The 286195-nt window shown below is 39.5% G+C and overlaps 5 protein-coding genes, 1 long non-coding RNA gene and 3 other non-coding genes across 15 annotated transcripts; 4 read left to right on the forward strand and 5 right to left on the reverse strand.

The window, feature by feature from the left end:
* Positions 1-28616: 28616 nt before the first annotated feature.
* LOC130920329 (ribosomal protein S6 kinase beta-2-like) lies at positions 28617-70968 on the reverse strand. Its single transcript, XM_057843449.1, is given in 18 exon segments — positions 28617-32814; positions 32816-32957; positions 34244-34267; positions 34269-34351; positions 39314-39421; positions 39520-39597; positions 48330-48392; positions 48854-48961; positions 49539-49629; positions 49693-49783; positions 52332-52432; positions 52727-52784; positions 55664-55811; positions 55906-55974; positions 59593-59707; positions 61665-61702; positions 68925-68979; positions 70781-70968. Coding segments are annotated over 17 exon segments (1410 nt in total). The 5' UTR covers position 68979; positions 70781-70968; the 3' UTR covers positions 28617-32775.
* A 225-nt stretch (positions 70969-71193) lies between these two features.
* trnak-uuu (transfer RNA lysine (anticodon UUU)) lies at positions 71194-71266 on the reverse strand. The gene has a single exon. It is a non-coding gene; the product is annotated as a tRNA-Lys (tRNA).
* Positions 71267-80870: 9604 nt separating this feature from the next.
* On the reverse strand, positions 80871-80943 carry trnat-ugu (transfer RNA threonine (anticodon UGU)). The gene has a single exon. It is a non-coding gene; the product is annotated as a tRNA-Thr (tRNA).
* A 414-nt stretch (positions 80944-81357) lies between these two features.
* LOC130920370 (E3 ubiquitin-protein ligase DTX1-like) lies at positions 81358-140006 on the forward strand. 2 transcript variants are annotated; one of them, XM_057843543.1, is made up of 12 exons: positions 81358-81620; positions 84730-84956; positions 97555-97769; positions 102142-103022; positions 122487-122548; positions 123832-123993; positions 124112-124173; positions 124250-124416; positions 130541-130694; positions 130806-130895; positions 135185-135283; positions 135372-140006. In XM_057843543.1, exons 1-12 carry the CDS (start codon positions 81592-81594, stop codon positions 135501-135503), a joined length of 2280 nt encoding a protein of 759 aa, XP_057699526.1. In that variant the 5' UTR covers positions 81358-81591; the 3' UTR covers positions 135504-140006. The 2 variants fall into 2 exon arrangements, with proteins under 2 accessions (XP_057699526.1, XP_057699527.1); XM_057843544.1 differs by lacking the exon at positions 81358-81620 and adding an exon at positions 84150-84617.
* A 15314-nt stretch (positions 140007-155320) lies between these two features.
* Positions 155321-201498, forward strand: patl1 (PAT1 homolog 1, processing body mRNA decay factor). Its single transcript, XM_057843073.1, has 20 exons — positions 155321-155440; positions 159284-159389; positions 159550-159753; positions 166831-167076; positions 167212-167288; positions 172249-172329; positions 172806-173006; positions 174151-174252; positions 177075-177161; positions 177991-178211; positions 180039-180183; positions 180763-180880; positions 181128-181225; positions 189300-189359; positions 189427-189572; positions 196480-196639; positions 196775-196900; positions 197030-197121; positions 197232-197381; positions 201284-201498. The coding sequence occupies exons 1-20, from the start codon at positions 155426-155428 to the stop codon at positions 201303-201305; spliced, it is 2457 nt and encodes an 818-aa protein (XP_057699056.1). The 5' UTR covers positions 155321-155425; the 3' UTR covers positions 201306-201498.
* On the reverse strand, positions 197867-226052 carry LOC130920134 (scavenger receptor cysteine-rich type 1 protein M130-like). Of its 6 annotated transcripts, none has more exons than XM_057843070.1 (9): positions 225858-226052; positions 218260-218586; positions 218132-218178; positions 214919-215255; positions 214387-214689; positions 213998-214309; positions 212011-212313; positions 207467-207790; positions 197869-207378 (listed from the first exon to the last, which is right to left on the reverse strand). In XM_057843070.1, the coding sequence occupies exons 1-9, from the start codon at positions 225976-225978 to the stop codon at positions 207053-207055; spliced, it is 2400 nt and encodes a 799-aa protein (XP_057699053.1). In that variant the 5' UTR covers positions 225979-226052; the 3' UTR covers positions 197869-207052. The 6 variants fall into 6 exon arrangements, with proteins under 6 accessions (XP_057699054.1, XP_057699053.1, XP_057699052.1 ...); XM_057843069.1 differs by having other exon boundaries at positions 214919-215258; XM_057843068.1 differs by having other exon boundaries at positions 197872-207378; positions 218069-218178.
* A 5515-nt stretch (positions 226053-231567) lies between these two features.
* Positions 231568-233234, reverse strand: LOC130919884 (ribosyldihydronicotinamide dehydrogenase [quinone]-like). Its single transcript, XM_057842507.1, has 6 exons — positions 233068-233234; positions 232830-233003; positions 232615-232745; positions 232434-232547; positions 231972-232073; positions 231568-231911 (listed from the first exon to the last, which is right to left on the reverse strand). The coding sequence occupies exons 1-6, from the start codon at positions 233069-233071 to the stop codon at positions 231612-231614; spliced, it is 825 nt and encodes a 274-aa protein (XP_057698490.1). The 5' UTR covers positions 233072-233234; the 3' UTR covers positions 231568-231611.
* Positions 233235-256853: 23619 nt separating this feature from the next.
* On the forward strand, positions 256854-256940 carry trnar-ucu (transfer RNA arginine (anticodon UCU)). The gene is given in 2 exon segments: positions 256854-256890; positions 256905-256940. It is a non-coding gene; the product is annotated as a tRNA-Arg (tRNA).
* Positions 256941-261384: 4444 nt separating this feature from the next.
* LOC130920556 (uncharacterized) lies at positions 261385-266233 on the forward strand. Its single transcript, XR_009064175.1, has 3 exons — positions 261385-261839; positions 262035-262170; positions 262402-266233. It is a non-coding gene; the product is annotated as an uncharacterized LOC130920556 (long non-coding RNA).
* The last annotated feature ends 19962 nt before the right edge of the window (positions 266234-286195 follow it).

A 286195-nucleotide genomic window follows, 5' to 3' on the forward strand; every position in this document is an offset into this window, starting at 1 on the left:
TTGATAAAAAAAATCAGTCAGGAAGCTGCAGCTAGTACAGAATGCTGCAGCCAGAGTCCTCACAAATACAAGGAAGCTGGACCACATTACACCGGTTTTGAAATCGCTACACTGGCTTCCAGTGAGTCAAAGGATAGACTATAAAATACTACTGCTCGTCTACAAAACACTTAATGGCCTTGGACCAAAATGCATGCTTGATTTGTTAGATTCCTATGAGACATCTAGACCCCTAAGGTCGTCTGGAACCGGTCTTCTGCATGTTCCAAGAACAAGAACCAAGCAGGGTGAGGCAGCATTTAGTTATTATGCTCCTCACCTCTGGAACAAGTTACCTGAACGTCTGAATTATGCTCAAACTGTTAGCTCTTTTAAATCAGGGCTAAAAACGCTTCTGTTTAGCACTGCATATCCATAACTGTCTATATATTTCAATCTACTTGCTTTCTATTCCTCTTGTGCTTATCTCCATTGCTGATTTCAATTATTAGTAGTAGTAGTAGTTTTTGTTTTATTTTTATTTATTTATTTTTATTCTCTTTGTTATTAAATGCGATTTTCACGTATAATTTTATTTCCGATTTTGATTGTCTTAAATGTGACTTTTATGATCTTCATGTGATGTAAAGCACTTTGAATTGCCTTGTGTTGAATTGTGCTATATAAATAAATTTACCTTGCCTTGCCTAATAACACCACCTTACACTTTGCTTACTACCGGGTCACGTTGAATAGGGCGCTATTGGAACAGAAAAGTGAAAAGTTTTTTTTTTTTTTTTTTTTTTTAACAAAAACAGCAACTTTTAATTAAATGAAATTTGAGGTCCTAAATAAAGACGATTGTCCTTTGGTGTCTTCAGATAGAGTGGTGTGAAAAAGTATCTGAACCTTTTGGAATTTCTCACATTTCTGCATAAAATCACCATCAAATGTGATCTGATCTTCGTCAAAATCACACAGATGAAAATACAGTGTCTGCTTTAACTAAAACCACCCAAACATTTGCAAGTTTTTATATTTTAATGGGGATAGCATGCAAACATTGACAGAATTGGGAAAAACAAGTCAGTGAACCCTCTGCTTAAGGAGGCTTAAAGAGCAATTAAAACCAAATTTTACCAAACATTTTAAGTCAGGTGTGTGCCCAATCACTAATGCGTGGTTTAAAGCTGCCATGCCCACTATAAAGCACACTCCTGGTAACAAATGTCTTGATGAGAAGCATTTGTCTTGATGTGAAGCATTGTCTGATGTGCATCATGGCTCGATCAAAAGAACTGTCTGAAGACCTGCGATCAAGGATTGTTGATTTGTACAAAGCTGAGAAAGGATACAAAACCATCTCTAACAGTCTGGATGTTCATCAATCGTCAGTCAGAGAAGTGGTCTACAAATGAAGAGAGTTTGGCACTGTTGCTTCTCTCCCAAGGAGTGGCCGTCCACCAAAGATGACTCTAAAAGTTCAGCGCAGAATACTCAGAGGGGTAAAAAAGAAACCTAGAGTGTCTGCTGAAGACTTACAGAAACCCCTGACACAGTCCAATATCTCTGTGCACACATCACCTATACAGTATGTAAAACTACGGCCAAGAATGGTGATCATGGGATGATCCACGGAGGAAGCCACTGGTGTCTAAAAAAAACACTGTTGCTCGTTTATTGTTCGCGAAAAAGCACTTGGACACTCCACAGAAGTTTTGGCAAATATTTTCTGGACTGATGAAACCAAAGTTGAATGGTTTGGGAGTAACAGACAATGTCATGTGTGGAGGAAAAAAGGAACAGCTCACCAACATCAACACCTTATCCCCACCGTGAAGCATGGTGGAGGGAGCATCGTGATTTGGGGCTGTTTTGCTACCTCAGGGCCTGGACAACTTGTAATCATTAATTGAAGAATGAATTCAAAAGTTTTGCAGGAAAACCTGAGGCCGTCTGTCAGACAGTTAAAGCTAACAGAGGATGCATGATGCAACAAGACTATGATCCAAAACACACAATTAAATCGACTTCACAATAGTTTCAGAAGAACAAAATACACGTTCTGGAGTGGCCAAGTCAAAGTCCAGACTTGAACCCTTTTGAGATGCTGTGGCATGACCTAAAGACAGGGATTCATGCTAGACATCCCAGAAATCTTTCAGAACTACTACAGCAGTTTTGTAGAGAAGAATGGGCCAAGATTTAATGGTGATTTATTGCAGAAATGTGAAATTCCAAAAGGTTCAGATACTTTTTCATACTACTTAGGTAAGACGTGCTTGCATGGTCGCCATATTATTGTTTGTTGTTGCATATGAGCTGCCGCCGTGTAAAGTGTGGTTGGATATTCATGTGCAATTTATTTTAGTGTTGTGAAAGGGGGTGTTACACGAACACATTTGAAAACTAAGAGGTCAATAAGCCTCGGTTTGTCATTTTGCCATATAGCTGCGGGGATTTTAATGATAATACACGGGCGCTTTTATTTCCAGTACCAAAACTCTAACACACACTGTAGGTGAACTAGAGGGCTGTCTTTGTAGAAGCCTAGTAGTAGTGCATCAATTAATCAGCATGCCTGTGAACTGCCATTGTGCATGCCTTGTATAGGGAGGGGAATACACAGTTTTATCAAAATCAATTGTATTTACATACAGTAACAAAATAACATTTATACAATAAATATACATAAATAGCAGAAAGTACATTTTAAATGATTGAATATTAACAGTGGACTTTACATAGACTTGCTGTTGTAAAGCATGAACACATACATGTGTGTATATAACCAGTGTTCTTTTTCTACACGTGTTTGCCCTTTCTTGGCTCTTCTGCAGCTTTTTTTTATCCCCCAAACTCTTAGTGTTCATGGATGTAGTGTCCCTCAGTCCTCATGTGACTTCCGGGACTGCGGCACACTTCCTTCCTTGAAGATCTGCACGTGACATTCACTCTGCTTTTCTTTTTCTTTCGATGCACTCCATCTTCCGGTTCACATCTTTGTTTATCCTTGAAAAAGTGAGGGGGGAAAAGCTGGTTATAGGCCAGCGCACTAATACAAAACATCTGGAGAGTTGGTGTGAATTTGTTTTCCAAGCTCCTTATGAAAGCTGTGGAAGAGCAAGCTGTTGCAGAGGGGTTATCGTGGAGCTCAGATGGTATTTTTAAGTAGCTCAGATGATGTGATTTATGAAATGTGTATTAATTAAAAGTTAATGCTAAAGTTAGAAATGTTGCACGAATTGGCTTACCTCTCCCAGCACCGAAAAAAAGCCTTGGCCATTCTTCCCTCTGTGTTCACGCAGACCTTTTCAGTGGCATTGTCAGACCTGATCATTGTGACACTGACAAAATACAAGGGAAACTCAAAGTCAGCGCTTGCCAAAAACACAAGAAGTTAAACTTCATATATATTTACTCACATAAGTTCTGTTTTATCACATCCCGGTCTTTTTTCAAGGACTTGGAAATCAGACATATTACCTTTGATGAACTTGATTGTATTATGACACGAGCAACGACCAGGAAAATCATGAGCTGAAATTTGTATAGTATTAGGATTTAAAAAAAAAAAAAAAAAACTAGTTCTATTCTCACTTCCAGTTTATTTTGACTTACCTCGATAGAGCTGTATGCACAATCCAGCCACAACAACCAGCAGGAGAGCAAAGCCGTTCACAGCAAAGGCCATTCTTTTTCTTCCCCCCAAATCCTCTCAGGAGCTCCAATTGGAAGTATGAAGAAAAGAGTGGGAGGCTTCTCACAAACGCCTCCTGTTTTATACTGAGCAGCAAGTGAGTTTTTTTCCCAGAGTCCATGCTTTTTCCCGTCAGGCCGAACCTAAAGCATGCACTGGAATTTCCACACTCCCCACAGAGACTACTATATGGTCAGCAAGAAGCGAAAGTGAAGAGGCAAATGCTTCAAAGAATAGCTGAAGGTATCGTTATTAGCAATACAGCAAATGGGTTTTGTTAACACTTTTCTATGGAATGTCTGGGGCTAGGGCTGCTACTAACAATTATTTTTTTATAACCTTTTTCATAACCGGTTAATCGGACGATTAATCGGATGTCACTTTTTTCATTTTCCGTTACAATTTAACTTGAAGTTGTATAAGGCATGCTGTAAGAGACCCAAAGCTCGCTACAAACCTCCAACACCTCCCGAAGAAATTTCAAGAACTTTTACCCACAAATGGAGCACCGCCAAACACCTCCATGACCTCTGAAGGGATATTAAGTGGTACTTTTTCAATTTTTACCTGCTTTACCATAGCTGACTACAAACATTCAACATCTTTAGGAAGATTTTAACCGCAAATGAAGCACCGTATCCCCGCTACATGCTCGCAAGTGGACCGTCATGACATCCAGTTTCCAGGACTATTTTTTTACCTGCTTGTAAAGCACCCAAAGCCCGCCACAAACCTTCAACACTTCCCGGGGAAATTTCAACAACATTTACCAGCAATAGCGTACCGCACGCAGGCTATTTTTAGATCGTGATGTCGCATCGTAAAGCGGAAGTAGGACATTATACACACGCCCTCGCATGCAAACCATTATATTTCAGCCTTCTTTCTCCGGTAATCTTTCAAAAACTGACATGCCGATTATTTACTGCTACTATGGAACTTGTAGAAACGACTCTAGAAATTACGACATATAAAGGATGTTTTCTTCATACTCTCCCGGTACCAAAAAATGTGAAGTATGGAGCTACTATGCTACTATGGCGCGGACGTCTAAAAGACCAGTTTAACGCCAGCAAAGTGAAGCCATTCACATATCATATGCAGTAAGCATTTTGTTTGGGCCAAGAGGTAAGCCATTTTGATATTTTGAGTTATTTTTTTAGCGTGGCATTTTTCGTGCTGCTTCTGTCTGACAATTAATGACCTGACAAAAAAAATTAAAGTGGTATCTGACTGCCACCATTGTTATCTTTTCTGTTGTAAAGAAACAACTTTAGTAAGGGGGAAGGGTAAATAAATTAATAGAAATAAGATTTGTTATTAATGAAAAAGAAAGTGTTCGTTGGCTGTCAACGAGTAGCATTTGCGATCACTACACAATGGAGCAATGTCCCCCAAAAGAACGGTCAGAGACGTAAGACAACCAGGGGATATAATATATAAGAAATATGGGGCTTATGGTGTTAAGGGATAGATTGTTGAAACAGGAAAATGTCATTGTCAGTGGCGTAAGAAAAAGGTGTCCATAAAAAAAGCTAAGGGAAGCTTAGGTCGGCTCGTTTTTTTCTGTCTTTTTCAGCCGTCGACACACCAGCCATCTCTTCAACTGAAAATTTGTATGTTCTTCCACATCTTTACCAGTGAATTTGGCACCAAAGACATCATTTTCGGACTGAATTGGTAGGTTTAGCTCTGTAAACATCTCCATCGTACACTATTCCCATTCATTTCCTATTGGGGACAAACAAGAGCTTGTACCCCCTTAGCTAACAGCAGAGCCACAGAAGCTAATGTCATAAATATTAATGAGCGGAAGTGACGTGTAGTGTGCGGTACGCAATTGGAGCACCGCTAAGCACCACGACCTCCGAAGGGATATATAAGTGCGTATGACACCAAAAAGCATGTTTATTTCATATTTCACACAACGCTCCTGAATGATATGGACCGCTTGGATGTGTGTGGAAGCGATCGTTTTGTATTTTCAATTTTTGAATCCCGCGCCATAACAACGAGTGACGTCCGGCTCCAGTCTCGGGTTTAGGGCGAATGTGACGTCACCCGGGTCAGCATCTCACAATACAGCATTGCTTTATACGAAGCATGCAGTTGGACTGCGGAATTGGCTGATTTTGCGGATTAATTTGTTTATTTTTCGCATCACGCCAGCCAAACGGCTGCAGGGTATTGTGGCTGCACCAGGGAGAAGCGTGTGAGCCTTTTTGAGTTTCAGAAAGTTCCTGTTCACCCTGAGATCGGCCAAAACAAGTGTGCGGCAACTGTGGGACCATTGGACTGACGAGGAAGTGAGTAAACATCGTGTTTTGTATAATGTCAAATACTGGGATCACAGCACATGTTTTAATACGGAGGTGGCTTTCATTTTGTGGCTGACATGCTGCTTGTCCACTCAGCCGTCCCACTGGGAGAGCGCTATACTCGGCTTATTTCCCTCTTCATGTGCCCGGTGCTTTGTCAAATTTTCCACCCAATCAGAAATTGCAACTTTGTTTAAAAATGGCCGCAAATACCATGATTACAAAGCAAACACTTTCTTTAAATAAAGGACTATTTACTTACGTTTGCTCATGGACGACATGTAGAAAAGTTCTCCTCAGACACGTTAGCTTCACAACAATTGCAGCCGCTCTCTCATTGTTTACGTCTTCACCGTGTAGTTAAGCATTAATTCACGCCATATTCATGTTGACCATGTGGCAGCGACGCACTCCTCCGACGTCGACCAGTTTGTCCGGTTGTAATTCTCCAGCTGCTTCCCTGGCAAACACGCTCTCCTGTCCGCAGCAGGGGACAAGCAGTAACTTGCTCACCACAGGGCGGGTTGCCAATCGGCAAAGACAATCGACGACCCCGCCCTCTTGTGACATGATCCCGTGATTTTTCACTTCGAAAGCCTAGAATAGACATTGAAACATCACTCGGGTCGGGTTAGCATATCGGCTAGCTGTCACGCCTCCTGTTTGTTTACGCTCTCCGAGGCCGGGGCAGGGAAATGACAAAAGCCTGACTAATTCCGGTGGCATAAAATGTCATACGGGATGTGCGACAGTAATTGTAAAGTCGACAGTTTTGACCATTATGGAGTAATTTTGCCATGTCATACTGAATAAATGGATTTTTAATATTTCATATTCCATTTAGCACAACACTGTTATTTGTCATGACCATACCATTTATTTAGCAATTGCGGAAAAATACTGGAGTAGAGAGACTGAAACAATGGCATTTTGCAGCTCTCTTCGTCGCATTTTCCTCGTTCTGAATAATTCCCCCTCAATGGGCTGAATTGTAAATCAGATGAAACCATTCTCCTGCAGACGTCATCCTCCTGTTGGGTACGCTAGAGCCCTATAATGGTAGGTGTGGCTAACCGGCAGATTAAAAGACTAACGTCTCGTCATCTGCGCTTTGCCAAATTGTTGTACTGTACTGTCCTTCTAAAAAAAAATTGCATATTGTGATAAAGTTCATTATTTTCTGTAATTTACTGATAAACATTAGACTTTCATATATTTTAAATAAATTACACACAACTGAAATAGTTCAAGCCTTTTATTGTTTTAATATTGATGATTTTGACAACAACAACAACAACAAAAAATTTGCATATCATGAAAAGGTACTCTAAAGAAGCCACTAACCTAATCATCTGACTCAACGTATTAACTCAAAACCCCTGCGAACGATTCCTGAGGCTTTTAAAAACTCCAAGCCTGGTTCATTACTCAAAACCGCAATCATGGGCAAGACTGCCGACCTGACTGCTGTTCAGAAGGCCATCATTGACACCCTCAAGCAAGAGGATAAGACACAAAAATAAATTTCTGAGCGAATAGGCTGTTCCCAGAGTGCTGTATCAAGGCACCTCAGTGGGAAGTCTGTGGGAAGGGAAAAGTGTGGCAGGAAACGCTGCACAACCAGAAGAGGTGACCGCACCCTGAGAAAGACTGTGGAGAAGAGCCGATTCCAGGCCTTGGGGGACCTGCAGAAACAGTGGACTGAGTCTGGAGTAGAAACATCCAGAGCCACTGTGCACAGGCGTGTGCTTGAAATGAGCTACAGGTGCCGCGTTCCCTAGGTCAAGCCACTTTTGAACCTGAAACAGCGGCAGAAGCGCCTGACCTGGGCTACAGAGAAGCAGCACTGGAATGTTGCTCAGTTGTCCAAAGTACTTTTTTCAGATGAAAGCAAATTCTGCATGTCATTCGGAAATCAAGGTGCCAGAGTTTGTAGGAAGACTGGGGAGAAGGAAATGCCAAAATGCCTGAAGTCCAGTGTCAAGTACCCACAGTCAGTGATGGTCTGGAGTGCCATGTCAGCTGCTGGTGTTGGTCTACTGTGTTTTATCTAGGGCATGGCCAATGCAGCTAGCTATCAGGAGATTTTGGAGCACTTCATGCTTCCATCTGCTGAAAAGCTTTATGGAGATGAAGATTTCATTTTTCAGCACGACCTGGCACCTGTTCACAGTGCCAAACCCACTAGCCACGTTTACATGCTGACTTTTATTCATACCGATTCAAATCATTCCGAATGGAAATTTCAGATCAGCTGTTTACATGTCACTTCATCTATTCCGATCCAGCGTTTACATGTGTCTGCCTTTATTCCGAAAGGACGTTTGACAACTGCCGTCTGACATGCGCAGATTAATCAAAACAAAGCGTCACGTTGCAAAACATGGAGATCGATCGTCGGAGTGCTGCTGTTTTAACTTTAACCCACTTGTTGTGTTTGTGGGGTCGTATCCGCTTCTGCGGTTTTGCTCTTTTGCCTTGTAGTAGCCGGTTTTCCACCGGTTCCTAATCTGGTCAACGCTCCGGTCTATTCCGGCTTCGTGTAACCTCTCGTGAACTTTTTTAAATAGTTCACTGTTCCTCGTTTTACGCCCGTCTAAGCGAGCAATTATATTCAATTCTTTTAAAGTTTGAATTAAATACAATCTTTCCGCCGGACTCCAATTAGGTGCGCTGTGCTTGGAAGCCATGTTGCAAGTGACGTTACTTACGTCACAAAGTGACGCCACCACGTCAGTACGGAGCATGTGCAGAAAGAATGCAACCAGACACCATTCCACTTCCCTGTTTACATGATATAATTTTACTTCTAATCGGTTTGGGAAAAGGAATATTCCACCCCTGTGAATCGGAATGAAATTCCATTCGGTTTGGGCCTGTTCATTCCGAATGAGGTGTTTATATGGAATACATTTATTCGGTTTGAACAAATATTCCGATTGTCACTGCATAAGGACAGTAATTACTATAAATAAATTTAAATACCGTACTTCACAGTATATGTGATGTATACAATATGTAAATGCATGTCAATAAATACTGTTTGCTTCAATTTTTTTTTTTTTTTTTTTTTGAGGGGGTGGGGGCAAAACCTACTTTGTGGTTTTTCACTTTTCGTCCAGGTCCCCATTAACCGTGAAAAATGAGGGATTACTGTACAATGAATTATCAATTCAAAATCAAATTATATATATATATATATATATATATATATATAATTTGATTTTGATATATATATATATATATATATATATATATAATTTGATTTTGAATTGATAATTCATTGTACAGTAATCCCTCATTTTTCACGGTTATATATATATATATATATATATATATATATATATATATATATATATATATATATATATATATATATATTTGTATAGCAGGAACGAATAATATAGGTCATCATAAATAAAAGGCAGGAAAGTATTACACAATAAAATTGAATATATGATATTTATATGGCGGAAAACACTCAGGTGACTTGAAGTTCCGCTCTGAGACCCCCAATTTGGCCAAATTTCAAAATTGTGCGATATGCATGTGTGATACATCACACACTACATTACACTTAAAATCTCAATTTTCTGGGGGAAGAAAAATTTTAAACAGGGGGTGCATTTTTTTTTTAATCTGTAAACCCCTAAACCCTATCTCGAGGTAAGCACATGAGAGAGCATAATTAAAGACACCATGATTTTAACGAGATTTTAACGAGATTTTATCGCGTTTGTTTCAATCCAAAAACGTGTGGCATGTCTCACCGAGTCTCAAGACACAGCTGTGAATGGCCACAGCCGGACTTTTGGGGGGTTTTATGGGTGAAACACGGTAATATAACAAGGGTCGCAATGCAGAAATCACAGACATCAAGGAGTGGTCGAGATTTTCTTTTTCAAATATTTACCCTTTTAAACTTTTTGTTTGTTTGGATCAATTATTTATCATCTAAAATATCAGGAAAAATGCAACAGTAACAAAAAACAAATACAATTTAGCGATTGTTATTAGGTAGATATCCGTGACCTATTTACACTAGACACTATTTTTTTCATTGTGACGTAATTTGTTTAAAAGTTTAAAATATGCGAGTGAATAATTTTATAAAGTCTTTTTTTTTTTCTTTTTAAACTAAATATTAGACATCAATTAATTATTCTAAGCTAAAAATGGACATTTGAAATCATAAATATAATTACTTACCTTCTTTTTATGGCTGGGTTGAAACAAAAGCGGTTGTGCGGTGTCTGCAAATACCGGTCTTTAGGGTAAAACAGACAAATTGAAAATAGTTCGGGGGCTTAATGAAATTGCCCATGAAATTGCTATGGCAGCATATAGATATATTGTTCTATCAAACACAACAGTTCTTTTGGCTTAAAATACAGCAGTTTATTTTAAAGACGGGTGCAAGAGCAGAAACTGCTTTTTCAGCCTTGTCTGTGTTTTCTGCCATAAATATATATATTGCAGCAGATGATGTTGGTGAGTCCCGTTGCTCAGTGAGTTGCGTTCATGTCTCGTGTTCCCTCTGCCGGAAACGCGCGCAACAGAGTTCCCCTCCGGAACACAACATCCCCCACATTAGTTCTGTGGGTGAATTATGTACGGAGGATGTAGGGTCACTACACAGGCCCCCCCAGAATTCACTCACCCAGGACACCAGGCATAACCCGAATGAACTGAATGATCGGCCTGGGGCACCAGGTGAAAGATCACCGAATAGGACGATCAGGATGACATCCAGGATGCCAGGCGTTGGACAACCGAACGGGACAATCAGGACGTCCGTGATGCCAGGCGTTTGACAACCAAACGGGACGATCGGGAGGACGTCCGGGACGAGGAGCGCGTCATGAAGCCCTGCCCAGGTGAGGCCGGAGAAGTGAGCGACCAGAGAGGTGGCATTCGTTGCCCAGCTGTGGTTGGGGACGAGGTAGAGAGTCGCGACGTGCATTGCCACGCAGTCGAGTGCGGCAACGAGTGCTACCGGTGCGGTGGTCGGAGTTGGCTGCCGGGACGAACCAAGGCGACCGGTCGAAGAAGGAGTGAGGGAAGTGCCGAAACCAGAGTCGAAGCGACATCCTCATTGTCTAGAACATGGGTGTCCAAACCTGTCCTCAAGGGCCGCTGTGGGTCCTGGTTTTTGTTCGTACCAATCGAGCACAGACAGTTGAACCAATGAAGTTTGTGCTAAAACAAGAAACACCTGACTGCAATCAAATGATTAAACTTGTGAGACACCAGATTGGCGAAAGGTTGTCCTCATGATGGGTTTGAACAAAAACCCGCACCCACTGCGGCCCTATGTGGAATAGTTAGGACACCACTAGTCTAGAAGCAACAAAACAGGAGAGACGTCGGTGGTGGCGTTCACAGGCACTGGGAGAGGAGCGACCTCGGAGACTTCCGGAGGCGCAGGCGCTGGAGCGACGTCAGCGGTGGCTAGAGCAGTTCAGGCGTCGACAAGAAGGCCAGGAACGGACAGGGCGTCATCGTCAGAGAGCGCTAGAGCGGGAGCGAGGAACTGGGGTGGAAGCGCCGCCACCCTCAGCAGGAAGCTCGGATAGTAGGGCTCAAGTAACGGGCACCTCGGGCGCCTTTGAAGTCGTTGATGCGCACGACAGTTCAAAGAGCCTGAGAAGGTGCGCCTTGGCCCTGTATACTTGTCCTCCTTCGGCAAAATGAACACGAAGCCGTCGAGCACCCGAGCGCAGCTACAACATGGTAGAAGGTATTGTCTGAAATACCACGGAGGGCGAACTGCGCCTCCGAGCATGCGAACCACGCGGCCGCAGACTCATTATACATCGATAGCTCGAGAAAGCTAGTGTCCGCTATATCGCTTAATGTTCACAAAAAGGATTCAGAAACTTCAGCAAGGCAGGTCGGGGTCGCCACTGTAGTGGATGATGATGGTGAATCTCATCGCTCGGTGAGTTGAGTTCGTGTCTCGTGATTAACCGCAGACCATACGCCGCACCCTACATCATTTGTTGACATGTCTTCAGCAAATTGTTTGTGGGCTTTCTTGTGTACCGTCTTCAGAAGAGGCTTACTGCTAGGGTGACAGCCATGCACACCAATTTGATGTAGAGTGCGGCGTATGGTCTGAGCACTAACAGGCTGACCCCCCCACCTCTTCAATCTCTGCAGCAATACTGACAGCACTCCTTTAACGAGTCACATGACATTTTGGAGGGAAAATGACAAGCAGTACTCAATTGGGACATTTCGGGATGTACTTTTTTTCAAAGTGGTGTACTCACTTTTGTTGCCAGGGGTTTAGAAATTAATGGCTATATTTTGAGTTATTTTGAGGCGGGAAATAAATTAACTGTATTATATAAACTGCACACAGACTACTTTTCATTGTGTCAAAGTGTCATTTTGTCATTGTTGTCCCATGAAAAGATATACTTAATTATCTCCAGAAATGCGAGGGGTGTACTCACTTTAGTGATACACTGTAAAGTGCATTGCAGTCGTGCAGTCTTGAGGGTTTAGGCCTGATTTGCTTTTTTAATGTCATGATGACTAAGAAAAGGCTTCACTTTAGCCAAGAGCTGGGAAAAAACTAGCTCTTACAGCAGAACTTATCTGTTTTTCAAAGTTGAGCCTGTTATCGAATATCACTCTGAGATTTTTAACATCTGTCTTAAAAAAAGGGAGCCAGAGTGCCAAAATTGGGCTCATCATGCAAGGCGTGCTGACAGATATATATTCAGTTTTGCAATGTTCAGATGCAAAACGTTTGGTGCTAGCTGCTGCTTCACAACGGAAATGCAGTCCAATGTGAAGCCGTGGCTAGCACAAATTTTTTCTCATCCAATTATCCATGTATATGAATAAATATGTGAATGATGAAACATTTGGTTTCAGGATTTTCTAAGGTAGTTGTTAATTGAACATATAGACCCCACTCACCAACGTCACAGAATGACGTGTCACTGTATCCGGCCACCATATTGTCCGTCATTGTTTATCCATATTCTCAATGGTTTCAATTTGTCGTGCAATTTATAGTGCAATTCATGGAAGCCCGGGTGCTTTCAGACGCTGTAAACTCATTGGATGTGTTGCATATATAGGCGTTATGTGGAAAAGCTTCAGTCTATCCATTCGCCAGATCCATATTTAATGCCTAAATCGATATTTTTCGACCCGCTGTCTTCGCCGTCTCTGCCTGACATCTGCTACCCTGATATCTACAACTATCCTGTCCACAGAAACTCAGCCTATTCTCACGACACTTTGAAAAACTTTAAGAGCAGCACTCTAAGCAACATTACCTCGTGTGACCCTTTCCTTTCAATTTTCTAAAATGGCCACAATCAATAAAAAAAAAGTTGACTGCGATAGCCGACGTTTCAAGGATGGGTGGATATTGGACTATTTCTTTAATACAATACGCAACAACTGTGTCTGTGTTTTCAAAGAGTTCGATGTGACGCGATATTACCAAACAAGACACGCTAACGTACAACATTACAGGGAAGATACGCAGCGAGAAATTAAAGCAACTTGAAGCTAGTTTAATTTCACAGCAGCAGTATTTCGCAAGAGCCCAACACGAAAGAGAACGCCACAAAGGCGAGATTGTTGAAATTATGAATTTAAAAAAATTATAATAAAGCAAATGTGACACACAGAAGGGCTTGCTAAAAATTGTTTATATTCTACGTAAATCAGCCAAGGTAGCCCCCCCACATTTTTACCACACCAAATCTGGCCCCCTTTGCAAAAAGTTTGGACACCCCTGTTTAACTGATGATCCGTAGACCAGGCCAGCTTCTTTCACTTGGTACCAGCTAAATATTATTCAAACAATAATGAAGGCGGAAGAAATAAACATCTTGAATTTGAAACTGTGTGTTGTCGGCGATTAGCCTCGCAATGATCTTAATTGTGGTTGTCAGCCCAAAACCCTCTAAATATATATTAAATGTATCTTACCAGGTATAAAATGATTACTACATAGTCTGTGGTTATCGTTTGGTGCCCAGTTTTCTCGTCGAATTGCAGCAGTCCATCTCGCTCTCCTCTCCGGGTCTCTCGGAATACGGTAGAGCTTCAAGTCTCTCCGTCTATCTTCTCTGTTACTGCAACCAACCGCCACACACGCCTTCACCATTTTGATTATTAATGTTAACGAGCAGAAAAACACGCCATATTAGGAGGAATTTACGTAGCGGTAATGCGTAAACACGACGAGCTGACGGACAATATGGCGCGGAGTCGTGGTTGTGACGTCATGTGAGTGGGGTCTATTGGCCCATCAAGTTGTCATTCTCTTTTCCTTTGCCATTGACCTTAGGAGTCGAGGAGTTTTCACTTCTATTAATAATTATTGTAACTATTGAAATTAAAAATACTGGCAATAATTTTAAGAAATTTAATCATTTTGCCAGGAGATTTAATTTAGTTCAGTTTTGGACTAGTCAATTTTTAATGCTGGTTCTTTCCATCCTGCACAGTTCCAATTAAAATTGAGCAGTCAATGAATTATCTGGTTCTCTTTTAACCTTGGCTCATATCTATGATATGATGGTGTACATGTTATATCTTATATAGTTCATTTTTGTCATTGGTTAAAAATGCTTTCTTTTTACATTATGTTTTTAAACATTACATTTTAAAGCAAGTATTTTTGTAGTTTTACTTGAGTTTCTTTTTCTAAGATACTTACACTTTTTTTTTTTTTTTTTGCCACGGTATCTGTACTTTTACTTAAAAGAGTACTTCATCCACCACCGCACACACATTGTACAATGTGACAGCCAATACACACACTTTATTAAAAACATACTCCTCCACTCAGGTTGTCCGTGCAGACGACAGTCATTGTTTTTCAATACTTCTACCAGATAGCACCACCCGAGACGGTAGGATAATCAGTGACAAGTCTTCGAGAAAAAAATTGCTCGAAAATTGAACATTAGCTTGATTATGATTCCCTTCAAATAAATTAAGATATTTGTAGATTTCTTTCTCCTTCATTCTAGTTGCGCAATTTATTGTAAAAGGATACTAAAATGTGGAGCCCATGCTTACGATGACACAAAATGGTGCCAAAAACTATGTCTCGATGCCAAGTAATTAGAAAACAATGAAGCTTGTTTGTTATGTAAAACAGATGATGACAAGGATTTGCAAATCCTTTTCATTTTATTATGTTGAATAAGCTACAAAGACGAAACATTAATATGTTCAAAAACTGTAAACATTTTCTCATTTTAAAGTTGATGCCTGGCTGCAACACATTCCAAAAAAGCTGCCAAAGGGCGAATTGAATGGAATGCGCACAAACACCTACACACACTTATTTGGAACAACAAGTTAATTTGAAAAATGGCATTGTATTGTATTGGGTATAAAAAGAACAGCTGGCTCGATTGGATGGGGCAACGTTAGCCACTTTTTATTAAAAGCACAATTGCATAAAATGTTGGGGTATCCTCAACTAATTCCCATAATATCGAGAGGTGGGTAGAGTAGACAAAAAAAAATTACTCAAGTAAGAGTAGCATTACTTCAAAACAATATTACTCAAGTAGAAGTAAAAGTAGTCGACCAAAAATGTAAGTGCAAGTCAAAAAGTATTTGGTGAAAAGAATGCTCAAGAAATGAGTAACATTGTGAGTAACTGCTTACATTTTTGTTGGATTTTGTTTCTGGGTTTTATTTTTAGCGCAAAGTTATCTATATGGACTGTTTTTATAATGATCCTGTACAATAACCCATTACATAACAATAATACATAAAATAAAATCATTAAATTCCAACGAGAGACCCGGGGGTCGCTGGCTGGGTGCCGGGGGATTGGCTGGGTGTCGCCTGCTCCGGTGAGGGGTCCTGCCCTGCCCTGGGCTTGGTGGCCCGTTGGGGGTCCCGCGATTTGCCGTTTTGGTTGGGGGGCTGCGGCGGTGGCTCGTTGGCCGGGCGAGGGTGGGCGTGGGGGTTGGTGGCGTATCCCCTTATCCAATCCCTGAAGGTTGGTCGATGGGGGTGCGGGCCCGGGGGACCACCCTGGATCCCGGGGGGCTGACGATGGCTCCTTTGCTGAACTGCGGGAGGAAAGATGGGCTGCGCTGGCTCGCTGGGCAAGGCAGGCTGGGCGGGGGCGGGGCCCTGGAGCGTTGCCCGCGCAGCATCTCCGCTCATCTGGGTGGCTATCGCATGTTTGATGGGATTTGCGCATGGCTAGATGTGATTGGGCGCGCTCGGGTGGAGGGCCTCGGTGCCGGGATTGGCGATAGGATGGCGTAGAGTGGGTTGCCCACAGGCTCACACTCACAAGGGATTCACAGGATTACTGGGTTCTAGATCACGGGGCTGATTTGTGTACACTCCACCCCTCCCAATCATTTATATTCTAGACCCCCCCCCACCTCTTTTTCCCTGCTTATCGGGTCCCCCACATGGTGTCAACCGGAAGTACATCTACCTGACTATAGCACCAACATGTTCATAGTTACCCCAATAGCAAGCTACTGCATGCCGTATCCAGCCTCAGCTCGCCAGATCTGCATAGCAAGCACACCCGCTTAACGTCAGTGCGCCAGATGCAGCCCGGATCAGCACTATGACAGTCCAAATGATAGCCCAGATAGCAAAATATAACAGGAGCAGACATGAGCAAGATGTACTGCAAATTTCGGCCCAACTTCGTAAAACGGATCTGCCCCAGTTTTTTTTTTTTTTTTTTTTAACATTGGCATGAACTCAGTAAGGAGTAACTTGTCGGCTCAGAAACCAGTTTTGGGCCAGACTGGTCCAAAGTAGCAGACACGACATTAATGTAGGGCCCGGATATGGCACACGTTACCCAATCTGGGCCAGATTTTTATCAAAACCGTTGGTTTTGTAACTTATCATTTGGACTGTCACAGTGCTGATCCGGGCCGCATCTGGCGCATTGACATTAAGCGAGTGTGATTGCTATGCGTATCTGGCGATGTGAGGCCAGATCCGGCACACAGTGGCCTGCTATTGGCGAGGTTACGCACTGTTCTGGGGATGGCCATGCACAATGGACGTGCGCAAAATCCCGCTTAACGTCAGTGCGCCAGATGGGGCCCATATCAGAGTTTTGCCTTAGTTGTCACCTTGAGCCTGGGACCAGGAGCCGCTGATCATCGTCAACAGCTTACTTAAACCGGTGCTTGGCCTCACATCCACCTCTGGTGGAGAAAAAAAATCCTTGTTTGAGTAGTAAAGAGTTCCTTTATAATTCATTCATTTTCCATGCCGCTTTTCCTCACGAGGGTCGCGGAGGTGCTGGAGCCTATCCCATCTAACTACGGGCAGTAGGCAGGGGACACCCTGAACTGGTTGCCAGCCAATCGCAGGGCACAAGGAGACATACAACAATTCACGCACACACTCATACCTACGGACAATTTAGAATGTCCAATCAGCCTACCATGCATGTTTTTGGGATGTGGGAGGAAACCCACACAGGCACGGGGAGAACATGCAAACTCAACACAGGAAGGTCGAAGCCCGGGATTGAACCCTTGATCTCAGAACTGTGAGGCAGACATGCTAACCACTCAGCCAGCCGCCTCCTTTATAATAATTATTTTGAAATTAAAAGGATCATATCTCTAGTTTTCCGTGGCCAATCCGTGCCAAACAAAAACTGTGAGAGAAGTTAAAATCTGTGCTTTCGAGTCATGTTGAGGGCAGCACTCTGTATCAGATACTTCATTTTTTATGGTGCTTTAAAGACACAACATGATTAAACAGGCTGGTATAAAGATAGAACAGCAAGCTTGCATCTTACTGGTATAATGGAGTAATGTGATTATTGTTGCATTTGGTGAAATCAGTAGAGTTATTCTTGGCTTCGCTGGAAAACAAAAGAAATCTATATCTAAATCTATCATATTGTAGTATAAAGAGGAAAAACGTAAAATCTCTTATGTAGCCCAAAGTAGCCGAGGAAGAGAAGCATTTTTTCTTCACAAATCTACTCAAGTAAAAGTAAAAAGTATAGCTTTGTAAAACTACTCTTACAAGTACATTTTTCTCAAAAAGTTACTCAAGTCAATGTAACAGAGTACATGTCACACATTACTACCCACCTCTGATAATATCAGACAAAATTTCAGAGAACCTAGAGAAATAAACACCAAGACTGTACTCATAATATATTAACAACACATAGAAATGCTGCAGACTTCTCTCAAAACTTACTTCTAAAGTTCTGTTTTCTTTGGAGAATGCTGTGTTGCACAATGTCAAAGAGCCTTTGGTGAAATTTACTTCAGGAATTATACTCGATCTGCTTCCTTTCCCTCTTACAACATTGTTGGACGTGTCCTGCACATTTCAAGCCAACAACCCCCCACGACTGTCGTCACAGTGCTTCAGGGAAATAGAAAGAAAAAGTACACAGAAAATCACATGCACATGCCCCCCCCCCCCCCCCCCCCCCCCATTCATGTGTATGCCTTCTCCCACTTTATTTACTTATGACGAACAAAGTATTAGTGCAAGGACAAGAAATGTTAGAGAAGTATTCTTAAAATTTCAGGCAAGCTATTCTCATTAATTCTAATGTATTGCAATTACTGAGAACTGGGAATCCATCCGTTTTGAAAAGTAGCTGGCTTCACATGAGAATCATGCAATGTGAAACAAGTTCCAAAACAGAATGTTCATGAAGTAAATTGTGATATTCCTACCCAAAAAATCCTGCTCACTCACACCAGGCTTTCACACAATTGAGCAGTCAAACACGGCAATAAATTCTGGTTAAGGTGCAGGGATAGCTCACATTTTGCCTGCTCAGATAAGGTAAGTGAGTTATCAAATAGGTCTGTAGTATTTAAAGATGCCCTTGAAGAATTTGAACATGTTATTTGGGCAGCCGCTGCACCTCTGAAGCATTTGCGTACCACCAAGCGACGATGACCTCTTAGGGGCCCATGACGAGGGAAGGGGGCCGGTTGAGAAAGCTCTGTGATGGATCCCATATCGTCCCATAGTGTATGAGAAGTGACGTCCTCATCCTCTTCGTCACTCTCTTCCAACTCGTTTATTGTAGGAAGTCTTTCCACCGTAGAGAAGAGACACTTGGGCTGCATTCTTCACTCTGAGAAATCCTGGTTAGAAGAAATAGTTTGTTAATTATACCTCTTTTATTCAAAACCCACAGTAAGAGTGATAACTTCAACGTGTGAGGCTGTTATCAAATGGTCAGCAATAAAAAAATATATATATATATATATATATATATATATATATATATAAGGGCCAATGGTTGTAGCATAACAACGGCTCTGAAATGATACTTAAAATAATCCCCTTATGATTTTCTGGTACCACCCTCAAATAGCCATATGCTGTATTAAACTGTCATATACAAATGGCGCAGGCTATGATGGAGCATAAGAGTACTCTTTTGCATATTGTGTTCAAAGTCATTACTTGGCAAGTTAGAATATTCTCATGCCAGTCTGTTTGTACTCTTAAATACAGATACAACCAGACCCGTCGCTATTGGTGGCCATGCCAGGCCACAGAGTTCAGGGTCCTTAAACCCTTTTAAAAGTCTAATTTAATGCTTTTTAAGACATTTTTAAGAGTTTAAAAACTATCATTTAAGTCATGTTGCAAAAATTTCTGTCGAAGAAAAATATATTTAATAATTTATTTCACTGTAACTAGTGTTTTTCTCCTCTCATGAGTGACTCAACAGCTTTGAACCCCATTGTCCCAAACAAAAAAGTCTTTTTGCAGACTTTGCACTATCCCTCCCACTTCATTTTTTTAACCTGTTGTGTTCAGCTACTTGACACAGAGAATGGAAATTTGAGTGTCCGATTGGTCTTTTTAATCTATCACATGGGCGTATGGCATACCACTGTGATCATTCAACGTGCCTTGTTTATTAGGAGAAAGCAGCGAACAGGAAGAGGTTATGGGGGGACAGAAGAAGAGAAGGACAGAGGGACAGAGGCACAAAAAACAACAAGAAATACATTAAACGCCTAAACTAACGATGAATATGTTGGTGCTATCGTTAGCTAGTTGTATTTCCGGTTGACACCATGTGGGGGGCCTGATGACCAAGGAGAAAGGGGGTGGGGGTTCAGAAAGCTAAGTGATTGGGAGGGGTGGAGTGTACACAAATCAGCCATGTGAGGTGGAGAACCCAGTATTTGTGTGAATCCCTCGTGAGTGTGAGTATGTTGTCATCCTATTCGATGCTGTCTGATCGCTAATCCTGACAGCAAGTTTTTCTACTTGAGTGTGTCTAAATGCGCCTAGTCATGCATGAATCCCATCAGACAAGTGGAAAAACAGTGCGGAAGCCGCCCCACGGCCACAGCCATTCCCTAGCCGATCGGGGTGGTGGGCGGCCAACGCAGCCCATCCCTCCTCCCACAGCCCAGCAAGGGGGCCGCCGTCAACCCCCCTGGATCCAGGGTGGTCCCCCAAGCAACTGTGCCCCCATTAACTGGCCTTCAGGGATGTGATGAGGGGACGTGCCACCGCCCACCCGCCCATCCGGTCCATGAGCCACCGCCGCAGCCCCCCAACTGGCAAGTAACACCGCGGGACCCCCAACGGCCCACCAAGCCCAGGGCAGGGCAGGATCCCCACCCAGAGCAGGTGACACCCAGCCAACCCACTGGGACCCAGCCAGCGACCCACACCGAAGAGCAGGAAGGATACCCAAGCAGAAAAGAGAGGCGAAGGCGGAAGCAGGAGAATGCCGAGAAGCCGCCGTGGGGCAGCGCGAGATCGGATTCACGACCCCCCTGCCTCCACAGCCCAAGCAGAGAAGAGGCCACACACCGGGAGTCACGCCATAGAGAAAAAGTTTTGGACCCACCTACCACCCTATTACTGTGGCTGACAGGTCCCCGACTGGCAGCCATTACCCAGCACCGTGATGGGATTGTGTGGGGAGGGTAGTGCTGTGTATGCATTAAAATAGGAGAGCCCTGCTTCTACCCAGCCGCCTGTCCAACCGCCCCTTGCCAGTGCTCCCCGTGGAGTATGATGTATGTGGTGCGTTAAGAGGGAATGGCTGGGACTGCCAGGAGGAGGCAACCGTGATGTCAACCCGCCACCCTACCTATCTCTCCCACTTCAAACGGATTGGACGTCTATGGCCATCTGCGGCAGGCAATACCTGGGAACGAGTTAATTTTGGGCATTTGATGTCATTTCCTGTTGATTTTTTTAATAATTTCTGTTTCCTGTTGTTTACGGGTCACTTCCTGTTGATTTTGGGGCATTTCTGGGTCACTTCCTGTTGATTATGGGTTACTGAAAATGAAGTGTATATATACACACATATATATATATACATACATATACACACTCACCGGCCACTTTATTAGGTACACCTGTCCAACTGCTCGTTAACACTTAAATTCTAATCAGCCAATCACATGGCGGCAACTCAGTGCATTTAGGCATACAGACATGGTTTAAGACAATCTCCTGCAGTTCAAACCGAGCATCAGTATGGGTAAGAAAAGTGATTTAAATGACTTTGAACGTGAATGGTTGTTGGTGCCAGAAGGGTTGGTCTGAGTATTTCAGAAACTGCTGATCTACTGGGATTTTCACGCACAACCATCTCTAGGGTTTACAGAGAATGGTTTCACGCACAACCATCTCTAGGGTTTACAGAGAATGGTCCAAAAAAGACAAAATATCCAGTGAGCGGCAGTTCTGTGGGCGGAAATGCCTTGTTGATGCCAGAAGTCAGAGGAGAATGGCCAGACTGGTTCGAGCTGATAAAAAGGCAACCGTGACTCAAATAACCACCCGTTACAACCAAGGTAGGCAGAAGAGCATCTCTGAACGCACAGTACGTCGAACTTTGAGGCAAATGGGCAACAGCAGCAGAAGACCACGCCGGGTGCCACTCCTTTCAGCTAAGAACAGGAAATTGAGGCTACAATTTGCACAAGCTCATCGAAATTGGACAATAGAAGATTGGAAAAACGTTGCCTGGTCTGATGAGTCTCGATTTCTGCTGCGACATTCGGATGGTAGGGTCAGAATTTGGCGTCAACAACATGAAAGCATGGATTCATCCTGCCTTGTATCAACGGTTCAGGCTGGTGGTGGTGGTGGTGTAATGGTGTGGGGAATATTTTCTTGGCACTCTTTGGGCCCCTTGGTAGCAATTCAGCATCGTTGGAACGCCACAGCCTACCTGAGTATTGTTGCTGACCATGTCCATCCCTTTATGACCATAATGTGTCCAACTTCTGATGGCTACTTTCAGCAGGATAATGCGCCATGTCATAAAGCTGGAATCATCTCAGACTGGTTTCTTGAACATGACAATGAGTTCACTGTACTCAAATGGCCTCCACAGTCACCAGATCTCAATCCAATAGAGCATCTTTGAGATGTGGTGGAACGGAAGATTCGCATCATGGATGTGCAGCCGACAAATCTGCACCAACTGTGTGATGTCATCATGTCAATATGGACCAAACTCTCAGAGGAGTGCTTCCAGCACCTTGTTGAATCTATGCCACGAAGAATTGAGGCAGTTCTGAAGGCAAAAGGGGGTCCAACCCATTACCAGCATGGTGTACCTAATAAAGTGGCCGGTGAGAGTATATATATATATATATATATATATATATATATATATATATATGTCCCAAAATGATTCGGAAGTCACTCAAAAACAACAGGAAGTAACCTGCAAATGCCTCAAAATGAAAAGGAAGCGACCTGTAACTGCCCTCAAAAGACTGGCAGTTAATGCTCCGATTTCAGTGTCATTGACAGTGCTAGATGTCCATTCCAGTCAAAATGAATTGGATGTCAAGCACCTTCAATGGCAACTATTGAGGCAATTAATGTAGGCACTATTCTAACAAAAGATTTTAGTAGCAACTTTATTGTTTTTTCCCAAACAATGACACATTTTTTAAATAATATACCGTAATTTTCGGACTATGAGCCACTACTTTTTTTCCTCATTTTGAATCCTGCGGCTTATAGTCCAGTGCGGCTTATTTGTTGTTTAACTTGGGTTAATAGGTAACACTGTATTTGACAGCAGCTTCATAAGACTGCTATAAGACCGTCATAATTATGACATGACGCTATCATAGGCATTAATAAATGCTTATGACAGATGTCATTCAGTGTCATCTGGCAAATTATGTCACAAACTCTATATATGTCCATCTTAGTTCTTTTACATCCATTCAAAAGTGAGATCATTTGCTGGAAGACACAAAATGAGATCTGTCATAAGCATTCAGTAATGCACACAGCAGTGTCATTTCATAATTAGGATGGTCTCGCGACAGTCCTATGGCGCTACTAACAAAATAAAGTGTTACCAAATATCATAACACGCAATTAATGAAACAACCGGAACAGTAACTGAAGAAATAATTAGCAGAGAACATGAATTTTGACTGTTATTTACATCTGTAGCACTGAAATGCATGCTTGGAGGCACATTGGACGACAACAGTGTTGACAGCAGGTGGCAGCAGAGGTTGACCGTCTACCCCCAAGGGATCAGTGAGGGCCAAAAGAAGCTTCTTTAAGCAATGAATTCATGGTGGTTCATTTGGTCTTATGACAGTCTTATGATGCCGCAGTCAAATAAAGTGATACCAGTTAATATCTTTTGGTGTAAATATCCCATAATACAGTGAGGACAGTTGTGTCTTATAGTCAAGTGCGGCTTATCTGTGAACAAATGCCGTTTTCGTGTCAAATTTGGTGGGTGGCTGCTTACAGTCAGGTGCGTCTTATAGTCCGGGCTACGAGTCGCTGACGTACGCTGAGATTGCGGACAACGTACTGTATAACATACATTAATCCCGATCTCTCGTATTTAGTGCACGGCCATTAATAAAAGAAATACCCACCATTAAACGTTTTAAGGCACACTGCAGTGATTTCCCTGGCAATGAACACATAGTCTGGAAATTTAATACCTACTGCAAGTTTCCATTAAATTTAAGACAACTAAAGACCTTAATTATCCAGATTTTAAATGTAAGACTTTTTAAGGACTGGCCGGAATCCTGAAGTTATTTGAAATACTCCACAACCAAAACACTGCATGGAAAAGCAAGGGAATGAGAGAGAGAAAAAAACAAATTTCAACCAATGCCCACCTTTAATATTAGTTTCATGCACAAACACAATGAGCACTGCAATGTAAAAATGTTTATTATTAGCCTCAGATTATCTCACATTTACCTTTACTCCTATCATTATTTATTATTTTAAACCACAATACCATTTTATGAATTTAAGGTAAAGGTATTAGTTTGTCATGAATTTGGGGAGTTCCACTCCAACACATTTCTGTTTGCTGTTATACTGTCTAGGATAAGATAGAAAAATTAAGTTCAGGTTCAGAAGAATTGCCAAGAATTCCCATCAGGGTCAAAAATTGACATTAATTCTCATCAAAATAAGACTCACCAATGTTGTTCCAGTGATTTTACCAGTAAAATATTTTTCTCCTTTTGGCATTGGTCCGACAACCTACTTGCTTCTCAGGATTTTTTCCTCAATTTTATGGTTTAAGCTTGACAACAGTGTATGGATGTATACATCCTCCATGACTGCCAGCAAGCCCGTGTTATACAATGTGACGGACAGTAGAAGACTGCTGTAACTTTAAAAGGGTCAGAGGATAAGCCAGGTTACGTTACCATTGGAAAAGGATTAGCCTAATTTAGCAAACTGCGACAATTATAGCTTTCAGAATACTTGAAGAGTGAAAGATATCTGGTATGACAGGTAGGTTGAGAACATGGATAATGAAATACAAAAAGACAAAATTGAAAACAAAATTAAATTTCATTATTATTATTATTATTAGCAACAGTAGTTTTAGCACAATGATACAAAACAGACAGTTCCTTCATCATAGCACACCATAGATTTGACACTAAACAACACATGTCACGCACTAGCAAGGGAAATGCACTTAAATTGCATGGAATACATACTGCTACCTCCAATTCCACTCTCACATTTATAAACATCTTGATAAATCCCTAAAACTGTCAGGGAAATATTCTGTGGAATAACTACTTTGAACTTTTTGATAACAGTTCATAAAAAGTTTATTTAAAAAAAAAAAAAAAAGAAAGAAAGAAAAAAAAAAAAAAAGAGCATCCCACAGGTATACATATGTAGTTGAGGCTTGATATAATTAATAGAACAAGGAAGTCTGCTGTCTTCATCACATCCTGCAGGGGAAATTTTGTTTATTGGTTCATTCCTCTTAGGTTATGACCCAAAACATACTGCAAATAATACCTATGAAGGCTCAAAACAAAATGAAGGTTCAGGAGTTAAATCCAATTAAGATGCTAGGGAATAACCTTAAATGTTAAACACTCTCTAATATGACAGATTTAAAACAACACTGCAAAGAGGAGGAATTGAAAACCTTAAACCCGCTCAAATCATCTATACCTCATACAAAGGTTGCTGTACCAACACGACCATGTATGGTCTTTGTTGTACAACTCTGTTGTATTGTGGTGCTCACAATAGCGCAGGAATCAACATTAGGCATGGCATCATGACATGAAGCATCTTAAAAAGCATTGAAGCTTGTCAGCTAATGTCTAAAATGGTAGTTTCATTGAGTGCTGAAGTACAGTACAGTTCTGGTATACCAGGACTGCACAGTCGTAAGACACTAGAGCCATCTGCTGGTAAAAGAAAATATAAACATCAATAGTGACAGTTCCATTCCAGTTTACAGACAGAAGTGATCCGAAAAAGACGTTTAGATTCTGTATTGCACAGTTAGCAGGTCAGAGGATAAAAATACTTGTCTTAATCAACAATACAAAGGAAATAAGACATCATACTCAGTTGTGTCAATGGCATTATCCCAACAGATTTTTGTTCACAGAATATGAACATGACAATATCAGTTACACATTCATTACCTGACAAAGCCTAATATAGGAGGCATTTTATATAGAAACTGGAATGGCAAATGATTGACTGAGTGTGATTGGCCATCAAGGTGTTAAAATGGACTGTGACGTGATCATTGACACAGTCATATAGAACAGTTTCTACAGGCATAGACTTCATAATGATTATTAAATAATTAAGTTCATGCTACAGGTATCATCAAATCTCATTTAATGATTCTTAATGCCACTTTGAGCTATTTTAATGCCATGCCCAACAGCATGAAGAAGAGTTGTCCAATAATGACTTTTTGACCGACAGAGGTGGATGAAGTACTCACTTTTACTTAAGTAAAAGTACAGATGCATAAAATTATAGTACAACTATCTAAGAAAAAAAATGACTCAAGTACAGAAGCACTTGCTTCAAAATTTTACAACAGTATTTTCTCTCGATGCAATGTATATGTCGTATTCATATAGTGTGTGTGTGTGTGTGTGTGTGTGTATATATATTAGGGTTGTCAAACGATTAAAAATTTTAATCGAGTTAATTACAGCTTAAAAATTTATCGTAATTAATCGCATTTAATCGCAATTCAAACCATCCATAAAATATGCCATATTTTTCTGTAAATTATTGTTGGAATGGAAAGATAAGACACAAGATAGATATATACATTCAACTTACGGTACATAAGGACTGTATTTGTTTATTATAATAAATCAACAAATGGCATTAACATTATTAACATTGTTAAAGCGATCCATGGATAGAAAGACTTGTAGTTCTTAAAAGAAAAATGTTAGTACAAGTTATAGAAATTTTATATTAAAACCCCTCCTAATGTTTTCGTTTTAATAAAATTTGTAGAATTTTCAATCAAAAAATAAACTAGTAACCCGCCATTGTTGATGTCAATAATTACTTACACAATGCTAATGGGTGCTGAAGCTTATAAAATCAGTCGCACCCAAGTGCCAGCAGAGGGTGGCAAAACTCCATAAAACACAATTAACAAGTGACTGATTTTATAGGCTTCAGCACCAATGAGCATTGTGTAAGTAATTATTGACATCAACAATGGCGGGCTACTAGTTTATTTTTTGATTGAAAATTTTACAAATTTTATTAAAAGGAAAACATTAAGAGGGGTTTTAATATAAAATTTCTATAACTTTTACTAACATTTTTCTTTTAAGAACTACAAGTCTTTCTATCCATGGATCGCTTCAACAGAATGTTAATAATGTTAATGCCATCTTGTTGATTTATTGTTATAATAAACAAATACAGTGCTTATTTACCGTATGTTGAATGTATATATCCATCTTGTGTCTTATCTTTCCATTCCAACAATAATTCACAGAAAAATATGGCATATTTTAGATGGTTTGAATTGCGATTAATTGCGATTAATTACGATTACTTAATTTTTAAGCTGTAATTAACTCGATTAAAAATTTTAATCGTTTGACAGCCCTAATATATATATATATATACATATGGCGGAAAACACAGAAAAGACTGATAAAGCTGTTTCTGCCCTTGCACTCCTCTTTAAAAGAAACTGCTGTATTTTAACCCAAAACAACTGTTGTTTGATAGAACAATATGTTCTTATGCTGCCATAGCAGATTCATGGCGGATTAAGCCCCCGAATATTTTCAATATGCCCGTTTTACCCTGAAAACCCCCGTTTACAGACGTCGCGCAACGGCTTTTGTTTCAACCCAGCCATGAAACGAAGGTAACTAATTATATTTATTATTCATTTATTTAATTTATTATTATTCACCCGAGGGTTTTCCGCCATGTATATTAAGAGTGTGACAATATCTCGATACAGCGATATATCGTGATATTTTGCAACCCGATGGGTTATCGATATGCTCCCGCCAAGAATCGATACTTTTATTTAACATATTGGCCATACAATGGAGTATGGATGCTGTAAACTGCTCAATGTTTGTTGAGCAATTCCTTGGCGGTCCACTAGGGGCGCTCGGGAGTGGCGGTGAGGGTAAAGTGCGCACAAGTTGTCTAGAGAAGAAGAGAGGACGCTCCAAGTGGGTTGAAAAAATAAAAAAGCTCCGTGAGAACGGTGGAGGAAAAAATGAGAAAAATATTGCTACAAATCACACATGGGGACACACTTTAGATTTTACACCAACAAGAAAGGAAGTAAGGTGAACAAGGACTTTGCTGTATGCAAGAATTGTCTAAGAAAAATAAGTTTCACTGGGAGCTGGTGACATAGTGGACACTGGAGTTTGTGAGCTGCGCTTTCATCACTTGAGGTAAGAAAGTTTTGCAATGTAATTGACTTTTTAATTTAAATGTATTATTTTGATGACATTTGGTGTTGAATGATATAAAATAAACCAGGACCCTAAACTGGATGAAAATGAATATCGAACAAGCCCACATGAATTTACCGATTTATTTGAGAACCAATTTCCATCTAGTATACTACACAAACTGTTACTGTCATTTTGATACAATAAGCTATAAAAATGGTTTGAAAAGTTATAAAGTGATGTGTGATGTAATTAATGTCGCCTACATATTAAAAATAGGTAATTATTGATGTAGCCTACATATTAAAAATAGGTAATTATTGAATTTTTAATTTCTATACATTCAATTCATATTTTTTCATATTTTTTTAAATTCAATACTTCCAACACAAAAAAAAAAAATCAGGATTTTTTTCAGGAAACGCTATGAAGTAGCTAATATTTTTTGTTTTATTTTGTTGTTTTTAAGGTGAGGAAGACTGTGACTGAGCAAGTCTGACATCTTAAATGCTGAAGCAGATAGCGGAAGTGCTCAAACCAAGCAACAAAGTTCATATACAAAGAAAAGACCCACCAATTTTATCATTGCCCCACTCCAAGCTCAACTGCTGACACCTACGGCACTTTTTATTTATTTATTTTTTTAAAAATTTAAAACTTTAAAGAAATTAAGGGTGCCATTCATCATGATCTCTCCAAGCGATATCAGTGGTCGTGGTTCGTTTCCTCTATATGTGCAGGGGCACAATTTGCAGTAGATTTATATTTTACAGCAATGTTGCACAGAAAAGGTGTCACTGTTTAATAAATGACTTAAACAGTATTTTTTCTATTTTCAAATATTTTTTTCTCTCGTTTCAACAGTTGTATCGTAGAATGTCATGTATCCAATTTCTGACCAATATATCAATAATCGCTGTATCGTGATATAATCGTTATCGTGAGCCTTGTATCGCGAATCGTATCGTATCGTGAGGTGCCCTGAGGTTCCCACTCCTAATGTATATAGATATATATGGCGGAAAACACTATACATCACAATACATCATTCGAAAACTTAAAATCTAAATTTTCTGGGGGAAGAAAAATTTTGAATAGGGGGGCATTTTAGAAAAAAAAAAATTCTTTTTAAATAGCATGGAAGGATGGACGGACGGACGGACGGATTTGCCGCCTCCAATAAAATTAAAAACAAAATTTAAAACAGTATTAAAATCATCTTTTGTTTTACAATCGATTTTACAAATAAGGAAATATTTATTATTTTGCCTCATCTACATCAAATTATAATCAATAGAAGAATTTATCGTAATGCTTCGTCGTAGCTCCCAGCTATGTAAAGTGCGTAGCCGCTCACATGTACCTTACCCCAACGTAATATTTGCGACTTTTTCTCGCTTTCTCATTTTTATACATTCAAGCTTCATCTACACCCAGTGAACGTGTGTTCTCCACTGCAGGAGACACTATCTGTCCAGAACGCTCACGCTTACTGCTTGAGTAGGCAGATATGATAATCATTTTCCACAACAAAAACTTTGATTTTTTTACTGCACCCGCTGCTAATCTGTAAAGGTTTTACAAGTTGTTTTTTTTTGTTTAGTTTTTTTCTTGATATTGTGCACCAGGTTACCCATTAGCGGGAGCTCAATAACATTTAAAAATATATGTAGCATAAGCCACTCTAAAACATAGGCTAAGGAATATCTTTGTAAAAGTGCACTCCTGTATAAAGAAACTTCATCTTATTCAAGTTCAAAGACTTACCATATTGGCCCGAATATATAAGACGGCCCTGATTAAAAGACGACCCCCTCTTTTTCAAGGCTCAAGTTTGAAAAAAGATTTTTTGAACACCAAATTAATTTTTATACAGAAAAAATTACAGTACATCTGAAACATGATTATAACAATATATTTGAGGGAAAAAGCATGTTATTTTGCCTCATTCAAATCTTAATATCTGAAGAATCGGAATCGGCACCTTTCAAACTAAATTTCTCCAGCCTCCTGTAGAACCAATGCCAAGGCAAAGGGTAGCAATCGGAAAACGAATAATTTTATTTAAAAAATTACACTGCTGGCCAAAGGTATTGGCACCCCTGCAATTCTGTCAGATAAAGCTCCATTTCTCCCAGATAATGACTGCAATTACAAATGCTTTGGTAGCAATATCTTGCCTGCAATGAAAAACCACAAAAGGGAATGAAAAAAAAAACACTTCAAAAAGCACTACAAAATGGTTTGAGAGAAAGCACTGGAGACTTCTAAAGTGGCCAGCAATGAGTCCAGACCTGAATCCCATAGAACACCTGTGCAAAGATCTGAAAATGGCAGTTTGGAGAAGGCACCCTTCAAATCTCACAGACCTGGAACAGTTGGCCTAAGAAGAAAGGTCTAAAATTCCAGCAGAGCATTGTAAGAAACTTATTGATGAATACCGGAAGCAGTTGTTCGCAGTTATTTTGTCTAAAGATTGTGCTACCAAGTATTAGGCTGACGATGCCAATACATTAGTCCGGCCCATTTTTGGAGTTTTGTGTAAAAACGTTTTTGGGTTTTTTTTCCCATTTTTTGATTTTTCAGCCAAAAAAAATGCTTTCGGCACATCCCAAATATATACATATGCACACACCCACACACACTGTAATGGCTCTTGTAGAATCACATTTTAAAATTTTGGGTGTAGACATGTGCCGATCACCGGTTTCAAGGTATACTGTGGTATGGAAACGTCACAATTTCAAAATCGCAAACATTTTCCGTCATACCATCCCTACAGTATTACCTATTATTTATGTCCCCAAAATACAGGGAGAAACCCCTCGCTTGCAGCTGTAAGGCTCAACCCTCTGGTGCTCAGTTTCAGTGAGTCAGCTGTGCTACATGATGGCTGGAGGAAGTGAAACTCCTGAACTTTTTCCCCCATCGAAGAAAACGAAATTGCTGGTATGGGAATACTTCGACTACAAAAAAGTTACAGAGGGCCGCGGCTTAGCTAATTTGTTTTGAAAAATAAAAATCCTGTTCACAGGAAACCTTGATATTTTTGCTTAAGGTTATCATACAGTCAGAATCTCAAACCGACACATGCCTAGTAGGGTGTTTTGGCTCGCTCAGTCAAAAAGGTTCTCCACCACTGGGTTAGAGAGTTCCAAAGTCGGACAGAATGACTAAACGCCCTGGAACAGAAGGTAGTAAGACGGATACAAGTGACACAGAGGTGGAGGGTAGAACAGGAGAAAAGAGGTCCATTGGTGTGTGAATATGTGCGTGAAACGGTAAATGTGTGCTAATGTAAAGCGCTTTGGGCATGGTAACCATGTAGCTAAATGCGCTATATAAGTACTCTCCATTTATCATTTCTTTTGGTTTGATTTAACAGTTACATTTTTGTTTAAAAATGAAAATATGCAACATGCATACCATTATGATAAGCTTTTGAAAGAAAGAAAAAAAAATCTAAGCTGTCGTGGTCACCAAAGAAACTTTGAAAGAAACAAGCACGATCCAAATTGTAGCAATTGTTTTTTATTCACTAGTCAGTGATATGACAGTGGTATAACTCAAAAAAATTTAAATCAAATTGTCTCCACTCTGTTATATATATATATCCACTCAGTATATATAACTTAACACAATCAACACCAGCTATGCAGATATATAGCTTATGATAACACTGTAGCAAACAGGTAGACATGTCAAAATTAAAAAAAAAAAAATTATCATATCATAAATACAGTACCTTGAAGAGTAGAGCACAAATTATGACTGTGCATCGTGGGTACAGGTCTCTTTATTGCATAATTATTCTCTTATCAAATTCTTGCATTTTATCTTGACGGCATTTCAAAAAAGGCAACACTGTTAATCAGGGATAGGTGGTTAGAGGTTATGTGAAATGGAAGCCAACATCAATAAACAATTTGAAAGAAGTGTGTTGCTAACAAGCCTAATTTTTAATTTAAAATAATTGCATTTGAATTAAAAAAAAAAAAAAAAAAAATGTTAATACACTACCTCTACTTGTTGCAACGTGGGAAATGGTTACTACTTCGTCAAGTTTGTTTCCTATGCCTACACAAAACTCATCTACCATGCAAGCAGGTCTCCAAAACCACATGCCCGGAGAGAAGCATTGTTTTGTTATTTTCTTGTTATTTTTTCTTTTGTTTTTTTTTTGTTGTTTTTTTTTTTGTCCAATGGTCAATTAATCATATCTGCATTTGTTAAATGCTGATGTTGTATTAACAAATTACAACCATTTGTTCATACATCCATATTTTATAGTGTTCTATGTTATGTACTGTAATTACATTATACAGTCAAAAATAACTTAAGACTACATGTGATTGTCTCATTTTTGCATGTGCATACTGGAAACATTGCATTTTACATCCGTTTACAGATTACAGTCAACCTTTCGATGTGTGAATCCATAAAGTAAGCCACCCCCCACCCCGCCTAAAAAAACAATGCATAAAACAAAAATATCATTTTGTACCAACCCCCTTAAAGAAAACTGAAACAGTCAACCTGAACAGGCCTAGAAGTGCAGCCCTCTTCATCTGCGGTGCCCATCCTCCTTTTTGTTTCTGGCCATTTCTGGTTTTAATAGGCATACTGGCAGGTCCGTTCTCCAGTGGCACGGAGGGAGGAGTTACTGGGAAAGATGTGGGAGAAAAATGTCCTGGTTCTCTATCAATATTTGACTTGAAAGGGCCAGCAGGGGAAAATTTTAGAGGACTGAAAATAAAAATAACAAACAGTGGAAGGATTCACTATGATTTTACAATTATGGTGTATAAACGATTTTTTTTAATGTGGAAAAACATTTTTAACAGGATTAATACTAACATTTTATTGAACAAAGTACTGGTAAATTTAACCTTAATATCCAAAATTCAAAAAAGAAAGGAAAAAAACATTATATTGAATAATAAAAGTGCTTTTTTAAGAGAGGAGGGTTGCTCTTAGCCAAGAATGAAGTGAACATTTTTGCTCCAAAAATAAATAAAAGTTTCCAACTATTTCGAATGAACATTGATAGACGAGCACATATTGTAGCGTGTACTGGGACAACGCCAACTTGGTGATAATACACACTCAGCAGGAAAACAGTACATTATTTTCAATTAATTACACCCGCCTGGACGCCACAAACTAAGTTACAAAAAACAAACAAAAAAAAAAAAAAGAGTTAAGAGGATGCTCATCGTTATCATTAGGCTAATGTTAACGCCAACGTGAAAGCTATGCTAACGCTACGAGTTACATTTAGTGTGTGATGATCACTTAGCACAGACCTTTTAAGGCTCAAGCAACATTGCATATTCTCTCTGGCCAAGATAAAACAAATCTTACTATGTGTGCAAGCCTTGAGAGGAGAGGACACTGGCACACAAGTTGGGGGTACCATAATGAAATTTATTGGATTTATGAGATAAATTCTATATTTTTATTTTTTTTTATATGCCGTTTTATACGCATTAAGCACTTCAATACACATAATTTTTTCACTCTAAATTGCTTCTCAAGCAGTCTTATGCCGTTTTATTCGCATTAAGTACTTCAATACACATAATTCTTAAGCAATTAAGGCAGCATCTGAGCAATTAGAAACTGCCATCAGTGACATGTTCCGATACATTTGCTTACTGGAAAAGTGTGAATGGTAAAACAAAAAGTACTATATGTCCTGAGCTATTTAACAGATCTAAATGTAAATACCATGAAATCCAAGCTGAAGGGAAAAAAACTGCCAACCTTACTCAATAAAAAATTTCACAACAACAATATATTTGCTCTTTGCAGCATGATGCAAATACTGTATGTAATTGTGCATATCAGCTGAATTTCTAACTGAATGCTTCAATGTATGTGTTTCATATTTCAAAACGTGAACTGTAAACACTTCAAAATTGAGCTAATGTAAAAAAATCCATGAACATGATTTCGGTACTTGAAAGAAAATCCACCAAAACCAATTTCAAGAGTTTAAAGCTGGGCATAAAACTTGCATTGTGCATTACCTGTTGGTTGTGCCTGGGCTACTGTCGGCGAACAGGCCTCACTCGAGGTTCAAAGGAGAAACCTTCTTTTAAACTTTCCAGGACTGAAGGAGCCACGTAGGTGAAACCCTGAATGAAATCCCATCACAGGCTCATATTAGAATGTCACTCTTTACTACTTGAAGGGAACCTCGGACTTCAAGACTGGTAGGCTCTAATAAGCCACAATTGTTCTCTTTTACTAAATATGCTATGAGAAACACATAAAATATTGCCATTGATTTAAAAATGAATAATATTTTGTACATGTTTTGACCTACGGAGGGCGCCACGTTTTAAGCGCGCAATGGACGCTCGGGGTGAGGACGTAGATTGTCACTGTCACTCGAGGAATACTACCAGGTTACGGCAATTTCTTCTACGCGCCGAGACGTCCAACACATACGCTCATCTGCTAAAAGCGGCGAGTACTATTTGTGTTTTTATTGAGTCTTTTATTAGCTTTTCACTGCCTCGAAATACGTTTTGCATGTTTTTCCCTCTCATACTTTTAAGCATCGTTTTCTTGTGGTAGGTTTAAGCAAGATTGTTGATCTGTTGACCATATTAGTCACGTAGCATATTTAAACCACCCTTATTTGATATTAATACATTGAAGTATTTTCTTAAGGCATCTTTAGTATGTTCTGTCTGTATGCATCTAAACAATACAAGCTGAAATTGCATAGTAGTACCCAAATTCGCCTCTTGTAGGACATTTTGCCGGTCGGTGTAGCACATTTTGACAGAACAAACTCTAGTCTCGTCTTTCCTGTTCATTTTGCTTTTGCTGCTCGTTTTGTGAAATATCTACAGTGCTGTCATGCTCATTAATGTTCCTCTCTGGTTCAAATTGAAAGGGTTAAACAGATGAAATGTTTATGTCGCTGGAGTCATACTCTGGAAGTCCAGCAGCGTAACCATGTGACGTCATTGCCCTGCAACGTCTACAAATTTTATAAAAACCAAAACATCAGGAGGGGTTTCAATATCAAATTATTTTAACATTATTCTAATTACTTTTTTAGACCGCAAGGCTGCGTGACCTCACCATCGTAAACCGGAAGTGGGCCAATATAGAAGCGCCCTCGCATACAACCTATGTTAGTACTGCTTGTTTTCTGCTGGTAACCTTTCAAAAGATAACATGTCGGGTAAACACTGCTGCTATGGAACTTGTAGAAACCACTGTAGACATTACGACATATGAAAGATGTTTCTTCGTACGTTTCCCCAAGCCGAAAACTCAAGAGGAAAAAACTGTGAAGAATGGATCAATTTGTGCGGACGTCCATAAGACCAGTTTAACGCCAGCAAGGTGAAGACATTCACCTTCATAAGCAGTAAACATTTCGTTGGCAGCCATGGTCCTACAGATCCATTGCCTGCCACAGCCTGCGCCGAAGAGGTAAGCCATTTTGATATTTATGGTAATTTTTTGGCGTGGCGTTTTGCCGTGCTGCTTCTGACAATGAATGACCTGGAAAAAAAATTTAAATGGTATCTGACTTAAAGATGTCCTGATCCGATATTTGGATTGGATCGAACACCGATATGGGCAAAAAAATGCGCATAGGTGTCGGATCGGCCGACGCGGAAAAATTCCGATCCAGACTTCCGATCCAGTTTTTTTTTCCCGGGTTTTCCAGCACACCGATTTACATAATCCATTCCAGTTTTTGCTTCGGTTTCCCTAAAATCCGGCCCGCATTTTACGGCACACCTTCAACAAACTACATTACCGTCTCACAATTTACCGAGAGACTTTATCGATAAAAATGTCAGCTGTGTGGCATCATTTCACCTTAAAGGACAACAAAGACGAAGAGGCAGAGTGCAACATATGCCACAATAAAGTCAAGCGTGGTGGTAAAGCTGTAAGAAGTTTTAATACAACCAACCTAATCAAGCATTTAGCGAAACACCACCACAAACAATATAAGCAGTATGTTAAAAAAACCGAAGACAAAAAGAAAGGTCCTACGCAACTAACACTGGCAGAAACTATTCTATGCGTGACAAACTGGCACTCGACAGTCCCAAAGCCCAGGGAATAACAAGAGTCATTGCCAAAGAATTCATTCTGGATGACGAGCCATTGTCTCTCGTGGGTAAAGACGCACCATCCAACATTTAGAACCAAGGTACAACATACCCAGCCGTCATTACATCCTTGAGCAATTCGGCCGTGGAAGATTCGAGAGCGATTCACAAACATCCAAATTCCGATTATTGAAATATGTCAAGTAAAGCGGAACAAATACACAGCGCGGTCTTCGGGACGCAATGAGAAACTGACTGCATTGCGTCCCGAAAGTAAACATCATGCTTGTCATTGGCCCGGGTAATGCCAATGCTCAACTCACCGCTTTAGCTCAACTCATGCCGCTGGATAAAAAACACAATACCTGACTGCTGCTGACAGCCACTACAAACTACGTCAATGTCGTTTTACTGGAGATAATAGATATCATATGAATATAGAACTAGATGCAAAACGACAGACTCGACTGCGTTAGCAAAATTGCAAGTATTGAAAACTAAATGCGTTAGTAAACAGCCGCCATCTTAAAGCAGAAGACTTCCCTAGTAGGCTGTTGTGAACCTTTCAAGCGAACCTAATTAACTTTTTATCTAAAATACTCCTAAATCAGCAAAATCTTGACTTGAATGTATCTTCAGAACAGTTTTAAAACTTTCACATGTCGAAAGTAGACAGAAGGGAAATTATGGAATAACGGGAGCAATTTTAACATTTTTAACAGTTGATTCGCAAAATTACATGAATTGAATGTAGTTTAAAGCTGCTGATACAGAATGGGGACTTGAGTATTTTATTTACTGTTTTAAAATGTTAAAAGCATCTAATAGCTTGGGGGGTTTGTGGGATTTTCCACTGAGGTTGTTTGTGTGTTTTGTTTTTTTAAGACAGTTTACAATATTATTTGCACGTTTTACTGACTGACTATGCTATTTCTGTTTGTTATTTATAATTTTGTGTTTGTCACTGAATAAACAGGTCAGTTTCTTGTTACCAACCGTTGTGTGTTATTCAAACTCACCTAATTCAGCTGGCTAGTTGTTATCAAGAGTACTAAAACCCTTTTCAAAATGAGTCTGACAACTAAGTAAGAGGCTAAATAACTTTAAACTTTAATACATGCTCAGATAGGCCGGTATCGGTATCGGCCAGTATCGTATCGGATCAGAAGTGCAAAACAATATCGGTATCAGATCGGAAGTGCAAAAACCTGGATCGGGACATCCCTAATCTGACTGCCACTGTTGTTACCTTTTCTGTTGTAAAGAAACAACTTTAGTAAGGGGAAGTGTAAATTAATATAATTAAGATCTGTTATTAATGAAAAAATTAAAAGTGTTCGTTGGCTGTCACTGAGCAGCATTTGCGATCGCTACACAAAAATAGCAATATAAATTACCCCCAAGAATGGTCAGAGACGTAAGACAACCAGAGGATATAATATATAAGAAAGACAGGGCATATAGTGATGAAGGATAGATTGTTGAAACAGGAGAATGTCATTGTCAGTTGTGTAAGGCAATGCACACAAGAAAAAGGTGTCTATAAAAAAAAGCTACCTCAGGATTGTCTTTTTCGGGCCTCCACACTCAGGCCATCTCTAACTGAACATTTGGATGTTCTTTCACATTTTTACCAGCAAATTTGGCACCAGGGACATCGTTTTAGGACAGAATTGGTAGATTTAGCTCAGTAATCATCTCGTTCGTACACTATTTAGATGTATTTAGCATGAGTGACAAACACGAGCTTGACCCTCTATTAGTGCAAGCACTAAAGCATTAATTAATATCTACTTTTAGAACTGATATGATCTAGTTAATTAGACCAACAAAATTGTTTTCTGTACCATTTTGCAACATAACTCAATGAGCAACAGGTATTTAGCCAGTAATACCTATGATACGGTTAACTTCTCCCCCCCCCCCCCCCCCCCCCCCAAACCTGTCGTTAATAGCTGCCAAGACATGGAGAATAGGAATCCTGAGAGTCCTTCTGGTCTGAAAAGTTTTAATGTGGGAGTTTGACATACTTCCATTGTGGTTGTTCATTATGTTTTATTTATTAACTCACCCATGCCACAACTGACCTTACCCAGGTAAATGCAGGACATTTCCTATGGTTAAAGCAGGACCCTCACAAATAACATAGTACTCATCTCAATTTTGTCTTTTTCATTTTAAGTGGGCCAAATCAATTATATTTTAAGAACACTAATGAAAATTGCTTCTGTAATTACATTCTTTTAAAAAGCCATGTAACTTGCTATGATTCAAGGTTTTGAACAGGCGTGATACTGGTGTGTGGCCACAGGTACAAATCTGATGTTGCTCACAGAGGTCCTCAGTGTGCTCAGACACATGAACAATTAGACGGAACATGATTGGCACCCCTGGTGTAAGTAACCTTCATATGAAAGACGGCAAAGTTTTGACTGGGATATACCGTATTTTTCGGACTATAAATCGCACTTTTTTTCATAGTGTGGCTGCGGGTGCGACTCCAGATACTCTGGAGTGAATTATGTGTGAAATTATTAACACATTATGATATCATTTCACATGTTATTTTGGTGTTTTGGAGTGACACTGATGGTTTGGTAAACTTGTTAGCATGTTCTTTATGCTACAGTTATCTGATTAACTCCTAATAGCTATGTTACGTTAACATGCCGGCCACGTTCGCATTTCGTTGTTCATGTTGTTCATTTTGTTGTATCATGTAACATTATCATACTGTACACTTATTAAGCATGTTGTTCTCTATTGTATTTTTATTTTAAATTGCCTTTCAAGGTGACATATCTGTTCTATGTGTTGGATTTTATCAGTAAATTTCCCCCAAAATTACGACTTATTCTACAGTGCGACTTACATGTTTTTTTTCCTCTTTGTTGGGCATTTTATAGCTGGTGCGACTTATACTCAGGTGCGACTTATAGTCTGAAAAATACGGTAATTAAGACAAGTTTTTGATACGCTTTTTTGTCCCATCTCCATCTAACTACTCACAGCAAAAGTAAGCTCTTCACTCCGGCCAAGTGATGTATCGTCTGGACTGTCCACTGGTGTCTGTCTGGTAAACCTTGTATCAAACTGGCTCACATCCTCATCGGAACGCTACATGGACAGATAAAAAATTGAATGCAAAAGAATTCAAGAGATTAGGGATCTGAAGTTAATGAGACGTGACAACAGCCAAATGTCAAATGTTTTACCAGCTTTGGCTTGTATGGTGGCTCAACTCTCCTAGCTAGCAGGTCGGCCCACTTTATTTGTTTGAAGAATGGATGTACCTTTAGGTGAAAAACACAAAGAAACATGAATTACATTTCACACTTAAATTGTCTCATTCGATGTTTATTTTGGCTGCCATACATTATTCATCCCGGCAACCCTTTAATGTTCATTTAGACCAGTGCTTCTCAATTATTTTCTGTTACGCCCCCCCCCCAAGGAAGACGTAAATGTTTCGCGCCCCCCCAACTCTCTGCCGCCACTGTAAATAGTATCATTTGTCTATAATATTCCTATTATAAGTACGCCTCAGCCTAACTGTGTCCTTTTTTTCTATTAAAGAAAAAAAGTAACATAGATCAACTTATAATAAAGTATAACTTTATTAACATTGTTTTGCTTGTAACAGAAAAGACAACGCGTACCAATTTGCCTGAAGTAAAAATAAATTAATAAATAAAAAAGCCACATCCAAACTGTAAAAATACACTCAAGGTACATTTTTGACCATTTGATACTGAAAAATAAAATGTAATAAAATCAGTAAATAATAACAAATTCAAATTGATTAGAAACATTTACTCTTCAAGACAACATGCCAAAAAAATTTGACCGAAAAAAACAAAACTGAATAGAAGGGGGGGGGGGAGTGTCTTTGGACAGAAGGAAAGTTTTTATTTTCGCTGATTCACCACAGTGCTCACTGGTTTACTGATATAACACTGACAAAGCGGGACGATTGTGACAATTGGCAATATTCGGCACGTTTTCGCAGAAAAATAATCAAGCGGCTTATCAATGAGATTGAGATCTAATGTCTTACGTGGCGTCTTAACTGATTTGGCTTCAGACTCTCCGCTATAATCATTTTTAGACTCAGCAAACAGTGGTCTTTCCTCATTTCCCACTGTATTAAAAGTCAAAGCCAAAAGGCAAACAGCCCGAAAAAAGCGTATTCTCGGCGCCCGAGGGAGAACCGTAGGTGAGGGCGGTGGTCGTGACGATCCCAAGCCGAAAACGCCACTTCTCGGCCGGACACGTGAGAACCGGAGAAGACAGTGGGTCACTGCGTGAATCCAGCTCTACATGAGTCTCTTCCGTGTGCTCTTGCTTACCTTCAAAAATACTGCACGCACTTTGAAAATGAGAGCGCCACTGCCACCCACGGAGTGGATGTGCAAGTACACTTTATTCTAGTACGGCCAAAAAAAAAAAAAAAGCATGTTCCCCGAGGTCACTCGCGCCACACCCTGGCATCGCGCCCCACCATTTCAGAAGTACTGATTTAGACAAAACTATTGGAATTGCAGGGACAATTCAATTGTTTTTTATGTATACTGAAGACATTTGGGTGAAAGAACACATTTTAAAAATACGAAACTACTTCCAAAACCAATTAATTTCATAAGTTGAGGTACCACTGACTCAGTAACGTGCGGTGAGGTTCATGGTTGGTGAGGCACTGACTCCTATAGTGTCAGATTTCCAAATATATAAACCAAAAAGGGTAGCTTATTCAATTGGCTACTGGTTATTTCATATCTCATCAGCATTCTTCACAAAACACGCACACACGGTACATATTATCGATACGTAAAAGTAAGAAAATAACATGCATTTGCTCTACACCCTCAATGTGTTGGCCGTCGCAATTCTATAATTCATGCAACATAAATGAGAGTAAAGAGTGGTGTACAAAACCACACCTTTAGTGAAATATTCAGTTGTTTTTAAAACTTTTATTTCTGATACTTTAATCAATTTATTACAGATTGCTAAACAAAAAGTGTGAAAAGAAAAAGAATATTTTATTTAAGGCCAAAATTTAGTTTTTAAATATTCTATTGTATTTTTCTTAGTCTAAGCTCTTTTTTTTTTTTTTTTTTTTTTTTTTTTTTTTAAAGAAGATTAAATGAAAACTTTTTGTGGTCTTGCGCCTGTCCTTCACCACAAAAACCGCCGTTACTTTGGGAGGGCATAGGTTTGGTCTCAACATTCGTAGGGACGATATAACAGCATAACCTGCATGTAGGTACACTTTTTGCTGGGGACGGGACATTAATAAGACCAAACAGATTGGATGAAGGGGGCAAAGGGCCACATTTCTCATGTATATGAACCTAATTAATTAATGGGCAAAATGATCAATGCAAAATAAATCCTTATCTACTGATAATAACTTTTACGATTCAAACCTTTGTTTTCAAAAAATGCTGAAGAAACATTTTGAAAACTTCCTGAATAAATGTCTGGTTTTTATTAGCAAACATAAACATAATGAAAATAATTCACTTAATAATGGTAGGGTCAATTCTATCCTTACAACATATGGAACTATTGAAAGATCTAAATTCTCTATATAACTGAACATTATATCATGTAAAAAAGGAAAGGTTGCTTAAAAGTTGGTGGGGACAATTTTAGCATCCTGAAAAGTTGGTGGTGTTATGTCCCTACCGTCCCTATGCAAACCTACGCCCTTTTTGTAAAAGTCTTCCTTATTTTCCTTTACTTTAAAAAATCTCAATGCCTCAATGGAGAGGATTGCTTCAATTAGATCTTTCTGTGTTCTATTTGACAAGCCAGAAAACACAGTGGATGTGTCCAAATGTCTAGCTAACCTTTCATCTTTCTCTGCAAAACCATGTAATCGTTCAACATATATGCCACGTTTAGAAGAGCTTACACGCTCATCGTTACCATGAAATGTTAACTCCTGTTTAGCTAGGATGCAGGTTGCATTAATGAGGTATTTCAAACTCTTTCAGTTTTCCTTTACCTTAGGTATGTGGATGCTACCGTTGAGCTTCCGCTGTTCGTCAAAGCCAAATCGATCCTTGAGCTTCCAAAAGTTTTTAAAGCAATCAGGCTTTGAATGTGAGTGGTCGAGCTCTCATGTTTGCTGAGGCCTCGTGGTAGTTTTTTAATGTCACAATATCTTGTGTTAGTCCAGACATTGGCTCAAGTTTAGAAGAAAAGGCAGGGAAAGCAGCAAAGGCGATTTTTCGAAGGACAGCCACATAGCCAGTCTTTTCAGGTGTACCAGTCCGTTTGAAAAGCGCGAGTTATCTTCTGTCCTGTAGTGTGAAGCAAACCTTTTAGCTCCGGTGTTGTGTTAATCGCGCCCACTTTTGACGGAAAGTCTAGTTTCACGTACGCCCCCTTTCAGTGCGGCAGAGTACCATCTGCCGCAACCTGTGCCTTTTCACTGCGGTTTTATTTCCAGTCAGCAAAACTAAATGTGTTGCTAACAAACATTAAACTTTAAGGGTTAAAGACATTAGCCAGACTGTGGAAAATCAGGTCAAATAAACGTATCTGGAAACATTATAATGGCGACATGCAGATGTACGGCAACCAGCACGCTCCAATTCCATGTATCAACCCAGTTTTTTATGGATTGCGCATTCAGAGGTGAGGCTTTACTCGTTGCTGCCGCACCTCTCGTTTCATTTCTTTATTTGAACAGGAAATAGGCAAATTCAGCGATTTTGACTATAAAAATGTTTGAAATGAGTCATACATAAAGAGCAATGGACAAATATTAATATAAATTTGATGCTACAATTATTTTTTTGTCATGATGACAGGTGAGGGTCTGCCTCCCCTGCCTCCCCTGACCGCACGTCACTGCACTGACTGTATTCTAATCCCATTCTATGGTGCTGTCAACAAACCCATTCACTGTGTACAATGAAATAGAATTGCCTTCTAATTCAATTCCGATTCTATTCTTTGGTGCCGTCGACAAACCCATTCATTGTGTATGTGGCGAGGCGACATTACCCGCACAAAGGAGTGTCGCATTGTGTGTGGGAGATATGAAGTGCACTGAATACACCTCAAAACAACATGGGGAAAAAAGGTGGTAAGACAGAGACAACATGACAATTGAAAGTCTTCCGACAAGCTAGGCTGGGAAATATGACAACACATTTGTATCGCTAGGCTTCACTGTAATTAGAGTTGGAAACAGCGAAAATATTTGCAGTGTCAAAAAAAAAAATAATAATAATAATAATAATAATAATTAAATTAAGGTGCGCCTTACAAATGTTACAACCCTATAGCAATATGTAGCTTTAGTTTTTTTAATGTGCCGGATACAGCATTCTACTATTGTTAAGGATATAAATACTCGGGCTGAACCGATTACTCGAATAATTCGAGTAACTCGATTTTAAAAATTGGAGGAATTTTCTCCACCGCAATGAATCATTTAATTTTGCCAGCTGTAAGCATAACGTTTTACCCAGACTACTTTTAATGCGGCACAATGCACTGACGTAACATTCTTAAAGAAAGGAGGGAGATGCAGCGGATATATTTGATTTCAACCACGCATGAATATAGAGGTAATGACGAAAAAGCTAATAAAAGCGAAGAGAAAGGCACCAAGAAAAAGCAGAAAATGTTAAAAGTGTGGGAGCATTTGAAGCTGGAAACCAAGGTGAACACGGTTTCATGTATTCATTGTAAGACAGCGCTTGCATAACACTACCCCCGCCCGGCCCTGGCTACCCGTAGCCCCGCCAACGCTTCCACACCCCTGGTTGGACCCCGCGACCGATGACTGCCCCCGAAACCCGGGCGCCACCGCGCGACCCGCCCGCTTAGCCCCCGCTCCACTGAAGGCACCACATTTACTCCGAGAGCAGAGTAGCGATAACCAGGACAAGGTAAAATTAAGTTAACGTAGCGCTAATAAATAAGATGACGTTACTGTACCTTGCTAACGTAACGTAAGCCCTGCGGGGGGCTAGTTTTCTATTAATTATGACTACTGTCGATGTGTGGCCAACCTGTCTTTCATACAGGCTTCATTTAATCTGTAAAAACACAGCGCTGTAAGTGATGAGGGTGTAAAATAAAAACAATAAAGCTAAATGTCAATTTTAGCTCGGTAGTCATTGATGGGTAAAACAAGTGGTGCCGAATTTGCTCCAACAAAGCAAATACATTTATTTTGAACACTGCAAAAACTAAAAATCCTCAGGACTTACAATTCAGACATAAACTTAAAACTTAACTAGAACTGTTATGCAATGACATTTTTTGGTAAGTTTTTTTTTTTTTTTTTTTTTTTTTTTTTAAAGATCTTCGGTTCTTTTAAGTGAAAGCACTGCATTGGTTGTTTTTGTTTTCTAGTCACATTTGAGATGCAATTGTTGGCTGTTTTCAACAATATACACCTAAAATAAAGACATTGTCTAAAACAGGGTTCAATATTAGGTGAAATGTCTTTTCTCATTTAAAATTGTTCTTTACCTAAAACATAAGTTTTATCCGATTACTTGATTGATTGATTAATTGATTACTGAAACACAGTGAAGAAAATAAGTATTTCAACACCCTGCTATTTTGCGAGTTCTCCCACTTAGAAATCATGGAGGGGTCTGAAATTTTCTTCATAGGTGCATGTCCATTGTGAAAGAGATAATCTAAAAAGTAAAATCCAGAAATCATGATACATGTTTTTTTAACAATTGTGTGATACAGCTGCAAACAAGTATTTAAACACCTGTCTACCAGCTAGAATTCTGACCCTGAAAGACCTGTTAGTCCCCCTATTAAAAGTCCACCTCAACTTCATGTATTATCCTGAATTAGATGCACTGATGTCGATAGTAGCATAAAGACACCTGTCCAAGCCATACAAACATTAAGTCTCAAACATGTAACATGGTCAAGACCAAAAAGCTGTTCAAAGGCACCAGGGACAAAATTATTCACCTCCACAAGGCTGGAAAGGGCTAGTGAGCAATTGCCAGCAGATTGGTGAAAAAAGGTCCACTGTTGGAGCAATCGTTAGATAATGGAAGAAGCTAAACATGATGAGCAATCTCAATCAGAGTGGAGACCCATGTAAGATATCACCTCATGGGGTCTCGATGATCCTAAGAAAGGTGAGGAATCAGCACAGAACTACATGACAGGAGTTAGTCAATGACCTGAAAAGAGCTGGGACCACCATTTCCAAGGTTACTGTTGGCAATAAACTAAGACTTCATGGTTTGAAATCATGCATGGCACAGAGGGTTCCCCTGCTTAAATCAGCACATGTCAAGGCCCATCTTAAGTTTGCCTATGACCATTTGGATGATGCACAAGAGTCATGGGAGCAGGTTTTGTGGTCAGATGAAAGTAAAATAGAACTTTTTGGTGCTTTTCAGCAAGCGCATCTTTCGTGGCACGCCAGATCCACTTAGAGTGTTGTCAAGTTCAAAAATAGACCCTTAGGTAGACATTTGTAAAATTACCCAAAAATAAGGAGAGAAGACACTCAGTTTTCTTGGCCAAGGAGAGCAAAGAGGGACTAGACAGAGGAATGCTAGATTACGCTGTATAGTCACCAAAATTGATCTAAGGAAAAAAACCCTCCTTGCTCTTTTTATTTAGGGGTTTGTCCTAACACAGAAGGGTGCCACCCTGAAGGAAGGGGGAAAGCAAGCTGGAGACACCCATGTGATTTTGGTTGGCTACGTGTGAGCATGTAGGTGGTACTAACTACATACACGTGTGTAAGCAAGGGCACAGGTGAAGTGGTCAGAATGACCCAGACACTTCGGTTATGCAACGCTGCGGCCATGGAAGATGTCCTCGAATGGAAAATTGTCCTCGAATGGAAAATTGTCCTCGAAGGTCTAGACGAAAGTCTAGACGCCAGGTGCTGAAGATGTCCCGGAAGGTCTAGTTACGCAATGATGCGGCCATGAAGCAAGGCAGTTGTCATCCCGACCCTTTTTAACACTTTGTAACACTTAAACATTATACCTAGTATAGCAAGCAATAATCATTTACTGGTTATATCAAATAAGAAAAAAATATGGCAATATGTATTGTGTATGGTATATATGAGCACAAGCAAATATTCAATCAATCAAGCAAATATTCAATCAACCCTCGATAATTACCTCAACAAGTGTTTGTTGCCAAAAAGCTCAATCTTGGTCTCATCTGACCAAAGCACACGGTCCCAGTTGAAGCCCCAATACCACTTGGCAAACTCCAGACATTTGTGTTTATGATTGTGAGTGAGGAAAGGTTTTCTCCGTGCATGCCTCCCAAACAGCTTGTTGGCGTGTAGACAGCACCTCATACCCACCGTGAAGTATGGGGGTGGGTCAGTGATGCTGTGGGGCTGTTTCGCTTCCAAAGGCCCTGGGAACCTTGTTAGGGTGCATGGCATCATGAATGCTTTGAAATACCAGGACATTTTAAATCAAAATCTGTTGCCCTCTGCCCGAAAGCTGAAGATGGGTCGTCACTGGGTATTTCAGCAAGACAATGGCCCTCTGCCCGAAAGCTGAAGATGGGTCGTCACTGGGTATTTCAGCAAGACAGTGACCCTAAACAAATGACCAAATCTACACAGAAATGGTTCACCAGACACAAAATCAAGCTCCTCCCATGGCCATCTCAGTCCCAAGACCTCAACCACATTGAAAACCTGTAGGGTGAGCTGAAGAGGAGAGTACAGAGGAGAGGACCACGGTCTCTGGATGATTTAGAGAGATTCTGCAAAGAGGAATGGCTGAAGATCCCTCTTTCTGTCTTTTCCCATCTTGTGAAACATTATAGAAGATTAGGTTCTGTTTTGTTGGCAAAAGGGGGTTGTACAAAATATTAACACCAGGGGTGCTAATAATTGTGACACACATTATTTGATGTCAAATAATTATTTCTTTATGTGGGATTTTTTCCCCACTGAATAAATGCACTTGTATTGAAGGTTGAATTTTTCTCTTTTTTCCATTAATGTCCCATATTATTTAGAGAAAAAAAAATTATTAGAAGCTAAAAAACACTATTATAAATCCAATAATTATGGAGAGCACTCTAATTCCACTAACAGTGTTTGGAGGAAGAACAATGATGAGTACTATTTCAAGAACACCATCCCTATTGTGAAGCATACAGGTGGTAGCATCATGCTTTGGGTGTGTTTTTCTGCGCATGGAACAGGATGAGTGCACTGTATTAAAGAGAGGATGACTGGGGCATGTATTGTGAGATTTTGGGGACCAACATCCTTCCTACAGTCAGAGCATTGAAGATGGGTCGTGCCTGGGTCTTGCAACATGACAATGACCCGAAGCACACAGCCAGGAAAACAAAGGAGTGGCTCCATACGAAGCATAACGAGGTTCTACTAAGGCCTAGCCGGTCTCCAGACCTAAACCCAATAGAAACCCTTTGGAGGGAGCTCAAACTCCGTGTTTCTCAGCAACAGCTCAGAAACCTGACTGACTGGACGGCCAAGATCCCTCCTGCAGTGTGTGCAAACCTGGTGAAAAACTACGTTTGACCTCTGTAATTGCAAACAAAGGCTACTGTACCAAATATTAACATTAGTTTTCTCAGGTGTTCAAATATTTATTTGCAGCTGTCTCACACAAATACATCGTTACAAAATGTACATTGTGATTATTGGATTTTTCTTTTTTGATTATCTCTCTCATAGTGAACATGCACCTATGATGAAATTTTCAGACCCCTCCATGATTACTAAGTAGGAGAACTTAGTTCAAATGTGTGTTCAAATACTTATTTTCTTCACTGTATTTGATAGCTGCAGCCTTAATGAATAAAAAACGTACTAGTTACAATTTTATAAACAAATAATATTATTTATAGTTGTGGCATAGAGTTGCTGGTGTGTGAAAAATATTTTCTTATTCTCAGGGTTTGGGGTGTAAATTTACATGTCTGGCCTATTTTTTAGGATGTGTCCTTTGAACTGCAATGTGTTTGGTACCCCAGCTCTGACAGGAATGCAAATGGCAGTTACTTTAATTTCTGCGCAGTCTCCTTTACTGGAGCCAAGTCTTTGGGCTGGATTCTTCTTCAACAGCTGGCGAAAGAAAGAAAAAAAAAAGAGTCCCATTTTAAATGATAATCTTCTACTTACAAATGAAATGTCTGCATATTTTCAAACTGGAATTCACTTTCTATATGTTGGACAGCTTGTGTGAATAAGACTAGAAATTTCTTTTACATTGTTTGCGATGCAAAATTCCATGGTACGGCAACAGATATACAATTCCTCTATATGTTGTAATTGGTTAACATTTAGAATTGCCGTTTATATTCCAAGTTGTCAAGTTTAATTTTCAAGTGTTTTTGTTTTCAATGCAACATGGATTTGAAAAAGAGCTTTTCAAGTATTCCCTCAATAAATCATGAAGATGCTTAAAGTTGTAAATGACGCAGTTTTTCTGGAACTGGCTCAGTATAGTTCAGAAAATGTTATTTATTCTCTGGTTAAAAACAACTAGTTAAAATCAACTCGCTATTATTATTTGCATTACAGACCTTTTTGATGAGGTCCTTGGCATCGATGGTCAGATAGGGAGGCAGATTAAGTTTACATTTCAAGATCTTATCAATGGTCTTTTTACGGTTTTCCGCAGTGAATGGCGGCTAGGGAGAAGGATGATAAGAAAATGAAACAAATTACTGTGACAACATTACTATTACTGCAAAAACAAACAAACCCAATCAATTTAAAATAAGGTATGTGCTTTGCAAGCTTAAATAACAATCATGTCACTTAAAAAAAGCACATTAAAACTGATTCCACATTTATAGGCATTGTGTTTTCTTCTGTGTACGGTATAATAATTGGATGCTTTCTTATGAACACTTAAAAACAAATTCATTAAAGAAAAAATGATTTTTATTGTTTAATATATCACATACATATCTATAATTGCCGTCAACGCTCCAGAGAAAGTTCATGCATGCACAGTAGCAATCCGGTATTCCGTCACGATTGGGTAGAGACAAGCGGGAACAAGTGAGGCAATACGCCAATAAATGTCAGCCACTTAGCAATCAATTGTGAATGGGCTATATCCCCCAAAAAGAAATCCTCTTTAGCCCACACTACCACAACAGCTCAGAAATTCTAATGAGGTGATGCACTGATACGGAAACAAATAATTGCTTGTTTTCATGTTCTAGTTGTCATTTAACCTCTCCAACACTTTCATCTTACCGATCCAGTCATCATGTCATACATCAGGGCCCCAAGGCTCCACCAGTCTACTGCTTTGTTATGTCCTGACCTTGTCAGAATCTCAGGTGCCCTGCAACACAGAGTCAGCAAAAGAGTGAGCGAGTGAGCGAGCAAGCAAGCGATTGATACTTACATGTACTCTATGGTGCCACAAAATGTATGTGTGACGATTCCATCATGAATTGACTCCTTGCAGAGGCCAAAGTCTGTTAACTTGATATGTCCTTTAAATACAATTGTCAGAGAAAAGTGAACATTTGCAGTACTCTGTTTACTTAAGGCGGTCGCTACCTACATTTATTAACAAACTAGCATTGTACTTCGACATATTTACGTAAAATAAATGGTAACTGCATGTTATTTTTAATTTGTTGCTTTAAACCACGAATCGAGATGTTTTACATCCATATCTATAAAGAATTCAGGGATTTAAGCATTTATTCACAAGAATTTTCACCAGAAAAGCTCTGTTTACATAAGGCGGCCGCAAGCTACATTGATTAACAGACTAGCATTGTACTTCGACATATTTACGTAAAATAAATGCTAACTGCACGTTTGTTTTTTTTGCTTTTAACCAAGAATCGAGATGTTTTACGTCCATATCTATAAAGAATTCGGGGATTTAAGCATTTATTCACAATAATTTTCAACGAAAAAACCTCTTTGTGAATTCACTCAGTCAGCTTTGACAGCCTCGCCAACAATGCAGGCCCCCTATTTATCGGCCCTGTGCCCCGTCAATACATTATGAAGTCTATGATTTAACCTTTTATTCAACTTTATAAGAGATGTTTCTGAGTTTAGGAAATTCGGGCACTTCTGGAGCTATTATTTTCTATTTGTGTGATTATTTAACATGCTTTAGAGGCATTTCAATGACGTTCAGTGTTTGCATTATTCAAATTTTTAACAACAATTTTTACACTTTTACTGCAATTGACTCTCAGCTCCAAAAATCAGTTATCAGCCCCTCTAACTACTATTGGTATCATTCCTGAAAAACCCATATCAGTCGATCGCTAACAAAGATACTCTTAGAAGATAACCTATAAACAGTAAGCCTAAAGGCTACATTCCACGGCAGCCGGATCTACTCCGCAAGTATTATAATCAATCTGCATGCATCCACACAATGCGTTCACCATGTGGCACCAACACTCAGATTAGATACACAAGGTAGAGATGGCCGGTTTAGCGAAAATTTACCGTTACCAAGACGGTTCACAACGACCGACGTAATTTTGACTGTCAGTAAATTCGTTGTTTTAATGAAACGAAAAAAATTAAAGTCTCTTCAGCCCGCTTTGACTATGTGTTGTTTGGCTATGCCCATTCCCTTTTAAGAAAGTACAGTACAGTGCTCACATCTGAAGTCACATTGCTGTCAGAAAATCAAACAAACAGAAGCACGTCGCTATCAACCGTTACGCTATCGCTACAAGTGAACGCGATGTAGTCAGACCAGAGTGAAATGGCTACCAGTAGCCAGGCCACAGGCATTTCAAGTATAGCATTCTTCGACACTCATAGTGTGGTGTTGGTGCAAAGAAAGAACTCGACGTCGGTTGTCTGGACGACGAACCATGGAGCACTACAACAGTTTGACAGTCTATTTCATGACAACAAGGGGGAGCTGCGCACCTGGGTGCAGGATTACAGCCTATTTCCCGGACGACCACACAGGGGAAATGATTGTTCAGAACCTGAAACAAATGTTCTCTGAGTGGGACGGAGTCGCCATCACCACCGACAGCAGTTCTAACTTTGATGAAGCAGCTGAACTCAATGAGTGGATGCAAGAGCAGTTACGTATTTGGGGACGGACTGCATCCGGCAATCAGTATGTCGCTTTTTTTTTTTTCCTTTTTCTTTTTTAATCTCTGTGTGTTTGTGTGTGTGGGGGGGGGGGGGTCTTCTCTGCTAGCTTTTATAACAGGACAATTTACAATGAATCAGCTTAGCATTTAACATTAAGTGCAAACCAACAGTATAGCCTATAATATGACCGTTTAATGGCTACAGATATTTTTCTGTATGTGCTTGCTTTATTCTGTGTCATTACTGCTATCATAAAATCTTAAATGTTTCATTGGCATAAGATATAGAGCAGTATAGCTTAACGTGTATGTGTGCGTACGTGTATTTCAGAAAATCTTCAGGAAAAAAAACCTGAAAGCTTGAAGTAAACACTTACGTTGAGTCATCATGTCACAGCAGCCATGAACAATAAGGTATCAGATACTCGGTCCTCTGTTTGAAGCACCTCATGTTTTAAGTCATTTGTTTTACAATGACATTTTTACACAGTGGCCATAGCAATTATTTACAATGTTGTACATTGTTCAAGGTATTCAAGCAGTTTTAAAAGTTTATACTTCTTGAATGCATATTGTTTACAAGATATTTTTATGTACTTTATGTTTACATGTAATGTACAATTGTTAAGCACGTTAAATTGAAATACATCAACGAGAAACTTAATTTGTATTTCATACATTGATTCAGATTTTCAAATTATATAACAGTCCGCTTGGGCGAATTTATCGTCATTTATCATTATTGAGGTTAATCTGCTCAATTAATTGTGATAAGTCTTTTAGGCCATATCGCCCAGCTCTAGTTGGAATCCTGTTGTAATAATGCAGAATGTTTTTTAAAAAAGAAAAAAGAAAAAAAAAAATCCTTGCATAAGAAGACTGGTACAGATTTAAGTTTCAAACAAAACTTAAATGCATGCGTTGTAGTTCAAAATGCATCGTCTTATTTTACCTTGGTGATTAAGCATGACGTTCTCAGGCTTGAGGTCTCGATAAATAATTCCATTTGAGTGGAGGTGACCAAGAGCCAGTATGATCTCTGCTAGATAAAAACTGCCCACACACAAATTGCTTTAATCAATGATCAAAATTAAAGAATAGACATATTTGCTAAAAAAATGAATAAAAAAGTAGTTTCCTAAAGTTTTGATGCCATATACAGTCTTAAAAAAATTTTTTTTTTAAAAACAAGAGTGCAAAGGCAGCTACTGTAACTGAAAAACTACAATGCATTTCAGGATGAGAAAAAGGATTCTTCCTCATATCCTGATGTTTAACTTAACAGCAAATCAAAACTGTATAAAATATTACTTTTAAATTCTCTGCAACAGGAAAAGCAATCCATACCAAGCAGTGTCTTCCATGAAGATGCCTTCTTTCTCCAATTGTGTGAATAGCTCTCCTCCTGGTGACGATAAGACATCAATTCAAATTTTAGTCTAATTTTAAGGAGTACAGTTAAAGTGTAATTAACAACCATTTGTTCAATCGGTAAAACTTTTCCATAATGGAAAGTAATTGTAATGATACAGAAAATGTTTTAACATCTAACATTCTTAAATGTTAGATGAAAAACATGAACTGCAGCTTTTCCAAACAAAGGGTCAATTGTGCAGTCCCTCTAAACATATAGCAGATGAGGTGAGATTGTACTTTCTGCATTGCTAAAAATATATTTTTATTCTATACATCCTTTATATTGTTAACTTCTGAAAGAGATCTATACAGTTTTACTATACTGCATTAAGTTCAGTAGTTCAGCTCTTCGGGTACCCGAGCTGCTCTTTGACTACTGACATTTGACGAAAAACGCTTCCAACAATTACCCCGACATGGCCCGAGCACCCACCAGCTGCTCTTTTACTGCTGACATTTGACGAAAAACACGTCCAACAATCACCCCGACATGGCCTGAGCACCCATGTTTATGAATTAAAGTGAATGAAAATCATTTGAAATACTGTTTCCGTTTTTTTGCCACATTGCCAAGACAAAATATTGAGGGGGATAATATTGCTGAGGTGGTTAATTCAGTTAAGGTAAATCAACCTAAAAAGACGTTTTAGTGTAACTGTATTTCAATAACAATAGCTTGAAGGGTTTTTTTTTTTGTGAATCAGTGAAAATGTGTATTCTAAGAAGAATATATAAATCAGGCCATGATCTAGCAGTCTTTTTGTTATGTCAAAAGCCAATGACAAATTAAGAATTGGAAAGTGTTCATAGGCAAACTGCACAGACACTAGATTCTTTCCAATTGAATAGCTTAACCTTGTTGTTTTATAATAATTGAGCCTGATTCATAACGAGAAATTAGAAGCTAAAACCCAGCAGAGGACTGCGACATATTATGAAGGTGATGACGCCTGCAGTGCATCTATAGAGTTCATTTGGGTCATTATTGGCGTCTAGTGGTATGTATTTGTTTTGAGCACGACAAAAATTCTAATATTAAAAAAAAAAACATGATGAGAGCAATGTTCCTTCTAATTTTTCACGTGTCTGAGCAGACACACAAGCTCCCTGAGCACACTGCAGACCACTGTGAGCAACATCAGATGTGTACGCTGTGGCCACACACCGGTATCACATCTGTTCAAAACCTTGGATCACAGCAAGTTACATGACTTAAGAAAAGAAAGAAATTACAGCAGTAATTTTCATTAGTTTACTTTTAATACTAATTGATTTGGCCCACTTAAAATGAAAAAGACAAAAATCTGTGTACTGAAATGTGTACTATGTTACATGTGAGGGTCCTGCTTTAACCATAGAAAGAGTCCAGCTTTGGCCTGGGTAAGGTCCAGTTGTAACATGCGAGTTAATACATAAAACAATGAACAACCACAATGGGAATATAACAAATTCCCACACACTGTTCAGACAATTAGGACACTCAAGCTTCCTATTCTCTGTGTCAAAGCATCTATACAGACGGGTTTAAAATAAAACATTTTTAAAAATCTCACTCAAATTTCACTGCTTGTTCCTTTATTTGCACATACTCCGAAAGCAATTTCACCTTAAAAGAACCGCATTGCTTTTTTACTTTGGCTTGATGAGTGTAGTATCGCTGCCCTGTTCCTTTTCCCATGATAATGGATTTGCATTTGCATCTCTTAACTCTGCTGCACTATTGTTGGCTAGCTAACTTGCATGGCGCAAATGTGCAGAGCAAATATGCACAACACTGTCAATGCTATAATTGGCTGCGTAAGTAAAGTGAACTCAATCATATTATTGGCTAGACACCTGTTGCTCATTGAGTTACGTTGCAAAATGGTACAGAAAACAATATGTTGTCTAATAAACTAGATTATATCAGTTCTAATATTATATATTAACTTATGCTGTAACGCTGGCAAAAATCGGCAGCGGAATATTGCTTCACACAGGACTCTTAACTTTTTCATTCTTTATCTCCTCACCAACCCAGGTCATGCACCTCTACTATTACTATTACTATTTACAATCGTGGTGTAGTAACCCACCAATGGGAGAGTCGCGTTGCCGTATCGAAGGCACCAATAGGAGTGTCGCGCTGACACATCACTGCGGCGCCAACAGAAGTCCAAGTGACTCTACGTTTCTGTTGAATTTTATTTTGTGCGCTGCATAGATTTTGTTTGCATTTCAGTTCAGTTTATTCACACATCATTCAAGATATACAGTTCATGGACATATGCAAGCAGTTCGTATGATAAGATGCGCGAAAAAGACACTCCAAAGAAGCTAAAGTTTTTAGCACACACACACCTGTACCCATACATACAATTAACTATGGACAATTTCACAATTCTGGTTACATTGATTGAATTTGATATGAGACACCTTAGTAATGTTATTCAAAGAATCAGCTTATTATGCATACATTGCTAGGAGATGAGTTTTAAGTTTTTTCTTAAAGATGGAGTGTGACATTTTTGTGCGCTGTGTATGCTTAGAGGGAACATTGCAAGGGAGGATTCAACAACAACTGTATCTATCACCAATGCTTGTGAATCATAGGCCCTATTCTCTCACGTATTTCCACTCACCAGCACTCCGTTGGCAGATTTCCATCATTACGACGGAGAACTTTTAACCTATGCACGATTCTAACAAGTCACTAAATAGACCTATGTTCGTGTAGCGTAAGGTCACACTTAAGTGTCCAACTTCAAGAAGATCCGCATGATGATGTGCATTTTGTGTTATAATTAAATCAATGGCCACCAATACTGACTTTGGCTTTGATTTTAACTTTTGATTTACATTGCACAAGTAGGACACTCGGTATCTTACCACTTAAATACTCCAATATGAGGTAGAGTTTCCCACCAGTCTGGAAGGCATAAAGAAGATCCACTATGAAAGGATGTTTCACTGTCTCCAGGATCTCCCTCTCCGCTCGTGTATGAGCAGTGTCTTTAGCATTGCATACGATTTTGGCCTGAATTAGGAACACATGGAAGTGCAAAATGATTAGAGAAAATTTTGGAAAATTTACCTTTCTCGAGGTGGTAAAGGAATATACTTAAAGGTACCTTTCTGAGAACTTTCATGGCGAATACCTTTCCTGCCATGGCACCTTGGACCTTTCTGACCTGGAAAACCTAAAGAAATTGTATGATACTTTTAGGACACTAAGAAAGAGAATTAGTTATCCGATATTATCGAGTGCGATAACATCGGCTGATAAAAGCAATTTACAATGATACCGGATAACATCAACACTGGTTTTTCATTATCGGTTTTGGGCCAATATGCATATGGCAGTGCTGTCATGTACACTTATTGCCTGCCTGTGTGTTTGGTGTTTTTTCGCCCTCTGCTAGGACTTAGGTGTAATTAGTTTTAATAGGTTCCAGCACTTTCTGCTGATTTAGAAGCCGTTTACATGCTGACCATCCAAAAATACAACAAATTTCATGTTTGCATTTACATGGTTCCGACTTGGTTCTGTCTCCATTCGATCAATGTCGCAATTCCGTGTGAAAAGGTTCTAGAGGACAGTGCAGTTTTACAAGGCGACTGCCAATGATGCACTTCCTTGACAACAACCTCCTCAGCCCGGAAGACAACGCACCCACCCATTCGAAGAATTTAGTTGTTTTTTCTTGTTTTTTCCCCTCATACGTTTTATACTTTTAGTCACGTTTTTCTCCAGTATTTATTTTTTCCTCACGTTTTTCTTGTACGTTTGCTCTTCTTTACAAGTTTAAATGATTGTGACATTGCTTGTCAATAAAAAAAAAGCCATGGCGTCCATGTGTTTTTGCTTTAAAAGGCACAAAAACAAAAAAATATATTTAAATTAAAAAATTACAAAAATAGTAAATTAGTGCCGCCGTTCCGCTATGTTTGCCGTTTTGAATGTTTGCTAGCAGCGACTGCGCACGCCCAAAGTGACGTTTGTGAGTGCCGACGTCATCGGAGCGAGAGAGTTCTATGCATATGGTTGCAGCAACATCCCCGCAATCGAATCGTTCCGCTTTGGAGGCTGGAAGCATAAGTTTGCGTCTTCGCCTTCTGTTTTCACTGTCAGCATTTAAAGGCGAGGCCATTCCGCAACACAATTGTTGCGTCTTGGTGTCGCAGAGTCACCATGTAAACGGATATTTCGACGTGAGCTCATTGTAAAGAGGGCTAAATGGACGAGCTAACATCTGCAGACCGTGTACCTTAGTAGTACTTGCCATCTCACCGCGTTGTTTGTGCCTTATTTAAGCATCAATAATAAGTTATATTCTTCCTTTGATTTATACTCATGAGTGTTTTGTAGTTTATTGGAGATTCGTTTTGTTTGCATTTGTGGTCAAATGTGGTCACATTATTTCATTGCTTGCACGCTGTACTAACAGTTGCTATTCAAATTGACATGTGGGGTATACTTTATTTTGTGACTATTTCATATTATTGACATCTTTTGTTGTTTTCAGTTTTTTTTGTGACTACAGTGGTACCTCTACATACGAAGTTAATCCGTTCCAGGACCTTGTTTGTAAGTCGAAATGGTCGTATGTCGAGCAGGATTTTCCCATAGGAATACATTATAATTCCATTAATTTGTTCCACAGCCCAAAAACCTTCACTAAATCCTTAAAAAATACTGCTGGTACTATTACAAATGGCAATTACACATAGCAAAACAAATAAATTATAAATCAAAATCGTAATAATAATAATAATAATAATAATTCCTGTATTAATGTAACGAATCGGGTTCTAATGTGGCGGACGTTTTTTGCTGACCCTGAACACACCGCGGTGCTGACGTGCCAGAGGCAGACTGGTGAGCTTGAGTTTCACTTTCACTTTGAATGTTTTCTTAACACCGTCAATTGCGGCAGACAGAAGGTGTTTTTGTTTTGAATAAGTTGTGAAATAAATGATAAAAACGTGGCGAAGTTGGCGATTTCTCTGGAGATGTTACCACAATAAGAATTGTCAGCTTAACTTATAAAGACTGGCGAACGATGGTCGGAGGAGGATCGTGGAGATGTATTGTTGAGCCATTTCACGGATGCCCACCCTACGCTCATATTTTTCTGTCATTTGCATCTTCATTTAGAAGGTAAGCGTCAACTTTTTCCTTGTTTCACCACCTGTACCAACCTTTTCTGAAACCAGTGTTGATTTGTCGCACAAGAAAATCCGCCGTGCATTCGTCTGCGGTGCTGCCATTGTCGTCGTATTTCGAGCATGTCGTCGGATGTAGAAACAAATGGCGCGTCAAATTTTACGTCGGATGTCGAAAAGTTCGTATGTCGAAGCGATCGTATGTAGAGGTACCACTGTATATTTGATATTACTGATACAATGTTTTGTTGTTTTCAGTTTTACAAAAAAAAAAAAAAAAGCATCAGCGCTCTTCTCAAGATGACCACAGTGACGCCAACTCAACTTTACTCCAGCGTCTGACTTCTCTTTAGAGCCTGATTTGTTCGCCATCTGTCGATTTGTGTACCCACACACACATTGAGGACAGAATAAGTGTCTTATTGACACTTTTCACTTGCAATAAATCCGAAAAACTGATGTTTGAACTATTTTGTTTTCAACAATAAATATAGTAGTGCAATACAGGCACTTTTTTCATAACTTTAGTTGAAGATACGCTCTTTACTTTTCACAGAATTTGTTACATTTATCATTATGAAAGCTTCCAGTGGGGCATCACAATACAATTAATCACAATATGTTAAGTCCACAACTGCATAAATCGATATCGGTTTGATATCAGTATCGGATTTTTGGAGTTAAAACAATATCGGAATGTCGGTTAAAAAGTAATTATCGGAAAACTGAACAGAAAATGTCTTTGTTTGTTAAAAGGTATCCAACATAAGACATTACAAATTAAGATATGAAACTATTTTACCACAGAAAAAGCTTGTTACAATTAACTCACTGATGTACTTAGTGTGAAACGTGGGCCTGTTTAAATGAAATCAAAACTGATATACTTGCAGAATGCAGTATGAATGGCAAATGAAAGACAAAGATATTTTGTACCTTCTGCCATCTAATAGTGAAGGTATATTACTGTCTAGCCTTTCACCGTTGCTTCCATAGAGAAATGAAAAAATACATATTTGTAATGAATATTATGCTTATGACACATTAAGTAAATTTTGATAATTTTCAACTGCAAACCTCATGGTCTATCCTACCGTAGCTCAGAATGGTTGAGAATCATTGTAACACCACAATACAATATCAACAATGTGATCCACATTATAAAGGCTAATTCTTTAAAATAAGTTTACAGTACTTTTTCCTCTTATCATTTGATTTTTTTTCAAGTAGACATAATGTTGTGGCTTGTCTCATGTATACAAAAAAATACTTAAAGCATGTGCAGAATTGCATTGGTGTGTTTTCAATGGAGGGGTTTTCTAAGAGAACCATGCCATTTTGTTTGAAATATTAAATATTTTTAATTTCATCCTGCAATGTCATGAAAAATGTGAGGAATTTTGACACACCACAGGTATCAAGTGTATCACGAATGTATCGTTAACAATTCTGACACATTTGAATCGACAAAAATATTGCCAATTGCTTTTTGTTATTATTTATAATATTTATTGTTTATTGTTTCCTGAATATTTCAAGGTTTACTCCTTATTAATTGGTGAGAAAAATTACAGTGAAATATTTTGTGGTTATAGGGCAGCAAAAAAAATAATGACTATGACATGCACATACACCCAGAAACAAACATACACCTTGCCATAGGCTCCTTTTCCAAGTACTGTCAGAAGCTCAAAGAAATCAGGTCCAACTCTTTCACTGTCTTTATTGACGCATTCACTGGTCAGCTCCACTTCCTCTTTCGGTACACTGGATCAAAGAGCAAAAACCAAAAACATCAAGCTGTAATGGGTATGGGTATACGAATATGCATTAGGTATTATGTGCTAATTTACTATTTTCAAATAGCTGGTGCCAGTTGAGGACATTGTTTTCAGCTGTTAAAACCAATTCATATATGTACAATACCTTTCTAAAGTATTCGGGCCCCCTCTAACTTTTCAACCTTTCGCCTTCAGCCTTCAAACACAAAGATATAAAATTGTATTTTTTTGTCAAGAATCAACAACAATTGGGACACAAACTTGAAGTGGAACAAAATTCATTGGCTATTTTATACCTTTTTTAACAAATAAAAACCTGAAAAGTGGTGTGTGCAATATTATTCAGCCCCCTTGCATTAATATTTTGCTGCAATTACAGCTGCAAGTCAAATCTTTTTGTTTCCAAATCTGGCTTTAAACTGCTCCAAAACAGTATCTTGGATCTGCCTGGTGTGTACCTTGGTCTTCATGATTCTCTTTGCACTTTAAACAGAACCCTGAGACCATCACAGAGCAGGTACATTTATACTGAGACTTGATTACACAAAGATTGATTCTATTTATCATCATCAGTCATTTAGGACAACATTGCATCATTCAGACTTCTGAGATCCTCACCGAACTTCTGGAGTGAGCTTGCTGCACTGAAAGTAAAGTGGCCGAATAATATTGCACACCCCATTTTTCAGGTTTTTATTTGTTAAAAATGTATAAAATGTCCAATAAATTTCATTCCACTTCACCATTGTGTCCCAATTGTTGTTGATTCTTAACAAAAAAATAATAATTTTATATCTTTATGTTTGAAGCCTGAAATGTGGCAAAAGGTTGAAAAGTTCAAGAGGGGCCGTCTACTTTCACAAGGCACTGTATAATGCCTTGGATCTATATAGCAGGTTTTTTGGACACTCAAAGACGCTTTACATCGCATTATTCTTTCACACCGCACGCAATGGTGGTAAGCCACTACTGTAGCCACAGCTGCCCTGGGGCAGTCCGACAGAAGTGAGGCAGCCAATTCGCACCATCGACCCTTCAGGCCACCAGAGGTGGAAGAAGTCATAAAAATACTCAAAAGTACAAAAGTACTCTCTTTAAAATTTACCTTACAAGTAAAAAGTAAAAGTATTTTCTCCCAATGAAAAAATGTGACATACTGTACATATTTATATTTTAAATGTATTATATAACCGTACAGAATGGGAGAAAAATGAAATTGACTGCACTGTAAAACGAAGCTTAAAAAGATTTTTAAAAAACTCCTAAACTTATCTTAATGGCAGATTACAAACAACGATCAAGTGCATACCCCCACTTACTGTACAAGAGTGAGCAGCACCCATTTGAAGGTGTGCTGCTCTCAATGTAGTTTTTTTTAATTGGTCAATATCTTGGTCACCTGCCTAATCTCCCTTGTACTCCTGTTGCTCTCGGTATAGTTGCACAAGGCTTATTGATTGCGCTGGAGGGATGAAAACAAAACTAGCAATTTACAATGAGAGAAAAACAAACAAAAGCAACTAACGCAGGTGACAATTTGGAAAGTAGTGGAGTAACGTAAAATGTGCGTGCTGTAAAATGAAGTAAAACGCACTACTTAATATTGGTACTCAAGTACAGATACACAAAAATGTACTTGAGTACAGTAATGATGAAGTACTTTTACTTCGTTACATTCCACCAATGCCGACCACCATCCGACCATTCGTTCTCACAAGCTTTCACTTTACGAATTGACCAACAGCTGTTGATTTTGAGACAGATTCATAATGATATTGCAATATATTAATATTATAAAACAATTTTCCGATTCAAATTATTTTTCACACAACTAGAATTTGCACCAAAATGTTATTTTTTTTAAAATAGAGTAATTACTTTAAAAAGAGTCCAAATAATTCAGCATCTTTGTTTAAACATAAAAGATGCAAGATTTAACTCACTTGTCTGGCTCCGTTATGGTGCCATCACAGACATCGTCCTAAAGATGGGGGGGAGACAAGCACAAAAGTTATAGAAGCGCTACTACATTTTTATATACAGTACATTAATGTATAAATGTCGAGTCACAATTATACTGTTTTAGACAGGCTATAATGATTGTAGCATCACAACCTCCTCCAATGCTATCTACAAATGTTAAATCAAGTCATTTGGAGTCTTGTTAATTTTTTTTTAAGTCAAGTACACACATTAAATTTCATGTCTGTGTGAAACCTGTTGAGTTTTTGTGTATATACATTCTTAGATAATAAGCAGGCAGGCTTCATATTAAAGAGAAGAACAAACTGTGTAATGATTCTAAATTGTACTACCGGTATATTGACTCACAGGCATTGGCATCTACAGCATTTTGTTGACGATAGTTTTGTATTACTTTATTGGATTTTGGATCAGTCCCTCGATTTAGCACTCTGACTCCCATTCTAGCTCCTGGCTTACCTCAGCAGTCAAAGAACACTATCAGAAATCCAAGCAATCCGCCTGTCAATTGGATCTCCACACAAGCTGCCACAGGCATCCTTTTTTTCACATTTTACCTTATTGCAAAAATCACTTTACTAAAATCAAGTGCTTCAAATCCATCCCATTTTCCATTATTTAAGGCGTGCCCCAGGTACTGTTCTGGTGCCCCCTTCTCTTCATCATTTACATTCACTTTTACATATTTACGACACCATCAAACCCTCGCCCTCCTCTCTTATGCCCCTTTCCCACTGGAACTAGTGGGTCAACGCGCGTTTTTTTCCAAGCCGATGCAACCCACTAGCAATTGGCATTTGGCACCTTTCCCATTGACAAAAAAAAGCCATGTCTTGTTTTTTTTTCACCCGTCTAAAACCCCCACCCCTCCTCAGCCGTGCGTAAGGTCACCACGCTAAGATGCGCGTCGACAAGTGCGACCGAATTCATTCAGTTCAAGGAAGTAAACAATGCAGACCAACATGGAAGCCTCCTTTCTCCATGGATGGAAAGGAGCTGGCAGGTCTCATCATCTTTCGAATGCTGGGACATGTTGTTCAATGTGGTGCACTACTGGCTCCTTCTTCTTCTACTAGCTTTGTTGTGAACATCGACGTAACTACGGTTGTGGGGCGTGTTAAATAGGAGGCGACTGGCACATTGTGATGACGCATCACGTAAGAGCCTACGTCACCACGTAGATTAGGGTGTTGACTGTTGACCCGGGGTTTTGCTTTCACACTGCATGACGATCAGAGCCGAGGTGATTTTAACGCGGGTCGCTTGGCGGGTTGATTGACACGGGTCGAGGCGGGTCGCTGCACCTTTCCCACTGCCACCAAAAGCCGATTGTTAGTGGGTTGACATGGGTTTTTTGTCCAGTGGGAGAGGGATATTACTGACGCATCTCAGGGAAAAAAAACAAACAAACAAAACTGGTACATTCAAAACTCCCAAAGTCAAGAGAGTAACAAAGCTGTAATTATTTTCATCGGCATGATGTCTGGTCTATCAAGCTTTTCCAGTGATAGATGAAGTACTCACTTTTTTTTTGTACGTACAAAGTAGGTACAAAGTACAGATACAGGTGCAAAAATTACGTATGTAAAAGTACAAGTATCTAAGAAAAAAATTACTCAAGTACAAAAGTACTTGCTTTAAAATTTACAAGAAACAGTACAAGTATTTTCTCCCGATGCAAAACTGTAACACACATATATTCAAAGTAAGAACCAGAAAATTTATTAACTGCTCAGTTTTATTTAAAACTGTGAAGAATGGGGAAAAAAACAAAATTGACTGCACTGTAAACCGAAGCTAACAAGCTCAAAAACTACAAAACTTGTCTTAACGGCGGTTTGCAAGAAACTATCAAGTGCATACCCCCACCTACTGTACCAGAGTGTGGTGGTTTTATTGGTCATATCCTTTTCACCTGCGTCATCTTGCTTGTACTCGAGTTGCTGTCGCTAGTCATCAGTTACGGTATAGTTGCACGGGGCTTATCAATTGCGCCGGAGGCATGAAAACCAAACTATTAATTCACAATGAGGAAAAAAAGAATATAAAACTAATGTGTAACATAGGCAACAATTTAAAAAGTAGTGGGGTAAAAAATACAGGTACGTGCTGTAAAATGTGTGAAGTAAAAAGTACCCCTTCATATTTGTACTCAAGTAAAGTACAGATACTGTAGTTGTACATTTATGTTTAACAAAGTACTTTTACTTCATTACATTCCACCACTGAGCTTTTCCCCTCACCACTGAAACGGTTGCAATATCTTCCTTAACACGCAAGCCTTCCAACCACATCTCAATTCCATGGGCTGTCCACTTCTACCTACAGTGCTGGCCAAAAGTATTGGCACCCCTGCAATTCTGTTAGATAATGCTCACTTTCTCCCACAAATGTATTGCAATTACAAATGCTTTGGTCGTAATATCGTCAATTATTTAGCTTGCAATGAAAAAACACAAGAGAGAATGGTAAAAAACATTTTACACAAAAATCAAAAAATGGGCCAGACAAAAGTATTGGCACCCTTTGAAAAGTCATGTGATGAGTCTCTAATTTGTGTAATCAACAGCAGCTGTTACTTACCTACCTGTAGCACATAACAGGTGGTGGCAATAACTAAATCACACTTGCAGGTAGTTAACATGTATTTAAGTTGACTCAACATCTATCCCGTGTCCTTGTGTGTACTACATTGAGTATAGAGAAAGGAGAAAAGACCAAAAAACTGTCTGAGGACTTGGAAGCAAATCTGTGAGGAAGCATGGGTAATCTCAAGTAGGCCTGAACGATATATCGTTTAAACATCGCCATCGCGATGTGCGCATGTGCAATAGTCCCATCGCAAGGACGTGCGATAGTTTTTTAATTTCCTTTTTTTTAATCCACAAACGTTTGTTTTGAGGAAGGAGAGGGGGAAAAAAGCGCACAGCTTCTCTTTCTCTCCAGCAAGTCATCGGCTCCTCCCCCTCCCCCTGCAACAGCGGAGTGGAGGGAGGAGGGGCCGAACAGCAGAGCGGAGGGAGGAGGGCCCGTTCTCAAAGTGAAAGCAAGCAATCAACACGTTGGAGGAGCAAGGAAGACTGTATCCAAAAGGAGTTTTGGAAGTATTTTGGCAAGAACAAGACTATAAGGGACAAAAAACAGCCCTGTCGACAGTGCCTCGCCATGGTTGCCTCAACAAGAAGTAATCTGTCAAACATGTGGGACCATTTAAAACGCAGGTATCTATGCATTCCTGCTACGAGCTCCCCATCAGAGGCTTTTTAGCACAGGTGGGAACATAGTTAAGTGCCAACGTTCTTGTCTCAAGCCTGCTATAGTGGATAAACTAATAGTCTTGGCCAAAAACCTATGAGACCCAGTTGAGAATTGCTGAGCAAGGAAGGTGGACGATATGCAGACAAATACATAACACAGCTGAAGGAATGTCTTTTCTTCTTTTTAATTCATGCTATCAGGAAGGCAGGAAATTTGGGAGTTAAAATGGTTCTGTTATTCATCACAGTTATTTGCAGTTATTCAGTTCAATTATTTACAAGTTCAATTGAGTTTGTTTCTTTTATATTTAAATTTATTGTAAACCGTATTTTTCAAATAACTATATATAGTACAGCTGCACATAAAGTTTTGATACTTAATATTTTTGTTGAAATATTTTTACAACTTTGTTGCCGTTTTGCAGTTTTATATTGTTATATTTTGTGTAAACAACTCAGGGGACTAATGCACTTGCACTTTTATTAGTCAGATTTCATATTTAAGTTCAAATATGTTGACAACTTTGTTGTTTAACTGAGGTTTTTATGTATTGTTATAGTTTGTGAACTCTTTTGTCATATTTAATATTTTTGTTCAAATATGTTGACAACTTTGTTGTTTTACTGAGGTTTTTATTTATTGTTATAGTTCGTGAACAGCTTTTTTATTTGTCATATTTAATATTTTTGTTCAAATATGTTGACAACTTTGTTGTTATTTTACAGAAGTTTTTATTTATTGTTATATTTTGTCAAAAACTTAGGGGACTAATGCACCTGCTCTTTTATTTATCATTTAATTTATTTGCTGCTGTTGAAGTGTAAAATATTGTATTCAATAAATGATCTATTTTGTGCAGACATGACTTCCTGGATACCTTCATACAGAAATCTTCATCATTCACAAATTAAACGGTATTATATGAATACACTGTGGTCACGGTGTGTTATGTAAAGTATTTCCAAACAGCTATTCAAGTCATTTAGTGAAAATTTCTTTAAAAAAGATAGATCTTTTTTTTTTTTTAATATCGCAATATAATATCGCAATATATTGCAAACCTAAAAAAAATCGCAACAATAGTTTTTTCCAATATCGTTCAGGCCTAATCTCAAGGCTACAATTCCATCTCCAAGGATCTTAATGCTCCTGTTGTCTACCATGCGCAGTGTCATCAATACATGTAAAGCCCATGGCACTGTGGCTAACCTCCCTAGATGTGGACGGAAAAGAAAAATTGATGAGAGATTTCAACGAAAGCTTGTGCGGATGGTGGATAAAGAACCTCGACAAACATCCAAACAAGTTCAAGCTGTCCTGCAGTCCGAGGGTACAACAGTGTCAACCCGTACTATCCGTCGGCGTATGAATGAAAAGGGACTCCATGGTAGGATACCCAGGAAGACCCCACTTCTGACCTAGAGACATAAAAAAGCCAGGCTAGAGTTTGCCAAAACCTACCTGAGAGAGCCAAAAATGTTTTAGAAGAATGTTCTCTGGTCAGATGAGACAAAAGTAGAGCTTTTTGGGAAAAGGCATCAACATAGGAAAAAAATGAGGCCTTCAAAGAAAAGAACAGCCCAGCAGTCCTAACAGTCAAACATGGCAGAGGTTCCCTGATGTTTTGAGGTTGCTTTGCTGCCTTTGCCACTGGACTGCTTGATCGTGTGCATGGCATTATGAAGTCTGACGACTACCAACAAAATTTTGCAGCATAATTCAGGTCCCAGTGTGAGAAAGCTGGGTCTCCCTCAGAGGGCATGTGTCTACCAGCAAGACAATGACCCAAAACACAATTCAAAAAGCACCAGAAAATTGTTTGAGAGAAAGCACTGGATACTTCTAAAGTGGCCAGCAATGAGTCCAGACCTGAGCCCCATAGAGCACCTGTGGAGAGATCGGAAAAGGGCCGTTTGAAGAAGGCACCCTTCAAATCTCAGAGACCTGGAGCAGTTGGCCAAAGAAGATGGTCTAAAATTTCAGCAGATCATTGTAAGAAACTAATTGATGGATAACGGAAGTGGTTGTTCGCAGTTATTTTGTCTAAAGGTTGTGCTACCAAGTATTAGGCTGAGGGTGCCAATACTATTGTCCGGCCCATTTTTGGAGTTTTGTGTAAAATGATAATGATTTCATTTTGGGTTTTTTTTCATTCTCTTGTTTTTTTTTTCATTGCAAGCAAAATAAATTAAGATATTACTACCAAAGCATTTGTAATTGCTATCATTTTCTGGGAGAAATTGAGCATTATCTGACAGAATTGCAGGGGCACCAATAGACCCCAATCACGTGACGTCACAACTCCGCCCCCCGACTTGTGCCGCCATATTGTCCGTCAGCTCATCGTGTTTATATATTACCGCTACGTACATTCCTCATATTACTGCGTATTTTTCTGCTTGTCTAAGGAATCACCGCCTAGTAAACTAACCCAAAAACCTTCCTGACAATCGTTAACATTGATTAATGAAAATGGTGAAGGCATGTGTGGCAGTTGGTTGCAGTAACAAAGAAGATAAACGGTCATTTTAGTAGTTGCTGTGTGCCCATTGTTAAAAGGGCAAATCTCGAAAGCAGCACGGTTTGTTTATCGCGGTCCATGATGCGTTTGTGTCGACAGCCGTCAGACAGCGGCGAAAACATCAATAGTCGTGATGCCAACACGATCGCAGACATCATCAGACAGAGACTACGAAGCTCGTCGCCACGGTCACGCAGCAAGAAGGTGAGCGCAACAACAGGTGTTGTGCCGAAAAATAGCCGCCCCGCGTGAAATGTCCCCCCTGACAGGAGCGCCCACACGGAAAAGACTTTCTTGTACAGTGAATATGTATTATTTTACTCTGCTTGAACTAATAAATGTCATACCTGTGTGATTGTCATTGGGATATGGTCGTGAAAACCTGTAGGCTACCGGTAATACATTTCTGTATAAAGATGGTTATGTGGCCTAGTCCACGATTTGTTACTAAAATACAGTACTACTACTAATATTTTGTGTAATTATTTAAAACTGATCTTACAGTCGTAAATCCATTACTGTAATACTTCCATGAAAACATTTGATGTTTTCACTTCAATAGAGCGTTAAAAATAGGCGCTCCCGTCAGGGGGTACATTTCACGCGGGGCGGCTATTTTTCGGCACACACCGGCCCGTTGTCGAACCGACGATCAAGTTTCATTTTAGAATCGTGACAACGGTGACGCTCAGCTGACCAAACGTCAGTTTATATTCGGGCCGGTGCCGATTTTGGGTACCCGACTCCTCATCGTGACATAAACTGGAGTATGATTGCAAATTTTGTGGTCTCAGGACGAGCTCTGATGCACGGGACGGACCGGACGTAAGGAAACATCGATTTGGGCATCAAATATGGATCTGGCGACTGGATCGACTGAAGCTTTTCCAAATAACGGCTTTTATGCAACTCATCCAATGAGTTTACAGTGTCTGAAAGCACTGGGGCTTCCATAATTTGCAAGTGAATCCACCTTTAGAAACTACGATCATTGACAATACGGACACACAATGACGGACAATATGGCGGCACAATACAGCAATCACGTGATTGTGTGACGTTGGTGATTGGGGTCTATACATTTTGGCCAGCAGTGGAAATCACGTGATAAATACAACTTTTTTAAATTTCTCATTCAGTCAAGAAAATCTTTGAACCAATTGCTCTTTTTCCTTATTGTTATTAAGTTGTTTTTAATTATTGTTGCTTCAATCTGTGATTTGATATTTTTACTCGTGTTTTCAAGTGCCAAGAAAATTGCCTTCAGTTAAAATATTCAACTTTCTTCACTGCTTTTGAAAATAATGTTAAGTGCTGTGAATATCATCATCAATAACACAGAGTTAATGGTGCCTCAAGCCTTTTGCACACTACCATATTTTTTACAAAATAGACAGTCACATTAATAGCAGTCTTTAGGGAAAATGTTACCAAGACAGACCTCTGTATCACTGACATCCTCAGTCTCCAAGTCAATGTCAAACACACCAGCCATCCTGAAATCAACACAAGTCAGGCAATTTACTGCAAATACAACATACTACTATTTTCCGCACTATAAGGCGCACCTAAAAGCCTATAATTTTCTCAAAAGCCGAACGTGCCCCTTATATTCCGATGCGCTTTATATATGGATCAGTATTGGTCAATCAAGGCATGACATTCCGTTTAGCGCAGCTTCATCTAGTCGATGCATAATGCAACCCCAACTACCACTACTGCGCCTTATAATGCGGTGCGCCCTACATATGAAAACTGTTTTAAAATTATAGTCTGGAAAATATGGCGATCCTTACATCGCAGTCAAAATGGACTTATACAGTTCAGGCAATTGAAAAACAAAACAATAAAAACACTCGAGTCATCAACATTGAATAGTTAGGTCAATATTAAGTGTGCATCGAATTACAAAGAAGACAAACGTGTACAACATAAAAAAATTAAAAAAAAAAAAAATTAAATAGGATTTCAACTCATCAGGATATTATGGTTAGGTATGTGGTGCTTATTGGTGACCCCATTTTCACGTTTCAGGATTACCCAAAGTGAATTATCACATTATGTTCATACCATAGGTTTTATACTCGTTAACTTTTCTCTAACTTACTTGTCTGCATATGTGGGCATTGATCTGCACAACTCACAGTACACCTTATTTTTTTGTCTTGTTTTAACCGAGCCAATTCCAGTCGTCTCGCTACTGGGGCTGAAACTTTCCCTTGTCTTTACATATTGGATTTCGCTTTCACTCAACTCCTCCCGTGACTTTCTCTGTCTTGAGTGGTCTGGTTTCCCCAGTGCTTGGCCTGGTGCTGGGGGTTTCAGACACGTCTTCTAGTATAACGTTAGGTGGGTACTGAGGTACTGACAATCAATCAGCAGCAGTAATCAGGTTGCGCATGTTCATGCGGGAGCGAGAGAACGAACGAGGTGTGTTTACGCCCCACAGAGAGTAACAGCTGAGTGCATAGACTCTAAGGTCTTCTTTGATCAGGATTGCATAACGTCATCAAAACACGTAAGCACTGGGAATTAATGTGACATAAGATTTTTCTTTTTTAAATCTATGTATTATTTTTACTGGCCCCACAGGGCCAGTGGCTGGAGCTTTCTTGTGGCCCTGACGGTTTTAAAAGTATGTCCATGCCACAGGGCCATTTATATTGTCGACCCATGATTATGGTCTTACTTCTGATCATTAATAATTGACAACTACGACTACTTTTTTTAAATTGAAATCAAAAGCATAGAATAATCACTTAATTCCTCAAGGTTTTATTCATATTGTTCTGCAAATAAGAATGCAATAAAAATATATATATGCAGATTTTGTTGATCACTTTTTTGATTACCCATGGAGAACAAGGTACAAATTCTGTGCTATTTAGCAACGTTTAAATTTTCTTAGTTCCCATATTTCCCAATGGAATTACATGATCTTAGTATTATTTTCATGGATTTTATTTGGCTCTTTATTTAAAAAAAAAATGACATGGATTTTATTTGGCTCTTTATGAAAAAAAAAATTGACTTTTAATTTCATTACCTTTGAAATTTTTAATCCACATACCTAGTATGAATGGAAAGAAAAGTTACAAGCAATGCTAAACATGTGAATCACAGACAGCCTTCTCATCTGATTGTGACGTTCAATCTTAATGTAAAAACTTGTTGCGTTGCAATTTTTACCTATCAACGACGGAATCTGCGATCGTCACTTAGGGCGAGTTTGTGTTGACACTTGACAGGTAGCTTAGCACACTGTCAGAGCCGCTAACATAAAGTAAAGTAGCTAACCTGGTGGGACTTTCATCCGGGGGTTTCGTAGCTCACTCAGAACTGCAACAATTAGAACGTAGGTGCCTTGTACACGGAAGGGGTAAGAAAACAACGTGTGGGAAAGAATATGATCCGTCTGTAGTGGTATTGGCTACCCTATAGCGCTCTGACGGTGATCCGGGTTCACCTCGTGGAGACTTCCGGGTGTTGCTATTATGGCGTCATTTAACTACGTCATCATCTTTTACTTTGTGGTTATTGGCGGGGAGCGAACCATTACGTACTACGTCAGTGCCATAAGATTGTATTTTCAGTAGAGATTCAAAAAGTGTTGCGTCACTTTGAAGTCCGACAAACAGACAATTATTAAAAACTTGGGAAAAAATGAAGCTACTCTTGAGTATTTTCTAGAACGCAGAGCAAAAATGACTCGCCCGAACAGGGACTTGAACCCTGGACCCTCAGATTAAAAGTCTGATGCTCTACCGACTGAGCTATCCGGGCTCTACGTGACAACGAATTCTCTGTCAATATGAATGGAAGACCAGGATATTAACTATCTTGGTCGAACAGAAGACCAGGATATTAACTATTTTGGTCGGAATACTGCCTTCTATAAATTTATTTACTTTGTTTTGAAGACACTATAACTCATTTTAAAGGGAGAACTCTTACGTACGACGTCATTATTACAAAGGCGAGCGTGTACAGTATATTTCTTCAATAGTTTTGTTTTGCTTCTCGTGTATTCAATTTAAACACCTTTATCGTGATCACATTATAAAACAAACTTAGCTTGAGTAATTTGTTTATTGTGTCACAAAATATGACTGTTTGAAACAGTTTTTCAAACTTGTGGTGCAAAACTATCATCCAATATGAAAATGGATCAGGCCCCAGCGAGATTTGAACTCGCAACCCATCTTACCTTACCACTATGACGCCTCCTACGGCGCACCCGCTAGCAGTTGCACTGCGTTTTAGGCCCTAACAAATTCCAATAAGTCCGAACACATAACAGAAGGTCCGAACGGCGCACGTAACAAAAGGTACTAAGACTCCTAACACTTCCGAACGTAGGTCCTAACACATTCTAACAAGTCCGAACACATAACAAAAGGTCCTAACACTTCCGAACGTAGGTCCGAACACATTCTAACAAGTCCGAACACATAACAAAAGGTCCTAACACTTCCGAACGTAGGTCCGAACACATTCTAACAAGTCCGAACACATGACAAAAGGTCCGAACGGCGCACGTAACAAACGGTCCTAACACTTCCGAACGTAGGTCCGAACAGGTCCGAACATAAATCCGAACGTAAGTCCTAACGGAAGCCCGGATGGGGCAAAAGAAAAATCCCCGCATGGGGGCAGAGAAAGGAACGGGCCGTCACGGAAGGAGGAAGAGGCGTCGTCAGAAAGTTTCACATTTGCCGTGTTTTCCACCGCATAACGCAACAATACGAAAAAAATAGATACTTACACAGGCAAAATTTATATAACGATTGTTTAAAAAAATGTGACACAAAACTATGAATATTTTTTTCCACCCTGTCGTCTAAGGTTATAGCACAATCAGAAGACCAAGTACATAAATTCTCTAAGTATATTCATTCATTCATCTTAAATATCACAATTTTTAAAATAATGAAAAAACACATCAGTGCAAGCCCTTCCGTGTAAAAAAAAGACTTTCAATGAGGCTACAATGAACATCAACATTGATTGTGGTTGGTTTCACTACGTTTACAGACGTAAAAAAATACACTAAAAAACACCGAGTACTTTTTAAAACAATAGGCTAGTAGCTTAACACATAACTCAACATTCATTTGTTGGAACATCAAAAACATTGAATTGGGTTTATTTTACTACGTTTACCTTCTTACGTTTACCTTCCTACAAAAACGCTGATTTCCCCCCCACCCCCATCCCCACCCCCCCAAATAACAGGGTAATAGCCTTAACTTTGAAATGAACTCACCGTTTTCAATTATTTAGTTGTAGGCCGTCCGTCTGAAAATTGCAATCCATCTTTGTTAAGTTAATTCTGTTCTCTTCCGAAGCTGTCCGAAGTGGTAGGATGACTTACGACGCAACTCGTATTGCCATTGGCTGCCACTTTGAGTAACGCGCAACGCTATTGGCTGCTGTTTACAACATCAAACACTATTTGCGGTCATATCAAGAAATGAGAGAACGCTGTTGGCTGCCATTCCAAGAAATGGGGCTTCACAGGGCAGGCTGACATGCCGCTCTGGACATGCTGAGAAATGGTAGAACGCTATTGGCCGCCATGCCGAGAAATGGGAGAACGCTATTGGCCGCCATGCCGAGAAATAGACCCTACTCACCGACGTCACAAAATCACGTGATCGCTGTATTGTTCCGCTCCCTTGTCCGTTATTTTGTGTCTGTATTATCAATGGTCTCAATTGATCAAGCAATTTATAATGCATTTCATGGAAGACCCGGTGCTTTCGGATGCCGTAAACTCACTGGATGCGTTGCATAAAAGGCGTTATGTGGAAAAGCTTCAGTTTATCCATTCGCCAGATCCATATTTGATGCCTAAATCGATGTTTTTCGACCCGCTGTCTTCGCCGTATTTGCCTGACATCTGCTAGCTACCCTGATATTTACAACTATCTTGTCCACACAAAATCAGCCTATTCTCACGAAAGTTTGAAAAACTTTAAGAGCTTGGAGGCTTATAAATACTTCGTTGCTGGTTGGGTGAAACAGGTCCTCGTCCACGAAAATTCGGCAGGAATCTATCTTGTGCTTGGAAAGGTGAGTTACGAAATTTTCAATTCAAAATCTTTTGTTCTTGCTAACATCCACTGTCAAGTCTAATGTATTTCATGTCATTTGTCAATGGAGCTAGGGCTTTTAATGTTTATATGGTTTAGCGATAGCACTCTCACTACATACATACGTGTATGTTGTCGGCGATTAGCCTAGCAATGATCTTAATTGTGGTTGTCAGCCCAAAACCCTCTAAATATATATTAAATGCATCTTACCAGATATAAAATGACTACTACATAATCTGTGGTAATCGTTTGGAGCCCAGTTTTCTCGTCAAATTGCAGCAGCCCATCTCGCTCTCTCCTCTCCGGGTCTCTCGGAATCCGGTAGAACTTCAAGTCTCTCCGTCTATCTTCTCTGTTATTGCAACCGACCGCCACACACGCCTTCACCATTTTGATTATTAATGTTAACGTGCAGAAAAACACACCGTAAATAGGAGTAATGTACGTAGCCGTAACAGGTAAACACGATGTGTTGACGGACAATTGGGCGGCACCAGTCAGGAGGGCGGAGTTGTGACGTCACGTGGGTAGGGTCTATAGGGCCCTGGCCTGGACAAGAAATTGGAGAACGCTACTGGCTGTCATTCCAAGAAATGGGGCTGCCATTATTGGCTGGTTTTGCACTGTTCTTATCAGGTATATTTTTGCTCTTCACTTTAGCACTGACATGACTTTATGCTGCTGTTGTATGGAGGTAGATTTGTGGTTTTCTTATTCAATCAAATAAAAAGTTGCTTCAATCAAAATATATATTTTCAATCGAAGAAAAGGTTACTTCAATTAAAAAAAAAACGTGTTTGAATGCAAAAATAAATTTGAAACTCAAAAAAATATATTTGAAAACTATTTTTCTTTGAATTTTTTTTTTTTTTTTTTTTTTTTTTTTATTGAAACATTTTTGATTAAAGTCATGTAATTTTGCATTTGGACCACATTTTGGCTAGGACATTTGTGTCTTTATTATGCAATCAAAAAATAAGTTGCTTCAAATAAAAAAATATATATTTTCAAAAGAAAAATCACTTCAATCAAAAATTTTTTTAAATTCAGTCGTAGAAAAAAAGGTTTGAATGTGAATGTGAATGTGAATGAAACACATCGGAACTAGCGTTGAAGGCAAGGCAAGGCAAGGCAAGGCAAATTTATTTATATAGCACAATTCAACACAAGGCAATTCAAAGTGCTTTACATCACATGTACTGCCCTCGGTATATGAACGCTGGATACTACTTGGCAGTTAGATAACTCTTTAGTGACATCACGACTCTGAAGACAGCTGTCCATTGTCCACAGGTTTATTGACATCGTGTAAAGAGTTGTCTAACTGCCAAGTAGTATCCAGCGTTCATATACCGAGGGCAGTACAGTAAAACGACGATGCTATCAAAAGCATAAGATGGTTGCAGATTGGTTCAGAGGACCCAAATACTTGTGCGCAACAAAAAATAACATCGCAGAGATCCACTATGATCTTGTAGACCCGAGTTCTGACCCAGATGTACGTCCTCTGGTGTCCACTTTGAGTACCACAGCAACAGTCAAGCTGCTTGGTTCACAACGATTCTCAAGGTTCTCGTCTTGGAGGTCACTGATTCGAGCTATTACTCGACTTATACATATAGCTCGTCTTTTCAACACAACTTTCAGAGGCAACAAATTGTGTCAAGGTTGGCATTATTGCAAATCAGAGTGCACGGTGGAAGAATCTACACAAGCAGTACACGTGATTATGCAGACGGTGCAGCATGAAACCTACAGCCAAGAGATCCAGTGCATCCAAAAACGTGAGAAAATTCCTAAGAGCAGTCCTCTCAAAAACCTGGATCCATTCCTTGACAAGCACAACCTGTTGAGAGTTGGTGGCCGCCTCCACAATGCAAACCTCGATCAAGTTGAAAAGACTCCGTTGATTGTTCCCGGTAAGCTTCATGTTGCCGCCTTGCTTGTAAAACATTACCATGAACAAACTCAACACCAAGGCCGACTGTTTACGGAGGGAGCTGTCCGTACAGCAGGGTTTTGGATAGTTGGTGGCAAGAGAAAGGTGAGCAGCATCATTTACCAGTGTGTGACCTGTCGAAGACTCAGAGCTCCTCTCACTGTTCAAAAAATGGCCAATCTACCTGCGGATCGCCTCTCGACAGATCCTCCCTTCACAAATGTTGGATTGGATGTCTTCGGCCCTTGGAATGTCTGTTCCCGTCGAACAAGAGGAGGTCTTTCACACAGCAAACGGTGGGCTGTCCTTTTTACATGTATGAGTGTCAGGGCAGTTCATATTGAGATCATAGAATCTCTTGACACGTCCAGCTTTATCAATGCGTTAAGGCGCTTCCTTGCGGTTCGCGGTCCTGTGAAACACATTCGTTCAGACCGCGGCACCAATTTTGTCGGTGCTTGCAAAGACTTGAAGATACCATCAAACATTGATGGCACAACACTGAAAAACTACCTATCAAACCAGGGTTGTTCTTGGAGCTTCAACCCTCCACATGCATCTCATTTCGGCGGAGCATGGGAACGGATGATAGGACTTGCAAGAAGGATTTTGGACTCAGTGTTCCTGCGCTTGAAAGACAAACTTACCCACGAAGTGTTGGTTACATTCATGGCAGAAGTAGCAGCAATCATCAACAACAGACCTCTTGTTCCTGTGACAAGTGACTCTGATGATCCATTCATGCTTACACCAGCTACACTTCTGACACAAAAGGTGAACTCTCTTCCAGCACCTCCTGGTGAGTTTGGAGCTTCAGATCTCTACAAGTGCCAGTGGCGACAAGTCCAACACCTGTCAAACACATTCTGGGACAGGTGGCGGAAACAATTCCTCGCAACACTGCAACCACGCAAAAAATGGCAGACCGTTCATCAGGACATCAAGCCAGGGAGTGTTGTTCTTCTCAAAGACAGTCAAACAGCAAGAAATGAATGGCCGCTTGGACTAATAGCAAAGACTTTCCCGAGTCAGGATGGAAAAGTACGTCAAGCCGAGGTCAAGGTCATCAAACCACTCGGTATATGAACGCTGGATACTACTCGGCAGTTAGATAACTCTTTAGTGACATCACGACTCTGAAGACAGCTGTCCATTGTCCACAGGTTTATTGACATCGTGTAAAGAGTAAAACGACGATGCTATCAAAAGCATAAGATGGTTGCAGATTCAACTAGATTGACAGAGGAGACAATAACAAGTGCGTTCAAAACTTTTTCCACTTTAAAAAAAAAAAAGTTTTAAACTTTTTGCTTTTCAAAAAAAGTGACACTTGAAAAAATATATATATATATTTCAAATAAAAAAAATATTTTCCAAAAAATATTTTTGCAAATGATTTTTTTTCTTTGATTAAAAATAGTTTTTTAATTAAAGCAACTTTTATTGCGATTGAATGATTTAGACACAAATGTCCTACCCCTAATATGGCTCAAACACAAAAAGTATTGCTTCAATCAAAGAAAACAGTTTGAATGAAAAATAAAGTGTTCAAATGCGAATTTCTGAGTTTCAAATATTTTTTCACATTCAAACCTTTTTTTTCTACGATTGAATTTTTTCAAATTTTTGATTGAAGTGATTTTTCTTTTGAAAATATATATTTTTTTGTTTGAAGCAACTTATTTTTTGATTGCATAATAAAGACACAAATGTCCTTGCTAAAATGTGGTCGAAACGCAAAATTACATGACTTCAATCAAAAATGTTGTTTCAATCATAAAAAACTTGACTTAAATCCCAAAAAAAAAACAAATCAATCAAAGAAAAATAGTTTTCAAATATACAGTACATTTTTGAGTTTCAAATTTATTTTTGCATTCAAACACTTTTTTTTTTTTTTGATTGAAGTAACTTTTTCTTCGATTGAAAATATATATTTTGATTGAAGCAACTTTTTATTTGATTGAAGCAACTTTTTTTTTTGATTGAATAATAAAGACACAAATCTACTTCCATACCTGTTGAGTCTTTTTTGTACTTATGTCTAATACTGTGTCAATGTTTACACTTGGTACTTAAGGGTATTTATTATATGGGTTTCGCACTTTACCAACTTAGCTGTATGGATGCTACAAACAAAGTTTCATTGTGCTTTTTGTAACAATGACAATAAATATTTTGAATCTGAATCTGTCTGCCATTCCAAAGAATGAACCTCGACTATTACTCGCTTGTCATTGACATCTGCAATAATCAAATATAGAGCAGGACAGTTTGAAGTCATGTTTTGCATTGAAATGGTGAAAATCATGTTGAAAATATTATTTAAAAATATTACTACTGAATAAAATTGTTTTAAGAAATGTATTTTACCATGTATTCATTCAGACTTTATGTAGCATAATCCGTACACATCAAGCACTGATGTGTTAATGCATTATTTTTTAAATTGTGATATTTATGATGAGTGAATGAATATACTAGACCCCTAAGAGAACTTATATACTTATGTACTTGGTCTTCTGACTGTGCTATAACCTTAGACGACAGGGTGGAAGACAAAATATTCATAGCTTTATGTCATGTTATGTACTTCTTTAATCTAAGAACATGTAAGGCCGAGACTTGACTGGAACAACACTTCTTTATTCAGTGTGCTTCTCAGCATTTGTGCCATCGATACATCACAGAGATTCTTTTTATACTGTAACACCATACCCCCAGGAAGTGCACACTATGGCAACAGCAGTGTGACATAAATGTGTTAGATGTCAAAAAGGTTTTAACAATCGGTTTATAAATGTTGCCTGTGTGAGTATATTATATATATAATTTTTTTTTTCTTCCCTATTGTTGTATTATGCGGTGGAAAACACGGCACACGTGAAACTTTCTGACAAAGTCCCTTCCTCCTTCCATGACGGTGCGTTCCGGGCAGTGGCGCCTCCAGAAATTTTTCATGGGGTGGCCAGATGGGGCCACTTAAAATCTTGGGGTGGCCAAAACTAAAAGCCATAATTTCAGATTTTCATTATATTATTGCAGTAAAAAGGTCAGGGGAAAACTGTCAGAAAGACTTAAGGACAACGGCTACTGATATACTTTGGTGTATTGTGTAATATTTGATGTTACTAATGATTTAATGTGCATAGTTCGTAACTGTCCAGTCAACATTTTGAGTTCCACAACAATTGTTTTATTGTGTTATAGGCATAAGGTGTACATTTAACTAGGGCTGTCAAACGATTCAAATTTTTAATCGAGTTAAACACAGCTTACAAATTAATTAATCGTAATTAATCGCAATTTAAACCATCTCTAAAATGTGCCATATTTTTCTGTAAATTATTGTTGGAATGGAAAGATAAGACAAGACGGATATATACATCCAACATACTGTACATAAGTACTGTATTTGTTTATTATAACAATAAATCCACAAGATGGCATTAACATTATTAACATTTTTTCTCTGAAAGGGATCCACGGATAGAACGACTTGTAATTTTTATAGGATAAATGTGAGTTTGTATATTGTGACTAAATATTGCCAACTAGTGTATTTGTTGAGCTTTCCGTAAATGATACTGTCGCGACTTAACTGTTCTGCCCAAATGCATGATGGGAAGTGGTGCAACCATGACTGTGTGTGGTGGCTGCAAATGCTATATCTTCTCTGCGTTGGGTACACTACAGGGTGTTAAGAAAAAGATCAACTCCTGTCATTCTTCCCCACGTCACATCCCACAATATTTATAGTTGCTGTGGGAGAGATGACAAAGCTTTTGCCAATTAAAAGCACGGCCACAATGAGTGCTTTTATCTACTCCACTCACTTGACACTGCCTCTTATCTCTGTATTGAAGTAAAACGACGCCATTTTAGGCTGTTTGCGGCAATGCGTGAATGAGTCGTACTGCGAATGTGGTAATTGCGATAAATATTTTCACGTGATTAATTTAAAAAATAATAATAATTACCGCCTGTTAATGTGATAAATTTGACCTGACCCTACATTTAACAAAACAAAATAAATGCATTCATTTGGGATGAAATGCATAACTGATGCTACAACAATCTAACAATATACAGTACTGGCAAGCGGGGTGGCCAGTGGGGTGGCCAACAAATTTATAGGGGTGGCCTCGGCCACCCCTGGCCACCCCCTGGGGGCGCCACTGGTTCAGGGGATTTCCCTGTTTCCCCATCTGGGCTTAATTTTACGTTCGGACCTGTTCGGACCTACGTTCGGAAGTGTTAGGACTTCTTGTTACGTGCGCCGTTCGGACCTTTTGTTATGTGTTCGGACCAACGTACGGAAGTATTAGGACCTTTTGTTACGTGTGCCGTTCGGACCTTTGGTCATGTGTTCGGATTTATTAGAATGTGTCAGGACCTAAAAGCAGTCCAACTGGGAGCGGGTGCGGTACGGCCATCCGGGCTCTGTTCAGACTAACTGTTGAGAGAAATATTGGGAGAAATGTTTTGTATTCATAAATGTGTCCTCAGTTGATGTGGAAAAGATGTTCTTATTGCGGGTTGTTGTTGACATATTGTCTTTTCGCCACAAGATGGCAGGATGGGACTAGTTGTCTAGAGTGCTACTTTTGGTGCGTCATTTTTGTTGGGTTTAATTATTTTGATTTGTGGGATTGCCTGTGAAGACAGCATGAGAGAGGATGTATCCGCATGCCGGTGTTAATTAAACACGCCGAGTTTTGGCTGAAAGAAAACTTATTCTCCGTCAATTATTCCTACGAATGCAACGTTAAGCTGTAACCACCTCAAGACTAACTATGGCTGTCAATATCAATTGGAGATCCGGATGGTAACTATTTTTGTCACAATACCGTCTTCTTTGCTAAGTAGTGTTTTGACATTCTAAAGGACAAAGTCATTTGCTTTGTTTTGAAGACACTATAACTAAAATAACTAATAAAATTTTAAAGGGAGAACTATTATGAACGTACTACATCATTTTTACAAAGGCAAGCTTGTACTAAAGTGATCCCTCGTTTTTCTCGGTTAATGGGGACCGCCGCCTCTCCGCGATAATCGAAATCCGCGAAGTAGAGGTCTAGCTTATTTACATTTGAACTTTTGATAGGGCATCTCTATAAAATCCTGCATTTTTCTTTTGATTAAAAAAAAACTGCAATGTTTGAAGCACGAAGTAGCAAGGGATATTTCTTCAATGGTTTTGTTTAGCTTCCGTACTCAATTTAAACACCTTTACCGTGATCACACAAACTTAGCTTAAGTAATTTTGGCATATTGTTTATTGTTTCACAAAATATGACTTTTTTTAAATTTTGTAATGCTAAACGATAGTCCAAAACGAAAATGAAACAGGCCCCAGCGAGATTTGAACTCGCGACCCCTGGTTTACAAGACCAGTGCTCTAACCCCTGAGCTATGGAGCCTGGTTTGGCTCATTGGTACCATTTTGTAAATTTAACAAAGATAAACGCAGTGCTGACTGACCATATTTACGTTTTCATCTGTTCACATTTCTTTTTGCTTGAACATTGCGTGTCTTGATCCAATTATGAAAGTTCATTTGCCTTTGCATCCACTAGGTGATAACAACTGTCAACATTCTGGGGTTACTTCGAAACAAAATGCAGTTAGCTGTAACCAGTCAAACCTATGCTGTCACAAATAAAATGCTAAAATAAAGAGGTAACAGAAGCAACCAGACACTGCAACTAATAAAAGGACTCCGTCCTGATTTGCCTTCGAATGCTCGGTGCTGATTGGCAGCAGGCGGGGTAAGCCTCCAGTATCTTTCAGTTTTTCCTTCCTTACTCACTTGATCTGTCCATTTCAGAGTAAAGCTGGACACTGAACCAAACAAGATGGATTTTATTTCTTTTCATTATAATGACTGATTTCCGGTTGTTGTTTTTAATTGGACCTCTATTGGATGTTATTGCTACCTGGAATTTTGTTTTGACGAAAAAGGACGAGTCTGGCTTTGTTCAAACCTCCGTGAGGGGAGTCATGGTGGAGGCTGGCGGACACAAGAGCATAGTTGCTGTATGAAAAGCTGAACGATCCAAGGGTCTTGGATGGTGGACCCAGGAGATCACATCAGCGAGTGAGTGGAATTGAGCGTCTCCAAATATTAAAAGGCAGATATTGCGATTTAATTCACTTTGCCATCTCGAGTAATTACGTGTGAGAGCCTTTATAAGCTAAGTAACTTTTTGGGGGGTAATCTATTAAAAAAATAAAGATTAAAAAAAAAAACTCCATACAGACCTGGCGTTCATGTGTGTGAAGATGCATTTTAGGTCATGTAGGCCAAAATATTAACATTTGGTCTACAAATGTGGCCTACATGATGCAAAATGTTATATCCACAAAAATGGACGCAAGGTCTCAATTATAATGTATCATTATTTCTATCTTTTTTTTTGTTTTTTGTTTTTTGTTTTTTTTTTACGAATACATAAAATGATACATTAGTAAATCAATAAATTAAAAAGTTCAAAATGAACTACGACTGCTTGCTCCCTAATAAATGTCTCATCAGCCCGGAGACATTAAAAGTCAAACCACAAAGAGTGTGTATGCCCTCTATTGCCTAACTCGGAACCTACACGCAATAATAATTCTGCAATAAACTAATGTAATTAATCAGCCACGGAGGCATCAACATCAGTACAAGCAAGATTAGGCAGGTGAATAAGACAAACAACCACACTCTTGTACAGTAGGAGGCATTGAGCACCTGATAGTTGTTTGTAATCCGCCATTAAGCTATATTTTGGAGTTTTTTTGTTTTGTTTTTTTATTTTTATTTTTTTAAGCTTAAACTTCTGTTTACAGCGCAGTCAATTTGATAGCTTGTTTTTTTTCCCATATAGCAGTCAATTAATTTTCTGGTTCTTTCTTTGAATATTGATTTTTGGACACACCTCATTCAATGCAAACCAAATGAATGTCCCAGCCCCATTGATAAAGCCACAAATTCCACTAATTAACCCTGAAAAGGCATACCTGTGAAGTCAAAAACCATTTTAGGTGACTCCTTCTTGAAGCTCATCTAGAGAATGGCAAGAGTGTGTAAAAAAGTAATGAGAACAAAGGGTGGCTATTTTGAAGATATTAGAATGTATATTATAAGTTTTTTGTTTTTTCACCTTTTTTTTTTTTTTTTGCTAAATTCATAATTCCACACATGTTCATTCATAGTTTTATTACCTTCAGTGACAATTTACAATGTAAATAGTCAAGAAAATAAAGAAAACGCAAAATGAGAAAGTTTGTCCAAACTTTCGTGAGAAAATACTTTACTTGTAAATTTTCATCTAATGGAAACATTATTGCACTGCCCCCACAAATAACACACCGTACTTGGGGGGCAGAGCCTTCTCCGTTGCTGCCCCTTCACTTTGGAACTCACTCCCTTAACCAATCCGCACCTGTTCTGATCTTCTCACATTCAAAAATGTGTTTAAATTTCCTCTATTTAAACGGGCTTCTAATTTATAGTTATTTTTTTCTGTTGTTTTGTTCTGCGCCCGTTTTGTGAGCGTTTTTTTGTTTGTTTTTTTGTTTGTTTGTTTGTTTGTTTGTTTGTTTCAACTGCAAAGCGTCTTTGAGCTACGGTAAAAGCGCTTTATAATAAAATTTATTATTATTATTATTTGAAATTTTCAAGCAAGTACTTTTTTACTTTTACTTGAGTAATAATTTTCTTGGAAATTTGTACTTTTACTTAAGTATATTTTGCACCTGTACTTTTACTTAAACCTTTACTTACCTTCCCAATTTCATTCTGATCTGTCTTAAATAACAGAGGAGAAGTAATTTTAGTTATTGTCCTGCCCCAGTAGAAGAAAACGTGAACAAACCACTTTTTGAGACCTCCATCCATGCGCTGTTATTATAACGCTTTAACCCTTAAAGACCTGCAACATGAAGCAATTATCAGAGAATCCCAAAATTTGAAAAATAAGGTCTTAATGAAACCTTTTTTTTTTTTTTTTTCAAATTTGTAAAAAGAAATGTCAAAATGAATATGTGTAATAAGCGCTCTAATATCTATAACCATAGCTAAATCCTGTTTTTTTTTTTTCTCTCATGGAACCTGCAGATGCATGTGTTGACTTGCATCCATCATTTTTTTCTTTCTTTTCAAAAAGAAATGTCAAAATTTTGAATTACTCTCAAAATCATGAAATTTTAGGTGTATCAAATGCGACACATTTGGCAATAAAGGGCTATAGCTGATTTTAAAAAGTCATAGTATTCATTTTCTGCCATTAGCTACCATGGACATCCAATTAATTTCAACTGCAAAGGGCTGGCTGTGAATGCTCATCTTTTAATGGCATTGACGGCGATGGACAATCCATTTTTGAGTGTGAAAGATGATTGCCGCTCCCAGTCAAAATGGGTTGGACGTCCATCGCTGTCAATGGCAGCCAAAGAGTTAAATGGATTAAGCGTTATTACTGTAAACGCAACGATGCAACGTGCGCAATTAGTATAGTTATAGTTATGTACCAGAGCAACTTGGTTATGATTAATATTTTATTTTGCAAAACAACTTGGTCGTCATCTTGTGGCGGGGACCCGTGGAACTTGTTCTCGGATCCGGTTTGCACCCGAGGAGGAGAGTCGCTACAACTGTGTCTGCGTTTTGGTGGGAAGCAGCTACTTTTCTCGACAGCTACGCCCAAATAGGAGGAAAAAAATCAGTAGCAGCCGCCATATAGGCATCCTATTGGATTTGAATTTGGAACTATGTAGTACGTATTTTTTTCGACGGCGACAGGCAGCCAAAACGTTGCATTTCGTGCTTTTCCCGCATCAACACATCCCTTTTACGGACAAGACTGAGAAGCAGAAGATGTTAAAAGGCCTTCGGTTTAAATCAACGAGTCTTCCGAGAGACTATCGGCGTATATATCAGGGTTGATAGCAAAGAAAATCATGTCAACGTAGATGGTCTTTGTTCGTGCTTTTCGTGACTGGTCCGGCCGGAGTACTGGGATTTTCCTCGCTTTATGGCCATGCGAGGAATTTGGCTATTTGTAGAGGAATGCTCCGCTTTCTCTTGGCGTTAGCTCTGCAGCGGATTCATGTAAGGCGACTATGTATTGTAACGCTGTCAGTTGATTGTCCGAAATTGCCGAGATTTCTGTAACAACAGTGCTGCTGTTAATCTGACGTTTCATCTTTGAAATCCTTTGCAGGGCCAACAGTAACAACATGCTCGTAGCCTCTGCTGTGGTGGTGTGGGAATGGCTGAACGAACACGGTCGGTGGCGGCCCTACAGCCCAGCCGTCTCCCATCAAATCGAGGCGGCCATTCGGAGTGGGGATATCCGCGGTGGGAGCGTCGTCCTCGGCCAGGTGGAGAGTCGACTCTCTCCTTACATTATTGATCTCCAATCCATGCATCAGTTCAGACAAGACACAGGTAAGGCAGAAGTACATAATGTCAGTATACAAGGAAAAGGTTTATTGCAAAAAGGCAAGCATGTATAGTAGAGGTGGGAGTCTTGGGGCACCTAACGATTCGATTACGGATACCTGTCACCCCGAGGCCGTTGGCAATCTTACAAACAGTGACGTAATCTTACAAACATGACGTATGCCCTTACAAATTCATACCTGTCAAGCTGTACGGATTCGGCGTAATTTGTACAAGTGAGCAATGATTCTTAAATGTGTACGCCGTACATTCAAAATCTGTACGTTTTTCGTGCATTCCTTTTTTGTTTTTTTCTCCGTACGGATTTTGTGACCGTTTCAGCAATGAGACAATGTGCGTTACTGCTTTGGTTTAATGACGTGACGAAAGTCAGAGACACTAAGAGAGAGAAGAGTGTTTGTTGTGACGCTGTGGCTAACGTGATGCTAGGCTAGGTGGTGCCAATATTTCCTGACTGTAGCCGACAGTCTACAATCTGCGCCTAGATATCACATGCATATAGAACTATAACAGACTCGGCGGCGTTCATAAACAGCCGCCATTTTAAAGCAGTAACCTCTTAGAAAGGCTCTGTTGTAGTGAACCTTCCTAGCGAACCTGAGTAACTTTTTATCTAAAATACTCCTAAATCGGCAAAATCTTGACTTGAATTTATCTTTAAATGATGAAACAGTTTTAAAACTTTCACATGTCGAAAGTAGACAGAAGGGAAGTAATGCAAAAACGGGAGCAATTTTAACAACTTTAACAATTGATTCACAACATTAAATGACTTCCAAATATAGCAAAGGTTACTGAGTTTTTGTTTTGTTTTGTTTTTTTTTTGTTTTTTTTTAAATGGAGAAAAAAAAACATGATAGGTAACACCAATTACTTTGCCAAGTAACTAATTACTCTTACATTCAGGTAACAGTTACTTTTTGGGAAAAGTAATTTGTAAGTGTAATTAATTACTTTTTAAAAGTAAGATTAACAACACTGGTCATAAAGATGAATTCTGCAGAATGAAAAGTGACGAAAGCAGAGATTTTATTCTGCCAATTTGTTGCCGAACACAATTTGCCTGCAACTATTGCTGATCACTTCTCAGAATTAGCAAAAGAAATGTTCCCTAACTCAAAGATTGCATCGGTAAGTTAAATTTATCAATTGACCTTTTTACTTTAGAATTAGACACACTAACGAAATACCTTCAAGTAAAACTGAATTGCAAGAATAATTGCCATGAAGTGCAGCCATCAAAAGACATGATAGAAATTGCAGAAAGTGCTTCATACAATCATAACAAAAGTCTCTGTTAAATTTTAGTAATCATGATGCAGCTGAAGATATTGATTGTTCTTTGATTACACCAGGTTATCTGTTACAATATTACCAATAAATTAATATTATTTTAAAAATTGAGTTTTATTTTTATTTCATATTGCACGCTATATACAACGTAGTAAGATTAGTCACCAATTTGTAAGGGCATATATCACTATTTGTAAGATTGCCAAGGGCCTCGGGTTGACAGGTATGCAAATTGGTGACTAATCTTACAACGTTTTATTTAGCGTGCAATATGAAACAAAAATATAACTTAATTTTTAAAATAATATGAATTTATTGGTAATATTGTCACATATAACCTGGTGCAATCAAAGAACAATCAATATCTTCAGCTACATCATGATTACTGTATTTTGCGGACTATAAGTCGCACCTGAGTATAAGCCGCACCAGCCATATATGCCCAACGAAGAGAAAAAAAAACATATACAAGTCGCACCGGAGTATAAGTCGCATTTTGGGGGGAAATTTACTTGATAAAATCCAACACATAGAACATATATGTCATCTTGAAAAACAATTTAAAATAAAAATACAATAGAGAACAACATGCTGAATAAGTGGGCAGCATGATAATGTTACATGATGAACAACGAAATGCAAACATGCCCGGTATGGTAACATAACATAGGTATTAAGAGTTATAACTATAACTATAGCAGAAAGAACATGCTAACAAGTTTGCTAAACCGTCAGTGTCACTCCAAAACACCAAAATAACATGTGAAATGATACAATAATGTGTTAATAATTTCACACATAAGTCGCTCCAGCGTATAAGTCGCACCCCCAGCCAAACTATGAAAAAAAAACTGCGACTTATAGTCCGAAAAATACAGTACTAAAATTTACAGTGACTTTTTTTATAATTGTATGTTGCACTTTTGGCAATTTCTGTCATGTCTTTTGATGGCTTCACTTCAGCTCGCAATACAATTTGACTTGAAGGAAGTTCGTTAGTGTGTCCAATTATAAAATATAAAAGGTCAATTGATAAAATTAACTTACCGGTGCAATCTTTGAGTCAGGGAACATTTCTTTTGCTAATTCTGAGAAGTGATCAGCAATAGTTGCGGGCAAATTGTGTTCTGCAACAAATTGACAGAAGAAAATCTCCGCTTTCGTCACTTTTCATTCTGCAGACAGCATCTTTTTGACCACTGTTGTTAGTCTTACTTTAAAAAAGTAATTAATTACAGATGCAAATTACTTCTCCCAAAAAGTAATTGAGTTAGTAACTCAGTTAGTTACCTGAATGTAAGAGTAATTAGTTAGTTGGCAAAGTAACTGGTGTGACCTTTCATGTTTTTTTTCTCCATTTAAAAAAAACAACAACAACAAAAAAACACAGTAACCTTTGCTATGTTTGGATTCGGAAGTCATTTAATGTTGTGAGTCAACCATTAAAGTTGTTAAAATTGCTCCTGTTTTTGGATTAGTTCCCGTCCGTCTACCTTCGACATGTGAAAGTTTTAAAAACTGTTCCATCATTTAAAGAGAGATTCAAGTCAAGATTTTGCCGATTTAGGAGTATTTTAGATAAAAAGTTACTTAGGTTCGATAGGAAGGTTCACTAAAACAGAGCCTTTCGGAGAAGTCTACTGCTTTAAGATGGCGGCTGTTTACGAAAGCCACCAAGTCTGTCATTTCGCATCTAGTTCTCTATGCATGTGATATCTAGTGTAGCATCAAGTGGGCATAGATTGTAGGCTGTCGGCTACAGTCATATTGGAGCCACCTAGCCTAGCATCGCGTTTGCAACAGCGTCACAACCCTCTTCCCTCCTTCGCACTCCCGCTCTTCTCTCTCCGTGTCTCTGACTTTTCTCGCGTCATTAAACCAACATAGTAACGCATATTGTCTCGTTGCCAAAACGGCGACAAAATCCGAACGGAGAAAAAAAAATGTAATGCACGAAAAACGTACTGATTTTGAATGTACAGCATACATATTCAAAAATCAGTGCTCACGTGTACAAATTACGCCGAAACCGTACAACTTGACAGGTATGATTACAATTCAGAGGCTACGATTCGATTATAAATTCATTATTGATGCACCCTGCCCCCCCAGCTATTAGCGCTCTTTAATGTTTCGTACATTAGTTCAGGCATAAAAATCTCTCACCTTACGGCGAAATCCGCCGTTTTGAAGTAAGAAAAGGGTGACCTATGTGAATTGTGTAGATCCGAGGAGAACATTTTTAAAGGGGGGGGGGGTGGTGTCAGGAGATTTTTTTAATGTCAGAATTGGTATGCAAGCGGGGAAAGCGGCACAAAGCCAAAAAAGCGCACCAGAGTGGCCAAAACATTGACTTATTAACGAAACAAAGGAGAGTACACTGTTATGTCCTGTCTCTTCAATGCCAAGCTTGGCTGCACGTCGGCCGTGAATGAACACCTAAAGCGCCGTCACCCAGTTGTAATTTTGGAAGACGACAGGAGACAAGCTGGCAGATTGTAAGTCCATCTAACTAGCTAACTACATGTTTTATTGAAGTTTCTAAGCTTGTCGCGATATGCAAGGAGTCCATTTATCGCACGGTAAATAAAAATGACAGCGGTAATTTTCACGGCTGCGTTTTATCGTCGCGTGCGTGCGTGCATACATTTGTGCGTGCGTGTACACGTGCGTTTTAATGGCATACAAGAATTCCTTTCACAGATGTTTATTGGTCATCAACACACCGTAGAATTAAAAGTTCAGACATACAAAATAAGGAAACACATCTATATTAACACTTTAAACATTAGCATTGCTACATTGAGGCTAATGAGGAAAAAAAGACAACCTACTTTAGCCTGCTATAAAACAATAGTCTTCTCCAAAACGCCAACTTGCGGTTAAAAGGTGACACTTCAAGAACATGAAAAATCGCTGGTTGACAGTATTTGCCAACAAAAAAATAATAATTTCATTGATTACTGACACCATATGCAATGACAAAAAGATCTTTTTTTTTTTTTTTTTTTTTTTTTTTTTGCCGAGTGTAAAGCTTACGGTTAGCGGTTTAGCGAACTTACCTCCGTTACACATTTCAAAATAAAAGCACGTCATGTTCATCATATAAATAGTAACTAATGCTCCTTTCACACTCAGCCACGCGGTGCATTCAGGTACACCGCAAAAAAACACATCCCCCACATTAGAATCCAAATTTTTAGATTATCATAGGGGTTATTATTACTATTATTAAATTATTATTCCTATTATTATTTATAATTTGTTTTGCTATGTGTAATTGCCATTTGTAATAGTACCAGCAGTATTTATTAAGGATTTAGTGTAGGTTTTCGGTCTGTCGAACGAATTAATGGAATTATAATGTATTCCTAAACAAAATAAAATCATAGTGCATCTAACGCAAATTATTGTTATGTTACATGGAGTTCACAGCTCCAAATGCCAGATATAATACGAGTTTAACGGTTAGAACAAAACAAAACAAAACTAAACAAAACAGTTCAAACTTGCCAAAGTCATCTTTTTGCCGCCCTGTTTGAAAATAGCCCAACTGGGCAGGAACCCGCCAAATCTGGCAACACTGGTGACATTTAAGTTTAATTTTCGGGGGTGTATTATAGATTTCATTGCTGTTTCTTGTAACTGTTGGAACATTTGTTTTAATAAACGTAATATCTTAAATATGCAAATTATCAGAATAAAACAAATATATATTTTTTTCTCTAGACCTTTTGACTTTTGTCCTCTTGGTCAGCAATTCAGCAATCTTAGCCAGCATCCATTTGTTCCCCACCACAGCCACTGTTTTCCATTGGTAAAGCCCATATGTGGGGTATCTGGGCAGTTACATCGTATTCGAGGTCGACCGATATATGGACTTTTTTTTCATCTTGCATGAGAGAATATGCAATTATGCTTTAGCCTTTAATGTGTTTGCTGATTGATCAATACACTCTAAATGTAACTCATAGTGTTAGCTTAGTGTTCGTGTTAGCATTAGCTTGAGCATGGCGAGCATCCTCTTCAACTCTCACTTGTTTACATCTCGTTGTTATGTGGGTTTAATTATTTGAAAATAATGTACTGTTCTTGCTGAATGTGTATAATCATAAAAAGAAATGCTGTGTTCGTTGGTTTGGTAGCAAAAGACCGAATTGATCCTTTCAGTATAAGGTCATCATTGTAAATTTGAAGCTTTTAAAACTTTTTTTTTTTTTTTTTTAATCGCCCCTTCATAATCGTGCTTTTAAAAAAAAGTATATGGGCCTGAAATATTGGCTTACAAAATCAGCTTTGGATATCGGCAATCGGCTGAAAAGTTTTTTTTTTTTAGGTCTTGGTGTCGGCATTGGCATTTGAACATTCCATATCAGTCGACCTGTAGTATTCATAACGTCCTCATAACGTATCAGTATGTTTAAGTTTCAACTTTATTTTTAAGTATTAGAATTTAAAAAGTCAAACCCAAAAGCTCATTGGCCAATTCAGATTGGGTGCGAGAAATTGTGAACTTTGTTAAAAAAGAAAAAAAAAAAAGGACAAACAGACAGCGGCCTTTTCTGACACAGACAACACCTAGGATAAATGACCTTCATATTTAGTATTAAAGTATTTAAGTTTGCAAACTGTGAATTTCTTAGACGTCAGATAGTTGAAAAATAATTTTTAAACAAAAAATTGCACCATTTATGAGCCCAGTCATTTTGTGACATCTGTTAAATCCACGTGCATACACACTGATACATTCAAGCGCTGGTTTAATGATGTCCCTAGAAAAGGTGAGCAATATAAGATACTTGTTTTGATTGGCTAAAACAGTACCAGCATCAATAAAATGTCAACCCCCCCATGTCAGGCAGTCACTTTGTGGCATATATTTACGTTTTTCTCCCCCATTACATTTTAAGTTTTAGAATAATGAAATTGGTGGGGGGGGGGGGGGGGGGTTAATTTTTTTTTTTTTTTTTTTTTAATTAAGATTCCTTCCGTTGGAATGAACTTTTTCAAAGTGTTTTCTGTCCCTTTAAGTGGGATCACTTTCACAATCATTTTCTTCCAAATACTTTATTGCCCCACTTTATGAAACATGAATTTTACTTTCATCAGTTCATTTCAGGAGTGTTTTGTGAGACCTTTTTGCACTCCTGTTGTTTGAACAGAATGTAGCTCCAGCTGGCCCTGCTGAAGGAGACACATTCTCAGACCCCCACAAAGCCACAGGGCAATAAGGTCAGGGAAGGAGACGCTGGGGGTAGGGCAGTGGTAGCAGCAGAAGCTATGAGGTAGCAGTGTCTAAAAGCTAACAGGAAGTGTTGGATTGTTAAAACAATCGGATTTTTCAAGTGTCAACATCAGTGATAATCAGTGTTGTTAATAACGGCGTTACAATATAACGGCGTTACTAACGGCGTTATTTTTTTCAGTAATGAGTAATCTAATTAATTACTTTTCTCATCTTGGCAACGCCGTTACCGTTACTGAGGCGGGAAAGGCGTGCGTTACTATGCGTTACTAAGTTGGTTGAATAAAAAAAAAGTCTGAGAGAAACGGACTCACGGGGACGAGAGCAGAGCAGGAGTGGGGAAGACGCCGCTGCAACCGCGATGCTAGGTGGCTCCGATAATACCTGACTGCAGCCATAGCCGACAAACTACGCCCACATGACACGGTAGATATCATATTATAGAACTAGATGCAAATGACAGACACTGCTGCACTGCCAACATGTTTTAAGGACTACATGCGTTTGTAAACAGCCGCCATCTTAAAGCAGTAGACCTCTCAGGAAGGCCCTGATGTAGAGATCCTTCCTAGCGAACCTAAGTAATTTTTTAAAATCTAAAATGCTCCTAAATCGGCAAAATCTTTACTTAAATCTATCTTTAAATGATGAAACAGTTTTAAAACTTGCACATGTTTAAAGTAGACAGAAGGGAACTAATGCAATAACGGGAGAAATTTTAACAACTTTAACGATTGAGTCACAACTTTAAATGACTTCCACACATAGCAAAGGTTACTAGCTAGTTATCGCAATACCCTTGTGTCTAGTTAAGTGGAGGGTAAAGAATTGGGCTAGGGCCAATTGTCCCCCAAACACTTTAAGCTTCACATTGTGTGACCTGTGTGTTTTTTTTTTTTTTTTTTTTTTTTTTTTTTTTTTTTTTGAGAAAAAAAAAAAATATCACTAGTTACTTTGCCAAGTAACTAATTACTCTTACATTCAGGTAACTGAGTTACTAACGCAATTACTTTTTGGGAGAAGTAATTTGTAACTGTAATTAATTACTTTTTAAAAGTAAAATTAACAACACTGGTGATAATACACTTTCATGTAACTACACATGACATCCCAAATATTGAATGCACTAATCCCTGTCTAAATATTGAGTATACATTGACAGTAGGGGTGTAACTGCAGAGGTGGGTAGAGTAGCCAACAATTTGACTCAAGTAAGATTAGCGTTACTTCCAAATAATATTATTCAAGTAAAAATAAAAGTAGTCATCCAAAAATATACTCAAGTACAAGTAAAAAAAAAAAAATCGTTGAAAAGAATATGAACAAATGAATGAATGAACTATTAATATTATACTGTACTATAACCTATTGCATGACCATATTAGGCCAAAAAGATGACACAAAAGTCGTCGAATTCAGACCAGAAGAACATTTGAAACATCATCCGTCCTTTAATCTTAAAACATTAGTAACGGTTTTGTCTTCTGCCTGATTGAGATAACAATGTCAATCAGTAGTTTTTGGGACCGTTACCATTCTGATACAGTATTTAGAACCGCTTTTGGAATTTTTTTTTATTCCTTTGTCCCCATTTATGAACTGTCAAGTGATCAAATTTTGACTGAATTTTTTAAATATAATTTTCTTGTGGGAAAAAAACATCCCCTGTCCAAAGAGCATGAGTGCTCTCTAGTGGAGGAAAAAAAAAACATTGTTACCTTTGATTGGTACAGTGGTACCTCTCAATACGAATTTAATTACCGTAGTTCCAGGACCTGGTAATATGTCGAAATGGCTGTATGTCTAGTGAGATTTTCCCATAAAGATACATTACATATTGATACATTTTTTCCACAGCCCAAAAATACGGTGGCACCTGAAGTGCCAAATACAACGGCATATTGGAAAACACAATGGCAAATTCAAAAACAAAGTTGCAAATCACATAATGGGACAAATACAAATACCATTACACTCTTAATTTACAAGTTGTGTCTGAAATATTTCAGTCGAAACGTGACTAAATTTAGTTTTGGTTTGAACAATTTTTTTCACCAAAGGAAAATGGCCGAAATATGCTGATTAGTGCTGCAATGGTTGATCTATTAACTCGACTCGAGAAATTCGATTAGAAAAAAAGCTTCGAATCAAATTTTGCTGCTTCGGGTATTCGTTTAATTAGAGTGGCGTTGTAATTTTTTTGTTTTGAAAGTGTTTGCATTTAGTTTTATTGATTTGGGTGGATACATTGCCCTCTGGTGGCAACAGCAAATAGGCCATACTTATTTAACATGACTGAATAAAGCTGCTCCCTGTTAAGACCAAAATAAGGAAAGTTTTTGTGGGAATATGTGTTTGAACGGTTTGCTAAGAGCATTGGGGAAAAAAAAAACATTGGCATTTTATAGCATTTAAGCTAGCTGACTTTTTTTTTTTTAACTTTTTTTTTATGTTATTATTAGATCTTTTTTTTTTACCATTTGTGGATAGGCTCAGGTGTTTTAATCTATTTTTAAATGAAAGTGCAATCCTGCATAAATCCTGCATAGTTTGAAGAAACACTTGGGAATTTTATTTTGAATTCACATTTAATGCTCTTTTGAAACTGCAATCTTTGCAAGCCTTTGTTTTACATCTCCTAAAATTGAACCGTTAAATGCTCCCAATGCAACGACTTGATTATTCGAACTAACTAGTATATAGGTTAATCGACTACGAAAATTATCGATAGCTGCAGCCCTAGTCCTGATTACATAAGCAAAAACCTTGTAAGCTCTGGCTGTCTGAAAGGGACAGACAGCATCATATCAATTACATCCAACTGGAAAGAATATTATTTATTAAACTGAAAAAACACATATTTTCATTTTCTGATGTGTAGTAGCAGAAAATAAAATGAATAAAAGCCAGTATTTCCAGAAAGTGCCCACCAGACATGGAGGCAGAAAAATTATCGAGACCATTGCAATTTTAGCCAATCAAATGTAAGTATCCCTGATTGCCTGCCCATCCACGTGATATAATTAATACTAATTACCACATGTATCAGTGCTCAAACTTATCAGGAAGTCACCCTTCATGAAATGAGCCTGCGCATGCAAAAATCTTATTTCTGAAATGCTTAGGGATTTCTCCCAAAACAAGTTGAAGCGACTCATAAACTCAGTTTGGCTGACTTTATTAACTTTGAACATGATGAATGCAGCGGCAAGCCTGCTTGTCTCTTCAGCTCTTCTGAGATGAGCAGACTTATGCCGAGAGCAAAGTGGGCGGGTACTTGCATAATAAAGCGTGGCATGACATCACGCCATCTATGATTTCAAATATTAATGATGATGAAAATAATAAACTATTATGACAAGTTCACAGAACGGAGTGAACAAAGCAAAAATGAACACTGCGTTTTCCCACAATTGTGATGTGTAAGATGTGTTGAAAAGTGAGTAGAAACAAAGTGTGACCTACTGCTAGCATGTGCTTGCCTTGTGGACAGTGTATGTGGATGTGCATACATGCATATGCACACATTTAGGGAGAGGTCATTGGTAGATAAAACAATAAAATCCAGATGGCCATTTCTTTTCCACCTGACTTCCAAGTTTTTTATATTCTTTCATTTCACATTTTATATTACACCACAGTACCTCCATATACTGTGAGACCCAGAAGTATTTGGATGGTGGGACAAGTTTTGCCGATTTAGCTGTTTATGAAAACATACTCAGGTTAACGATTGCATAAGATTGATCACGTCTGCAATTTGAATGAAATGCCTACCGATTAAAATATTTTCCAAATTGACCTAGTGGTACCGCTACTTACGAATGTCTCTACATATAGAATTTTCAGGTTAAGACATGCCCCAATGGGAAAATATTGCCTCTTGTTATGCAAAAAAAATAATCAGGATACGAAAGGCAGAAATACAGTATGGCTGGTCCTCGCAGTTTACTGAATGTACTTATTGCTGCTCTGCCATTGGCTATTATCTAGCAATCCTGGCATCCAGTTGGCTAAGAGGAAGCTCTACTGTATGTGTATGTGTGTATCCCAGCATCCTCTGTATTCATCCCTTGTGTTCCAACAGCTTTACATGAGTGTATTAACTTTTCTTCTTTATTCCATTCTTGTTTTTTTACTTTATGCACAACTCAGATTTCATGTTTATTGTCCAATAATTTAATTGTAACATGTATTTGTTACATGTTTTGATGCATTTTATGCATTATAAAAGATTTATGTCTGAATTTTGGGATTGTGGAACACATTAGGGCATTTACAGTAATTTTTGGACTATAAGGCGCACCCGACTATAAGTCGCCACCCACCAAATTTGACTTGAAAACGGCATTCGTTCATAAATAAGCCGCACCGGACTGTAAGCCCCAGCTGTCCTCACTGTGTTATGGGATATTTACAGGGGTCGCGTTAACCGAATATTTTCCGTCGTTGACCGATTTTTTTAAACGGTGACGGAAAAAACTGAAGTCCATCTGTCATTTTGACAGATTGCAATTCACACCCCAGACCACAGGGTGGCGAGTGAGCATATTAATTAGCTATTTTCTCTCTTGATGCATGACGTCGTTGGCCTTACTCTGAAAAATGTCAAGGCAACTGAGTGTCCGAAGTTTCTTCAAAAAGCCCCAAAATGACGATGGTGTTGATAAAAGAGGTGAAAAAACAGGGACTGCACAAGCGGGCACGCAATTCAAGTCCATGCGCACCAGGAGGAAGGTGTAAGACTCCGTTCAGGCCACAGCAGGTGAACTGTTAATTTCATTGTTCCATAATGTAGCCTACCTACTGGGGCCACAGTCAGCTGTTTTTGTCACTGCGGAGAAAAAGTTACATATTCATCTGCTTGATGTGTGATGGCACAGTGTGGATTCTCTGTTAAGCTTGTTCGGACAGAATATTAATTTAAAATGAATGAAAACCAAATACTATTGAATATGTTGAAGCGGTAGGCAATGTTAAGAGTCTTGTTAGCTCGAATTGCTGTGTCCAGCCGCTGTAGCTCTGCTGCTCTCTGTGAACTCTCAATTCAAGCCAGAGCGCGCGCGGCTCTTAAGTGTCTCTGTCACGTGACTGTGTCGTAGCCACTAACGCGCTCGGCCAAATGGACACACAAGTACGGAAGGTGAATTATGCCAAACAAAGGGTCACCACAATGTCATTATCATCATTTTTAAAATTTAAGTGACGGGTAAAAATAGATGATGACCGGATTTTTATGACCCTGTCAGTCCGATTTACACCAAAAGATATTAACCGGTAACACTTTATTTGACTTTATAAGACCGTTATAATTATGACATGATACTGTCATGATCAATAATGAATGCTTATGACAGGTGTCATTTAGTGTCATCTGGTAACTTATCTCACTTTTGTGGATGGATGTGAAAGATCTGAGCTTGACAAATGAATTGGTGACAAAATTTGCCTGATGACATTTAATGACGTCTCTCATAAGGATTCATTAAGGCCCATGACAGTGTTGTGTCATAAATATGATGGTCTTAGACAGTCTTATGATGCTGTTGTCAGATAAAGTCTTACCTATTAACCTACATAAGCTGCACCGGACTATAAAACGTAGGATTAAAAATAAGAGTAGAAAAGTAGCGGCTTATAGTCAGAAAATTACGGTAAATGGAAATCGCGTCCCAAATTAAAGAATTTTTAGATTACGAAACTACTTTCAGAACCAATTAACTTTGTAACTAGGGCTAGTGACTGTTCTGTAAATCTAATCTACTTTTAGAAACACCAGATGAAAGACATTACGGTATTTTAAAGTTACAGTCAGTAGAAAGAAATGCTGTTTTTATACAAATCTGTAATGGGAAGGCAGTACTGGTGTCATAATTCTCTGACTAAATACTGCACTAATTAAGATTAATATTCTGTAAAATATGCAAATTGAATGTAAAATAATTGGAAATTGGGGGGGGGAATGAAGCACTTTTTAATTTTTGAGGATTCCATGTTCTGCTTATAATTCAGAACAATAACCTTTCCTTCGTTTTTTTACCTCAGGAACTATCCGTCCAGTGAGGAGGAGTTTTTATGACCCGTCCTCAGCCCCAGGACAAGGCTGGCAGTGGGAGTGGGAAAATGATGGAGGTTCATGGACACCGTATGATATCGAGGTGGCTATCGCCATCGAGAATGCTCATAGTCGCCAGCAACCCTGCCTTGACCTGACACCCCTGGGCTTCTGCTACCTCATTGATTTTCAGAATATGACACAGGTTTGTTGGATTTTTTTTTATATCCATTCCTTGAAATTAATACGGCACCCTCCATAATAATTGAAACCCCTGGTTAAGATGTGTTTTTAACTTATAACAATAATTCTAAGCTTTTTTCTAAATAATACAGGACTACCATGGGGAAAAAAGAGTAAATGTCATGCTTTAATTCATTCATGCATTTATTCAATGGGGGGAAGAAAATCCCATCTTAATCATGACCTTACATTATTTTTCATTTTCATAACCTTTGACGTTATCGTATCAGCTTTGCAGGAGAATTTGCGTTTAAACGGATGGATTTTCATTGAAATGTAGCTTATTTTATTCATGTTAGATATTGTTGGAATTTAAACTCTGCTCTGATTGACCATTGAATAGTAAGGTTGTTTGTGGACAAGTGTTTATAGTAAGGGCTTGCGTGGCCATTGGCAAGTAAGTCTGTGGGAAGCAAAAAGTGGGCAGTTACTTACATGTTTGCAAAGCGGTTTGACAAAAAAAAGAGATGGCAGTCAAAGCACAAACAAAATTTGTGGAGAACATCTGGGTCACACACTCATTTTGATTTTATGTATAAAGTAGGGCTGTCAAACGATTAAAAATTTTAATCGAGTTAATTACAGCCTAAAAATTAATTAATCGTAATTAATCGCAATTAATCGCAATTCAAAACATCTATAAAATATGCCATATTTTTCTGTAAATTATTGTTGGAATGGAAAGATAAGACACACGACGGATATATATATACAACATACTGTACATAAGTACTGTATTTGTTTATTGTAACAACAAATCCACAAATGGCATTAACATTCTTTCTGTTAAAGTGATCCAAGGATAGAAAGACTTGTAGTTCTTAAACGATAAATGTTATAGTTACAAGTTATCGTAATTTTATATTAAAACCTCTCTTCATGTTTTCGTTTTAATAAAATTTGTAGAATTTTCAACCAAAAGTAGAGTAATATAATAATAAGAGGAATACAAATAACATTAATAAAAATAGAGTGACCAAAAGTCTTAAGTTTTACGTGTATTTTGCATAGCTATTTTGATATGGAATGCCAGTTCATTTTTCATTGTTGTTTAACTGTGTGTCAGAATAGGGCCTCATTACTATAGACTGAAGTGCTTTTCTTTTTGTGAACATTATTTTTTAGGGGAGAGATAGGAATATTATTTTTGTTGTGCTTTCACTAAACGATACTTACAGTGGGGAGAACAAGTATTTGATACACTGCCAATGGGAAAACCCATTGGCAGTGTATCAAATACTTGTTCTCCCCACTGTATGTTTGTTGTGAAGGAGTTGCCAATAAACGGTGCGGTCCAAAGAATGCCTGTGTCCACTCGCCTCTACTGTATAACATATATTTGTACATATCTTACCCAAAATACAACAAGAGACACATAATTGCCACTAAAAGAAAGAAAACTTCCCGAAATATGTGTGGAGTACAAATAGCAATTTGCATTGCATTGTGAATACAGCATAAACGTCTCACAACTTAGAAGAAATAACATGAGTATGGAACGGCGCTACCCCCAAGCGGCCGGTGGCATTCTCTTCACTCTTAATGTCCATAAACGGCCTCGTATGATGTAATCTGTTTGAGGCAATATGCGAGATGGTCATTCACCCAAGCGCCAGCAGAGGGCGGCAAAACTCCATAACAACAAGTAAGCGTTTCAGTGTACTGTCATTTAAATCTGTCTGAGCGGGACATCTGCGTTAATTGCGTCGAATATTTTAACGTGATTAATTAAAAAAATTAATTAACGCCCGTTAACGCGATAATTTTGACAGCCCTAGTATAAAGCAGTTAAAAAGAAATTAGAATTCCAAACAATATTAGAATGACTACAATGAGCAATCGATTTTTTTTTTTTTTTTTAAGTCATTTACGAGACTGTATTTAAGGTTGTTTTACAACCTGCACATTCTGAAAACAAATTTTATTGGCAAAAAAAATATGCATAAAAAAAAGGTACATAAAAACGGAATGCCGTAACTAAGAAGCAACAAAATTGAACTTTCAAAAATATAGATATTCTCTTTATGTAGCTACACTTGGGCATGAACAAACTGAAAGGTTAGTACAACAGAACAAAGTTTTAGATTTGATCAAGGGGCTACATCTGTGGTGATAAAATGAATTCCTTGAAGTGTTTTAATATCTGGCAGTTATATGGAAAAATGCGACCGAACAAACATTAACACAGAGGTAAACACGAACAACAAGGATGGGCAGTTTATCTTGCACTAACCTGTAAAGCAGGTGGGAAGATGTCATTTGCACTGTTGACTGTATGATTGGCACACGCAGCATAATCTTGATGCTGCATTCATGTGTTGTTTGAGTAATCGAAAATATGATTCTTTATTACATGTTGTATATAAAAAGTGCCAAACAGTGACTCAGATTGTGATTTATGTTTGGAGCATAAAATGGGTGACTCTTCTATGTAGCAACCATGTTTTTATCCCACTTTTATCCCAAGTTTTTTTTTTTTTTACTGGTTAAATTTATGCTTGGCCAATGCAGATCAATACTGGGGCACATGCCCCAGTGATAAATGTCTGGCGACGCCCATGGTATAACCTTTAAATTTGGTATGTGCTTGCTTTGCTTCATGACAATTTTTCACAGGTCATAATCACTCTCTAAAAAATGTCTAAACGTATCATGTTCTGGGGCACACCTCCCAACTGAAACCAACTACTGAGCGTTCTTGGTCTACATTATCTTCTCAAAAATCATGAATGGATATCTGACTTGAGATTTCATACAACCCCTAGCAAAAAGTATGGAATCACCAGTCTCAGACAAGCACTCACTCAGACATTTTATCATGTAGAACAAACTGGGATAAAAAGTAGGAAAAAATAATAATTTAGTTCAACAGTGCAACTCTTTAGCATTTAGAAACACTAAAAGAAATGAATAAAAAACATTGTGGTGGTCAATAAATGTTACTTTTATAGTGCAAGTGCAGGGAAATATATATGGAATCACTCCATTCTGAGGAATCAAATATGGAATCATGAGAAACAAACAAAGAAATAACAATCAAAACACATCTCTAGTATTTAGTAGCTTCACCTCTGGCTTTTATGAAGGTTTGCAGTCTCTGACGCATGGACTTTAAGAGTATTCTTAATCTGTTTGGTGCCAGCTCTTTTTGACTGCGATTGCCAGATCATCCTTGCAGGTCAGAGCCTTGCTGTGGACCTTTTTTTTTCTTTTCATTTTCCACCACAGGTTTTTAAATAGGGTTGAGATCTGGGCTATTTGCAGGCCATGACATTGACTGGATGAGCCTTTCTCCAAGGAATGCTTTTAACAGTTTTAGCTCTGTGGCATGATGCATTGTCATCTTGGAAAATGACAAACATATTTTAAATTGAAGGGATAAGAAAGCTGTCTAAAATTTCAATGTAAACTTGTGCATTTATTGAAGATTTAACCACAGCCATCTCCCCAGTGCCTTTGCCTGACATGCAGCCCCATATTATCAAGGACTGAGGGAATTTTGATGTTTTCTTCAGGTAGTCATCTTTGTAAATCTCACTGGAACAGCACCAAACAAAAGTTCCAGCATCGTAACCTTGTCCAATGCAGAGTCTTGACTCTTCACACCTTGTCCAATGCAGATTCTTGGCTCTTGACAAGGTGATGCTTCATTATTTTTTCAAGCTTTTTATCTGAGTTTGTTCTTCATGATAAAATGTCTGAGTGAGTGCTCGTCAGAGACTGGTGATTTCATACTTTTTGCTAGGGGTTGTATAAACTCATCAGTGAGTATTATTCTGTTATGAAAACAAAGTGATAAGACGTAGACATTGGCTATCAAGCACATCGTCCACATCAAATATATTGTGCATGAAGTCCATCACAATTAGGGCTGAACGACTCTGGAAAAACTGACATTGCAACTTTTGGGAGGTTTGCGATATATTGCGATATTAAAACTTTACCAGATGACTTGAATAGTTCTGTTTGGGAAGACACTGGTTGACTCACAATGATCACAATATATTCATATAATGCCGTTTATCCAGGCTAAGGAGGTTCTTCTGTGAATGATGAAGATTGCTGTGTATAAAAGGGATACAGGAAGCAATGTCTGTGCACAAAATTGATTGATTTATTTAACACTGTACTTCACATTTCAACAGCAGCAAGGGGGTTCTATGCGTTTATCCTGCTTTTATGAAGCAAAACAACAACAAAAAATCAATCGCAGGTCCTGCGATGGAGCTATCGTGCAAGCGCACATCACGATGGCAATGTTCAAACGATATATCGTGCAGCCGTAATTACAATAACACACATTTCAGCTGGTTCTTTTTCCCTGTGTTCTGTAGGTGAATAGGCAAAGCCAGAGATGCCGAAGAATTCAGCGACGGGCTGACATGGCCTATCCACTCGTTTCTGGGCCTCTTCCATTGCCAAAAGGAGGTGGAGGAGTAGCAGGAGGATTGACAGGTGCTCTGCTAGGTGTTGGTGTATCAGGGGCCAGCATGGGCACTGGAAGCTCTGTCTACCCGAACGGGGGCATCATGACCACTGGACTGGGCCAGCCTTGCTCCTGCCAGCAGTGCATGCTTGTCTTTAGTGTGAAAACAAACACAGGTGGAGCAGGAACAGGTATACAGACTCTAAGTAGACGCTCGTTAACCATACAGCGGCCCAAGACATCAGTACCCAGCGTCTCAAAATCTTTAAATCCTTCTAAATCAGCCACACTGGGAAGAGGACAGCACCTGAAATCTAACTGCAACACCTATCAGACGCTGCCACATGGCCTTGCCATCTCTAAAAACACTGCATCTCCAAGAAGGAATGCTCAACTCTTTGCTCAGTCGCTAGCTGCCCTCACGACAGGGACCTCCACTCTTGCTATCTCCTCATCTTCAAGGCCACCTCCTCCGTCGCTCCCGCCCCCTCAGCCGCCATCATCCAACATGACTGTGAATCCTCCGTCCATTCCAGCCAAACATTCCTCATCTTCAGCCAATGAATCAGTCCCAACTGCCACTTTAATTACCCCGGCTAGCACCGTGACCACACCCCCATCCCCTGTACCATCTCCATCACCAGCTGTAATGAAGCCACAACGTGCGCTATCGTCCACATCCAAAATGTGCCATGCTCCGCTACCACAGAGATCAAGTTTAGCTGGACTGAGTAGACCGGCGTTGCAGAGGATTGCCATGGCCCAGTCAAGAGCACTAATTGCATCAGGGTGAGTGAAGAAAACATGCACATTTCAACTCGAGAACTATAATGTATCGTTTAGCTGAAATGTTTATCTAGTTGACAACAGCCTTTGTATGGTAAACATCTATGCATTTGTAGTGTACACTGAAAACATCGTTTCATAAACCCCAAGTTACATCCATCATTGGGAATTAATAGTTTAAGGGTATATCACGTAATAATTAAGATGCATCATTTCACAAACCTTCCAGATACTTATCAATGCAGTATTAGTTCTTCATTAAAGGGGCTGGGGTGTATTCCATCCGAATTTCACTTTTATGAGCTTTACAGTTCATGCTATATGATCATTCTCTGGGTAAAAACACAGTTGGAGTGGTTTTCTGAACCAATCACTTATGTTTGAGCATACACTTCATATTGATATTGACGGGACACTGCACCATGCCTTCAAGTAGGGGGCCGCCCCACACTACGCTTCAGTCTGTCGAAGTCGGTCGCAGTTATTCTCAAACACATGCAGCGATCCAACGCCGGATTTAGGTTGAGAAAGACAGGACAAGGAAGGATTGTCTCGGGAGTGATTTGTTTGAGGATTCAAGGTAATTATTATATTTTTCGTACCATGCGTGCATTTTGAAACGTTGTGAAAAAAATCAATAAGAGAAATTAACCGCTAGGGCATTGGCGTCATAATTCGCAATATTTACTTAAAAGAAATGCTAACTGCCCGGTTCTTTGCTCTTTTAACAAAAAATCAAGACTGTTTTACGTCCATATCTATCATGAAATCAGGAATTTAAGCATTTATTCACAAGAATTTTCAACGTAAAAAGCTCTTTGTGGTGATAAGGCTGCGCTACAGTTGCTGAAAGACTAGGAGCACAGTCGACGTATTTACGTAAAATACATGTTAACTGCCTGGTTTTTTGCTGTTTTAACTAAGAATAGAGACTGTTTTACGTCCATATCTATAAAGAATTCAAAGATCTATGCATTTATTCACAAGAATTTTAACTTAAAAAGCTCTTTGTGGTGATAAGGCTGCGCCACAGTGGCTAAAAGACTAGCAGCAAATTTGACATATTTACGTAAAATAAATGCTAACAGCCCGTTTTTGTTGTTGTTGCTTTTAACCAAGAATCGAGACTGTTTTACATCCATATCTATAAAAAAAATTCAGGGATTTAAGCATTTATTCATAAGAATTTTCAACGTAAAAAGCTCTTTGTCTGTGTTTCCACTCACTCAGCTTTGACGGAGATAGGCCCACTATTAATGGGCCCGGCGGGCGATGTCCCGTCAATATATTATGAAGTGTCTAGTTTGGGAAGTTGTCAAGTGTGGAGGCTACTGAAACGCTCTTTGGTACCTACCTCCGCCTCTTTCATCGAGCTCCTCCTCTGCTCTGACCTGTGCCTAGCAAACACTCAAGAAGTTGCATGTAGTTGTACAATTCAGCGCTTGGGTAGACTACAAGTGTGAGGAAAAATGCTCATGGTAGCTTTTTTAATGTAATAATGTATGTGTTTATGATTTTTTTTTTTTTTTGATCCAAAGGAGAGTTTCCACTTTTCACACTCCCATAGGACGACTCGCTTAGTCATAAATGGCTTGATCCTGAAACAAAAGTAAACTGGAGAGCTTGAATAAGTAGAGAAGGGGGCGGAGGGTTCTTAAATAGCCATGATAAAAAACAAGTTTATCTTAAGTCTTGTATGAAATATTGTACAGCGTTTCCCCTAGGATTTTTTTTAAGCTGTGGTGGTGGGCTGCGTCAGAGGCTGACAACCCCATGTTGTGCAGCAGCGAATTCTTTTCATTTCATGACAAATAAGATTTTTTTTTAACAATTTTTTTTTTTCCAAGAACCATTAACAAAGATTTGCATAGTTTGGGTCCTGGCAACACTTCATTTTACTGGACTAAAAAAAAAAAAAAAAGGGCACCTGGAAACATGAGCCTCACGTTCCAAAATATTTAACTAGCCTCAGACGCTAATTATACATCTCGGAACGTGACGGTCTAGATCACTACAACAATAATGGTCATTTTGTCAGAGGACCCTCGTCCTAAGGAACTTTTCTTTTTCCAAAATACTGTACTTCAAAATACTCATCTGAAATTACAACAAGTGACATCAGCGCCAAACAAATAATATGCAAGGACGTGACGATTCAGGTCAAAGACATGCCTTAAAGAACTTAAATCTTACGTCTGTGTCAATATTAACTTTCACAGTCTTAAACCAGAAGTACATTCATTAAGTCAAATGCCTTTCTGTGGATTTTTCTCCCGATTTCCATCTCCATGCTGAAGTACTGAGGCGCAAGCTCTCAATAGCAGAACTGATGCGCTTCTCAAAATAAAGCGTGATAAAGGAACAATTTGTATTTGACGTGCTATTTCAGACGACTTATGACATATCGTGCATAAAAAATGGGCTTCATTTAGGCATCATGTTGAATTATACAAATTAGAATGGATCATTAAAAAAAGAATCTCATTTGCAAGGCGTGGCGGCTTTTATTTTGGTGTGGTGGTGCGCCACAATCTTTCATTTGTAGGAGAAATCTTGCTGTATAGTTTTCACAAATCAACCCAAGGCAAAATTTTAGCTAAAATGTTCTTTTTAAAAAAAAAAAAAAATAAGAAGAAAAGAGAAAAGGCTCGGTAGCTCTACGATCAAAGGCACAAATGTGTTAATCATTGTTTAGTCAGTCTTAGCTGTCGAGAGGCTTTTCTCAGCAGGGTGAGCGTCAACGCGTGAGTGAATTTGAGTGGGCTCACTCAATGAAGAATTTAATAAAGACAAGCATTTTTCGATGTTATTCTTTTTTAAAAATAATTCACATTATGAAGGCGGCACTCTGGGACAGTGGTTAGCACGTCCACCTCACAGTTCTAGAATTGTGGGTTCAATCTTAGCTCCGGCCTTCCTGTGTGGAGTTTGCACTTTCTGGTATGCTGATTGAACACTCCAAATTGTCCATAGATATGATTGTGTGCATGAATGGTTGTGTGTCTATATGTGCGCTGCAACTGGCTGGAGACCTGTTCAGGTTGTACCCCACCTTCTGCCTGGAGTTAGCGGTGATAGGCTCCAGCACTCTTGTGAGGATAATCAGTTCAGAAGATTAATGAATTATATGAATATTAAGATGAGGGAATAAAAAGTATAGCGTTAAAGGTGATGCAATGAAAAATGTGGGTGTGCCTACATTGTGTACTGGTGCACTTTAAAAAAAAAAAAAAAAAAAAAACTGGGCACACTAACGTAAGCAATCAATGCTGAAGTAAGTGCACAGCCTTGGCGATATGTATCGCAACGTTAATTTTTTTCAATATTCAATATCATCCAGCATATCCTCAAATGTTGCTCACACAACATAATTAACTATGTACATTTTTTAAAATGGGGGGGGGGGTTTCTGTACAGTATATTGAATAATGAAATAATTTCTCAATATTTATACTGACTCAGTGTGAAACTTGAGCGTGTTTAGATGAACACAAAGCCGATATCCTGGCAGGAATTTTCTTCAACAGCTCTCAGTCAGTCTCTCTCTGTTTTTATTTTTTATAGCAGTTGGGCTTGAAAAGTTCACAATTATCAGAAAGGGGGACTTCAGCAATGTCTTTAACCGCATCAAGGCCAAGCATCTCGCTGACATTGGCTTTGTAGGCAGGTAGTACTAATGTCTATTCCACATTGTGGGACGTTTTGGATTTAGCATCAAGTTCAGCAACAAGGTAACTGGTTCTAAAGGCTTTCTCATTTACTCTTGTAGTTTAAAAAAAAAAAAAAAAAGGTCGCCTCTTTCTCTGTTTTCACTAAGGCGAACAAAATAGTCCATCAACTTGTTTTGAAGCGACAGGTGTTTCGTTTGCAGATTACGTTTATGCTTGCTTGGCACCATGGCACTTTAGGATAGCATCTCGTGTCGCCTTCAAGAACTGCTTGGATTTCTAGCTATCGGCCACCTTGCTGTCCTCAACAATGTGTTGGAATAAAACACAGGGAGGATTGACTGTCGTCACATGTGGATAAAATGGAAAGGACACTTTCGTGTATATCGACACTTTACGAGTCTAATCAAATGATGTACAGTAGACGTGCTGGAGTCCACATTGTCGCGAACAGCAAGGTGGCTGATGGCTAGAAATCCGAGCAGTTGTTGAATGCGACACGAGCTCATCTGCACATGACCGCAACGTTCTACCTAGTCCTTCCTTCCTACTAAAACTGATATTGGATAATTTCTCGCGACAGATTTGATGATCTCTCGTGGCACATTAGTGTGCCACGGCACACCTGTTGAAAAACACTGGTTAAGACATGTCAAAAGGAGAGATAGCATATACATTGGTCAAAGAATGATGGCGATGAAGGTGCCTGGCTAGAGAGCTCAAGTAAGACCTAAGTGAACGTTGATGGATGTCGTAAGGGAAGACATGAGGCATTTGGTGTTAGAGGGAGGAGGATTCATAAGATCGGCTTAAATGAAAAGGGATGACTTGGCAGACGTGGCCGTTGTGTTTGTTCAAAACATATTAGAGAAGAGAAAGCATTTTTTTGGGTTTAGTTTTGATCAATCACGTTTAATCCAAAAACAATGTAAGATGGTTTTGATGGTTTTGAAAATGAGGTTTTTGCTGCTGTTTTGCTTCTTCTACCCTGTGATTCCTCACCCTCCTCCTGTCCTTTTACTTCCCAGCAGTCTGGGCCCCTCAGAGCCACATTGTTGGTCTCCACAGAAACCTTTGTTGGATTACACAAGCCTGGGCCACATTAGCAGCACAATGCTGAGTCTCTGCTACTTTCCCCCCCTTCCTCCCCCTTCTCTGCTTTGTCCAATGAATTATTTTTTTACATTGAGCTTTCTCATCTGCTGCCATCCACTGCAATAATTCTTGCACCTCCCCCTCTACTTTGACCAGTTAAGTTTTGTTTGTGTTAGATTCTAGAGATATAAAATCATTATTTTCACACTAGGCTTTTCAGACTTGGTGACACATGTAAGAAGTGTGGGTCATGTGATGGAATGGCGAAGCTTCGCTTTGTGAATTATCATAATGAGGATGTCTTTTGTGTGGCTATGGGGTAGACACCATTGTCTATACTACCTCTGCAAAACGTGTGTGTGCGTGTGCATCTTAGACCTAACCCAGACAGCAACCAAGACCAAGGCTGACGGGGTGATGGGTGAGAGGTTTAAAACAAAGAAACGAATCCGCAAACAGACCTAGGGTGATCATGTGACCCAAATCAGGACTGGGAGAGGTTATACTCACAGAACATTTATTGCGCTCATGGCCACATCTCCTTTCTCTCTCCTGTGGCAAGCGTAAATATTGACCATCCTCACAGGGGATGAAGTGAGGAATGTGAGCTTCCACCACAGTACAGCATTCTGGGAAGCAGACAAAAGCAATGAATGAGTGTAAGAACTATTTTGCTGGGACTGACCGGCTCTAAGAAGTGTCTACATTTTCATCATTTCAAACATCATTTCCCACAAAAAAATTCAGCCTTCAACCATAATTAATTAACTCTTTGCTGTTTTTATTTTATATGAGTCTGAGTGATTGGACAAGCGCAACAAAAATAGTTTTATGGTTTTATTTTTTGGAGTGTCCTATCATTTCTCTTCTAACAGCAAGCACTACCAAGAATTACAATACAAACATTGTTGTTTTTGGCATCCCTTTTAATTTTCGTCTGTCTTAGTCTTTTGGATGAAAACGCTTATTAGTCTGTCATATTTTAGTCATTAAAAATGTGTTTGTCTTCGTCTGGTTTTAATCAACGAAAACAGACAAAATTCTGTCTAGTTTTAGTCTACAATTCTCAAAATAATTTAATCTATAAACTTCAAAAGTTTTAGTCCATGAATAAATCACAAATAAATAAAAAAATTTGACATTGACAGACGAGTACATAATAGCTTACCGTACAAATTATATTTTTAGACCGTGATGTCGCCATCTTAACGCGGAAATGGGTTGTTATAGACACGCCCTCGCATACAGTCTGTGTTATTTCTGCGTGTTTTCTCCGGTAATCTTTCAAAAAAGAACATGCCGAGTAAACACTGCTGCTATAGAACTTGTAGAAACGACTCTAGACATTGCCGTCCTCCTTCTATCTGACAATAATGACCTGAGAAAAATTTAAACTGGATCTGACTGCCACTGTTATCTTCTCTGTTGTTAAAAGAAAAAAAAACTTTAGTATGGGAGGAGTGAAGATAAATTATAGAATTAAGATTTGTTAATAGTGAAAAAATTAATAGTGTTCGTTGGCAGTCACTGAGTAGCATTTGCGATCGCTACACAAAAATAGCAATGTAAATTGCTCCCAGCCATTTTCAGAGATGTAAGACAATCAGAGTATATAATATATAAGAAAGACAGGGCATATGGTGGTAAAGGATAGATTGTTGAATCAGGAGAATTTCATTGTCAGTGGCATAACAATGCACACAAGAAAAAGGTGTCGATTAAAAAACCTAACTCTGGATCACGTTGGCTCTTTTTCCCATCTTTTTCAGCCCTCGACACTCAAGCCATCTCTTTAACTTAACAGGTGTATGTTCTTCCAAATCTTTACCAGTGAATTTGGCTTTAACTCAGTAAACATCTCGTTCGTATTTCCATGCATTTACTATTAGGGACAAACGGGAGGTTGACCCGCCTCGCAACAATTGCTAACGTCATAAATATTAATGAGCAAAAGTGACGTGTTGCTTGCGGTACGCCAGATTAGTCTTAAAGGACATCACCATCTCATGATGATAATACACACTCAGTAGGAAAACGGCACATTATTTGCAATTAATTCAACTCACTTGGATGCCACGAACTGTGTGTAAAACATTTTCCAGGAGTTTAAGCGCACTAACTACTAACGCAACCGCTATGCTAACAAGTTAGTTTATTGTGTCATGATCACTTATCACAGACCTTTAAAGGCACAAAAGGAGCCAGGAATGGGCACATGCTTACTCACTGGTGTGTGGGGCGGGGGCCGCAACACATCCCATGAGTGAAACGACCAAACAATGCAAAAATGTGGCACATTTGTAATATGTGTGCCAAACTGAGCGTGCAGAGAAAACAAACATGCGAGCGCAGGGTTCGAGAGATTGAGCGGACAAACCACAATTAGCGAATCCAGAGTAGATTTTTTTTTTTTCCTCAATATTATTTTCTGTGCTCAACATCTATTATTGCTCGCTCAATCTATTTTTCTTTGCTCAAAATCTATCACTGCTCACTCAGCAAAGTGACACGAATATAAGGCCATACAGAGGACTTTCCATCCACTAGGGGTATGACAATATATCGAAATGGTGATGTATACTTTGCATCCCAAAAGGTGATTGATAATGGTCCTGCCAAGAATTGATATATAGTAGGAGTGTAACTCTACACAAAAATCTCGGTTCGGTACATAGCTCGGTTTTCCAACTTCTGTTTTCAATTCAGTGTAATGCGTTTCGGACCAAATCTGTATTTTTAGTCACGTTTCAACCGAAAAATTTTCATTACCAGATTCACTGCTTGTGTGCGTGTGTGTGCACGCGACAGGGAGAGTGAGTGAACATGTGTAGGAGTGTGTTATTGTTTGGCATCTAAGTCAGTCCAGCTGATGTCCATCTGGGCCTGAGGGAGTAGGGCACAGGGATTGTGGGAGTGTGAGAGACAAAGCTGAGGGAGTTCGTGTCTTTTGACTCAGGGTCAAGCCCCATTCAGTTCCATTCCCTTTCAGCAAAAGAAGTTTTTTTTTTTTCCTTTTAATGTCTCTTTAGTACTTCTCACTCAGTGTTGCTTATTGTACTTTTTTTTTATACAAAGAATGTTTGGTTTATTTTTTATTTCATCAATATGATATTTTAGGTTTTTTTAAATGTAATCTACATTAGTATTTCCATATTTGGGTACATTTGATAAGTGTGGAATCCATGTTGACATTAAAGCACAAGATAATGGTCATCATGTGCATCCCAACGGATAGAATTTTGCTTAATTAAGTTATTTTTCTGATGTGAAACAGTGGAGAAAAAATGGAAATAAAAGCCAATATTTCCCAGAAGTAGGCAAAATAGCCATTGACAGATATTTCTAAATGCGAGTACTGTATAATACTTGACATGACTCAGGAAACGGGGCCGATCCGTAGGGGTCCTATTTTCAAAAACTTCAAGTTAAAATATTTTCAAAATCAAATCTGCTACCGACCTAAAACCAAAACAGGCACCTACCTTAGCCATAATTAAGGCAGTGCAAATAATCGATGTGGTCTTACCAGGATGTGAGCCTCGTCTTTCAACAATCACATAGCCTATTTCTATGCCTTGCGTTTTCGGGTCAGCTTCCTCGACTTGTACGAGTCCCTGTTCCTCATCGTCTCCTTTCTGCTCTCCTCGACCCTGGTCCTTTTCCTGCCGGCCGGCCATTCAAAGGCCTTGTTCTTCCTCGCTTCTGAAGACACATCTTTGGAGAAGTTTGCACCAAAACAGTTGAAGAGGGACCACCAGTAACTACAGCAGGTGCTCTTGTGCTTCTTGCACTTTAGGGAGTCCCACAGCAACATTGCGAAGGACGCCATGTGGGCCATGCTTGAGGACTGCCCGGCCGTCTCCAGGTCTCCCTTGTCCTCTGGAATATCTCCAGGATGTCTGCCCTGTGTTCCTCCTTGCCTGTGCAACCGTGTTGGGGTTGACGACCGCCATGATGAGCCCAATGCTCTGCTTCTCGATTGAAGCGTGCGCCAGCACCTTCTGGGTCAACTTGTAGCCGGCCTTGACGGACTTGTAGGTCTCCCACCTTGCCAGCACCTTCAGGCTTGAGAATCGGGCCATCCTCATCCTCTCAGGCTCCTAAAAAACATGTTTGTTTTAGAAAGATAGGTGTTTTGATTCATATTTTTTATAATGTGTATAAAGCTGGTCACTTACTTCAGCCCCAGGACAACTGAGCAGCACCATACAGCCGTTGTTGTGGAAGCTGCTGTAGATGTTCTTCCAAATGTGCACGGGGTCAAAGTAGACGAACATCTGCTTGTTGCTGTCAGCGCAGGGGTTGGTGTAGGACCATGGTGTTTCACTTAACAATATTAAATTTAAATGTTACATGAAATAAAACACGTAAAAGCTGATTGTTTTTTAACATGGATGCAGAAATGTCTAAAATAAAATCTAGAGATACAAAATCCAACATGGCCGCCGTAGCAAAACAATGCGCTTTTTCCGTTGAAAATTCTTGTGAATAAATGCTTAAATCCCTGAATTCTTGATAGATATGGTTGTGAAACAATCTCGATTCTTGGTTAAAAGTGAAATAAACGGCGCAGGTAGCATTTATGTTACATAAATATGTTGAATGTGCGGCTCGTCTTTAAGTTTACTGTGCCTTACTGCAACAAAGAGCTTTTTACGTTGAAATTCTGGTGAATAAATGCTTAAATCCCTGAATTCTAAATAGATATGGACGTAAAACATTCTTGATTCCTACGTTAAAAGCAAAAAAAACGTGCAGGTAGCATTTATTTTGCGTAAATATTGCAAACTATGAGGCTAGTCAGTTACAAAAATTAGCCCCCTCCATGTGTAAAGAATGTGCGGAAATACGGTAATCATAAATGCTCATTATTTATTTGTAGCCAACTTAGTCATTTTGATAGTAGGCTAATGTAGCTAATATAGACAAATACAGCATGTGTTACTGCCTTCATTATAAGTAGGGTTGGGCATCGTTTGAATTTGAACAGTTCCGGTTTCGATTCTTTTCATAGGTAGGGTCCAAAAAATGGCATAGTTTATAATCATTTCTTCTCGATTAATTTTCAAATTGTATGAACTTTTAATTAACTTTGCTTTGAATTTCTCACAGGGCTGTTTTTTAAGTTGTATATAGATATCAGTTTTTAAACTTGAATAGGATGAAGCTTCTTTCCACAGGAGTGCACTTTCACAAAGATGTTTATTTTTCAAAAGCTCGCAGAGAAAATATTTACACATATTCTTTTGCCTATGTTTTAGAGTGTCTTATGCTGCAGTCATTTATTGTATTGCATCGTTTGTTTTAGGAGGTATTTCTACAAGTTAGTTAAGGTCTGACATCTTGCAGATGTCAGGCGGGGAGTGTTCTGTCACTTGATCTTAAGTTGACTACTTTATAAGTTTGATTTCTTTCTAAACTGATATATTGTTCATCCGTACACAAGATGTCACTATTGAAAATCCGGACTGTAGAGTTTTTCTTTGGTTTGCGATGTGCCCTTGGCTTCCCCTAGTGGTGACTTACTGAAAGCAGCGGGCAAAAAGAACATTACTTTAGTTGGATTTAGTTGAAGAAGAATCTTTGAAGTGTACAGACGCTACACAACTCCTCTGTACTACACATCGTTGGGAACCCTTGATAAAACAAAATCTGTAAGTTTGCACGTTTTAACAGAGGGTCTGATCTCATTTCTTGTGTTTATTCTGTTACTTTGTTGTCATTTATGTGAAGTGACACATTTTTGTGCTAAGCTAAATTAGCCACCTCTTTTGATTTGCTCATAATGGAGCTAGTCTTCATGTGGCTTCTTAGTGGTGTTCGGCAGCTATTTTTTCCAGTCGGCGGTCAGGGCATCGACTCTTGGAATTGAAATTTTAAAAAATTGAACAGTTCCAGGAGAACCGGAGTGTTAGTCCCGGATCCCATCGATGTTGATGCCCAACCCTAATTATAATCAATTCAATTTTTTGCATCTCCAGACATATTTTTGTTTTTTGCTCCAATATGACTCTTTCAACATTTTGCGTTGCCGACCGCTGCACTAGATGGAGCTGCGCTAAAGGGAATGTTATGCCTAGGCGTGTGCCGGTATGAGATATTGATGGTACGATAACCTTCAGGAAAAATACCGCGGTTTCACCGTATAAAGGTATTGCAATTATAGCTCCAAAATGTGTTATTTTGAGATGTATGGGTTAAAAAAAACTTTTTTTTTTTCAGGGATTTTTTAAAATTTTCAGAACATAATTGCAAATTGGAACATGAATATAATGTTAAAATAAATAAACAATAAAATAACAAATATTTTAAATAAAATTAAAATCAATAGAATTTATAGACGAGCCACAGACCAGGTTGCTCAAGATTAGAGCAAGAACAAAAATAATTGCTATAAGAAAGTAAAAACTCTTCTAAATAAAATTAAAATATATCTACTGTACGACTTTTTTTTATGAGGTGGCAAAAAGCTCAAGTGAAGTTTCACCATTTTCAGCCACTGTGTGAACTCTAGTCTACATGTCATGCCTTTGTTTTATAAGGCACAAAGAATTCATAAGTTATTAAGTAAAAAATTGGTTAAAATGTAAATATTGTTGTGTAAAGGTTTCATCTAAAAAAAGATTAGGAGTGAGACCTCTCCTTGTCCAGCGAACATGCATTTGTGCTGAAAGCAACATCATCTGTCGCAATTAGCGGTCTTTGATGTTATCCCTTTTCTTTCATTCAAGCTTGTTCTCAGTGGCCGTGAGATTTATAACCTTGACGAAGTTGCTCTCGCAGCTAAAACTAGGCTAACATTCGTCTTTGTAAGTTTTTAGTTAGTTTGTATTTTGAATTTGAAAGGAAAATGTGTATCTTGTTTTTGGCGAACCTTTTCATGGTGTTCATGGATATGACTTCCTTACTGAGCGCTGCCGCTCATAAGACACTTCTGGCTGCATTTTTGGGAAATGTATAATAGCGAATACCGTGCTACGGTATGACAGAAAATTTTAGTGGTTTTGAAATCTGTGACGTTTTCATACCACGGTAAACCTTGAAACCGGGAACAGGCACATGCCGAGTTATGACATGATTAACCAATATATAAGGCATTTCAGATTGTATGGCACACTTTTGAGACAATAGCATGCCGTACGCAACACATCACATTTGCTCATTAATATTCATGAAGCTACAACTGTTGCTAGGGGGGTCAAACTCTCCAATGTCACTCATGCTAGACACATGTAAATAGTGTAGGAACGAGATATCTACTGAGCTAAACCTACTAATTAGGTCCGAAAATGATGTCCCTGGTGCCAAATTCATTGGTAAAGATGTGGAAGAACATACAAATGTTCAATGAAAGAGATGGCTTGAGTGTAGAGGGTTTGAAAGGACGGGAAAAAGAGCAGACCTGATCCAGAGGTAGCTTTTTATCAACACCATTAAAAAAATTTTTTTTTTTTTACTAACATAGCCTTTCGCCACTGACAGTGACATTCTCCTGTTTCAAAGAGCTATCCTTTACCCTACAAATGTACAGTATTTTATACATTTGTAGCTGCCATCAAGTCGGAAGAAAGAAATAATTATTTAGTTAAAATATTGAGTTCATTAATAAAATTTCTCTGAAGTAATTAGATTGAAGTAACGTGTAATATATTGTTAGGGATTCATTTTCTTTGATATGAGGTGGGAATTAAAGTTCACTGCCGCGAGTTGACAGGGGTCGCTAGTAAGCAGGTTGTTGGATGATGAACGCTACTAGAGTTCAGACAACTTGTCGATCCCTCTGATTAAGATCAACAAGAAAACATCTAAAGTGCATCGAAGAATTGAAGCTGAACTAATTTCCGTTGGAGTAAAAGCGGCCAATGAGGTAATTTAGTTTGTGTTATTTGACTTAGTAAATCTGTTCATTTCTTTTAGTTGGTGTAGTTATGTAGTCATGTTATGTGTTATGTCTCTGAGTAAAGAGGATTTGACTTCATGTATATATTTATCTGTGTTGTGTGAAAATGATTTGACTTCATGTATATGGCGGAAAACACAGACAAGACTGAAAAAGCAGTTTCTGCTCTTGCACCCCTCTGTAAAAGAAACTGCTGTATTTTAAGCCAAAACAACTGTTGCGTTTGAAAGAACAATATGTCTTATATGCTGCAATAGCAGATTCATGGCGCATGAAGGCCCCAAACTATTTTTAATTTTTCTGTTTTACCCTGAAAACCCCCGTTTACAGATGTCGCGCAACCGCTTTTGTTGAAATCTAGCCACAAAAAGAATGTAAGTAATTATATTTATTATTCAAAATGTCTGTCATTTTAAGCTTAGAATCATTAATTGATGTCTAAATTTTAGTTTAAAAAAGAAAAAAACGACTTTAAAAAATTATTCACTCTCATATTTTAAACTTTGAAACGAATTACATCACACTGAAAAATTTGGCGTCTGTAAAAAAGTCACCGATATCTACCTCATTGATCGCTTAATTGTATTTTTTTTGTTACTGTCGCATTTCCCCCGATATGTTAGATGATAAATAATTGATCCAAACAAACAAAAAAATTGAAAAATAACGTTTAAAAGGGTAACTATATGAAAAAGAAAATCTAAACCACTCCTTGTTGTCTGCGATTTCTGCATCGCGACCCTTGTTATATCACCATGTTTCACCCATAAAATAAAATAAAAAAATCCGGCTGTGGCTATTCACAGCTGTGTCTTGACTCTCAGTGATACATGCTACATGGAGTTTTTGGACCGAAACAAGGTAAGTATGCGATAATATCTCGTTAAAATCGTGGCGTCTTTAATTCTGCTCTCGCGTGTTCTCGCCTCCAATGAGGGTTTTGCTGTTTTAAAAAAAATATATTTTAAAAAATGCCTTCCTGTTCAAAATTTTTGTTCCCCTGGAAAATTGAGATTTTAAGCTTTCCAATGATGTATCACACATGCATATCGGACAATTTTGAAAGTTGGCCAAATTGAGGGTCTCAGAGCGGAACTTCAAGTCACCTGAGTGTTTTCCGCCATATATTTATCTGTGTTATTCAGTTCTCACCGCAAATCAAAGTCAATCAGCTGAATTCAAGTGGACTAGACAAGAAATTAGCTTGAAATATGCTGTGTTATTATAACAGCATATTTCAAGCTAATTGCTTATCTAGTCCACTTAAATGTGAATGAAATATGGTTTATTCACTGGAGTTTTATGTATAACTTCAGTGGCCATCAAATTTGTGATTACTGAAATGTAGTGCTACACTATACCTTATTCTGATGTTATTAAAGATGAGGTTGTTGTAAAAGTGTATATTAAGAGGGCCAATTTATTAATACTCCCGATTTGCACAAAACTCCAAAAATGGGCCGGACAAAAGTATTGGCACCCTCAGCCTAATACTTGGTCGCACAACCTTTAGACAAAATAACTGCGAACAACCATTTCCGGTATCCATCACTGAGTTTCTTACAATGCTCTGCTTGAATTTTAGACCATTCTTGTATGGCCAACTGCGCCAGGTCTCTGAGGTTTGAAGGGTGCCTTCTCCAAACTGCCATTTTCAGATCTCTCCACAGGTGTTCTATGGGATTCAGGTCTGGACTCATTGCTGGCCACTTTAAAAGTCTCCAGTGCTTTCTCGCAAACCATTTTCTAGTGCTTTCTGAAGTGTGTTTTGGGTCATTGTCCTGCTGGAAGACCCATGACCTTTGAGGGAGACCCAGCTTTCTCTCACCTACATTATGCTGCAATTTTTTTGGGTAATCTTCAGACTTCATAATGCCATGCACACGGTCAAGCAGTCCAGTGCCAGAGCTAGCAAAGCAACCCCAAAACATCAGGGAACCTCCGCCATGTTTGACTGTGGGGACCGTGTACTTTTCTTTGAAGGCCTCGATTGTTTTTCCTGTAAACTCTATGTTGTTGCCTTTTCCCAAAAAGCTCTACGTTTGTGTCATCTGACGAGAGAACATTTTTCCAAAACGTTTTTGGCTCTCTCAGGTAAGTTTTGGCAAACTCCAGCCTGGCTTTTTTATGTCTCTGGGTCAGAAGTGGGGTCTTCTTAGGTATCCTACCATAGTCCCTTTTTCATTCAGACGCCGACGGATACTGGTTGACACTGTTGTACCCTCGGACTGCATAACAGCTTGAACATGTTTGGATGTTACTTGAGGTTCTATATCCATCATCCAAACAATCTTTCGTTGAGATCTCTCGTCAATTTTTCTTGTCAGTCCACTTCTAAGGAGAGTAGCCACAGTGCCACGGGCTTTACACTTATTGATGACACTGCACACGGTAAACACAGGAACATTCAGGTCTTTGGAGATGGACTTGTAGTCTTGAGATTGTCCATGCTCTCTCACAATTTTGCTTCTCGAATCCTCAGACAGTTCTTTGGTCTTCTTTCTTTTCTCCATGCTCAATGTGGTACACACAGGACAGTGGTTGAGTCAACTTTAATCCATTTTAATTGTCTGGAAGTGTGATTTAGTTATTAGCACCGCCTGTTATGTGCCACAGGTACGTAACAGGTGCTGTTAATTAAACAAATTAGAGAAACAGCACGATTTTTCAAAGGGTGCCAATACTTTTGTCTGGCCCATTTTTTAGTTTTGTGTAAAAAGATAATGATTTAAAAATCTTTTCCATTCTCTTTTGTGTTCTCTCATTGCAACCAAAATTAATGAAGATATTACTACCAAAGCATTTGTAATTTAATTCATTTTCTGGGAGAAGTTGAGCATTATTTGACAGACAGCAGGGGTGTGAATACTTTTGGCCAGCACTGTATGAAGCACTGTGTGAATGGCTTTACCTCGCTGGCGTTAAATTGGTCTTTTCAACATCCGCACAAGTTGATCCATCGTTCATTTATCCTTCTGAGGTTTTGGCTTCGGGAAACAAATGAAGAAAACATCCTTCATATGTGGACGGTTGTAATGTAGTTTTAGTCATTTCTACAAGTTACATAGCAGCAGTGTTTACTCGGCATGTTATTTTTTGAGCGATAACCGGCAGAAAACAAGCTGTATTACCATGGGTCGTCTGCGAGTGCGCTTCTATGTTGACCCTCTTTCGGTTTACGATGGTGACGTCACGCCGCCTTGCGGTATAAAAATAGCATTTGTGAGGTACGCTATTGAAGGCATTTTGGTGCGCCTTATACTGCGGAAAGACGGTAGTCATATTAATCAAATGATGGTATGCTCAACAAATCTTGTCATATCACAATCATAAACAATGCAGTCGGACACAATATAGTCATCTACAATCCAGCAACCATTTGAAGTTAGTTTTTGAAAGATGTTTTTAAACAATAGATCTTTTCATGTTAATTTAGTAAATGTTTATGTGGACCTGGCTGACAAGTTCAGGGTGTATCAGCTGAGATAGGCTCCATATTATCAGTCTCCATAATATGTTGTGATGTCTCATAACATACAATAATAGCATCTGATTTACGTATGTAATTATTTTCCTCTCGATGTCCATGCATGGTAGTGAGTCATTCACTGATGCCAAAATGAGTCACTAAGCTGGGTCAAGTGAAATCAGCTTTGTGCACAAATGCAGAAAGCCTTTTACCAACAGATCATCGGCACCCTTCTGGTTGTCACGTCACTTTGATTACAGTTTTTCTGCTAATGTGCAATCTTTTCCTTAATGACCAAAAACTGTTATTAAATTCTAGGGGTGTGTATTGCCTCATATCTGGCGAAGCGATTCAATCCCGATTATTTCCGATATTACACTTTATTTACTTTCATTCTTAGTTACTTGCTGTTGCGTTTGAGTCACTGCCTAATCATTTGGGGAAATTGGCGGGTCACTTCTTGTTCACACTTCCTAAATTAACAGGAAGTGACGCGTAAATGCCTCAAAATCAACAGGATGTGACACATTAATGCCCCCAAATCAACAGGAGGTGACTGAAAATCAACAGCAAATGACCAGAAATGCCCCAAAATTAAACTCATTGGTTGCCATTAATCGCGATTGATGTCCAATACGTTTGAAGTGGGAAGGATGGTTGCTGCCACCCTACCAGTTCAAATGTGTTGGATGTCTGCTACTCATAATCTCAATTCAATCCACAATAGAAGGATGAAAAGAGCCTGTTTTTATGTTCATTACTTGTACAGTAGAATATTTTACAATCGTTTCCTGACCCATATATCGATAATTGTCATATTGCCATATTCTTAGATAACAGTTATCGTGAGCCTTGTATTGCATACCGTATCGTGAAGTACCACTACCCTGCGGTTCCGATCCCTAGTATGCTGTCGTGTGGAGGTCCATCACTTTCAATACCTGAGATAATAACATTAGAATGTACAGTGGTATGAAAAAGTATCTGAACCTTTTGGAATTTCTCAGATTTCTACATAAAATCACCATCAAATGTGATATGATCTTTGTCAAAATCACACAGATGAAAAAACATTGTCTGCTTTAACTAAAACCACCCAAACATTTATAGGTTGTCATATTTTAATGACAAACAGTTGCCACGTTTACATGGAGCCAAATATTCCAATTACAATTGGAATATTTGTTCAAACCGAATAAATGTGTTCCATATAAACACCTCATTCGGAATGAACAGGCCCAAACCGAATGGAATTTCATTCCGATTCACAGGGGTGGAATATTCCTTTTCCCAAACCGATTAGAAGTAAAATTATATCATGTAAACAGGGAAGCGGAATGGTGTCTAGTTGCGTTCTTTCTGCACATGCGCCGTACTGACGTGGTGACGTCACTTTGTGAAGAAAAGTTAAAACAGCAGCTGATCTGACGATCGATCTCCATGTTTTGCAACGTGACGCTTTGTTTTGATAAATCTGCGCATGTCAGACGGCAGTTGTCAAACGTCCTTTCGGAATAAAGGCAGTCACATGTAAACGCTGGATCGGAATAGATGAAGTGACATGTAAACAGCTGATGTGAAATTTCCATTCGGAATTATTTGAATCGGTATGAATAAAAGTCAGCATGTAAACGTGGCTATAGTAAAGTATGCAAACAATGACAGAAGGGGGTAAAATAAGTAAGTGAACCATGACATTTAATATGTTGTAAACCCTCCCCCCCCCCGTAGCAGCAATAACTTCAACCAGACGCTTCCTGTAGCTGCAGATCAGTCTGGCACATCGAACAGGGCTAATCTTGGCCCATTCTTCGCTACAAAACTGCTGTTAGTTCAGTCAGATTCCTTGGATGTCTGGCATGAATCGCTGTCTTTAGGTCATGCCACAGCATCTCAATGGGGTTCAAGTCTGGACTTTGACTTGGCCACTCCAGAACGTGTATTTTGTTCTTCTGAAACCATTGTGAAGTTGGTTTACTTCTGTGTTTTGGATCATAGTCTTGTTGCAGCATCCATCCTCTGTTAGCTTCAACTGTCTGACAGACGGCCTCAGGTTTTCCTGCAACACATCCTTAAACTTTTGAATTCATTCTTCCATTAATGATTGCAAGTTGTCCAGGACCCTGAGGAAGTAAAACAGCCCCAAATCACAATGATCCCTCCACTATGCGTCACGGTGGGGATGAGGTGTTGATGTATGTTGGTGAGCTGTTCCATTTTTCCTCCACACATGACTTTGTGTGTTACTTCCAAACAATTCAACTTTGGTTTCATCAGTCCACAAAATATTTTGCCAAAACTTCTGTGGACTCTATTTTTAAACATTAAACGAGCAACAGTGTTTTTTTAGACAGCAGTGGCTTCTCAAACTGTTGATTGATGAACATCCAGACTTTTAGAGATAGTTTTGTATCCATTCCTAGCTTTATACAAATCAACAATCCTTGATCGCAGGTCTTCAGGCAGCTCTTTTGACCGAGCTATGATGCACATCAGACAATGCTTCTCATCAAGACAATTCTTACCCGGTGTGTGTTTATAGGTGGCAGAGCAGCTTTAAACAGTGACTGGGCACACACCTGACTTAAAATGTTTGATAAAAATTTGTTTCAATTGCTCTTTAAGTGTGCTTAGGTAGAGGGTTCACTTACTTACTTTTCTCCCTTCTGCCATTGTTTGCATGCTATCCACATTAAAATATATAAACCTTTTTAGTTAAAGCAGACAGTTTTTACATCCGTGTGATTTTGACAATGATTAGGTTACATTTGATGATTTTATGCAGAAATGCCAGAAATTCCAAAAGGTTCAGATAATTTTTCGTACCACTGTTAATAGAGTATTTTCAATTATGCAGAATTAAACCCTTTATCAAAGTCTGTTGATATGATTTGCCTGTGAGAGATGATTGGCTTTGTGACGAAGGAAGTAATCCCCAGAGAGCGGCTGTATGACGTCCATCTCTGAGCAGATGGAAAATCTGTGGATTAGCTTTGGAGTACATGTACAAATGGCCCTCCACAATCATTCATAGGCTTACTAACCCTCGAAACGTGTCAGTGTTATCACACATAGAGAGATAACGAGAGCAAAAGGAGTGACGGCGTCCGGGCTATAGTCTTTTTCAGTTGGAGTTCTTTGAAAGTTTTCCTTTTAGCATCCTCAGCTTTTGCTATTTTATTTTTATTGTCCCTGTGAGGTTGGGGGAAAATGACAGTCATCTGTTTTTCAAAGTGAGGATCTGAATAGTTTTTGTTCATTATTATTGAAAAGTTAGTCTGTTCTGAGAGACACAAACATTCAAACTAATTGTAAATAATTTTTCTTTTGTGCAGCGTGCCCACTGTGCCCGTGAAGAATCTCAACGGATCTAGTCCTGTTCACCCTGCACTGGCAGGTAAGATCTTTAGTCTGTTGATTGAATGATATCTTTGAGTATTTAGTCATGTTCATCAAAATTACAGTATATAACAATACCATGGTACCTCGACATACGATCGCTTCGACACACGATCTTTTCGACATCCAACGTAAAATTTGACTCACCATTTGTTTCTACATCCGACGACATGCTTGAAATGCGATGATTTATGACCACCCGGCAGTTTCTTTGTTTTCCTGCAAGACGGACACGCGGCGGATTTTCATGTGAGAGAAATCAACATGGGTTCCAACAATGTTAGTGCAGGTTGCGAAAAAAGGTGAGGCTTACCATTAAAATGAAGATGGAAATTAGGGCTGCAACTATCTATTATTTTAGTAGTAGTTTCATCGAAGAACCAGTTAGAATAATCGGGTGATCTGATAAGGAACATAAAGAAATTAAAATACCTGAGCTCAGCCTTCAACTGTATAAAAAATAAATAAATGGGGATCTCAGTACAACAAAAGAACAATTGGCATAGTCAAAAGTCTTTTTTTCCAATGCTCTTAACAAAGGATTCAAACACATATTCCCACAAAAAAAAACGGCTAAATATACTAATATCTACTATATATACTTTAATATATACTAAACTAAATTACGAATGCATTGAAAAAAACATTTGCTTGAACAAAAACAAAAAGTTTATGTTGGTCTTAACAGGGAGCAGCTGGATTTAGCCATGTGAAATGAGTTATGTCATATTCACTGTTGCCACTAGAGGGCAGTGTATCCACCCAAATCAATAAAAAGAAATGCAAACACTTTCAAAACAAACCATTACTACACCACTTTAATTAAACAAATACTCTTTTTTTTTCTCTAATCGAATTACTCGAGTTAATCGATTAATCGTTGCCGCACTAATGGAAATTATAGGAAAATATAAGAGCGGTGGAAAATATGAGAGTGCTGTTCGCGTCCGTGAACTGACTCAACAATATGGCCGGAGAAAGTCGATGATCCCGGCGGTCTTCCTCAGTTCGCTGGTCTTTATAAGTTAAGGTGACAATTATTATTACTGTATTGTAACATCGCCAAAGAAATCGCCAGATTCGTCAGGTTTTTAATCGTTTATTTCAGAATTTGTACAACACAACGCGCCTTCTGTCCCCCGCTCCTGCTCAACATATGACCATTTCGACTTACAAACAAGGTCCTAGAACAAATTAACTTCATATGTAGAGGTACTACGGTACATTATTGAGAACCTTCTTTTCCAACACAGTTCATTTATCTTCTAACTTTTTTTTCAGGGATCACTGGCATTCTGATGAGTGCCGCTGCTCTGCCCGTGTGTCTTACAAGGCCTCCTAAACTTGTACTACACCCTCCGCCTGTCAGCAAGAGTGACATCAAACCAGTGCCAGGTTTCGGCCATTGCTGCAGAAAGACGACCAAGAAGCAGGCTCGCAAGGGTTAGAACTGTATTCAAAGTACACCAAAAGATTTCAAACATTGCTCTGTCAAAGAAGAATGAAAGATTCAATACGTAAAAATCTGTCCTAACCAAATACTCTATAATTTTGTCTACAGGTAAGACTCCAGAGGACGTGGTAAAAAAGTACTTGCAAAAAGTAAAGAGTCCACCAGATGAGGTAAGGCTTTCAGACCCCATTGGTTAAAAGATCAGGAAAGGGTGAGATTTTGAGTTCTTCATGGTTGCTCTTCCAGGATTGTACCATATGTATGGAACCGTTAGGGGGGCCTTCTGGCTACAAAGGTCCAGGGGTCGGACCTGTTTCCAGAGCAGAATCAGTTGGGCGACTCGCACAGTGTGGACACCAGTACCATTTCCAGTGCCTGGTGGCCATGTATAATAATGGCAACAAGGATGGCAGGTGGGTCAGAATATTATTATAATAGTTCGGCAAACAGACCTTAATTTGAATTTACACTGTGGGTCTTAGTGCACAATTGGTATTTAATGCAAATATCTCAATCATATATACAGTGTTTTTTGACAAACAAAACATGCGCCCATCGGGATGGCAATGTTCAAACGATATATCGTACGCTATAGTGCTTTAGTAAGCCACATTATGGGTCTATATAGTTAACCTGATTAGGGTTGTGCATCGAGCATCGATAGGATCCAGGACTAACACTCTGATTCTCCGGGAATTCTCCGGGAACCTTCAAAGTTTTACATTTCAATTCCATGTTTCGATTCCCTGACCGCCAATAGGAAAAAAATAGCTGCTGAACGCCACGAAAAAGAAGCCACATGAAGCATTGCAACTTGATTTCAACCATGGACACGGTGCGGTGACGCTCAAAAGTTATGCTCAACTTGACAAAGAAAAATGACCAGTCAGCTAAGTGCAACATTTGCAACACAGATATATCATGCAGAGGTGGCTGCACGACCCATATGATTAAACACCTCCGGCTTCATTGAATACAAGTGCCGAGTAGTGCATAGCTGAGTGCCGCGTATTTGACACGCTGCGCCGGTCATCTAACCAGTCTGAACCAGAATAAGTCGTATTATTATGTCGGGCTAATGTATCTATATAAATGGTAAATGGTGTTATACTTATATAGCGCTTTTCCACCTTTCAAGGCGCTCAAAGCGCTTTACACTATATTGCCACCTAAGCAGCTACGTACTTTACGTACCGCGTTCCCGCCTCCGTGAAAATCAACAGTATTAAAAGCAAACCTTTCTTTTAGAATCTGTTTTACAAATAAGGAAATCGTTATTCTACATCAAATTATAACCAATAGAAGAATTAATACAAATGCTTCCTCGTAGCTCCCAGGTAAGGTACATTTATGTAAAGTGAATAGTGGCTCACAGCTACCTTACCCCTACGTAATATTTGCGAATTTTTCTCGCTTTCTCATATCTACGCGTTTAAGTTTCATTTACACCCAGTGAACGTGTGTTCTGCACTGCTTGAGACACTATCTGTCCAGAACACTCAGGCTTACTGCCTGGGAAGGCAGATATGATCATTTTCCTCAACAAAAACAGTTTCTGATTTAATACTGTACCCGCTGCTGGACTGAGTTTTACAAGTTGATTTTTTGTTTATTTGATATTCTGCACCAGGTTAGCCAATTAGTTGGCGCACATTCACATGTAAAAATGCCTGCGACATAAGACACTCTACAACATAGGCTAAAGAATATGTGTAAATGTTTTCTCCTTGAGCTTTTGAAAATTAAACATCTTTGTGAAAGTGCATTCCTGTCCTGTGGAAACTTCATCATATTCAAGTTAAAGACTGATAATTACATACAAGTTAATAGCATAATAATAATAATATGCAAGTTAAATAGCCCTGTGAGAAATTCATAGTTAATTGAAAGTTCGTAAAATATAAAAAATAATCGAAAAGTTAACTAAAGTTAAGTTAAATTAACTATGCATTCTTTTTTACCTTGCCTATTAAAAGGATCGGAATCGAGAATCGTTTGGAACTGGAATCGAAACGTTGAATCGGAACCAGAACTGTTCAAATTCAAACGATGCCCAATGCTAAACATGATACCTGTCAGGGAACGCGGGCAGGCAGGTGGTGTGTGGACCCAAGTGCAGGGAAAGATGAACGAAGACATTGACAATGACGCAACAAGTAGTAAAAAGAAACTGGGAGCTTATATACACACAGAGACTAGGGGTAACGAGACAACGAGGAACAGATTGGTGACACAGAAGGATGCAGGTTGGCAGATACACTAGGAGAAGGTACAACAGGTGAAATCAATGACAGGAACACACTAGGAGGGAACCAACACAAAGCCTAACAATACCTAGCTGTGATTAGGGATGGGAATCGATAGGATTTTTACGATTCCGATTCCATTATCGATATTTCTTAACGATTCGATTCTCTTATTCTAATTTGGGGGAAAAGAAGAACAAACCTTTTGATTGGCATCTAGTTTGTTTAATCAGAAGTCACAACTACGGATGGGAATCGAAATCCGATTCCAATTCGGAACCGGTTCCGAGTGTTTCGAGGCCTCGACATCCCAATGAAAAAGTCTTAACGATCCCTTTAACGATTCCTAAAGACGCGTATTGCGTCGGGACGTGTCTTGTTGTCCAGACGCATCAAACTAGCATGGCGCCAAGAACCACTCGCTCCAAAGTTTGACTACACTTCACCAGGAAAGAGTGAAAATGAAAGGTTACGATGGGTAAGCACGAGCATTGCAGCCATAAACATAACAATGACAGCACGTAGGTTCAAACGCTCGAAAGTGTGTCTTCACTTCACGAGGAAAAATTACAACAAAGCGACTTGCAGTCATTGCAAGGTGGAGATAACTGCATCGGGAGGGGAATACGAATGCGCTGTCCTCACAGAGAGGAGTCCTGGCTATAAAAAAATTTTATTTTTTTTTAAGTCCCGGCTATACAGCTAGCTAAACTCCCAAATGACGATGCAGAATACGTTGGTATAATTTGCTGACTTTATTCAACCATCACTTGAAGAGTGAAACTAAAAATAGAAATGAAACAAATCAATTTCGTCCCCAATAACAAACAGGTTTGCATCAACGTAAATCAGCGATGATTAGCTGCTAATAACAGTAATAAGAAATGGTTAGCATTCGTTCGCTAGCATTAGCACATCGTTCAAACCACTACACAACTGGATTTAAGTGTCCGATCGCGAGTGGAAACACAACAACAACAACACAAAAGATGATACATACAGGCGTTGCCTCTGTAGATATTAACAAAACGTAGGCTCGTAGAAGTGTTTCCCTCTCTCACTAACTCGCTCACTTGCTTGGATGCGGCATTTCTTCTTCGGGTGTAAGCGCGCTCTTCTTCACGTGTGCACGTTCTTCGCGTGAGGAAGCGCAAGGGCGCCCCCACTTGAGCGTGTAAGCGCCACAAAAACTAAAAGGCTTGCATTTCAATGTAATGTTAAATAATACACGTTAACCCAGCAGTACCCAAACTGCGGCTCGCGGCCCAAATACGGCCCGCCTCCACATTTGGTCCGGCCATTTTGAATTTTTTTTTTTTTCTCAATCGTGTTATTTATTTCCTGGCCTTTTCCTTGAATAATTCAGAGAGGGTTATTTGGTTATTATCTATTTAATTAATAGTGTTTTATTATTAATTATCATTATTATTATTATATTATATTATTATTTTTATTTTATTTACTTTCATTCCGTGAAGAATCCAGAAAGGGTTATTTGATTGTGGCTTTCTGAAAAACAATAATTTTTTACATTTATGCACTTCTGCAATCGTCACACTTTTTCTGTTACAAACTGACCCCGGCCCCTCATCAGAGAAGGGAAAAGTTATGTGGCCCTCACAGGAAAAAGTTTGGGGACCCCTGCTTTAACACATATTGCCAAAGGCAGAACAACAACCTATCTGCCAATATATACCAATATTTTTTATTTCTATTAGATAAATGTTTCAGTAAAATGTTACACATTCTTGTGTATTTGCCACTTATTGCCACAGTTAACATTGAGGCTTTGGACCTCTTTTGATCTCGTTGTGAGTTTGTAAGGTTGTGACTTCTGATTAAACAAACTCGATGCCAATCAAACGTTTGTTCTTCTTTCCCCCCAAATTAGAATCGATAAGAGAATCGATAAAGAATCGAATCGTTAAGCAATATCGATAATGGAATCGGAATCGTAAAAATCCTATCAATTCCCATCCCTAGTCACAACCTTACAAACTCGCAACAAGGTCAAAAGAGGCCAAAAGCCTGGATATTAACTGTGGCAATATGCAAATAGACAAGAAAGTGTAACATTTTACTGAAACCTTTTTCTATTAGAAACAAAAAAAATCCTCCTTTTTAAAAGGACATATGAGCTGATACTGATAGCAATCAAAAATAAAAAAATAAAAAAGATAAATACTGTCAAATACAACTGAACCGTGCATAGTGCAAAAGTGCAAAATTAACAATTCTTTTGCAGAAAAATAAGCATGTCTGCTGCTACAGGTAGGATATGTGATCTTTCTGGACTTATGGTGTCTCCAGCAGTGGGGAACACCCTCTCAGATGGGGTGGAGGAAGCCTGCACACACAGCAAGTGTTCAGCTAATCCAAACAGCAGGGGCAGAGTATCTATCTCTTTTGCTGTCCCAAATATTAACAAGTTTATAATTAGTTTGGTGTAGTTACATAAGGACGGTTGAATCTCATACTATATAAGAGGAATTTTAGCACAATCCTCCGTTAACTTGGATTTGTTAACTTCCTAGATATTTGGGGTATTCTGTGAAAAGGCTTTTTGATACTGAGTAGAATAAAAGTGGGACCAATGGGACCATCCTATCTCGAATTATGGGTGAAAATAGGGTGTAGTAGTCAGGTGCATTATGGAAAGTAATTTGGAACATCCACTTCCGTTCGTCGTCGCAACACAAAAATACCACCATCAGATGCGAAGGTATATAGTTTTGTGTGGAATTAATAGTCAGATTGGCCCTACGACGCACAAAATTCAAATTATTCCCCAAAAAAAAAAACACTGATTGCTGGACTACCAACCGAAATGAGTATTAAAATAGCTTATAAAATCGTTTAGGATTATTTTAGATGCATATATGTTATATTTTTCTTATAGAGTATTCGACGACGAATACGATAGACCCATTATTAGACTTTTTTGGAAAAAAATCACCATTTCTTTAAGTAGTCACATGAATAAGGACTTGGCCTGTGAAAATCAATGCGTTATCACTCGGCGACGACTTTCTGGATTATACTTGGTGAGTGGTCCGTTTTTGAATTATCATCTAGTCTTTCTTGCTGAGTCGTGCGTGTGTAACATGCGAAAATTACGTGACGTAGTTCATGCTGGTTGGAATCTATAAGAGAATTGTTAGATAAACTGCCAAATGATAACATGGAATTGAAATGCATGGAACTGAATCTCTAAAGGAACCAGTTTTTAATTCCCATCCCCAGCTGTGATGCAAGCTCCAAACAGCATAAAGATTCATTTGCTTCAAAATGGTTGGCACTAGCGCACCTCACCACACTCTCCCCTATGAGTGCTTATTGCACGTTTTATTCGTATTATTTTTTTTTTATTGCTTTTTTTTTTTTTTTTTTTTTTCTCAGTGTTCAGTCAGTCTCTTCCAAACGAATGGGTCAGATCGGTACATTCACTGTTTTTAAGCAAAATTTTAAACAAGTACGACTTCATTCCCAGGTTTCAGTAGACTCGGGCACGCTGCATGTTTGAAAGCAAAAATCTAGGTGGATTGCGGGTCAGATCGCAGCTGGGATAAATTATGTCTCAGAGTGTCTTACTGGTGTAAATCATTAATTTCATGAAAATACGATATGATATTCTTTCATGTAACAATATTTGCTGATAATATACTAGTACAGTCTTTCACTGTGATAGATTTAATGTTATGTCTGTACACATTTAACAATCTGATTTTACCTAATTTTATCAATTCAAAGCAATTTACCGGTAGATCTTTTTAAGTTTTGGCGCTGAAACATTTCAGACATTTGAATGAAAATCAATTCTTTTAAACAAAATGTCTTATCGAAAAGAAGACGATGTTGATCGAGGATATGCGTGTTTAATCTATTTGATTCGATAGTTGCTTAGCCAATCGATACGTTGATCGAGATTGGTGTATCGTTACATCCCTAAAAAATACGTCATACTGGATCGATATATTAATTGGTTAAGCACATTGAAATCGAAATCGACCAAAACAAGTGCGCAACTCCTGCTTAATTTCTGGGGATGTGCAATACTCAAGAGTCACCGGAAGTAGAAGAGCATCTCGGCAACATATTGTTGCCATTTTATTTTTGTTTGCTGTTGGCCTTGATCAATTACACTCAAGCTTTAAAGATCAAGTTCTTGCAGCTGAGCTGCTGCCCTATATCAGATTGCATATTTTTTAAATATGTGTTGCCCTGATGCCTATCAAAATTGTAAAATGTAAATCTTACCCTAATTACACCAAATTTCTCACTTTTGTTTTAGTCTTCAGTGTCCCACCTGTAAAACTATCTATGGTGTAAAGACTGGAAACCAGCCAGCAGGCAAGATGGAGTACCACATCATCCCTCACTCACTACCAGGGCATCCCGACTGCAAAACCATTCGCATTATCTATAACATCCCACCAGGCATTCAGGTATTAAAAAAATAATATGGCCAGCACCTCACATGTTAGCTTAAATTGCATCTAAATTCTCATAAAGTTGATGTTGATCAACATGGGATTTCATCTTCTCGTTTTGATTAGGGACCGGAGCACCCGAATCCAGGAAAGCCCTTCACAGCCAGAGGCTTTCCACGACATTGCTACCTCCCAGATAGTGAGAAGGGACGCAAGGTAAACATCCCTCAATTTGCCTGAACAAACTTATGCATAGAGGAATGACTTTGTCAAAAAAAAAGGTAGGGGAAGGCCTTTTCCTGGTTCACCTTGATTTTAGGATATTGTGAGGTCCATAAAGGCATGGTTGGATGTAATATGGTATGGACTACGTGGCTTTGTCTCGCTTTTCTTGACCTCTATTGATGGCTTATATTTTTGAGTTGTAGTAGTAATCAGTGTTGCACCTATACCATTTTTTTACCCCGATACGGATACCTGGCTGTGCAGTATTGGCCAATACCATACCGATACCACTCCGTTTATACATATAAATATACAGTGCCTTGCAAAAGTATTCGGCCCCCTTGAACCTTACAACCTTTCGCCACATTTCAGGCTTCAAACATAAAGATATAAAATTTTAAGTTTTTGTCAAGAATCAACAACAAGTGGGACACAATCGTGAAGTGGAACAAAATTTATTGGATAATTTAAACTTTTTTAACAAATAAAAACTGAAAAGTGGGGCGTGCAATATTATTCGGCCCCCTTGCGTTAATACTTTGTAGCGCCACCTTTTGCTCCAATTACAGCTGCAAGTTGCTTGGGGTATGTTTCTATCAGTTTTGCACATCGAGAGACTGACATTCTTGCCCATTCTTCCTTGCAAAACAGCTCGAGCTCAGTGAGGTTGGATGGAGAGTGTTTGTGAACAGCAGTCTTCAGCTCTTTCCACAGATTCTCGATTGGATTCAGGTCTGGACTTTGACTTGGCCATTCTAACACCTGGATAAGTTTATTTTTTAACCATTCCATTGTAGATTTGGCTTTATGTTTTGGATCATTGTCCTGTTGGAAGATAAATCTCCGTCCCAGTCTCAGGTCTTGTGCAGATACCAACAGGTTTCCCTGTCCCTGCTGAAGAAAAGCAGGCCCAAACCATGATGCTGCCACCACCATGTTTGACAGTGGGGATGGTGTGTTCAGGGTGATGAGCTGTGTTGCTTTTACGCCAAACATATCGTTTTGCATTGTGGCCAAAAAGTTCAATTTTGGTTTATCTGACCAGAGCACCTTCTTCCACATGTTTGGTGTGTCTCCCAGGTGGCTTGTGGCAAACTTTAAACGAGACTTTTTATGGATATCTTTGAGGAATGGCTTTCTTCTTGCCACTCTTCCATAAAGGCCAGATTTGTTCAGTGTACGACTGATTGTTGTCCTATGGACAGACTCTCCCACCTCAGCTGTAGATCTCTGCAGTTCATCCAGAGTGATCATGGGCCTCTTGGCTGCATCTCTGATCAGTTTTCTCCTTGTTTGAGAAGAAAGTTTGGAAGGACGGCCGGGTCTTGGTAGATTTGCAGTGGTCTGATGCTCCTTCCATTTCAATATGATGGCTTGCACAGTGCTCCTTGAGATGTTTAAAGCTTGGGAAATCTTTTTGTATCCAAATCCGGCTTTAAACTTCTCCACAACAGTATCTCGGACCTGCCTGTTGTGTTCCTTGGTTTTCATAATGCTCTCTGCACTTTAAACAGAACCCTGAGACTATCACAGAGCAGGTGCATTTATACGGAGACTTGATTACACACAGGTGGATTTTATTTATCATCATCGGTCATTTAGGACAACATTGGATCATTCAGATAACCTCACTGAACTTCTGGAGTGAGTTTGCTGCACTGAAAGTAAAGGGGCCGAATAATATTGCACGCCCCACTTTTCAGTTTTTTATTTGTTAAAAAAGTTTAAATTATCCAATAAATGTTGTTCCACTTCACGATTGTGTCCCACTTGTTGTTGATTCTTGACAAAAAAATTAAATTTCATATCTTTATGTTTGAAGCCTGAAATGTGGCGAAAGGTTGCAAGATTCAAGGGGGCCGAATACTTTTGCAAGGCACTGTATATGGCAGAAAACACTCAAGTGACTTGAAGTTCCGCTCTGAGACCCCCAATTTAGCCAACTTTCAAAATTGTTCAAAATGCATGTGTGATACATCATTGGAAATCTTAAAATCTCAATTTTCTGGGGGAACAAATATTTTGAACAGGAAGGCATTTAAAAAAAAAAAAATTAAACAGCAAAACCCTAATTGGAGACGAGAACACGCGACAGCAGAATTAAAGACGCCACAATTTTAACGAGATATTATCGCGTACTTACCTTGTTTTGATCCAAAAACTCCATGTAGCATGTAGCTTCATACCGTATTTTTCAGACTATAAGTCGCACTTGAGCATAAGTCGCACTAGCCCAAAAAATATGTAATGAAGAGGGAAAAAAACATATAAGCCGCACTGGAGTATAAGTCGCATTTTGAGGGAAATTTACTTGATAAAATCCAACACAAAGAACAGATATGTCATCTTGAAAGGCAATTTAAAATAAAAATACATTAGAGAACAACATGCTAAATAAGTGTACAGTATGATAATGTTACAACATGGTGCATGAACAACAATTACATTATGCAGGAACAACAAAAGGCGAACGTGGCCGGTATGTTAATGTAACATAGCTATTAAGAGTTATTCAGATAACTATAGCATAAACAACATGCTAACAAGTTTTCCAAACCATCAGTGTCACTCCAAAACACTAAACTAACGCGTGAAATGATATAATGATGTATATAATATAATAATTTCACACATAAGTCGCTCCAGAGTATAAGTTGCACCCCCAGCAAAGTGTGGGAATCCTGCTTAGTCAGACATTTTATTATTTAGAACAAACTCAGACAAAAAGGTTGAAAAAATAAGGAATTAGTTCAAAAGTGCAACTTTATAGCATTCAGAAACACTAAAAGAAATAAATAAAAAACATTGTGGTGGTCAGTAAATGTTACCTTTATAGAGCAAGAGCAAGGAAATAAATATAGGATCACTCCATTCTGAGGAAAACTATATGGAATCATGACAAACAAACAAAGAAATAACAATCAAAACACATCTCTAGTATTTAGTTGCACCACCTCTGGCTTTTATGACAGCTTGCAGTCTCTGAGGCATGGACTTGATGAGTGACAAACAGTATTCTTCATCAATTTGGTGCCAACTTTCTTTGATAGCAGTTGCAAGATCATCCTTCCAGGTCGGAGCCTTCATGTAGACCATTTTTATCCATTTCCACAGCAAGTTTTCAGTAGGGTTGAGATCTGGGCTATTTGCAGGCCGTGACATTGACTGGATGAGTCTTTCTCAAAGGAATGCTTTAACATCTATGGCATGATGCATTGTCATCTTGGAAAATGATTTAATTATCCCCAAATACAATTTCATTGAAGGGATAAGAAAGCTGTCTAAAATTTCAATGTAAACTTGCCATCTCTCCAGTGACTTTGCCTGACATGCAGCCCCATATCATTAAGGACTGAGGGAATTTTGATGTTTTCTTCAGGCGGTCATCTTTGTAAATCTCACTGGAGCGGCACCTAACAAAAGTTCCCGCATCGTCACCTTGTCCAATGAAGATTCTTGACTCATCACTGAAAATAACCTTCATCCAGTCATTCACAGTCCATGATTGCCTCTCCTTAGCCCATTTAACAACCTTGCCATGCTGTTTGTACTTGGTCCAGCTGACTGTGAACAGCCCACATCTTTGGCAACCATATGTGTAGCGTTACCCTCCTCAAGAAGTTTGGTTATCCTCTACTTGGTCTCAAGAGAGATCTCTCTTGTTGGAGCCATGATTCTTGTGAATCCACTTGGTCCAGCAGCGCTCCAAGATGTGATAACTGCACGATTTTTAACTGCTGACTAACGAGCAGATCTAATCTGAGGCAGGGGCTCAATTAAGCCAAGGAAATTGACTGGGCGTGTCTGTATTTTCTACTCAAAATGGAGTGATTCCATATTATTTTCTTCAGAATGGAGTGATTCTATATTTATTTCCCTGCACTTGCTCTATAAAAGTAACATTTACAGACCACCACAATGTTTTTTTACTCATTTCTTTTAATGTTTCTGAATTCCAAGGAGTTGCACTTTTGAAATAATTCATTATTTTTTCAAGCTCTTTATCTGAGTTTGTTTTACATAATAAAATGTCTGAGTGAATGCTCGTCTGAGAGTGGTGATTCCATACCTTTTGGTAGGAGTTGTAATACTGGACCGGTAAATGGTATCTGTGCCCTGTTTGTTGGTACTCGCCGATACCATCATTTCAGGCCGGTATACTAGTATCGGTATCGGGGCATCTTTAATAGTAATGGCTAGTTTGAAAATAGTTTGGAAATGTTTATGTGCGTAATTATGATATTATGATACCCTTCATTCATAAGAACATTCTTCACCAGGTATTGAGACTCCTCCTGGTAGCTTGGGACCGTAGGTTGATCTTTTCAGTCGGGACTTCAAGCACTACTGGAGAATCTGACACAGTCATCTGGAACGAGGTGTGTTCTTGAGATGATCCTGTTATTGCTTTAATGCAATAGATCAATCACATCAGATTCCTGTGAATAAATTGTCTGCTTCTTTAAGGTCCACCACAAAACGGAGTTTGGCTCCAACTTGACAGGTCATGGCTTCCCTGATCCTGGACACCTAGACAATGTTCTGGACGAGCTCCGAGCTCAGGGCATAACGGAAGATGACGGATTGACAGAAAAGTGATCTGATGGGGAACCAAGGATGACATGAGATGGTGACAAAGGAGAGAAAAGGAGGACAAGTCTGGCAGTATTCAAAAAAGGCGCATTGAACCTTTGGAGCATTTTTTTTTTTTTTTGGTCTAAATAACCACTTTTTTAAAATATTGATTCTGTTAACGACTGTTTGCCTGTCATTCCAATTCTGTGTAGTTAATACGCATCAAAGAAATCAGAATAAGGAGAAGACAACAGCGGGCAGCAAGAGGTTTTTGCTACTCAGGATATAGGTACTAACAGTCTACGAGAGTGAAGTTGTACTAATAACGAAGAACAAAAACAAGTTTAGTTTACGGAGTGAAATAGCTGAGGATGGTATGTCTGAGCGGATTTTTTAAAAGATTGAGAGAAGGAACAGAAAGCAAAAGATGTTTAATGCGGGGTAGGGACTGTTGGAAAACTGGCAGCAAGAACATACAAAAGGTTTATGAATGTAGTGTAAGATAAGTGTAACGCTAACTTGTACAGTACTTTACAGATGCTAGTCCTTTCACCTCAACACCACCAGATCAATCATGAGTTATGGCTCATCATTAAAATGCCCCCACTTTTTTTAATACAATATTCTTTAGTTAAATTGCTCCCTCGTGTGGTTTTTCTCTTGAACTACATTCACCATGGAAACCAATGAAGCGCTTTCATTTTGCTTAAATACCACCATCTGCCAGTGGTTTTCGTCATTTTCACTGAATTATTTGACGTTTGAGGGGCCAAACTGAGCACAGTTAGCATTGTGTACGAAATAACAAATACCTAAATCAATGCCTTCTCCTTTAACTGTCTTTTGTGTTTTTCCAATGAGTAACTAAGGTACACATGAAGCATGGGTGTCTAAACCGGTCTGTGGGTGCAGGTTTTTATGCCAGCTGATCCAGCACGGACAGTTTAGTCTATGTGTTTTCTGGTATAACAAGTAGCACCTCGATGAAATCAACTGATACAATTTTAACCAGTGGCAAGGGAAGTGGGGTGCTGAGGGTGCTGAAGCACCTCCTGGTGTTGGAGAGAAAAGAGTTTTTGGTCGATTTTTTTTTTTTTTTTTTAAATTAATGAGCATATTGAAACAATAGCGTATTTAACTTTGGGGATTAAATATATAAAGTGGTGTGAAAAAGTATCTGCACCTTTTGTAATTTCTCACATTTCTGCATAAAGTCACCATCAAATGTGATAGGATCTATGTTAAAATCACACAGATGAAAAAACAGTGCTTTAACTAAACCCACCCAAACATTTATAGGTTTTCATATTTTTATGACAATAGTATGCAAACAATGACAGAAGGGGGAAAAATAAGTAAGTGAACGATCACATTTAATATTTTGTGGCCCCCCGTTTGGCAGCAATAACTTCAGCTGAACGCTTCCTGTAGCTGCAGATCAGTCTGGCACATTGATCAGGACTAATCTTAGCCCATTCTTCTCCACAAAACTGCTGTAGTTCAGTCGGATCTTTAGGTCATGCCACAGCATCTCAAATGGGTTCAAGTTTGGATCGTTGTCTTGTTGCAGCACCCATCCTCTTTTTAGCTTCAACTGTCTTGACAGAAGGCCTCAGGTTTTCCTGCAAAACATCCTGATAAACCTTTGAATTCATTCTTCCATTAATGATTGAAAGTCGTCCTGGCCCTGAGGCAGTAAAAACAGCCCGAAATCATGACGCTCCCTCCACCATGCTTCACGGTGGGGATGAGGTGTGTATGTTGGTGAGCTGTTCCATATTTCCGCCACACATGACGTTGTGTGTTACTCCCAAACAATTCAACTTTGGTTTCATCACTTCTTAAACTATTCTGCCAAAATTTCTGTGAAGTGTCCAAGTGCCTTTTTGCGAACCTTAAACAAGCAACAATGTTTTTTTTAAACAGCAGTGGCTACCTCCGTGGAGTCTTCCCATGAATACCATTCTTGGCCATAGTTTTACATATAGTTGATGTGTGCATAGGGATATTGGCCTGTGCCAATGATTTCTGTAAGTCTAGCAGACACTCTAGGGTTCTTTTTTACCTCTATGAGTGTTCTGCGCTGAACTCTTGGCGTCATTTTTGGTGGACGGCCATTTCTTGTGAGAGAAGCAACAGTGCCAAACTCTCTCCATTTGTAGACAACTTCTCGTCGATTGATCAGCATCCAGACTTTTAGAGATGGTTTTGAATCCTTTCCCAGCTTTATCCAAATCGACAATCCTTGATTGCAGGTCTTCAGACAGCTCTTTTGACCGAGCCATGATGCACAAGACAATTATTGTCATGTGTGTTTTATAGTGGGCAAGGCAGCTTTAAACCACTCATCAGTGATTGGGCACACACCTGACTTAAATTGTTTGGTAAAAATTGGTTTCAATTGCTCTTTAAGTTTCCTTCGGCATAGGGTTCACTTACATTTTTAATTTTTCCCCCTTCTGTCATTGGCTGCATGCTATCCCCATTAAAATATGAAAACCTATAAATGTTTGGGTGGCTTTAGTTAAAGCAGACACTGTATTTTCATCGGTGTGATTTTGACAAAGATCAGATCACATTTAATGGTGAATTTAATGTGGGAAATTCCAAAAGGTTCAGATACTTTTTCAGACAACTGTGTGTTCGAAAAGTTTTTTTGTTGTTAATAAAATGGTCACCACCTTACACGTTGCTTGCTACAAGGTCAGGTTGAATCAGGTGCTATTGGAACAGACAAGTAAGCTGTTGACAGAGGAGGCGTTAAAATGGCGCAAAAATGAATTAGCCGTTTTTTTCTTCAGAAAAACAGCCGAAAATTTTTCTAAAGAAATCAAGGTCAAAATGAAGATGATTGTCCTTTGTTTTTTTTCAAATAGGTAAGATGTGCTTGCATTGTAACCAAATTCTTTGTTGATGCTGTTGAGCTGCCGCCTTGAAGGGTGCAGTTGGATGTCCGTGTGCAATTCATTTTGGTGTTGTTAAACCAAGGCTTATTGGACCTTTCAGTTTTCAAATGTGCTTGTCATTGTGTCCTCTAGCATCGGGGATTTGCATTAAAATTACACAGGCGCTTTTATTTCCAATACAAAAACTCCTTAGAACGCTTTCTTTGTAGTAGCCTAGTAGTAGTACGTAAGCTAATCAGCATGCGTGTGTACTGCCACTGTGCACACCTCGTATGGAGAAAAGTCGCGAGCATGATAAATTTGGACCAAAATGGCTGTATTTTGATGGGAAAAACAAAACAAAATCATCAGCACCCCCTGCTGTGAGTGACTTCCAGCGCCCCTGGTTGTAAGTTGTCCCCTTAATTGGTTGGAATGAAAACCTGCACAAACTGCGGCCCGTTTTGGAATAGTTTCCCCACCCCTGACATAGAGTTTACATTTTGAGTTACCAGATTTGACCTACAGTACTCTAATATGCATTGAATTGAATGAATTTTTTTTAAATGGAAATGTACCTCTTTCTGTGCCACCACTGTATCATCCAATGAGGTAACTTTGCAGCACATTACTCTGCTGCCAGAAAGTTAGCATATTCAATACTTTTGAGATTCCCATTCGGTACATTTCTTATCAACTCCTCTCTTTCAGCAGCAAGTGATAATGCACTGCCTAGTTCCTTTTTTGGGTCTGTTAATTGCCTGTTATCTTAATAGTTTGAGTGAGTGCATGTGTGTTGCAAAAGAAAAGCTGTGTACTGTGTATACTACCAACTTGCTCTGAGCCAAGAGTTATTTCTTTTTCTATTTTCTGTAGTAATTGTATCATTTGGAAACTTGGAGGAAAATGATAAAGATGGTACTCACTGTATGGTTATTCCTTTTACTTTGTTGTTGTTTTTTACTATTATGTTTTAATGTGAACTGTAGCTACAACTTTTCTGTACAGTAGTATATTCTTTACATGATCATAGAGGTAATAGACTTTGTTGTACATTTAATGTGTATTCATCATGTACTTTTTTTTTTTAAATTTGTTACTATTGGTTTACATTTTTGAATACAATTGATTTTTATAATTTTAATTGCGTACAGAAGTGAGGCTGGTTTGAAAAATCTTTTCTTTAGAAAAGGAATGTGATAATATACTATTGCGTGACAAATGAATTTGTAATGCAACTCCAAAACCCTTTTACAGTTGCTTTGCTATTAGATGGTTTGAGAACGGTAATTATTTTGGATTGGAATGTTATCTTGAATGTCCCTGCATTTTGTTCCATCTCTTGCTCTGATGACCCAACGGTCATTATTATATTGTTGGGCTCAAGAACGATGGCCTGTGGAGTGTTTGAAGTGTAAAACTGCAAGCAACTCATACAAGTTGTGATCCTCTAAAAGCAGCTTTCTTTGCCATTAGCAGTTATTCCAGATGGCAATAATTCATCCTTCTGATGTGACCTCTTGGAATTGATTGTGTTAGTCTGACGGGACTGCGAAAAAAGGGTGTTGGTACTAAGTGAATGGGACAATGTGTAATTACAAAAAATGCTGGAGTACAGTATGACTGATTAATACATGTAAGAATAAACAATGTATGAAACCTTAGTTCCTATTTGATTCATTTTTTTATGAATGCTAATCAAACGCTTCCTAGCCCGATTATGTATATTGTGTTGCACACCACTCAAGCCTTGTATAGATGCTTTTTTTTTTTTAAATCATTCCTATAGAACTCTTAGGAAACTATTTCCATGTAACGTAATTTTGCATATGGCGGAAAACAGACAAGACTGAAAAAGCAGTTTCTGCTCTTGCACTCCTCTTTAGAAAAAAACAGCTGTATTTTAACCCAAAACAGCTGTTGTGTTTGATAGAACAATATTTCTATATGCTGCCATAGCAGATTCATGGTGCATTAAGTCCCGAACTATTTTTAATTTGTCTGTTTTACCCTGGGATCCGTTTACAGACGTCGCGCAACCGCTTTTGTTTCAACCCAGCCATATATCGAAAGGTAATTAATAATATTTATTATTCAAAATGTCTGTCGATTTTAGCTTAGAATCATTAATTGATGTCTCATATTTCGCTTTGATAAAACGACTTTAAAAAATTATTTACTCACATGTTAAACTTTTAAACAAATTATGTGACAATGAAAAAAATGGCATATGTAAAAAAGTCATGGATATCTACCTCACAACTATCACTTAATTGTATTTTTTTTTGTTGTTTTTGTTTTTTTTTTTTGTTACTGTTGCATTTTCTGCGATATGTTAGATGATAAAAAAATCCGAACAAAGAAAAATTTGAAAAAAAGAAAACGTTTTAAAGGGTAAATATATGAAAAAGAAAATCTCGATTACTCCTTGATGTCTGCGAGTTCTGCATCGCAACTCTTGTTGTATTACCATGTTTCACCCATAAAATCCCCAAAAAATCTAGCTGTGGGTATTCACAGCTGTGTCTTAAGACTCAGTGATACATGCTACATGGAGATTTTGGATCAAAACAAGGTAAGTACACGATAATATCTCGTTAAAGTCATGGCGTCTTTAATTCTGCTCTTTCATTCTCTCACCTCCAGATAGAGTTTCGCTGTTTAATTTATTTATTTATTTTTTATTAAATGCCCTCCTGTTCAAAAATTTTCTCCCTCTAGAAAATTGAGATTTTAAGCTTTCCAATGATGTATCACACATGTATATCGAACAATTTTTAAAGTTGGCCAGTTTGGGGGTCTCAGAACGGAACTTCAAGTCACCTGAGTGTTTTCCGCCATATACAATACAGTCATTTGAAAAAATTAGGATACCCCATGAAATACTCATTTCTTAAGAAATGTTCACATATCAATGTATGATCGTTTTCTTTATCTCTGGAAAAGAAAGTGATTTACTGTAATTGCAGGTAAACAACAAAAATTAACATTGTTTTACTCATTAAACCAAATATATCAACAAAAATGCATATTCTAAGTAAGGAAAAAGTTAGGTTACCCTACCACCTAATCGCTAGTGTTACCCCCTTTGGCTGGAATAACTACAGTGAGACGCTTTTTGTAGCCATCTACCAGTGTTTTTCATCGGTCTGAAGAAAGTTTGCCCCACTGCCCAAACTCAGAATACTTTCAACAGTGACTGAATGTTGAACTTAGAGAAAACAGCATGGTGAGCTCAAAGGACCCGTTTGAGGCCCTCAGAAAGAAGATTTCAGACGCTTATGAGTCTGGTAAGGTATTTCAAAAGATCTCATAAGAATATAAAATCAGCCATTCCACTATCCGGAAAATAGTCTACAAGTGGAGGACATTCAAAACAACTGCCAACATGCCCAAGTCTGGCCGTCCAAGCAAGTTCACCCCAAGAGCAGACCGAAAGATGCTCAATGAAGTCTCCAAAATCCCTAAAATGTCATCACGGGACCTACAGCAGGCTCTTGCTACTGTTGATGTGAAAGTGCATGCCTCTACCATCAGAAACAGACTTCACAAGTTTAACCTTCATGAGAGGTGTGCAAGGAAGAAACTTTTGCTCTCCAAGAAGAACATAAATGCCAGGCTGAAATTTGCCAGAGTGAATGTAGACAAAGACTAAGACTTCTGAAATAATGTTCTTTGAACAGATAGATCCAAACCTGATTTATTTGGATGCCAAACATGTCCTCTGTTTGATGTCCAAATAAATCAGTTATCAATACAGCATTCCAGGAAAAGAACCTCATACCATCTGTGAGACATGGAAGTGGGAGTGTCATGGTTTAGGGATGCTTTGCTACAGCAGGACCTGGCCAGTTCACCATCATAGAATCCACCATGAATTCTATCGTGTACCAGAGGGTGCTTGAGGAACATGTGAGACCATTTGTGAAAAAATTCAAGCACATCTCACAGCTGAAAGTATTCTGTACTGTAAAAGTAAGTATTCTACTGTATACATACAGTATTCTGCATTGAGGAGTGGGGAAAACTTTCATCAGGCTTTCTTCGATGTTAAAGACTGGTAGATGGTTAAAAAAAAGCACTTGCTATAGGTGGTGGGGTGTCCTAACTTTTTCTTCAGTTAGAATATGCATTTTTGTTGATATATTTGGTTTAATGAGTAAAACAATGTTACTTTTTGTTGTTTACCTGCAATTAAATCACTTTCTTTTCCAGAGATAAAGAAAAACCAGATCAGAAATTGATACAGTATGTGAACATTTCTTGGTAAAGAACTGAATATTTATGTAATGGGGTGTCCAATTTTTTTCACATGACTGTAAGGTGTTTAAAACAAACCTTTTTATCAAATATATGTGAAATAAAGAATGAATTATTGCTGAACGATACAAAAATATTTAGAAAAGAAAGACAGTGTTTCAAAACAGCAAAGTAGATTCAAACATGTTTAGCTCGTGTAATTGGGAAAGTGCCGATAAAAAGTTGGGGGAAAGTTTGTTGTGGTATTTTATCTATTTTTTATTTTGTTTTTGACACAGAAGTGGCATACACTATTATAATGTGGGGCTGAAGCTTCAACAATAAAACATGAAAATTTAGATCATTGAACCCTTGTCTTGCGTAAGAAATCAGCCCGTATTTTTGCTTGTCCATTAAATTTGATCAGTAAATTAACTAAACCTTTAAATTAACTAAACCTTTGCAGTATGTTGCTTTAATTTACCCGTTTTTAAGTTTGGGTATGTGAAAACTACCATTGATTTATGTATACGAAAATTTGAAAACGGGTCAATTCTGAACCTAACACAATACGAGGGATATACAGTACATTGGTATGATTCCTGTTGGTATTTTACGATACGATAGGTATCGATACAAAGCTCACAATAATGATGATCTCACAATATGGTGATACAACGATTGTTGATACACTGATCAGGAAATACTTCTGGACAATCTACAAAACTAATAAACCGAAAAACAAGCTATCGTCATCCTTCTGCTGTTTATCAGTTGCAGACGTCCAATCCATTTGAACTGGGAGGGTAGCAGCGAATGATCCCTCACACTTCAAACAGCCCCCTTCCAATTCTACGGCCATCAGTGGCAGCCAATGCCAGACAACGAGGTCATTTTGGGCCATTTCAGGTCATTACCTGTTGATTTTCAGTCATTTCCTGTTGATTATGGGGCATTTCAGGGTCACTTCCTTCTGATTTTGGGTTACAGAACAGGAAGTGACCCGGGATTGATGAGGCAGTGGATGTGACCTGTTAATGCCTTAAAATGAACAGAAAGTGACCTGTAAATGCACGAAAATCGGAAAGAGTGACTGTGAATGCTCTGGTTTCGGATGAACGAACGTCCATTCACCCTTTCCCGGTCATAAGGGATTGGGCGTCGAGCACCATCAATGGCAGACATAGGGTTAACTGAGACACTAATATGGTGGAAGATTTCGGTAGCAACTTGTTTGCCTGGTATACCAGACTCACCGCTGTTCCAGCGATTGAGTCTGGCGACCGTCTGGCCGATCAAATTCCGAGGGCGGAGCAAGCCACAGCAAACAGACATCGGAGTCAACCAATCAGCGACGGCCAGATGTGACGTATTTAAAGCGACAAGTAATTAGCATGAGAGGAGAATGGAGAAGTTTATTCAACATGGCTAGCGCGAGCCATATTGACTATTGTCAATGACTTGTTTCGATGTGTTTTTGGTCATTTAAAACTGGTTTTACCGCGGATTGGAACATATTCTCGGCTCTCCCGTTCGCCATCTGTGTTGTTGTAGAGATGACTTTCGGCGCACAAGAGTGACGTTACTCGTTAAGAACACGTTACGCAAATAAACAAATCTGATTGGACGACTGATTTTGTACCTTGCTCGAGAGGCCGTTAATGGGCTGGGTCCCAGGCTATTTCTCACAGTGTTTGAAAAATACAGGGAGAATAGTCTGGCTGTGCTAGGCAAGCAACTTGTTGGTTCCTTTTTTCGTTTTTTTTTTTTTTTTTTTTTTTTACATTAACACCTTTTTAAAACGATATCTCGATTCTTGCCGTGAGCGTATTGATTACCTTTTGGGACCAAAGTATCACGATACATTACCAGCGATATTTTGTCACACCCCTGATACAAATCAGGTGGTTGAAGGATTTTTTTAAATTAAAGGAAATAACCATCTAAACCGGGATAGGAAAGATTTATTCAGGTGAATTTGGTATAGAAAATGACCTGCAAAAGATCCATCCATATTATCGTACAATTATCATTACTATCGAGGGCGTAGGTTTGGTATCAACATCGGGAGGGACGATATGGCATAACCTACATGTACACTTTTTGCTGGGGACGGGACATTCATAACGATCAATGCAAAATAGATCTGTATTAACATATACAAACTTTTCTTAGTATTGGTTCGGGCCTACACCATTCAATTCAAACCTTTGATTTCAAATACTACGAAAGAAACATTTTGAAAACTTCCAGAAAAAATGTCCGGATTTTATGAGCAAATTTAAATTGCATTATTTGAACATAAATTATATCAACATACACAATGAATACAAGCTTGTTAATCATTTGTTAACTATCCGGGAATGCAAAAAAATGAACATTTGTCTGAAGACCACTCAACATTGTCTAGATAAAGAAATTAAATATAACTGAAAAAGCTTCTTTTTCAGGTCAGGGAATGACAAAAATAAATTAAAAAAGGAGCCGTCCTTCAGGTAAAACACTACTGCTTTTGTCCATAAGCACAGCCAAACTCAACAAAAAAATTAAAGCCCCTGTGGGCTCCTTTACGACCACATAAATAAAATAAAAAGTAAAATTTGGGAGATGGGGGCAAACATGGGTTCACAACATTTCTCAAAATTTAATGAACGTTAAAAGTAGAAAACACATGCAAGAGGTCACTTCTTTCTAAGCAGTTTCCTACTCGAGTTGTGCAGGTTAGCAAGTTCACGCAGTTTAAAGTTATGCTCACTCTGATGCAGGTCGGACTTTCAGTCGCAAAATTAGTGGCGTGTTCCCCACTGCCACAACATTGACGTCTTTTTACATTTCTTACAGTGGCTGCTGCTGGCTTAAAAAAAACTTCTAATATCCCTAATATCGCTCATATCTAATGTGTGTGTGCGTGTGTGTGTGTGTGTGTGTGTGTGTGTGTGTTTGTGGGTGTTGTCAAGTCATCAGCCAATCAAATGTGCATTTAGGAGGGAACCGGCACATTTGGCAAGTGAAAGAGGTACATGTAAGTCTGAACATAATGAAAATAATTCACTTAATAATGGTGGGGTCAATTACAACAAAACATATGGGAAGACAATCTAAATGAGCTATACAGCTAAAGTCATTATATAACGCAAATAAGGTTGCTTAAGTTAATGGGTACAATTTCAGCATCCTGAAAAGTTGGTCGGGTTTCGTCCCTTCCGTCCCTATGCAAACCTACGCCCTTGATTAGTATGATAAATTTCAATCATAACTATGATTGTGTTCTTGGAATTAGAGAGTGTGATGGGAGCATGAGCGGATTTTACGGGGGGGCGGGGGGGGGGGGGGTAATTGAGGCCTATATTTAAAGAAAGTTTGTAGTGTTTACTTTGTAACCGCTGCATTCGTGGCCATTTTTAACACAAAGTTGCAATTTCTGATGGGGTGCAAAATTTGACAGAACACCTGTTACCACCGGCAGACGTACCATATTCAATGGATGACGATCTTGGCGAAAAGTATAGCTGTCCTAAGCAGCCTGATTTAGAATTCCCCTCAAAAATGATGGGAAACAAAAAATGCTTATTTTCAACGTGTTATTATTATTCTTGGAAATTAATTTTATTGCTGAAATTGCATTTTGGGTTCATCAACATGTTGTGCCCTCCTGCCCCAAAAGTCAAACTCCGCCTACGGATGGGAGAATCCATTTTTGCAGGCAAAAAAAAAAAATTGAAGAATGCTCATATAAATGGGTTTCTAAATTTTTCAATTTTTCAAAGCAATAGAATCTGAAGTGAATTTAAAATAGATTTGCCATTTTTTTAAAGCATACCTATGGTCATATCGATAATGAAAAAAATCTTATAAGATGGCTAGATTTCAAAACATTATAAAAAGCCCCAGCAGCCTTGCTTTTTGCCAGGAGGGGTCACTATAACCACAGCTAAGATGATGAAATCATTTGTGTGAATAGAGAAATACATTACAATATAATGTATTTTTTACCTATTAAAAGAAGATGACGTTTTGGAGAGAAAAAAATGCATTTAATGACCTAAATGCATCAAAATGTCGCTTTATAAATAGGAGGAGTGGGAACCTCTTGGTACCTCACGATATGATTTGCGATACAAAGCTCACAATAACAATAAATCTGACGAAATGGCGATACAACGATTATCGATACATTGGTCAGGAAAAAATTCTAGGATATTCTACAAATAACTAATAACCAGCAAAACAAGCTTCTGCTGTGAATTGGAATGAGTTTATCACTAGTAGACGTCCAATCCATTTGAACCCTCCCACTTCAAACAGATTGAAGGTCTATGACCGTCAGTGGCAGCTAATGCCAGGCAATGAGGTCATTTTGGGCCATTTAAGGTCATTTACCTGTTGATTTTCAGTTACTTCCTTTTGATTTTGGGGGATTCTATGGGTCACTTCCTGTTTATTTTGCATTACAGAACAGGAAGTGACCTGGGAATTGAAGGAATTTGGCCCCCCGGCCAAGCCACGGAAACAGTGACAGCCGAACCAAACGGTGTTCCGCTGGCTCCGCTCCCGCAAGTCGGCCGGAAGGGGCCAAATCCCGCGCGTTCACGCCAGTGTTAACCCTTTGTACTGATTCCATTTTGAACGGTTTAAGGAAGGCTCACCGAAAACAGGTTGACAATTTATTCGTTGACAATGGTCAAAAACAAGGCAAAAACAGTCGACGGCGAGACAATGTAGGATCCAGGGTCGGCAAAACAACGGTTACATAGAAATGTAGAGCGACAGCTGTTATCTAAAAGTTCAGTCTTTTGAAAGCTGCGGTGGAGTGGGCCAGGCCGAAGGCGTGGCTGGGTGTTGTCTTGGGATCATCCCTCTGTGGCAGGTTTGGGCGGTCAAGTTTGTGCGTCATCCTTCGTGGCTGGGACGTGGTTGCCACAGCGACCGACGCAGGTCTTGACATCCAAGGCGCCCGTGCTATCAAGTTGTCGGTAGGGCAGGAGCGTCCTGACCTCACCGGAGCACTGATGATGTTTTTTTCTTCGCCTATCAGGTGATGCATGATAAGCTAGTCCACTTTACTGAGTCAAAGGGCATGGAGCTCGTTTCTTTAAACTATGGTTAAATGCTTTACTATAATGAATGTGTTAGACTAGTGCAAAGAGTTATATGGTGTCTGCAAGAAAAGTAACTATTCCCTTCAGAATCACCCAAATGAATAGGCAGTGACTCAAACTCAACAGGAAATGACCTGTAAATGCCCTAAAATGAACAGCAAGTGACCTGTAAATGCCCCAAAAATCGGACCGAATGACTGTGAATGCTCTGGTTTTGAATGAACGAACGTTCCCAGTCTAAATGGATTGGGCGTCGAGCACCGTCAATGGCAGCCTTTTTTTTTTTTTTTTTTTTAAATTGACACCTTTTTAAAACAATATCTCGATTCTTGACAGGAGCATATCGCTAACCTTTTGGGATACAAAGCAAGGGCGTAGGTTTTGCATAGGGATGGTAGGGACATATTACTACCAACTTTTCAGGATGCTTAAATTGTCCCCTCCAACATTTAAGCAACTTTATTTGAATTATATAATGATTATAATTGATGATAATTATTAATGATAGTAATTTATAGCGTCTTCCCATAAGTTGTAAGAATAGCATTGAACCTTCCATTATTAAGTGAATTACTGTATTTTCATTATGTTCAGATTTACCCCTTTTCACTTGCTGAATGTGCCGGTCCATTTTTTTCCCTCAAACGCATGTTTGATTGGCTCATGACTAGAACAAACAAGCACGCACACTTACACAACCCCGACAGAAATACATGTCAACATGCAGCTTCCTCCACCCCTTTCAAAGACGAAGTATATTAGAATTTTTTTTCCGGCCAGCTGCAGCAGCAGCCACAGTAAGTAGACGTCAATGTTGTTGAGGTGGGGAACACGCCACTAATTTTGCTACTGAAAGTCCAACCTGCATCGCAGTTAGCATTATATTAAACTGTGTGAACTAGCTAACCTGCAAAACTCGAGTATGAAGCAGATTAGAGATAAGTGTCCTCCTGTAATGTATGTGTTTTCAACCGTTCATGATAATTCAACTGTGCATTGATTCATTGATTAAAATATATTTATTTATTTTCTCCATCATTCATTGAAAAATAATTTTATTTGCAGCCTATGCAGACGTTTCTTTAAAAAGAATAACACAAACAAAAACATAACCACAGTCACTGTAAATTTTCTTGATAATGAAAATAAATTAAATTATAAATTAATTAAACTTTTTTCATTTTTACGTAGGCAACACGTCAGCATATTTCTGAGAAATGTAGCTCTGACCCCCGTTCACCCAATCTGTTTGGTCTTATTAATGTCCCGTCCCCAGCAAAAAGTGTATCGACCCTACTCACCAACGTCACAGAATGACGTGTCGCTGTATCCGGCTGCCATATTGTCTGTCTCTATTTAGCCTTATTCTCAATGGTTTCAATTAGTCGTTCAGTTTATAGAGCAATTCATGGAAGCCCCAGTGCTTTCAGACGCTGTAAACTCATTGGATGCGTTGCATTAGTTTTGATTGGCGACAATCAAAAAAAAAAAAAAAAAAGTCGACTGTGATGGCCGACGCTTCAAGAATAGGTGGATATTGGACTATTTCTTCAATAAAACACGCAACAACTGTGTCTGCCTCATTTGCATAGAGACAGTCGCTGTTTTCAAAGAGTTCGATGTGACGCAATATTACTAAACAAGACACGCTGACATGTACGACAACATTACAGGGAAGATATGCAGCGAGAAATTATAGCAACTTGAAGCTAGTTTATTTTTTCACAGCAGCAGTATTTCGCAAGAGTCCGAGTGTCGAAAGAGAAAGCCACAAAGACGAGACTGTTGAAATTATGAATTTAAAAAAAATAATAAAGCAAATGTGACACACAGAAGGGCTTGCTAAAAATTGTTTAAATACATTGTTCAATGTAAATCAGCCAAGGTAGACCCCCGCATTTTTACCACACCAAATCTGGCCCCCTTTGCAAAAGGTTTGGACACACCTGTTTAACTGATGATCCGTAGACGAGGCCAGCTTCTTTCACTTGGTACCAGCTAAATATTATTCAAAATGTAATGATGGTGGAAGAAATAAGCATCTTGAATTTGAAACTGTATGTTGTCAGCGATTAGCCTCGCAATGATCTTAATTGTGGTTGTCAGCCCCAAACCCTCTAAATATATATTAAATGCATCTTACCAGATATAAAATGACTACTACATAATCCGTGGTAATCGTTTGGAGCCCAGTTTTCTCGTCGAATTGCAGCAGTCCATCTCGCTCTCCTCTCCGGGTCTCTCGGAATACGGTAGAATTTCAAGTCTCTCCGTCTATCTTCTCTGTTATTGCAACCGACCGCGTCACACACGACTTCACCATTTTGATTATTAATGTTAACGAGCAGAAAAACACGCCATAATAGGAGGAATTTACGTAGCGGTAATGCATCAACACGACGAGTAGACGGACAATATGGCGCGGAGGCTTGGTTGTGACGTCATGTGAGTAGGGTCTATATGCAGGTTATGCTGTTATAGACCCTACTCACCTACGTCACAAAATGACGTGTCGCTGTATCCGGCCGCCATATTGTCCGTCATTTTTAAGCCCTATTCTCAATGGTTTCAATTAGACGTGCAATTTATAGAGCAATTCATGCAGACCTGTTAAGTTTCACGATTTGGTCGGGAGACTCCCGATTTTGACCCCAATGCTCACGCCTCACGATTAGAAAGCCAAATCTCCCGATTTTCCAAAAATGTCAATTTTTTTTTTTTTTTTTACCTTTTTGTTTGTCACCGTTTTGTAACGATACCATTCGGCCCGATTCGGAAAGTGACCAACAACGAATAGCCTGGCCGTCTCCGACTTCCCTGCCCTCACTCCCCTTCAGAGCTGGAAAAGCCCAACCAATCATCTGACAGGGAGGGAAGAGGCGAAGCACCACCGACTTCCCAAGATGCTGGCACTAATAAACCGGCTTTTAGACTGGTTCAAGTCTTTATTTTGGAAGGAAGAGATGGAGCTGACCCTGGTCGGCCTCCAGTATTCGGGAAAAACGACGTTCGTCAACGTAATTGCCGTAAGTCTTACCTGCCAGCGATAGCTAACTAGCCTAATGCTAATAGCATTAGAGCTAATGATGGGAGAACGATGAGGAAGAAGTCGCTGCTTTACTCTTTGTTTTCGTGGATCAAACATCATGGAATATGAAACCACTGCGGTCCTACCCCCACAATATATGAATTTAAGTGAAAAAGCATATCGTTACTTACTTGAAGTTTAATCATTTAGATTCGCTATTATGCTAAAGCTAAAGTGTATACTATACACTTTATTACATTATATCATTATTACTGTGCTGAAACAAAAAATATAAAGTTTCAATTCTAGGTTACAATTCAATTAAAAAACTGCCATGACAAAGATACTTTTAAAAACAAATATGATTAATTTTCTAAATGATGTAATTAATGTTTTTAATCTTGCTGATTCAGTCTGACGAAACCCTAATTGGAGTGATGGTTGATGAGATGAAGAGGCTGCTGAGGAAGCTGATGTCCAAATTTGTGCAAATGGATGTGATCAGGAAGGCTGAGGATATCCTAGATGTTGATTACAGCAACAAGGAGAACTGGCATGACACAGGCAACATAGCAGTATCACATGATGCCAGACAATACATGGAGCAAGTTGAAGACTATCTCTGATGCCACCAAAAAATCAAAATCAAATCAAATCAAATTTATTTATATAGCCCTTTACAAAACCCGAAAGGTCCCCAAAGTGCTTTACAACAAAGACAAATATGGCACATAGTAAATAAAAGGCAGGAAAGTATTATACAATGACATTAGGAAGAAAAGAAAAGAAAAAAAAAAAAAGAAACGAAACATCGCATCACGATTAGTCAGACAGCAAACAAAACAATAAAACGGATAAAATCCGAAAACATTAAAAACCCTAAGGAAATAAAACCAGGCTAAACTAATCTTGGGGAAAGGCGAGTCTAAAAAGGTGTGTCTTTAAACGAGATTTAAAAAGGCCCAAATTTGTAGTGGTGCGGATCTCCGGGGGAAGACTATTCCATAACCTGGGTGCAGCAACCGCAAAAGATCGGTCTCCCCACTGTTTGAGTTTGGACCTTGGGACTTGCAAATGAAGTTGGCCGGTAGAGCGAAGAGTCCTGCCAGAGTCACGGATGGTTAAAATTTCTGATAAGTAAGAAGGAGCCTGGCCATTAATAGAATTAAAAACAAACAGTAAAAGTTTAAAATCAATTCTAAAATGGACTGGAAGCCAGTGGAGCGATGATAGCACGGGGGTAATATGTTCACGTCTAGGTGTATCTGTTAAAAATCGAGCAGCAGCATTTTGAACAAGTTGGAGACGAGAAACTGAGGACTTGGGAAGACCAACATAAAGTGCGTTGCAGTAATCCAGCCTCGAGCTTATAAAAGCGTGAATTGCTTTTTCCAAGTCGTGGCGAGTAAGAAAAGGCTTCACTTTGGCCAAGAGACGGAGCTGGAAAAAACTTGCTCTTACAACAGAACTAATCTGTTTTTCAAAGTTGAGCCTGCAATCGAATATCACTCCGAGATTTTTAACATGTTCTTTGACAGTGTAGTTAATTTTTACACAAGTGTTGTGACCAAAATGAACTTGAAAAAAAAAGGTTGCATTTTGTCGTAGCGATTGTCGCGCGCGCGTGCGTCATCGGGGTTGACAAACAGAAATCTCCCTATTTGCAATTCTACAATTTAACAGGTATGTTCATGGAAGCCCCGGTGTTATCTGACGCTGTAAACTCATTGGATGTGTTGCATAAAATGCGTTATGTGGAAAAGCTTCCGTTTATCCATTCGCCAGATCCATATTTGATGCCTAAATCGATGTTTTTCGACCCACTGTCTTCGCCGTCTCTGCCTGACATCTGCTACCCTGATATTTACAACTATCTTGTCCACACAAAATCAGCCTATTCTCACGAAAGTTTGAAAAACTTTAAGAGCTTGGAGGCTTATAAATACTTCGTTGCTGGTTGGGTGAAACAGGTCCTCGTCCACGAAAATTAGGCAGGAATCTATCTTGTGCTCGGGAAGGTGAGTTACGAAATTTTCAATTCAAAATCTTTTGTTCTTGCTAACATCCACTGTCAAGTCTAATGTATTTCATGTCATTTGTCAATGGAGCTAGGGCTTTTAATGTTTATATGGTTTAGCGATAGCACTCTCACTACATACATATATAATATGTAATAAATATGAAGTGCGATAGCACTACTCCAGATTGTCCCTAGTTAAATTTATTTTTCGGCTTTTGACCTCAATAGTGAAATTGTAAATTAATTGTATGACAACTGTCTTATTATCCCCTTATAATGATATATTTTCAGGTAGTTCATTCACAACGTCTGAGTGTATGTTGTCGGCGATTAGCCTAGCAATGATCTTAATTTTGGTTGTCAGCCCAAAACCCTCTAAATATATATTAAATGCATCTTACCAGATATAAAATGACTACTACATACAGTGCCTTGCAAAAGTATTTGGCCCCCTTGAATCTTGCAACCTTTCGCCACATTTCAGGCTTCAAACATATAGATATGAAATTTAATTTTTTTGTCAAGAATCAACAACAAGTGGGACACAATCGTGAAGTGGAACAACATTTATTGGATAATTTAAACTTTTTTAACAAATAAAAAACTGAAAAGTGGGGCGTGCAATATTATTCGGCCCCTTTACTTTCAGTGCAGCAAACTCACTCCAGAAGTTCAGTGAGGATCTCTGAATGATCCAATGTTGTCCTAAATGACCGATGATGATAAATAGAATCCACCTGTGTGTAATCAAGTCTCCGTATAAATGCACCTGCTCTGTGATAGTCTCAGGGTTCTGTTTAAAGTGCAGAGAGCATTATGAAAACCAAGGAACACACCAGGCAGGTCCGAGATACTGTTGTGGAGAAGTTTAAAGCCGGATTTGGATACAAAAAGATTTCCCAAGCTTTAAACATCTCAAGGAGCACTGTGCAAGCCATCATATTGAAATGGAAGGAGCATCAGACCACTGCAAATCTACCAAGACCCGGCCGTCCTTCCAAACTTTCTTCTCAAACAAGGAGAAAACTGATCAGAGATGCAGCCAAGAGGCCCATGATCACTCTGGATGAACTGCAGAGATCTACAGCTGAGGTGGGAGAGTCTGTCCATAGGACAACAATCAGTCGTACACTGCACAAATCTGGCCTTTATGGAAGAGTGGCAAGAAGAAAGCCATTTCTCAAAGATATCCATAAAAAGTCTCGTTTGAAGTTTGCCACAAGCCACCTGGGAGACACACCAAACATGTGGAAGAAGGTGCTCTGGTCAGATGAAACCAAAATTGAACTTTTTGGCCACAATGCAAAACGATATGTTTGGCGCAAAAGCAACACAGCTCATCACCCTGAACACACCATCCCCACTGTCAAACATGGTGGTGGCAGCATCATGGTTTGGGCCTGCTTTTCTTCAGCAGGGACAGGGAAGATGGTTAAAATTGACGGGAAGATGGATGCAGCCAAATACAGGAACATTCTGGAAGAAAACCTGTTGGTATCTGCACAAGACCTGAGACTGGGACGGAGATTTATCTTCCAACAGGACAATGATCCAAAACATAAAGCCAAATCTACAATGGAATGGTTCAAAAATAAACGTATCCAGGTGTTAGAATGGCCAAGTCAAAGTCCAGACCTGAATCCAATCGAGAATCTGTGGAAAGAGCTGAAGACTGCTGTTCACAAACACTCTCCATCCAACCTCACTGAGCTCGAGCTGTTTTGCAAGGAAGAATGGGCAAGAATGTCAGTCTCTCGATGTGCAAAACTGATAGAAACATACCCCAAGCGACTTGCAGCTGTAATTGGAGCAAAAGGTGGCGCTACAAAGTATTAACGCAAGGGGGCCGAATAATATTGCACGCCCCACTTTTCAGTTTTTTATTTGTTAAAAAAGTTTAAATTATCCAATAAATTTTGTTCTACTTCATGATAGTGTCCCACTTGTTGTTGATTCTTGACAAAAAATTAAAATTTTATATCTTTATGTTTGAAGCCTGAAATGTGGCGAAAGGTTGTAAGGTTCAAGGGGGCCGAATACTTTTGCAAGGCACTGTAATCTGTGGTAATCGTTTGGAGCCCAGTTTTCTCGTCGAATTGCAGCAGTCCATCTCGCTCTCCTCTCCGGGTCTCTCGGAATATGGTAGAACTTCAAGTCTCTCCGTCTATCTTCTCTGTTATTGCAACCGACCGCCACACACGCCTTCACCATTTTGATTATTAATGTTAACGAGCAGAAAAACACGCCATAATAGGAGGAATTTACGTAGCGGTAATGCGTCAACACGACGAGTTGACGGACAATATGGCGCGAGGGCGTGGTTGTGACGTCATGTGAGTAGGGTCTATAGCGTCCCTACCAATGTTGAGACCAATCTACGCCCTTCATACAAAGTATCACGATATATCAACATTTCGATATTGTGTCACCCCTAACAAATAGTAATATAAATAATTTATTTTTCCATTGAGTTATTTCGGAATCATTTGAGATTTACTTGTAAAATGTAATTGTAATGTAATTGTTCACACAAACGCTGTCCATCTGTTGTGTGCGTCTCAATGCGTGCTCGTTCACGTCATTCCCAAACGCACGTTCACGTGAACGTAACCAGTGCGTCACTCGCGCGCCGTTTCATTTCTGATGCGCCTACCTCCACTTAAATTTGAGGATAGATGTTTCGATTCCAGGTGAGTGTGCTTTCCCGAATACTAAACGCCGTATTTCTGGAAAATGTTTTCAAGTGTGAAGCTTCAATTACAGAATCGTAATGCATTAGATTTGGGATCTTGTGACTGCCACATTGGCGGCCTGTGGAGCAGCCCGCTTTCCTGTTGCTATGAGCCGCAGGAGGAAGAGCAGCGAGCCGCTGTGTTTACGTGGTGGTTTCGCTTCTCTTGTTTGTCCCTAAATCACACTACTGTGAGCCGCTATTTTCTTTAATAGAGGCTCGATTTGGACATTCGCGGTTACTTCTTGGATTGAAATTGTATCTCGTGCATGATGTAAGATCACGTCGCGGTTAGCACTGTTGCTAATAGCTTGTTCGGTTACCTGTACTGTATATTGACAGACCGTCAAGAAACAAAAGAACACATTTTGTGCGATTTGCACATCGTGCTCGTGTATTTGGAATACTATTAAGTTGAACGTCATACACACACCCCGGACATACCTATCGAAAGGTGCGTGTTACACAGGGAGACCGTGCAGAGTCATTGCAGACTCTGTTACCTAACCTGTAGTTACCTTATATGTTCGGTTATTGGCAATCTGTATGTTGGCGGCTTTGGTTGATTGAATGAATAAAATTTTAAACGTGAACTTTAAGTTAATAATGCAGCGAACCAAAGAAATACAGCCAGTTAACATAGGCTAAAACGGTAAGTAGGGAAGTATTCCATTTAATGTTTTTACTGGTCCTATAATTAGGCATGTGCCGGTATGATATTCTGACGGTATGATAACCTTAAGCCAAAAATCACGGTATCATGGTAGTACAATTGCAGTTTTAAAATGTGTTACTTTGAGATATCTGGGTTTTAAACAACTTTTTTGCATTGAACAGGATTTTTATTTTTGAAAACATGAGCAAATTGGAACATAAGCATAATGTTAAGTAAAAAAAAAAAAAAAACTGAAATATTCTAAATACAATGAAAGTAAATGCAGTCCTTTAGAACAGGGGTCCCCATCTGCCGGGCCGCGAACCGGTACCAGTCCGTGGCGCATTTGCTACCGGGCCGCACAGAAATAATAATTTGATAACGACCACATTCTGGCAGAATTAACCCTGTGCCCCTGCTTAACACACCAATATCCCTGTCTACTCTAGATATAATACTACGGGATAGATTAGAATGTCGTCATAGAAATCCATTGATTGGACTGCTAGAAGTACATCTTGTTTGTGTATATAATATATCTATGTGCGCTTGTCCTCGATAATAACGTATTGCTAGGCCGCGGGCGCAGCACATTTGTTCCCGGAAATAATTAGCCCCCACACGAGTGAAGATGACTGGAAAACAGACGTCTTTGGAGATATTTTTACGGCGAAAAGGGCACCTGACGAGCCTACAACCTCGAAGACCCACGAACTGCGAAGGAGTGGATTCGTGACCCGTTTGTGAATAAACCGAGTGATTTGAGCATGTCTGTGCAACAGTAAGATCAACTTGTAGAGATCGCAACTGACGGCGACCTTATTAAACGTACACTTGAGACAACAACTCTCTCGAGGTTTTGGATTAAAGTCATTCTGGAATAGCCTGACATCGCTACAAGAGCATTGAAAACCTTGCTACAATTTCCAACATCGTATCTTTGTGAAGCGGGCCTCTTAATTAATGTTTAACGACAAGGCGAAGTCGTTAATGGTGAGAGCAGTGTGAAGTTGTTGTGTGCAGTTTACATGGCAGGATGTATCTGAGGAGAACTTTTTTACAAGTCCTTCCATGATCAAACATAAGTTAATATTCCTTTCTTTCAAGAAAGTTTGTAGTGTTTACTTTGGAATGGCTGCATTTGCGCATTTTGCGGCTATGTTTAACGTTACGCGCATGCGCAGAACCGCATCGTTGCAATTTTTGATGGGTTGCAAAATTTGTCAGAACATCGGTCCGTGAAAAAAAGACCCAAATAACACCAGTCCGTGGTGCAAAAAAGGTTGGGGACCCCTGCTTTAGATGAGCCTAAACCCACATCCACTCCCCAACATTATTACCATCAGAACAAAAACAGTTGAATTATTTTCCATAAAAACCACGTGTGTATGACTCGTACCATGTTTACATTATATCAGTACTTCTCAAATAGTGCAAGGAGGGGGCGCAGAGCCATTCCCGGTTGGCGCATGTGACCTCGGGGAAACATACTTTATTTGCCGTACGAGAATAAAGTGTACTTCTACACCCACTCAGTAGGTGGTAGTGGCGCTCTCATTTTCAGAGTGTGCACAGCATTTTTGAACAGAATAAGAGCACACAGAAAATAATACAGTAGGAGACAAGTAAAACCCAGTCTGTTTACTGTGTGTAAAAATGTTTGCAGCGGACAGCGGGAAGTCAAATAAATTAAAAGGTCACTTAAAGACATTAGAACCTGTTCACATTGAAAAGCCGCTTGATTGTTTTTCAGCGAAAATGTGCTGAGTATTGCCTGCAATCGTCCCTCTTTAGCAGTAAACCAGCATGCACTGTTAGCATGCTCAGTGCAAAATAACCCAACACCATAGCAAAGGAGCTGATACCGCCTGCAGCAGCAGCAAAAAAAATATTATTAACATTATTGATTTTATAAAGTTTTATTTTTCAGTATCAAATGGTCAAAAATGTACCTTGAGTGTATTTTTACAGTTTGGATGTGACTTTTTTATTCAGACAAATTGATGCACCTTAACTCTTTTCTGTTACAGACAAAACAATGTTAATAAAGGTATACTTTATCCTAAGTTGATTTATATTTTTTCCTTTAATATAAAAGGACAATGTTATGAAGAGGTGTATATAATAATAATTTTTGAGACAAATGGTACTATTTATAGTGGCGGCAGAGAGCTGGGGGGGGCGTGAAACGTTGACGTCTTCGTGGGGGTGGGGGGCGTAGCAGAAAATAATTGAGAAGCACTGCATTATACACGCACTCTCTTGACTCTCTTGAGACAGTTGCCAGATAGAAAAAACACTGCATGTTTTACCACCGCTAGATACATTAAACACGCTGGAGTTAACTCTCGTAGCTGTTGGGAAACATTCATGACTGTTTACTAACCTTTAATTTTGTGTAAATGCGAAATCATATTGGAGGTATTGCCTCTTCGGCAGCCACCCTCCGCAAACATGTTTTACATGTCAGTTGGCCTTCCTCCTCTAAGCCGCGGCCGTCTGTAACTTTTCTGTAGCTGAAGTATTCCCATACAAGCAATTTTGTTTTCTTTGATGGGGGAAAATGTTTCACCACCTCCAGCCATCTTGTAGCACAGCTGACTCACTGACACTGAGCAACAACCGGTGGGGCAGGGTCGAGCCTTGCAGCTGTAAGCGAGGGATTTCTCCATGCATTTTTGGGACATACAAATAGCTAATACCTTAGGGACGGTATGATGGAAAATTTTTGCCTCCCCCAAATGTTAGCCCATTTTACGGTTAAGAAGAATGGGGAAATGCACTGTAGTCATGTCATCAACTTCTGCCCTATGAAGCGGTACATTATCGACAAATGATCTGGAATTGTGATCAGATTGCTGATAGGTTATTTTGGGGTAATATCAGGAAACTGGACTGGCACATTGTCTAAACACCACATTACTGGATTTTCAGGGTATGTCAGAATGGGACTTACTTAAGTAATAGAAAACCAAAGGAAATCGCCTCTCAGGTAAATTACCTTAGGTACAGTGTAACTGTGAGTGCCACTATACATATATAGACTCTTTATACATACATATTTCTTTGCTCTTCTCCATTTTGAAATTTTAGACCAAATTCCAGTTTCAAACCTGATTTCCAAATCCGGTATCCTTTTCTTTCCAGTCCCTGGATGAAGACTGTACGTTGGAGGAGGAAGATGATGGATTGGTAGAAGAAGAGGAGGAAATTGATCAGTTTAATGATGACACCTTTGGAGCAGGAGCTATCGGTTAGTTGTGGTGATCAGTAAATCGGTCGCTTGCCTCCCCTGGATGTGTAATACTGTACTGTAATTTCAAACAAGAATGAAGTTTTGTTTGCTGTACACATGTCTTAGATGTAGAATAATAAGCCAGCGATTTACCTTTGCTTACCTTTGTTTTGTCCAGATGATGACTGGCAAGAGGAACATAAACGCCTTGCTGAACTTGATGAGCGAGATGAGCTTGGAGTGGGGGTGAAGGATGAATCAAATTTAGGTGTTGCTGAAGATTCATCATCCACCTATGCCACATCTGTTGCTGGCCATCTTCCCTTATACACAGCCCTCCCATTAGCCCACCACTCATCTTCTTCCGGAACACATCAAACAGGTTGGTGAGATCATTAAAAAAATATCTTCAAATGGTATCAAAACCGGTGTTAATGCGGGTCATTAAAAAGCGTTAAACTAAATGTTCAAGGCATTAAAAATTATGTAAACTTGATGGTTATAAAAAGCTTTGAAATAATTTATTAGATTTGTCTGATATTATCGGGTAGCCAATTATATCGGTCAATAAAAGCATTTTAAATGATATCAGATAATATCAACATCGGTAGAGGCCTTCTGCCTTTGTACAAGGGCTGGTCACAGCTTAGCACAGCAGTTATGCCCGTTGACCCATTAGATATCTCCAAACTAACATTTGTTATGTGAGCAGACCACTTGCATTCATGGTGCAAAAATTAAATGAAAAATAAATGATTTAAAAATAATTAATTATAAACTCATTACATAACTCATTAACTGGACTGAAGCTGTGTGCCTTTGTTGTTATTTTGAGCTAGATGAACTGTGTAAGCCACATGTTGTATGGCAATGCATTATTGGCACTTGCACTTGATCAAGATCCCAAAAATTGATGTTTGCATTATTTTGATTTCAATAATAAATATATTGGTACAATACAGGCACTTTATCCGTAACTTCAGTTGGAGTTGTTATCTTATTTTTCACAGAATATTAACTGGAAAACCGTGAAGTTGTTACATTTATCATTATTAAAGTATACAGTGGGGCATCACTATACAATTAACCATAAAATGTTAAGTCCACAAGGGCATATATGGGTATGGGTTTTGATATCTGTATTGGATTTTTGGAGTTGGACAATATCAGGATCGGTTAAAAAGTCATTATCGGTCAACTCTACTCACAATTTAAAAAAAAAAAAAAAAAAAAAAAAACATTAAATGAGATTTGTTGATACTTGTAGAAATGCTGAAAACGAAATTAACCCTCTGAATAATAGAGCTGTCCTGATAACGAGCCGATTAAATGACGATACAGATCAAATAGTCAAATTTTTAGACCAATAGAAATAATGTAAGTTGCAAACAGTAACATATCTTTTGTATTAAAGTGAGTCTGTTGTCCCCGATGGCCATTGGCAGCCCACAGTCCGTATTTTTGTGGCCCACTGCATACTCTAAAGCTAGCATTGAACAAGGCCCACAATCCTTATATTCCCAGGAATCGATATTTTGCTTTGTGATTGCTGCTTTTCCTCATCTCTTCCCTTCAAAGACGCATGAGGAAAAGAGGGTTCAATGTGTTGCACGGTTTTAGTACCTGGGTGGTTAAGAGCGGGCGTCATCCTTGACAGCACGCTTTCCTTCCGCTCCCATATCAATGACATCTCCAGATCAGCCCAATTCCATCTTCGCATTATTTCTTGTCTCCGCTTTTCTCTGTCCCCACAACACACCCACTCTTATTTGCAGCCTAGTTACCCCCGGATTGACTACTGCAATTCACTGTTCTTTGGTCTCCCTAACAAATATCTCCAGAAACTGCAGCTTCTCCAAAACTCTGCAGCACGCAATATCACAAGAACCCCCACCACACACCACATAACCCCCATCCTCCGTCGACTTGATTGACTTCTGGTTAAACAAAGAATTAATTACAACACTTTCAAAGCTATTCATGGTTTAGCCCCACCCTACATATCTGACCTCATTTGCACTAACACTCCACCCCGACCTCTTCAGTCTTCTTCCACTCTCCACTTCTTCTTTGTCTTCCGTATCCATCTGGCTACTTTCAGTTCCAGAGTTCAGTCATTCTGCAGTCCAACTCTGGAACTCTCTTCCCTCTGATCATCGTAATATAACCTCTGTCCCACTTTTCAAATCCAGACTCAAAACAAATCTGTCATATCATATCCTTCTTGATTCTCTGTTGTTTTGTGATTTCATTCCTGCTTATTTTGATCTACTCTGACTTTGCGTTTAATCTGTGTGTTTGTTTTCTAAATTTTTATCTCTTGTGTGTTTAGTTATAAAGTGTCCTTGAGTGTCGTTAAAGACCAAACCATCTATAAAATATGCCATATTTTTCTGTAAATTATTGTTGGAATGGAAAGATAAGACAAGATGGATATATACATTCAACATACGGTACATAAGGACTAGGCCTGAACGATATTGGAAAAAACTATTGTCGCGATTTTTTTTAGGTTTGCAATATATTGCGATATTATATTGCGATATTAAAAAAAAAAGATCTATCTTTTTTAAAAAAAATTTCACTAAATGACTTGAATAGCTGTTTGGAAATACTTTACATAACACACCGTGACCACAGTGTATTCATATAATACCGTTTAATTTGTTAATGATGAAGATTTCTGTATGAAGGTATCCAGGAAGTCATGTCTGCACAAAATAGATCATTTATTGCAGGGGTTTTCAACCCAGTCCTCAAGGCACACTGTGGGTCCTGGTTTTTGTTCCAGCCGATCCAGCAGAGACAGTTGAACCAATGAGGCTTCTGCTAAAACAAGCCACACCTGACTGCAATCAACTGATTGCACTTGTAAAACACCAGATTGGGGAAAAAGTGTTGTCATCTTGTTTGGTAAGAATGAAATCCTGCACCCACAGTGTGCCTTAGTGGAATAGGTTGGGAACCCCTGATTTATTGAATACAATATTTTACACTTCAACAGCAGCAAATACATTAAATGATAAATAAAAGAGCAGGTGCATTAGTCCCCTTAGTTTTTGACAAAATATAACAAATAAAAACTTCTGTAAAATAACAACAAAGTGTTCAACATATTTGAACAAAAATATTAAATATGACAAATAAAAGAGTTGTTCACAAACTATAACAATAAATAAAAACCTCAGTAAAACAACAAAGTTGTCAACATATTTGAACAAAAATATTAAATATGACAAAAGAGTTCACAAACTATAACAATACATAAAAACCTCAGTTAAACAACAAAGTTGTCAACATATTTGAACTTAAATATTAAATCTGACTAATAAAAGTGCAAGTGCATTAGTCCCCTGAGTTGTTTACACAAAATATAACAATATAAAACTGCAAAACGGCAACAAAGTTGTAAAAATATTTCAACAAAAATATTAAGTATCAAAACTTTATGTGCAGCTGTACTATATATAGTTATTTGAAAAATACGGTTTACAATAAATTTAAATATAAAAGAAACAAACTCAATTGAACTTGTAAATAATTGAACTGAATAACTGCAAATAACTGTGATGAATAACAGAACCATTTTAACTCCCAAATTTCCTGCCTTCCTGATAGCTGTCACATTAAAAGAAGAAAAGACATTCCTTCAGCTGTGTTATGTATTTGTCTGCATATCGTCCACCTTCCTTGCTCAGCAATTCTCAACTGGGTCTCATAGGTTTTTGGCCAAGACTATTAGTTTATCCACTATAGCAGGCTTGAGACAATAACGTTGGCACGTAACAATGTTCCCACCTGTGCTAAAAAGCCTCTGATGGGGAGCTCGTAGCAGGAATGCATAGATACCTGCGTTTTAAATGGTCCCACGTTTGACAGATTACTTCTTGTTGAGGCAACCATGGCGAGGCACTGTCGACAGGGCTGTTTTTTGTCCCTTATAGTCTTGTTCTTGCCAAAATACTTCCAAAACTCCTTTTGGATACAGTCTTCCTTGCTCCTCCAACGTGTTGATTGCTTGCTTTCACTTTGAGAACGGGCCCTCCTCCCTCCGCTCTGCTGTTCGGCCCCTCCTCCCTCCACTCCGCTGTTGCAGGGGGAGGGGGAGGAGCCGATGACTTGCTGGAGAGAAAGAGAAGCTGTGCGCTTTTTTTCCCCTCTCCGTCCTCAAAACAAACGTTTGTGGATTAAAATAAATGAAATTAAAAAACTATCGCACGTCCTTGCGATGGGACTATTGCACATGCGCACATCGCGATGGCGATGTTTAAACGATATATCGTTCAGGCCTAATAAGGACTGTATTTGTTTATTATAACAATAAATCAACAGGATGGCATTAACATTATTAACATTCTGTTAAAGTGATCCATGGATAGAAAGACTTGTAGTTCTTAAAAGATGAATATTAGTACAAGTTATAGAAATGTTATATTAAAACGCCTCTTAATGTTTTCGTTTTAATAAAATTTGTAAAATTTTCAATCAAAAAATAAACTAGTAGCCCTATTCTGTCCTCAATGTGTGTGAGTACACAAATTGACAGATAGCGAACATAAGTTCCAAAAAGAAATCAGACGGTGTGGCAAAGTTGCATGGGCTTTACTGAAGTCATCTCTTTTTGACAGGAGCACGTTTCTTGTATTTTTGTAAAACTGAAAATAACAAGGCAATGTGTCAATTACTTGCATAAATCACAAAATAACATAAAATGTACACGCACGTGTCCATTTGAGCAGTAGCACTAGCCAATTAGCTCGAAAGCATCTAACAATGTAACTGCATTTCACCATATATGTGAACAAATTCAAATACACATCATCAATAACTATCTAATGCTCATGAATATAAACAAAGGAGGAATATAACTCACAAGCGATGCATGTATTAGACATAAACAGTGTGATGGGGCTATGAGAACCACCACTGAATACTGGATGCGGACGTTAGCTGGTCTGAATAGCACTGTCTATTAGTGTCAGTTCGCGTCGACATATAATCACGTCAGAAAAGCGCGCCGAAACCCAAATAATCAGCTGCACTGAATCGCCAGCAGAGGGCGACATTACGCCACATAACATATGCAAGTCACACCCAAGCGCCAGCAGAGGGCGGAAAAACTCCATAAAACACAATTAACAAGTTGGCCTTTCACTGTACTGACATTTAAATCTGTCTGAGCGGGCCTAGTGCGTTAATTGCGTCAAATATTTTAACGTGATTAATTTAAAAAATTTATTAACGCCCGTTAACGCGATAATTTTGACAGCCCTAATTAATTATTATTATTATTATTACCTGGACGCATTTGTTTCATGCTAAATAAACAAAGGGATTTCTCCTACTCTTCTTTTCTCCTTATGTGTACGGAAGGTGGACTGCTAGCATGCACGCCACACACAAACAGAGCAAGTAGCGACGGGCACTGTGCAAGTACTAGCGATGCTATTAGTAAGCCTGTCGTGATATGCAACCAGTCAATTTATCGCACGGTAAATAAAAATGAGGGTGGTAATTTTCCAGCTGCGAATTATCGCCACATGTGTGCATACATTTGTGCGTGTTTGTTTGCATGTGCTACGTGCACTCGGCACACATGGGTGTTGATTGCATATGGGACTCCAGTTCCTTTCACAGATATTTATTGGTGATCAACACGTCGAAGAATTAAAGTTCTGACCTACAAAATAAGGAAACACATCTATATTAAACATTGTAATATGTTAGCATTGATACATTGACGCTAAGGGTATAAAGATTATGTCCTAACCACTAGAGGTGGGAATCATAGGGCACCTAACGATTCGATTTTGATTCAGAGGCTACGATTCGATTATAAATCGATTATTGATGCACCCCGTGCCCCCCTGCTGCAGGCTTAAATAAACTACTATTTCAGTATCCAGTTAACAGTTCAAAACAGTAAATAAAATACTCAAGTCCCCATTCTGTATCAGCAGCTTTAAACTACATTCAATTCATTTATTGTTGTGAATCAACTGATAAAGTTGTTAAAATTGCTCCCGTTTTTGCATTAGTTCCCTTCTGTCTACTTTCGACATGTGAAAGTTTTAAAAACTGTTTCATTATTTAAAGATAGATTCAAGTCAAGATTTTACCGATTTAGGTGTATTTTAGATAAAAAGTGCATTACGTTCGCTACAACACAGCTTTCCAGAGAAGTCTACTGCTTTAAGATGGCGGCTGTTTACTAACGCCAGCGAGTCTGTCATTTCACATCTAATTTTCTATACATGTGCTAACGCCGCCAAATTTGTCATTTCGCATCTAGTTCTATATACATGTGATATCTACCGTAGCGTTATGTGGCCGTAGTTTGTAGTGGCTGTCCGCCGCAGTCAGGTATTCTTGTTTTTTTTTATCTAGCGGCAGGAGTTGAGCATGATATTTACTCTCAGACCCTTCCTCATTTCGTCCTGAGGACCGCGCTATGTTTTAGTTCTGCTTTACTTGGCATATTTTAAATAATCGGAATTTGGATGTTTGTGAATCGTTCTCGAATATTCCACGGACGAATCGCGAAGTATCTAAGAATTTGAAATTTCGCACACCTCTACTAACCACTTTAGCTTACTATAAAACATTGGTAGTCTTCTCCAAAACACAAAATTCTGGTCAAAAGGTGACACTTCAAACATGAAAACTCGCTGCTTTACAGCATTTGCAAACAATGCAAATAAGAGAAAAAAATCTATTACTGGCTCTACTTGATTGACGAAAAGAGAAGAACACTCTTTTTTTTTCTTCTTTTTTTTCAACCGAGTGTAAAGCTTATGAGTAGTGGCTTAGCAAATGTACATCCGGTGAACATTTCAAAATGAAAGCAAGTCATGTTCAACATGTAAATAAAGATTTCTGGAGTTAATCTCACATAATTCTGATTCAACCCTAACAATAGCTTTAAAATGACACCCATTATTATGAAAAATCTTATTGGCAATGGGTAATTTGGCTACAAATTTGCTAACGTGAACTTTGCAACACAAGATGACATGATGATGTCATTTTGGGTCAAATAAACACTTCAGAGAACAAAAATGGCATTGGGTTTCTGACCTATTTCATATTCAGCACTTAGCTAACTTTCAAATGATTCGTTATGCATTGTGTGTGTGCGTGTTTTTTTTTTTTTTTTTTTTTTTGAAACATTATTTTGAATATAGTTTGTGTTTTAAGAATAACAATTTATTGCATTTCAATGGGTGATTTATTAGGATGTATTGTCACAACAATAGTGGTTTAATTGGTTTAAAAAAGTGACATTAATATCGCATATCGGCAATAATTTATGAGACAATATATCGCCTACTAAAATTTGTTGTGGCGACAGGCCTAGCTATTAGTTATGCCAAAATTTTAAAAAAAGAAACTCTGTGGCAACTTACAGATCAGCAGTAGATTGGGCCTCAAAACCTGTGTTTTCCTGTTTGCCTTTTAGTATCAGATGTGGAAGATGGAAGAAGGGAAGGTGATTTGGCTGAGTCGCTGGCAAGACTTGTCCTGGAAGCTGACCCGGCTATCGCTGGAGTTGGGGCAGCAGAATTGCCTGCTTTTCCCCTAAACCAACGGTTGGGACATGACTCAAGGTCCAGAGTCCTGCATCAACCTTCGCCCATTTCACATTCACCTCGACCTCACCAGCTGCACCATCAGAACCAACGGCCTCCTGGGCCCTCCACTTCAGGTGAGAACACTAATTTCCTGTGTCTTGTCACGCTTAACAAATTCATTCTTGAGAAAGTTACGTGATGGTAATTCTGTGAAACCTATGTTTATTCTTTAACCTGCTTGACTGATACATTTTCTTGGATAACTCCAGGCCATCCTTCCCCATCAATGCTCACCTACCAACAGCAGCAGCATTTGCTTCGCTCTGTCCCTAGTACCATTGGCCAGGTTAGTGTTAAAGTCTACCCTACATTGTGCAAATCATTGTATATTGTTGTTGTTCATTGAAAATATAAAATTGTGACTTGCAGTATAAGTCATTACGTAGAACATGTGTTTTATTCCAATAGATTCGTAGTGAGTAACTTCACTTCCAGTACATTACAGTAATTAAAAAATACTTACAAATACAATGGTACCGCTACATACAAAGTTAATTCGTTCCAGGACCTTGTTTGTAAGTCAAAATGGTCATTTGTCGAGCAGGGTTTTCCCGTAAGAATACATTATAAGTCCATTAATTCATTCAACAGCTTGAAAACCTACACTAAATCCTTTATAAATACTGCTGGTTCTATTACAAATGGCAATTACACATAGCAAAACAAATAAATTATAAATAAAAATCAGAATATTAATATAATAATAATATTCCCCGTAATAATGTAATGAATCTGGTTGTAATGTGTCGGACGTGTTTTGCGTGCTGTACCTGAAAGTGTGGCTGATGTGACAGAGTGAGAAAGGTGCGGTGGAGATTTTACTTTCTCCTTTAATGTTTTGTTGTTGCCGTCAACTGCGGCGGACACTAGGCGTGTTGTGTTGCACAAGTTCTGAAATAAATGATTAAAAACCTGACGAAGCTGGCGATTTCTTAGGCGATGTTACCACGATAATAATTTTTCACCTTAACTTATATAGTTCACGGATGCGCACAGCACGCTCATATTTTTCATATTTTATATATACATTTTTTTTTTCAGTGGTAAGCGTCACCTTTTTCTTTTTTTCACCACAATCACTTACATTCTTGGAATCCTGGTTGATTTCTCTCACGAGAAAATCCACCGTGCGTCTGTCTTGCGGCAAAACCAAGAAACTGCGGCGCTGTCAAAAATCATCGTGTTTCAAGCATGTCGTCAGATGTAGAAACAAATGGCAAGTCAAATTTTGTCTGATGTCGAAAAGAGCGCGTGTCGAAACGATCGTATGTCGAGGTACCACTGTACTTACTAACTTTAGTAGGGTACTTGCATAGCTATTTTTAACAATCAATATTCGTACAGTGTTATGAAAAAGCCTAAGGTCCACTAGCTTAAATGGTATAAAATGCTAACGTTTTTTTTTTTTTTTTTTAACAATGCTTATAATATTGTTCAAACACTTATTCTGCTAAATATACCTTTCAACTAAATTACGAAGGCATTAACAATCAACTTAGTTCAAACAAAACTTACAACCTTAAGCTTATTTTAAAAAGGAAGTTCAGAATTTTTTACATTTGGCTTAATTTTCGAGTTAGCAGATGTCGGTGGAGTTCGTTTCATCAAATTCCGTGCAGTTTGCTAGTTATTTGTTAGTTGCAGGGCTCCGGAGCGCCTAAGATGGCGCGAGTCAATGGTGCTAGCTAGCATGCCAATAAAAAATGTTATCGTGGTCAAAGTGTAAACGGTACAGTGCGTCAGGGTGATTGATTTGGAGGATGGGGAGTCCCTTTCGTTCCCACAAAAAAAATCTGTGGTGAAAAAACGATGTGACGTCACTCCTCCCGGCTTGCCTAGACAGCCTGTTCACTGCAGAGCTGCTGGATGACAAATGTTGCTGTTAAATACATTTCTTGACATGCATTGGTAAGTTTTAATTACTTTATCCTGAAAACATAGCCAACATTGCATTGCATGGGTCATCGGTGATTGTCATGCGTGCATATTTTGTTTTGCAATGGAGTGCTAGCAAGCACCACTGACTTGCGCTAGCTTAGCCACTCCGGAACCCCGCAACTAACAAATAACTAACAAACTGCACGTAATTTGTTGAAGAGAACTCCACCAAGCAATTAAACCAGGGTTGGGCAAACTATTCCACAAAGGGCCGCAGTGGGTGCGGGTTTCTGTTCCAAGCCATCAGGAAGACACCTTTCACCAATCTGGTGTCTTGCAAGCGCAATCAGTTGATCGCAGTCATGTCCTTCTTGTTTCAGCAGAAACCTTATTGGTTAAACTGTCTGTGCTGAATCAGTTGGAACAAAAACCATGACCCACTACAGCCCTTGAAGACCTTTTTGAGGACCTTTTGCCCACCCCTGAATTCAACCCACGTTAACTTGAAAATGAAGCCTAATGTGAAAAAAAAAATCTTCCCCTTTAACAAGGAGTAGCTGGATCCAGCCATGTTAGATGAGTTATGTCATATTCACTGTTGCCACTAGAGGGCGGTCTATTCACCCAAATCAATACAGCAAAAAAAAATTATTACAGTGGTACCTCTACATACGATCGCTTCGACACACGAACTTTTCGACATCCGATTTAAAATTTGACTCGCCATTTGTTTCTACATCCGACGACATGCTCGAAATACGACGACAATGGCAGCACCGCAGACGAATGCACGGCGGATTTTCTTGTGTGACAAATCAACACTGGTTTCAGAAAAGGTTGGTACAGGTGGTGAAACAAGGAAAAAGTTGACGCTTACCTTCTATATGAAGATGCAAATGACAGAAAAATATGAGCGTAGGGTGGGCATCCGTGAAATGGCTCAAAAATACATCTCCACGGTCCTCCTATGACCATCGTTCGCCAGTCTTTATAAGTTAAGCTGACAATTCCTTTTGTGGTAACATCTCCAGAGAACTCGCCAACTTCGCCACGTTTTTATCATTTATTTCACAACTTATTCAAAACAAAAACACCTTCTGTCTGCCGCAGTTGAGGTGTTCTCAAGAAAACATTCAAAGTGACAAGCTCACCGGTCTGTCTCTGGCACGTGAGCCCCGCTGTGCGTTCAGGGTCAGCAAAAGACGTCCGCCACATTAGAACCCGATTCGTTACATTAATACAGGAATTATTATTATTATTATTATTATTATTACGATTTTGATTTATAATTTATTTGTTTTGCTATGTGTAATTGCCATTTGTAATAGTACCAGCAGTATTTTTTAAGGATTTAGTGAAGGTTTTTGGGCTGTGGAACGAATTAATGGAATTATAATGTATTCCTATGGGAAAATCCTGCTCGACATACGACCATTTCGACTTACAAACAAGGTCCTGGAACGGATTAACTTCGTATGTAGAGGTACCACTGTATTTTTTTTTTTTAAATAACAGTGCTCTTAACAAATCGTGAAAACACATATTCCCTAAATATACTTTTAAACTGAATTATGAATACATAAACAAACAAACAATAGCTCAACTTACAACCTGTCTGAGCAAGGAGCAGCTGGATCCAATCATGTTGAATGAGTTGTTATATTCATTGTTGACACTAGAGGGCAGTATATTCATGCAAATCAATAAAACTAAATGCAAACACCTTCAAAACAAACCATTGCAATGCCACTCTAAACAAATCCTCGAAGCAGCAAAATTTTATTCAAAGCTAATGGAATTACTCGAATTAATCGTTGCGGCACTATTGAGGTTATAAGGCATTTGCAATTGTGATGAGCAGTAAAAACCCTCCTTAGCCAGTTTTTATGTAGCGTAAACATTGATGCAGGAATCCTTACAGTTTTGTAACAGTTGCACTCGTTAGCCCGTTTCATTATTAAATTCCTGTATATTTCAGAGCAAAAATATTCTGTAAATGCAATGCGTTCATAAAATTCGAAGCTTTCAGGAAACAATGTTTTACATTGCTGTGCATTGTTTAAAGCAGTGCTTCTCAATTATTTTCTGTTACGCCCCCCCAAGCAAGACGTAAATGTTTCGCGCCCCCCCAAACTCTCCGCCGCTACTGTAAATAGTATTATTCGTCTATAAAATTACTATTATAAATACGCATCTGCCAAACATTGTGTCATTTTTTTCTAATAAAGAAAAAAAGTAACAGATCAACTTATAATAAAGTATAACTTTATTAACATTGTTTTGTTTGTAACAGAGAAGACTTGACGTGCATCAATTTGCCTGAATTTAAAAAAAAAAAGTCACATTCAAACTGTAAAAATACACGCAAGGTATTTTTGACCATTTGATACAGAAAAATAAAATGTAATAAAATCCGTAAATTATAACAAATTCAAATTGATTAGAAACATTTACTCATGAGGACAACATGCCAAAAAATTTGACCGAAAAAACAAAAATGAATAACGGAGAAAAAAAGAGTGTCCTTGGACAGAAGGACAGTTTTTATTTTTGCTGCTCACACTCAGTATTACCTCCTTTGCAATGGTGTGGAGTCATTTTGCAATGAGAATGCGAACAATGCTCACTGGTTTACTGACAAAGCAGGACTATTGTTGGCAATATTCGGCACGTTTTCGCTGAAAAACAATCAAGCGGCTTATCAATGAGATTGGGGTCGAATGTCTTTAACTGGCGTCTTAACTGATTTGGCTTCTGGCAGTCCGCTATAATTATTTTCAGACACAGTAAACGGTAGTCTTTCCTCATCACCCCACTGTATTAAAAGTCAAAGCTAAAAGGCAAACGACACGAAAAAAGCGCATTCTCGGCGGCCGAGGTAGAACCGTAGGTGAGGGCGGTCGTCATGACGATCCCAAGCCGAAAATGGCACTTCTCGGGCGGCGACATGAGAACCGGACAAGACTCGCTGCGTGAGTGAGTCCGGTCGGAAAACGGCTTTCGAAAACGGCGGCGGCGGACTGCTCTTCATATCTGTTTTCTGTGTGCTGAGTGCTCTTCCTTAGTTCAAAAATACTGCACGCACTCTGAAAATGAGAGCGCCACTGCCACCCACTGAGTGGATGTGCAAGTACACTTTATTCCAGTCCGGCAAAAAAAAAAAAAGAAAAGAAAAAAGCATGTTCCCCGAGGACACATGCGCCCCCCCTGGCATCGCTCTGCGCCCCCCCAGGGGGGCGCGCCCCACTATTTGAGAAGTACTGGTTTAAAGGGTCAAGAATTTCTACATTAACAGCTGTTCAACAGTTGTAGGCCTTTATTGCTTTCACTCAAAGTTGCGTTAATGTGTTTATCCCCCACACTCTTAGATGAATACGCGGAATATCTGGGAGAACAGTATGGGTTTTGGACCAGTCAGTGTTACCCCTGGATTAGTGACACACATGGAGGTGAGTTATTTTTATATGTTAATGATTTAGTATGTCCGAGAACTGATTTTTATCTTTATGAATTTTGTGTATCACATCGAATTCATCTGTCCAGAGTTCATACCGTTGAGGTCATGTTGTATTTTTGCGACATTTGCAACAAAATTACACTGCTTACTCTTTGTGAAGGATTAAACCTGAATTTAAATGAAGTCTGCTTCTGCCAGTGTTTAGAAGCACAAAATCGACTGTCTTTCACAGACGCTGAGCTGACTATTGATCAGAAGCCATCGCAACTGGACTTTTCTGTCGTCCAAGACAATAAGAAATCAATCCAGTTGCGATCAGTTCAGTGCCCTACGAATGGAATGACCTAAATGAATGAGAATACAGATGTGACGTTACCATGATCTGTATTATTATACTTGTATTAGGCTCGTTATTTATCTAAATGAAAGTTTTAATGCTTTTGGCTTTTTTTCTGATTGCCTCTTCAGGATAGTCCATTAATGTCAATAATAAAGGAGGTAGGGCTTCCGAAACGTCCGTCTCCGGGGATGAATGATGAAGGACGGGATTTGTCAGAAAGGGTTCCACCGCCACGCGCTTCTTCTCCTGTTATTGGTTCACCTCCAGTCAGAGCAGTGCCTATTGGTACTCCGCCAAAACAACCAATGGGTCACTCCTTAAATCATCAGGTAATCAGATGATCATGGCTCACATTTATACCTAATCCTTCTTTGTCTTGCTTGATGTTTTCATTGCAGGAAATTTCAATTTTCTCTATGAATGAGCCAGTATTCACCCAAATGCTATGTCACATACATATTTGTGTTCTTTAAGTTGCGTCCAGACCGGACGCCGCTTTGTCGCGCAACATCACGTTGCTCGCCCTATGCCCGTCGACAAATGCTATTTTGTGTTCAAACTGACCTTTACGTCACCAAAAGTTGAAGTCTGTGTACCCCAGAAAACTTCTAGTTTATGTAATTTGAATATGTCTTTAATCTTATAATTAGATTTTTTTATTCTCCTAATATTACGCCAAAAGTAGTTTTGTGTTGATAAAAAAAAAAAATCTTACGTTGGTAAAAGTCTCAGCCCGTTAAACCAAAACACTTCCAGTTCACGTAATGTTAAAATTAGTAAACATTTTATCCCGTAAATTACGATTTTAATCTTTTAATTTTACACTATATGACATATTTTTTCTAATATTACGACTTTAATCTCGTAATGTTAAGAATTTAATCTCATTATACTACGATTTTTCTCTCGTAAAATTGCAATATATGATTTCATTCTCGTAGTATCGAGACATTTATCTATCTTTATCTTTTATCTAAATTTGTACTATTCTTATAGTCCTTTTTTATTATGTATTTCTTTGGACTTTTGTTGAGTGTATGTTAGGGAAGGTTCCGGGCCGGCTCCAGCAACTGAAGTCCTGTGAATTAGAAAACATATTTGATTGGCTGCTTCCTTGTCGTGGCCGAAATCTGTCGCGGAAAGAATAAATCAGCCATCTTCTCTCCGGCGTGAAATTTGAACGTGTGGCCTATCGGGTTGAACTGGCGACACCACGTCGTGCCTGATGCATGTCGCCTGTCAGGCATTTGTCGCGCTTTAACGCGCAATTACATTGACTTTGTATGGGAACACACCGCATGACGAGAAAAAAAACACGTCCGGTCTGAACGCACCTTAAGAGCTAGACTAATTTATGTGAATTCCAAAAAAGCTTTTGTTTTCACAATCCTGTCATCCTTGTCAATAGCTCTTTTATCCACAGTTCCACACTTAATTTGGAGTCTTTTTTTGTATATTTGTTTGTGTGTGAAGATTCATCACCCCACAGCGGTTCATGTAAGAGCTCCGATCCAGCACAGATACCCTCCTCCTTTCCCTGAACGTTTGTCACCAAACACGCTGCTGAATTTCACTGTAAGATTTTTCCTCCTTTCTCGATAATATACAATCCCGCGCTAATTTTCTATGACATAATCAGATGGTAACTCATTTGAAAGCTGTAGAACTTCATTATTTAGGCTTTAATCATTAACACCACAGGAATGAGTATCTTGCCAAATTAGCAAGTAATTTTTTTTTTCAGTTTTTACTTCAGGATGTAAAGCAAAAAGCAATGTTCCTCAATGCAAAGACGGCTAAACATGCTCCTTAAGTACATGATAAATAAATAGTTATTTAATAAATAATATTCTACTGACAAAAGGGCCACACAAAAAGAGAAAAAAAAGAAAGAAAAATGACCTTTTCTATGTAGGCGCTCTTCCCCAGGGTGGCTGAGAAGTGTGTTCCTACGTAGTTAGAACAAACCCCCTTGTCACCTTTTTTAGAAAGAAGCACCACTGACAATCGAGGCTCTGTCTCTTATTTGCATGCAATGTTGTAGCGGTCTGTTAACCAAAACACCCCTAACCCCATGGGCCCTGCCACAACTTTTTAACCACCTCAGTAACTTTAGCCCCAGAGATTGGAGAGCCCCTCAGAGTCCTAAGGCTCTGTTTCCTTATGGGAAGGCAAGTTGGGGAAGTCTGAATATTTAGCCCACTGACTCACAACATCCCGAGTCGAGATCTTCACTGTACACGGGGTGTGACATATCGTTTTAAAAGGTGTCACTGTTGGGAAAAAAAAACAAAAAAACTAAGAGGTTGCTTCTTAAATCTTCCTTATAATTGTGTCTATGTTGCAGTGCTGGCCAAAAGTTTTGGCACCCCTGCAATTCTGTCAGATAATGCTCAATTTCCCCCAGAAAATGATTGCAATTACAAATGCTTTGGTAGTAATATCTTCATTTGTTTTGCTAGGGGGAAAAAAATCTTTATCACTTTACACAAAACTCCCAAAATGGGCCAGACAAAAGAATTGGCACCCTTTGGAAAAATCACGTGATGCTTCTCTAATTTGTGTAATTAACAGCACATGTTACTTACCTGTCGCACATAACAGGTGGTTGTAATAACTAAATCACACCTGTGGCCAGTTAAAATGGATTAAAGTTGACTCAACCTCTGTCATGTGTCCTTGTGTGTACCACATTGAGCATGGAGAAAAGAAAGAAGACCGAAGAACTGTCTGAGGACTTTAGAAGCAAAATTGTGAGGAAGCATGGGCAATCTCAAGGCTACAAGTCCATCTCCAAAGACCTGAATGGTCCAGTGTTTACCGTGTGCAGTTTCATCAATAAGTGTAAAGCCCATGGCACTGTGGCTAACCTCCCTAGATATGGACGGAAAAGAAAAAGTGATGAGATCTCAACAAAAAATTGTGCGGATGGTGGATAAAGAACCTCGACTAACATCCAAACAAGTTCAGGCTGTCCAGCAGTCCGAGGGTATAATAGTGTCAACCCATACTTTCCATCGGTGTCTGATTGTAAAAGGCTCTAAAGTAGGATACTCAGGAAGACCCTACTTGTGACCCAGAGACATAAAAAGGCCAGGCTGGAGTTTGCCAAACCTTACCTGAGAAAGCCAATAACCTTTTGGGTGAATGTTCTCTGGTCAGATGAGAAAAAAAGTAGAGCTTTTTGGGAAGAGGCATCAACATAGAGTTTACAGGAAACAGAACACAGTCCCCACAGTCCAACATGGCGGAGATTCCTAGATGTTTTGGGGTTTCTTTGTTGCCTTTGGCAGTGGACTGCTTGACCGTGTGCATGGCATTATGAAGTCTGAAGACTACCAACACATTTTGCAGCATGGGGCCCAGTGTGAGAAAGCTGGGTCTCCCTCAGATGTCCTGGGTCTTCCAGCAGGACAATGACCCAAAACACACTTCAACGAGCACTAGAAAATGGTTTGAGAGAAAGCACGGGAGAATTCTAAAGTGGCCAGCAATGGGTCCAGACCTGAATACCATAGAACACCTGTGGAGAGATCTGAAAATGTCAGTTTGGGGAAGGCGCCCTTCAAATCTCAGAGACCTTGAGCAGTTGGCCAAAGAAGACTGTTCTAAAGTTCCAGCAGAGCATTGTAAGAAACTCATTGATGTATACCGGAAGCGGTTGTTCGCAGTTATTTTGTCTAAAGGTTGTGATGAGGGTGCCAATACTTTTGTCCGGCCCATTTTTGGACTTTTGTTTAAAATGATCATGATTTCACTTTTTTTTCATTCTCTTTTGTGTTTTTTCACTTCCTATTTATTTGGAGATATTCATGGGTCACTTTCTGTTCAGTGACCCAAAATCAACATGAATGAACCCTAAATCAACAGGGAGTGACCCAGAAATGCCCCAAAATGAACACGAAGTGATGGAAAATCAACAGGAAATGCCCCAAAATGAACTTATTGGTTGTCATAGACATCCCACCCGTTTGAAAAGGGACCCTCCCAGTTCAAGTGGATTGGACATATACCAGTGATAAAATAATTTCAATTCACAGTTGTTTATTAATTGTATTGTAGAGTATCGTAGAACGATTTCCTGACCCACGTAGCGATAACTTGTATCACCTTATCGTGAGATAATCGTTATTGTGAGCCTTGTATCGCAAATTGTATCATATCGTGAGCTACCCAGAGGTTCCCTCCCTTAGGATACAGTGTTGAGGGTGCACTGGTTTCCCCTCCTGAGACGCCGCATGTAGGACTAAAATTTTTTGTATTGTAGGACTAAAATTTTTTCGAAGTGGTTGTCAAAATCTTTTTTTTTTTCCTGTAAACTTTTTACTGTAGAAAAAAGTAGAGGAAATTTACATTCACCTGTTTTTTGCCTCCTCCTCACACCCACCTACCCCAAGAACTCGCCACTCTGTCGTGGACCATTTCCTCCAGGCGTAGGTCCAGTGCTGTCACAGATTCAACGGGCCCAGCTTCTCAACTCTCAGGTCAGTGATACATTGCAGTCTGAGGAAAGTTCTTTTTTCTTTTGGATAAATAATTGTTTATGGCAAGCTAAGGCTGCAATAACTAATCGATTAATAAATGTGTTGCCAACAAATTTGATAATCGATTTTTGCCGGCATGTATGATTAGTCCCGTTATTAGGTTATCAATATGATCCTGCCAAGAATTAATATATCGTTTTGAAAAAGTGTCACTGTTTAGAAAAAAAAAGAACCTATTGGTTGCAACTAATAATCTTCCATTAGAATAGGGTCTATGTTGACACTGTTAGGCTGCCATTGACAGCGCTAGACATCCAGTTCGTTTTGACTGGACTAGCGCCGTCAATAGACGAAACTGGAGCATTCACACCAAGCAGGTAATATCCTATTCATTTTAGGGCTTTTACAGGTTACTTCCTGGTCACTTTTAAAAAGGAAGTGACTTTTAAATTCCGTAAAATCAACAGAAAGTGACCCATAAATGCCCCACAAGAAAAGGGACGGGACTGAAAATCAACAGGAAATGACATGAAATGTCCCAAAATGAACTCAATGGCTGCCATTGACAGCCATAAACGACCAATCCGTTTGAAGTGGGAGGGATGGCACCCTCCCAGCTCAAATGGATTGGATGACTACGATTGATATACTCATTTCTGTTAACAGCAGAAGGATGAAAAGAGCTTGTTTTTCTGTTTATTGCGAGATCATCATTACCGTGAGCCTTGTATCGCAAAACGTATTGTGAGGTACCCAGACGTTCCAACCCCTAGTTCTGTGTGTCCTGTATGGGTGACCTTCCTTACATTATACGCTTCTCTGTTTCTAGGTGGCCGGAGTTCCCCGTGGTGGTCCAGTCCCACCTTTGTTACCAGCCGGTGGTGGTTTCAGACCATTTTTCAGCGGCCCACACCCTGCACACGGCCATCGAATGGGTCCTCCGCATCCTCATGGCCACCCCAATCACATGCCACCCATTAGGCACAATGCCACTCACCTTCATCCTCAACACCGTCGCATACTTACGCAACGTATGCAAAACAGGGGCGGGTAAGTGATTGTCTGCAATTTGTGCTACTATTAAGGGTGTGCCAAAAAAATCGATTATTAGATGCATCGCGATTCGACACGTGACGGTTCAATTACGATTCATAAATATTCAAAAACGATGATTTTCCCTAATAACTTTATGACAGCCGCTAGTAGAGGAAAGAAATTCAAGACACGTCTGCCGCCCGGACACCTTTAATGGACGCACGCACGCACAACGTTATGATCGATGCAGCTGGTTACTGAGCGAGAGATTTACTCCTTTTCAAAAGACTTGACAATACATTTTTGTTTGAGACAGGCAGGGAACCCGGCAGTTGCGCTTTGTTAGAGCGTGAGGGGAAGAGAGGTAGTTCGTTGCTCCTTGCCTATCAGTTGTCCAGTAGGTTCAAGTCGTGTTAATTGGAAAACATCCCTAGTGTGTTGCAAAGTCCCGTGTGCGTCTATAAGAGGTGAGTACACAATCCCTCTTGTACTGTTTAGCATTTATTGTTGTTGTTTTTGAGATGTTACCAGTTAGCGCCGAGCGCTATGCTAATTAGCGACTTCGCTAACATGTATTTTAGGTATCGGTTATTTTAGTAGTCGTTTAATCGATGAACTAGTTAGTTTGAATAATCGAGTAATCGGATGAGGAACATGAAAAATTAAAATAGCTGAGCTGAGCCTCAAACGATATAAAAAATAAATAAATGAGGATCTATGTACAACAAAAGAACAACTGGCTAACTTAAATAGCAAAAGTCCGTTAGCTTAAATGCTATAAAATGATAACTTTTTTTCCCCCAATGCTCTTAACAAATGGATCAGACTCATATTCTCACAAAAAACAGCTAAATATAAACTAAATCACGAATGCATTAGAAAAAATTGCCCAAACTTAAACTTAGTTTACGTTGGTCTTAACAGGGAGCAGTTGGATTCAGCCATGTGAAATGAGGCAGACCAGAGGGCAATGTATCTACCCTAATCAATAAACTAAATGTAAACATTTTCAAAATAAACCATTACAATGCCACTTTAAGTAAACGAATACTCAAAGCAACAAAATTTTATTCGAATATTTTTTTCGAATCGAATTCTCGAGTTAATCGATTGATCGTTTCAGCACTAATGTAGTTCCATGTCTAGTTGTGCGTTGTTTGGTGGTTTAAAACAGTTATTCCAGGTGCAGAACGTTTAAACCCAGCATTAAGTACAGCGGAAACGCTACAAACATGCAAAATTGTTCAGAAATCTGTGAAAACAAGGTACATTGGTTAAAAGAAGTCTTATTTCCAAAGACACTTTGTTTGTTTCCAGAAAATGTGGAATTCATTCCACCAGTGTAAATTTTATTGTATTGTTGAGAGAAATAAGTACTGCCTTTGAAACAGCTGTTTTTGCACCTTCTTTTGAAAAAGAGCATCTCAAGGTCAGCTGTGTGTTGTGTAGGCATGTTGAGAAATAAGTACGGCCTTTAAAATGGTTAATGTTGTTGCACTTTCTCGTAAAAAGAAAAAAAAAAAAAGCAGTTTAAAGGCAGCTTTTGGTTGTATGGGTATTTTTCCATCATTCCTGTTGAATTATTAGGATATTTTAATTAAATAATGGACATAAATTTGTTTGGCTACTTTATTAATTAGTCATGCATGATGCATCGATAATCGCAATAATCGTGATCATTGTCAATACCGCGATCATCGTTCAATAAACGAATCGCAGCACCCCGAATCGTAATTGAATCGAATCTTGGGGTGCCTAAGATGGCACACCCTTAACTATTATTGAGAGATTCAGACTGCCGAACAAAACCGAATCTCATTTGGACCATGTGCCTTCCTGAAGGGATAGAAGCAGAACTGGAGGGGACTGGCGTAGCAGGGACCCGTACAGTAACCTGATGACTCAGAAAGAGAAGGAATGGGTCACTAAGATCCAAATGATGCAACTTCAAAGTACTGACCCTTTCCTGGATGACTACTACTATCAGGTTTGTTACAATGTAATTCATGTCGTATCTTGCCTGTTGAAACTTTGAATTGTCATATGAACAAGACAACCGAGTCCATGGTCAGATACAATGAGAGGGAAACGGTGTACAAAACTCAGAGGAATATATATATAAATATATACCATATAAATGATAAAATGCTACAAAAGTACTTTATTAGGCTTGGTGTTAACATTTGTGTATGTAAACTAAGCTTACGTTTGTAGATTTTCTTCTTGGAGATAACGTGTGTGTGGCAGTTTAGCAAGTCTTTTTCCCTTTTTTTTTTTTTTATCATGGCAGTTTTGACAGTCGCCATCATTTTTCGGGATCTTATAGTTTACGGCGTACCAGACTGTTCCGGCTTACTTTTACCCTTGGACACATTATTCAACTTCTACACACTACCTAATATAAGAATTGATGTGAATGCCAACCAAGATTGGGTTCAACCTCAGAAAGTTCATTGTGAGAAGAAAAAAAAAACAACACAGATGTATCCAGTTCAATTTCATTTAAACTTTCATATAATGCATTGTTTTACAATTATAATCAATCTTAACACTGTTACATTTGTAGCACTACTATGAAAAGATGGAGAAACGTCAGGAGAAAGAGAGAGACAGCAGCAAAAAAGAACACACTACCAAGCTCATCACTCCACAAGTCGCCAAGATTGAACACACCTACAGACCAGGTACATTTCCAATGTTAAGACTTGTCTACTTTCCCAATCTTCGTCTTAAGCATCAACATTGTTCAAAGATAAAAGGCAATTCACTTACCATTTTAATTAATTTGATCGAATAGTTAGTTCATATAAAATGTCCAATGACATTTGTGAGCTTTTGGAAGATTTCTTAACCATGTGATTATAGAAACTCGGTGTAGTTCTTTGAGTTAAGATAATTTTGAGCTCAATTAAATGTGTTTTTTTCTCACAGTTCAGTTTGCAGGGTCTCTGGGTAAGCTGACGGTTTCAAGTGTCAACAATCCACGTAAAATGATTGATGCAGTAGTGACGACGCGCTCAGATGACGAGGTACAACTCAGTCTGTGTCTGTGTGCGTTTCTTTTTTATATATAGTGCTGTAAAAGAAAGTATTTGGTACCTTGTTAAAGGTCCTGTTGAATTGAAGTCAACATCAATGTATTTAACTTGGCCAAAAAAACTGCTGTTAAAAAGTCTGACTAATTTAAATTTATTTTTTTTAAATTGCTAAGTATATTTATAAGGCCTCAACATAGGAAAAACTAAGGCTGGTACTTTAGCTCTCAGATACTGTATGTATGTTTGCTGACTGTGCTGAAACCCCGCCCCACTTAAGTCCCTACTGTCCATCAATTGCCTACTTGCTGTGACGAGGGAAATCGATACGATTTTGTCTAGATTGTTTCCGATGTCTATACAACAAAAGTCACCGGAATTGGTTGAATAGGATCGGGTTTTTAATTTACATATTTAAAATTTAATGTACAGTGCCCTCCATAATTATTGGATTTATAATAATTATGTGTTTTTTAGCTTCTAATAATTTTTTTTTCTAAATAATATGGGACCTTAATGGAAAAAAGGAGAAAAATCCAACTTTCAATATAAGTGCATTTATTTAGTGGGGAAAAAATCCCACATAAAGAAATAATTATTTGACATCAAATAATGTGTCACAATTATTAGCACCCCTGGTGTTAATACTTTGTACAACCCCCTTTTGCCAGCAAAACAGCACCTAATCCTCTCCTATAATGTTTCACAAGATGGGAAAAGACAGAAAGAGGGATCTTCAGCCATTCCTCTTTGCAGAATTTCTCTAAATCATCCAGAGACAATGGGTCCTCTCCTCTGTACTCTCCTCTTCAGCTCACCCTACAGGTTTTCAATGGGGTTGAGGTCTGGGGACTGAGATGGCCATGGGAGGAGCTTGATTTTGTGTCTGGTGAACCATTTCTGTGTAGATTTGACCATATGTTTAGGGTCATTGTCTTGCTGAAAGACCCAGTGACGACCCATCTTCAGCTTTCGGGCAGAGGGCAACAGATTTTGATTTAAAATGTCCTGGTATTTCAAAGCATTCATGATGCCAGGCACCCTAACAAGGTTTCCAGGGCCTTTGGAAGCAAAACAGCCCAACAGCATCACTGACCCACCCCCATACTTCACAGTGGGTATGAGGTGCTTTTCAGCATGCGCATCTTTCGTGGCACGCCAGACCCACTTAGAGTGTTTGTTGCCAAAAAGCTCCAATCTTGGTCTCATCTGACGAAAACACACGGTCCCAGTTGAAACCCCAATACCGCTTGGCGAACTCCAGACGTTTGTGTTTATGATTGTGAGTGAGGAAAGGTTTTCTCCGTGCATGCCTCCCAAACAGCTTGTTGGCGTGTAGACAGCACCTCATACCCACTGCGAAGTATGGGGGTGGGTCATGGGCCTTCCATGGGCCTCGGCAAGGATTCAGACAATTTATTGATGAAGTCATCAGGAACATCAAAGAAAGCAGTCTTGCATCCCTCCCTGAGTTCATCAACATTCTTGGGTTTCGTCTTCCATGCTTCTTGTTTCATCCTACCCAGACATGCTCAATGATGTTCATGTCTGGTGACTGGGCTGGCCAGTTGTGGAGGATCTTGATCTTCTTTGCCTTGAGGAACTTTGAGATAGAGATTGAAGTATGCGATGGAGCACCATCCTGCTGCAGAATTTGTCCCTTTTTATGGTTAGGAATGAAAGAGGCAGCTAAGTTTTGTTGATATTTCAGACTATCTGTCAGGGTGCAGACAATTAAAAAACCATGGGCAAAAGTGAAAAGCATGTCTTCTATGTATCTCTTTTCAGTCCTAAATCAGAATAAATACCTTGCCTTCCACCCTGCAGATCTCTCAGGGTGCAGACAATTAAAAATACGTGTGGCATTTGCGAAGGCCCACAGCCTGTCAAAAGGATGGACGCTGGAAAAGTGGCAAAAGGTAGATTTTTCAGATGAATCTTCCATTGAATTACACCACAGTCGCCACAAATCACAGGGAAGTTTGGTGGTTACATCATTACCAAAATCATGGTCTAGGGTTACATCCAGTATGGGGGTGTGCCAGAGATCTGCAGGGTGGAGGCCAACATAAATAGTCTGAAATATCAACAAATCTTAGCTGCCTCTTAAATTCCTAACCATAAAAAGGGACAAATTCTGCAGCAGGATGGTGCTCCATCACATACTTCAATCAAGATCCTCCAGGACTGGCCAGCCCAGTCACCAGACCTGAACATCATTGAGCATGTCTGGGGTAGGTTGAAAGAGGAAGCATGGAAGACGAAACCCAAGAATGTTGATGAACTCAGGGAGGCATGCAAGACTGCTTTCTTTGATGTTCCTGATGACTTCATCAATAAATTGTATGAATCCTTGCCAGTGTGTATATATACATATATATATATATATATATATATATATATATATATATATATATATATATATATATATATATATATATATATATATATATATATATGTGTGTACTTAATAATGTATTGACGGGACGCGGGGCTGATAAATATGGGCCCTGCATTGTTGGCGAGGCCATCAAAGCTGACTGAGTCGAATCACAGACAAAGCGCTTTTTTCGTTAAAAATTCTTGTGAATAAATGCTTAAATCTAGGGCTGCAGCTATCGATTATTTTAGTAGTCGATTAATCGATGAACTAGTTAGTTCGAATAATCGAGTAATCAGAAAAGGAACATGAAAAATTAAAATACCTGAGCTGAGCCTCAAACGGTATTAAAAATAAATAAATGAGGATCTATGTACAACAAAAGAACAATTGGCTAACTTACACGGCAAAAGTCCGCTAGCTTAAATGCTATAAAATGCTAACTTTTTTTTCCAATGCTCTTGACAAATGGTTCGGACTCATATTTCCTCAATAAACGGCTAAATATATATATATATAAACTAAATTACGAATGCATTAAAAAACATTAGCCCAAAGAAAAACTTAGCTTACGTTGGTCTTAAAAGGGAGCAGTTGGATTCAGCCATGTGAAATGAGGCAGACCAGAGGGCAATGTATCCACCCTCATCAATAAACTAAATGTAAACACTTCAAAATAAAACATTACAACGCCACTTTAATTAAACGAATACTCGAGGCAACAAAATGTAATTCAAATATTTTTTTTCTTATCGAATACTCGAGTTAATCGATTAATCATTGCAGCACTACTTAAATCGCTGAATTCTTTATAGATATGGATGTAAAACAGTCTCGATTCTTGGTTAAAAGTAAGCCTGAACGATATATCGTTTAAACATCGCCATCGCAAGGACGTGCGATAGTTTTTTTGTTGTTTTTTTTTCTGAGCCACAAACCCTTGATCTGCTTCATTCGCTCGCACAGCGTCTCTCACCCCCTTTCCTAGCTCTCAAGGCCCAAGTACACCGCATGCGTGATCGTTGCGTTTGCGGTCCGGTTCAGTGTTGCCTGCGTGCCACGCAGTCCGTCAAAAACAGGCAAATCATATCGGCTGCTGCACGGCTGCGGTCCGCCAACCTCGTCCCCCCCGTGAGCTCTCGCGTGATCGCGCGCGATAATGTGCCATTTAAAACAACGAAAAACACACGGAGTCTATACTCATCAGAGAAGCAGAGAGAGAGCACATATTTTCTTTGCATATTGATATTTTAGTTAATCTGGAATTAAGAGACAGACATGACTGCATCATGATGAGATCAGGACAGAAAAACACACATAATAGGACACCTTGCAGCTTCCTTTTTTATATTGTCCTTATAGAAAGGATTGCTGCATCATAAATGATTTTGTGGGTTTCCACCTCCATGATGAAGCGCTCATCATCCATGTTCGCTGGTGTTTAAACCGTGATTAGGCACCTGGGTTGTTACGTCCAGGCCCAGCTCCGCCCATTTTGCCGGATGCGTGTCCGGCAAAAATAGAAAATAGCCTATACCATGCGGCAGGCATGCGGCACGCCGGAGGTGGTTCGCAGTCAAGCCGGAGCACTGACGCGGCCGGTATACGTTGAACAATAGGATATAATGGGAACGGATTGGCTCCGGCGCTATTTTTTACCGGAGTCGGACCGCAAACGCAACGATCACGCATGCGGTGTACTTGGGCCCTTAGTCACTGCAGCACTTGCTTATTAAAGTTAACGATGGCTTTGATCTGGTCAAAGAAGCCAGGCAGCAATCTGTCAATCAAACTGTTAAACTTGTTAAACAGTTTCTGCAATGGAGCGCGGGCTGGAATGAATGTGTGTGTCTGTGGGGGGAGAATGTGGAGACGTTCGAGACATATAAAATAAACGCCAGAAGTGATTATGAGGAGTTTGTAATTTCTACATGTCACTCTAAGAGTCACAGCCACATTAGGTAAACAAAAGCATTTAATGAAGCCAAGCATTTTTCTACTACAGTACTTTATTCTTGTTTAAAAATGATTCAGTGGGACAGTTATGTTCAAAACTGATCATAATTATTACATTTAAAGTGCTTAAAAAGCATTTATTTGAAAAAAAAAATTATATATATATATACATATACATATACACACACATACATATATATATATATATATATATATGTATGTATGTATGTATGTATGTATGTATGTATGTATGTATATATGTATGTATTAGGGCTGTCAAAATTATCGCGTTAACGGGCGGTAATTAATTTTTTTAATTAATCACGTTAAAATATTTGACGCAATTAACGCACTAGCCCCGCTCAGACAGATTTAAATGTCAGTATAGTGAAAGGCCAACTTGTTAATTGTGTTTTATGGAGTTTTTCCGCCCTCTGCTGGCGCTCGGGTGCGACTGCTTTTATTGGCTTCAGCATCCATTACCATTGTGTAAGTAGTTATTGACATCAACAATGGCGGGCTACTAGTTTATTTTTGGATTGAAAATTTTACAAATTTTATTAAAACGAAAACATTGAGAGGGGTTTTAATATAAAATTTCTATAACTATACTATACTTTACTATACTAATATTCATCTTTAACAACTACAAGTCTTTCTATCCATGGATCACTTTAACAGAATGTTAATAATGTTATTGCCATCTTGTTGATTTATTGTAAACAAATACAGTACTTGTGTACCGTATGTTGAATCTATATATCCATCTTGTGTCTTATCTTTCCATTCCAACAATAATATACAGAAAAATATGGCATATTTTATAGATGGTTTGAATTGCGATTAATTGCGATTAATTAATTTTTAAGCTGTAATTAACTCGATTAAAAATTTTAATCGTTTGACAGCCCTAGTATGTATGTATATATGTATATATATATTTTTAAATCATACTTTGGGGGAAAAAAGTGAAGAAAAAACATGTCTTACATGTATCTCTTTCCAGTGCTAGATCTGAATAAATACATTGAGCACACACACACACACACACACACACACACACACACAAAAAAATCACTTATCGCGGCGGGTTCTGGTCCCTATTAACCGCGAAAAACGATGGAATACTGTACACTGTGGTCATGATGAGTCATCCAAAGTATTTCCAAAGAGCCATTGAAGTCATCTAGTAAAAATGTCTTATCAACAACAAGTGGGACACAATCATGAAGTGGAACAACATTTATTGGATAATTTAAACTTTTTTAACAAATAAAGAACTGAAAAGTGGGGCGTGCAATATTATTCGGCCCCTTTACTTTCAGTGCAGCAAACTCACTCCAGAAGTTCAGTGAGGATCTCTGAATGATCCAATGTTGTCCTAAATGACCGATGATGATAAATAGAATCCACCTGTGTGTAATCAAGTCTCCATATAAATGCACCTGCTCTGTGATAGTCTCAGGGTTCTGTTTAAAGTGCAGAGAGCATTATGAAAACCAAGGAACACACCAGGCAGGTCCGAGATACTGTTGTGGAGAAGTTTAAAGCCGGATTTGGATACAAAAAGATTTCCCAAGCTTTAAACATCTCAAGGAGCACTGTGCAAGCCATCATATTGAAATGGAAGGAGCATCAGACCACTGCAAATCTACCAAGACCCGGCCGTCCTTCCAAACTTTTTTCTCAAACAAGGAGAAAACTGATCAGAGATGCAGCCAAGAGGCCCATGATCACTCTGGATGAACTGCAGAGATCTACAGCTGAGGTGGGAGAGTCTGTCCATAGGACAACAATCAGTCGTACACTGCACAAATCTGGCCTTTATGGAAGAGTGGCAAGAAGAAAGCCATTTCTCAAAGATATCCATAAAAAGTCTTGTTTAAAGTTTGCCACAAGCCACCTGGGAGACACACCAAACATGTGGAAGAAGGTGCTCTGGTCAGATGAAACCAAAATTGAACTTTTTGGCCACAATGCAAAACGATATGTTTGGCGTAAAAGCAACACAGCTCATCACCCTGAACACACCATCCCCACTGTCAAACATGGTGGTGGCAGCATCATGGTTTGGGCCTGCTTTTCTTCAGCAGGGACAGGGAAGATGGTTAAAATTGACGGGAAGATGGATGCAGCCAAATACAGGAACATTCTGGAAGAAAACCTGTTGGTATCTGCACAAGACCTGAGACTGGGACGGAGATTTATCTTCCAACAGGACAATGATCCAAAACATAAAGCCAAATCTACAATGGAATGGTTCAAAAATAAACGTATCCAGGTGTTAGAATGGCCAAGTCAAAGTCCAGACCTGAATCCAATCGAGAATCTGTGGAAAGAGCTGAAGACTGCTGTTCACAAACACTCTCCATCCAACCTCACTGAGCTCGAGCTGTTTTGCAAGGAAGAATGGGCAAGAATGTCAGTCTCTCGATGTGCAAAACTGATAGAAACATACCCCAAGCGACTTGCAGCTGTAATTGGAGCAAAAGGTGGCGCTACAAAGTATTAACGCAAGGGGGCGGAATAATATTGCACGCCCCACTTTTCAGTTTTTTATTTGTTAAAAAAGTTTAAATTATCCAATAAATTTTGTTCCACTTCACGATTGTGTCCCACTTGTTGTTGATTCTTGACAAAAAATTAAAATTTTGTATCTTTATGTTTGAAGCCTGAAATGTGGCGAAAGGTTGCAAGGTTCAAGGGGGCCGAATACTTTTGCAAGGCACTGTATATATATATATATTTTTTAATATCGCAATATAATATTGCAATATATCGCAAACCCCAAAAAAATCGCAGCAATAGTTTTTTCCAATATCGTTCAGGCCTAGTTAAAAGCAAAAAAAAAAAAAAATTGCCGTTAGCATTTCTTTTACGTAAATATGTCAAAGTACAATGCTAGTCTGTTCGTGAATGTAGCTAGCGGCTGCCTTATGTAAACAGAGCTTTTCCGGGTAAAATTCGTATGGATAAATGCTTAAATCCCCGAATTCTTTATAGATATGGATGTAAAACAGTCTCGATTCTTGGTTAAAAGCCAAAAAAACGTGCAGTTAGTATTTATTTTACGTAAATATTGCGAACGACGATGTCAATGCGGCTAATTTCTCCCATTGATTTTTTTTTTCCACAATGTCTCAAAATGTATTCATGGTCTGAAAAATATAATAATTACTAATAATTAATTAATATTTCAAACGTACAGTGATCCCTCGCTACTTCGCGCTTCAAACTTCGCGCCCTCAGTCCATCGCAGATTTTTTTTCAACTTAAAAACAGAGAAGCTGTCCAGAGCCAATTGCATAGTCTCTCGCTCTCTCACTCACTCTCTTTCTCTCACTTACTCACTCACTCAAGTATTGGCACCCCTGCAGTTCTGTCAGGTAATGCTTAATTTCACCCAGAAATTAATTGCAATTACAAATGCTTTGGTAGTAATTTCTTTCTTTATTTTGCTTGGTTCGGTGCAAGCAATCAGACATCGAATACAGTGATCCCTCATTTTTCGCGATTAATAGTGACCATAACCCAACTTAGCAATTCAGCACTAAATTGTTTCTTAGCCTGTGTACTATTTATGGTCCCTTTATCTTTTAATTTCACATTTCCCACAAATGATGGCTGTATTTTAGTTTTGATAAAACAATGCAAATTGTTTTCTACCTTATAGATCACCATGTTTCTCATCCTTTCGAATCATCCTGACATTCTCTGTGCTTTCGTCACCAGGAAAAAAGGGAAAAGCAAGTTTGGAATAAGAGACGACAGATTCTGTACACTGTGGAAAAGGTAAGACTCCTGTTAAATAAAATGTTCATGCATTCATCCCGAGTTCTAAACGTCAAATCTTGCTCAGATCTACAGTTTGCTGCTCGAGGTTCAAGACTTTGAGAAACGATTTGTCCATGCACCGGAGGAGGACAGGGAGGCTTTACTGGAGCAGCACAAAAACAATACCTTGCAGCTCTGTAACTCTCTACAAGAAAAGGAGTGGGATGATAGGTAGGAACAATGTACATTCACCCTTTAAAAGAGACTGGTAAACCTTGTTAGATGATACAAAGAAAGGTCCGGATCCAGGCATGAAAATGGGTCAGGGGTTAAAAAGGTGAGAAGGGTGTGGAGGAAATGTGTTCCAGCACACTGTACACCCCAACAAAATATTGAGCTCTGTTGACCCACACTGTGTTTCAGCAGGGCCATGCAGAGACCGATGGAGGGGTGGGTGCTCGTAGATCAAAAGGGGCACATGAGCAAGTATTTAATACACCTTAAAACAACATAACTTCAATTTTAACCAGCTTTAGATAATAATTGGCTGCGACTGTGGCATACTTTAATTAGGAGGGGGCAACAGTGAATAGAAATCAAAACTGTCATCAACACTTTCTGGCTGTGACTCAGTCAGTCTGCCTCTTTTCTTCCTTCAACCTCTGCATCAAAACTTCCTTCCTCAACTTGTTCATCTGAGAACAAACCACATCAGATGGTCACTGAGCCACCAACAGCACAATTTTCTTAAAACTATTATTTCATTATTATCCATACTTAACAACTCTAGCACCTAATGATTAATAAAGCAATGACATAAAAATCTTATAGAAAAATAATTGTAATTGTGTTTATAATTGTATTTAATACCCGACTATCCTTGCAAACTTGTTCTTACCAGGTCTGCTATTCACCCAGCTGATGAGGTATCCACTGCCTTTAGCAGCCTCATCTAACTCCTTTTTTATCCCTCAATCTCCCTTCCCTACGACGCATGTCTATGTAATGGAATATAAATATTTAAAAAAAATAAATAAAAAAAAAACAGACTCCCCGGTGGCTTTTAGTTTTAAAGCTTTCTTAATTTCTTTCTCTCTCAATAACGATGGAGGTAGATTTGTGTTTTTATTATTCAATCAAAAAACAAAGTTACTTCTATCAAAAACAAAGTTGCTTCAATCAAAATACAGTACATACTTTTAATCCCCAGAAAGTCACTTCAATAAAAAAAATTGTTTTTGATTGCAAAAATAAATTTGAGACAAAAAAAGCATTTGAAAACTATTTGAAACAAATTTTTCCATTGAAGTAATGTTGTTTTGCGTTTGGGCTGCATTTTGGCTAGGACATTTTTGTCTTTATTATTCAATCAAATAAGTTGCTTCAAACAAAAAAATATATATAAAAAGAAAAACTTTGCACATGTGTCAATCACCGTTTCCCAAAGCCTGAGAGGGTTTGAGTAGACTCACGATGAAGCATTTAATAAAGCCAAGCATTTTCTTACTACTTTATTCTTGTTTAAAAATAATTCGGTGGGGCAGTAACATGTTTAAAACTATGTGTATCGGCTGGATGTTGCCTGCTCTGGCGAGGAACACTGCCCTGCCCTGGGCTTGGTGGGCCGCTGGGGGTCCCGTGGCGTGGCGTGCTGGTTGGGGGTCTGTGGGTATGGCCCGTGGGCCGGGTGGGCGGACGTGGGTTGGGGTGGGCGTGGGGTAGGTGTTGCTTCCCCTCTTAATCCTGGGGGGGCAGGGGGGTGTGGGTGATGGCTCCTTTGCTGGGCTTCGGGAGGAGGGATGGGCTGCGCTGGGCTGATTTCCTTATTTATAAAACTGATTCTAAAACACAAGATGCTTTCATTATTGTTGATTTTAACAGAGGCGGCAATGTGCTACATAAGATATGGAGCTGCTTATTCAGCTACATTAGCCCTACGTAAAAACATGACTTTTATTCTCGTATTAATACGAGAATGAGTGATTTTCAAAATAAAGCGCGTAAAGCAGGGGTCCCCAAACTACGGCCCGCGGGCCGGATACGGCCCGCAGCCACATTTGGTCCGGCCCCCTGAACAAAAAAAAAAAAAATTGTAAAAAAAAAAAAAAAATTATAAAATTTTTTTTTTTTTTTTTTTTTTTTTTTCCAATAGAGTTATTCATGTCCTGGCTTTTTTCTGTGAAGAACTGAGCAATGGTTATTTGGTTATTATCTATTTAATTAATACAGTATTATTATATTATATGATATTACATGATATTATATTATATTATATTATATTATATTCAGGGGTGCACATAAGTGGTCCGCACATGCGTACTGGACGTAGACAAACGCGCTGGCCCTCAACGGCTTCCATACGCTTTTGCGTACCGATGGCTGACCACTCTATTTGCGGCGGACACGAGAAAATAACTTCTCAAAATGTCGATGAGGCAGGCCACACTGAGTAATTACTTCCGTGTTCCCCCACCCTTGTCAAAAGACAGACAGACGACAGAGACTTCACCGGAGCTACCGAAAAAAAGGACTTTTGCTGAAAAGTGGCTACAGGAGGTACCATGGCTAGAAGCGAATGATGCTCGCACGGAAATGTGGTACAAAATGTGCCGTGAGAATCCCAATGTCGCCGATTAGAGCAACGCATTTTATGTAGGGTCAAAGAATTTCAGCCATCCAAACTTTGAAAAGCACGGAAAAAAACAGAGAGCATGTGGCAATTAGGCAAACTATCAATGTCAAACAGGACCCCACTCGCCCTATGGACATGTGGTGGAATAGGGCGGAATAAAGGTAATGAACAGCGACATGCACTGACAAACGTGTTTTTGCTCGCATTTTACAAAGCTAAACATGCACGTTCAATGAGGTCTTATGAGGAGGACATCCCACTTTTAAAAAGGCTTGGAGTTAATGTGGGAGCCGCATAATGCCCTTTATTTTGAATTGGTGCTTTTATGTTTATTTCTTTACATTTTACTTCAAAGTAATGGCAATTTTGTTGTGCCAGTTGATGTTAATCAAGCATTAACTGTTAATATAATTAATCAAAGTTAATTGGCTCTAAGTAAAGCTTGTCATAAATTTATCGCATCAGGTGGGTCGGCTCTCAAGCTCAATGAGGACCAAGTCACATCTCCAGGTCCTCCTCTGAGAACCTGGGCAAAAAAATTATGTGCACCCCTGATTATATTATATTATATTATATTATATTATATTATATTATATTATATTATATTATATTATATTATATTATATTATATTATATTATATTATATTACGGGCTGTCAAAGTTATCGCGTTAACGGGCGGTAATTAATTTTTTTCATTAATCACGTTAAAATATTTGACGCAATTAACGCATATGCCCCGCTCAAACAGATTAAAATGACAGCAGTGTCATGTCCACTTGTTACTTGTGTTTTTTGTCTCCCTCTGCTGGCGCTTGGGTGCGACTGATTTTATGCACCATGAGCATTGTGTAATTCTTGACATCAACAATGGTGAGCTACTAGTTAATTTTTTTGATTGAAAATTTTACCAATTTTATTAAAACGAAAACATTAAGAGGGGTTTTAACATAACATTTCTATAATTTGTACTAAAATCTATCTTTTAAGAACTACAAGTCTTTCTATCCAGGGATTGCTTTGACAGAATATTAATGTTAATCCCATCTTGTTGATTTATTGTTATAATAAACAAATACAGTACTTATGTACAGTATGTTGAATGTATATATCCGTCTTTGTCTTATCTTTCCATTCCAACAATAATTTACAGAAAAATAAGGCATATTTTAGAGATGTTTGAATTGCGATTAATTACGATTAATTTTTAAGCTGTGATTAACTCGCTTAAAAATTTTAATCGTTTGACAGCCCTAATTATATTATATTATATTATACTATATTATATTATATCATTTTTATTTTATTTACTTTGGTTCCGTGAAGAATCCAGAAAGGGTTATTTGATTGTGGCTTTCTGAAAAACAATACATTTTTACATTTAGGCACTCCTGCAATCGTCACACTTTTTCTGTTACAAACTGACCCCGGCCCCTCATCAGAGAAGAGAAGGGTTATGTGGCCCTCACAGGAAAAAGTTTGGGGACCCCTGGCGTAAAGAAACAATTTGTATTTGACGTGCTCTTTCAGACAACTTTGGGCAAATAGTGCGTAAATAATGAGCTTTATTTAGACCTATTGTTAATGTATATAAATTATAAATTACAATGTATTTTTAAATTAAAAAAAAAAAAACAATTCATTTTCATGGCATAGCGGCACGGCACAATATTTTACGCCACAATAGGGGAAACCCTGCAGTACATTATTTTCAAATAATTAAAGACAAGTGAAAGTTTTAACAGGATGATTGTCATGCTAAAGCTAATGCTAACGCGAATGCTACGCTAACGTTATGAGTTACATATATTGAGTGTACGGATCACAAGGTAAACACCTTCAAAGGCAAAAGCAACATTGATTATTCTCTCATGGAAGAGTAACAAAAAAATCTTACAATAGTTACAAAACAGGCTGTCTGAAGTCTGAAGCTTCCTGTAGCAGCCTGCCTTCAAGCTGCTGCAGGTTCAAGAAGGGTCTGACTGCAGCCAGAGTCAAGTGACAGCTGTTACGAACCGCGCCTGATACAAACTGCGCCCCCTCCAAACCACTCCTGCTGTTGCTACGGTGGCGCGAAGAACTCTTTTACTGTACTATGTGAAGGATTTTTGGGACGATAGGCCTTAGCTGAATTCTTTACCCTAAACTTAACAAGACACAGGGGTATTGCGGATATTGCTCTTGTTATTGCATTATTTCCCTTCTGTCTACTTTTGACATGTGAAAGTGTTAAAGAAAGATTCTAGTCAGGATTTTGCCAATTTAGGAGTATTTTGTATAAAAAGTTACTCACCTTAGGTTCGCTACAACAGAACCTACCTGAGAAGTCTACTGCTTTAAGATGGCGGCTATTTACTAACGCCGCTGAGTCTGTCTTTTCGCATCAAGTTCTACAGTCATGTGAAAAAATTAACCAGCCAAAAGGGAGTGACTAGGGGGCTATTAGGTGGTAGGGTGTCCTAACTTTTTCCTCAGTTAGAATATTCATTTTTGTTGATATATTTGGTTTAATGAGTAAAACAATGTTAATTTTTGTTGTTTACCAGCAATTAAATCACTTTCTTTTCCAGAGATAAAGAAAACCGAGATCCGACATTGATATGTGAACATTTCTTAATAAAGAACTGAATATTTAATGGGGTGTCCTAATTTTTTCACATGACTGTATATGCATGTGATATCTATGAGACGTAGCTTCATGCGGGCGTAGTTTGTGGCAACGTAGCACATACCTGTCAATTTGTACGGTTTCGGCGTACAAGTGAGCACTGATTTTTAAATGTGTACTCCGTACGTTCAAAATCTGTACGGTTTTCGTGCATTACGTTTTTTTTTCTCCGTTCGGATTTTGTCACCATTTCGGCAACGAGACAATGTGCGTTACTATGCATTATTACGTTTGTTGAATGAGGCGAGAAAAGTCAGAGACACGGAGAGAGAAGAGTGTGGCTCCAATATTTCCTGACTGTAGCCGACAGTCTATAATCGACGCCTAGATATCACATGCATGTAGAACTACATGCGAAATGACAGACTCAGCGGCGTTAGTAAACAGCCGCCATTTTAAAGCAGTAGATTTCTCAGAAATGCTCTGTTGTAGTGAACCTTCCTAGCGAACCTAAGTAACTTTTTAAAAAACATGAAACGTAACACCAGTTACTTTGACAATTAACTAATTACTCTTACATTCAGGTAACCGAGTTACTAAATTTTTGGGAGAAGTAATTTGTAACTGTAATTAATTTTTCAAAAGTAAGATAAACAACTCTGGTCATAAATATGAAGATTTTATTCTGCCAATTTGTTGCCAAACACAATTTTCCTGCAAGTATGGCTGATCACTTCTCAGAATTAGCAAAAGAAATGTTCCCTGACTTAAAGATTGCATCAGTAAGTTAATTTTATCAATTGACCTTTTTAATTTATAATTGGACACACTAACGAACTACCTTCAAGTCAAACTGAATTGCAAGCTGAAGTGCAGCCATCAAAAGACATGATAGAAATTGTCAAAAGTGCTACATACAATTATAACAAACGTCACTGTTAAATTTTAGTAATCAGGATGTAGCTGAAGATATTGATTGCACCAGGTCATATGTGACAATATTACCAATAAATTCATATTATTTTAAAAATTGAGTTTTATTTTTGTTTCATATTGCACGCTATATACAACATTGTATGATTAGTCACCAATTTGTAAGGGCATACATCACTATTTGTAAGATTGCCAATGGCCTCGGGTCGACAGGTATGGTAGCATCATGTGGGTGTAGTTTGTAGGGACGTGATTTGTACAAGGCGTGATTTGTAGCGGCTGTTGCTTGGCTCTGGGCTGCAGTCAGGTATTATTAGCAGGGTCCTTCCGGGGTCCTACCGTCAGTCAGCGGCGGCCACAGCTGCCCACACAGATGCCAGATCAAAATCCTTTTTATCAACTTAATTTGTTGTTACTCGGCCAATGTTGGGAAAAAAAAAAGTCCATATATCAGCCGACCTCTAATATGTACGGAATGAAATGGCAATTGGGAATGGAATAATTTTAATATAATATACCAGGGTTTACTAAATCCGGACCTCGGTGCCACTTTTCCTGTCGTGTTTTCCACGTCTCTCTCCCATAACACACCTGAATCAAATGATTATGTCATCAGCAACCTCTCCAGAAGCCTGATAATGATCCTGATTATTTTGATTCAGGTGTGTTGGAGGAGGGAGACATGGAAAATAAGACAGGAAAAGTGGCACCGAGGTCAAAGTTTAGTGAACCCTGTAATATACTATACAATTGATATTTTGATGTATTGTGAATATACAGCTCTCCACTAAAAACTGGTCACGCATAAATAAATTTGGAGCATTTTGGGAAGTCGATGCGTGTTTCAGAAAGTTGTTTTCCTATGAGAATGGTAATTTTGCGAATCAGTGCAAGTTAACATGAAAAAGAAAGACTTTAACCTCCAGCAGTGCACATACTAATTTTTGTCTTCCTACTCTCCTGAAAGAGTGAGTGATGAGCGGTGTGTCATGATCATGTCGGTGAGGAAAGGCAAGCGGCTGATTTCCAGGCTCCTCCCCTACTTGCCTACCTCACAGGCTGCCGCCGTTGTTATGGCAATAGCACGCAACCTTCCGACCCTGGCCAAGAAGGACAAACAGGACCAGGTAATTAAGGATGTTAAAAAATTACGGGGTGGGCCTATCTGCCCTATATAGGAATTTCTTTCAAGTACAGTATATATTATTTGTGACGTGAATTTTTATTTAGTACATTGGACTAGTAATGTTTACCATGACCAGGTGCTGAGCTGGTTATTGGAGCCAGTCTCTACGGTGATCATGTCCATGTCGAGCGCCGCCCTCACAGACTTGCTCCAGGAGCTTCAGGGCAGCGAGGGTCAACTCGCCGCAGTAATGCAAAACAAGGTACACACACACTTGCTTATATAATACATTGGCCTTTGTTTGGTATTTTCGTTTTTGCGTTATATGGAAGAGCCAGATCAGTCCTTAAATTTTGCACTTGGCTGAATGCGTTCTTTTGTTTGTGTTCAGTTTGGTGTGACACTGCTCTATCTGATATTGAGTGAAGGAGAGAGGATGCAAAGCTCCGACCCTAACTGTCAGCTCATGGATGACAATCGATGGTGAGAATAGTTTAGCAACTGTATTCTGTTCTTGGCCATTTTCCCTGAATTTTTATCATTTTCTGTTGTATTTTTTTTTTCACCTTTTCCATTTATGAATCCTCATCCAGGACAGAACTGGTGTTCTCTGTGGCCAGGGAGTTGCTCAGCATTCCGTCTTCATCCTTGTCTTCTCCTCTCTTCACACCTACCAACCTGCTCACCCTCTTTTCACGCTTTATTGACCGCCAGCGTTTGGACTTGTTACAGGAAAAGTTAAAGTAAGTGTCATGAATACATGCAGAATGGTCCTCCGTGAGGTTGGCCCCCCATCAGACTCAAATTTAAAGAAATTTACGTCACTCATTTGTGCAGAAAAAAAATTGTGTGTGATGCTTTTGTTTTTTTAGATATTACTAATTCTTTTACAGGTCAATCTGAGGTCATTTTGATTGAAAATAGTGTCAGTTGTTTGTGCTACGTTTGTGCTGCTATCGTTTTTGAGATAGTGAGATTTTTTATTTGGAGTGATGATGTCACTCGCAGCTTTTCTGTACCCAACTCCCACGGCTGATGGAGCGTACCAACTCTCGCAATAACAGAGGGGTGTCCCAACCACTAGCAAAAACAAATGGCACCCCTTCAGGTCCATTTTGCAGTAAATGGGAGGATTGAGATATTAATTTTGAGTGATGACTTGACTCGCAGCCTCCCATTTACTGCAAAATGGACCCGACGGGGTGCCTTACGTTTGCCCTAGTTGTTGGGACACCCTTGCCCTAGTTGTTGGGACACCCCTCTGTTAGTGAGAGAGTTGGTACGCTTCATCAGCCGCGACGGAGGTGCTGTGATTTGCGTCATCACTCGAAATTAATCAGTAGTTATAAAACGATAGCAGCACAAACAAAAAATTTAACAGCAGAAACGTAGCATAAACGAATGGCACCATTTCGGGTCCATCTTGCAATACAGTGGGGCAAATAAGTATTTAGTTAACCACCAATTGTGCAAGTTCTCCGACTTGAAAAGATTAGAGAGGCCTGTAATTGTCAACATGGGTAAACCTCAATCATGAGAGACAGAATGTGGGAAAAAAAAAACAGAAAATCACATTGTTTGATTTTTAAAGAATTTATTTCCAAATTAGAGTGGAAAATAAGTATTTGGTATCTTGCTTGTTTGTAGGTAAAAGCAAGCAAGATTTCTGGCTGTCAAAGAGGTCTAACGAGGCTCCACTCGTTACCTGTATTAATGGCACCTGTTTTAACTCATTATCGGTATAAAAGACACCTGTGGACAACCTCAGTCAGTCACACACACCAAACTCCACTATGGCCAAGAACAAAGAGGGTTCGAAAGACACCAGAGACAAAATTGTAGACCTGCACCAGCCTGGGGAGACTGAATCTGCAATAGGTAAAACGCTTGGTGTAAAGAAATCAACTCTGGGAGCAATTATTCGAAAATGGAAGCTATACAAGACCACTGATAATCTCCCTCGAGCTGGGGCTCCATGCAAGATCTCACCCCGTGGCTTCAAAATGATAACAAGAACGGTGAGCAAAAATCCCAAAACCACATGGGGGGACCTAGTGAACCTAAACGTATAGGAAAGAATGAATGGGGCCAAAGGCCATGTATTGAGCGATTTTGAATGAAAATCTCCTTCCATCAGCAAGGGTTTTTGAAGACGAGACGTGGCTGGGTCTTTCAGCATGACAATGATCCCAAACACACAGCCAGGGCAACAAAGGAGTTGCTTCGTAAGAAGCATTTCAAGGTCCTGGAGTGGCCTAGCCAGTCTCCAGATCTCAACCCAATAGAAAATCTGTGGAGGGAGTTGAAACTCCATGTTGCCCAACGACAGCCCCAAAACATCACTGCTCTAGAGATCTGCATGGAGGAATGGGCCAAAATACCAGCAACAGTGTGTGCAAAGCTTGTGAAGAGTTACAGAAAATGTTTGGCCTCCGTTATTGCCAACATAGGGTGCATAACAAAGTATTTAGATGAACTTTTGGTATTGACCAAATACTTATTTTCCCCCATGATTTGCAAATAAATTCTTTAAAAATCAAACAATGTGATTTTTTTTCCCCCCCCCCACATCTGTCTCTCATGGTTGAGGTTTACCCATGTTGACAATTACAAGAACGTGCACAATTAGTGGTTGACTAAATACTTATTTGCCCCACTGTAAGTGGGGGGCTGCGTGACGTCATCACTTGAAATTAATATTTTAAAAACAATAGCAGCACATTGATTGACACCATTATTAGCCTTTTTCATCTAAATTGGGAGCTGGGGGACATCAGATTGACCTACACTGCTGGCCAAAAGTATTGGCACCCCTACTATTCTGTCAGATAATGTTCAATTTCTCCCAGAAAATGATTACAATTACAAATGCTTTGGTAGTAATATCTTCATTTATTTTGCTTGCAATGAGAAAAACACAAAAGAGTATGAAAAAAAATCATTATCATTTTACACAAAACTCCAAAAATGGGCCGGACAATAGTATTGGCACCCTCAGCCTAATACTTGGTAGCACAACCTTTAGACGAAATAACTGCGAACAACCATTTCCAGTATCCATCACTGAGTTTCTTACAATGCTCTGCTGGAATTTTAGACCATTCTTGTATGGCCAACTGCTCCAGGTCTCTGAGGTTCTAAGGGTGCCTTCTTCAACCTGCCATTTTCAAATCTCTCCGCAGGTGTTCTATGGGATTCAGGTCTGGACTCATTTCTGGCCACTTTAGAAGTCCCAGTGCTTTCTCTCAAACCATTTTCTAGTGCTTTTTGAAGTGTAGTTTGGGTCACTGTCCTACTGGAAGACACATGACCTCTGAGGGAGACTCAGCTTTTTCACATTGGGGCCTACATTATGCTGCAAAATTTGTTGGTAGTCTTCAGATTTCATAATGCCATGCACACGGTCAAGCAGTCTAGTGCCAGAGGTAGCAAAGCAACCCCAAAACATCAGGAAACCTCAGCCATGTTTGACTGTGGGGAGCGTGCTCTTGTCTTTGAAGGCCTCGTTTTTTTCCTGTAAACTCTGTCGATGCCTTTTCCCAAAAAGCTCAACTTTTGTTCTTGCTCTTCTGACCAGAGAACATTCTTTCAAAACGTTTTAAGCTTTCTTTGGTATGTTTTGGAAAACTCCAGCCTGGCTTTTTTATGTCTCTGGGTCAGGAGTGGGGTCTTCCTTGGTATCCTACCATAGAGTCCCTTTTCATTCAGATGCCGACGGATAGTACGGGTTGACACTGTTGTACCCTCGGACTGCAGGACAGCTTGAACTTGCTTGGATGTTTGTCGAGGTTCTTTATCCACCATCCGCACAATCTTTTGTTGAAATCTTTCGTCAATTTTTCTTTTCCGTCCACATCTAGGGAGGTTAGCCACAGTGCCATGGGCTTTAAACTTATTGACGACACTGCGCACGGTAGACACAGGAAGATTCAGGTCTTTGGAGATGGACCTGTAGCCTTGAGATTGCCCATGTTTCCTCACAATTTTGCTTCTCAAGTCTTCTGACAGTTCTTTGGTTTTCTTTCTTTTCTCCTTGCTCAATGTGCACACAAAGACACAGGACAGACGTTGAGTCAACTTTAATCCTTTTTAACTGGCTGCAAGTGTAATTAATTATTGCCACCACCTGTTATGTGCCACGGGTAAGTAACAGTTGCTGTTAATTACACAAATTAGAGAAGCATCATATGATTTTTCAAAGGGTTTGTCCGGCCCATTTTTGGAGCTTTGTGTAAAATGATAATGATTTATTTGTTTTTGTTTTTTTCCATTCCCTTTTGTGTTTTTTGATTGCAAGCAAAATAAATGAAGATGTTACTACCAAAACATTTGTAATTGCAATCATTTTCTGGGAGAAATTGAATTTTATCTGATGTGCCAATACTTTTGGCCAGCAGTGTAAAAAAGAATTGTTAATATCTCAAAAACGATAGCAGCACAAATGACATTTTTTCAGCACAAACGAATGGTAATTTTTTTTTTTTTTTAATACATTTGTGTCTGATTGGGGGTCAACTTTAACAGAGGTGCAGAAGGGTGAAGTTCTTAAAATTTCTCAGCCCCAGTAGCATCACTATTTTGAATCGTGTTTGTTTCAGGGCTGCATTCATTCAGTTTCTAAAACAATATATACTGTCCTTCGCAGGATCTCTGACTCGTCCAGGTAGAAGTTTCTGTGGCTTCAATCCAATCCAGCCCACACTTGATGAAGAGTGTGCGTGTGTGCGTGTATGTGTGTATGATATAATTGAGTCATTTTAATCCTTTGTGTGTCTGATAACATGAGTTGTGTTTAAATTGTATTGAAATATGCTTTTCTAATCTAAAATATTGTTTACAGTTATGCTTATGTTGAACGTTAAAATTAAAAATTATTTCTATTATATAAAAAGTACATAGTTGTCTTGTCCAGTTCTTTTGGTGCAATGAAACCAATAGTATGTAGTAAGCAATAATTAGGAGTGGATAGCAGAAGTGGGTAGTAATGCATTACATTTACTTAAGTAACTTTGTGAGAAAAATGTTCGTCTAAGAGTAGTTTATTAAACCATACTTTTTACTTGTGTAGTTTTGTGAAAAAGAAACGCTATTCTTACTCCGCGACGTTGGGCTACACTAGAGTCGTTACATTTTTATCTATTTCTGCTTTTTTGCCAGAGATGCTGACAGTGGCTCTACTAGTTTCACCAATGAGACGTTGCAACAATAATCTCATGATTCCATTATAACAATCAGACTCAAGCTTGCCGTTTTATGATCACGCCAATCTGTTCAATCACGTGCTCTCTTTAAAGCACTGTAAAGTATTTGACATCAGCATGACTTTAAAGCGCAGATTTTAATCTCTCTCCCAGTTTTTATTTGGCACCGATTGAGCACGGAAAACCGGAGATACGATTAGAGCTGGGAATCTTTGGACACCTAACGATTCGATTACGATTCAGAGGCTCCGATTCGATTATTAAACGATTATTGATACACCCCCCTCCTTTTTAAAATTTTTTTTTTTTTTTTTTTTTTTAATGTTTTGTAGATTAGTTCCAAAATTGTTCAAAAATACTCTCAGGCTAAACCAAACTACTATTTCAGTATCATGTTAACATATAACAGTAAACAAATATACAAAAATAACAGTAGGCTAAATAAAAAGCCCCAGTCACCATTCTGTATCAGCAGCTTTAAACTACATTGAATTAATTTAATGTTGTGAATCAACAGTTAAAGTTGTTAAAATTGCTCCCGTTATTCCATAATTTCCCTTTTGTCTACTTTCAACATGTGAAAGTTTTAAAACTATTTTAAAGATAGATTCAAGTCAATATTTTACCGATTTAGCTGTATTTTAGATAAAAAGTTAATTAGGTTCGCTTTGAAGGTCGTTACAACAGCCTTGCAGGGAAGTGTACTGCTTTAAGATGGCGGCCGTTTACTAACGACCGTATCTAGCTTTTTGTATTTGTGCTGCTAACGCTACCGAATCTATATTGCATCTAGTCCTATATAAATGATATCTACCATAACATTATGTGGATGTACTTTGTAGCAGCTTTTCGGCAGCAGTCAGGTATGTTGTGTTTTTTTATCTCGTGGCATGAGTTGAGCTAGAGCCGTGAGTTGAGCATTAATGACAAGCATGATATTTAGCTACTCTCGCTCCGTTCCAAAGACCGCGCGGCGCGCTGAGTGTGTTGTACTTCCGCTTTACTTGGCATATTTCAGTAATCGGAATTTGGATGTTTGTGAATCGTTCTCGAATCTTCCACGGCCAAATGACGAATAATCTAAGAAACGGAAATTTTGCACACCTCTAGATATGATCCTTTTAATTTCATAATAGTAACTATAAAGGATATAATCATTATTCAACTCCACTAGAGGGCCCTCATCCTCTTTGGAAGAATGATGCTTCATTTCTGTAATTTTTTTTTCACACGTCGTAATTCAGTTATTATTTTGATATTTCTTTGGCTTAACCCTCTGGTGCATCGTGGTTACAACATAAACAGCTACTGAAACGTCTCTTGAACGCATTGGTATCTAAGGTTTAACTGCATAACAACCTCAAGAGTGCCCTCTGCTGCCATACTCATTTGAGGTCAATTCAGTGGTCAGTTGGTGTAACAGCAAGTAAATATCCTCTGAATCCAATATAGCCGACAACCTGCCACCCGTGTTGACTACAACTGGCATATCCTGTCAATACCTCTATGCCTGAAGAGCTACAGTGGTTTAAAAAATATACAGTGCCCTCCATAATTATTGGATTTATGATAATTATGTTTTTTATAGGGCTGTCAAACGATTAAAATTTTTAATCGAGTTAATTACAGCTTAAAAATTAATCGTAATTAATCGCAATTCAAACCATCTTTCAAATATGCCATATTTTTCTGTAAATTATTGTTGGAATGAAAAGATAAGACACAAGACGGATATATACATTCAACATACGGTACTTAAGTACTGTATTTGTTTATAACAATAAATCGGGTCAGCAACCTTTTTGGTGTGGAGTGCCACTTTCAAATTTTCTTGTCAATCAGTGTGCCACCCCAAGATTTATGACGCGCAACCGAATTTTTATATTCAGCAGAGCTGGAATTTTACTCCAAACAAAAAAAACATGGACATACATCTAATTTGTATAACTACCATTCGTCTTCATCAATTAACTAAAAACTAATGCATATTGTCGAAAATATCAAAACTTGAAAATAAGTGCAACAGTAATAACAGCTGTACAGCTGCACCATTTTATGCAAACATATCACACACACACACCCCAGCACGCAAAGGGGAACAGGTGTGATTCTCAGTGCAGGTCTCTCACAGTACAGAGAGCCTTCAAAGTCAGAACAGCCGACTCTTACAATTTGTCTTGTTCACTAGCAACTTAAACAGTGAATTATATGCACAATTTTAGATTTTATATTACAAATATAAAAGATACCTACTTTAATGTGTTCCTTGGCCCTGCTTTCTATGAATTTTCATGTTTTGTCTCATAGTGGCGTTTGACACTTGTTGTGCGACACACAACTCTCTCGAGGCATAATGCACAAAAAGAGCTACCAGAAGTAACCAGGCAACCAGTTGTTACCGGTATCCCCAAGGGGCCGCTGTCCCCTACAATATGATCGGCTTGCTAGTTAAGCGTAGAAGAAGAATTGGGCGTCTGGGCGAGAAAAAGAGAGGGAGCGAAGGAAGGTGCTGAGAGAGAGCGGAGAGCGCCGTGAAAAGGAGAGAAGAGGCTGTGTCCCCCGCTGGTTTTTGTTAAAAGTCTCCAGTAAAACGCCATCCAACGCGTCACAGTGTTTTTATACACATTGCCACCTCTCCGAAGTAAGCACCGGACGAATCGACGGCAACGAGCCACGTTAATCGCCGGTCCACTCCATACTACAGTGCAAGCATCGCTTCACCCGCTGCCCTGACCTGACGGCTGGCAATCGGGGTCCAACCGGAGTGTTGCGATGCGCCGGGACAGGGGTGTACAGCCTCGTATCTTAAGCGACCGGCCTACGCGCCGGGGCGAGGGTGTGACATCGGGATCTCAATTCAAAGTTAAAGCGACGGGGCTCCCGGCGCAGACGCCGGCGATTCGCCGGCTGTCTACTCGCTTACTGGCCCGCCGGCCTCCACACTGGGGCTTGGAGTAACAGTACCAAAAAGTGCAGATTGGTAACACTGTGTACTTCCACCAGCTCTCTGACTGGTTGGCTTCGTGACTCGTTAGTAGCGGGTGCTGAATTGAGCGCGCAGAATTGAGCGCGCAGAGGAAAAAAAAAAAACGACGAGCACAGGAATCGAGAAATTGAAGAGCTGGAAGTGTGCTCAAAATCCATAATTGTTCGCAAATAACGGTATAGGCAGAGGGGTCGGGAGGGACGCTCCTGTAAAGCCCTAAATAACAGGGTGTGCAACTAAAAATGTCTTAATTTCAGGTTAAAAAAAAATATATATATATATTATTTTGCCATGCGCTCGCGTGTCACTGGTTAACCCTTCGCGTGCCAGTGCTGACACGCGTGTCATAGGTTGCCGACCCCTGCAATAAATCAACAAGATGGCATTAACATTATTAACATTTTCTTAAAGCGATCCATGGATAGAAAAACTTGTAAATCTTAAAAGATAAATGTTAGTACAAGTTATAGAAATTTTATATTAAAACCCCTCTTAATGTTTTCGTTTTATTAAAATTTGTAAAAATTTCAATCAAAAAAATAAACTAGTAACTCGCCATTGTTGATGTCATTACACCATGCTCACTCCCCAAACCCATAAAAACATTTGGACCCAAGTGCCAGCAGAGGGCGCCAAACAACAAAAAACAAGTAACAAGTGGACATTACACTGCTGTCATTTTAATCTGAGCAGGGCATGTGTGTTAATTGCGTCAAATATTTTAACGTGATTAATTTTAAAAATTAATTACCGCCCGTTAACGCGATAATTTTGACAGCCCTAGTTTTTTAGCTTCTAATATATATATTTTTTCTAAATAATATGGGACCTTAATGGAAAAAAAAAAATCCAACCTTCAATACAAGAGCATTTATTCAGTGGGGGAAAAATCCCACATAAAGAAATAATTATTTGACATCAAATAATGTGTGTCACAAATATTAGCACCCCTGGTGTTAATACTTTGTACAACCCCCTTTTGCCAACAAAACAGCACCTAATATTCTCCTATAATGTTTCACAAGATGGGAAAAGACAGAAAGAGGGATCTTCAGTCATTCCGCTTTGCAGAATCTCTCTAAATCATCCAGAGACCTGGGTCCTCTCCTCTGTACTCTCCTCTTCAGCTCACCCCACAGGTTTTCAATGGGGTGGAGGTCTGGGGATTGAGATGGCCATGGGAGGAGCTTGATTTTGTGTCTGGTGAACCATTTCTGTGTAGATTTGGCCGTATGTTTAGGGTCATTGTCTTGCTGAAAGACCCAGTGACGACCCATCTTCAGCTTTCGGGCAGAGGGCAACAGATTTTGATTTAAAATGTCCTGGTATTTCAAAGCATTCATGATGCCATGCACCCTAACAAGGTTCTCAGGGCCTTTGGAAGCGAAACATCCACACAGCATCACTGACCCACCCCCATACTTCACAGTGGGTATGAGGTGCTTTTCAGCATGCACATCTTTCGTGGCACGCCAGACCCACAGTGTTTGTTGCCAAAAAGCTCAATCTTGGTCTCATCTGACCAAAGCACACAGTCCCAGTTGAAGCCCCAATACCGCTTGGCGAACTCCAGACGTTTGCGTTTATGATTGTGAGTAAGGAAAGGTTTTCTCCGTGCATGCCTCCCAAACAGCTTGTTGGCGTGTAGACAGAACCTCATACCCACTGTGAAGTATGGGGGTGGGTCAGTGATGCTGTGGGGCTGTTTTCACTTCCAAAAGCCCTGGGAACCTTGTTAACGTAAGATTAGTCATCAATTTGTAAGGGCATACGTTTACTATTTGTAAGATTGTCAACGGTCTCGGGTTGACAGGTATGTTTATCCTAAAAACATAGCCAACATTATTGATTACATGGGTCATTGATGATTTTCATGTGTGGATGTTGTTTTTTATTGGCATGCTAAGTCAACCCAATTGACTAACAACTAACCCAACTAACAATTAACTAACAAAATACACAGAATTTGTTGAAACTCCAACAACAAATTAAACCCTCGCTAACGCGAAGATTAGGCCAGATGTCAAAAATTCTGAACTTCCTTTTTAACTCTATTTTACCTGTAAAGACATGACAAAAGTTAGATAATGCCACATCATATTTCAGGAGCTGCAAAAACGAGGCAATTTTGAATGGAATCATAATTCTACAAGGTTTGCTAGCAGTTACATCTTTTAATTATGAGCTCTGAGGTGCGCTGATAGGTTTACTGACAATAACGGCCAGACTAACCTGCACATGTTACTACAAGAACTGAGGAAGAAAACCATGGAGCAACAGTGCTACAGTCCAACAGGGCAGACTCCGCTCCATCGCAGTCTGAAAAGAGACGCCACACAGCTTGTTTGTTGAGAAGAGAGGTGGCATTGGTTGAGACTGCAGCGCCACATCCTAGCTGTCGACACACCACAGAAGCATGCTTCAAATCCCACAATGGCGACTCTGAGCTTAGCATCCGCAACTCCTTCTCGTGCCGCACAAAGAGCTTTCCAGAACAGGAGATGCTGTTATTGTCTGTGTTTACGCCATCATCCAATATCAAGTCCAACTCATCTACAAAGCAGAAAAAATTCAGGGTCAGTTTGTCATAAGGGCCGTATGCTTTCATTGAGTGACGAAAAATGTGGCCCTACAATCTTACCTTCGACGGTGACAGAGCAACTATCGCTCACGGAGGTGAAGTTCTGACTGAAAACAAAGTTGTGGTACACACAGGTGAAGTTTCCAGTATGCACCAATTGTGCTGTATGAAATACGAAGCGAGCAGAGTGGTTGACTGCTGGCTGACTTTGACTGAAAGTCTGGTAGAGGCCACTGAAGTTTAGACTAAAGTGACCATGAGGGTAGTGTGGCTCCACGGAGCACTTAATGAAGAAGCTGTAGCCCTTGAGGATATTCACCGTCTCCTGCTGCTTCTCTTCAGTGTAGCCAGAGAAGAAAGTTATATTTGGTCGAGGTAGGACACCTGCAAATAGATTGAGTTTTTAAAAACTAGAGATGATTAGTTTTTCTTGATTGTTAACACGCAAACATCTAAACGTTGGCACAATTTGCACAACCTTAACTTCACGTACCATTTGTTCAACCTGAATTGTCAGTACTTCACGCTCCCTTAGATTCTGACTTCCCTTCTTTACACTCTGTAGCCAATTGCACACCACGTTGTTGTCTAAACACTACACACAATGTACAATTTTTGCACACACCTCTCAAGCTCAAACTTTCAACCTACAACACACTGCAGTCAAATGCACAATAACCTGTTGTCAAAACACTACACACAATGTTCTGTTGTTACACACACGTCTCATGTAACATGTCAGTGGTATCAACCTACAACACTCAAGTGTTCAAAACTCAACACGTTCAAGTCTAGTGAGCAAATAGCAATCAGGACTGCAGCATATGCTAGTAAGTGCCTTGCACCTCCTCCTCTGTGTTTGGTGAACAATGGAGAGCCTTGAAGGGAGCAACCAGAGAAGTGTAAGAGTGAGAGGAGCAGGGGGAAGGACAGATTGGAACAGCAGGAGGAAGGCAGATTGGAGCAGGAGGAGGACCGAAAACAGCCAATATGGAAAAGAAATTGAAACAAAAAAACATAAGAATTGACATCAATTCCAGTAATAAATCTTTATAAGTCATATACTATGATTTTCTCATGAGGTAAAGGATTTAGTATGAAACAAATAAAAATTATGTGGTATAAAAGGAAAATATACGGCAAATTATATTTTCCATTGATGTTTCATATACGTTTTGAAGTTTTGACTATATTACAGTTTTAAAGACATACCCCTATTATGCTTTCTTTATATACTTCATATAGTTTCAATATATGCCATGTGCTTAAACGGAGTTTGTTAGGTGGCAGTGGTACGGGTCTGGCCCAAGGACCCAACGAGAGAATGCCTTTTCATATATACATACTGCTGGTCAAAGGTATCGGCACCCCTGCAATTCTGTCAGCTAATGCTCAATTTCTCCCAGAAAGGTTGCTATAGACCCCACTTACATTACGTCACAACCACGCCTCCGCGCCATATTGTCCGTCAGCTCGTCGTGTTTACGCATTACCGCTACGTAAATTCCTCCTATTATGGCGTCTTTTTCTGCTCGTTAAAATTAATAATCAAAATGGTGAAGGCGTGTGTGGCGGTTCGTTGCAGTAACTGAGAAGATGGACGGAGAGAAGGGTTTCAAAGGTTTTCAAAGTTTCGTGAGAATAGGCTGAGTTTCTGTGGACAAGATAGTTGTAGATATCAGGGTAGAAGATGTCAGGCAGAGACGGCGAAGACAGCGGGTCGAAAAATATCGATTTAGGCATCAAACATGGATCTGGCGAATGGATAGACTGAAGCTTTTCCACAAAATGCCTTTTATGCAACGCATCCAATGAGTTTACAGCGTCTGAAAGCACCGGGGCTTACATGAATTGCACTATGAATTGCACGACAAATTGAAACAATTGAGAATATGGATAAACAATGACGGACAATATGGCGGCCGGATACAGCGACACGTCATTGTGTGACGTTGGTGAGTGGGGTCTATTACAAATGCTTTGGTAGTAATATCTTCATTTATTTTGCTTGCAATGAAAAAACACAAAAGAGAATGTAAGAAAAAAAAAATCATTATCATTTTGCACAAAACTCCAAAAATGGGCCAGACCAAAGTACAGTGGTACCTCAACATACGAAGTTAATCCGTTCCAGGACCTTGTTTGTAAGTCGAAATGGTCGTATGTCGAGCAGGATTTTCCCATAGGAATACATTATAATTCCATTAATTCGTTCCACAGCCCAAAAACCTGCACTAAATCCTTAAAAAATACTGCTGGTGCTATTACAAATGGCAATTACACGTAGCAAAACAAATAAATTATAAATCAAAATTGGAATAATATAATAAAAAGAATAATAATAATTCCTGTAATAGTGTAACGAATCGGGTTCTAATAAGGCGGACGTTTTTTGTGTACCTGAACGCACCGCGGGGCTGACGTGCCAAAGACGGACCGGTGAGCTTGAGTTTCACTTTCACTTTGAATGTTCTCTTGAGAACACCGTCAATTGCGGCAGACAGCAGGCGTTTTGTGTTGAATAAGTTGTGAAAGAAATGATGAAAACGTGGCGAAGCTGGCGATTTCTTTGGAGATGTTACCACAATAAGAATTGTCAGCTTAACTTATAAAGACTGGCGAACGATGGTCGGAGGAGGACCGTGGAGATGTATTGTTGAGCCATTTCACGGATGCCCACCCCACGCTCATATTTTTCTGTCATTTGCCTCTTCATTTAGAAGGTAAGCATCAACTTTTTCCTTGTTTCACCACCTGTACCAACCTCTTCTGAAACCTGTGTTGATTTGTCACACAAGAAAATCCGCCATGCATTCGTCTGCGGTGCTGCCATTGTCGTCGTATTTCGAGCATTTCGTCGGATGTAGAAACAAATGGCGAGTCAAATTTTACGTCGGATGTCGAAAAGTTCGTGTGTCGAAGCGATCGTAAGTAGAGGTACCACTGTATTGGCAACCTTTGAAAAATCATGTAATGCTTGTCTAATTTGTGTAATAATGATTACCTGTTACTTACTTGTGGCACATAACAGGTGGTGGCAATAACTAAATAACACTTGCAGCCAGTTAAAATGGATTAAAGTTGGCTCAACCTCTGTCCTGTGTGTACCACATTGAGCATTAATAAAAGAAAGAAGACCAAAGAATTGTCAGAGGACTTAAGAAGCAAAATTGTGAGGAAGCCTGGGCAATCTTATGGCTAGGGGTCCATCTTCAAAGACCTGAATGTTCCTGTGTCTACCGTGCACAGTGTTATCAATAAGTGTAAAGCGCATGGCACTGTGGATAACCTCCCTGGATGTGGACAGAAAAGAAAAATTTATGAGAGATTACAATGAAAGATTGTGCGGATGATGGATAAAGAACCTCGACTAACATCCAAACAAGTTCAAGCTGTCTTGCAGTCCGAGGGTGCAACAGTGTCAACCCGTACTATCCGTCGGCATCTAAAAGAAAAGGGACCCAGAAGACTCCACTTCTGACCCAGAGACATAAAAACGCCAAGCTGGAGTTTGCCAAAACTTACCTGAGAAAGCCAAAAATGTTTCGGAAGAATGTTCTCTTGTCAGATGAGACAAAAGTAGAGCTTTTTTGGGAAAATGCATCAACATAGAGTTTACAGGAAAAAAAACAAGGCCTTCAAAGAAAAGAACACGGTCCCCACAGTCAAACATGGCGGAGGTTCCCTGATGTTTTGGGGTTGCTTTGCTGCCTCTGGCACTGGACTGCTTGACCGTGTGCATAGCATGTATAGGTAGTCTGAAGACTACCGACAAATTTTTCAGCTTAATGTAGGGCACAGTGTGACAAAGCTGGGTCTCCCTCAGAGGTCATGGGTCTTCCAGCAGGACAATGACCCAAAACACACTTCAAAAAGCACTGGAAAATGGTTTGAGAGAAAGCACTGGAGACTTCTAAAGTGACCAGCAATGAGTCCAGTTCTGAATCCCATAGAACACCGGTGGAGAGATCTGAAAATGGCAGTTTGTAGAAGGCACTCTTCAAATCTCAGAGACCTGGAGCAGTTGGCCGAAGAAGAAAGGTCTAAAATTCCAGCAGAGCATTGTAAGAAATCCACTGATGGATACCGGTAGTGGTTGTTCGCAGTTATTTTGTGTCAAGGTTGTGCTACCAAGTATTAGGCTGAGGGTGCCAATACTTTTGTCTGGCCCGTTTTTTGTGTTTTGTGTAAAATGATAATGATTTAATTCTTTTCTCAGACTATTTTGTGTTTTTTCATTGCAAGCAAAATAAATGAAGATATGCTTGGTAGTGTGCAGCAAAAGCTTGGCTGTGTATACTCAATGAATGGTATGTGTATCATTGGAAATACAACTGTGTGTTGCAAATGACAACACGAGTAAACTCAGTGTAGAGATATGATGGCAAGAGTCTTCTTGCAAAAGGAGTGTCCGGTTTAGCATTTTATGTGTGCAGTTTTCAGTTTTGTGTGTGCAATATTGAGAAAGTTGTTATTGTATTGAGAAAAGTGTGTTAACAATCGTGAAAAACTGTAAAACTTGAATCGGAGATTTGGATTTAGTGAAAAGCCATAATTTGCTATGATTATCCCCAACACCGTCCTGTTGAAACTAATGCTCTTACCTGCGCAAACTACTTCAATAATAGAGGATGAATAAGTCATCTTTACGGTCCCACAATCCATTAGTGCCGACTCGGACCCTTCACAATCAGAATAAAAACGCCACACAGGCACAGGCTCTGTCGATGTGTCCATTTTTCTGGTTGAAACGACGGAACTGCACCGGAGCTGTTGGCATACAACGGCAGCTTCCCTCAGACTCCAGTTGTTTTGGTAACTGACTGGTCTCCACTCTTGGTCGTGTTTCACTTCCAGCCTACCAGCGCACTGGCTGCCTCCATCCCTTAGCCTCAAATCATTCAGTTCTAAAAATGAAAATGAAAGGAAATCATTGGTTGAAAAGTAGGCAAGATTTGCCCGTGAGGGTGAAGCCAACTTCAGTGTCTTATTAAACTTGGGATCGGCCTATAAATTATTACACTGGATGTACGGGTGAGTAAATTTGGGGTGCAGATCACCAAACTGTTAGTACAAGATTAGTCTCCGTACATTCTAAAGTTACAGTATACAACTGACTTAAATTGTTTGGTAAAAATTGGTTTTAATTGCTCTTTAAGTCTCTAGGCATAGAATGCTATCCCTATTAAAATATGAAAACCTATGGTTGGGTGGTTTTAGTTAAAGAAGACACTGTTTTTACATCTGTGTGATTTTGACAAAGATCAGATCACATTTGAAGGTGATTTTATGCAGAAATGTGAGAAATTCCAAAAGGTTCAGATACTTTTTCATACACTGTAATGGTGACGATGTGCAAGTACCGTATTGGCCCGAATATAAGACAGCCCTGATTATAAGACGACCCCCTTCTTTTTCAAGACTCAAATTTGAAAAAAGACTTTTTGAACACCAAATTAATTTGTATATAGAAAATAATTACAGTACATCCGAAACAAATGATTATAACAATATACTTGAGAGAAAAAGCATGTTATTTTGCCTCATTCAAATCTTAATATCTGAACATTTAAATATGTAAACTAATGTGCAATCACATTCGTAAATGAATGGCTTCTGGTTTTTGAAATGTAAATAAACCAATCTATTGTGATAAAACAACAAAATTGCAATAACTGCATTAACCATCAAAGTGAAGTCTAACTGTAACTGTAGTCTTGAAACAAATCTGAATAAGGAAAAACATTGCACTAAAATAATGCAAACTGGTTAAACTAAAAAGAGTAGCCGAGATCTGTCATGACAGAAAATCGCTTCAATGATATCTGGCACCATCTAGTGTCGTGAATGGGGAGAGTAGCTGAGATTTGTCATGACAGAACATCGCTTCAATGGTATCTGGCGCCATCTAGTGTCATGAATGGGTATAATGTCTAGACCACGAATGTAAGACGACCCCCTCTTTTTCAGTGTTATTTCAATGCAAAAAACACTGTCTTAATTCGAGCCAATACAGTAATACAGTAATATCTTCATATTTTAGTCTAAGATTGAAGTAAAGCGCCACTAAATCCTGAATTATAATTTTTAACATGCCAAAATTGCTGGTGTCTGATGCGCACCTGCAGTTTGTGGTCTATAAGTGCGCACCACAGAGTTTCTGGTGCGCACCAGATGGTTTAAATGTATTTTATTTCTGTCGATGTCCCTTTAGGAGCTCTGCTCCTTGCACACAGTATGATTAAATGTGAATTGTTACAAACTTTACTGGTTCATCTCAAAAGTGTCAAGCAAAAAGGTTTTTACTGCCACATTCAGGATAATCTCCGTTTTGCCTTGTTGACCAAACCAAACGCTAAACAACGATGGCAGCGACGTTTGAAAAATCCTACAACCGACATTTGTTTTCAGCGTTCTGCGCTCATGAGTCACTTTAGGCTTCGCGCTTGATGGACTGTGAGCTCATGCGCTGATGGGACACTTGAATGGCTGCTATGGAAGATGACAGTCACACAAAAGATCAGATATGACAAAAAAAACAAAACAAATATGTACACTTCCAATAATCAAACACAATGCAATGCTCTTTACCTTTGACTGTGAGATGTAATGAATTTGTATCAGAGAATATTCTTGAACTGAGCTCAAAGTTGAAATCGCAGTTGTAGACACCCTTGTGGGAATCATTTAAGGCAGGGAACAAAAAGATAGCAGAATTATCAGTTGCTTTTTCTGTCCACACGCTGGGGTGATTCGTGTATATTCCTTTTCTTAGGCGGAAGGAGTGTATTGCATAAGGTCCAAGTTGTCTGCAGATGATGGCAAAGCGATGGCCCTTGAGAAGTTCATTCTTTTTCTCACCGTGGATGCTATGTACGGAGATGTGAGGTCCTAATGGACGATCTGTGAAGGAATAACGCAAAGGTATATTTCAAGTAATATCTAAAGCATTCAACGCTTTGTGTGACTCTTTACTGTACCGATGCAGGAAAAGATTGAGTTGCCACAATGTCCTTCTGTGGCATTGAATGTGAATGAGGGACATTTCGTGAGTACCTCCTCTGTGCCTTTGCATTTAAAGTCTGGACTCCGCTGTTGTGTATCTTGTGCACTAGGCTTCCTGCTTTGATAATCTCGGGGAAATCCACAACCCAGTTCCCGACATACGACTAAAGCATCTTCTGCACTCAAGGCTTTGTGACAGACAGACTCCCATGTATGAGCAGACTTCAGCATCAGATTGCCCGAACACGTGTCTTTTCTATCCACGAGTCGCACACTTTCTGACATGGAGAAAGGAAGTGTAAATCAATGAAGTAGTCCAAAAGCCAGCCAGCCAATCAATCAATCAATCAATCAATCAATCAATCAATCAATCAATCAATCAATCAATCAATCAATCAATCAATCAATCAATCAATCAATCAATCAATCAATCAATCAATCAATCAATCAATCACTTCCTACATGAATCACTCTAAGGTCGTTTCTGTAATTGTAACAATGACTTACCTGAACAAGCTACGGTAATCAACAGGTCTGATCTACTCGCCCGCCATTCAGTACACAATCCATTTCCACAGAAACCATCTGGCACCCAGACAGGTTGTCTTTTGGGAAGCAAATGTCTTGATGTCGAGATGAGACTACCACAGCCCAGCTGCTTGCACACCTCAGAAAAGTGGTCTTTTTCCCAGTAATACCCTCCCAGCGGTCGCCACTCTCCGTAATCCTTCCCTTCGACAGTACCATCACAGTTGCTTTGTCCTCCCATCACTCTGAATTCCTGAAGGTCTGGCCAAACAGAATAATTCTGAGACAGTGATCCAAGTTTTACTGTTTGCTGAGCCTGCTGGATTAGATGAATACAGTAAATACTAAGGCTGCAACAAGTAATTGTTTAAATCGATTAATAAATTAGTTGTCAATGAATATAATGCAGTGATCCCTCGCTACTTCGCGCTTCATCCTTGGCGCCCTCAGATCATCGCCGATTTTTTTTCAATTAAACAAAAAAAAAAAAAATACAGATGCACTGTCCCGAGCCGATCACTTAGTCTCACTCTCACTCCCTCCCTGCCTTCCCTGCTTTTTTTTCCTCAAGCAGGCAGTGCATGTGCACTGGAGTTGCTTATAAAAATTAACGATGTTGACAGATGTTTGTGTTTGATCTAACCAGAATCTAGGGCTTCAAAAACGCCGCATGCGTCAATCATCATCTAACTTGTTAAACAGTTGCTGTGGCAACTCATTGTGTGTAAGTGAGAAGGTTTGAGTAAACTCACTCAATGAAGTGCTGCTTTGGAACAGACAGGCTCTGTGTGTGCATTGCTCAGGCGGGGGGATAAGGAAGCCCACTGGAATGAACGTGTGTGTGTGGCGATATTCGAGGCAGGTGGGCATGTAGTGTTCGCGGCCATAAACGCCACTAGTTGAAAGTGATCCTAAGCAGTTTGTAATTTCCACCATTGTCACTCCAAGAGTCACAGCCAAGGGAGGTAACAGAAGCATTTAATACAGCCAAGAATTTTTCTACTACAGTACAGTACTTTATTCTTGTTTAAAAATAATTCGGGGGGACAGTACAATGTTTAGAACTTATCAGAATCATTACATTTGAAGTCCTTAAAAAACATTTATTAATATATATTAGGGCTGTCAAAATTATCGCGTTAATGGGCGTTAACTAATTATTTTAATTAATCCGTTAAAATATTTAACGTATTTAACGCACATGCCCCGCTCAAACAGATTAAAATGACAGCAAAGTGTCACTTCCACTTGTTTCTTGTTTTTTGGTGTTTTGCCGCCCTCTGCTGGCGCTTGGGTGCGACTGATTAATAATAACATAATTATTATTGACATCAACAATGGCGAGCTACTAGTTTATTTTTTGATTGAAAATTTTACAAATTTTATTCAAACGAAAACATTAAGAGGGGTTTTAATATAAATTTTCAATAACTTGTACTAACATTTGTCTTTTAAGAACTACAAGTCTTTCTATCCATGGATCGCTTTAACAGAATGTTAATAATAATGCCATCTTGTTGATTTATTGTTATAATAAACAAATACAGTACTTATGTACAGTATGTTGAATGTATATATCCGTCTTGTGTCTTATCTTTCCATTCCAACAATAATTTACAGAAAAATATGGCATATTCTATAGATGGTTTGAACTGCGATTAATTAATTTAGTTTTGTTTTAATTATTTAATTAATTTAATTTTGTTTTAATTAATTTAAAACAAACACACAGCCAAAAAAATGGTTTAAAAAAAACGCGTTTTTTCACTTATTGCGGCGGCTTCTGGTCCCCATTAACCAAGAAAAACGATGGATCACTGTAATTGATTTTTGCCGGCAGCTATGATTAGTCCTGTGTGGGTCCTTGTTTGTGTGTCATGAGAGGCTGCACATACCGCCATTGATCAAAGCAAGAGAGAGAAAGTTCACTGCTACATTCAGGTTGGGTTGCAGAATCAATAATATTATGAGTCGAAAGTTAGATTGTCTTTTGTGTTGTTAGATCCAGTTTGCCTCTGTCAGAAGTGAGTAAATGAAGCCAATTGTATTGTTTGTATTCTTTGTTGATGAGACATTTCTATGTACTTAGCACAAAGCGCAAAGCTAGTTAGCGATAATGCAAGTAATCAGTGTCTTAAGTGTCCGTTTGTATTGTGTTTTGGACAAGCATATTTGCACTTGAATTATTCTTAGATAGTAAAGTTGTCTCATTTCTTTTTATAAAGAAACCATTCACATAAAGCCATTCATACAACAGCTTTAAGTCTCCTTTCAAAACAAACTCCCATTCAAACTGTTAATTTGTTATACAAGAGAGTAGGCTTTGAAATTGGATTCGGAATGTATTTATGAACAACTGTTTCATAAAGAAAACTGACTCATGACAGTCTGCCTCCTTCTTATTCAATTTTGTGGTTCAGTTTGTATAAAGAAATGATTCATTGACACAATTTATATCGGCACTTTGCCCACAAGGAAAAAAATGTCAATCAGCAGCACTTTTTTTTTTTTTTTAATTTGAATGAACCGGACTTTAGTCTTATTTGTGTTTTGAGAAATTATTTTTATGTTTTATACACTCAGAACCTTTATTAAAAACATTTATGTACTTAAAACAATACAGTTGTAGACTACAGTTAAGCCAAGAAGCTGTAATGAAATATTTTTGATATTCATCCATTTTGTCTTCATATTTACTTACAACATGCCTAAAACCTCAAGTTAAATTGTAAAGGTAATTGAAAAAAGTGATATTAATAAGATTATTTAATCCTTTAATTAATCGTCCGATTAATCAATTATAGAGTAATCATTAGTTGCAGCCCTAGTACATACCGTCTGATACACAAATTTATCTGGAAGCTAGCTTTAAGAAAAAAAAAATTGTTGACATTTATCAAAGCAAATGAACATAAAATCAAATATTTTGTGCAAAGTACTTGCGCATTGAAGTACAGGAGCTGGTCGACAGTCTTTATAGGCTGTGCTAGCACAATCCTGCAGGCGACTCTCATTGCCTTTGCACTGAAACCTTTGTGATGAAGGCAAACTTGTTTGGCTTTCTCCACTAAATATTCTAAATAGTCTAACACTTGAGGGAGGCCCACAGCCGAGCTCCCTGCACGCCACCTTTTTAGCTTGCGAGTCAAAGCCCTCCTCACACACTCTAGCCCAGCCATTAAGCGTCTTCACCTCCAAATTGCCTGAGCAAAGGTCATGATCCACGACCCTTAATGAATCTGTAACAATGCACAGAAAGTGACTTTGTGTTATTATTTGAAGCAGTAATGTGAGAACTTGATTCTTAAAGACTTACTTACCTGAGCAGGTCACCTCCAGGATGTTCCACGTTGAATTTCTTCCCTGGACTCTTTTGCGTCCTCTCATGTTGTCACACTCCATCAAGGTAGACTCGGAGCCACGGCAAAAGAAATTGATCTCCCAAAAGGGCTGGGGATCATTTGTGGTTTTGTGTTGAAGGGAGACAAACGAGCCGCAATCTATCTGCCGGCAGGCCACCTGTGCAAATGCGACTGTGGTGCTGGTTTCCTGTCTCATATTTGCGATTCTCCATTTTCCTTGATGTTTTAATTCAAGTTGGCCTGTGCAGCGGCCCGATCCTCCCGTCAGATGAGCATCATTAGGGTCTAAAGACGGATCAGTATCAGAGATGAGTAGTAACACGTTATATTTACAACTTGTCATACTTTTTACTTATACTTTAGTAGATTTGTGAAGAGGAAACGTTACTCTTACCCTGCTAAGTCATACATTTCTCCTCTTTATTCTTTATACTGTATTAGATTTTATTTTTCCCACAGTGGCTCTACCAGTTTGACCAATGAAATGTCGCGACAATAAGCACATGACTCCATTATACTAATCAGACGTAACAATACAGTCACATAACCACACACAAACATGTAGTCTTAAGTCTTATGGGTTTTTTTTTTCTTTTCTCAGAAGTCCTATGATCACGCCGGCTTGTTCAATCATGTGGCATCTTAAAAGCGCCGTAAAAAATAAACTATTTGACAGTAGAGTCAACATTACTCGAAAGCGCGTATTTCATCCTCTCTCCCAACCGGAAAACCGGAGATATGATCATCTTAATTTCATGTTAGGAAATGTTTTCTCCACTAGAGAGCACTCATGCTCTTTGGAAAGGTGATGTTTCATTTCTACTCAGAATTTCATGACTTTGTGTACAGTGATCCTTCGCTACTCTCCCTTCGCCACCCTCAGTCCATCGCAGATTTTTTTTCAATTAAAAAAAAAATAACGATGAAGGATTTTATAGAGATGCCCCATCTGATCACGTACAGTCTCTCTCTCCTTCCTGAAGCTTTTCTTTCTCATCAGGCAGCTGCAGCTTGTTAAAGTTAACGATGAGTGACAAGGGAGCTGCTTTGAAGTTGCCAGACCTTTCAAAGGCTCTGACTCGTTTAACTTGTTAAAACATTGGCTGTAGTCACTATGGCAACTCATTGTGTTGTCTCATGTGCTGTTCTAATGACCATGAATCTTCTCAATACGCAATAAGTATAAAGAATAAAGAAATATGCTATTATTATAAAGAATTATACGTCGGTATACTTCGGGAAAAAAAAAGGAAAAATCATGTTTTACATGTATCCCTTTCCAATGCTAAATCTGAATAAATACTGTAATTTTCATACTATAAGGCACACCTAACTCTAAGCCACCACCCACCAAATTTGGTATGAAAACGGCATTTGTTCATAGATAAGCCGCTCTGGACTATAAGCCGCTGCCGTCCTCACTGTATTATGGGATATTTACACCAAAAGATATTAACCGGTGAGTTTTTATCTGACAGCGGCACCATACGACTGTCATTAGACCAAATGAACCACTGTGAAGCTTTGAACCAATTGGCTTCAAAGCTTCATTGCTTCAAGAAGCTTAATTTGGCTATCACTGCTCGCTTGGGGGAGACAGTCAACCTCTGCTGCTACCTGTTGTCAACACCGTTGTTGTCCAACATGCCTCCGAGCATGCATTGCAGCACTACAGATGTAAATAACAATCAAAATTCATGTTCTGTGCTAATTATTTCTTCAGTTACTGTTCCAGTTGTTTCATGAATTGCTGGTTATGGTAATTGGTAACGCTTTATTTGACAGCAGCGCCATAAGACTGTCATTAGACAATCATAATTATGACATGACACTGTCATGAGCATTAAGGAATGCTTATAACAGATGTCATTTCGTGTTACCCGGCAAATTATCTCATTTTTGAATGGATGTAAAAGATGACATCCGTCATAGGTATTCAGTAATGCCCATGATAGTGTCATGTTCTAATTATGATTGTCTTATGACGCCGCTGTCAAATCAAGTGTTATCTATTAACCAAAATAAATAAACAAATAAACGGCACTGGACTATAAGCTGCAGGATTCAAAATGAAGGAAAAAAGTAGCGGCTTATGGTCCAAAAATGACGGTACTTTGAGCACACCAAAAAAATAATAAAACATTTTTTGTAAATAAGGTACACCTCTACTTCGCGGATTTCAGTTATTGGGGGGAGGGGGGGTCCCATTAACTGCGGAAAACGAGAGTCACCATATTATTCTCGCCTAAAATGTAAAAGATTATAGCACAGTATAATCATAAAGGTAACGTGCTGAGAAAAAACATTTTTTTTAAAAGATAAATCATGCAATGTAAGCAGTTACTCATTACTTGAGTATTCTTTTCACCGAATACTTTTTTATACTTGAGTAAATTTTTGGGGATGACTAGTTTTACTTGAGTGATATTCTTTTCCAGTAAAGCTACTCTTACTTGAGTAAAATTTTTGGCGACTTTCCCTATCTGTGATCAGTAAACAGTTTAGCACCATGATATATACTGTAGTACTTTCTGTTGACTTATAGTAAAGATCATTTGGACTTTGACGTGCAAATACGCTTGCTTCCTCTTTAAACGGCTAAAGTAGTGCACTTTACAATCTAAAGAAGTTCAGAACATTAGTAAGGGTGTAAATGACCAATTTCAAGATGATATTATGAATGCCAATATGATATTTACAACGTCTGCCAAGATTTGGATTCAATTAAATTTAAGACCAGCCAATCAACTTAATACGTTATTTGTACACATTTAACACAATCAGTTACTTTTTACTTAAATCAAGGGTCGGCAACCCAAAATGTTGAAAGAGCCATATTGGACAAAAAAACAAAACAAATCTATCTGGAGCTGCAAAAAAATTAAAAGCCTTATATAAGCCTTACAATGAAGGCAACACATGAATTATATACAGTGGGGCAAATAAGTGTTTAGTCAACCACTAATTGTATGGTTCTAATAACAGTTAGCCCACTTGAAAATATTAGAGGGGCCTGTAATTGTCAACATGGGTAAACCTCAACCATGAGAGACAGAATGTGAAAAAACAGAAAATCACATTGTTTGATTTTTAAAGAATTCATTTGCATATCATGGTGGAAAATATCAATACCAAAAGTTCATCTCAAATCTTTGTTATGTACCCTTTGTTGGCAATAACGGAGGCTAAACATTTTCTGTAACTCTTCACAAGCTTTTCACACACTGTTGCTGGTATTTTGGCCCATTCCTCCATGCAGATCTCCTCTAGAGCAATGATGTTTTGGGGCTGTCTTTGGGCAACACGGACTTTCGAACTCCCTCCACAGATTTTCTATGGGGTTGAGATCTGGAGACTGGCTAGGCCACTCCAGCACCTTGAAATGCTTCTTACGAAGCCTCTCCTTTGTTGCCCTGGCTGTGTGTTTGGGATCATTGTCATGCTGAAAGACCCAGCCATGTCTCATCTTCAATACCCTTGCTGATGGAAGGAGATTTTCAATCAAAATCTCTTGATATATGGCCCCATTCATTCTTTCCTTTACACAGATCAGTCGTCCTGGTCCCTTTGCAGAAAAACAGGCCCAAAGCCTGATGTTTCCACACCCATGCTAACAGTGGGTATAGTGTTCTTCGGATGCAATTCAGTATTCTTTCTCCTCCAAACACAAGAACCTGTGTTTCTACCAAAAAGCTCTATGTTGGTTTCATCTGACCATAACACATTCTCCAGTCCTCATCTGGATCATCCAAATGCTCTCTAGCGAACCGCAGACAGGCCTGGACGTGTACTTTCTTCAGCAGGGGGACACGTCTGGCAGTGCAGGATTTGAGTCCCTGGCGGCGCATTGTGTTAATGAGAGTAGCCTTTGTTACTGTGGTCCCAGCTCTCTGTAGGTCATTCACTAGGTCCCGCCGTGTGGTTCTGGGATTTTTGCTCACCGTTCTTATCATCATTTTGACGCCACAGGGTGAGATCTTGCATGGAGCACCAGATTGAAGATTATCAGTGGTCTTGTATGTCTTCCATTTTCTAATAATTGCTCCCACAGTCGATTTCTTTACACCAAGCATTTTACCTATTGCAGATTCAGTCTTCCCAGCATGGTGCAGGTCAACAATTTTGTCTCTGGTGTCCTTTGACAGCTCTTTGGTCTTGGCCATAGTGAAGTTTGGAGTGTGACTGACTGAGTTGTGGACAGGGTTCTTTTATACCGATAATTAGTTAAAACAGGTGCCATTAATACAGGTAACGAGTGGAGCCTCGTGAAACCTCATTAGAAGAAGTTAGACCTGTTTGACAGCAGGAAATCTTGCTTGTTTGTAGGTGACCAAAAACTTTTTTCCCCCACTCTAATTTGGAAATAAATTCTTTAAAAATCAAACAATGTGATTTTCTGTCCCCCCTCCCCCCCCATTCTGTCTGTCTCTCATAGTTGCGGCTTACCCACGTTGACAATTACAGGCCTCTCTAATCTTTTCAAGTAGGAGATCTTGTACAATTGGTGGTTGACTAAATACTTATTTGCCCCACTGTATCTACAGGGGTTGGACACAATAATGGAAACACCTAACACTTCCGCATCATAATCATTGAACATAATTGTTAGGAATGGCATGAGGAACATTCTAATGAAGTCCTCAACCTAGATCTCAACATTATTGAGCATGTATGGTCAGTTTTAGAGATTCAATTAATATGTCGATTTCCACCGCCTCTAAAAGAGTTGAAGGGTATTTTAACTAAATAATGGCTTAAAATACCTTTGGGAACAATTCATAAGTTGTATGAATCAATACAATGGAGAATTGTGGCTGTAATTGCCACAAAAGGCAGACCTACACCATAGTAAATTAGTTTTGTTGATGTTTTAAGGTGTCTCCATTATTTTGTCCAATCCCTGTGTATTAGCTATCGTCTCTAAAAGAGTTAGAGGGTATTCTAAGAAGGAATGGCTTAAAATACCTTTGGGAACAATTCACAAGGTGTATGAATTAATACCTTGGAGAATTGAGGCTGTAATTGCCACAAAAGGCGGACCTAAACCATAGTTGATTTGTTTTGTCCACTTCCTGCATATTAGCTATATTAGCCTACAACTAAAATGACTAAGTTGGCTACAAATACATAATGAGCCTTCATGATTAAATGTTTATTTTCCCTGCAGTGCATCCTAAAAAGAATGACGCACCACCTGACTACTCTATTGTACGATGCTGCCACAAGATTAACTTCATTACAATGTTTATCAATTACAAGAATGATTGTGTCATGTTTGTCCTCCATGTAATCCATATTAAAACAAAAAAAATATTTTCCTCCTCTATCTTTTTCCATTTTATATTTAAAAAAAATAAAAAATAAAAACTCCAGGTGCAGCGCAAAAGCACTGCGGGTTGCTGACCTCTGACCTAAAGCAATAAGAAAACAATTTTTATGTTTTTGCTGATTTGGTTGCTGAAATGTTTCCACCAATTTAAAGACAACCATCCTTTGATGAAAAAATGTTATACAGTGGTACCTCTAGTTACAAAATTAATTGGTGCTGGAAGGAGTTTCGTAACTTTAAAATTCTGTAAATAGTTTCCCCTATAAATGCCCTAATCCGTTCCAAGCCCCCCAAAATTTAGACATTCATTTTCCGAGCCGCTTATCCTCACGAGGGTCACTGGGGTGCTGGTGCCAATCCAAGCTAACTATAGGCAGTAGGCGGCGTACACCCTGAATTGGTTGCCAGCCAATCGCAGGGCACAAGGACACGAACAACCATTCGCGCACACACTTATACCTAGGGACAATTTAGTGTTCGATCAGCGTACGATGCATGTTTTTAGGATGTGGGGGCTTAAAATGCATCAAAACATGTAACAAATACATGTTACAATTAGATTATTGCACAATAATCATCAAATCAGAGTAGTACATAATGTAAAAAAACAACAGAGTACAGAATATAAACACTCATGTAAAGCTGTCGGAACAGGAGGAGCGAATGAAGAGGATGCTGGCATACAATTCTGGTTGTAGAGTTTAAGGTATATACAGTAGAGGTCCCTCTCAGCCAATTGAATGCTAGGAAAGCTATGCAATAGCCAATGGCTGAGCAGCTATAAGTATGTTACGTTCGGTAAACTGAGCTGCGAGTTCCATCCTACTGTATTTTTGCCTTCGTAACAAGAGGCAATATTTCCCCGTTGAGGCCTGTCTTAACCTGAAAATTCTGTATGTAGAGACGTTCGTAAGTACGACAATGTTGATCAATGCTTTGCAATTTGATTGGATCATTGCTTAACCGATCGATATATTGATCCAGAACGATGTATCATTACACTCAAAGTTTTAACTAGGGGTGTAAAACACCAATTTCATGATGATACGATATTGAATCTTTGAACAACAATATGACATTTGCGATAGTGATCCCTTGTTTGTGTGGATAATGGGGACCAGAACCCGCCGCGTTTTTTGTTTATTTTTTGTGTTAAGTGTATTTATTCAGATTTTGCATTGGAAAGAGATACATAGAAGACGTTTTTCCCCACAAAGTATAATAATAATTAAAAAAATATTGGTATATGTAGATTTTAATAAATGTTTAAGCACTTCAAATGTAATAATTATGACAAGTTTTAAACATGTTACTGTCCCACCAAATTATTTTTAAACAAGAATAAAGCAGAAAAATTCTTGCCTTTATTAAATGCTCTATTAGTGAGTCCACTCAAATCTGCTCAAGCTGCTCACTTACACACAATGAGTTGCCACAGTAACTGTTTAACAAGTTAAATGATGATTGGCATGCAGCACATTGAATCTCGCTTCTCTGGCAAGATCAAACATTAAACTTCTGACAATCGTTAACTTTAATGCACTGCCACCAACAAAGGGGAGAGAAGGAGGGAGGGAGAGTGAGACAACGCGATCAGCTCGGGACAGCTCATCTGTATTTTTTAATTTTTAATTGGAAAAAAAAAATCCGCAATGGACTGAGGGCGCGAAGTTTGAAGTGCGAAGTAGCAAGGAATCAATGTATTATAAAAATTTGCTACTCGATTTATTACTCGAGCATTTGATTGTTTGTACCGTTACACCCGTTTAAAATGTGATAAATCTCACTTTTGAACATGATCATTTTCACATGACATTTTAACATTATTTCCATGTTTTTACATAAGTTTCATGTTTTAATGTGATAATGTGGCAACTGTAAAGATTGGTCTCAAGACTGAACGATCCCCGACACAAAACCTCTCCAGGACCCAGACTTCATAGGTGAGACAGACAAAGCCAAGACCATTCCAATCAATTCTAAAATACAATAAATTGATGACGAGAGTTACACCACTACTGTTCAAACACGACCCCTAGCCCTTTCGCAAATCAGTCTTAATACTATATTTGAACTGAAGCCCTTTCGGTGAATATGAGCAATCGGTCCAGTCAAGTTATACAGCTTTTGCTGATATACGTACAGTGAAATAATACTGCGCTTAGAAGTTCTACATGCATATCTCTATGAGAGAAGTTAACATCCACGTAATGTTTTATTTTCTTACCGTTGGATTGGCTTGTATCATCCTGCTGAGTTTTGAGACTGTCAACTTCTGTCACCAGTTGATGAAAACTCCAAAACAGAAGCAGTACAGAGCAAGCAGCAACAAAATACCGCTGACACATAGTATGATTAAAAGTACTGTACTGTGATTTTACATACAAAGTAAATCACACAGAACTGTATGGACACTTACAGATCCTTATTTATACTGTATATATATACACAGTCATTTCTGTTTCATCCATGTTGCCTCACAAACTAGACCAACGGTCATGTTGACATTTTCTCTGGAATGTGAACTGTTTCTCAACTGACCTTAAACTCTGCAACCAGAAATGCATTCGAAAACAACCACACGGAGTGTGCAGTCATACTGTACTATCGAGCTCAAACTGAGACAAAACAAATGAACAGAATTGCTATACTTCAATAGATGTATTAAAAAAACAAATTATCATTTAAATCATTCATTACATTCCAAAACTAAATCAGAAGGTGCGATACGAAATTGACAACAGGTTTGTATTCACAAAATAAAGTCCAACTAAATTAGTGCTCCATGCAAATTTAATCAGTTTAGCCAACATTCCTAATTTCCAACTTCTGGAATATATTTTAACGTGACACTGTCTTAAATGTATACACACACGCAGAGGTGGGTAGTAACGCGTTTCATGTACTCCGTTACATTTACAGTACTTGGGTAACTTTTTGAGAAAAATGTACTTTTTACGTTTTACTAAGCCATACTTTTCACTTGAGATTTGTGAAGAAAAAATGCTCTTACGCCGCTACCTTGGGCTACACAAGAGTCGTCACATTTTTCCTCTTTATTCTCCTTTTTTTTTTGCTAGCGATGCTAGTGCCAAGAGTAGCGCTACTAATTTCACCAATTAGACGTGGCAACAATAATCACGACTCCATTAAACCAATAAGACGCAAGCTTGTCGTTCTTTGATCACGCAAGCCTGTTTAATCACGCATCTTTAAAGCACCGTAACAAATTAAGTATTTGACAGAGCGCTGCCCTCAACATGAATCGAAATCGCGGATTTAAAACTCTCTCCGCCAGTTTTTATTTGGCATCGATTGACCATGGAAAACGGAGAAATGATCCTTTTAATTTCATAATAGTAACTATGAACTACAGTATTCACTACTCAAACTAGTAATCATTTTCTCCACTAGAGGGCAAGGCACTCGAATGCTCACTGATTTTTCCAGGCATGAAAATGGGTCAGGGGTTAAAAAGGTGAGAAGGGTGTGGAGGAAATATATTCCAGTACACTGTATTGTACACCCCAACAAAATATTGAGCTCTGTCGACCCACACTGTGTTTCAGCAGGGCCATGCAGAGACCGGTGGAGGGGTGGGTGCTCGTAGATCAAAAGGGGCACATGAACAAGTATTTAATACACCTTAAAACAACATAACTTCAATTTTAACCAGCTTTAGATAATAATTGGCTGCGACTGTGACATACTTTAATTGGGAGGGGGCAACAGTGAATAGAAATCAAAACTGTCATCAACACTTTCTGGCTGTGACTCAGTCAGTCTGCCTCTTTTCTTCCTTCAACCTCTGCATCAAAACTTCCTTCCTCAACTTGGTCATCTGAGAACAAACCACACCAGATGGTCACTGAGCCACCAACAGCAGTTTTCTTAAAACTATTATTTCATTATTATCCATACTTAACAACTCTAGCACCTAATGATTAATAAAGCAATGACATAAAAATCTTATAGAAAAATAACATTGTAATTGTGTTTATAATTGGATTTAATACCCGACTATCCTTGCAAACTTGTTCTTACCAGGTCTGCTATTCACCCAGCTGATGAGGTATCCACTGCCTTTAGCAGCCTCATCTCTTTTTTATCCCTCAATCTCCCTTCCCTACGACGCATGTCTATGTAATGAAATATAAATATTTTAAAAAACAGACTCCCCGGTGGCTTTTAGTTTTAAAGCTTTCTTAATTTCTTTCTCACTCAATAACGATGGAGTTAGATTTGTGTTTTTATTATTCAATCAAAAAACAAAGTTACTTCTATCAAAAACAAAGTTGCTTCAATCAAAATACAGTATATACTTTTAATCCCAAAAAGTAGCTTCAATAAAAATGTTTTTGATTGCAATAATAAATTTGAGACAAAAAAAGCATTTGAAAACTATTATTCTTGATTGAAACAAATTTTTCCATTTAAGTAATGTTTTGCGTTTGGGCCATATTTTGGCCCATTGGCACATTTGTGTCTTTATTATTCAATCAAATAAGTTGCTTCAAACAAAAAAATATATATAAAAAGAAAAACTTTGCACATGTGCCAATCACCGTTTACCAAAGCCTGAGAGGGTTTGAGTAGACTCACTATGAAGCTTTTAATAAAGCCAAGCATTTAACTACTTTATTCTTGTTTAAAAATAATTCGGTGGGGCAGTAACATGTTTAAAACTTATAATTCTTACATTTTGAAGTGCTTGAAAACCATTTATAAATGATACTTTGGTGAAAAAACATGTCTTATATATATGTATCTTTTTTCCAATGTAAAATCTGAATAAATGCATTGAACACGCAAAAAAAAAAAAAAAAGGGGGGGGGGGGTTGGGGCGTTACTTCGCGGTTTTCACTTATTGCGGCGGGTTCTGGTCCCCATTAACCGCGAAAAACGAGGGGTCCCTGTATTTCTGAAAAGCTTTAAGAAGAAAGACTCATTCCCACCACTCGTCGGGCCGCTGTTGTGCCGACACCGGCCGTCAGCTCAAATCCAAGCCGAAAATAACGCATCTCCGGCGGACGACGGGAGCGATGTGAGGCGCCCCCTCCATCCGAGAGAATGCCGCTTAATTTGACTCAACAGTGTGTTTCTTCGTCTATATTACCGCTAAATACACAAGCTTGATGCCAATTTAACGGGAGCTATTTTTTTTCATGGGAGATTTGGCTAGCTCTGGCAGTGTTCAACGCAAGCTGCAACGAATGGCAGTAACTTTTTTTATATCGCAAAACGTGAAAACGATTGAAACCATTACTCACCAAATTCAATCTGCTGGCAAATACAGGCAAGTGTGTATGCTGCGCTCTGGTCTGCCCCGATGTGGATAAGGCCTGCTTTTTGTTTTCGCAGCTTTGCAATGCAACCGAAGGCTCTCCGAGCACTCCATGTACACGCTAGTGTTGTATCGGTCGCGAACGATTCGTTCTTTTTGAACGAATTGTTTGGGTGAACGAGACCGAACTAATCACCATCTGCACTGATTCGTTCTATGAAGTTGGTGGCGCTTGTTCGCTGCGTGGGAGGGCGTTGAGCAAGCGGCAGCGTCTTCTGACATCGCACACGACCAATCAGACGCCAGCTTCATCGCGGGCAGGGGAGGGAGCAGAAACAGAATCAAGGCGTCTGTCACTCATTTCCACGTGTGGCCAATAAGCAGCCAGCGTGCAGGCAGGGGGGAAAGACTGAGTTTTGTCACTTCCCGTTCAGTGATTCGGTCCTCCGGTTCCTGACCTAGCTTGCTGCTAACTTGACTTTCCAGTAATGACTATGCGGTGTACGAGTCAAAATGAAAGGAAATGACTGTCACATATTTGTTAACGTGGAGCCTATCAAATGCTGCTCAAACAGACAAAACCACCACACAAATCTAGCGAGCATGGTTTAGTGTTCTACTTTTCTCAACAGACTTGGGACTGTACCTATGACGATATACTATCAAATTTACAGTAATTTAAAACACGCGTAGCTACGAGGCAAGCAAAAGCTGAGCTGCGGTCGCGTGACGGCAGTGAAGCGGGCAGAGAACTGTCACTATATGGAGGCTTCATGGCAGCGATATTTACCTCATATGTGCACAGAAAAAAAAAGATTTAGTATGATCACCATAATACTGATTTGCAATGAAACTATATACATGTCAATTTTTTCCGAGTGTTTTTTTTCTCGTGTCAGAGGGTGTCGGTTGGTTTGACAAATTATGTCAATCCGTCCATCATGTGCTACTCAAGCGCCCAAAAACAAAGCGCGCGGACACGGGAGATGTCGCAATATGTCTACATTTTTCTTAACAGACTGAGAGTAGAAAGGAGACATCATGAGCAAACATTTCTCGTCAGCATTTGACGATCTGAGATGCGGGGACGACAGGGGAGCTGACCGGATTATTTTATTAATACCAGTGCAAAAATTCAATACGATCATCTTAAAAAACAAAAATACAACAGAGCGAGAGGTAAATATGATGTGTTGGTCGTTCCATATTTAGAAATTAAACTTTCGATTTATTTTTATTTTCGTGACAGCAAGCATGCCGCGTTGGCTGGTAGCAGCAGCATTGTATATGTGAGCAAGATCATGCTAAAGAAAGTCCGTGCGCCCCCCACCCCAAACCCCCACTTCCCCCTCAAAAAGGAAAATGTTTAACCGTGTCCAAAATCGAAATGCAAGCACGAGCCATGACTTTGAGCCAATAGAACTAGGACAGACGACGCGGAAGTTCTCCCTCGCTTTTGCAGCAGCGGGAGGGAGACGAGGCTGTCTGTGAAAGCAGAATATCATCGCGTGTCACTCATTTCTGAAACTACGACGAGTGGTCAATGTGCAAGAGAGGGAGGGACCAAGCAATGTCACTTCCCGTTCAGTTATACTGCGAAGCGGTCTTTGGTGATTCGTTCGGCAACGTCACTTCCCGTTCACTAACCGAACGATTCATTTGGGCGGGGAGGGAGATGAGGGGGGCGAACGAACGAATCTTTTTACTGAACGAACCGGAATGGATTAGTTTACTCAAGTGAACGACAGATCCGTCAGTAGTACGCGCGTTTGGAATAATGGAACGCAGCTTGGGCCGATGATTGGTTCTCGTCAGCGAAGCATCTAGAAGGATTTGCTGACTGTGTTCTTAAGTGCTCAGTTTACGTACTAAGTTAATCACATGATGATTATAATAAAACCTCCCGATCCCCCCCCCCTCCCAAAAAGAATTCCTCCTCGGATCTACGCAATTCACGTAGGTCGCCCTTTGACTTCAAAACTGCGAATTTCGCCGAAAGGTGAGAGATTTTCATGCCCGTTTTTCCTCTACTTTTGATCATTTAAAAAAAAATCTTTGGCTTAATGTGGTTATGTAATGGGTTCCCGTACAGTCAGTGCTTAATTTGTAAATCAAAAGATGCCGGAACGCAAAGTACATATGAAAGCACAGGGATGAGACTGGCACAGGTTCTGGAGCGCACACAGAAACTGGTGCTGAAAACAACACGCAAATGTCCTGTTTCAGTGGGACCGACATTGCCAATTTGGCATAGAAGTGGGAAAGCGTAGGGGGGAGAGGAAACGAAAAGGAGAGTTCGATGGCATGTTTACTTTGACTGTCCCCCACTGGTTTTTAAGAAAAAAGTCCATACAAGGAGTGTTTTTATACACCACCACCTCCCCGAAGGAAGAACCGGACAGAGGCCACGACGAACGAGCCACAGAAATCGCCGGTCCACATATTTTCTTTGCACGGGAGGTGCCGGATAGCCAAATTTAAAATTTTAAGTTACTCAAAATGTTTCTCATTACTTAAGTTCTCACTGGATACTTTAGTTTTAGTCGAGTACATTTGTTTGGATGACTACTCTTAATATTTTGAACGCTACTCTTAAGTAAAATTTTTGGCTACTCTACCCACACGTCATAAAATTAGTACAAATATCCAAAAGTAAATTTGAAAGGGCTTTTATTATTTAGTTGATGTTAAACAAATTCAAACTCCAGACCTCATCATGTTGTTGGGTGGCACAGCCATTCCCATGTGAGTGCCCACAGTGAGACCAAACTTCTCACTAGACTGCTTCTGCTGGACCTCAGGCTTCAGTCGAAAGCCCGCCTCCCCATCGAAGTAGTCCATGGGCGTGAACGTCAGGGCGGCCTCGTCAAGTAGACCCTCAAGGCGGTTGCGCCAGGCCTGGAGAAGGGCGTTGCTCGCCTCACGGGGGAGGGTAGATGGAGCCCAGAAGATTTGAGGTGCCAGAACATTGAAACCGCAATAGTGCAGGATGCCATTCTATTGCGAATTCACACATTTAGTTGATTGTCATTCACAATTTGTCTCAGCATTACAGACCTGAATTGGCCATAGTGTGACATTCATGTCTCCATTGATGCCATTAGCACTAAACATTGACTCTGTAGATCCAGTAGTGAAGGACAGTATAGCCTTCTTTTCCTGCAAGAGAATATGTAAATACAGCTTCGTTCTAAAATGGAGCACGGTCATGTTGCCTTTAGAACACAGGTGTCAAACAGATGCCAGAAAGTGCCAAGTGGGTGCTGGATCTTGTTCCAACCGATACCGTGCAGAGAGTTTAACCAATGAACTTCCTACTGAAACAAGCAGCACCTGACAAAGTTTAACTGATTACACATGTAAAAGATCTGATTGTGAAAAGGTCCTCTTCATTGGTTGGAAAGCAAACCTGCACCCACTTGGCCCTTTCTGGAATCTGACACCTGTGCTTTAGAGTAACTCAGTGTGGTAATTAGTTTCATAAGCAATTAGCCAAAACACATTCCCTGTAATGCTCACCTTGAAGATACCCTGACCATAGCGCTTTTCATCAGAGTAAGCATAACCAAGCGTGAGCACTCTGTCAATCCAGCCCTTGAGGATGGCAGGCATGCTGAACCAATACATGGGGAACTGGAAACAATGCATTCATGTCAGTTACGCAGTATAGATTGACTAACCTTTGTGAAGAGACATTTACCTGGAAAATGATTAGGTTAGCCTCTGAAAGCTTGCATTGCTCCTCAGTTATGTCAACAGCCAATTTTCCGCTCTCCCATGCATCTTTGGTCTCGTCGGCATAACGGAAGTGCTCAGCATTCTTCACCTCACCTGTGGACAGTTAATGACCACATTTTAAGGTCGCGAAACGACCAAATAGGACGACAGCATCGATTTCTCCATTAAAAACATTACCCTGAATGTCCTCCGTTGTAGCAGTGGCTTTAAACTTGATGGCATAGAGGTCGGACACTTTCACCGTGCAGCCTTTGGCAGTCAGAACCTCGACAGCAGCATCTTTGGCAGCAGCATTGAAAGAACCAGAACTCTGGTGGGCATACACGATGAGGACTTTCTTTCCTGCCAAAGCTATGGGGAGGGAAAAAAAAAATAAAACATTGAGATCATTTTACACAACCACAATTCAACTTACACATTTCCGAAGCCTGTTGCCACAACAGAGAGTGAGGGATCACGAACTGGTGTGCTGTCTGACGCAAAATGAAGGGCTTTTATACTGGAAGAACAATTGTTTCTACCAGGTGGAGGAACGCACTAATTACAGCAAGGCCCAATCAGATAACATCCAGAAGGCCTGACAGAGGAACAGATAGATGGGCATAATATTCCACCTAAAAGACATGCTGAACACATTTCATTTTACAAAATTTTCCTTTACTTTATTTAGCATCAGACTATTTAAACACCATATGACATTTGAATTTTCATTTGTAACTGACGACCGTGACACTGATAAATAAATGCCTATAAAAACACTCTACTATATCAGAACAGGTTGTAATTTTGAAAGATTTTATTGTATATTTTTAATATCTGGGCATTAGTTTTGCTGTGAAATTACCACTTTAATTTGAACTTGATTTGCATACCAGAAAGAATACAGATGATATATTTGGGTACCCTCCTTTGTATCAAAAAAATAGAAAATTTGTTATGATTAATTAAATGATTAGTGTTACCATTAAAATCTCACTTAGCTCAACATTATCGGGTATGTATTTATCACTCTTAATACAGTTAAACAGCTCGTAGTAGTGCTGTCTCCATAATTCCGCAACGTTATTTGAGCCACATACTCTGTTGATATTCAGATGGGAGCTTAACAATTATTCAATACTTTCGCCTCCGCCCAGAAGTCACAGTAGTTGTGATTACTAAGTTTTCCAGCAAGGGAGTCTACCCTTACTAAGTTTTCCAGCAAGGGAGTGTGTGTGTGTGTGTGTGTGTGTGTGTGCGTGAGTCAGTCAGTGAGTGAGTCAGTGAGTGAGTCAGTCAGTCAGTGAGTGAGTCAGTCAGTCAGTCTTATTTATATAGCCCTTTACAAAACTCAAAAGGTCCTCAAAGTGCTTTACAACAAAGACAAACATGGCTCATGATAAATAAAAGGCAGCAAAGTACCACATTGGCCCGAATATAAGACGGCCCTGATTATAAGACGACCCCCTTTTCAAGACTCAAGTTTGAAAAAGACTTTTTGAACACCAAATTAATTTTTATACAGCAAATGATTACAGTACAACCGAAACGAATGATTATAACAATATATTTGAGAGAAAAAGCATGTTATTTTGCCTCATTCAAATCTTAATATCCGAACATTTATATATGGCAACTACAGTGCAATCACATTCTTTAATGAATGGCTTTTGGTTTTTGAAATGTAAATAAACCAATCTATTGAGATAAAACAACAAAATTGCAATAACTGCATAAACCATCAGTGAAGTCTAACTGTAATTGTAGTCTTGAAACAAATCTGAATAAGGAAAAAACATCGCAATAAAATAATTCAAACTGGTTAAACTAAAAAGAGTAGCTGAGATCTGTCATGACGGAACATCGCTTCAATGATATATGGCGCCATCTAGCGTCCTGAATGGGGAAAGTAGCTGAGATCTGTCATGACAGAACATCGCTTCAATGATATCTGGCGCCATCTAGCGTCCTGAATGGGTATAATGTCGAGTGTTATTTCAGTGTTATTTCAATGCAAAAAACACCGTCTTATATTGGGGCCAATACGGTATTATAGAATGACATTTTAAAAAAGGAATGAAACAAAAACAGCGCGCGATCAAAGTCAGACAGCAAATAAAATAGATGAAATCAGAAAACAATAAAAACCCTTAAGAAATAAAACCAGGCTGAGGCTACCCTAATCTGGGGAAATGCGAGTCGAAAGAGGTGAGTCTTTAACCGAGACTTAAAAAGGCCTAAAATCGTAGTGGTGTGAATTTCAGGGGAAGGCTATTCCACAACCTGGAGCAGCAACCGCAAAAAAGAAACAGTAAAAGTTTGAAATCAATTCTAAAATGTGGAGCGATGATAGCACGGGGGTAATATGTTCACGTCTAGATGTACCTGTTAAAAATAAAGCAGCAGCATTTTGAACAAGTTGCAGATGAGAAATTGAGGACTTGGAAAGACAAACATAAAGTGCATTGAAGTAGTCCAGCCTTGAGCTTATAAAAGCATGAATTGCTTTCTCAAGGTCGTGGCGACTAAGAAAAGGCTTCACTTTGGCCAAGAGACAGAGCTGGAAAAAACTTGCTCTTACAACAGAACTAATCTGTTTTTCAAGTTGAGCCTGCTATGGAATATCACTCTGAGATTTTTAACGTGTGTTTAAAAAGGGAGCCAGAGTTGGGCTCAAGGGCATTCATCATAGAAGGTGTGCCAAAAGTACTATATTCAGTTTTGCTCTCGTTAAGATGTAAGAAGTTTTGTGCTAGCCACTGCTTCAAATCGGATATGCACTCCATCAATTTAGTGAGAACAGTTTGTTCGTTGTGTCTCAGGAGCAGATACCGCTGCAGGTCTTCAGCATAAAAATGAAAAGAGATTGTTTTTTTTTAATAACTGATCCTAAAGGTAGGAGATAAAGTGCAAAGAGAACAGGCCCTAAAATAAAGCAGTGGTCCTCAATTACAAATCTCGAAGGTCTACAATTATTTTTTTCATACAAGCATGGGTCCATTAATTAATGTCGGTCAATTACAAGGCAGGTTGAAGGTGGTAAAAGGTGGTCTTCTTTTGACCAAACAAAAATACAATGTACATTCTCATTAAATAAAAATAAGTTAACAAAACATTTTTTAAACTTAAAAATACAAAAAAAAAACGTGCTAGTACAATGTTTACACATATAAGTTAAATAATTGACAAGATCTGTCCTCACGGTGCAAACAATAACAATTGACAGTACATTTGTAACTGTAAAACACTGCTGGACAAAAAAGAAAACATGTAAAAGTAGTACAGTACATGTTCACTTGGTCAGAACATAAATGACAAGCTCTGTCATTAAGTCTGTCAAACATAATAATTATTGAGAGTAACTTTAACTGTAAAACACTGCTCAATGAGAGAAATGGCATCTGGGGGTCACAAAGCTGTTTACTCACATCATCAGGCAGTACTTCAGTGCGTCTTGTGGTTGATAAATCTGAGTGAGATTTGTTTGATTTTTGTTGTCATTTCCTCCTTTTCTTTCCCTTTGAACATTGCTGTCATTACTTCAGATGATTTATCCATCAGAGAACTGCTTCTTATGTTTGGCCATAGACTTCATAAATTTACTTGGCAGGACATTTGTGGGTTGGCCCGCGCACCGCCGGGCCCGTAGGGGGCTATGTGAGTCAACTTAATTTCATTTCATTTCAAGTCGATGGGAATGACTCTCACACATACTTTTTAACACTCAGGTGAAATTACATTCAAAATGTACAAAATCTGGACCACATACTAACAACAAGGTTTGTCTCAGTAGTGATTTATTCGAGGATTCAAGGTAATTATGATATTTTTCGTACAATGCATGCATTTTGAAACGTCGTGAAAAAAATCAATGGCCGTCATTCTTCGACAAATTTATGTAAAATAACTGCCTGGTTTTAGCTTTTAACCAAGATGTTTAATGTCCTTATCAGTGACGTGCGGTGAGGTTCATGGTTGGTGAGGCACTGACTCCTTTAGTGTCAGATTTCCAAATATATAAACCAAAAAGGGTAGCTTATTCAATTGGCTACTGGTTATTTCATATATCATCAGCATTCTTCACAAAACAGGCACACACGGTACATATTATCGATACGTAAAAGTAAGAAAATAACATGCATTTGCTCTACACCCTCAATGTGTTGGCCGTCACCATTCTATAATTAATGCAACATAAATGAGAGTAAAGAGTGGTGTACAAAACCACAGAATTCAATTCTGACCTTTAGTGAAATATTCAGTTGTTTTTAAAACTTTTAATTCTGAAACTTTAATCAATTTATTACAGATTGCTAAACAAAAAGTGTGAAAAGAAAAACAAATAATATTTTATTTAAGGCCAAAATTTAGTTTTTAAATATTCTATTGTATTTTTCTTGGTCCAAGCTCTTTTTTTTTTTTTTTTAATAAGATTGAAATGAAAACTGTTTGTGGTCTTGCGCCTGTCCTTCACCACAAAAACCGGCGTTACTTTGGAAGGGCATAGGTTTTGTCTCAACATTCGTAGGGACGATATAACAGCATAACCTGCATGTAGGTACACTTTTTGCTGGGGACGGGACATTAATTAGACCAAACAGATTGGATGAAGGGGGCAAAGGGCCACATTTCTAATGTATATGAACCTAATTAATTAATAGGCAAAATGATCAATGCAAAATAAATCCTTATCTACTGATAATAACTTTTACGTGCATTGGTCTAGATGATACACTGTTCAATTCAAACCTTTGTTTTCAAAAAATACTAAAGAAACACTTTGAAAACTTCCTGAATAAATGTCTGGTTTTTATTAGCAAACATAAACATAGTGAAAATAATTCACTTAATAATGGTAGGGTCAATTCTATCCTTACAACATATGGAACTATTGAAAGATCTAAATTCTCTATATAACTGAACATTATATCATGCAAAAAGGTAAGGTTGCTTAAAAGTTGGTGGGGACAATTTTAGCATGCTGAAAAGTTGGTAGTGTTATGTCCCTACCGTCCCTATGCAAACCTACGCCCTTTTAGTAAAAGTCCTCCTTATTTTCCTTTACTTTAAAAAAAAAAAAAAAAAAAATCTCTCCGCCTCAATGGAGAGGATTGCTTCAATTAGATCGTCCTGTGTTCTTTTTGACATGCCAGAAAACACAGTGGATGTGTCCAAATGTCTAGCTAACCTTTCATCTTTCTCAGCAAAACCATGTAATCGTTCTACATATATGCCACTTTTAGAAGAGCTACACGCTCATCGTTACCACGAAATGTTAACTCCTGTTTAGCTAGGATGCAGGTTGCATTAATGAGGTCTTTCAAACTCTTTTCTTTACCTTAGCTTTTGAGGATGCTACCGTTGAGCTTCCGCTGTTCGTCAAAGCCAAATCGATGCTTGAGCTTCCAAAAGTTTTTAAAGCAAACAGGCTTTGAATGTGAGTGGTCGAGCTCTCATGTTTGCTGAGGCTTCGTGGTAGTTTTTTAATGTCACAATATCTCGTGTTAGTCCAGACATTGGCACAAGTTGAGAAGAAAAGGCAGGGAAAGCAGCAAAGGCGATTTTTCGAAGGACAGCCACATAGCCAGTCTTTTCGGGTGTACCAGTCCGTTTGAAAAGCACGAGTTATCCTCTGTCCCGTAGTTTGAAGCAAACCTTTTAGCTCCGGCGTTGTGTTAACCGCGTCCACTTTTAACGGAAAGTCCAGTTTCACGTACGCCCCCTTGCAGTGCGGCAGAGTACTATCTGCCGCAGCCTGTGTCTTTTCACTGCGGTTTTATTTCCCATCAGCAAAACTAATTATGTCGCCAACAAACATTAAACTTTAAGGGTTAAAGACATTAGCCAGACTGAGGAAAATCAGGTCAAATAAACGTATCTGGAAACATTATAATGGCGACATGCAGATGTACGGCAACCAGCACGCTCCAATTCCATGTATCAACCCAGTTTGTTAAGGATTGCGCAATCAGAGGTGAGGCTTTACCCGTTGCTGCCGCACCTCTCGTTTCATTTCTTTATTTGAACAGGAAATAGGCAAATTCAGCGATTTTGACGATAAAAAATGTTTGAAATGAGTCATAAATAAAGAGCAATGGACAAATATTAATATAAATTTGATGCTATAATTATTTTTTTGTCATGATGACAGGTGAGGCTCTGCCTCACCTGCCTCCCCTGACCGCACGTCACTGGTCCTTATCTACAAAGAATTTAGTGATTTAAGCATTTACTCAAAAAATATTTTGAATGGAAAACGCCGTTTTGGCAGCCCCATTATCATAACAAACCTAACGGACGAGTTTCATTCTTAGACAGATTTAAGATAAAGTGAACTTAAACTGCCCGTTTGTTTTGCTTTTAATCAAGAATCAAGACTGTTTTACGTCCATATCTATAAAGAATCCAGGGATTTAAGCATTTCTTCACAAGACGTTCAACATAAAAACCTCATAGTTTTGCTACGGCGGCCATGTTGGATTTTGTATCTAGATTTTAGAAATTTTTGCGTCCATATTTAAAAACAATCAGCTTTTACGTGTTTTATTTTATGTAATATTTCAATCTAATAACTTTCAGTAAAACACCATGGTCCTACACCAACCCAACCCCGACGGCGGATCTTCATCTACTTTGACGCTGTGCACCTTTGGAAGAACATCTACAGCAGCTTCTACAACAACGGCTGTATGGTGCTGCCCAGGTGTCCTGGGGCTGGGGTAAGTGGCCAGAATTATTCACTTTATAAAAAAGATGAATCGAAACACCTATCTTTCTAAAACAAACATGTTTTTTAGGAGCCTGAGAGGATGAGGACGGCCTGATTCTCGAGCCAGAAGGTGCTGGCCAGGTGGGAGAACTAAAAGTGTCAAGGCCGGCCAGAAGTTGACCCAGAAGGTGCTGGCGCGCTCTTCGACCGAGAAGCAGAGCGTCAGGCTCATCATGGTGGTCGTCAACCCCACCACGGTGGCAAGGGCAAGGAGAAACACAGGGACACGCAGGGCCGACATCCTGGAGATGTTCCAGAGGATAAGGGAGACCTGGAGATGGGCCGGGCGGTCCTCAAGCGGCCATCTCTTCCCATGGCCCACATGGCGTCCTTCGGAATGTTGCTATGGGGCTCCCTGATGTGCAGGAAACACAAGAGCACCTGCTGGAGTTCCTGGAGGTCCCTCTTCAACTGTTTTGGTGCAAACTTCTCCAAGGATTTGACTTCCGAAGCGAGGACGTACAAGGCCTTAGAGTGGCAGACCAGCAGTAAGGAGATGGCGAGGAACAGACTTGTACAAGTCGAGGAAGCTGCCCGGAAAAAAAGCAATAGTCCAATATACATTTGCATGCATATTCTATGTTCAATACTTTCTCATCTACAATATTCAAAGCATGAACTTTCAAACTGCTGCTCATCCACATCGATTATTTGCACTGCCTGAACATACGACCATTTCATACGCATTTTTATTTGTTTATTTAGATTTCATACTTGCAAGTTACTTTTGAGGTTTTCATTTTCAACTGACTGTGTAGGCGCGATGGATGTCAAGCTGCTGTAGGTCTTTCAGCGAGTCTTTCCATCCCAGTCAGTCGTTTCTCCTGTCAGCTGACGGACCAAGGCTCTCCCTTCTATTGTGACGGGGGCGACAAATCTCAGAGGATCAAAAAAGCTGTTGATGGTTGAAAGAACCCCACAACGTGTGAATGGCTTGTTGTCGGCAGGCGTCTGGAAGGTGAACGTGTCTCTACTGATTTCCCGGATTAACCCAAGGGGCTGTTTACATGGTGACTCTCCGAGAAGATGAAAAATTTCATGTTTGCATTTACATGGGCCCGTCTCCATTCGAACAATGTTGCAGTTCCGCATGAAAACGATGTAGTATTCATGCCAGGCCCGAGGGGGCAGTGCAGATTTACAAGGCGACAGCGAATGATGCACTTTGACCCCACCAGTTCCTCAGCCCGGAAAAAATTGTCCCGCCCACACGAAGCGATGGCATTTTTCTTTGGTTCAAAAAGGCACAAAAATGGAAACATTCAACATATCTAATTTAAAAATATTATTAAAACAGTAAATTAAAGCCGACATTCCGCCATATTTGCTGTTTTTAATGTTTATTAGCACCGCTGCGCAAGCCCAATGTGACGTGTACAAGTGCTGACGTTATCGGCGCGGTGTCGCGCCGCGGGAGCCTTTGATATGCATGCGGAGATAGCCCCCCTCAATCCCCCGCAATCGAATTCTTCCACTTTGGAGGCAGATTTCAGAATTTTTCGTCTTTGCCGACACCATATGCACGCGAGGCAACCCCGCAACACAGTCATTGTGTCTTCGTATCACAGAGTCGCCATGTAACCTCCCCCCAAGACTACGTTGCATGGGGGCATCTTCAACACCAAATGCAAAGTCTTGGATATTTTTCGCAATATTTTCTGGTGGAAACGCTCTTAAAACTTGTAGGCTATTGGACGACATCTTGTGAAGCCTTAGGTTCGAATCAGCGAGAGCTGCTACCATCTTTTCAATAGACTGATAGCTTCATCTCCTGTCTGCAGTGAGATTAGCGCGTCGTCCACATAGAACTCCCGTTCTATTGCTCGCCTGGTGTCTGAGCCATGCTGTTGTTCACCTTTGACAGCCGCTCTTCTTAAACGATAGGTGACAACTGCTGGTGAGGGACTATTCCAGAATACATGGACCGGCATTCTCTATTCAAGAACATCTTTTGTCGCAGAACCAAAAGAATTGCAGGTAGTCTCTTTGGTCTTCTCTTACGACAAAACAATGGAACATATGTTGTATGTCAGCGGACAGTGCGACACGTTGTTTCCTGAACTGTAGCAAGACTCCCAGGAGACTGTTGGCCAAGTCTGGTCCTGAAAGAAGGATGTTATTGAGAGAGATACCATCTTGCTGTGCGCTTGAGTCGAAAACCACTCTAATTTGGTCTGGTTTTCTTTGATGGTAGACTCCAAACGTTGGTAAGTACCAGTGCTCCTTTCCTTTCGGCAGTGGTGGAGCGAGTTCTGTGTGGTTTCTTTCAAACAAGTCCTGCATGAAGTGAACGAACTGTTCTTTCATTTTTGGTTTACGATCGTGTGCGCCTCAGTGAGTTGAAGCGGTTTAGCACTTGCTGTTTGTTGTCAGGCAATAATGTTCTGGGAGATTTAAAAGGTAGAGTTGCTACCCAGCTATTGGAATCATCTTGGAATACCTCGTTATCCATTGTGTGGAGGAAAATTTCGTCTCCTATTGAAAAAGCAAGGTTGTCATCGCTTCTTGTCCTCTGGAACACAGTCAATCCTAGACTGTCGTGATCTGTTTTTGACTGTAACTTTTCAGATAATTGTCTAATTGGAACGATAAGTCGGGTCTGACCATTTCTTTAAGTTGGATGTGGCTTGTGGATGGCGTGAACAGTGAAGGTCTGCCATTCTCGAGGACGTTTGTCTTGAAGCTGCAGACTGTGGGTGCATTTCCCAAGCACACGTCGCCTATCAAAACCCAGCCCAGATCCAACTTTTGAGCAAATGGTGCGTTGTCAGGACCGTTGATCTTTTGTCTGACTTTATGTACTTGAATAGCATGCCTGCTGAGGAGGAGAAGAATTTGAGCATGTTTGCCAAGAGGCGGGATCTCGTTGACGAGGTGTTTCAGGTGAGGATGATGGAGAGCGAGGTCAGGCGTCGGGATTTCGACGCGATTGTCGGGAGTCGTTACACTCTATCAGCTCTGGAAGACAGATGCTAACTCCCCCATTTGATGCTTCTATCTGTAGACCTGCAGCCTTTCTGCCTGAGCTCTCTTTTGTGCCGGCACATGACTTCATACATATTGAGAAGCTAATCCTTGAATGTTGAACAAATCGAAAAGCTCGGATCTGGCCAATGATCTGTTGCTTTGATTGTCAAGCATTGCGTACATTGTGACTGCGCGCGCCGATCTTTTTGTAGGATACACTTTGACCAGACATATTTTGGAACAAGATTTCCCAATAAGGTTGCCACTTGTGGTGCAACGGATTATGACTGGTCCGAGATCCGTTCGGATCGACGTCATCGGTTCGGAACACATGTGACCCGCGGATTGATTTCTGAGGAAAAAAATTGTGCTCCGGCCGCACACACTTGTGTAGAGCGGAGAAAGAGGGGAGCAGGGTGCATAGTGCAGACATGGCAAGAGGAGGAAAGGAGGAGCTTGAACGCCCCGCTACACTTAAATCCCATGTATGGGCGCATTTTGGTTTCCCTGTCAAGTATGATGACAAAGGAAAAAGGTCAGTGGACAAAACCGTGACAGTGTGTGCGCATTGTGGCATAAGAAAGCCATATGACAGCGGAAACACATCCAGTATGTTCACGCATTTGAAGCGACATCACCCGGGTGTTTTACTGACCGAAGATAAAAGCTGGCAAACAACCACTCATCACCGAGGCATTAAAGCAGCCTCTTCCTGCACAATCCGACCGGGCTAAAGACATCACTAATGCTATAGGTGTGTTTATAGCTGCAGACATGAGACCATATTTTGTGCAAAACGAGGGCTTTAAATACATGTTGAAAGTGCCTGAACCACGCTACGACATCCCATCGCGCGCACACTTTAGTAAAAAGATTGTGCCAAATCTCTACGAGGGAGAAAAGGAAAACATTGTGAATGAAATATCCCGGGCGTCAACTGTTGCGCTCACGACGGACGGGTGGACGTCCAGGGGAACGGAGAGTTACGTGACGATAACCGCTCACTTTATCACACCAGAGTGGGAGATGAAAAGTCCAGTACTGCAGAAACGCCCCCTCTAGGAGAGTCACACAGGCACTCATCTTGCGCAGGTACCGACACAAGCAGTGGAAGAATGGAAGATACAGAGGCCCAGTACTAATATCCCAGTAACAACTAATGCAAAAAAATCAAATAAATGCAGTGAAGGACTCTCCTTGTTTCAGGGAAGATGTCCTCTTATGTTCATTTTTGAGGTCTATTTTATTAATTGTCATTGGAACCAATATTAAAAGGAGAAGATGTGCATTTCTATGTTGCTGTTGCACTTTAAGTTGTTATACTTTTGTTAAAAAGAAGATATTATGCCTTGTGCACTACTTTTATATATTCTAATTTAATCATTTCAGTTTTCAATAAACAAAAATTATATCTACTTGTCTTGGGGTTTTTTTGTATTTGTTTTTTTGCTTTTCGCTGATCCGAAAAATGATCCTATCCGTAACTCTTGATCCGAGGAACGATCCGATCCGTGAGTTTTGTGATCCGTTGCACCCCTAGTTGCCACAACATACCTCTGTGCAGTTATTTTACTTCGGGTTCTGGAACATCCTCCATTTCATCCTCCCCGCCATGCTCTGATGAAGGCTTTGATGGAGCAGGTCTGCATGGCGGTGGTCCAGGATGCAGGGCTGCGATATGGCTACTGCTTTTCTACTGCTGTTGCACTCTTCACACTTGAGTTCCGCTTTGCAGTCACGGGCGATATGAGAAGATGATGAGCAGCACTTGAAGTTGATTCCTTGTTCTTTAAGATAGGCTTGGCGTTCTTCGATAGGTTTCAGTCTGAAGCCACGACACTTTTTTAATGGATGGGGCTTGTTGTGGATGGCACAGTGTTTGGCTGAATCGGCCTTACTGTCGGTTGCAGTTTGAGGAGATGTGGGGGTGTTGGTCTTGTGAACTGACATGGGCATTGCGAAATTGGTGTATGTATTAGCTGTTTTCCCATTCCAGTGGCAGGAAGAAGCTAAAACAGTGAAACTCGGATCGTTTCTATTTTGGCTTATTGGCAGACAAATTGTGTGAAAAACGAAAATGGTGGGTAGGTTACGTTGTAGTCTTTTTTGTACTTTGAACCTTGTATGAGCCATTTTTCTTGCATGTTATAAGGCAATTTTTCGACAATTGGGTTAATTCAACATGCCGTGTCCAAATAAGCTAGACCGGGGAGGTAGCCATCTTCTTTCTCTGTCAGCAGCTCCATTAAAAATTCTGCAAGCTCTCTTAACTCTAAATTGTCTTTATTTGAAATCCGAGGAAGCTGTCTAGCTTATTAAATAGGGAGTTTTCTATGATCTCGGGAGCACTGTAACATTTGTCGAGTCGTTCCCAGGCCATTTGTAGTGCTGTTTCTGAATTTCCAACATCCACAGCTCTGAAACGCCTCATATATTCTGATGATTCTTTCCAAGCCACTTCGATAGCAGGTGCAACTCTTCACTTGCAGTTAGATCCAGGTCTCTAATCGTGTTTAGAAAAGAGGACCTCCACGCGATGTAGTTTTAGGTTTGATCATTGAATTTGCACATACCGGTGCTCACCAGTTCTTTTCTGGCCAAATATTTAGCTATTTCCGTCATTCCTGGGGCTGCTAAAGGTTGTGCAGGTGACTCTCTGATGTCGTGTGGTGTATTAAACCTCGTCTGCGGGCGGCCTTCATGACAATTAATTTCATTGGAGGAACTTTCATTTTTAACATTATGATGATCTTGATGCTTTTGCATTGATGAATTTCTTTCTTGAGGCACATTTAATGTTGCCTGTGGTATCATGGCTGGGAAGTGAATGTCAATTTAGTCTTGAGTGTCGGTGCTTCTTTCTAAGCCATGCTGAGAAACGCAGGACGTGTACTTTGGTTTGTTATCAAGAATTGGAGGGAAAGGTGAACTCGACCTTAACCTGGACTGCTGGTTCAGGTTGGACGATTGTTCAATAATATAGTCATTGACGCGCTCTTGTGATATTGAGAAGTAGAGCTGGGAATCTTTGGGCACCTAACGATTCGATTACGATTCAGATGGTCCGATTCGATTCTAAAACGATTATTGATGCACCCCCCCTTTTTTTTTTTTTTTTTTTTTTTTAAATATTTTGTACATTTGTTCCAAAATTGTTCAAAAATACTCTCAGGCTAAACCAAACTACTATTTCAGTATCAAGTTAACATATAGCAGTAAACAAATATACAAAAATAACAGTAAATAAAAAAACTCCAGTCCCCATTCTGTATCAGCAGCTTTAAACTACATTCAATTAATTTAATGTTGTGAATCAACCGTTAAAGTTGTTAAAATTGCTCCCGTTAATCCATAATTTCCCTTTTGTCAACTTTCGACATGTGAAAGTTTTAAAACTATTTTAAAGATAGATTCAAGTCAATATTTTACCGATTTAGGAGTATTTTAGATAAAAAGTTAATTAGGTTTGCTTGGAAGGTTCGCTACAACAGCCTTGCAGAGAAGTGTACTGCTTTAAGATGGCGGCCGTTTACTACGTCTGCATCTAGCTTTTTGTAGATGTGCTGCAAACGCTACCGCTACCGTAGTGCATCTAGTCTTATATAAATGATATCTACCGTAACATTATGTGGATGACGTACTTTTGGAGCAGCTTCAGGTATGTTGTTGTGTTTTTTTATCTCGTGGCATGAGTTGAGCTAGAGCCGTGAGTTGAGCATTGGCATTACCCGAGGGGCCGGGTAATGAGAAGCATGATGTTTAGCTACTCTCGCTCCGTTGCTCATTGACCGCACGGCGCGCTGAGTGTGTTGTACTTCCGCTTTACTTGGCATATTTCAATAATCGGAATTTGGATGTTTGTGAATCGTTCTCGAATCTTCCACGGCCGAATCGCGAATAATCTAAGAATCGGAAATTTTGCACACCTCTATTGAGAAGGTTATTCTACTTTGAGCAGGCTGGCTCTCCTGTTCTGCTGCTGCTGCTTCCAATATTTCAGCTTGTGCAATAGCTGCTGCAGCTTCCTTTTCAAGATTCAATGCTCGTAATTTAGCCTTAACTTTAACTTGATCAATTTTAATGGCAAGCTCCTTCTCGGCGAAAGAGGCATGTGCACGAGCAGCTTCTGCAAATGCGCTCGCTTGTGCTGCAGCTAAGGTAACAGAACGTCTTGAAGATCGTGATGAACATGTATACTGTGAGCCCAAATCTGACATTGCATCGCTTTGTGATGATGGTCGAACATATTTGTTCCCCATAGCGCTAGTACTAACTATTAGGCGTTGCTGTAGAGTTGCTCAGGCCAGCTACGAACTCGTCTTTTCACTATACTGCACCCCTTGTGTGTGTGTGATTGGCTAACTGCAAACTTGTGTCCAAACTCCATTCAAAATGAATGCGGGAGTCAGGAAGTAGCATCCAAGCTCCAGGTGCTTTTATTTAGATGCACTGTCACATCCAAACGAATGATTGGGAGGAACGCCCCCCCCCCTCCCCCGATCAGAACCCGAGTGGTGTTCTGTTATTGGACTTCTGTGCTCATCACGGTTTGTCCATAACGAACACCATGTTCAAGCATAGGGGTGTCCATACGTGCACTTAGCACCAGGACACCCTAGGCCGCAGTTTGATGATCGACTTTGTAATCGTGTCATCGAACTTGCTGCCGCATGTTTTGGACACTTGGGTGAAGAGAGGGCCGGAGCTGTCAACTGATCACCACCTGGTGGTGTGTTGGCTCTGGTGGAAGGGGAAAATGCTGGCCAGACCTGGCAGGCCCAAACGTATTGTGAGGGTCTGCTGGGAACGTCTGGCAGAATCCCCTGTCAGAAAGAGCTTCAACACCCACCTCTGGCAGAACTTCTCCCTTGTCCTGGGGGAGGTGGGGGAAATTGAGTCCGAGTGGACCAAGTTCCGCACCTCCATTGTTGATGCCGATCCGAGCTTTGGCCGTACAGTAGTTGGTGCCTGTCGTGGCGGCAATCCCCGAACCCGCAGGTGGACACCAGCGGTAAGGGATGCCATCAAGCTGAAGAAGGAGGCCTACCGGGCCTTTTTGGCCTGTAAGACTCTGGCGGCAGCTGGCAGGTACCGGCTGGCCAAGCATACTGCAGCTTCGGCAGTCGCTGAGGCAGAAACCCGGACGTGGGAGGAGTTTGGGGAGGCCTTGGAAAACGACTTCAGGAGGCTTTCGAGGAAATTCTGGTCCACCATCCAGCGTCTGAGGAGAGGAAAGCAGCGCACCATTAACACTGTGTATAGTGAAGATGGGGCGCTGCTGACCTCGACTCGGGACGTTGTGAGTTGGTGGGGAGAATCCTTCGAAGACCTCCTCAATTCCACCGACACACCTTCCTTTGAGGGAGCAAAGTCTGGGGACTCTGAGGTGGGCTCTCCGATCTCTGAGGTTGAAGTCACTGAGGTGGTTGGAAAGCTCCTCAGTGGCAAGGCCCCGCGGGACGATGAGATCCGCCCGGATTTCCTAAAGGCTCTTGATGTTGTAGGGTTGTCGTGGCTGACACGCCTCTGCAACATCGCGTGGACATCGGGGACAGTGCCTCTGGATTGGCAGACGGGGATGGTGGTCCCCATTTTTAAGAAGGGGGACCGGAGGGTGTGTTCCATTTATAGAGGGATCACACTCCTCAGCCTCCCCGTTAAAGTCTATTCAGGGGTACTGGAGAGGAGGGTCCGTCTGGAAGTCAAATTTCGGATTCAGGAGGAGTAGTGTGGTTTTCGTCCTAGCCGTGGAACAGCTCTACACCCTCGGCAGGATTCTCGAGGGTGCATAAGAGTTCGCCCAACCAGTATACATGTGTTTTGTGGATCTGGAAAAGCTGTTCGACCGTGTGCCTCAGGGAGTCCTGTGGGGGGGAGCTCCAGGAGTACGGGGTACCGAGCCCCTTGGGTTGTTCGGTCCCTGTACGACCGGTGTCAGAGTCTGGTCCGCATTGCCGACAGTAAGTCGAATTCGTTCCCAGTGAGGATTGGACTCCGCCAAGGCTGCCCTTTGTCACCGATTCTGTTCATAATTTTTATGGACAGAATTTCTAGGCGCAGCCGAAGCGTTGAAGGTGTCCGGTTTGGTGGCCTCAGCATTGCATCTCTGCTTTTTGCGGATGATGTGGTGCTGTTGGCTTCATCAAGCCGTGACCTCCAACTCTCACTGGGGCGGTTCGCAGCCGAGTGTGAAGTGTTTGGGATGAAGGTCAGCACCTCCAAATCCGAGACCATGGTCCTCAGCCGGAAAAGGGTGGCATGCCCCCTCCGGGTCAGGGATGAGATCCTGCCCCAAATGGAGGAGTTCAAGTATCTTGGGGTCTTGTTCACGAGTGAGGGTAGGAGGGAGCGGGAGATTGACAGGCGGATCGGTGCAGCGTCTGCAGTGATGCGGACTCTGCAGCGGTCCGTTGTGGTGAAGAAGGAGCTGAGCCAAAAGGCGAAGCTCTCGATTTACCGGCCGATCTACGTTCCTACCCTCACCTATGGTCACGAGCTGTGGGTCGTGACTGAAAGAACAAGATCCCGGATACAAGCGGCCGAAATGAGTTTCTCTGCAGGGTGTCCGGGCTCTCCCTTAGAGATAGGGTGAGAAGCTCGGTTATCCAGGAGGGACTCGGCGTCAAGCCGCTACTCCTCCTCGTTGAGAGGAGCCAGCTGAGGTGGCTCGGGCATCTGGTTAGGATGCTTCCTGGACGCCTCCCTGGAGAGGTATTCCGGGCATGTCGCACCGGCAGGAGGCCCCGGGGAAGACCCAGGACACGCTGGAGAGACTATGTCTCTCGGCTGGTCTGGGAACGCCTTGGGATCCCGCCGGAGGAGCTGGTTGAAGTGGCTGGGGAGAGGGAAGTCTGGGCTTCTCTGCTAAAACTGCTGCCCCCGCAACCCAACCTCAGGGCAAGCGGAAGATGATGGTATGGTATGGTCACATCCAAAAATGAACCCAGGTGAAACTAAAAGAAATAAAATGTACAGAACGAAAATGATGGATAGGTTTGACAATCAATATGCTATAAACAGTGGGGAGAACAAGTATTTGATACACTGCCGATTTTGCTGGTTTTCCCACTTGCAAAGCATGTAAAGGTCAGTAATTTGTATCATAAGTTCTCTTGAACTGTGAGGGTGTCACACTTGGACGGAATGGAGCGGACTCAAATGCAGAATTCAGTCTTTTAATGAACACAAATAATCAGAAGCATTAACAAACTGAGGGTGCTCCAGGAGGAGGAAATAACAAGCTATGAAACAAAATGGTACAAACGGGAAACAAGAGAGCCAGGCAAAAAACGCACTGGAGTAGAATACTATAACAAAGGACTTTGCATTAAGCATAAAAAACAAACTGTTGAATACTATGAATAAACTCACAACGTAGAATGTCTTGGACTATGAATATGGGCTGTAGTGAAGACGAAGGACGAAGACACTTTGGCACAAGACTAGGGAGTGACAAACAATTTAAGCACATGAGGAATGGGGCACAGGTGGGAACAATAGGTAATCATAATCAGTGACAGGTGAGACGGCAGGAAGGGTGAGTGATTCTTCAAAATAAGGCAGGAAGAGAAAATACCAACACATGACAACCCTCACCCAGGCGTGACAGAACCCCCCCCTCTAGGACCGGATCCCAGACGGGCCAGGCAGCTCAGGATGGGCTCTGTGGAAGTCTTTGATGAGGCTAGGGCAAAGAATAAAGCGGGAAGGAACCCACTGTCTCTCTTCGGGGCCGTATCCTTCCCAATCGACGAGATACTGTCGTCCCCTGCCCCTGGACCGGACCGCCAATAGCCGCTTGACCTTGTAGGCGGGGCCACCGTCAATCTCCATCGGGGGTGGCGGGGGCGGAGTCGGCAGGACAGCACTCTCCACCACAGGTTTCACCTGACTCACGTGGAATGTGGGGTGGATCCGAAGGCTGCGAGGAAGGCGCAGTCGGACGGCTGCTGGTCCCACCACTCTGGAGATGGGGAATGGTCCAACAAAGCGGGGTGCCAGCTTCTTGGACGAGGCTCGAAGGGGGAGGTCCCGAGCGCTGAGCCAGACCCGCTGCCCCGGCTGGTAGGATGGCGCCGGGCGTCGTCGACGGTCAGCCATCCTCTTCATTCGGTCCCCCTGATGAGCAAGGACCAGACGCGCAGCCTCCCAGATGCGCCGGCATCTCCGGACCAAGGCGTGGGCGGAGGGGACTGAGACCTCCGGCTCCTGGACGGTGAAAACTGGAGGGTCATAGCCAAACACACACTTGAATGGTGACATACCCGTAGCTGAGGTGGGCAGCGTGTTATGGGCGAACTCGACCCAGAACAGGTGGTTGCTCCATGTCGATTGGTTCTGGGACACCAGGCACCGGAGGCCGGTTTCCAACTGCTGGTTCAGGCGCTCGGTCTGGCCGTTGGATTCGGGATGATACCCAGAAGTGAGGCTTGGCACCGATCAATTTGCAGAAGGCCCCCCAGAACCGCGACACGAACTATGGCCCCCGGTCAGAGACAATATCTTTGGGGAACCCATGAACTCGAAACACCTGTCGCATCATGATCTCAGCTGTATCTTTTGCGGAGGGTAGGGCTGGTAGAGCGATAAAGCGACCCATCTTCGAGAATCTGTCGACCACTGTGAGGATTGTGTTGTTGCCTTGTGAGACCGGGAGTCCTGTGACAAAGTCCATGGAGATTTCTGCCCAAGGCCTGGAGGGGATGGGCAGCGGCTGTAGCAGTCCCATGCGTGGGCGGTTCGAGTTCTTGTTCTGGGCGCAGAACGAGCATGCCTTAATGTACTCCCGGACCTCCGGTTCCATGCCCGGCCACCAGAACCTCCAGGAGATGGCGTGCATTGTCCACCGAACTCCTGGATGACAGGAAAGCGGCGAGGGGTGAGCCCATTTTAACACCCGGGGGCGTAAGTCGATCGGGACAAACAAACGGTTCTCTGGACACCCCCGTGGTGAAGGGCCCCCCCCATTAGCCAGCTTAACCTCCTTTTCTATTTGCCAAGTCACCGCCCCCACCACACAGTTCAGTGGTAGGAAGCGTTCAGGCTCCTTGGCCACAGGCTCGGGGTCGTAGAGGCGAGAGAGCGCATCAGCCTTCTTGTTTTGGGACCCCGGCCTGTAAGAGATGGAAAACAAAAAGCGGTTAAAGAAGAGCGCCCACCTGGCCTGACGAGCATTTAGTCTCTTGGCAGTCTTGAGATATTCTAAGTTCCTGTGGTCTGTCCAGACCAGAAAAGGTTGCTCCGCCCCCTCCAACCAGTGACGCCACTCCTCCAAAGCCGTCTTCACAGCCAATAACTCTCGGTCTCCCACGTCATAGTTCCGCTCAGCTTTGGAGAGTTTCCGTGAAAGAAAGGCGCAGGGATGAAACTTTCCATCCTGTTCAGAGCGCTGTGAGAGGATGGCCCAAACGCCGTCATTGGAAGCGTCAACCTCCACCACAAACTGGCGTAGGCGATCAGGCAAGTTCAGTATTGGTGCTGTGGTGAAACTGGTCTTTAGGGTCTGGAAGGCGGCCTCTGTCTCAGGGGTCCACGAGAACCGCACCTGTGGAGAAGTGAGAGCATGGAGGGGAGCTGCTATTGCGCTGAAGCCTCGGATAAACCGCCTGTAGAAGTTAGCAAATCCCAGGAATTGCTGGACCTTCTTGCGGCTATCGAGGGTTGGCCAGTTAACCACAGCGCTGATTTTAGCCGGATCCATCTGAACCCTTCCAGGGGCTATGATAAAGCCCAGGAAGGAGATGGTGTCGGCGTGGAATTGGCTTTTCTCTGCCTTAACGTACAGTCGGTTGGCTAAAAGTCTTTCAAGTACTGTGGCTACATGCTGCTGGTGGGTGGCTAGGTCAGGTGAATAGATCAGAATATCATCTAAATAAACAAATACAAAGCGGTCTAAAAATTAACGTAGGACATCATTAATCAATGCCTGAAAGAAAGCAGGGGCGTTGGTAAGACCAAACGGCATCATAAGGTATTCATAATGACCGTCTGGAGTGTTAAAAGCCGTCTTCCACTCGTCCCCCTCCCGTATCCTAACTAGGTGATAAGCATTCCTTAAATCAAGCTTTGTGAACACCTTGGCTTGTTGCAACTGATCGAAAACTGATGACATTAACGGGAGTGGATAACGGTTCTTAATCGTGATATCATTGAGCTGGCGATAATCAATACACTGACGCAAGCCTCCATCCTTCTTCCACACAAAGAAAAAACCTGCCCCAGCAGCAGAGGAAGAAGGGCGGATTAAACCCGCCTTTAACGAGGACTGGATGTAATCCTTCATGGCTTGTCTCTCGGGACCAGAGATCGAGTAGAGCCGTCCCCTGGGGATAGTGGACCCAGGGACGAGGTTGATGGCACAATCATAAGGTCTGTGAGGAGGTAATGACATGGCACTGGTCTTACAGAAGACCTGGCTTAGGTGGTGGTAACAAGCGGGGACTGTGCTCAAGTCGATCGCTGGTCCTGAGGAGGTAGAAATAGACATGTTATTAATATCAACCTTCCTAGCCACCTTACTAAACACCCTCCCACAGTTCCTTGCACAGTCACTACCCCAGCCCACAATTGTCCCAGTTCTCCATTCAATTTGCGGGCAATGTTTACACAACCAAGAGAACCCCAGCACCACAGTCTGAGTCGATGTTGAGAACAGGTGGAAGCTCATAGTTTCGGTGTGTCCTTGTACCCCAACCTCAACTGGTTCGGTAGTATGGGTAATCGTAAACAACTTTGTGCCATCAAGGGACCTGGCCACTAGAGGTCGCTCAAGTGGAAGCGCCTGCAGTCCCAAAAGTTTACACACACCCCAAGGCATTAGGCTTTCATCTGCTCCAGAGTCTATGAGGGACCGGAATGTGTGGGTCCTGGCCCCGTGCGTTACCTGGATATCGGTGGTCGAGCGGGGTGTACTCTCCGGGGTACGTCGTGGTTCACCTGGTTGGTCGGGGCGAGAGGGACAGGCAGCTACAAGGTGTCCTGAGGCCCCGCAGTAGAAGCACCTTCTCTCTAGTTGGCGGCGCTTGCGCTCCTCTTTGGAAAGACCAGTTGGCCCTAGCTGCATGGGCTCGACGTCTACTGGTTGCAGTGCGGCATGATGCAGAGAAGGGTGACGCATCTCGGGACGCTCAGATGTCCGGGGAGGGGGCCTCTCGGAGTGGTTTGGTCGGACCCTCTGGAGCTCCTGCACGCGATGGTCTGTTCGAATGGCTAATGAAATGAGGGAGTCGAGGTCATCTGGTAGATCCAGGGGAATGAGCTGCTCCCGGATAGGAACGGAAAGCCCCTTCAGAAAGGCGTCGTAGAGAGCCATGTGCCCCCAACCGCTTCCTGCGGCCAGGGTGCGGAACTGGATGGCATAGTCATTGACTGAGCGGCTGCCTTGCATTAAGTTTCCCAGTTCCCGCGCTCGAGCCCGTTCGGTGCAGACAGGGTCGAACGTCCTGATTAGGGCTTCTCTGAAAACAGTGAGTGAGTAACAAATTGGAGAGTCGCGCTCCCACTCAGCCATCGCCCATGCCCGGGCTCGGTCAATCATGTGAGTGACCATGTACGCGATTTTAGCTCGGTCCGAGCTGAACTCGCCCGGAGAACAGTCAAAACGTAGCGTACAATCAGTAATGAATGTTTTACTGGTACCAGCCTCTCCAGAGAAATGCTGAGGTGGCGGCAACCGAGGACCTCCCCCAGAGTGAGTGGAAAAAGCTGGCGAGGGGACAGCAGCTGCAGCAGGAGGTGAAGTGAAGGGCTGAAGCCTACTCGCCAGGTCGGTCAGTTGAGCTGTGAGCTGGATCAACTGGGTGGCCATGGCCGTCTGGAACTGCTCCTGACGGTTGAGTCTGTTGTCGTGGCCCTGGAGCGAAGCGCAAAGCTTGGCGAATTCCGCCGAGTCCATTATGGCCAAAGTGTAATGTCACACTTGGACGGAATGGAGTGGACTCAAATGCAGAATTCAGTCTTTTAATGAACACAAATAATCAGAAGCAGTAACAAACTGAGGGCGCTCCAGAAGGAGGAAATAACAAGCTATGAAATAAAATGGTACAAACGGGAAACAAGAGAGCCAGGCAAAAAACGCACTGGAGTAGAATACCATAACAAAGGACTTTGCATTAAGCATAAAAGACAAACTGTTGAATACTATGAATAAACTCACAACGTAGAATGTCTTGGACTATGAATATGGGCTGTAGTGAAGTCGAAGGACGAAGACACTTTGGCACAAGACTAGGGAGTGACAAACAATTTAAGCACATGAGGAATGGGGCACAGGTGGGAACAATAGGTAATCATAATCAGTGACAGGTGAGACGGCAGGAAGGGTGAGTGATTCTTCAAAATAAGGCAGGAAGAGAAAATACCAACACATGACAACCCTCACCCAGGCGTGACAGAGGGACGGAATCTAATGCAAAAAAAACAGAAAATCACGTTGTATGATTTTTAAATAATAAATTTGCATTTAATTGCAAGAAATAAGTATTTGATACATCACAAAAATCGAACTTAATATTTGGTACAGCTTGGTTTCTTTCGGGTTCAGATCTAGTGACTGGCTAGGCCACTCCAGGACCTTAAGATGCTTCTCACGGAGCCACTCTTTAGTTGCCTTGGCTGTGTGCTTTGGGTCGTTGTCATGCTGGAAGACCCAGCCACGACCCATCTTCAGGGCTCTCACTGAAGGAAGGAGGTTGTCAGCCAAGATCTGGCGATACATAGCCCCATCCATCCTCCCCACAATACGGTGCAGTCGTCCTGTACCCTTGGCAGAGAAGCAGCCCCAAAAAATGATGTTTCCTCCTCCATGATTCACGGTTGGGATGGTGTTCTTGGGGTTGTAGTCATCCTTCTTTTTCTTCCAAACACGACGAGCCGAATTTAGACCAAAAAGTTCAATTTTGGTCTCATCCAACCACATGACCTTCTCCCATTGCTCCTCTGGATCATCCAGATGGTCAGTGGCAAACTTCAAACGTGTCTGGACATGCACTGGCTTCAGCAGCGGGAACTTGCGTGCGCTGTAGGATTTTAATCCATGACGGCGTAATGTGTTTCCGATGGTTTTCATCAAGACTGTGGTTCAAGCTCTCTTAAGGTCATTGACCAAGTCCTGCCGTGTAGTTCTGGGCTGATCCCTCACCTTCCTCATGATCAGTGATGCCCCACGAGGTGAGATCTTGCATGGAGCCCCAGAACGAGGCAGATTGACCGTCAACTTGAACTTCTTCCATTTTCTAATAATCGCTCCAACAGTTGTTACCTTCTCACCAAGCTGCTTGCTTATTTTCCTGTAGCCCATCCCAGCCTTGTGCAGGTCTATTATTTTATCCCTGATGTCCTTACACAGCTCTTTGGTCTTGGCCATTGTGGAGAGGTTGGAGTTTGTTTGTTTGAGCATGTGAACAGGTGTCTTTTATACAGGTAAAAAGTTCAAACAGGTGCAGTTACTTCCGGTAATGAGTGGAGAACAGGAGGGGTTCTTAAAAAAGAACTAAGAGCCGAAATATTTACTAGTTGGTAATGTATGAAATACTTATTTCATAGAGTTAAATACAAATTTATTATTTAAACATTGTACTATGCAAAAGACGCATGCAACAGCTGTTTACAAAGTGGTCAAAACGCTTCAAATATGACAAAAACATCGCCAAATAACTATATATGAAAAATGTTATACTTACAGACAATGCCTTCGAAGGCGCAAACAACTCGACAAGGTTAGAATAACGTGAGGACAATAAACAATGCTGCCCAGCTCCGGACTGACGAAAAGACTACAACAATGGCCGCCTCAGTACTTCCTTCCTGTCACACGGCTGTCAAAAATAAAAGCATGAAAGAAAAATGCACATCGTGAAATGTAGGGCAGAACAACCGTTGTTTAAAAAAAAAATCCACCATCTTAAACAGTTACAATGTTCTTTCCACCAAATACTTTTTTACTTGTACTTGAGTACATATTTCGGATGACTACTTTTACTTTTGTGAAATTATTTTGAAGTAACACTCCTCTTACTTGAGTCAACTTTTTTGGCTTCTCACACACCTCTGTTTAAAAGTCACTTGTTCCCGCATTTCATGACACTTTGAAGATTCAATTAAACAAACAAACAAAAAACGTGATTGCAAGTCACCTTTGTTCAGCCTGTTGCTGGTTCGATTCCAACTGGTGTCACACCCACATCGTCTTCTCATTGAGTTCTTGTCGTTTGTGAAAGTCTACATTATTTGGAGAATGGGATTCATAAAAACGCCTTGACTTGAACTATTTCGACTCCAAATCTGTGCCGGAATGCAGCTCGGCTATCGGTCGTTGCTGGGAAGGCTTCAACTCGAAACGCGATTGGCTTTGACATACAGTACTAGTATGAAGACGAGGGTCATGTAGTATCAACATGCATCCAAAACTGTCATTACCACCACCAGAGGCTGTGTCTAGGTGTGGTGATGCCATTCAAAAAGAAAAGCTGCTGCTACGTGCAACAGGTGGCTCCGTGGCGCAATGGATAGCGCATTGGACTTCTAGCGGTTGTGAAGAGATTCAAAGGTTGTGGGTTCGAGTCCCACCGGAGTCGCATTTTTTGTTTTTTTTTGATCAACGACACAACATTTTGTCTTCTGCTAGAAAAGTTTCCTAATACCAATGACGTTCATGCCTAATACTTTATGTGTATTTGCATAATGGACCCACGGAACTACATTGAGTGATATGGCTCTGGCAGGTTTTGTTGGTGGGTAAAGCCGGATGTTTTTTGTTATAGTGACCGAGTGTTGCACATGATACCTTTATGGTTTTAACAACTTTACTAATGTCCTGCCAAGTGACTCTCAACATCAACGTTCTCTTTTTTAGTCAAGGAGTAATGCACAAACAATAACACATCTAAATGACATGCACACCATCTACTGGCGAAGTCCCGTATTACAAGTAACTCAATCATACCCACTATATCACATTTTTCCAGTGCGGTTGTCCCGGGACGACGCTTGCAGACCCCTAAAAGCAAATAATGTTGGCAAAAGCAAATAATTTCCCAGGAAAAAAACTAAGAATACCAGTCAAAGATGTCTTTTGAATTACTCCCATAATACCATATACTTAATACTAAAATCTATGCACATTCTGTTCATTAGGTACAACAAGCGGAAAAAGAACCATGAGGCACTTGTGCTGCAAAAAAACACAACTGGGATGGAAAAAGTGAAAAAGCACCTCCACTTTGCTGGCACAGTAGTGTCAACTATGATGTAATATTATGTAAATATGTTTCCAAATCTGTTTGAAATGTTTCCAACTAACTTTCTCCATTTTGTATTGCGGCCTTGGATTTGTTTTAAATGTTTTAATATACCAATGGCGTAGGTTTTGGCTGTGCTTTTGGACAAAAGTAGTGTTTTAATATACCAAGGGCGTAGGTTTTGGCTGTGCTTTTGGACAAAAGTAGTGTTTTAACTGAAGGAAGACTCCATTTCTATTTATTCTTTGTTATCCCCAGAGTAAGAATTTTTTCCCCAGTTATATTTATTTATTTCGACAAATGTTGAGTGGTTAAGACAAATGTTTATATTGTATATATATGTATATGTTTATATACTGGATAGTAAATAGCTTACAAACATGTTTGTTTTTATTGTGTATGTTAATATGATTGAAGTTATGCTCAAATATTGCAATTTAAATTAGCTAATAAAATTTGGACATGTATTCTGGAAGTTTTCAAAATGTTTCTTTAGCTTGACTAGTTTTTGAATACAAAGGTTTGAATGGAATGGTGTATCACATAAACCAATACACATGAAAGTTATTATAAGTCAATATTTTTTTTTTTTTGCATTGATCATTTAGCCTATCAATTAATTAGGTTCATATTCGTTAGAAATTTAGCCCTCAACCCCCTTCACCTAACCTTTTTGGTCTTATTAATGTCCGGTCTCCAGCAAAAAGTGTTCATGCAGGTTATGCTGTCCCTACCAATGTTGAGATCAAACTTTGTAAACCTTGTAATATACACATTGTTGGTTACAATGTTTTCTTCATTGTCATTTAGTTGTTGGTTTGCATATTTTACAACAACATATATGGGCCAAAGGGCTTTGAAAAAGAAAACAAAAACAGCAGGAAAGGAAAATACTCATAAATCATTTAAAACAGAAATAACAAAATACATAAATGATACAATGAAATACAAACACTACCATGCTGTCCTCACTTCGAAGCGTCTACTTTTTCCCAAGCTAGACAGCTAGTTAACGACGCTTTAATAATCAGACTTCTTTCTTTTTGTTCTGATTTATTCATAGAATGGCCTCAAACCATTATCCTCATTAGACCGTCGTAAAACTACAAAAAAATAATACACTACGTAGCATTACCAACAACGTTAGCTTAGCACGCTACACAAGTTCCCTAAACATACACAAAAAACGTCTTCTATAAAAACTATAACATTCCTCGCAATTACAGATTATGTACATTATTTTACACATCCATACTTACGGACAAATCTTGTCCAGGAATCATATAAGCACAAAATGAAAAGGAAGGCGTCAGCCTGAGACGTCGTGCAGCCATGTTGAATTGGCAAGGATACAGCACAAAAACCCTGCTGTAAAATGTACCAAAAGGCAGAATAACTAGTAATAATTAATGCATGAAAACAGTCAAAGTTAGTTTAAAGTGCTTACTACAGGATTTAGAAAAAAAAAAAGTCTTAAATAGCCTTATTATGTGAATTAGAATTATATTTCGAAACGATTCGACTATTTACAACAAGTTGGCACTTTACTAACGTCTTGCCAAGTGAATCTCAACAACAACGGTCTCTCTTTTTGTCAAGGAGTAATGCACAATTACATATCTAAACGACATGCCTACCATCTACTGGCGAACTCCCGTATTACAAGTAACTCAATAATATCCACGATTTCACATTTTTCCAGTGCGGTTGTCACGGCTCGATGCTTGCAGACCCCCAAAAGCAAATAATGTTTGCAAAAGCAAATAATTTCTCAAGTAAAAACTAAGAATTCCAGTCAAAGATGTCATTTTGACTATAATTCTGACTGCAAAAAGTTTTATCAAATACAATATGATGACACAACATCCCTTTCTAAAATATAATGGTCGTATAAAGTGTTCATACATAAAGTGATACAATACTGAGAATTATTTTAGATCTTACTGAGAATTATTTTAAGATCTTATGGCGCCTGCGAACGAGAAATAGTCGAGGTTCATTCTTTGGAATGGCAGCCAATAGACCCCAATCACGTGACGTCACAACTCCACCCCCCCGACTGGTTCCGCCATATTGTCCGTCAGCTCGTCGTGTTTACATATTACCGCTACGTACATTCCTCCTATTACTGTGTGTTTTTCTGCTTGTCTAAGGAATCACCGCCTAGTAAACGAACCCAAAAACCTTCCTGACAATCGTTAACATTGATTGATCTGACTGATTAATCAAAATGGTGAAGGCATGTCTGGCGGTTGGTTGCAGTAACAGAGAAGATAAACGGTCATTTTAGAAGTTGCTGTGTGCCCATTGTTAAAAGGGCAAATCTCTAAAGCAGCACGGTTTGTTTATCGCGGTCCATGATGCGTTTGTGTCGACAGCCGTCAGACAGCGGCGAAAACATCAATATGATGCCAACACGAGACATCATCAGACGGAGACTGCGAAGCTCGTCGCCACGGTCGCGCAGCAAGAAGGTGAGCGCAACAACAGGTGTTGTGCCGGAAAATAGCCGCCCTGCGTGAAATGTCCCCCCTGACGGGAGTGCCCACACGGAAATAACTTTCTTGTACCGTGTATTATTTTACTCTGCTTGAACTAATAAATGTCATACCTGTGTGATTGTCATTGGAATATGGTCGTGACAACCTGTAGACTAATACATTTCTGTTCAAAGATGGTTATGTGGCTCAGTCCACGATTTGTTACTAAAATACAGTACTAATATTTTGTGTAATTTAATCATTTAAAACTGATCTTACAGTCGTAAATGCATTACTGTAATGCGTCCATGAAAACATTTGATGTTTTCACGTCAATCAAGAGTTATAAATAAGCGCTCCCGTCAGGGGGGAGATTTCACGCGGGGCAGCTATTTTTCGGCACACACAGGCCCGTTGTCGATCAAGTTTCATTTTACAATCGTGACAACGGTGACGCTCAGCTGACCAAATGTCGGTTTATATTTGGGCCGATGCCGATTTTGGGTACCAGACTCTTCATCGTGACATAAACTGGAGTATGATTGGAAATTTTGTGATCTCAGGACGAGCTCTGACGCACGGGACGGGACCGGACGGGAGGAAACATCGGTTTGGGCATCAAATATGGATGTGGCGACTGGATCGACCGAAGCTTTTCCAAATAACGGCTTTTATGCAACTCTTCCAATGAGTTTACAGCGTCTGAAAGCACCGGGGCTTCCATAATTTGCAAGTGAATACACCTTTAGAAACTACTACCATTGACAATACAGACACACAATGACGGACAATATGGCGGCACAATACAGCGATCACGTGATTGTGTGACGTTGGTGATTGGGGTCTATAGCGTTCTCACCATTTCATTTCTTGCAGAGCCGTATAAAGAGAGTTGCGACACTCTCTGATGTCGCCGCAGGTGGTCACGTTGTTCCTGTCACAGGTGTCAAACCGATTCCAGAAAGGGCCTAGTGGGTGCTGGATTTTGTTCCAACCGATAACGCGCAGAGAGTTTAACCAATTAACTTCTTGCTGAAACAAGCAGCACCTGACAAAGTTTAACTGATTACACATCTAAAAGATCTAATTGGTGAAAAGGTGGCCTCTTCATTGGTTGGAAAGCAAACCTGCACCCACTAGGCCCTTTCTGGAATCGGTTTGGCACCTGTGCTTTAGGGTGTTATGGAGGACCAAAGCTGCCAAAATTAAAAATAAAAGTAATTAAAAATAAATCAATAAAAGGCCAAATATAAACGACTATAAATACAAAATAAGAATTAAGATACAAAAACTAAAAATAAATCCAAAAATAAATATGGAAATAAATAGCTAATTATATAAAAGTAAAAATAAAAATGAATATATATACAAAAATAAGAAATTACATTAAAATGTAAGAATAAATACAAAAATAAATTTGGAAATAAATGCAAAAATAAATATATTGATTGAAATAAATGTCAATCAATAAATAAAAGCGCTTTGCCTTATATTTACTTATTTCATTGTCAGCGCCAACTTGCAAGTGGAAATGTAATTCAAATGAGGGGGCGTTCCTAAGGGTGCCATGGGTTGAACTATTCGCTTATTGGTTGATCGACATTCGATTTCTGAAATCTACTAGCCATGCCTGCCACAGATGACAGAACGTGGGTCTGAAAGTCAGGGAAACAGCCGACCTAGTTTAGTAGTCCTACTTGGTGAGAAGTGAGAGAATATGCATTATCCACCGCCGAATGTCAAAGCATGGTATAAGGTGAGTTTGTATGACAGTGGCATATTTTAAAATGAAAACTTGGTTATTCGTATGGCATGCTGCACTCTCTATATATATCTGACTGCTACTGGTATCAAAGCTACTTGTAACTGCTCCAGTGTAGCTTAGCAGAAGTTACAACTAAGTTCTCATGAAAGCAAACGATATTCCTGCTCACCATAAGATTGTTTTTAGAGTCTCTGACTTGAATAATTCCACTGACATCGCAACGTTGGATGCTGGGTGATTACAGGGATCCCAGGATCTCATCCAAATTCTGGGTTCAGAATGATGCAAGGACGTCTCAGGTTCCGACGTACAAAGGTTCAGAGTAAGTGAATGTCATTAATAATTTGACTTGGACTATAGTTTCATTCATTCAAATGAAGTGTCAAGAGGAAATATTTGTGTTAAAAAAATAACAAGCCGAATCATGACTTTGCCATCAGGGTTAAACCATTTTGTTATTTCAAGTCCTGTTTAAACACTAGAAATTACTTCTTCAGCTTTTATGCAATGCAACTTTTTAAATTGCAACTTGTTTTCCTTTTTTTTCATGGAGGACTTCGTGTGCAAGAATCCATGACACGTCTGGATCCACTGGGAATTGTCCGCACACTACAACTACAAACTGTTCGCCGTAGATCAGGGGTCCCCAAACTACGGCCCGCGGGCCGGATACGGCCCGCAGCCACATTTGGTCCGGCCCCCTGAACAAAAAAAAAAAAAAAATGTAAAAAAAAAAAAAATTTTTTTTTTTTTTTTTCCCAATAGAGTTATTTATGTCCTGGCTTTTTTCTGTGAAGAACTGAGCAATGGTTATTTGGTTATTATCTGTTTAATTAATACAGTATTATTATATTATATTATATTATATTATATTATATTATATTCAGAGGTGCACATAAGTGGTCCGCACATGCGTACTGGACGTAGACAAACGCGCTGGCCCTCAACGGCTTCCATACGCTTTTGCGTACCGATGGCTGACCACTCTATTTGCGGCGGACACGAGAAAATAACTTCTCAAAATGTCGATGAGGCAGGCCACACTGAGTAATTACTTCCGTGTTCCCCCACCCCCGTCAAAAGACAGACAGACGACAGAGACGTCACCGGAGCTACCGAAAAAAAGGACTTTTGCTGAAAAGTGGCTACAGGAGGTACCATGGCTAGAAGCGAATGATGCTCGCACGGAAATGTGCCGTGAGAATCCCAATGTCGCCGATTAGAGCAACGCATTTTATGTAGGGTCAAAGAATTTCAGCCATCCAAATTTTGAAAAGCACGAAAAAAACAGAGAGCATGTGGCAATTAAGCAAACTATCGATGTCAAACAGGACCCCACTCGCCCTATGGACATGTGGCGGAATAGGGCGGAATAAAGGTAATGAACAGCGATATGCACTGACAAACGTGTTTTTGCTCGCATTTTACAAAGCTAAACATGCACGTTCAATGAGGTCTTATGAGGAGGACATCCCACTTTTAAAAAGGCTTGGAGTTAATGTGGGAGCCGCATAATGCCCTTTATTTTGAATTGGTGCTTTTATGTTTATTTCTTTACATTTCACTTCAAAGTGATGGCAATTTTGTTGTGCCAGTTGATGTTAATCAAGCATTAACTGTTAATATAATTAATCAAAGTTAATTGGCTCTAAGTAAAGCTTGTCATAAATTTATCGCATCAGGTGGGTCGGCTCTCAAGCTCAATGAGGACCAAGTCACATCTCCAGGTCCTCCTCTGAGAACCTGGGCAAAAAAAATATGTGCACCCCTGATTATATTATAATATATTATATTATATTATATTATATTAAGGGCTGTCAAAGTTATCGCGTTAACGGGCAGTAATTAATTTTTTTCATTAATCACGTTAAAATATTTGACGCAATTAACGCATATGCCCCGTTCAAACAGATTAAAATGACAGCAGTGTCATGTCCACTTGTTACTTGTGTTTTTTGTCTCCCTCTGCTGGCGCTTGGGTGCGACTGATTTTATGCACCATGAGCATTGTGTAATTCTTGACATCAACAATGGTGAGCTACTAGTTAATTTTTTTGATTGAAAATTTTACCAATTTTATTAAAACGAAAACATTAAGAGGGGTTTTAACATAAAATTTCTATAATTTGTACTAAAATCTATCTTTTAAGAACTACAAGTCTTTCTACCCAGGGATTGCTTTGACAGAATATTAATGTTAATGCCATCTTGTTGATTTATTGTTATAATAAACAAATACAGTACTTATGTACAGTATGTTGAATGTATATATCCGTCTTGTGTCTTATCTTTCCATTCCAACAATAATTTACAGAAAAATAAGGCATATTTTAGAGATGTTTGAATTTGCGATTAATTACGATTAATTTTTAAGCTGTGATTAACTCGCTTAAAATTTTTAATCGTTTGACAGCCCTAATTATATTATATTCTACTATATTATATCATTTTTATTTTATTTACTTTGGTTCCGTGAAGAATCCAGAAAGGGTTATTTGATTGTGGCTTTCTGAAAAACAATACATTTTTACATTTAGGCACTCCTGCAATCGTCACACTTTTTCTGTTACAAACTGACCCCGGCCCCTCATCAGAGAAGAGAAGGGTTATGTGGCCCTCACAGGAAAAAGTTTGGGGACCCCTGCCGTAGATGATATTCTGTGCCAGCCCCCAACAGTCAAAGGCATATTAAAGCTCTATATTGGGGGACTCGGAAGGAAGTACAAAAATAAATTAAGACCATATTTTTTTCACCCATTTTGGAAAGATAAACCCATATACAGTATAATATAGACCATTTTAAATTAAGTTTAAATATTTCATGCTTTTATTATTTATAATGTGCTAGGAATCTAATTAATTTAGATTTGGAGTGCTTTCGCTGCCAGCCTCTCCCAGTCAAAAATTGATTGGATGTCAAGCGCTGTCAATGGCAGCCAATGAGTTAAATGTTGATGTTTATGGCTTGCAAAAATAAGAAACCCTAAAATTTTATGTCTCAGAATTAAGAAAAAAAAAATTCTGGGCCCTGCAACACATTGTCTGTTATTGCAGAAATGTTGATATAGTTTTAGTTGCCACTTCTGGGAGATGATTGAAATTTTACCCATCAAAATCAAATTATGAGGTGTGGCACGCCCTCTTTGCTTGTTGGCTCTTTGAAAATGGCTTAACAAGTTCAACTTCAAAAGGGATCATGTAAAGTGCACATTTCTAATCAAAAACATAACATTAAAAAAAAAAAAAACAATAAAAGCATGAAATATCCCTGACCAAAAAAGTTAAATAAAATTATATAAATGCTAACACTTTCACAGTCTAGGGCTAGGCACATACAGATGAGGCTAATCAATAACTAAATTTGCCATATACGATGTGTGCATGTTTAGTTATGTTTTAGGACTAGTTGGTTCAACTTTAAATTACATATTTGCAGTTTTATGTGATGATCCACATGGTCATCACCCCCATGTCGATGTCAGTCCCAGAAGTGCAGCTGCGACAGGCCTCGACTCCTGAAGAAATTCAGCAGATGTCAGAATTTTCTAATGTATTGAATGTCTACAACGAGACTATCCATCCTGCGTCAAATATTTGGACTTGTTTTAAATGACAGCATAGAATGTTGGTTGTCGTTGATGTGACAGTACCTCAATAATGTGAAGAAATAATAAAGGCAATGATTGTTTTTCTGCAAAGTAATATTTTATTGATGACCAGTGTAATACAATACAAATGATAAACAGGCAATTGATGTACAAAAAAGGACTTCCAGCACAACTAACTCGTTCATCAAAAAAAATTGTCCACTGGACACCAACATGAGCCACTTAAGGTCAGTAACTTTTTCCCCTAATACTGGCCAACTGCTCACCATCAGCATTCCCTGAAATGTAAATTTATTGCGTCTTCGGGGAGCTTTAGGGTTAAAAAAAAAAAAAAAAAAAAAGCACGTAGATAAGTGAGGACGAGAGATGTCTTATTGTTGAGGTACGACACCCCAACCTTCCTCAGAAGTATCTAGAAGAAAATAGATGACAACGGCAAAATGGTATAATAGATTAGCTATGAAAGCATTAAACGAGACACCAGCCGGTGCAAACAGTCTCCCGGAGCACCACACGAACTTGAATGTGTGAATTTTGCTTCACTAAATTGCGCTAACGCTAAACTATTCCTTGTGAGTTTAATGTTGTTAGCAGCTTTATCCATGTCCCACCTTGCCTCCCCTTCCTGAGACCCAATGCAAGGTATTAGCTTATGGAAGATTATATATAGATTCAACATACCTCAACTGGACTTAAGTAAAAAGTTTTTTAAAAAAACACACACCAAATTACCAATTCAATACGTACCTTGTCCTCATCCAACCGATTGCCAGCATCCCGTAGCCGCTTGGATTCCGACCTTCTCGTCTCGTCCCATTATTTTACGAAGCAAGCAAGCAGCAGGAAGGCAGACATTACTTCGTCGATCGAGAGGATCACTGAACTGGCATGTCGATCGAGCAATGGGTGAATAGTTCAACACATGTAGTACTGCCCCCTCATTTGAATAACATTTCCACTTGAACGTTGGCACTGACAATGAAATAAGTAAATATATGGCAAAGCGTTTTTATTTATTGATTGTAAGGCTGGGACTTTAACGCATTAATTTCGATTAATTAATTATAAAGCTTTTAACGCGTTAAAAATTTTAACGCAATTAATTGTTTCAGTTCCATTTGTCCACATGCGGAACCTTCCTACTCATGTGTTTCTGGTACGCCGGTATATCTGACGCACACAAACAAACGCTAACAGCAGCAGTGATGGGAGGCGACATTTTATTTGGACAGTTAGGGGCTAGTTTTCCCCTATAAAACGCATCCTGATGGGACAATGGACAAGAGCATTGTTTTGTGCAAGCTGCCGACGCGGCCGCGCGCCTTCCTCGTCCCCCTCTTCCCGCCCGCCCTTTAACCAGGGCGCGGCGGCGGCGAGGGTTCTGGCGCGGTCGGCTTGGTAGTGACGAGATTTGTCGTTCACTTGAGTAAACGAATCCATTCCGGTTCGTTCAGTAAAAAGATTCGTTCAAACAAATCGTTCAACGAATCGTTCGCCCCCCTCATCTCCCTCCCCGCCCAAACGAATCGTTCGGTTACTGAACGGGAAGTGACGTTGCCGAACGAATCACCAAAGACCGCTTCGCAGTATAACTGAACGGGAAGTGACATTGCTTGGTCCCTCCCTCTCTTGCACACAGGCACCACTTGTCGTAGTTTCAGAAATGAGTGACAGGCGGTATCATTCTGCTTTCACAGACAGCCTCGTCTCCCTCCTGCTGCTGCAAAAGCGAGGGAGAACTTCCGCGTCGTCTGTCCTAGTTCTATGGGCTCAAAGTCATGGCTCGTGCTTGCATTTCGATTTAGGACACGGTTAAACATTTTCCTTTTGTGAGGGGAGTAGGGGGCGGGGGCGCATGGACTTTCTTTAGCAGGTTCTTGATCACACATACAATCACATATACAGCATGTTTGCTGTCACGAAAATAAAAATACATCGAAAGTTTAATTTCTGAATATGGAACGACCAACACATCATATTTACATCTCGCTCTGTTGTATTTTTGTTTTTTAGTATTAAGATGATCGTGTTGAATTTTTGCACTGGTATTAATAAATAAAATAATCGGTCAGCTCCCCTGTCGTCCCCGCATCTCAGATCGTCAAATGCTGACGAGAAATAATTGTTTGCTCTTTACGATGTCGCCTTTCTACTCTCATTAGTCTGTTAAGAAAAATGTAGACATATTGCGACATCTCCCGTGTCCGCGTGCTTTGTTTTTGGGCGCTTGAGTAGCACATGATGGACGGATTGACATAATTTGTCAAACCAACCAACACCTGACACGAAAAAAAAAAAAAAAAACACTCGGAAAAAAATTACATGTATATACAGTTTCATTGCTAATCAGTATTATGGTGATCATATTGTTTTTTTGCACTGGTATTAATAAATAAAATAATCCGGTCAGCTCCCCTGTCGTCCCCGCATCTCAGATCGTCAAATGCTGACGAGAAATAATTGTTAGCTCTTTACGATGTCGCCTTTCTACTCTCATTAGTCTGTTAAGAAAAATGTAGACATATTGCGACATCTACCGTGAACGCGTGCGTTGTTTTGGGCGCTTGAGTAGCACATGATGGACGGATTGACATAATTTGTCAAACCAACCAACACCCAACACACTCTGACACGAAAAAAAAAAAAAAAACACGGAAAAAATTGACATGTATATACAGTTTCATTACAAATCAGTATTATGGTGATCATATTAAATATTATTTTTTTCTGTGCACATATGAGGTAAATATCGCTGCCATGAAGCCTCTATATAGTGACAGTTCTCTGCCCCCTTTGCTTGCCTCGTAGCTACCCGTGTTTTAAATTACTGTAAATTTGATAGTATGTCGTCATCATAGGTAGTCCCGAGTCTGTTGAGAAAAGTAGTACACCAAACTATGCTCGCTAGATTTGTGTGGTGTTTTTGTCTGTTTGAGCAGCATTTGATAGGCTCCACGTTAACAAATATGTGACAAAGTCATTTCCTTTCATTTTCTGATTCGTTCACCGCATAGTCATTACTGGAAAATCAAGTTAGCAGCAAGCTAGGTCAGGAACCGGAGGACCGAGTCACTGAACGGGAAGTGACAAAACTCAGTCTTGCCCCCCTGCCTGCACGCTGGCTGCTTATTGGCCACACGTGGACGTGAGTGACAAACGCCCTGATTCTGTTTCCGCTCCCTCCCCTGCCCGCGATGAGGCTGGCGTCTGATTGGTCGTGTGCGATGTCAGAAGACGCTGCCGCTTGCTCAACGCCCTCCCACGCAGCGAACAAGCACCACCTTCATAGAACGAATCAGTGCAGATGATGATTAGTTCGGTCTCGTTCACCAAAACAATTCGTTCAAAAAGAACGAATCGTTCGCGACCGATACAACACTACGGCTTGGCGGTCACGGTTGCACCCGGCGGGCTGCCTCGGCCGGTGCTTGTGCAAGCTGCTATTCGATGACGAAAAGCAGGCCAAAGAAGACCGATTGAAGTCTGTCGAGTATGTTGGTTTGACACGGGACCACTGGACTTTCTTGAGCAATTCTAACTATCTCGGAGTGACCGCACATACAATACAAGTCGTCAACAATGAATGGCATTTGGCGTCTTTCGTTCTGTGCAAAAAGCCAACGACAGACGCTAAACAGTAAACTGTGCAGACCAGTTTTTTTTCGGTAGCTGAGTCCTGGGAGATTGAACGAAAAGTCACAACAATTGGTACGGATTGTTGAATAACTTAATGTTGAAGTGTTGCACTTTATTTTCTTGCAGTTTAATTATCAGTGTTTACGTTTCACTATTTGAAAGAAAATATTTGGCAATATTTTATGCCTCATAGTTTTATCTTGTAACTACTGAAAAGTAGTTATGTATACAGTTAAAAAAACAGTAACTATCTAAAGAAAAATGTCTTCAAAGAACATAAATAATCCGGGTGCCTGAAACACTTTAAACCTGAATAGCTGTATGAGCACTTTGACCAATTGTATGCTGATGACATTACATATTAACAGTAATAAATTTGTTGTTAAGCTCAAAAAGGCTTTTTTTATTGAGAACACGAGAACCCTGTAATTAACTCGATTAAAAATTTTAATCGAGTCCCACCACTAATTGACTGACATTTATTTCAATCAATATATTTATTTTTGTATTTATTTCCACATTTATTTTTGTATTTATTCTTACATTTTTTATGTAATTTCTTATTTTTGTATATATATTCATTTTTATTTCTACTTTTATTTAATTAGCTACTTATTTCCAAATTTATTTTTGTATTTATATTTATTTTTTGTATCATATTTCTTATTTTTGTATTTATTTTCGTTTTTATTTTGCTTTTTATTGATTGATTTACTTTTATTTTTATTTTGAATTTTGGCAGCTTTGGTCCTCCATAGGGTGTGGGTAGTTCCAAGCACAAGCAGCGCTGCAGTGGTTTTCAATGGAACTGACAGCGGTAATTGCGACATTTATGGGAAAATGGATAAAATCGCGTATCTACTAGTTTGATTATGTCAATACATTATAACATATATTTAAATGCTAGCTTCACATTTGGAGGGGTAAGGAGACAACTGAAAACTATGTAAACTGTTACGCAGAAGGGAACTTTCCCATGTGGAGTGAACGTTTCATGTTTGTGTTAGGATTTGCACGAGAAATCGACTTTTACATTGAAATGCAAGATGATTTAGTTTTTCTTTTTTCAAAACAAGAATACTGTTTTCCCAGAGAATGTCTAGATTTCCTTGATTCACCTACCTGTGGTAATATATTAAAGATAACACCATGTATAACATAATTTGTTCCCAAGTTCTAAATGGCACATCCTAGTTTGTTTCGTCACGTTGACATATAAAAACTTTTGTTTCCCAAAAAGTTGGAGGTCACGACTTTTAAATTCTATTTTCCACTTTTCTTTACTGTTTTACTTTCTAATGTTTATAAACAGTGTATGTGTGTACATTTTCCTTTTTATTTTATAGACTTAGTTTGAACTGAAACACAAAGAAATTACATTTAACAAATAATCCCGCTTAACTCAAATTTTGAATATAGCCTCTAATTTTAGCAAAACCAAACCTGTACCTTTTTAGAGGCATTTTTCATTTAGTTTGGACCACAACACAAATTAAATGATTAAAAGACAGGAACAAAATTGTATTAATTTCTGTAACATGGTGTAAGGCATAACAATAGCAACTTATTACCCTTTGATAAAGAAAAACATTTTTTATTGAACAGTTGGTGAAATTGGTGTCATGGTTCGTTGTTTACACCTAACATTTTATAGATCAGTGGCCTGTGATGGTTGGTTGTGAAGCATTTTTTCCCAAAGAACAAGAGCAGCAGAAAAAATGGATGGCAATGGTCAGCCGTCAAAACATGAAATAAAAGGAAAAAATGAAAAATGAAATAAAAATGTTTTTGCTATTTGAAAAATGGGCTTCGTGTCCACAGGCAGCAGGCACCAGCAGTAGCAGATCTTGAAAATGTGACCTAAAAAAAACATTGGTTTTCAATTATAAATTTGTGTTTATTGTTTGTTGACATCACTTTTCAATCTATACAGATCTCTAAAATATAATAATGTAAAACATTTTGGTGTAAAGAATACAGGTTGTCATACCTTGACTTGGTACTCTTCCATGAGGGTGATAGCTTAGTTCAAAGCTTACAAAATCGATGTAATTAGCACGTGAAAGCCAGTCGTCTACAATACTCACAAATATAGATGAGTGTGAACGTCACAAAAGGGCCTCTGAAAGAGTTGACAATTTAAAAGAGGTAGCGACTAAATGAATTTATCCCTGGCGATACATTCCCAGTTAGCAGAGTCATCTTAAAAAGTAGGAGAAAATCGCTCGTCACCAAGATAAAATATATGTATAATAGGGAATGGGACGTACTACGTCACTGTTTGGACGCGCCTCCATGCTGGCAATATGATTTACTTCCGGTTCGGCAGAGTCAATGCGGATTGTAACGTGTGGTAGTGCTAAGCTAACTCCTTCGGTGTTTTAGAAAGAAAATATGGGCGTTTATTGTTGCGTTACCGGGTGCAGCAGCGTCTCCCACAGAAAAAAAGGGGTTAGGAAAAATGGACTCACTTTTCACCGTTTTCCTGCATGGAGGACCAAATATCAGATCACGAAGGTACTACGGATGGCTGGATTGCAGCGGTTCGTCGGAAAAGCATTTCTTATGATCATAGTTCTGCTGGAATGAGAGTATTCCCCTCATCTCTACTCTTGTAAGTTGAATGATTTATCCGTTTTGGTTTCAATACGGTTTTTGTTTTTGTTTTTTTACTGTTGTGTAAATCTGCCTCGGTAGCAATGCTAACCTACTCCTCCTCCTCACCTACCTGTTGTGTTACTAGGAAAACCTGCATATGAAATGCTGACAACACATCCCGATTGGTCACCATATCTCCTCTTGGGTTATTCTGAGGTCAAGCGCACCACATCGGAGCGTTATGAGAGGTTGGAAAGGCGAAGAGTGCACGCTGAAACTTCAGTTTGCTCTGCTCTTACAAACACGATCCCAAGTGTTGTTGTGAAAAGTCAATAAAATATGAATACCAAAACATGACTTGAACAACTTCTTGACAAACTGTAACTGCTTGTTGTTTACTTCAGGTCTTCATAATAAACAGGTGTAATAATTACAAAGTCAGGTGACTTAATTTTGTTATTCTATTTGGAATATGCATTGACAATTTTTGGACAGTGTTGTAGACAAGAACTGGGACTGATAAGTTGCAATAGATTTATTTCAAGTAATGCAATTTCTCCAATACGATATTTGAATTGACAGTTTAAAATCTTTAAATTAGCGCAAACAAGGCCCACCCTCTGACGGTGGCAGCAAATATTATATTATAATTATAAGTAATACACAAATACAAGATCACAATAAACGTGTCTTTGTCAAAGCAGTTTAAAACACTATTTACTGGCCTTGGGTAAATTGCCAGACAGGATAAATGTGTGCTTTAAAGTTCTTGCATTTCCATTTTAAGTATTGCAAGTACTAGTCTCCAACACAGTATTTGAACTGACAGTTTAAAATCCTTTTAGTACAAAATGGCCCACACTCTGGCAGGGGGCAGCAAATATTATAATACATTATACATTATAATAAGCTATATACTATATAAATACAAGATCACAACAAAACCTGTATTTTTCAAAGCAGTTAAAAAACATCCAGTGGCCTTAGGTAAATAAACGTGTATAAATAAATATGTACTTTACAGTTCTTGCATTTCTATTTTAGGTATTGCAACTTTTCCAACACTATTTGAATTGACAGTCTAAAGTCTACATTAGTGCAAATAAGAATATTATAAATTAAAAATAATAATAGAATATATAAATTCAACATTACAATGAAACTTGTCTTTGTCAAAGTGATTAAAAAAAACAACGTCACTGGCCATAGTTAAATAGCCAGGCAGAATAAATATGTGCATTACAGTTCTTGCATCTTCACAAGTTAAAAGCCCGCAGTTCATCGACGAGAAGGGCAGACCCAGATGGCGTCTGCAGCAGGGGCTTGTTTGAGTTCGACACAGGACAAATGGAACCACTCCATTGAACAAATTTTCTTTGTTAAATGATCCAAGAAGAGAGATGGTGACCAATCGGGGTGTGTTGTCAGCAGGTTTACCTAGGAACACAACAGGTAGGTGAGTCGTAGTAGGCGAGCATTGCTACCGAGGCAGATTTACACAACGGTGTAAAAAAAGAAAAACGTATTGAAACCAAAAGTGGATAAATCGCTCAACTTACAAGAGTAGAGATGACAGGAACACACTCTCATTCCAGCAGAAATATGATCATAAGAAATGCATTTCCGACGAACCGCTGCAATCCAGCCATCCGTCGTACCTTCGTGATCTGATATTTGGTCCTCCATGCAGGAAAACGGTGAAAAGTGAGTCCATTTTTCCTAACCCCTTTTTTTGTCGTAGGAGACGCTGTTGCACCCGGTAACGCAACAATAAGCACCCATATTTTCTTTCTAAAACACCGAAAGAGTTAGCTTAGCACTACCACGCGTTACAATCCGCATTGACTCTGCCGAACCGGAAGTAAATCATATTGCCAGCATGGAGGCGCGTCCAAACAGTGACGTAGTACGTCCCATTCCCTATTACGCCACGCACATGCAAATACAGCTCAACATATTCATTATAAAGCGCCTCTTATAGAATATTGACTGTTGAAAATTCAAAAGGGACCGTTTTTAATCATCAACTTACCTCCGAATATACTTGACAGCCAGCCATTCGTATGAATGCGGTCCGCCCTCGTTGAAGCCATGTTTGGAACTACCCGAGGCTCCACTTCCCGGAAAACGCGGAAGTAAAATCATATAATGGATCACTATGGGAGTGTCGCGACTCTCTTTATACGGCTCTGGTAGGGTCTATAGCGTTCCATGTTGTTGAAATGGCACCCAATAGCGTTGCGGGTTGCGCCAGCCAATGGCGATACGAGTTGCGTCATAAATTCATGCTACCGTTTCGGACAGCTTCGGACGGCCTCGGAAGAGAACAGAACTAACTAGACAAAGATGTATTACAATTTACAACGAAATAATTGAAAACAGTGAGTTTATTTCAAAGTTAAGGCTATTACCCTGTTATTTAAAAAAATAATCAGCGTTTCTGTACTTTTTAAGAAGGTAAACGGAAAAAAAAAAAAAGAAGGTAAATGTAGAACAACAATATTCAATATCCAATATTCAAAAAGAGACCCAAGGGGTGCATAATTTTGAGTGACTCCCATAATACCATATACAGTGGTACCTCTACATACGAAGTTAATTCGTTCCAAGACCTAGTTTGTAAGTCGAAATGGTCATACAGTGCTGCTCGAAAGTTTGTGAACCCCACAGCGATGGTCAGATTTTTTGTAAAAAAAACTAAAATAACCTTATTAAATGTTAAGTTATACCCAAATCCACAATACTGACATTCCAAATAATGGACTGAAACAAAAGAAATAGTTATATTGTCATTCTTTATTTAACAAAAGTGGTTGATTTAAGAAAAACTCCGATATCATGTGTGCAAAAGTATGTGAACCCCTTCAGTTAATAGGATATTGCGCCTCCTTTTGCAGAGATTACCTCAACCAAACGGTTTCTGTAGTGACTAATCAGCCTCTCACATCTACTTTGGGGGATTTTTGCCCATTCTTCCTTGCAGAACGCAGTCAGTTGAGAGAGGTTTGATGGGCGTCTGGCATGAACTGCTCGCTTCAGGTCCCGCCACAGCATTTCAATGGGATTTAGGTCAGGACTTTGACTGGGCCAGTCCAGAACACGAATCTTCTTCTTTTTCAGCCATTCCTTGGTTGTATTGCTGGAATGCTTTGGATCATTATCATGTTGCATGATCCACCTTCTGCCAAGCTTTAACTTCAAAACAGATGGCGTCAGGTTATGTTCTAGGATTTGACAATATTCCTCAGAATTCATGATTCCCTGGACTATGTGGAGTTGTCCAGGTCCTGAGGATGAAAAGCAAGCCCAGATCTTGACATTCCCACCTCCATGCTTCACTGTTGGGAGAAGGTTCTTTTGGTGGTATGCAGTGTTGACTTTTCGCCAGACATGGCGGTTTTGGTTGTGACCAAACAGTTCAATTTGGCACCTACATCAGTTGATGAAAACTCTTTTTAATTTAGTCTCGACAACACAACTGTTAAAAAAACAAAAACAAAAAAAACTACTGAATTGATTGATTAGGAAATCAGGTTGAAATAATAGAAAATTCCAAAATGTTGAGGGGGTTCACAAACTTTTGAGCAGCACTGTATGTCGAGCAGGATTTTCCCATAGGAATACATTATAATTCCATTAATTCGTTCCACATCCCAAAAAAACTACACTAAATCCTTAACAAATACTGCTGGTACAATTACAAATGGCAATTAAACATAGCAAAACAAATAAGTTATAAATGAAAATCAGAATAATATAATAGTAATTAGAGGTGTGCGAAATTTCCGATTCTTAGATTATTCGCGATTCGGCCGTGGAAGATTCGAGAACGATTCACAAACATCCAAATTCCGATTATTGAAATATGTCAAGTAAAGCGGAAGTAAAACACAATCAGCGCGCCGTGCGGTCTTCGGGACGCAATGAGGAACGGAGCGAGAGTAGATAAACATCATGCTTGTCATTACCCGGCCCCCGGGTAATGCCAATGCTCAACTCACGGCTCTAGCTCAACTCATGCCGCGAGATAAAAAAAAACAACAACATACCTGACTCCTGCCGAAAGCTGCTACAAAGTACGTCCACAATACATAATGTTAAGGTAGATATCATATTTATATAGGACTAGATGTAGAATAGACTCGGTGGCGATAGCAGCACATGTAGAGAAAGCTAGATACGGGCGTTAGTAAACGGCCGCCATCTTAAAGCAGTAGACTTCCCTGCAAGGCTGTTGTAGCGAACCTTCCAAGCGGACCTAATTAACTTTTTATCTAAAATAGTCCTAAATCGGTAAAATATTGACTTGAATCTGTCTTTAAAATAGTTTTAAAACTTTCACATGTCGAAAGTAGACAAAAGGGAAATTTTGGAATAACGAGAGCAATTTTAACAACTTTAACGGTTGGTTGACAACATTAAATTAATTGAATGTAGTTTAAAGCTGCTGATACAGAATGGGGATTTGAGTATATTATTTGTTTTTAACTGTTAACTTGATACTGAAATAGTCGTTTATTTAAGCCTGCGAGGCTTTTTTTAATTTTATTTTTTTTACAGTTTTTGTAACTAATGTACATAACATTAGCAGCTAATAGCGGGGGGGGGGGGGGGGGGGGGCGGTGTCATCAATAATCGATTTATAATCGAATCGTAGCCTCTGAATCGTAATCGTAATCGAATCGTTAGGTGCCCAAAGATTCCCACCGCTAATAGTAATAATGATGAATAATTATTCCTGTAAATAATGTAACGAATTGGATTCTAATGTGGCGGACACTTTTTGCTGTGCCTGAACGCAACGCGGGGCTGATGTCACAGTGAGATAGGTCAGTGCGGTAGAGATAATACTTTCGTTTTCTTGAGAGCAGTCAACTGCGGCGGACAATGGGGTTTTGTTTTGGATAAGTTCTTAAATAAATGATAAAAACGTGACGAAGCTGCCGATTTCCTTGGCGATGTTACCACAATAATAATTGTCACCTTAACATATAAAGACTGGCGAACGGTGGTCGGAAGAGGACCGTGGAACTGTGTTGTTGAGCCAGTTCACGGATGCGCACCCCACGCTCATATGTTTCACCAATTTACATCTTCATTTCAAAATTAAGCATCACTTTTTTGTACTGTACTGTACCCACTTTATTGAAACCTGTGTTGATTTCTCACACAAGAAAATCCGCCGTGCGTTCGTTTGCGGTACTGTCATGTCGTCGTATTTCGAGCATGTCGTCGACTGTAGAAACAAATGGCGAGTCAAATTTTACGTAGGATGTCGAAAAGATCGTGTGTCAAAGCGATTGTATGTCGAGGTACCACTGTACTTAATACTAAAATCTATGCACATTCTATTCATTAGGTACAACAAGCGGAAAAAGAATCAGGAGGCACTTGTGCTACAACAAGGTATCACCCACCCTGATGCACCACAGACTGGTCCTGTACACCTTCTAGTCTTTCCACGCCTCAAAAGGAAGTTTTTGCTAAATGTTTCTTGAGTAGTTTTTTAATACAAAGGTTTGAATGGAATGGTGTACCATATGCACCAATACACATGAAAGTTAGTATAAGTCAATACAGATTTATTTTGCATTGACAATTTAGCCTATCAATTAATTAGGTTCATATTCGTGAGAAATTTAACCCTGAGCCTCCCTTCACCTAAACTTTTTGGTCTTATTGATGTCCCGTTTCCAGCAAAAAGTGTTCATGCAGGTTATGTTGTACCTACCAATGTTGACATCAAATTTTGTAAACTTTGTGATATATACATTGTTGATTTTTTTTTTTCTTGTGTTTACTCCATTGTCATCTATTTATTGTTGGTTTGCATATTTTACAACAGCATATATAGGGCATAGGGCTTTGAAAAAGAAAAGAAAAACGGCAGGGAAGCAAAAATACTCATAAATCATTTAAAACAGAAATAATAAAATATATAAATGACACAATAAAATACAAACACTACTATGCTGTCCTCACTTCAAAGCGTCTACTTTTTCCCAAGCTAGACAGCTAGTTAACTACGCTTTAATACTCCGACTTCTTCCTTTTTGTTCTGATTTATTCATAGAATAGCCTCAAACCATTGTCCTCTTTAGACCGTCATAAAACTACAAAAAATGCTACATACACAACGTAGCATTAGCAACAGCGTTAGCTTAGCACGCTTCACAAGTTCGCTAAACACACACAAAAAACGTCTTATATAAAAACTATACGGGCTTAGTCATAAGAGATTCACACGATTACTGGGTTCTAGATCACAGAACTGATTTGTGTACACTCTGCCCCTTTCAATCACTTAGCTTATAGGCTTATAGACCCCCCCACCCCCATTCTCCTCTTTCACTGGCCAATAGGCCCCACATGGTGTAAACCGGAAATACATCTCGCTGACGATAGCACCAGCATATTATTAACTAGTTTAGATGTTCAATGTATTTCTAGTTGTTGTTTGTGTATGTGTTTCTTTTCCTTCTTCTCTTGTATTTCTTTTCTTCTGTCCCCCCATAATCCCTTCCTGTTCGCTGCTTTGTCATAATAAAAAGGTATTTTGAATGATCACAATGGGAGTATGTCAGACTCTCAATGTGAAACATTAAAACTGTTCAGAATCCGGGCACTTAGACTTCCATTCTCTGTGTCAAACAGCTGAACAGGACAGGTTTAAAAAAAAAATTTTTTTAAATAAAAACTATAACATTTCTCGAAATGACAGATTATGTACATTCTTTTACACATCCATACTTACGGACAAATCTTGTCCAGAAATCATAGAAGCATAACATTACAACGAAGGCGTCAGTCTGAGACGTTGTGCAGCCATATTGAATTGGCAAGAATACAATAGACCATGTCGCAAAGCGAACACAAGAGGACGCTGTAGGTCAGCACAAAAAAACCATGCTGAAAATTGTAAAAAATCACCAAAAGACAGAATAACTACTAATAATTAATGCATGGAAACAGTCAATTTGAGTTTAAAGTGCTTACTGCAAAAAAGAAAAAAGAAAAAGTCTTAAATAGCATTATTATGTGAATTAGAATCATATTTTGAGACGATTCGACTATATACAACAATTTGGCAAAGCGCAGATGACGAGAAATTAGTATTTTAATTTGCCGTTTAGCCGCGCCTACAATTATATGGCTCTAGCATCCCGAAATGGTGGATGACGTCGGTGGGGTCACGGTTTCATCTGATTTAGAATTCAGCCCATTGACGGGGAAAGATTAAGAATAAGGAAAATGCCGCAAAATGTCATTGTTACAGGCTCTTTACTCCAATATTTTTATAGGATATTCTTTTTATCCAAGTATTTTTTCCCAAATGCTAAATAAATGGTATGGTCATGCCAAACAGTCTTGTGCTAAATGGAATATGAAATATTAAAAATGCATTTATTCAGTAGGACATGGAAAATTACCCCATAATGATCAAAACTGTCCACTTCTTTCACCTCCAAAACTATATTTTATGCCACCGAAGTTAGTCCGGCTTTTGTCATTTCTTTGCCCCGGCTTTGGAGAGCGTAAACAAACCAGGAGGCATGACAGCTAGCTGACATGCTAACCCGAAAGGAGTGAAAAATGAAAAAGGTTCACTCTGATTCGAGTCACCTCTAGTGCCAAAGGAAAATTACAAAATCCTTTGAAATTCAAGAACAGTGTCAGATTAGACACGTTTACTTATTTACTGTAACGGTCAACTCAACCTCTATTCTCGGGGTTCGAAGCGAAAAATCTAAAAAACTACCCGGGATCATATCACACGGCGACGGGGTTGTCAGTTGTCTTCGCCGATCGGCAACCTGCCCGGCGGGGAGCAAGTTACAGCTCATTGGACTCGTTCCCCTGCTGAGGGCAGGAGAGCTCGTTTGCCAGGGAAGCAGCTGGAAAATGACCGCCTGACGAACAGGCCGACATCGGAGAAGCGCGTAGCTGCCACATGGTCAACACGAATATGGCGTAAAATAATGCTTGAAAACACGGCAAAGACATAAACAGTGAGAAAGCGGTGTGCAGTTGTTGTGTGCAGCTAACAAGGCAGCATGTGTCCGAGGAGAACTTTTCTACATATCCTTTCATGATCAAACGTAAGTAAATATTCCTTTTTTTTTTTAAAAGAAAGTCTGTAGTGTTTACTTCGTAATCGCAGTATTTGCGGCCATTTTTAACACAAAGTTGCAGTTTCTAATGGGGTGGAAATTTTGACAGAACACCGGAGAAGGCAATAAGCCGAGTATAGTGCTCTCCCACCAGTGGGGTGTGCGACAAGCTGCCGGTCGTCGGCCGAGTGGCAATCTCGGTGGACTAGGAGCATGTCGGCCACAAAATGCAAGCCACCTCTGTAAAACGTGTGCCATGATCCTAGTATTTGACATAACACAAGACACGATGTTTACTCACTTCCTCGTGAGTCCAGTGTTCCCACAGTTGTCGCACACTTATTTATGCCGATCTCGGGGTGAATGGGAACTTTCTGAAACCCAAAAAGTCTCACACGCCTCTCCCTGGTGCAGCTACAAAAGCCTGCAGCCGTTTGGCTGGCGTGATGCGAAAAATAAATGAATTAATCCATAAAATCAGCTGAATCCACAGTCCATCTGCATGCTATAAAGCAAATTCTACAATGTGAGACGCTGACCTGAGTGAAGTCACATTCGCATTCGTCCTAAACCCTAGACTGGAGCCAGAAGTCACTCATTTTCATGGCGCGGGATTCGAAAATTGAATATATAAAACGATCGCTTCCACACACATCGAAGCGGTCCATTTCCTTCAGGAGCATAAAACACTGCGTGAAATATGGAATAAACATGCTTGTTGGTGTCATACGCATTAAATCTAGCTTGTTAGGTGATAAAACACAAACTTTTGTCTTTATTTATATTCCATTATATAATTTTCAAGTACTTACAGTTACTCAATTAAACAAAGCGACCCGACAGGGAATGGAACCCCCATTTTGTGTGCTATTTTCGAAATAATCACGGGGTGCAAGCACAACAAATACGCGATAGCCTTTTCACAAAATGCAATGCTATTGGGTGCCATTTCACAAAATGGGAACGGTATTTACGACGCAACTCGTATCGCCATTGGCTGCTACTTGGCGTAACTCGCAACGCAATTGGCTGTCATTTCACAAATTGGAACGTTCTAGCTACAACTTCACAAAATGGGAACGCTACTTACCAAGGGCGTAGGTTTGATCTCAATATTGGTAGGGACGATATAACAGCATAACCTCCATGTACACTTTTTGGTTGAGACTGGACATTAATAAGACCAAGCACATTGGGTGACCGGCTGTCAGGGCTACACTTCTCACCAATGTAAACCAAATTAATTGATAGGCTAAATTATTCATGCAAAATAAATCAATACAAATGTATTTAACTTCCGCTCTGCGAATTTATAACATCTTAATCTGATAATTTTTCTTAACTCCAGTTGAATAATTTTCTCCATCTTGTTCTGTGTGTTAAAGGCTGGTTAACAGATTAATGCGTCAGATTCTTCCACTTACTTTAAGTAAATATTACAACAGTATTTGTTCTTATTAAGGACATACAACTACAAGTTGGTCATTATTCGCCTAAATCAAGAAAAAATGCTTTCAAATAATGTTTTGAACAATATCTATTCTTGAATTAAGAACATTTCTGACAAGTTTTTTTTTATATATATATATATTAAATATACAAACAAATAAAACTGTGAGGCTTATTTCCAGCTTGGTATTTTTCTTATTTTATGAAATCTCAGTGAGTAAAATTTACTTGAAGCATTAGCAGATAATTTCACTTATTTCTAGTAGATTTACACTGGAAAACAAGGGAATTTAAGTTTTTTTTTCTCAGTTTAAAGACGGTGGGGTTTTGCAATGCATATGTATTGTTTTAGGTGGTACACCGTTCAATTCAAACCTTTGTTTTCAAAAACTACCAAAAAAACATTTTAACAACTTCCAGAATAAGTGTCTGGATTCTATAAGCAAATTTAAATCGCAATTTTTAAATGCTAAGGTGTGTAGAGTAGCCAAAATTTTTACTCAAGTAAGAGTAGTGTTACTTCAAAATAATATGACTCAAGTAAGAGTAAAAGTAGTCTTCCATAAAATGTACTCAAGTAAAAGTAAAAAAAGTATTCAGTGAAAAGAATACTCAAGCAAGAGTAACATTTTGGGTAACTGCTTATTTTTTTTTTTTTTTTTAAACAATGGTATTTGAACCATTGTTATAATGACACTGGACAATAACACTTTACATAACCACATTAAACCAAAGAAATACAAAAAAAAAAAAAAAAAAAAAACCATTAAATTCCAATGACAAAAAAACAAAACATAAACGAGGCATTATTCGTCCAAAGAGCATGAGTGCCCTCTGGTGGAAAAAATAGTTCCTAGTTTGAATAGTGTCGTGTTCCTTCATAATTACTATTTAGAAATTAAAAGGAGCATATCTCCGGTTTTCCTTGGTCAATCAGTGCCAAATAAAAACTGGGAGAGAGGTTGAAACCCGCACTTTCGTGTCATTTTGAGAGCGGTGCTCAATATCAAATGCTTCATTTTTTTACGGTGCTAAAGACACCACATGATTGAGCAGGCTGGCGTGAAGAGAGAACGGCAAGACTGCATCTGATTGGTATAATGGAGTCATGTGATTATTTTTGCGACGTCTCATTGGTGAAATCGGTAGAGCTACTTGCTACTACTACAGCAAAATAATCTAATTAATAATCTCTTCTTTATTTAGCGCCTTTGGATAACTTTGAGAGTCCAAGTGAACGTAGAAGAGTGCTTATTCACCACCACAAAAGCTTTAGGGGCAAAATAGTATCAGTGTCAAAAATTTGACAGAACACCGGCTGTGAACGCGTGTGAATGTATGTGTGTGTGTGTGTGTGGGGGGGGGGGTCAAGTCATCAGTAAATCAAACTTGCGCTTGAGGGGGAAAAATGGGCTAGCACATTCAGTAAGTGAAAAGAGGTCAATGTAAGTCTGAACATATTGAAAGTACTGTAATTTACATAATAATGGTAGGGTTCATTATATCCTTACAACATGGGAAGATGATTTAAATTACCTATATAATTCAAGTCATTATATAATGCAAATAAGGTTGCGTAAAAGTTGGTGGGGACAATTTAAGTATCCTGAAAAGTTGGTAGTGTTATGTCCCTACCGTCCCTATGCAAACCTACGCCCTTGCTATTCACGACCCAACTCGTATTTTTAAATATGTGCCATGCAAAGGACAGCAGTAGGAAGCGTCACGGTAATTTATGCACGTAACTTTGGCTGTGATCGGTTGAAACTCCGCGAAGCACCTTCGGGAGATATGCTGCGTTAAACTATATCGGGAGATCTGAGTTATAGTTTCCAAGTTGAAAAATCGTTCTGATGTGGTGTCAAGTTGCAATGCGAGATAAAACCATGGTTGCTACAAAGAGGAATAGCCTGTTTTAATGCTCCAAAGATACAGGGACTTTTTATCGACATGTAAAAGAGGTTCATTTTTTCGATAACTTCAACAACACATGAATAGTATGCAGCAAATGACATCTTCCCACCTGCTTTACAGGTTAGTGCCAGATAGAGCCCATCCTTGTTGTTCGTTTTTACCTCTGTGTTGGTGTTTGTTTGCTCGCCTATATCAATGAACTGTGAATTTCTATGGTTCAACTTCACTCTTTACGTATCAGGCAGTTAATTGCGGCAAACTACTCTGGTCGCAAATTGAAGTGGCAGATTAGCTGCCGTCTGTTTGCTAGCTGACTATGAATACAAGGACAAAGCAACACAAGGTAACTTCTTAACCTTTATAAAATATTCACATAACATTTGTGATGATATGTCGACTCAAAACTAGTTGAATTACACCTTTTATATCTTGAGGGGGTCTGTATCGTATTCACCAGCACTAATTAACTTTGAGGAGGGTGGCAGGAACAATGCCACACAAAAAATTGCAAAATGTGCTGAATGCTTTACGGCATATGTCACTTCCCACTAACCCCATTCATTATAAAGACAAAAGCTTTCACGCAAATTCTGCAAAGATGGCAGAGCAACAATAGAGAAAAAAATGTCCAGGGAGTACCAGGATACTTAAACATTGGCCCGGCTTTCACTTGCTGGCGTGACGCCCGCGACCCCCCCCCCCCCCCATCAAACTCATCAACACTGTCGAGTTCGGGTGGGGTGGGGGGTTTAGCCACACTAAGCCACAGGGTTGCTAACAGTCACATGCTATTCTTTAGCTATAACGGGATTCATTACCATATTATTATTCATCCTTCACAGAGCCGCTGAAAACAGAAATCTCATTTAATCCATCTGCAGGCAACCGGGAGATTGATTTTTGATTGATTGATGATTTTACAACACTGTGCTAGTGTGCGCTGGTCCTCATGGGAAACAGAGTCTTCCTTAAAGGGATCCTCAGTCTTAAAGACATGTAGTCTCTAATAAACCACAATTGCTCTCTAGTACTAAAATATGTTGTTAGAAAACTTATAAAATGTTTAATCAATGGCGATATTTTATCATGTTTAGTACATATTTTGACTGATAGTTGGCGCCATTTTTTGCGGTCCAGGAGTGATGACGTAAATGAGACTTTTACAATTGTGTACAACACTTGCGTTTTGCTGCCTAAACTCGTTAAGTAAAATGACACGATTTGCTGCTTTTGGATGCAAATTCCAGTCAAATGGAAACAAGGGGGGTGACGTGAGTCTCCACAGATTTCATGTTGACAAGAAGAGGACAAAAGGTTTGGGAAAATGCCTGTAGACTGACAAAACTTCTCAAAGAACCAAGGCTTTGTTCTCGCCATTTTTCTCCTATCGCTTTCGAGGCTTTTAGTCAATGACAACTTATGAAAGAGCTCACCGGAAGGCTGGATACAAGAGGAGACTAAAGTCAAATGCTGTTCCAACTATTTTCCCTCACAAGACGCCTCAAAGCGCTCAAATAGCGAGTGAAATGCGTGCAATAAAGCGCCAAAGACAAGAAACTCTGGCCGCTCTCTTAAGCAGGCAAGCCGCTTTTGTCGCTACAGCGTTAGGTGAACCTTCGGGCGTACCACTAGTTACAGAGGAAGCTAATAATTCACCTCCACTGTCAGTTTATCAGGCAGTAAGTGTGTCTGTTCAGTATTCACCTAATATGAGTGATGCTGCCACTCAAACTGATCAAGACACGTCCGATACAGCGGTACAGTGGCCAGCTGATGCGCGCCGAGCACTTAATATGGACCACCCTTACGTAGCTAAACGTGAGTTGGATGTACAAGACATGGAGGGCACTTGATCCAGATGACGAATTTAATTAGGATAGCCACGACACGACTCCGATCCTGACTATCACACGTGTGCATTCATAGTTTTGATACCTTCAGTGAGAGTTTATAATGTCATTAGTCATGAAAATAAAAATGCACAAATGACAAGGCGTGTTCAAACTTTTGGCCTTTACTGTATGTAAGATAATTATAAGATTTCAGTTTGATCACGCAATAGCTCACCTTGAAGATGCTGCTAACAAAAACCGGAGTTCTCAACAGCATACATGCTCTCGCTCCGTTGTCAATGAGACGCACTTGCCACAAGTACACCACCAGTTTTGCCCAACTCTTGTATCATCAGGTATTTCCTGCTCTGCATTTTGCCTTAGCTGCTCGTCTTATGAACGGCCAACAGTGCTGTCCTGCTTTTCTCTTTTCAGCTGTGGTTCAAATTGGAAGGGCAGAACCGACGACATGTTGTTTTTTTACGAGTGAAACGCTGGATGTTCGGCAGCGGGCCATGTGACGTCACCGCACTGCGACGTCAACAGGAATGCCGACCTATCTGTTAAAATAATTTTACAAATTTTATTAAAACGAAAACATTAAGAGGGGTTTTAATATCAAATTATTATAACTCATACTAACATTTATCTTTTAGGAATTATATGTCTCTAAGATTGAGGATCCCTTTAAAGGGCAACTGAAGAGCTTTTCGGATTTCGCGCTTGAGTGTTTTACTCAGTTGAATTGTATTAAATGCATCATTCGCTGTCTCAAAAAGTCACATAAAAAAAAAAAAAAAAAATTGACCGCGTAGTTTTTGAGTTATGGCCATAGCAACACCATAGCAACGAGGGACGCCCCGTCTTGCCGACCGCTACCTCATGACGTAACTTCCAGGAAGCGTCGCTACCACTCTGAACACGGAAATATAGCACCACGCACCACATGCATTTTCTGGGTTTTACTCGCGAGATTCATCATGCCATCTCGATGTGTAGCGATGAATTGCTCACAGGAAGACTCGAGACTCTATGAGTGGTCCAAAAAAACTTCTCCTGCAAAGGTTGGGACTGTTTTTGTGAGCATGCATACAGGTCCCCAATCGGCTCATTTTCATCATTTCAGCGACGACAGCTTTGAAAACCTACAACAATGCAACCTTGGTTTTACAAATACGTAAGTAGACCCTCTGATTCCA

This window comes from Corythoichthys intestinalis, chromosome 8, assembly GCF_030265065.1.
Source record: "Corythoichthys intestinalis isolate RoL2023-P3 chromosome 8, ASM3026506v1, whole genome shotgun sequence".
NCBI classification, from domain to species: Eukaryota; Metazoa; Chordata; class Actinopteri; order Syngnathiformes; family Syngnathidae; genus Corythoichthys; species Corythoichthys intestinalis.

What these genes read in the sequence shown, in the direction of transcription:
- LOC130920370 (XM_057843543.1), top strand. Translation starts at nt 81,592, where the DNA reads ATGGTGGACCCAGGAGATCACATCAGCGA. An exon ending in TCAGTTCAGACAAGACACAG is followed by an intron (nt 84,957 to 97,554) that starts GTAAGGCAGAAG and finishes TTTTTACCTCAG; the next exon opens with GAACTATCCGTCCAGTGAGG. An exon ending in ACACAGTCATCTGGAACGAG is followed by an intron (nt 135,284 to 135,371) that starts GTGTGTTCTTGA and finishes TGCTTCTTTAAG; the next exon opens with GTCCACCACAAAACGGAGTT.
- patl1 (XM_057843073.1), top strand. An exon ending in TCCTGGGCCCTCCACTTCAG is followed by an intron (nt 167,077 to 167,211) that starts GTGAGAACACTA and finishes GGATAACTCCAG; the next exon opens with GCCATCCTTCCCCATCAATG. An exon ending in GAAAAGGAGTGGGATGATAG is followed by an intron (nt 189,573 to 196,479) that starts GTAGGAACAATG and finishes CTCTCCTGAAAG; the next exon opens with AGTGAGTGATGAGCGGTGTG.
- LOC130920134 (XM_057843066.1), bottom strand. Translation starts at nt 225,978, where the DNA reads ATGTGTCAGCGGTATTTTGTTGCTGCTTGCTCTGTACTGCTTCTGTTT. An exon ending in TGATACAAGCCAATCCAACG is followed by an intron (nt 218,587 to 225,857) that starts GTAAGAAAATAA and finishes ATCCGTCTTTAG; the next exon opens with ACCCTAATGATGCTCATCTG. An exon ending in ATTACATCTCACAGTCAAAG is followed by an intron (nt 212,314 to 213,997) that starts GTAAAGAGCATT and finishes TTTCATTTTTAG; the next exon opens with AACTGAATGATTTGAGGCTA.
- LOC130919884 (XM_057842507.1), bottom strand. An exon ending in TACAACGGAGGACATTCAGG is followed by an intron (nt 232,746 to 232,829) that starts GTAATGTTTTTA and finishes AACTGTCCACAG; the next exon opens with GTGAGGTGAAGAATGCTGAG. An exon ending in CTAACCTAATCATTTTCCAG is followed by an intron (nt 232,548 to 232,614) that starts GTAAATGTCTCT and finishes CATTGTTTCCAG; the next exon opens with TTCCCCATGTATTGGTTCAG.